The sequence below is a fragment of the Rhipicephalus microplus genome, chromosome 5 (genome assembly GCF_043290135.1).
Source record: "Rhipicephalus microplus isolate Deutch F79 chromosome 5, USDA_Rmic, whole genome shotgun sequence".
NCBI lineage: Eukaryota > Metazoa > Arthropoda > Arachnida > Ixodida > Ixodidae > Rhipicephalus > Rhipicephalus microplus.
The window spans coordinates 151,740,518-151,984,310 of NC_134704.1; the positions used below are offsets into that span (position 1 = coordinate 151,740,518).

Sequence of the window (243,793 nt, forward strand, 5' to 3'; positions counted from 1 at the left end):
TGTATGCTCAATGACAGTAGAGGCTTTAAGCTTTTACATGTACTTCTTTACGTTAACGTGTTACCGGATACCAGTTTGCGTTCACCGTCTTACCAGAGCGCATGTTTTTCAACGTTTTAGCTGCTCATACGTTTAGGTACGTACGCAAACATATAATTTGAAGCTGTCGCACACCATAAATGGTGATGCTGATTGCATTTTAACTATCTTTAGCTCGGATAGGATGGAATCAGCACTGCGAAAAATCAAATGATGTTTCTTTAATATGTACTTTGTCATCGTACGTGCAAAAGGCAAAATCAATACAAGGTTGCTGCCACGATGGTGTCGACATTTTGTGACATTTCGTGCAACCACAGTCATGAACACGTCGGCATACGCGTAATACTTATTGAGCTGTAAACTATTAAAAGTGCAACGCATTCATGATAACACCACTCCGCGGTTTTCACGCCAGACGTAAAATACTCGATCTTTTTGCAATAACAACTCGGTGATTTCCTGGTTTAATAGAGCCCCGCTAGATGGCGCTACCTATCCAGATGTCTGTATATGGAGTACTGGAGACACATCTTCGGGAGATAGAGCAACCACCTTTCAATCCGGACTATGTATGGGAATATTGCAATACAACCGAAGTCAGCAAAAGGAGGGGTGGAGGTGGTGCATTCGTACATAAAAGTATGGGTTGGCAAAGAGTCAAGCAGGCATGCATGGGACATCTATAGTTAAGAGGGAAAGTAGCTGGGCAGATGACACTCCTTGGTTTGATGTACTTGTGGACGGGAGCAAAGGCCAGAGAGAAAACCAGGCAATGGTGGAGTGTATATCAAAAGAAAATGAGGAATTAAGAAGAGAGTGCGAGATATTCATACTAGGAGATATGAATGCGCACATAGAAGATATAGATGGGTATACTGACCTAACAGGCAAAATGATCGTGTATTTGTGTGAAAGGCATGATTTGATCATTTGCAACAGTACCCAGAAGTGTGAAGGGCAAATAACATGGGAGGTAGGAAGGCTGCAGTCGACGATAGATTACACACTGATGTCACATAGGATGTATGATAAGCTCAGGAGAATGCACATAGATAAAGGTGGCTCCGGAAGTCTGGGTAGTGATCACAAACGTATCAAGGTAAGTTTTGGAAGAGCAGTGAAAGTGGGAAGGAGACAAGATGAGCAACTACAGAAAAATTTTTATTCATAAAGGCAAATTGAAATACCCGCTAAACAAATTGAGAAAGTAATCACTGAGAATAATAAAACAGTGTGGACATACACGAATCTAATTAGACTGTTTGAGCTAGAGCTTGCTAAGACACGTGACAAGTCATCCCGCAAAAGAAGACACAAACCCGAACGTTGGTGGGATGAGCAAGTTAAGAGAGCCATAGCAAAATGACAGGAAGCCTCTAGGGAACACAGACGTGCTAAGCAGCGGGGTGAACCGACAGATGATGTTGAAAGAAAATGGCACGTCTTTCTAAGTTGTAGGAGGGAAACATTCATTTTCATCAATGAAAAGATTAGAAGAAAGGGGGATCAGTGGCTAGCAGAAGGGCATAAAAAGAATATAAAGGCAGCTGCGAAATTTCGGAACCATCTAAACTTCCCGAGAAATGAGACAAGCCTAGAGCAGAGGTTTATGCCTACAGCTCAAGGTGCTAGGCTAGAAGGGGACGAAGCTATTGAATATATAGGAACAAGGGTGACAGAAAACTTTCTACAAGGAAGGGCCTTATGCACCACAATAGACAAGGATGGATCAAGTGGCGCAATGGCTCCATTTTCACAACGATAGCGGGAAAGGGCTGAGAAGAGGGTTCCTAGTAGTACATCAACAGGCCCAGATGGCATTGCAATTATGCTGATAAAGACATTGGGTCTGAAGTCTAGGCAGACTTTGAGAGAGGCAGTGAGCAAAAGAATAATCGATGGTGAGTCCTCGATGGATGGAAACTTAGCAGGATGAGCATGATCTATAAAGGAAAGGGGGACAAAGCTGACGCAAACAACTACTGCCCTATAACAGTAACATCAATGGTCTACAGGCTGGCCATGCAGACAATAAATAAAAAACTGCAGGCGTGAATGGAGGATGACGGGGTGCTTGAGGAACTGCAGAATGGGTTTCAGAAACACGGGAGGTTGGAAGATAATCTGTTCTCACTGACGCAGTGCATCGAAATAGCAGAAAAGGAACACAGGGCCCTGTGGCTAGCATTTTTGGATATCAAGGCAGCGTACGTTAGCGTGGTTCAAGAGGACTTGTGGGGAATACTGGACACACTAGGTGTGGAAGTTGGACTCACTAATCCTTTAAAGGATATCTATAAAAGTAACAGTGTAGTTCTAAAGTGAGAAAAACATGTATCAAAGCCATCAAAGGTAAAAGGGGGTCTTGGGCAGGGGGGCCCCCGGTCACCCTTGTTATTCATGATGTACCTACAAGAATTAGAGGCCAAACTAGAGGAAAGTGGACTTAGCTTCAACCTCTCCTTCATCAAACAAGTAAAAATAGTTGAACAGGCACTACCAGCATTGATTTACGCAGATGATATAGTGCTAATGGTCGACAACTAGAATTTGCAGAGATTGATGCGGCAATCAGGGAGATATGTTTGATTTCAGATTCAATGAGTAAAAAATCAGCAATCATGATTTTTAATGATAATGAAGTTAGTGAGCTTGGGATACAGCAGGTCACGCTAGAGATAACAGATAAATACAAATATCTGGCCGTATGGATAAGCAATGGGGCCGAGTACCTTAGGTAACGCGAAGTGTAAGTAATGACTAAAGGTAACAGGAATGCAGCAGGAATGAAAAATAGGGCACTGTGGAATTACAATAGGTATGATATTGTGAGAGGAATATGGAAAGGGGGCATGATTCCTGGTCTGACGTTCGGCAATGCGGTCTTGTACATGAGATCAGAAGTTCAAGCAAGATTAGAAATTAAGCAACGTGGAATATGTAGGCTTGCTTTAGGAGCTCACGGGAGTACACCAAATCAGGAAGTACAAGGTGATGTGGGATAGACATCATCTGAGGGCAGGGAACTTAGCAGCAAGATAAAATTTGAGAAGCAATTGGGGGAAATGTGGGAGGAGCGTTGGGCTAAGAAGGTTTTCAGCTACTTGTACATGAAGAATGTCGATACAAAATGGAGGAAGCAAACCAGAAAATTGACGGGTAAATACTCAGAAAACAGCAGGGGGCCAAACCAAAAATATCTATCGGTTAAGAAGAAGGTGACTGAAACCGAGAGTGACATGTGGAGAATTGGCATGATTAGAAAGTCCGCACTAGAGATCTATCGAACTTTTAAGCAGCAAATTACCAAGGAAAGGATCTGTGATAATACTCGGGGTAGTTTTCTACTGTTTGAGGTTGGTACGGGAGTATTGGGAACCAAGACATATGAGGCCAAATACGAAGAGGTAGACACGGTATGCAGCACATGTGGAGAGGAGCAGGAAACTGCCGAACACTTGATAATGTTCTGTAAAGGGCTTCACCCGATTGTTCAGGATGATGGCGCGGAGTTTTTTAAAGCACCAGGGCTTAGGGACGCACACGGGGGCAAAATAGACTTTAAGCGGGCAGAATCAACTTGAAGGAGGTTATGTGATTGGTGGCTTAAGTCAAGGCGCGAGTGAAAATTAAACCATTCACTGCAAAGTACCAGTCCTCAACTTCACTATTTAAAGGGGAAGAAAGAAAAATCTAGTGGTTGGTTCACTAAGTATTACGGCTAGGTGGCATTAGCCGCCGCCCGATCTAAAGAGTACAGCCACATCAATCCATCCATTCATTCATCTGACTGGACACGACGACTCTACCTGCTGGAAAAAAACTATGGCTTCTTTGCAGGAGTCAGTCCTATTGAAACTGCGGCCAAGTTGGCGGTTAAGGTCTGCTTGCGAGTCAGACCGAGAAGTGGAAGAAACCTGATGGCGAGAAGCTATGGTGGCAAAGTCCACCCTCGAGTGCTACAGAAAACACCAGGACAGCATCTGTGGGTCGCGCCTCTATGATAACGGCATCGGCAGCAGCCTCCTGTTCGAGGCGAGAGCTGGGGCTCTTCATACTCTGGAGTACCACAGAAAGTTTGGTGGCGCTGTTGCCAGCAACCTATGCAGATTTTGGAGTGTAGAGAGTGAGAAGCAGGAGCACCTCTTTCTTCGCTGCAAGTCTCCCAACTGCTCTGGTGGAGGGCGAAACCCTCCCACAGGTGCTCAGGTTTCAAATGATCGCTGAAGATGGAAGCAGCGACAATGGGAGAGGTAAGGGGGAAGGGGGGGCGTACGCGTGTGCAGTTACGAAAAGGTGACTTACTGAGTGGTGGGCAACAATGCGGGAAACTCAGGACCTACACCACTACGTGAGCGTCTCCTGCCTGGGTCATTCAAGAGAGTGAATCCTTTTCTTTTTTTGTTCTCCTTTTTAGGGGCGAAACTCCTTAAGACGTCACGATGTCTGCCGTCTCCCATCTGTCCGTAACACGTCTTCATCTGTCTGATATTTCTGAGCCATTTTCCATGTAACCTTCAACTTATAAGCAACAGAGGGCGCTGTGGTTAATTGTAGGTGTGATGGCGCTGCTGTCAACGCTATATATATATATATATATATATATATATATATATATATATATATATATATATATATATATATATATATATATATATATATATATATATATATATATATATATATATATATATATATATATATATATATATATAGAACCACGTTCCATACCACACATTCTCTTTCTCATATGGACGAAGACGAACGCAGGAAAGCGCGACGTGCTAAGTATCAGCGTCGCCGTCGACGGGAAGCTACCGCGGAGACTAAATAGAAGGAAGCGGATGCAAAGTGGTGACGGCGCCAAGAAAATTCTACACCACAGACTAGGGCTAAGGAAGCGAAGGCTAAGCGGGAAAAACGCCAAGCTGACACGCAGTTGAGACAACTTGAAGCGGATGCAAGGCGACAATACCGACAAGAAAATTCTACGCCAGAGACGATAGCTAATGAAGCTGTAATTATGAAGTCAAAACGTAACCCGGAACTCAGAACCTCATATCAGCTATTAATAAGAATCAGCGCTATGTCACAATCGGTCTCAGCACTATCTCCTTGGATAAAAAATATATATAAGTATCACAACCACAATCAGTCTCAGTACTATCTCAACTTTAATCAAAATAATCACCTCCGAAAGCTTTGCCCCATAAGTATCTTCAAGCAGCTTGAAATGCAGTGATTTCTTTACCCCCTCCTTTTTTATGCCAGGACACTGAGTGTGTTCCCTCATTGCAAAAAGGTCGGCCGCCATTACATCATCATCATCATCATCATCATCATCATCATCATCATCATCATCATCATCGGAATGTTGCGGAATGCACGAAATGATGCACGGAATGGTGCGGAGCTTGGACAGCCCCAACTAAATGGGGTGCGATGCATACGAAAACACCGAAAGCACGAACATCTTTGTAACGTGGATTCCTAAATATAAATGGTGCACGTCATGCGCTAAGTGGGAAGATAGAAACCAAACTATGATCGCAGAGCACGTGCTGCTCTAAGCTGTAGCTGAAATCAATCTCCGAAATTTGAAGGAGCCGCCTATTCATGCCGACTGGAAATGGGAAGGCAAGAACAGAACTGGTCATGGTCGAAAGGGAAGGTGTTAGGGCTTCCTGTGGAAACGTGAACAGAACTGGCAGCGAGAGGACCGGGGCTGTGCTTACACTTAGTGGATGGCGGGAGACTTGATGGGGACGACAGTAGTGGTGTGTGTGGTGTATTTCGCTGCCAAGGGTGTGCACTATGATAAAAATGAGCGACTGTTGGAGTGTGTCCTTGGAGATGCGGAACGTCTGACGGGCTGCAGGAAAATGTTCATCTTGGGAGACTTAAAGGGACATATTTACGAGGTGGATGGCTACAGAGATGCGAATGGCAGACTGCTTAGTCAACTGGCAGAACAGATTCAGCTGGATTTCCTCAACACCTCTTCACGTTGGGAGGGCCAAAGAACATGGTGTGCTCGGGGAAGCGGCACGTCTATCGACTACTATCTGGCGTCTGAAGGGCTGGGGAAAGCCCTACGACGACTTCACATAGGTGAGTAGAGAATGCGTAGCATCGGGAGCACCTTCGATTGACTTTGGCTTGATTTCTCCAAAGACCAACACCCAAAGGCAGACTCAAAGCACAGATTGACCCGTAATATGTATCTGCTAGTGAGCATGCTTGAAAAAGTGGTGGAGCAATTCAGAAGGAGCCCAGAGAGACAACGCCAAGATATACGTAAAGAATGTGTCAGTATTATGTCGCATTATGGAGAGGAGCAAAGTCACTAATGGCACAACATCAGTTCACTATGACCGAAAACCCTGGTGGGACATGAAAGTTTTCGAAGCGTGGCATGCACGGCGGGAAGCAAATCGCTCCTATCATCGAGCAGTCAAAATGAAAGGTGCAGTGCAAACCGACATCACAGGGCAGCGCTACCTTCAACTCAAACGCGACATGCAGGCTCTAGTGCAGGTGAAACTTTCTAGGTCCAATGTTCTGTTTTTACAAAAGCGGAAATCAGAAGGCAAGAACGTGGCCTAGAAATTCTGGAGCCATGTTTGAACATTGTACTGGAGGGAGCCGTCTCTTCAGTTTGTTGTAGACAGCACGGGAAAGAGGCCTTGACAGAACACCTTAAGACTCAACACCCATGAATGCCAGCAACAATGCATTTCTGCAATTGGCCTGGAGGACATACCATGGCTCCACCTACGTGATGACATCACTCATAGGATGCCGGGTTGCGTTTTCTGCTAGAACACCGCATTTTCTGCGCTTTTGCCATGGGCACTGTGCGTGCTTCCCTTTGTTCTGAAACTCTGGGCTCAAAGAAGCGGTAAAACCTGATAATACAGGCAAGCAAACTACAAATCGGGGCCCCCGGTGGCACTCTCATGTCTAAATTGCATCGTAAAATTGCACCTAAGAGCCAGTGCAGCCATGGAGGACTATGCTAGTGGTGTCGCGAAAGCAAAGAGGTCGTATTCCCCAACTACTACGCAGCAAGGCGAGCGCACGTGTCCTATCTGTGACGTCAAAATGGTCGCCGCACTAGCCTTTCTAGTCGAGGCCCTCACCATCAAAGGTAAAGAAATTGACGGAGACCCTATCCAGCACCACATAAGAACCTTTCAGTCATAGCTTCAGTGACGTTACGCCGACTCCAAACGATACATAAACATCCATAGATTACGTACGTGCTACACCACAGCATACAGAGACATATTCCCGAGGTGTGGACGCACACCGACGCTCTACCACATCGCGTGGGGACGCGCGGCACACACAGAAGAGCAGGAGGAGGATTGATTTATTTGCGTATGGTTTAACGTCCCCAACCACCATATTATTATGAGAGACGCCGTAGTGAAGGGCTCCAGAAAATTTTACTACTGGGGTTCTTTAACGTGCACCCAATTCTGAGCACATGGGCGTACAGCATTTCCGCCCTCTGCGGAAATGCAGCCGCCACAGCCGGGCTTCCACCCCACGACCTGCGGGTCAGCAGCCGAGTACCTTAGCCACGAGACCACCACGGCGGGGCAGCAGGAGGGGGATAACAGTAGAGAGAGGTGGAAGGCAATGCGGTCCAGCCTTGCCCTTGGGGATCAACTCAGGCTCATCAGGAGGGCGAGAGACAGTGGTGCGTTGGGCCCGACCCGGCGGCGTTGCCCTGTTTCAGCGGCAACGCAATGTTTTCCCCAAATAAAGTTCTTTGCTTCGTCTTGTTCGTGTCTTATCAATGCAAGATGGCGTCCATATCTCATGCAGTGCCTACTCGCTGATTTTCTCGCGCGGATTGTCAAATAAATATTTCTTCTCTCCCTCCAACAGACTACGTTTTTAATGAAGGTCTGTTGGAGGGAGCGAACGAACATTTATTAGCATGCAAACAATGGTTTGAGCATTTATTCACAGCTTCATGCAAACAATTGGCCCCATATCTGCGAAACACGCAGTTATGGGGCCAATTTTTTGCATGCAGCTGTTTGACTCGGGACGCAGCTCACATCCGCAAGATATTCGTATTTGTAAACTCGCGTTTTCGAAAGCCCGAGAAAGCCGTGAATTCGAGCCCTGCGAACTGGGCCCCGCAACCCCCGCTGCTCACGTACAAGAAAGTTGTGCAAAAAAATTGCTCCCAATTTCACCGGTATCCACATCCGGCCTATATAAGGTCTGGATGAGGCGGGATAAAGGATTTTACGCCGGCTCCAAACAAACACGTCGCTATGCCCGGTGATATTACAATATTTTGACACCCAGTCACCGGCAGGTGCAAGCACTGTGGGCAGACAGCCGATGTCTGCCACATGGTGTGGGCCTGTCAGCTAAACACAGCCATTTCTCCCTTCCCCAACCCTACATGAAAGAACTGCATGGGAGGCGATGCTGCTTAGCTGCTCCGACCTTGGAGGCCCAACAGGCCCTGATTGCCCGAGCAAGGGCAGTGGTATTGTCCAATGACGTATGGGACTGAGGATGACACCTTGTCTGTAAGGCCCTTTCGGGGGCTCATATACGCTCTCTTTCATAATAAACTTTTTCGCATCCACCAACATGCCTTTTACCTGTACTTCGAACGCCAAGCGGCATCTGCGGCGATTCGAAACGCCCATCGCGCACAGCCATCATTTCCCGCATTGAAATGGAACGCATGACATAGACTACTTCACGTAGTAGTACATGTGCGGATGCTACGCCTTTGTAGCATTCCCTTCATTGTCAATAACAGTTGTCCACGAGTACAGCAGACGCTACCACAAACCTATGTATTTCCTTTCGGGTCACTAGACCAGCTCCATTGATGTGTGCGTGGTAGCGAGAAGTGCGCGAACATATCCACCGCCTTATTGCAGCATCGTCCTTGACGGCGGCTGCGTGGCGTTGCAGACGTAACCCATGTGCCCACCCCGAAGTTATTCTCTTTGCTAGAAGCCAACTTCGTTGATTACCCAAGCGCATGGCGGTATTTTGAGTGCGTATATAGACAAGGAACAGAATACAAAAGTAGACAGACGAGCACTCTACCTCAGTCTTTCGTTCCTTGTCTATTTACGCGCTCAAAATGCCACCATGTTCAAATAAAAACTTACCCGAATTTCAGTGTTTTTATACCCAAGCCGTTCCCGTAGCTTTCCCACTTGCACGTAACCTGTCACTTTCCCTAACTCATTTCGAAAACATGGATCGTACGAGTATGTCAACGCCTCAGAACGCAGCCTAGTGGTCTACCTCAGGTTCCACCCGAGGTAGCCGCACGAGTTTTTGCAAGTTCATCAGCTGATGAGTTGAAAGTGGCATTGTCTATTATGAAACGCGGCTCGATTCCTGGGCTGGACGTGTTGCCCGTTGAGTTTTATTTACCCTTCTCGGGGCACATTGGTGCCACACTCACCTCTGTTATTTTCCACTGCATTGAGAACGTCAACTTCCTCACAGCTTTCGCGATGGTCGTATTTTGTATAGTGGCTAAACATGACCCATCGTCAGCTCAACTAGAGAGCTGGAGATGAATTACTCTTTTCAACATCGATTACAAAATATTTGCAGCAGTTGACACTCGCCGCTTTAGATACTTTGCGCCTTCCCTGATATAGGACCTCATCAGGCGTGCTCGATCCCTGGAATAAAAATTCATAGTGTCTCCTTTGTTACGTGTGGCGTGACTGCGTACACGATAGCAAGATCTGCACGTAGGCTCTTCGTTTGACTCGATTAAGAGTTGACATTTGATCGTCTGATCCGTATGTGTTCGCTGCCGGCTGCTAGCTCTGCTTGTTACTTTATAATCAGTGCCCCGCACGTGATCTTGCCTGATACTTTTTAGGCACTGTCCTCGATTGGCAGATTCCGAGTGGCTGACGAACTCTGCGCCGGAGCACTCCGCTCGGGCGGAGAACAACAGGAGGGGATCTTCCAATGAAACACGCGTGCTCCCTCTGGAGCAAACGGCAGGGTCACAATAGAACGCGACACGCGCGTCTCTCTTCTTGCATGACTGGGCACGCTGTGCACAGTGACTCTACTCTAGCAAAATGGGAGCTCCAATGCGAGGTGCAACTATAGTGCCTAGAATACTCTATGCACTATAGTACAACTGGTGCGACCGGCGTCAGTTAGCGCGTCCAAAGTGGGCACCGTTTTCAGGCACGGTGCTCTTTCAACTTCCGGTCAAATGCGCCGATTTTTGAGGAGTAGAAAAAATTGGCAGATCCCACGTACAGTGCGAATTCATGATATTGGAAGCACGAATGAGGAATGTTGATATGTCACTTTAAAATCAGCACAACGTTACGAGGTAGAGGTAAATGATGACATACATGACTTTCGTGTCATGATTATTATGTTTGAATGTGTCATTTACCTTCGTCATATGTTCACATCACGTGATACAAAATTTAGTATATGTGAAGCTAGCAAAACGGCCGTGCGCACGCTGTGAGCGTGGTAAGTTGTCATGTTGTGACATGACACGCGCGTCACGATCATCATGTTTGCACCAGTCATATATTTCGTCATCCATTCACGTCACGCAACGCCAAATTTGGTATATATATAGCTAGCAAAACAGCTGTGAGCGCATCATGAAAGGCCGAATATACTCCAATGTAGCGTTGACACGCGCGCACGCTGGGCACAGCGACGCTACGTTAGCAAAACGCGAACTTTCTGTAGTCTGACGCCAGGTGCGACCGGCGTCATTTGGCGCAGCCCGACGGCAACCGGCGCGAAATGCAACATGCTGCATTTCGCGCCGATGCATTACCCAGACAACACTGCGTCTCCCTCTTTTTTTCGATGGAGGGACGCTAGGTGCGCTGAAATGTGAATGCGTCAAAACGACGCAGCGCGGCACGTGCTTGCCAATATAATGCAGGACCGGCGCCTGGCGTGGCAACGCCGGCGTCACGCGACGAAATGAACGCCGGCAATCATGCGCACCGCGTCACCTCGAAATGTATCGGCGCCTTGATTGTGGCATGTAGTCATGTTCCCACATGACACGCATCTCATAATTATCATGTTTGCACCAGTCACATACCTTCGTCATTCATTGGCGTCACGTAATACCAAATTTGGTATATGTGAAGCTAGCGAAACGGCTGCGAGCGCATCATCAGTGTGGCATGTAGTCATGTATTACATGACACGCATGTCGGGGTTATCATGTTTGGATGTGTCATTTACATATGTCCTCCGTTCGCGTCGCGTAATATCAAGTTTGCTACATGTGAAACGGCCGCGAGCGCATCATGAGCGTGACATGTGGTCATGTTGTTACATGACACGCATCCCATGGTTATCAAGTTTGCACCATTCACATACCTTCGTCGTCCATTCACGCACTGCAATACCAAATTTGGTATATGTAACGCTATCGAAACGGCCATGAGTGCATCATGAGCGCGGCTTGTAGTCACGTTGTTACATGACAGGCATGTTATGATTTTCATGTTAGGGTCTGTCACTTGTGTTCGCCATGCATTCATGTCATACCATACCAGTTTTACAATGTCATGTGAATGAAACCACCGCAAGAGCTGCAGGACCATTAAATGTAAATCATGACATTAATAACATACATGTCATGATTTTCATGTTATAACTAGTCAAATATGTTCTTCATACAGTCATGTTAGGCCATAACAAGTTTGGTATCGATAGCATTATCGGAACGGCCAGGGGAGCTAAAAGTCGTAGGCGGCTAGAGAGATAGATACGCTCAAAGGTGCTGAAGTTCGCTAAGAAATGCTTCGCATTTAAAAGTTGCTCAGTGGAGTGGATCTCGCGACGGAGCTGCTCTAGGTCTGCCGATGGAACATACAGGGAGCTCTCTCAATCTGGGAAGGGAATAGACTTGCTCCTCGTGGAGTTGCAAGAAGTATTACAGGAAGTGCTCTGAATCTGCCAATGGATGACACCATAAGATGTGCTATTTTTGAACGGAAACACGACTCCATGCCTCGCTGCAGGTTATTAACGTACCTGTTTCTTACTCCGTGGCTGTAGCATTTTATCGCCATGCACAGCACGTTTGTCCTGATGTTGTCGAACTCGAAAGCTGTGTTGTACTTAAGGTGTCGGCTCTGCTGCTCCCTCTGGTTCCACCAGCGCGTCTAGCACGTTTTAGCCGCGTCTCTTGGTGCTGTTGTGACCGGCGTCGGGGCTGACAAGGGATCGGCGTTTCTTTTGATGTTCAAACAAGTCGCCGACTGGTTGGCGGCCTATGTCCACCAGGTATTGTTTCCCCCTGGCCGGAGGGTGAGGCGTCTCGCCGCCCTGACGCCGTAAGCCGTTCGGGAGACGTCTACAAGTGCTGCATCTTCTTTAGAAGATGACGGCGGTGGTGGCCGCAAATCAACCCGCTAATTAAGCGGGCAGTTCGGAATACCACTTTAAGCTTGTATAGCACTCTGAAACGTGGTTCCGAAAACACAGGGTGGTTTATTAATTCTGGTTGGTTGGTTGGTTGGTTGGTTGGTTCCTCAACACCTTGGCGCAACCCACCTAGGGGGATAGGCCATGAATGGGACGGTGCCTTGTTTTTAGAATTAATTCACTTTTTTAAAGAGAGGTTTGGAATAACTAGGTAATATAGGTAATAATAAAAAAGGTGTTAAATTTCTAGACAAAAAACTTGAAAAGAAAACATAATAAACATACAAAAAAGAAAAAAAACATACATGACACAAATGAAGTTACTTATTTTTAGCATTCCATTCTTTTAGATTCTCGTAATAAATTGGTGACAGCGGTAAAAACGCTCCTGTGGCTGAATCGAAATGCGACTGCGCCAAATGAAAGAATCACCGGAAGTGTCAAGCTTAAGCCCAAATTTCGTAGGGGTTATTCTAGTAGATTTTCCCTTTGAGTTTTGAATTTTCAGCATGACAAAAAGAAGTGCTTCAAAGATTCCCTCTCATTACAATAAAGACACCAAGGCGACTGTGCCAGACCCGACCTGTGAAGGTAAAAGTTCAATGAGGGGACTCGACAACGCAGCCTGGTAATCACTATATCTTCCTTTCTTGATGAACACCACTTGTTCTTCCAAGGGAACTTTAGCCGGGGGAAGTCTTATGCAAACAAAGTGGATTTTTCAAAGTTATTGGCCGTTGTGCGTTTTTCAAAGCGTGCTGCTGTGATATATTCCGAAGTAGGCAAAATAGGTAAAACAGGAAAATCAAGGGAAGATACAGCTAGTGCATCTGCATGCTCATTCAGAGCTAAACCTCTATGGCTCGGTACCCAAACTGGTCGGACGAGTCGCACATGTGTAAGAATGAGCGAGTAGAAAGTTTCTAAGGTACGCGAAAAAGTCGGTGAGCTTAAGGCAGTACAGACCGAGAGACAGTCTGTTAGAACAATCACCGCTGATAGATCTTGCGGCACTTTACGCAATGCTAGGCCTATTGCCAGTAGTTCAGCTTGGTTAATAGGTGTAAAGTCGGGTAATCAAATTGAGAAAGCCCAATCTAGAGAGGATGATACGATTCCTACGCCAGCCTTCTCTTCATAAACCGAAGCGTCAGTCGCTATCACAATGGATGTTTCTAGATTGGCCAAATGATCTTCCATAATGCAATTTATATACTGATATGGTAATTTTTTTGCATTCTTGGAATATATATAGTCAAATTCTATCCTAATTGCATCTACAGTGTTGAGCACAAGTGTTTTCCAAAGGTTAACTCTTAAGGGCTCCAAAAGTTTCTGAGTGAATATTACTTGAGGACACCTTAATTTAGGCCGTTGGTGGTTGAATCTGCTGCTGGTTAATGAACACATACTGTGACCTCCGCTGAGGTGATGCATAGATTTTAAGGAATGTACGCACTGTTAGAATATGAAATCTTTTGATAAAAGAAGGCAGGCGGGATTCTTCGTATAGGATATTGTTGGCAACATATTTGGGTAGCCCTAGGCATAAGTGTAAAGATTCGCGTTCTAGCAGAATCAGTGGTCGAACTTTACAGCCCGGAGCGCCATAAAACAAAACACAGCCGAATTCTAATATCGGTCGAATGTACATGCAATATATCATAACGAGTCTGTCTCTACGCAAACTGGCACGATAATTACTGAGCCTGCGCAGCATCCCTACGGCACGTGCTCCTTTAGCAGCCATGTTTCCTATGTGGGTACTCCAGTTAAGTGTTTCGGGGTAGGGTACCCCCAAGTACCTAACTGACTCGACCTGAGGTATGGCGTCCTGTCGGTACATTAGTGAAATTCGCACTGGGGCATTTTGTGCGAAAACTATGATTGTACTTTTGTTTGTATTGAGGCACAGGTTGATATCCTCCAGCCACGTTTCCAGACTATTCATGTATGTCTGCAGAATCAGGTACAGTGTGTGAATGTCCGCCGACGCAGCAAAAAAAATGCAATATCATCGGCCTACACATAGAGTGGGGGAGTGAGTGAGAATTTATTAGAAGGCAGAGAGGTCGGCCTGAGCTAGTTCGCTCTAGACTGCTACTCTACACAGGGGATAAGGGAAAGGGGAAGAAAAGAAAGATGAATGGTGATGATGCGGAAAAGAAGAGGTGGTGCGTATGTACAGTACCCACTTAGCATAGTACCCTACAGTCTAGTTTCTAGTGCAGTGCTTTTTATAAAGTCTAGAACAGCCTTTGTAGCAGTTTTTGACACTGTCTGGTCGTTCATTGCTGACAATATGTGGCTTTCACTCAATGCTGTTCGTCCAATACTTGCCAACGTTGCAGTTAGCATTTTTCTTTGCGCCACGTATAATGCACAGCCACAAAATATGTGAGCTATCGTTTCGCGCACTTGGCAGCGTTCACAATTCGGGCTGTCTGCACGGCCGATTGGGTGGGTGTAGTGGCGAGTGAAGGCGACGCCCAGGCGAATTCGGTGCAGTATATTAGCATGTCTTCGGCTGATCTTATCTGGAAGACGAAAAGTCATACAACTGTTTCCCGCAGGCACTTGTACCGGGGATCTGGTAGCGACCAATAAGTGGCAGCGCATTCGCGCATGAGTGATCTCAACAATGTGTTGACGTCACCTCGCGAGTACGGTACTTTGACGTACATAGGAGCGTTGTATATTGCCGCTCTTGCTTCGCTATCGGCTGTTTCGTTGCCAACTAGGCCGCAGTGTCCAGGAATCCATTGGAGTGTAATCAAGTGACCGCTCCTGTGTGTTAGGTCAAATGCTTGGACGATTCCTAACGTTAACTCGTAAAATTGGCCTCTTCTTGGGCAAGAATGGATAGCTTGAAACGCTGATTTTGAATCAGACAGGATCGTCCATTTCGCGGTGCTTGGTCGTTCATAAATTTTATGGCTTCTTGTATAGCAACCAGTTCTGCAGCTGTCGAAGATGACCTATGATCTAATTTGTACTGTCGGGAAATACTGAGTTGAGAGATCACGAAGGCTGCAGCTGAGGCGGATAAAGTTACGGATCCATCGGTGTAAATGTGCACAGAGTCGCTGTATCGGTCATCTAAATGTGTCAAGGTGAGTTGCTTGAGGGCAATATAAGAAACACGCGACTTATACGAAATTCCACGTATGTGAAGGCACACCAGCGGTTTAGTCAATGTCCATGGAGGCAGTGCAGGGATTACGGCAGGTGCAAAGCCTGAAGGGATCATGTGCCTATGCGTATCGAGACATCGCGAATAGGTACAGCCTGGTCGGTTTACTTGTAGCGAAGACAACGGGTGCTGTGCATGTCGGGTCAGCAGACGAAGGTGCACTCGAAGAGGCTCGCAGGACGTGTAAACCTGTATAGGGTAGGTGCGTGACTCCTCTATAGTGCCAGAGGTGGATGTGCAACGTGGCAGGCCAAGGCATATTCTCAGTGCTCGTGCCTGAAGGCTCTCTAAAGTACGAAGGCACGTTGCCCGCATGCTGGAAAGCACAGGTGAGCTGTACCTTATATAGCCCACAAACAATGCCTTGCATAACTGCAGAAGACTTTTCTCCGAAGGGCCCCATTTCAGTCCTGCTATAACAAGAAGAACATACACAAAACTGATTAGTTTGTTTCGCAGCACAGTCACCTGCTTTGACCAGGACAGGTTGCGATCAATGACGACCCCTAAATAGTGGTGGTGCTTGACCACGGGAATCACTGCTCCGTGAGCGCAGATTCGGTACCACGACATTGATTTCTTCGTAAATTCCAATGCAGCACATTTTGCTATTGAAAGTTCCAGGCCCTGACGACGTAAGTACTTAGATGTTATTGATGTGCCTTGTTGTAGCCTTGCTCGCAGTTGTGGTCGCGTTGCTCCAGATGCCCATATGCATAAGTCGTCCGCATACGCACTGATTCTGACAACGTCGGGAAGCCCAGCTTCAAGGCCAATGAGTGCTATGTTAAAAAGCATGGGGCTCAGGACGGCGCCTTGCGGAACTCCACGGCTTACGAGGTGCCTCGCCGTGTCACCGTCGGATGTCGACATAAAAATGGTATGTCCTCTGAGATAGCTCCCTACCCATGCGTGTAGTCGGCCACCTACGCCGATGTCTTCAAGTGCGTCAAGAATGGCCTCATGGTGGACGCTATCGTACGTGCCCTTTATATCTAAGAAAATGTCCCCTACCAATCTCCGACATTGTCTTTCCGTTTCAACAGAAGAAACTAGGTCTACAACACCGTCTATAGATGATCGGCCTCTACGGAAGCCATTTACAAAATCTGGTAAGCCGACATTATTCTCCAGCAGCCATTCTAATCTTGTTAGCGCCATGCGTTCCATCACCTTACCGATGCAACTGGCTAGGGCAATGGGTCTATAAGAAGACAACTCGTGTGAACACTTGCCTGGTTTCTGTAAAGCCACTATGCGGCTGCACTTCCAACTCTCTGGGACTGTCGCTGTTTCCCAAGTAGAGTTGTAGAATGGCAAGAGAGCCTGTCTTGCTTCCTGTCTGAGGTGATATAGAGCCAAATAAGTAATTCCGTCAGGCCCTGGTGCGGACGACCGTCGGGACGTGGAAATAGCAACGTCGAGTTCGTGCATTGTGAATGGTAAGTCGAGGCCATCATCACTGGATGGCGGTGAGGCTAAATACGAAGGTGACATCGATGAGGAGGACATACCTACGAGTAAGTGGCAGTAATCTTCTGCAACCTCTACTTCAGGTCGACCTTGCTTTAGAGCCAAAGATCGGAAAGGGAACAACTGTAGAGTGGGCGTCTGGAGGCTTCAGACAGTTTGCCATATTCGAGACAGGGGTTTTCTGGGATCAAGAGAGCTACAAAATACCCTCCACCGTTGTCTATTGAGCTTATTGAGGTGTCGCAATACATGTCGTTGTGCTTGGCGTGCTGTAGATAGGTCAGATGGTGATTTCGTCCTCCTGCATTTTCTCTCTGCCCAGCGACGGATTGCACGAAGGTATGCATATTGTGCGTCAAGTTGTGATCTTGGTAGCGACACATTCACAAGTTTCGTATGCGTTGTTAAGGCTGATGCAATTAGGCTTTCTATTTCAGATATAGATTGAACGTTCCCGCACTGATCATTTACAGAAGCTTGGAATCCTGGCCAGTCTACGCTTTTCACAGGCCGGGGAGTCGAACGACGGAATCCTTTTAGCTGTATATATGTAGGGAGATGGTCACTTCCATGTGTTTCAACGTCTACGAACCAACAGGTGGTAGGCAAGAGACTTCTGCTCACAAAACATACGTCTAGACAGCTGCTGTACGATGCGCCACGGAGATAAGTAGGTGAGCCATCGTTAATGGACATCAGGCCCTGATTGAGCACAAAATCGGCAATGTCACTACCGCGGGTGTTTATTGAGGCAGAACCCCACATGGGATGATGTGCATTAAAATCCCCAACTAATACATGTAGTCCTAGGCAAGCTTGGAGCACAGGCAAGAGATGGGAACAGTCCACGTGGCTTCTAGGAGGAATGTATCCACCAATGATTGATATTGAACATCGCTTGTGCTTTATAGATAGGCAAATATAGTCGTTAGAAGCATGAGGAGCCACGGCATGTCTCACGTACGTTAAATCTTGACGTACGCATATAATTACTTTGCTCGCATTTAGATCATCACGTGACCACAAAGTGACGTATCCGGAAATACGAAACGACGACAGCATATTCGGCTCACATATTACAACCAACGGAAATTTGTATTTAAACATCCGTTGTCGAAAGTAAAACAATCGGATTCGCAAACCTCGTGCGTTCCACTGCATTAGAGCAGAGGTGCACACGCGTTCATCGAAGAAATTCGTCATATTGTTTATGGAAGGGTCAGCAGTAGCGGTTCCAGCACGTTGAGGATCTGCACTGCTGTTTTCGCTCCTGGAGTGTGTAGCTCGTTGAGAATCGCACGAATAGATATTAGTAGATGCTTCAGCATAGTTTGGCTCTTCTCAGTGTCTTGTCTATCATTTTCCGCCCTCTTTGAAGTTGCCGCCCATGATGTGGTCTTTTTTATTGCTCCGGTCGGTAGCGAAGGCCACTCAGTATCTGAAGCATCGGCGTGAAACGCGGGCGTTGGTTCATTTTCTGCATCCCTGGGACGTGGTACGTACAATATGGGTGTAGCGGCCTGATAACGCTCACGTGTATGTTCATCTGTTGCTGATGGTGATGCATCACTCCTATGTCCACAATGCTTTCGCTGGTGCCTACGTTTTGGATGACGTCTGTGTCGGCGGATGGACGTTACTGCCTCTCTGTGTGTCGAGTTGTCTCTGACCATCTTCCGCAGGACGCGAATTTCTTCTTTGATCTTCGGGCACTCCTTCGACATTGCTTCATGTGCACCAGAGCAGTTGGGGCAGTTCAATGAAACAGCACTATCGCAGTTTTCCACCTTATGAGAACCGCCGCACCGCTGGCAAGTTGTCTCACTTTTGCACACTGCGCTGACGTGTCCCAACGTGAGACATCCCGTGCGCCCTTACGTGCCATGGCCTTTGCAGTCTCACAACTGCTGCATACACATAGACCTTTACATCTTGCTGTATGGGAATGGTACATAATAGTGCATTAAATAATAAGGGTGATAATACCGACCCTTGCATTATACCTCTCGTTTGCCTGTATATTGAAGAGTTGACACCAGATTGCGAGCAGTAAAATTCTCTATCACCTAAGTAAGCATGGATCCAGGCCACAAAGTATTGAGGCAGTCCTTAATTATGAAGTGAATCTAGCAGTTTAACATGCTCCACGCTATCATAGACTTTTGTGATATCTAAGGTTACTAAAGCAGAGTATTGTTTCTGATATCGAGCAAGTTGAATTCTGCTTTCGAGATCCACGTGCGCACACCAAATGGAGCAACCACGCCTGAATCCAATTTGACATGGGCTCAGTGTCAGTTTTTCTGACATCCATTGATTTATACGTCTATATAAAATTATTTTGAAGAGTTTTACTACGTTCGATGTAAGTGAAATGGACCTGATATTATCTAAGGTAAACCCAGCATCTTGCTTTTTTTAATAATGGAATCACTTTTGTCATTCTCCAATCAGGTGGCATCGAAGAGCTTCTAAGTGAGTGATTAATAATTTCGAGTAGGCCAAGTGGGTATATTTTATGTACTGATTTTATCACCGACGTTGCCATGCCATCAGGACCAGGAGCAGAATGGGGTAGTGTTCTGACTACGTTTGCTAATTCTGCAGGCGTTACCCCTTCAAATTCCTCAGCCTTATGGGGGGACTGGGCTTGGTATGAGAGAAGTATCGTAAAGCGACTTTCTAGGCCCTGAGCTATATCTTCTAGAAGGGTCTTCAGTTTAACTGGTGATGATACTACAGATTCTATATTTCTTTGTACCGAAAGAACTTTATTAGTTCTCAAAAAGCGAAAAAGTGCTTTTATATTGACCGGCTTTGACAGGAACTCACATCGGTCGTTGTTAAATTTGTCCTTCGCATTAGCGATGGTTCTCTTGAAAATAGCGGCCGCATACTTATAATCACTCCAGTTCCAGGGACACTGGTTGAAGATTAATTTTTTTCCTTGCAGCCTGTCTTAGTCTGCCCACGAACAGTCCGCATTCCAACAAGGGTTGGTAGATGGTTTAGAGCTTTCAATGGTGAATTTTGATTTATTCAACGACTCTTTTAAAATGTCGCTAATTCTGATGGCGTCTAGTTCTGCATCATTCGTTTGGTTAGATAAAGCGCCTCGTAACGATTTCTCGAAAGTATTAAAGTTTACATGTGTTACGGAGGATACATTTTTGGAGGTTATTGGACATATCACCTCGAACAATATTGGCATATGGTCACTACTTGTTCCCGATTTAATCGCAGACCATGATAAGATGGAGAGGTTAGCGTTAGAAAAAGTTAGATCGAGTACCAAGGAGGACTGAATACACATAAAAGTAGGAGTTTTTGTGTTTATGCATATAAAGTTATTCTTGTTCACCCAATCCCATAAACGTTTGCCATTCAGATCAGTTTTAAAACCCCACAAAATGTGATGAGAATTGAAGTCACCTACTAATACAATATCTTTTTGGCAATAGTGAACTGCAGTATCTAGGACGGAAGGATTTAGAACACCCGCAGGAAACTAAGCATTAATAAATGAGAATGGGAGGGACCCAGTAATAGTAATGCTTAATGCTAAAATCTCGCTTTCTGAAGTCAATGACTGATAATTTTAGCTCTATGGGCGATTTTAGATGAGATAAATATTGCCAAACCTCCACCCCGAGTTGGGCGGTCTAGACGAAATGTGCGGTAATTTTTAATCCTAAAATACTTATTTTCTGCAAGCCAAGTTTCTTGTAAAACAACAATATCAGGGGAATAATTATCGCAAAGTTGAAGTAAGTCTGTAGCTGCTGAAAAAATGGAGCGGCAATTCCACTGTAGTACTTTTAAATTCCCTATTTTGAAGAAATACCAGCAGCACTCACTCCTTTCTCAGAGATGCTATCCTTCAAAAAATCCTTTTTGATTGGTTTTCCTTCTGATATCTCTTATTTCTTGATTTAGGACTAATTGAGGAGCGTTGTGCCTCAGGAGAAGCACGTAGTTTCATATTTCTTGAGTCAGAGTCCATTTGTTCTGGTTGTGAGACATGAGAATCGGAGTCCGAGCTCCAATCTAGGTCCTGTACAAGAGGCATAATTATTCTACGGCCAGAGTTCGGCGTGTCTGGCTATGACTTCGAAGGGCCTGGTTCCGATGGAATATCAGTAACCTTAACTGGTGAAGGTAGAGAAGTGGGCACGGTAGGTTGGTTACCTCCCTGCAATATTTGATTCAAATGAGTGCTCACTATTTGCGCCAATGACTCCGTTAGGCTCACGAATAGAGATTGCATAAGCTTCGTCATGGCCCTTTTTCACCGTTGATGTTATTAAATCAGGCGACGACGATTCCAGCATCTCGTTTGCCCTGTTGGCAACGGAGGCATAGTTACTTGAGCGCTCAGAAAGAATAGATTGGGCCTCACGCCGGGGACATCTTTGTTGTTCGATGATCTCTAGAAGTTGCAACTTACATGTCCTCATGGGGCAACTTCCATCGTCAGCCGCGTGATTTCCTCTGCATAGACAGCATCTCACCTCTTGGGTTGAACATTTGTCGGGTTTATGTTGGTCAGTACATGTGCGACACCTCACATCTCATCTACATCCCTTGATGGTATGCCCATACCTCCAGCATTTTTTTGCACTGCAGTGGGCGAGGGGATAGTGCATCTACACGATAAATTTGTGGCCATGCCTTAATTTCGGTCAGTCGAGCTGTGCCGGCAAAAGTCACAATCACTGATTCTGTGGGGACCTTTTTGTTCTCAGCGTTTCGTGAGCATCGAAATACAGAGACTGCTCCTGCCGCCGCAAACATTTCAAGTATTTCGGGTGGTGTAAGGCTCAAGTCCACTCCTCGAACCAGTCCCTTCACACAGGCCAAATGGACAGGTAAGAAACAGCTCACCAGATTTGAAGCAAACGTTGTGCATTTTAGAAGATCTGTGATGCAGTCCTGGTCCGGCGAGCAGCACAGGATGCCTCCACGTCCAAATTAATGCACCTCAGTAATCATTTGGTAATAATCGGAAATCTTCCGGTGTTCTTCCTGAATTAGGTTCGGATTTTTCATGCAAATAGACTCGCCGTTGGTTGGAACCAGGGCCACAGGAACGCTCTTCAGACCACCACGCAAAAATAGATTGATTGGCAAATCACTGTTAGGAAGGGAAGCCGACCAGGCAGAATATGCCTGACCGGGAGAGGAAAGAGACATCAGGTTAATAGGCTTAACAGCACCGCCCGATCCGGCCGCTCCACCACAGGAGGAAGCACGAAGGTGCCCTTGAAGTAGCAGTGGGGGTAGATCCCGAATCGAAACTGGACGCTCAGGCCTCAGGAAGCACCGGAGGAAACCTCTAGGACCCGGAACGTGCTTCGCTATTAATGCATCTCCGCTATTTGTTTGTTTGTTTGTTTGTAGCCTCTAATCCATGGCTCGTACCCACTCTGGGGGATTGGCCAAGAGAACATATAGTCTTATACGGACGATAACTGCATTATTGCTTACAACGAAAAAAAAAGGGGGGGGGGTTGTATAGTGAAGACAGTATGTTAAAAAAAATCAAAGACGTAGATAGTGAGAAAAAGAATCAACAAGAAAGTAGACACTAATAGCTATAACTTGATTTTGGGAGCCGACCAGACAGCTGGTTTTGCCAAACCCGATTAATTTTGTATGTCACGGATTTATCCAGATTTGAAAAATTACTTTTCGACGCGGTTTTTTTGAGTACCTGTTAACATGGGCTTTATGTTGAAAAACGTTTAAAGTCTTGAATAAATTTACACACCGCATCGAATGCATTTCTGTGGCAATTTCCCAAAACAGAGGCACCAGAACTTAGAACATTTTCTGTGGTTAAATTTAAACCTAGCTTCGCAAATGGAATATCTAAAAGTCGTTTCCTAATTAATGCATAGTTACGACATAAGCCAAAATAATGTTCAATAGTTTCTGATTCTTCGCAAAACGGACAAAGGGGGGAAAGTGTCAGACCAGCTCTGTGTAAATAAAAATTTGTTCCAACTACTTCTTTTCTTCTCCTCAGCAGACTACCCACTACTAGCTTATGTCCCAAGTGTGTCGTGCCAGAAGAAGAAGGAAAGTATGCCACAAATAGAAAAGGCAGTCGTAGGAATTGCGTCTGATTTCCTCGGCTGGTCTTTTTCAGTAAGGCTTCCAGATTTCACTCCTATATTTGAAGCCGAGCGAGTAGCTAGTATTTTAGCTCTTCGTAAAATTCCTACGACCGAGACCAGTGCAATCATCCTAACAGACTCACTTTCGGTGTGTGCAGCTCTGACAACCTCTGAACAATCTCGTGCCCTAGCAGCGTTCCACACATTAGCACCGCCGCATTTAAAACTCTTCAAATCAGTGTGGGTCCCAGGTCACTGCGGATTACAATAAATGAATTGGCAGATGCTTTGGCACGAGCATCACTCGATGGACCAGTAATTTCAGTACTTCCCGAGTTAGAATACTTATCAGGGATTAGATATAGAAAACTCGCTATTTTTACAGATAGTTTAGAAAATATCACACAATGGACAGATTATCAGCACCTCAAAATTCCACGGAAAGCCCAGTGGAGTCCGTCAAAAAAAACTTGAAATTATAATCTCCAGATTCAGGTGCCGTGTACCCCCATTAAATTTTTATTTACAAAGAGCTGGTCTGACACTTTCCCCCCTTTGTCCGTTTTGCGAAGAATCAGAAACTATTGAACATTATTTTGGCTCATGTCGTAACTATGCATTATTTAGGAAACGACTTTTAGATATTCCATTTGCGAAGCTAGGTTTAAATTTAACCACAGAAAATGTTCTAAATTTTGGTGCCTCTGTTTTGGGAAACTGCCACAGAGATGCATTCGATGCGGTGTGTAATTTTATTCAAGACTCTAAACTTTTTTCAACATAAAGCCGACGTTAACAGGTACTCAAATAAAAAAAAACCGGGTCGAAAAGTAATTTTCAAATCTGGATAAATCCGTGACATACCAAATTAATCGGCTTTGGCAAAACCAGCTGTCTGGTCGGCTCCCAAAATCAAGTTATAGCTATTAGTGTCTACTTTGTTGTTCATTATTTTCTCACTATCTAAATCTTCGGTTTCTTTCTTTTTTTTAACATACTGTCTTCACTATACAACTCCCCCCCCCCTTTTTTTTGTTGTAAGCAATAATGCCGTTATCGTCCATATGAGACTATATGTTCTCTTGGCCAATCTCCCAGAGTGGGTACGATCCATGGATTACAGGATACAAACAAACAAAGATAGCCCCCCCCCCGCCCCTGCAGACAAGCGGCCGTGGGCACTTGAAGAAAAAAAAATGATCAGACGGAGCTTGTCAGAATGGGTGCCAGCTTGATCCTTTCAATGCTGACTGTGTCTTCACGCCCATTACGCAGGATTGTAAAATGATGTTCAAAACGCTTGATGACTAGGAAAAGACCGTCATAGCGAGGCTGAAGAGCACGGCGAGACGCATCGACACGAACAAAAACGTGTGAAGATGTCTGTAGGTTTGCCAGCAGAAAAACGTCGTTCTTAGTGTGAGCTGAAGTTGGTGATGGGCGCAAGGTTTGCATGAAGATCCGCAGACGCTGGACGAAAGAAGATGGATCCGAAACACTCTGCGTAGTAACGGGGCTGACGAGGTCACCAGGCAAACGGAGTGTGCAGCCATAAACCATCTCGGCTACAGAGCAGGCAAGTTCTGTCCGAAGTGTTGAGCGTAGGCCGCGAATCACGATGGGTAGGTGTGATACCCAATTGTTGGCGTGAGGCTGTGAGGCGAGTGCTGCTTTTAGATGACGGTGGAGTCTCTCCACTAAGCCATTTGATGCTGGATGATACGCAGTTGTGCGAATACGCGCACAACCCAGTAGAGATGTGACAGAGGTGAAAAGCGCTGACTCAAACTGTCTGCCTCGATCAGTAGTCACCATTGATGGCACACCGAAACGGCTAATCCAGGTAGCAAGAAAGGTACGAGCAACTGTTTCTGCCGTGATGTCAGGCATTGGAGCTGCTTCAGGCCACCTAGTGTACTTGTCAATACACGTAAGCAAATGCGTATTTTTCCGACATGGAGGTAATGGCCCGACAATGTCCAAATGAATGGTGTCGAAACGTGCATCAGGGAGAGGGAATTTTCCCCATGGAGGCTTGGTGTGCCGTTGCACCTTGACACGCTGACATGCTCTGCAAGTGCGAACCCAGTCACGAATGTTAGCGCGTATGCGCGGCCAGACATAGCGTTCAGTGACCAGATGTTGTGTAGCTCTTACGTCTGGATGTCAGATGGAGTGGAGGGTGTCAAAAACAGCACGACGAAGCTGTGAAGGAACATAGATACGGGTGCAGTTTTGTGAAACATCGCACCAGAGCGTAACGTCGTCGTCGGGAAAGTTGACTTGTTCCAGTCGGAGGGAAGTAGAGGATCGGAGTCGTGGAAGCTCATCGTCTAATGCCTGTGCCTCCGCGAGCGAGGACAACGAAAGGTCGGTGGTGCCTGTCATGGCATTAATGGTAATACGACTGAGCGCGTCCGCTGCACTGTTAAAGCTGCCTTTTACATAACGGATGTCTGTGGTGAATTCGGCAATGAAAGCAAGGTGCCGAAGTTCTCTAGGAGTGTGCGTGGCACTGCAGGAACGTAAAGCCAAAACAAGGGGCTTCTGGTCGGTAAGAATGGCAAATTGTCGCCCTTCAAGGAAGTACCTGAAATGCTTCACCGCAAGGTAGGCCGCGAGGAGCTCCCGTCCGAAAGTACTATATAGGCGCTCAGTGTCGCGTAACTTGCGGGAAAAGAAGAAAATTGGAGCCCATGCACCATTGATCCATTGATGAAGAGCGGCCCCAACTACTTCTGAAGAAGCGTTCACCATGAGGCTAGTGGGAGCAGATGGTGAAGGGTGGTGCAGGAGGGTGGCCTGGGCGAGTTTGGTCTTAACGGCGGCAAAAGCTTGATACGCGACCGTGTCCCAGGGAAGTGCGGCTGACTCGGCTTGCGAAGTCGAGAGTAGTGCTTCCAGAGGCTGCAGCAGTGTAGAGCATGTAGGGATGAAGCGGCGATAAAAATTGACCAGTCCGAGAAAACGCTGTACACTGCGTAAGGACGTGGGAGGCGGGCACTCGAGGATAGCTTGAACCTTGTCAGGTAGAGGGGTGATGCCATCCTTAGTAATCTGACGTCCGAGGAATGCTATCTCCGAGACTCCAAGCTGACACTTTTCTACATTGATGACGAGGTCGTAATCCCGTAGTCGAGTGAAAAGCTGACGTAGATGTGCCTTGTGCGTTTCAGCGTCCTTGCTGGCAACGAGAAGATTCTTGATATAGGCGAAACAAAACGGCAAGCCTCTTGTGACTTCATCTATAAAACGCTGAAATGTCTGAGCTGCGTTTCTCAAACCAAAAGGCATTCGTAAATACTCATAGAGCCCAAATGGGGTAATTATTGCAATCTTGGGAATGTCTGAAGGCTCAACGGGGATCTTGTGATAAGCCTACACAAGATCAATCTTCGAGTATACAGTTGTGCCGGTTAAAAAGGCAGTACAGTCCTGAATATTGGGTAACGGGTATCGATGTGGAACGGTGACTGCATTGACAGCCTGATAATCACCACAGGGCCGCCAGTCATTGTTCTTCTTGGGAACCATGTGTAGCGCCGACGACCACGAGCTTGATGATGGACGAATGCTTTGCAACTGTAACATATGCTCAAACTCGTTGCGAGCAATTCGAAGTTTATCAGGGCCAAGTCGGCGAGGGCGGCAGTTGACTGGTGGGCCTGTGGTAACGATGCAGTGGGTCACAGTGTGCTTGGGGGTCTTATCCATGGGAGACTGCGTTGTAATCTGCGGAAACTCGTTGAGCAGAGCTGTATATGGTGACGTGGGTGGTTTCGCGAAAGTGGGGTTTAGGGCCGTAACGCTTGACAGAAAACCATTCACCGATAAGCCGGTATAGCTATCTATCAGGCGACAGCGGTTCATATCCACGAGCAGATGAAAATGTCTTAAGAAATCGGCGCCTAAGATTGCGTAGCGTACGTCTTCTATCCAAAATAACCACTGCAGTTTCCTCTTAAGTATGCCACACTTGTTTGCAGCAGCCCTCTTGATGGATGCCGTCATGAGCTTCAGACCCCTCGCCCAGCGACACACATCGACGAGGAAGAGCCACGTTTGTGCCTCATGGCCGTGCAGAGACAACGCTTCAATATCGGACGTTCACGTTGGCCATGCATGCCCGTCACCCTTGCCAGTTATGTGTGATCCGTGATTGGACAGTGCCATCTGTACGCATTCCCCTATCTAGGGACCTGGGGAGAACATACCTATTTAATGAGCCCCCCCCCCCCCTCGGCTTATTCGGGGTGCTTTTTTGAGTGGAGAGCTCAACATGTACGAAGAACGCCACTATGTAACTAAACTTTCTTATGGACCTCTCTCTAATGTAAATGAATGTCTGTTATCTGTTTTCCCGTACAAGCATTGCTCCTTGTTGTAAGAGACGAGTCCGATGGGGTGGCCAGCTACCAACGACGAGACCCACCGGACCCGAGTCGCAACAACTGGTTGGCAGTGGTAGGATCGAGCTCATCGACCAGAAGGCGACTGAGGCCTTCTGCCTGAAGGACCTAGCGTCGGACGAAAGTGCTTCGTAGCATCACTGACAACGCTGGAAGGAACGTATCCTAATTCACGACTGCATAGGGTGAGCGCACTGCTTTCCTTTGCTGAGATATCACCAGGGTTCGGGTAGGATTGTAAACAAAGCACTGATTTGGTAACTGTTGACGGAAGTATTGATAGTACGTCAAAGTATTTTAGTTAAGAGTTAGCAGCACCAAGGGCAGCCGTGAATTTGGAGGGACTAAAAAAGCCAGAGTTGTTAGAGTTGGCCCGAGAGCTGGGCTTGCAAATTGCCGAAACGAAAAGAAAGCAGGAGATCACTGACGCTATCGAGTGGACCAGGGCAGAGGACGAGGAGCTCAGCGAATGCTTAGAGGACATTAAGCAAAGAAAAGAGGAGCAAAGACTCCGTGAGGAAAAAGAGGAAAAAGAACGTATCGATCGTTTGGAAATGATACGCCTAGAGGTTGAACTAGCAGAGGGTCAATCAACGAACAGAGCTAGCCCAGTGGCACGAGAAAGAGAGCGCCGAATGACAAATTTGATGCCATCCTACGTGGTAGGAGGGGACATTGGTCTTTTTCTGGTGCACTTTGAGCGCACGTGCGAGAGGGAAAATTTTGCTAAAGACACGTGGCCGCAGCGCTTGCTTACGCTGCTGTCGTGTGAGCCCACATGGGGCCCGCATTATAGCCCGCATGGGGAAAGACGCAGACGACCATGACATAGTCAAAGCGAGTCTGCTCAAAAAGTACAGACTGTCAGCGGAAGCGTTCAGGCGGAAATTTCGTGAGATCGAGAAATCCAGAAACGAGTCATACCCAGATTTGCGTACACCTTAAAGGTAAATCTGGAGGATTGGCTTAGAGAGGAGAGTGCGCTTGGCGACGCGGAAAGGACTCTGCAGTGCTTTGCTTTAGAGCAGTTCTTTCGGCGTCTACCTGAAAACATTAGGTACTGGGTTCAGGATAGGCAAGGAGTAGATACTATCACGAGAGCGGCAGAGTTCGCAGAGGAGTACGTAAATCGCCGTGCTCTCGAAGGCAAGGATGTCCCCAGGAGGGAGACAAGTAAATATTATGCCGACAAGCCTCCGCAATGGGCAAAGTCGAGTCAGTATATGCCGTAGGAGGGGTAAGACTCCAAAGAAAGTGGGGACGAGAACAACAAGCGAAACGAAGAAGCACCCGAGAAAAGGGCAGAGGGGCAACAGAAAAAGGCATTCGAGGCCAAGAAGCCCATAGTTTGCTACAAATTCCAGCAGACGGGGTATATTGCTGAAGGTTGCAAGAACCCGAAATTTTTGTTAATGTCGCTATGTAGTAACGACGAAAACATGAAATTGCTAGAACCATACATCCGAGACTTAGTCATGAATGGCCAACCGTGCCACGTGCTCCGCGATTCGGCCGCCTCTATGGATATAGTGCACCCGTCTTATGTCGAGGAAAGTCAGTTTACAGGAGAATGTGCGTGGATAAGACAAGCAGTAGAGACTAACAGTGCATGTCTCCCAGTAGCAAGAGTCCGCATCGAAGGCCCTTTCGGAGTTGTGGACACTGAAGCTGCCGTTTCTGCACATCTCCCAGTTCAGTACCCGTATTTGTTTTCTAATAAGTTAGAGTGTTTGCTGCGACAAAGAGGAATTGGGTTCAGTGAGGGTATCGTACAGGCCCTAACTCACTCAAAAGCAAAGAAGCTCGCAGCTCAGACAGTTTGGAAAGATCTGGTGTCAGAGTAAACAGCTTCAGTGGAGCCTTCTTTAACTGGCACCAAACCGGACAGCCCTATAAAGCCTTCTTTAACTGGCACCAAACCGGACAGTCCTATAAAGGAATCTGAAAACACACTATCTAAAGAAAGATGTAGGAAACCGGATGAACCTGAGTCATCTCGAGACATAGAATGCACTATAAAGCTGTTAAATGTAGGTCCTACAGAACTGATAGCGGAACAGGAAAATGACTCCACTCTCCGTAACATAACGCCAGACGCGAAGGAAGGGGTAGCTAAGCAGAACATCCAGTTCACCAAGAAGGGAAGCGCCCTGTACAGGAAGTACACGAGTCGAAAAGGAGTTCAGTTTAATCAACTAGTCATACCGTATCCTTTTCGCAAGGAGCTGCTGCACCTGGTTCATGAAGGTTTGTAGTCAGGGCACCTCGGCATCAAAAAAAAAAAGAATGTTTGCTACGGGAGTTTTACTGGCCTGGATGCTTTCGGGATGTGGAGGCATTAGTAAAAAGCTGCTACACCTACCAACGCGTTGGCAAGCCAGGGGATAAGGCTAAAGCACCTATGAATCTGGTCCCCATTATCACAGAACCGTTTCGCAGGCTAGTAATAGATACAGTGGGTCCACTTCCTGTAACGCAGTCCGGGTACCGGCATATACTCACAGTGCTCTGCTCAGCCACGAAATTCCCGGACGCAGTACCATTAAAGGAGCTCAGCTCGGAGGAAATGGTTAAAGCACTTTTATCTATCTTTGCACGTGTAGGCTTCCTCGCAGAAATTCAGTCAGACCAGGGATCTGTTTTCACAAGTTCACTGACCTCGACATTTCTAAAAAAATGTGGCGTTGAAATTATCCACAGTTCAGTGTACTACCCTCAGTCAAATGCCGTAGAGAAGGTACATTCAGTCATGAAACGGCTGCTGCGAGCCCTTTGTCACGAGCGCAAAGACGATTGAGAGGCTTGCTTGCCCGCAGCTGTGTTCGCGCTTCGGATCGCTCCTCACGAATCAACAGGGTTTTCACCTGCGGAGCTTGTTTACGGACGTACTCTTCGGTCCCCGCTTCGCATTATTCGAGAATCTTGGGAGGGCCGGGCGGACAATCCTTCTGTTGCATGTGTAGCCTATGTGCTTGAGCTGTTGGACCGACTTCATGCAGCTAAAGAACTAGCGGAGCAGGAAATGCGCAGAGCTAAAAGCAAAGCTAAGCGCTATTATGACAAGGCAGCCCGGACGCGAAGCTTTCGAGTAGGGGAAAAAGTAATGATACTGAAGCCCTCACTAAAAAATAAATTTCAGGTCCAGTGGGAGGGACCTGCTGAAGTAGTTCAGAAATTATCAGACACCAATTACTTGGTTACGGGACCAGGAAGGTGTAAAACGCAACAGGTGTACCACATTAATCTGCTCAAGCCGCACCAGCAGAGGCAAGCCATTGTAAACATATCGCTCAATCAACCGGAAGAAATGCCTCTTGATTTCCCGGAGTTAACGACAGAGAGCAAAGACATTGGCAATACTATTAGTAACCTGGTAGAGCAGGCGGAGTTGTAGCCAGATCAGAAGGCGTAACTAAAAGAACTATTGGTTGAATTTAAAAAAAAACATTTTCAGACACACCCGGCAGAACCGCAGCCCTGGTTCATGATAATGAGCTGACATCATTAGATCCAATACGTTCTAAAGCTTACCGTGTTTCCCATAGACAACAGGAAATAATGGCCACGGAGATAAACCGAATGCTCGAGCCAGGAGTGATTGATCCAGTGGAGAGTGATTATACCTCACTCTGATCTTAATTGAGGTCCCAGGGAAGGAGCCGCGGCCGTGTATTGACTACCGGAGGCTCAACTCGATTACAAAGAATCAAATATATCCAATTCCACATATCGAAGAAAGGCTTGAGCAAGTCAGATGCGCCAATTTCATCTCAACTTTGGATTTAGTCAGGGGGTACTGGCAGGTGCCTCTAACTGATAGGCTTGCAGTGTTTATTTTCCCGATGGGAACCTTCCTGCAGAAGGTCCTTAGTTTTGGATTAAAGAATGCCCCCTATTGCTTTTCTGGACTAATGGACAAAGTGCTGCAGGGGATGGAGGACTTCGCACCCCGTACCTAGATGATATTGCTACTTTTTCTTCATCCTGGGTAAACCCCATGAAACACTTTCGAGCTGTGCTATGTCGCCTGCGCGAGGACGGCTTGACTGTGAAGGTTGCGAAATGCCAATTGGGGCGCGCGGAGGTAGCTTATCTAGGGCTTGTAATAGGTCAAGGTTACCGCCGGCCATCAGAGGTGAAGCTGGTCGCAATAGATAACTTCCCCCAACCACGAACCAAGAAGGACATTCGGTCGTTTCTTGGTTTGGCCGGTTATTACCAAAGGTATATCCCACGTTACTCTGACATTGCAACTTCTTTCACAGACGCTCTTAAGAAGACTGAACCCCAGATCATACAATGAGATGGGGCCAAGGAGCATGCGTTTTCTACTCTAAAAAAGGCACTGACGAGTCAGCCAGTGTTTAGCACGCCTGACTACTCTAAGCCATTCATTCTTCACTGTGACGCCAGCGACCGGGGTATGGGTGTCGTGCTCTGTCAAGGGGGAGAGAACGACCTGGAACACCCTGTACTGTATGCTAGTAGAAAGCTTTTGGTTCGTGAGGAAGCCTACAGTGCGTCAGCAAAGGAATGTGCCTGCGTTGTTTGGGCTGTGCAGAAGCTAGCCTGCTTCATCGCCGGTTCCAGGTTCATAATAGAGACTGATCAGTGTCCCCTCACATGGCTACAGTTCACGTCATCGAAAAACGACCGTCTCTTGCGCTGGAGCTTAGCTCTTCAACAATACACTTTTGACATTCTTTACAAGAAGGGTAAGCTCAACGGCAACGCAGATGGTCTGATTTGTAGCCCCGAGTGCCGCGAAGGCTTCAAAACGATTTTCTGCTTTCTGTTTTCGGTTTGAGGCCTACTAACTTTCTGTATTTATCCGATAATGTGTCAAGTGTTTTGTTTATATTTATGTCTTCAAGGGTGGCTGAATTGGTGTTTTTACAAAGCGGGGGTAACAGGATTAAAGTTAAGGTAGAGGAAAATGACTTCCCCAGGTGGAGCTAGCTCTGGTGATTCTTGGTAGGGAATCGCCGTGTGTTTGCTTGTCTGTGGATGTCATTTCGGTGCAGTTTTCACAGCCCCATTTGGCGTGTGCGGAGAATATGATGGAGGGGGCCACCTCATCCCTGCGAGAAACGCTCTCTTGGTCCATGATCATCGGATCCACTGTTAGAGACAAGTGTAGTGGAAGAGCCGACAAGCTGCAATACAGATCTCGCTGCACAGTACGTGCTGGTCACTGCACCTCGGGATCTTCTTTCCCCGGCGGAGAAGCTGTTGTGACCGGCGTCGGGGCTGACAAAAGATCGGCGTTCCTTTTGATGTTCGAACAAGTCGCCGACTGGTCGGCGGCCTACGTCCGCCAGGCATTGTTTCCCCCTGGCCGGAGGGTGAGGCGTCTCGCCGCCCTGACGCCGTAAGCCATTCGGGAGACGACTACAAGGGCGGCATCTTCTTTAGAAGATGACGACGGTGGCAGCCGCAAATCGCCCCGCTAATTGAGCGGGCAGTTCGGCAGACCACATTAAGCTTGTTTGCAGCAGCCCGCCCTCTTGATGGATGCCGTCATGAGCTTCAGACCCTTCGCCCAGCGACACACATCGACGAGGAAGAGCCACGTTTGTGCCACATGGCCGTGCAGAGACAACGCTTCAATATCGGACGTTCATGTAGGCCATGCATGCCCGTCACCCTCGCCGGTTATGTGTGATCCGTGATTGGACAGTGCCATCTGTACGCATTCCCCTATCTAGGGATCTGGGGAGAACGGGAGAACATACTCTATTTATAGCGTCCCCCCCCCCCGGCTTATTCGGGGTGCTTTTTCGAGTGGAGAGCTCACCATGTACGAAGAACGCCACTATGTAACTAAACTTTCTTATTGACCTCTCTCTAATGTAAATACATGTCTGTTATCTGTTTTCCCGCACAAGCATTGCTCCTCGTTGTAAGAGACGAGTCCGATGGGGTGGCCAGCTACCAACGATGAGACCCACCGGGCCCGAGTCGCAACAGTGCACAATAACAGCATCATTCATGATTGGCCATCTCCGTGACCTGAAGGGGCGTCTGGGAGGGAGAATGCTCTCAACACGAGACCGACCGGTGAAATGAGGATAGGTGTCATCTTCCACTTGTTTTAATGCCTTGCATTCATTACTGAGAAGGTAGGCTAGTGTTTGTGATTTCACTAAACTTGCATTTAGTATTGTATAAGTACATATTTGTTCATATACGCATTTTTATTGTTGTTTTTGTTCCTTTTCTTGAAGTGTGCGTACCCCTGCGCATAGTTTTCTTTGTGCACGTTAGAATTTCTGTTCGCAGGTACAAACAGTTCCTGTTGTGCATTTGAATGTATATTTGGATATATTAGTAATGTCTTGAGAACAAATAGTGCGACATATGAGTGTCTTCTTTGTATGTATGATCCTTTCAGAAATAAAATTCTCTTAAACAATTGCCCTCTAACAGAATCAAACCAGCATGTTCTACAGCAATGTGTAATTTCAAGGGTATTTCGGAGAGCCGTTAGCACTTGTTTTCGTGACGTAGTTGTGAATCGTTTTATAAGACTTCTGCTCATTGCTCGCATAGTCGCATCGGTCGTCCTGTAATTGCTGCGGGGAGTTTTTGTTTGTGGCGTAACAGGTGTGAGGCCGATTCAGCGTGTCACCATCGCCGTGCTTTGTTTCCCATTTTGAAACGAACTTACTCGTAACCTTTGTCTTTGTTGTCGGAGAAATCGTTCTTCCTTGGGGAAGGGGAATTTTCGTGGCAGTGGTCATGCCGTCTTCTGTCGGTGGTCAATAGACGTGTGCGGCTTGTTTAAGGGGCGAAGCACCTGATAGCGAGACCTGGTCGGCTGTAGATCCATCCGGCGTACCCCGCAGTGTTCCCTTATTGTACAATAGAAGTCACTGGCCCTTAGAGATGCATGCTAACTGCAGTTGGGTGACAATATGCTAGATGGCGCTTTACGCATTCGGTCTCGGCATGTTCATTTCCCGTCTCGTTTCCGAGAGGGCGCTAGCCCATAGACATGCGTACAATATGGTGGTTGGGTGAAGATACGCTAAATATCTCTGGCGGTGCAGCTGTTCTCCGATTGGCTGCTGCGTGACCTGCGTGGGGCTGCGTCGGTCTATCATTCTCCTGGATCGTCGCCGTACGTGGGCGAGTGCGTTTACCAGATCGTGATTGGTTGGACGCACGGATAGACACCGGACGGATGGAAGCACGGACAGACGGAAGGGTGGACAGACAGACGCAAGTATGGACGGATGGACGGAGGAACAAAACAGATGGATTGAAAGGACGTACGGAAGCACACATGGATGGACGGACGCGTGATGAACGCATGGACGAACGGATGGACGAACGCACGGATGCTTCGCCCCTCATCATCATTCACTCCGTGGGTATGCTATAATTTTTTTTCACGGGCCGTGTTCTTGTAGTCATTTTACCAGATAGTGGTTGTTACATGTACATCATGAGTATGTAACTACATTTTCTGTAAGTGCTTGTGCACGTATCCGTAGGTGTTCTTGTCAATAAAAATTTTATGCCATCACAATGTAGTTGTGTAAATAGCCACCGCCATGACATCTGATGTACATATATGCTTGCATGCTTTTGAAGTTATGTATTTATTGTGTATACACCGCCATGGAAATTGCGTAAATTGTGATAGGTTTGGGTGTTAGTCATAGTATCCCGTGTCTCGCACATCCCGCAGACATGGACATTTTTGTGATATTGTTAGCTGTAGATTGTGCTTAGTCATTGTGTGTGTGTTCATTACTGTCCTTCTTTTACAGAGACTAGGTCTAATTGTTTGTTACATACTACGTAAAAGTAAAGTTTTCTGAACACAGTATATCCATTTACCGTTGAAGATGGGTTTCGGGACAGTTCAAATTTTTCCTGGTAACTTGTTTTTTTCACCTCGCAACGCTCTATTGCTGTGAAACTACCTTTACAAATTTGTATATGAGCTATTTTATTCCTTATTGGGCTATTATTGCCTATTTGTTCATTTATGATACTTCTAAATTTCCCATAATTTAAGTTCGAACTTGTGAAAGCAAATTTCGAATACTGTAATATTTGGTCGAATATTCTAAGCGTTCGAATATTCGCACAAACTGGAGGACTGGCTTTTAGGAGGACTGGCTTTTAGGAGCAAACTACTTTATGCTCGATTCACCCGATGGACCAAATCGCGATTCCGTCCCTGAGATCATGTGCTACGTCACCATACGTCACCCATTCCTGCGCTTCTCCTTCGGTCCTCAGGGAGTGATTCGTAAAACAACGGAGACCCAAATCGCAGTTGGGATTACTTAGGATTTTTGGCGAAAGAAACAAAACTCTCGGTGACGAAACGCTTTCGGCTGGCAACCACCGCTGGTTCCAATCCAATACAAGTCGCTTTTGCTGAGAAGAGTGAGCAATACGAAGGCAACGCTACTTTAATCTGAATTGGGCGCGCAGTACGCGTCTATCGCTTATGAGAGAGCGTCGCAGGGCCAGCGCCGTACGGCTACAGGCTTAACGACGAAGCAACGTTCTTTTTTTTTTTTTGTCACTAGTGGGGAACTTTTCTGTTCTGTCAAGACGCAGCAAGGCGCGTCTTTGCTGACACCGAGGAGCGCATCACGGTGTCTTGTCGCACAATTTTCGGCTCAATCAGAGCAAGAAGATGGTGAAATCGCTCGATGTCAAGACGCAGCAAGCGCTTGTACTGTTTGAGATCGCTGGCTCCTCGTGCAGCTGGTTTTGCATCCCAAGATATTTTATGGTAAGCCATGGGTCAACCCAGACCATTCTTTTGCACTGCAGAAGTCCGCTCTCCTTCATCGTCTGCTGGCTCTTCGAGAGCAACAGCCATCGCGACAAGGTGGTGTTTGCGCGCGACGTCCGTTTTGCGCAATGTAACTTCGACAGCAGAGCTGCCGCGATCGTTTGCGTCGTCGCCTACGCTCCTGGGAGTGAGAGTAGGGTGTGATGCGAGCCGCGGAGAAATCCCGAACACGTTACATGGCACGTCATTGATCCGTCCGCGATCATGGCCGTCATGTGAAGCCAGATTTAGCTATAGATTCACACGCGAGGGCAAGATCCCGCTGCTCCGTGGACCGAATAGTCACGTGATTAGTTTCATCCGGCGCAGCAGTGGAGACGTCGCCGGCACACAGCCGGAGCTACGCTCGCGGAATCCTCGACTCTTAAGCTTATGCAGCGCGCTTATATGGTCATGCAGGCCACGCGCTGTGAATGAAAACCACCAATCCATCACCAAAACCACCAAAAACCACTCGCCTCTTCCACTGCCACACGAAACACATTCGGTCATTGCCACCAAACTAAAGCATGGGAATTTTAAGCCGGCAGCCTGCTTCCTATCCACCAATGTGGACAGATGTGAGGCTGCACCCTCTAGATCGAGAGCAGACGACCGTCAAACAGCGGGTTCAAAACAGTTGGTTAGTGGTTCGTAAGGAAAAGGAAAAAGGCACCTAATTTCTGTATGCCTCATGGGCGACACGGGGCAGTGCCTTGAAGGGGTGGGGGTAAGGAGGGATAAACAGAATAGAAGGAAATAGATGAAGAAATAGAGAGGGGAGCGACGGAAAATAGAAGGAGACAGGAAAGTGGGGATCCGGTCGAAGCCTTGCAAGGGCAGGGCACCACAATGCAAGAGCTGCACGGCGTCAGGAGACCGCGGAGGGCGAACCAGTCGGGGATCGCGAGGGCACGACCGTCCAGCTTGAAATCCTGCGAGCGAATCCGCGGCGACACATTTCCATCCGTGCCGCGAGCGGAGAAGAGAGGATGAAGAGAGGACGGCACGTTTCGATGACGCGCACGTCACGTGATGTGCCGTCCGGTTCCTCGTGTGAACCTACCATAGCACCATTGCTGTAGCTGTAACATGTGTGTACATGTTGCGACTACAATTACAAATATGAAATCTCAGATAAAGGTCATTTGCAGCACTTGAAGCAATTTTGAAATGCCACAATAAAGATGAAATAAAATGATAAATAAAAGCATTATATTCTCAAAATCAACAAGTCTGGCTATATCATTTACGATGAACGTGCGCATAGGGATGTGGTAAATGACGTAACTGCCCGAGTGCCTTTTAAAATTGTTCTTAACATTCTGCGTCTAGTTTACCAGACATTACTTTTTCAAGTTTTAACATTCGATCGTCGATTGGTCGGATATCGTCGGGACGGCTTTAAGCTCTCCCATAGTAGAGTACTCTGTGCTCTAAATCGATACCCCCTTTTTCTAACCCCCCCCCCCCCAGTTTACCAGACACGGGACGGCTTTCTGCTCTCCCATAGTTGAGTACATCGTACTCTAAATCGTTAACAACTTTTTCTAAACACACCAGGCTATTGTTATTCCTGGCTCTGGAAACGGGACGGCTTTAGATTCTCCCATAGTCGAGTACTAAGTACTCGAAATCATTAACCACTTCTTGTAAATACACACACAGTGCGGCCAACTCTTGGAAAATTTGCCTAAACAAGCTTCACAGTTTTAGCGGGGTGGTTCGGTGCTCTCCCATAGTTGAGTACGAAGTACTCGAAATCATGCAACATTTTTTTTCTAAACACAGATTGTTCATTGCTCGTGAGAATAAATTTCTCTAAACACAGGTCGGCGTGCTGTCTTTGCAATTCTAAAATGCTTATACTCTGAACTGCTATCATTTCTGTCAGAGAAATTGTTCTTCCGTGTGGAGGAAGAATTTCTACGACAATGGTCGTGCCACTTTTTGTCCATAGTTGACAGACGTGTTCGATTAGTTTTCCACCTGGCCTGGTTCCTATAGCCAGGTCACCAGTCAGTGTCTGATTATTGCATGTAATCTGTATGTCTTTACTATCTCTATGTGTTTGTGTGTGCCCCGTATGGGTGTGAGTTCTTGTACATATGCAGTTCATTCCAACGCTGTAAATTATGTAAATTGCACGAATCTTGATACCTGTTGTGTGTAGTTGCTAACATGTTCACCAAGTCCCGTAAATTATGTACATGTATCAACATGTACATTGTCCATATTGTCATTAGTGTATATATGTTGTGTATGTAGTCATTAGCAACGTATGTTAGAACGGCCTACCGACTTGGACACTTTTGTTTAAATGTGTCATGTATGCTGTGCTTTGTCATTTGTTATTGTGCTTGTATAGACACTGGTTCTATTGGTTTGTTGCGTCCCATCGTCCCACGATAGAATGAAGTTTTTGTAAACACAGTTGTATCTACCAGGCATACTCCTGCTTAAGCCTTGAAGGCCCACTGGACGGCTTTGTTCTCTCCCATAGTAGAGTACCTAGTGTTCTAAGTCTTTGCCCATTTTTTTAACGCTTAGCGCATTTAGGGGCGAAGCTCCTTATGGCGTGGGTCTGTCCATCCTTTGTATGTATGTATGTATGTATGTATGTATGTATGTATGTATGTATGTATGTATGTATGTATGTATGTACGTACGTATGTATGTATGTATGTATGTATGTATGTATGTATGTATGTATGTATGTATGTATGTATGTATGTATGTATGTATGTATGTGTATGCATGTATGTATGCATGTATGTATGTATGTATGTATGTATGTATGTATGTATGTATGTATGTATGTATGTATGTATGTATGTATGTATGTATGTATGTAGCCACTGGTTGCGAAATGGGAGATGGCGGTACTTCCAGTGTTCACTACATAAATGCACAGAGTGGACGGACGCATGGACGGATGGGTGGACGCGTGTACGTACGAATGGACGCATGGGCAGACGGATGGACGCATGGATTGACGCACGGATGGTCGCGCGGACGGACGGAAGCAAGAAGAAACAGATAGATGGAAGCACGGACGCGCTGACGGACGCTTCGCCCCACTCATTATCATTAACTCCGTGTATATGCTGTGATTTTCTTTAGCCCGCATGTCCAAGGACGCTTGTTAAACCAAAAAATACGCTGCCCCAACCCATCCCCTGTAATGCGTTCATGGCACGATAACCTTATTGAGCGATTCTAACGTGCAATGCGTGCTTCATCAATGGCAGCTACAGCTTGGCGTTCTAGACGTGCACAGTGTGCTCATCCTGAGGTGCCCAGGTATGCACGCGTAGCTCTGCTTCGTCCACCCCGCTCGCCTGCCCACTCGTTAAACCCTACTGCACCAGCTACTGCTAGTACACGCGACTTCCAGGCGTTCACCCAACGCTTTCAGTCGATGGCTCAATCTGTTGCTAGCGTCAGTTATCCAGAACCTGTCTCTTCGCATCCCCTGCTGAAAGACTTACCACACGATTTCAACATGTCAAATGACGTTCTCCTATCACCACCATCTGATGACGAAATAAAGGGTGCGTTAGACGCAATGAAAAATCGTTCGGCCCCCGGACCTGACGGACTGTCTGTAGAGTTTTATGAACAGTTTTGGCCTATCATGGGTCCATTTATGTCACGCGTCATTCGCAAGTGTTTCCCAGATATTACCTTCTCAACCTTATTCCACGGAGGCCGTATGTCACTAGTTTCCAAGAAAGACGAAATGTCCTTGTGAGCAGAAGATTGGCGGCCTATTAGGCTGCTTAATGTATATAGATTACAAGCTCTTGGCCAATGTCCTGGTGCGCCAAATGAGTCCGCCTCTTGCATCATTAATCGCTCCCCACCAAGTTTGTTCCATTACGGGCCGAAAAATACACACCCATACGTCGTTGACGCGCGACATCATTCAGTACACCACTAGCCGATATGCGCAAGGACTGTTCGTTTCCTTGGATCAGGAGAAGGATTTTGATTTCATAGAACATGGCTACTTACTAAATGTTTGACATGCATTCGTATTTCCGGATAAGTTCTTTGACCTCATGCACGTGATGCACATTAATTCAGTAAATACCCTTTACATAGGTTCCCGTGAGAGTCACCCCTTTCAAGTCACGCATGGAGTCCGTCAAGGTGTCTCCTCTACCCAATTCTACTCATCCTTGCGTTAGAACCTTTCTCAAAGGCCGTCTAACGTGACCCCCAGATACGAGACTTACCCCCACTTGGTAACACTCAAGTTAAGGTCACTGCATATGCAGATGACACTCTATATTTACATCATGAACAGTCGCTGCAGCATGCTCTTGATACTTTCCATTATATTAGCATTATCTCGGGTGCAAGGTTAAACCTTTCTAAAAGCCAATATTTCTTTATTAGCAATCCCAACGGTCATACCAGGATCACGTCGCCTTTACAGTGTTACAATACTGCAGGCGTTACTTTCACTGCATTTGCTGTAAACAGGACAGCATCTGGTCATCCATTGTATACGAACACTTAAAAGTGATGTAAAAGAAGCTAGGCACTCAGATTTCCCCCTCTTCGAACGTGGATACTTATCTCAAATGCTTTACCTTGGAAAATTTTGGTATTTTCGCCATACTGTGAAACCACCGCTTTACGTCTCCAGGAAAGTGCAAAGCTGCATCAGTTTTTTTTTCTTGGTCTGGTGGCACAGAATCGTTATCACGTACAGCGTTGCTCAACCACGACATCAAGGTGGTTTTGCCTTCCCCGACGTTTCCGTCACGGCTTCTACCTTGTGCCACCGCACTTTTCTGCGAATACTTAGGCAATGATACACCCGCTCAGACACTCGCTCGCTACCATCTGGGGCCATCACTACGTGTCTTCTTGCCGGATAGCCAGATTAACCAAGGTCCCCAATTAACAGAACCTTTGTATCGAGCTTTTCCGGCATTTCTCTGACGTTTGGAGGCTACGTACTCAGAGATAGAGGTGACCGAGTATAAAGTGACAAACACAATGGCCACCCTTTTACGGCCCTTGGTGCCCCAGCATTGTCAATCTATAATGGACTGCCCTTAGAAACCAATAACTGCAGCAGTGTTGCCAGGGCACCTCCAGGACTTTGTTTGGCGGTTGGGCTGGGGCTTGCTCCACACTCGAGATCGGTTGCAGCTGCGATGGCAGGTGGTTCGCACTTCCACTTGCCCCAACTGTGTCATGGTTGAGACCAATTGACATGCGACGATTGAATGTGTGGTCTCCCGCCTTTTAAAGATGATAGTCTTTCTTGGGGACCTTCGACGCAAAAACATTGTTCTGTCTGTCTGTCTGTCTGTGCATTCGTCTGTTCGCCCACCGTTACCGCAACTGGATACTCGAAACAGCACCAGCCGAAACCCCAAACGGCCGACCCCATCCGCAGCGCCCGTCACTGTTGCTCAAGAATCAGCGTCCACACGTGTGCGATTGTCAATTAAAAAACAATTATTGCGCATATCTGAGGCACCATAACAACACGTATATATACTGCATGTTCGTCTTTTACTAGAAAATGCATACATAAATTTTTCTAAGGACCGTAGCGCTTATCACGCTGCGCTAACCATGCAACGCTTACACGGAACGGGGAGTGTTTTCCACGCTTTGCTAAGACGAGACGGTGGTGGCACCTACCCGTCGCAATGCGTTCTACACCTTATCACCTTTGATACGGGCGCGCACACCTATCTCAGGGCCACGTGCTTTGTTTTCCAAAAAAACAAACTACCAGATGGGGCTCATGCCTCACGTGTGTTCGCCCCCGCTGCACGCTCGAGGCACTCTAACGCAGCGCCTCCGGAATACCATTCACCGATTTTCTTGCGCGGAACATCAAATAAATATTTTGATCACTCTCTCGACACGCAAGACTATCGTCTTCCGACGACATTTGCAGATTACATGCAGATACGGGGCCTTTTTTTTTGGCGTGTGGTCCTTGCTTGTTTTTGTGGGAAGGGTGTGCGAACATGCGTGTCCAGCGACCAATTTCCGTGCGGGCCCTTCTCGGCTCTTTTAATAGTTGCGGGGCTGTTCAGCTTTTGGCGAAACCGATGCGAGGCAGTGGCTGCGAATTGCCGCCGGCGTGCTTCATGGTCGATACTGGGCCGAATGAGACGAGAGACCCTCGCATTCTTCTCTGAGGAGATTTCGTTCCTGGGGAAACATGAGTTTTCGCGGCATTGGCCATGCCATTTCGTCAATGTTGAACACGAAAGGGTAAGACTGATTTTTCGACCGACGTGCTGCTTAGCAGCACCCGTTAAGTAGTTATTCATTATTTCGTTTGTAACCTACTGTTCCACTGAATATATTGTATCATTATACCATTGTATCATGATATCACATTGAGTTCTTGTGTACATGTATGACAACATTGTCTTGTATAATAGAGCTTTAATGTCTTCGTTGCAATGTAGGGATGTTTGTCGTGGTACATTGATGTGCCGAAGTGTATGTGCCCTTATTACTGGAATATTATGAAACCTTTGTTTGCTGTACATAGTGTAAATAAACTTTTCTGAACATCGTTATTTCTCTAAAGGTGTATTGTATCTTGTGCTTTGCATTTGTTTGTGAATGTGCTTGTTGCATAGACACTGGTTCTATGGGTTTGAAGCGTCCCACGATGGAGTAAATTCTAGGGGCGAAGCTTTTTAGGGCGTGGGTCTGTCTATCCCTCGTATGTATGTATGTATGTATGTATGTATGTATGTATGTATGTATGTATGTATGTATGTATGTATGTATGTATGCATGCATGCATGTATGTATGTATGTATGTATGTAGCCACCGGTGGCTACATAAATTCATACATACTAGAGAGGGTATGTGCCACAGAGTATGCGAGATGGGAGATGGCGGTACTTGGAGTGTTCACTAGATGAACACCTGGACGGACAGATGGAGGGACGCACGGACGTAAGGACGGATGGACGCATGAACGGACGGACAGACGGATGGACGGACGCATGAACAGACGGACGGACAAACTGCCCACTACTTCGTCCTTGCAAACATTCCACTACGCCCCATCATCGATGAACGGACGGACATACAGATGGATGGACGTATGGACAGACGGACGGACAAACTGCCCACTACTTCATCCTTGCAAGCATTCCAATACGCCCCATGATCGACCTACCACTTCACCGACCATAAAACCGTTAGAATGAAGGGGGAACGGAAGCGACGTATAGCTACCACTTGCGGATAATACAATTTCTTGTATAAGTATATACAGTGTTTGTCACTTCTTTGATGATGTAGTGGGCAATATTCGTGGATAGTTCACGGTTTAGCGATGAAATCCTCCAGCACTTCGCCCCACTCATCATCATTCACTTCGTGAATATGCTGTCATTTTTTTTCTGAGCATGACAGTGCACACGGCCTCATCAAGTGAGGTCCGCGGAACGGCTTTATGCTCTCCCATAGTAGAGCATCTATTGATTGATTTGCGGGGTTTAACGTTTCAAAACCACCATATAATTATGAGAGACGCCGTAGTGGAGGGCTCCGGAAATTTCAACCAACTGGTGTTCTTTAATGTGCACCCAAATCTGAGCACACGAGCCTACAACACTTCCGCCTCCACCAGAAACGCAGCCGCCGCAGCCGGGATTTGATCCCGCGACCAGCGGGTCAGCAACCAAGTACCTTAGCCACTATAGACCACCGTGGTGGGGCTGGTAGAGTGTTTAGTACTCTAAATTGTTAACAAGTTTTTTCTAAACATAGCAACAGCGGCCACCTGTGACCACCAGCCCTGGCCCGGCCCGAGCGCAAGTTTTGTCAATGCGACGTCAGCAAGTGTGACGCCCAAGAAACTGCTTTCAGTTCTCCCACAATAGAGTACCGAATACTTTAAATAGTTAAGGACTTTTAGGAGATTGCTCCTTTTGTTGGGGGGGGGGGGTAGTCTCTCATCGTTGCGCCAGTGTGTACGCTAGTGTTCACTGCTCCTGCTAGAGGCACAGTTGTACTCTTCGTTTCAAGAGTGCTCACTAGATTGCGTGCCGCCGCTCAGGTGACGCTCACTCGCCTGAGCGCAGCGGGCGAGGCTCCATACAGGCTATACGCAGCAGGCGAGAACCCCGATGACTGCACATCGCTTTCAGCAGCGAGCAAGGAATAGACGCGCCTTCGAAATGCTAGCGGTGGAAGTGATGTGAACACCATGGTCGACCTTGCTTCGGGCGTCACGCGTTGCAGCTTCTTGAGTGCCGACAACGGCACGTCTGCCGACAGCCCAATGTGTGTTCTACACAGACGACGAGTTGCACGCTGAGCATATAACTGGTACAGCCCACCATCAAATGTCCACAAGACGACAGATATGTAGGGCTGTGCAAGACAGTGGATGCTATCATTTTTGTGAGCTGGCACGGGGGCATGTGGCAAAGCTCTTCGAAAAAAAAAAAACATTGTGTATATAACGTGTTAATACAATCACACCACAACTCTCGTTACAGGTTTTTATATGATGATGATGATTGAGCATATGTACAGTGAATTCGCGGTTTACCAGATTTAACCTCAGGAGCAAGCTCCTTCATCATCATTCACTTCGTGGATATGCATGAATTTTAGTAAACATACGGTTGAAACACACTGGGAAAGCCTATTGCACTCTCATAGTTGAGTACATCGCACTGAAAATTGTCAATCAATTGTTCTAAGTACACGGCGTTCTTATAATGTTCCGGGACGACCTTCTGTCCTCCCGTAGTATAGGTACCACGTATTCCAAATTACTCAACCCTTTTTCTAAACACATACACACAGCTGCCGGGAGACATGGTCTCTCTGCTAACCCGGAGGTAGGAGCACAGCACAGCAATCTGCCGGAAATTATTAAAGTTTACCACACTCGCTATCTATCTCACTCTCACATGGCACTCCCGGAGTAGAGTGCTTATACTTGCTCTAAGGCGTTCACAACTTAGTCGTACCACCTGAGATTTATTGTTTTAAAATTCGGCAGATCCTACATACCTGGGAATCAACCTTATGCAAAGCATGCAGAGGGAACGTGACCGTGTTGCAATTTATTTATTGAGCAACACGTCATGAAATGACGCTAAATATACGTACAAATTTTGGATGCACAGATATACGTTGAAGAGTTGCAGATGTTTATATAACCAGTTGTTTGCACTCGCGCAACGATGCCAACTGGAACATGCGTATTAACAACAACAGAAGCTGATACGAAGCCCTGATGTTCGCGAGGATGCTGGCCCTGGACACTGCTACATAAATCAACTTCAGTGCATGGCAACTTACCACAATTGATATTAACCCGACATGACGGCTGTATCAAAGGAATACATACGTAAATTTATCAAATAGAGTAGGCAGTACTGCAAGCACTATTGACGTTTCACAAGATTAGCGTCTATTTGAAATGTAGTTCGGAGGCCTGGCATAGCTCTGGGGTTAAATGCTTCGTTACCACGCAGAATGCTTGGGTTCGATTCCTGCTGGCATTTATTCTTTGCAATCGCCTGGTCGACGCTACCAATGTCAGGTATTTCTAAAAGCTTGCGCGTTAATTACCCAATTGCGTTCTCGTCGTTCCTGGGTAGATACTAGGTGTCAGTCACCTGTGGCACATATCCGCATACCAGCGGCATATGCCCGCCCTTGGGTATGTGCCACTGTCTGGCGGGAAGTGTTTGACGACGTACGCGACAGGACTGTCGCAATATAGAAGTCTGGACTAGCGCGTCATATTTGTCAAACCATCTTACCCTCCCATGATAATTTTGGTTCACGCCAAGTTCAGGGGGTGACAGATAGATAGATAGATAGATAGATAGATAGATAGATAGATAGATAGATAGATAGATAGATAGATAGATAGATACGCTCAAAGTCACGGAAGTTCTCTAAGAAATGCTTCTCATTTATTATTCAAGGAATATATAACCCTGCAAAGCAAGACGAAGTTACCAGCGTTGCTCGAGCAGAACATCGCGACATTTTGTGTTTACAAGAAATTGTTTCGACTAGCTGTTACTTTTCTTGCGCGAAATCTCGCTTCAGTGAAATTCCAGGCATTCCCTTTTAACCAAACTTTTTTACGAGATCATCACGTTTTCTGTGACGAGATACGACGGTACTCTTGACTGCATCCTGTCATCCTTTAAGGCGCGCATTTAATTTAATTAGGGACATCCACGTCTCAAGCATGCACGTCTAGCGATTTTTACCATGACCTGGACGTGTATTTGTTGACGTTAGGCATGTAATACTCACCGGAGTTTTTTAATTGTGTATTAGATACTCGAGCTGACGCGCAGGGGGCAGGATGGGGTTGGTCTGACTGGAATATAGCCGAGCTCCGTCACCTGGTCCATCATTTCTCTTTGATAGACGCCTACTGACTGGACAACAATAAGCCAGGACTTGCGGGCGTGATTCATGCTCTAATTAGTGGGATCTCCTTTACCGGCCAAGTGCGCTGTCGAGTGGCGCTCGAGGCTTTAGCTTTCTCTTTTCTTTGTCAGTAAGGCCTTGCAGTGTTGAGATCCACGTTCTGTACTACATGCGTTCGCGCTCCGGTTTGTATATATATCTCTCCTGTGCCTCCCTGTATACGTGTATACGGATCCGGTTCGGAGTCGTGGGGCACGCTCAATGTACAGTGGTGCTAACACTGCTCTGTAGGAGGATGTGCTTAGGTGCCGTATGTCGGAAGAACGGACTTTGCCACAAAGCCACGCATTTGCTCTTCCAGTTAATCGATTAATTACTGTGATGTGCGCATGGCAGCTACATTTACGCGATCATTTTCAGCGCCTTATTGCAGCAGCATCATTGTCGGCGGCTGCTTGGCGTTCGAGACATAATCCATGTGCTCAAATTGCAAACATAATCCATGTTCTGATCTTTACGAGAAGATCGTTTCTCAAAAAATCGAGTCTATAGGGAACTCAGGCTCCCAAAGCTTTTACCACTGCGTTGCCACGTGCACGTGATCGACGAGTTTTCATAGTTCACTTTGGAAACATGGCTCGTACGACAATATCAACGTATCATGGTACCATTGAGGCGCTCACATTGTTGGGAGAGTTAATTTCCTCAAGTTTCTACAGAAATGGCTGCACAGCATTGTGCAAGTCCGTCGGCTGAAGAGGGCAAAGAGGCACTGTCTTCCATGAAGTGTGGTTCAGCCCCCGGACCGGACTGGTTGCCCGTTGAGTTTTACTTAACCTTTAGGGATGACATTGGTGCCATTTCCACATCTCTGATTCACCGCTGCTCTGAAAACTTTGATTTCTCCGACAGCTCTCTCGAGGTTAGAATAGGTTTTCACACATGACCTACCATCGGTTCGCCCACGGGAATGCAGACCAGTTACGCTCCTCAAGGCTGATTACAAAGATTTTGCAGCATTCATCACTCGGCGCTTGAGAAGCTCACTGGACACTATCCGGCGTGCTCGATTCCGGAAAAAAAAAATTAGTAGTCTTTATTTTGCTACGCGTCATATAGTTGTGTACACGTCGTCGATATCAGCACGTGTACTCTTGGGTTCACTTGATCTAGAAAAAGCACTCAATTTTTTCGAGCACAGCTTCATATTTAGCGTAATTGTAGCGTTTGGCATCTGTGTTCAAGTAAATGAACTTCTGTGTGTATTTTGAGTTTATAAGTGTCAATGTATACGATAGTCTACGCACGGTGTATATTGATTTTGGAAACCTTTTTTTTTCAAAATTATGATAGGTTTAAAATATTCATTTGTGAAATCATTTTTCAATAAGTGTGTATTGTTCTTGTTTTATATTTTACTTACATGTTATGTACTACCTGTAATCATTTCAGCACTACAGCCATGTGTTTGTACAGGTCATCGGGGCATCACAGCTTCTAGCCTTGGTGACCTCCCAGTTTTGTCTGATAAACTAAAAACAATTGCATTTGAATCTCACAAAGCTTTGTTGAGTTTTTTCAGAAACGCATAGAGTCTTGGTGGTTTTGGGAGTGCTCCATTTTCTGTTAACTGCGGTGTTCGTCGGAGTTTTACTTTATCCCCTGAACTTATTGCACTCACCCAACAAAGTAAAACAATAATGCAAATGAGGTGAAATAGGGCTTCAAACTAACGTAAAGATTATGAATACACACGAGTTGCTAAAACAACAACTCATAAATTTGACGGCTTTCGTTGCTCTTGTAGCGGGAGTCAGAGAGACGTGTAGGGCTATCACCGCTTTATACAGGATCAAAGTGGAGCGGTGACGGTTGTTTGCGTCCCAGCCGCCAGGCGCGAGGATTCGTTCTATTTTATAGCACGCGTCTCGAGCTCCAAGCACGAGAGGCGCAGAGTTAAGTCTCAATGAGTGATGATGCTGATTATGAAGGCGCTATAATCTCAGTGCCTTGCACAGAACACTTTCAGTAGTCATCGGCGGGTAAGCTGCTGCGAGCCGAACGATCTTTGGCAAATGGTCTTCAGATTTTCCAAAACTTAAACTTGTCCGATGCAAGATGTTCCTGCAGACCTGTCAAGGCAGCAATCCGATCACTATGAGTTCCGGGTAGCCTTTGCGAAAGGTAGTAGGGCCCAGGATCTTCGCCACCTGCACAAAGTAAAAGATGGGTTAGCATGTGGTGCTGTTATTAAAAACCATTGCCCTATTTTAGAAACGTATGAAATTCCCAATGTATCACTTGATAAGCACATATCAAGTGATTTAGCTGTGCCGCTCAACAATTGCGCATTTTCATATTGTCGCTGGACGAATGAACGAAATTCAATTGCGGCATAGTATTAAGGAATCATCAGTCATTTAGTTTAATAAAAAGGGAGGAGCCGTTTGCACTAGCCGCGTCGCCGATGACCGCAGGCCTTGGTGCGAACAGGGCAGTGAAGTGCGGCTGTGGTTGCAAGCTTTCAGCCCATCCATGATCCATGGCACGGCAGCGACTTGCATCAGGCAAGGAAGTCCGGTCTGGCAACCAACGCATTCCTCCTCTCTGGCATGCGGGCGACGGCTGGGAGCACGGAGGAAGGAAAAAGGTAAGGAGAGGGCATGCCCAGCCGGCGCAGGGCGTAAAAAATGTGGCGGAAATGACATCATGGCGGCCATATTCACTAGGCACAATGGCGGCGTTGCTATGGTTACGTGTTGCGCAGTGGAGCTGGGCTAGCAGTGAGCGGCCGCGGCTGGCGGCGGAATGTGTGCCTCCCCAGGTCTCGTGCTGAGCCGTGGCGGACAATATCTGTGCTCTGCGCCGCGTTATTGGTTACGCAGTGTTGTCCTGGCTGTTACATTACTCTTAGCAACGTTTACAAATCCCTTTTTCCATCACAAGGTTTAAACAGTGCGTAGAACAAGTGCATATCCATGTGTCGTGCGGTGGATGACGCGGATGAAGCAGTTAGTGTTCAGCGAAATTGCGTTGGGCACCATGACGAAGCTGGCTGACGACGAACGCCTTGCAGGTCAGTGACGGTTGAGCAGTGCTCCTGCTTGTGACAACGGACGACGCTGTTGAGCCCAGCAAGACGCCATGAGGACCATGTGCACATACGTAGTTTCGTGTTGTGTGTGTACAGTAACAACTTGCATGTGCGTATTAAAACACCTTTTTTGTTCCGCTTGGTACACTCACCACCAGCATTGCATGCAATCTCAACGTAACAGCAACTACGTTCAACTGTCACTAGCACCGTGCTCAAAGTCACCACGGTAGCAGAATGCTGGCGCCGGTGAGTTTCACGCGGAACACGGACACAGTGGCAGGACGCTGCGTCGGCCGCGTGGCGGAATCCACCCGTAGAAGGCGCACGACCGATCGTGTTGTCTGTACAGTTGCTGAATTAATGAGGTGAAAGCACTCGCCGTTGTCAGTGCATCTAGCGCGCGTTCTCTCGTAGTTGCTTCTTTGTCGGCTCCCTGTTATTACTCGGACGAAGCGATTTCGCTGAAGTTGTCCAGCTGGCTCAGAGTGATGAGCCCAGTTCCATTAGTTTCGGATCGTCCCGACACACGCGCTGCGCAGCCCACGTGCTTTCCGAGCCGGAGGGGGAGTCGCGCCTTCTGCTTCGCATTCATATGTAAACAAGAGAGGAGAATTTGCCCAGTCAATATGGCCAACTTCAGGCTTCATCGCGGCTTCACAACGAGTGACGTCAGGGCCGCTCCTTACCTTTCCTTCCTCCGTGGCTGGGAGTGTGTGTGTTGGTGCTGGTGTGTGCGGCGTTATCGAGCAATTTTCCGTGTATTAAGCCAGCCTGCGGATTTTGTTTTTTTCTTCATTGCTATGACGGTCAGGAATTGGTTATCAGGAAACCACTGAGCTGTTTTGGAGTGCAGTAACACTACTGAACAAAGAAACTGCTCACGGAAGAAATATGCCATGTGCATCACCAGACGCGGAATTTTTGTGTGGCTGTGGACTCTTCAAGTTACATTGTTTTCCTGTTGGTGAAAAACAGCGGCTTCTGTGGCTTGCAAACTTAAACAGGAAAAATTTGGTACCTTTCGTGGGTACTCGGGTATGTGCAGAGCACTTCTTCTCAGGCGAACGAACCGCAACGACGATATAGTTATAGCGCGAAAACAAAACGACGACACAGAGACAAGAAGGACACGAAAGACACGAGCGCTGTCCTTCTTGTCTCTGTGTCGTCGTTTTGTTTTCGCGCTATAACTATCGTCATGCCATACCAACTAGCCCAAGCTGCCACACTTTGAACCGCAACGACATCGACACTGATGCTCAGCCTCGGCTATGCATGGAAGGTACGCAGCCAACAGTTATTCCAGCGTTGACAATTAATATTTCCCGGATAAACAGCCCCACGTAACATTTCTCTCTATCACAGGTCAAAGTAATGCGGCACCGAGAGTCACTCAAACACCGCGAAAAAAAATAAAGGAGATAAAAAGGGGACGTGCAGGCACGTCAGCGTCGTTCGATGTAAAAACTGTATTCAAGTGCACACCTGTAAAAGAAAACGAGCGAGTAAGATACGGTCACTCCTTCGAGTTGAGAAACAATTTAGACAACAGTTAGCGCAAAGTTAACAAAAACCGGAAGTGCGACGAATTAAAGACGAACGGCTCCAACGCATGGCTTCATGCAAGAGCGGTAGCTGATGCGACGGCGTGGCGTAAAGAAATCTCTTCAGAAAAGTGGATTTATGACTGTACAGCTCAAGAAATATATTCACTATACTCTCGAAGCGCTGCAGCTCATTATGGCAAAGACCTGAATATACTGCGCATTCTTCGAGCAGGAAGTCGGTGCATCAATAAAGGCGGACTCGTTCGCGGCACTGTATAATAAAACAATTCACCCTTAACGACTTGAACCTTGTCATAACGTCTCTTAGACTCATTTTCTAAAGAACCTGCATCGCTTAAGTCAAAAATCACGGCGTAAAAACTAAAACGGAACGATAAAACCACTGCTAGAGTACCACGGCCGCCCTCCTACCTTCTATGCAACCAGCGAGATTCCCGCATGATGATGCCAGATGGGTTTTTAGACCAGAAAAGGGCCACCTGCTAGCAAAATAGCGCTAGCAAGATAGACGAAAAAAAAACGTCTATAGAAGAAGATGTATGGCAAGAAGGAAAAAACGGTGAATATCGTGGGGAAGAAAGGGTGAAGAGTAAACAAGAAGCCACATGTCTGCCAGGGATACTTTGACGAGTCAAGCGAAAGGCACTCTTGGAACTTTTAACAAACACGAGGTCCCTAATGAAGACGGGTCGCCGAGTAGCGAGAACATGCGACGGACGCGAATCACATCGGCTCCGGCTCAGGTTCAATTTCAAGAAGAATTTCTCCCTGGCGACCTGTTGCAACGATAGAAACTTGTTCCTAGCATCACCACTGTCAAGCCTATACCGGACTTCAACCTGTGAGTGCGCTTTTAAACGTTTTAACGCTTTCGAAAGTTCCTGAAGAGGTCCACCTCGCTAACCCTAACAAGCCGGAGACGCGGCTTGGACAGAACGCCGCCCCGCTCTACAGCGGATGGCGAGCGTCTCTGGAAGCGTCGCAGCCGACGAGAAGCGCTCACTGCCCTCTCGCTCCACGGACCACATGATGGATACGCAGACCAGTCAAGACGCCGATACGCAGGTGAGCAATGAGCACAACGCAAATCCATGGATCACTGTTACCAAGAGAGCGAACAAACGCCGACAGCTGCAACCCCATACCGTACCGACTCAACAGCTGCCCAGCACGCCGTCTGAGCCCGCTCTACGCCAGAGCCGGCCTAAGACGCGTCTACCAAGACTCCCACCGCTCCCTGCCGAGGACTACAAGCTAGCAATCCGTCCCCATGGTGGATTAAATCTCAGCAAGGTTAGCCCCAAGGCATTACTTCTCGCCGTAGTTCATGCAGCAAATATACGCAGTGAGAAGCCTGATATCAAGCTTCGAGTTGACGAAAATCAAAATGTGCTAACAATAAGCACCTCATCTGAACACATCGCCATGGCACTTGGACAAATCACCAAAATTACAGTGCACGCAGCAATTTACGACATCACCTCTTATGGTATTGCACCTGAAAATTCGTGCAAAGGGGTGGTCAACGGAATAGGCCATGAAATCACACCAGACGACTTCCTGACAGAAGTTGAAGTACCGGGCTACGAGGTCCTTACGTGCAGACGTCTCGGCAACTCCGGAGCAATGGTGCTCACATTTTGTGGCAAGCGAGTCCCTTTCTTCGTGAACGCGTACGGACAGGCTCTCCGCTGCTACCTCTACAAACGGACTATTCCCCACTGTACAAAGTGCAACAAAACTGGACGCCGTGAGGATGTGTGCCCACAGCCTCCTGACACACCGAAATGTCGAGTGTGCGGGGATTCACTATCACCCAACAACCACGAGTGCCGCCCTTCTTGCATGCTTTGTGGTGGCGACCACCCGACGGCTGCCAAACCATGCCCAAATCGGTTTTTGCCACCTGTCAACCGACGCAAACCACCCCGGTCAGCTACTCCCACCAAGAAGGCCCAGTCACCATCTCCCAGCCCCAGACAGCAGAGCAGTGCGTCCGGGAGTGCAGCCAGGCGAAGGAGCCATTCCAGGGATAAGTCGGGGCCCAAGCGAGGAAACTCGTCATCGCGGAGTGGTTTCGCTGGCCAGCCGGGATCTCAAGGCTGGCACACGGACGGGACAACGCATCATCATGGCCAGCAAAGCGGTTCCCACAAGAAAGCACAAACGGTAAGCTGGGCAGGGCAGTTCCCTCCTCTCCCTCCCTCTCCACACCAGTCCCACTCCCTCACACAAATATCAACGCAGGAAAGAACACCACAACCAACGCCACCTAGACTACCACAACCCATGTCAGTAGACACTCAGCTTCATCCTGACATGTCGTCAACTACGGCACGATCCGACTATTGCACACGAGAGGCGTTGAACGAAATGGCTACTTCTTTAAGGAACGAATTCGCAACTATGATGCAGGTAAATGCAGAAAATGAAGGATAGCATTATGGCTGAACTAACAGCTCCACTCCAACAATTGATCCAGCAGGCCCTGCAACCTGCTGTCCAGCAGATTGTAACAGATGTTAAACAGCAGATATCGGCTGCACTTGGCCAACTTGATATTTCGCCATCTGCACCAAAACGCACCACGTCTCCAACACGTGAAACACAGCGACCGCATCCTTACATACGCCCCTCCCGTTTCCTATCACCGTCCCGAAAAACCGTCCCAACAGCCGCAGCTGCTGCAGTCCCGCTTCCCACCACCCTCCACCAAGATTTAGCGCAGTCGAAATGCCTCCGTGTACTACCGAGGCCCCGCTATTGCATGATCATGGCGAGAAACCGTAGGTCAACGCGTGACACCCCTCAACTCCTACGTGTGTGGCAGTGGAATTGCAGGGGGTATCGTAGAAAACGCGGAGCTCTAATGCAATTCATTGCGACGCAGCAGATTACTCCCGATGTCATAGCGTTACAAGAAGTACAATGTACCCCTACGCTTCCGGGCTACACCACATACACGGACGTAACGAACAATACACCACATCGCACAGCTACATTAGTTTCTAAGCATGTCACTGTCATAGAACACACCCTTCAAAGCACCTCCATCTCACACGTACTCCTCGAATTAGTCCCGTGCTCTCGTTCCAGTAGCAGCCTGTACGTGCTTAACGTTTACAGTGCACCTAACGCCAGGAACGATGACTTCGGTCATCTATTCGCACAAATCTGCAAGTTGGGTAAACACATAGTTATTGTAGGAGATTTCAATGCCCCCCATGCGGCTTGGGGCTACGCAACAGAAACGCCTAAAGGCCGACGACTCGCACAGGTTCTCGCGATTCATCGCATGACCCTGCTGACAGAACCTTATCAACCCACTCGCCTAGGTAATAGTGTGAGCAGGGACACATGCCCCGACCTCACGATAGTCAAGGGCGTTAGTCACCATTCCTGGTGCAACCTCATGGTGAATCTAGGCAGTGATCACCATATACTAACTACAGAGCTCCAAATAGCAGCCACGCGTGCCCCAGAGCGCATCATAAAACTAACGAATTGGGATGCATTTAGGCGTAATCATACAACTACCCATCAGGACTCTCCTTCCCTAGAGGCTTGTATATTACAACTTCACTCCGATTTTCAAAGAGCTACCAAACTCATCGCTGCGACGACAGAAACGCCGGATGTGGACCGGCATCTGCTACATCTCTGGGATGCCCGCAGAGGCTTGACACGGTGGTGGCGGCGACAGAAACATAACCGAAAACTTAGTCTCCGAATCGCCAAACTAGCTACTGAGGCACAGGACTATGCGAACATCCTCACTAGCAACAATTGGCATAACTTCTGTGATCGACTCAACGGCTCACTAAGTACACCTCGAACGTGGCGTATACTCCGTGCTCTTTTAAAGCCCACGCAGACAAAATCACACACTGCTAACGCAATCCGCACCATTCTCCACAAATCAGGGCTTGACGATAACACTCTGCACCTTAAACGACGATAACACCTTAAAGTAACACTATGTATCCACGGGCCCCCGTCCCGCCTACCGTGATTATCCACACGTACACGATACGCCTCTAGATGAGGACATTACAGAAGCAGAGGTTAGGGCAGCTTTGCAAAGCATTAAACGCAACACAGCACCCGGTACAGACGGGATTACGTACACACTTCTGCGTAATTTAGATGACCAGTCCATCGAATATTTAACCGCTTTTTACAACGAACATTGGAAAAACGGCACGCTACCACAGGAGTGGCGACACGCAGAAATCATACTTATTCCAAAGCCTGGCAAGCCGCTATCCCTCCAGAATCTTCGCCCTATATCCTTAACTTCATGTGTAGCTAAACTCTTTAAACGCGTTGTTCTCTCTCGACTACAACGATTTCTCGAAGACAATCACTTTTTTCCTGATACACTATTCGGCTACCTTCCTGGTATCTCTACACAGGACGTAGTATTACAGCTTAAGGAGGACGTGTTGGATAGCCCCACTTCAAACCAGGTCCGAGCTATTCTGGCCCTGGATCTGAAGGGTGCTTTTGACAACGTCTCCCACGACCTTATTCTTGACAATCTCGCTTCATCTCAGTGTGGCTCACGTATCTACAATTACGTCAGGTCCTTTCTTTCTGACCGCACGACCACTATTGGGATTGGAGACCTCCGTTCGGACGTCATTCGTCTCGCAGGCAGAGGAACACCACAGGGCTCGGTTCTCTCGCCCACTTTGTTCAACGTGGCTATGGCTAAACTCCCTTCCCTATTACAACAGGTTCCCAACATCCAGCATGCCATCTATGCAGATGACATTACAATTTGGGCGACCAAAGTATCAGACGGAACCATTCAGGACGCCCTACAGGAAGCTGCGTCTGTGGTGCAAGACTATGCTGCTGCCGGCAGCCTTACGTGCTCAGTGGATACGTTGGAGTTGTTATTGGTATACAAGCGGCGCCGCAAAACCGCTGATTCTCCTGACATTTCGCTGTTTCTTGATGGCCATCCTATCCCTCTGGTACCACGAATTCGCATTTTAGGCCTCTACCTTCAGTCCGACGGCAAGGCCTCATACACTACACACCTTCTGGCTCAGCAGATAACTCAAATTACACACATGATCCAAGGCATCACCAATCGCAGGAGAGGCCTCTGTGAGAAGGATGTCCTCCGCTTAGTACAAGCACTTATAGTTAGTCGACTCACCTATCATCTTCCCTTTCACAATCTCACTCTAGCTCAAATAAAAAAGATGGACATCCTTCTACGGACAGCTGTGAAGGCGGCTATCGGCTTGCCTCCACACGCATCTACACAACGCCTCCTTCAATTAGGAGTCCACAACACCATAACCGAACTCATCGAGGCCCAGCACAACAGTCAGCTCCAACGGCTCAGGCAGACCCGTCAGGGCTGCGCCATCCTGTCTCGTCTTGGCTACCCGATTCCTCAAAAACCCGCACAAGTACCGCGACATAAACTTGCTTCTACTGTCCGCGCACTCATCAAAGTGCCTCCGATTCCACGCAATATGAGTCCCTCCCGCCACGCCGGTCGTCGACGGGCCCGAGTTCAGGCTATGACACGCGTCTTTGGTGATGGTACATCAGACTTACAAGTACTTTACACTGATGCAGCACGCTACCCAGAGGAGACAGCCATGTGTTTAGCCGTGACAGATGACACAGACGCCCTTGTGGCGTCTGCCACACTTCGCACTACAGACAGTGGTCTGGCAGAGGAGGGAGCTCTCGCTCTGGCAATTGTTCACGCTACGACACTGTCACATGACTCCCCTGTCACTATTGTAACAGATTCACAAGCTGCTTGCCGTGCTTTCGCTCAAGGACTTGTGGCTGCACATACACACAATATCCTCTCTTCTGTCTCACCGTCCGCATTACGTCCTGTGCGTATCATCTGGACTCCTGAACACGCCTCTCTCCATGGTAATGAACGCGTTCATGCGGTTGCCCGAGAGCTGACCGGCTGGGCTCCATTGGAAGAGCTGTCCAATCCAGACGACGCATCGACAGAACCACTAAACTACAACGCTACGCTAGAGTACTACCGACAGAGCCGTTATACATATCCTCCCCCTCATCCTTCACTTAACAGAGCAGATGCTGTCGCTTGGCGTCAACTACAGACCAATTAATTTCCTTGCCTTTATATGCTAAATCACTTTTATCCGACTCTCTACCCCTCCTACTGCCCCTTCTGTGGATGCGTACCGACGGTGTACCACTCCACGTGGGAATGCTCTGCCCCACAGGGCGTGCCTCCCATTCCCAATCCCCCCCCCCCCCTTCCTCTTGGGAGTCTGCACTGCTCAGCTTACGCCGGCAGGAACAGCAGCAGCTGGTCCAGCGGGCTCGCTGGGTCGCGCAAGGCAATGGAGCCCTGGACTGAGGGCCCCACCCAAAGAAGGCTCAGTGTGCATTTGTTATTAATAAATGTTTATTCTCTCTCTCTCCCTAATGAAGCAACTATGCAGCCTGCGAAACTATATGCGACGCAAGAAGGTCGGTCTTCTCCAGACGCCAAAGAAAGATAAGCAAAGCGATCGAGTGTATACTATATACGTTAAATTTTCTACAAGGATAGGGGCTCATGTCTCCAGTTTTGATGTTTGTTACTTATCCGTTGATATAAAAAAATGGCAGGAACTGGGGGAAGAAGTCCGTAGGAATTAAACATTCTTAAGCTTTACATTTATACGGTAAAAGGTACCAATACACCTATTGCCTAAACCCTTCCCCTCTCCACCTTTTTTTTTTCAAAAGGTACATCAGTAAACCAACATCATGATCATTACCCCTTCGTCCACGGGAGTGCTTCCACCTTTTTGAGTACCATGAGATTTTTTAGCGCTAGGACAACTGAGAACGCTTATGAATTAATGTAGAAATGCGAAAAACATCAAGTTGGCTGTGAAAAATAGGTGAAAATTTGTTCTAGACGATTGGGATTCCTGTTAAATGCTAAACACTTTTGGCTAATTGTCAAATGCCAAATATTTGTAACTACCTTGCTAGCACGAAAACAAATACTGGCAACATTTGCATTGATTGACCCGCCTGTGAAAAAAATTACGGCATATTCACGGGGTGAATGATGATGAATGGGCGAAGCTCCGGAGGGATTTATCGGTAAACTGTGAATCTTCCGTGTAATTCGCCCAGTCGATCATCATGTAAAGACGTGAGAAACGCTGTGTGTGTATATACACAAATCAACTTTTATTTGTTCTTAGACGATGGATGGCTTGCGATGTCCCTTGCCTCGCGCGCTCGCACATCGGAATTCTGTCTGCGAGCGCGCGCTGCTGCCGCCTTGCGCTCTCTCCGCTGTGCAGCCTTATCCATCCGGCGACTCCGAGCGCGCGCCAACAGCGAACGGATTTTATTACAACGCTCCCCCTAGCGTACGTCGCCGCACTAAATCGAACGATTTCCTTCAACCAATGACACGCGCCATATGTGGCATCATTCCTATTTTATAAGATCTCGCGTCTTTCATCAACTACAAGTACCGCTTTCTAGTTTATAACATCTTGCATCTTTTCATCATCAGCTACAAGTACCACCATCTAGTAAACACTACAAAAACTAAACGAGAGGTGGCTACATACAGGAGACGGTACCGCCATCTAGTGAACACTGCAAGAACTAAAGTAGAGGTGGCTAGATACATATTGTGAGAAGAGAAGAGCCTGCACCACTACTGTATCGCAGGTGGTGGCTAGATACAGGGGATGGTAGCGCCATCTAGTAAACACTGCAAGAACTAAACTAGAGGTGGCTACATACAGGCTACAGGGGACGCACAGCCCACGCCCTAAGGAGCTTCGCCCCTAAAAGTCCCTCCACATCTACAGCTCCGAGATACTGGTGACTGACGAGTCGCGCGTTGACGAGTCTTCGGAGCACCCAGGAGGGAAAGGGCGTGGCGGGCATGTGAGCGTATCTGCATACTCGAAATTTTTCTCCATATATTCAAGCACGCACATCTTATATACACTACATAACGTTAGCAGTGTACCGGTGCTGTTGCAGCAGTACCACCTGGCAAACATTTCCTTACGGTATCCAAGAGCGTCTTTCACTCAATGTAATATTCGAAACTTCTATTACGAGTTTCTTGAAATTACTCGTAGCATACCGACGGAGCAACAACTACAGCATCTTAAGCAACCTGGGTCGCTTCAGGATTTTAAACCCTACAAAACAACAAACCCAAACAGCGTACGTGTCATTATATTGATATGCAGGGTGTTTCAAGAAATGTGTTTAATATTGTTAAAAAATTACTGAAAGGAGACCTCTACGTAGTATACCTGCACATAAAGTGTAGGAACCATAAGTATGGCAGTAATTGTAGAAATTAAACAATTCAACTGTTTATCAGTGGTAATAGCTGGTCGAGTCAAATAAGCGTACCGAAGTTTTGCTACTTCAAAATTTTGGAAAGCCGGCCACTGGTGGTCACCGCAGAGCAATGAAATTTGGCTAATTTAGCTGGCGAAACCAATACCGACGCACCAAACAACGCATCTCACGTTCCCTTCTACTACGTCCTCAATGGAAAATTCATTGTTTTAACTTATTTACTTACTGTCGTAATAAATTTTGTACACATTTGAAGATACCATCTGCCGAAGGTATGTTCAAATCCATCAGATATCATCTGCCGATACCATCTCAAGATACCACCTTGAAACACCCTGTATATGAGACCCGGGCATAATACGGGTCAGGCTCAGGCCCGACCCGAGCTTGGCAGGGCCCGATCCAACAAGGCCCTACCAGGCCCTGCGCCCGTGGCCCGGGCCTGTGCACTCCTCTCGATCCCATTTCTTGTTCATTGTTTACACATTCGCGCAGAGGCCGTATTTTTATATGAGTGCAAGTGTACGTGACGATAGCCGATGTCTAAAAAATTCACTGACGATCATTCAGATGTGTTCATGGCGTTGTTGCGGCCCTGAAAAACAATGAATAAAAACATGCGCCAGCTTTTTTTTTGTAGCATGCTAGTTTTTCATATTATCTAGTGATAAACAACTGAAAGTGGCCGACGGCCAATGGTTGGTAAACAAGTAGGCAGGGCTCGGCAATCGTTGTTTACGGCCAGCCAATGGTCCTACAAAGTGGGGCCCTGAGTGGCAGCTAGTATCGCTGGTTATTAATTGCCCGCAGACGATGAGCCAACGGTCGGCAAGCGATAGGGAGATTGTCTGCACCCAATGCTCGGGCGACTAAGCGTGGTCCGTTGTTGGGCCACACTTTGCTACCTACCACGTTGGTAGTTACTATAGGCTAGTTATAAGCCGACATTGCATGGTAATCTGTGAGCGCATTTTTTTTTTCGTGAGCCGCATTTCTCGGTCAGCGAAAATTTCTTGTTTGGGTGTTCAGCGTTGGCTACCACTAGAATTCACACGATTATTTAACCCACCTGTGCACCACTTGGCTAGAGTGGCTAGACTTCTAGCCACCCTAACTTGGCTTCTACAAGGTCGGCCTACGATGGGTCTTGTGTCAATTGGCAGCCAGAGGTCGGCCCGTGTGAAGCCATTAAACAAAATCACCCTCAGCCCAACCTTGTTGACCAAGCTTGGGCCATGACCGTGCATGTTGGGCCAGCATTGAGCCGATCTGGTTTTTTTCAGGGGGTATGGAGATCGGATGATACGAATATTTTTGGTCATCCCGCGAGACTCGTATCAGTGAGGTTTCTCAGTACTTTGAGGTCATTGAGCTAATCGCGGTTATCACTGCGAGCTTACTTCCACAATTTTCTTCTAAGTAAAGTATATTAGTGACAGAGGCACTTAAAAAACTTTATCCTATTCAGTTTTCTTAATAAGCTATATGCGTTTCTCATCTATTCAAGCTTTCATTTTCCCATGAAATAAATACAATACAATCAACAGATGAGAAATTGTGAATCAAAAATAAATAGAAGCGCCCAAAGGTAAATGCCGCGCACGACACAAAAACACGTACCACGATTTCTACTACGAGGCTCCAAGGCTTTTTCGAATAAAACGAACTTGTAGATTGCGACATTCGATTCAAATTTTCCGGTGTGTGAAAAATAAACCCCATTTTTAGATCAGGATACGGCCAAGCCTGCGAAGTGCTCAATTAGCTACGAAGCCTACATAGCGTATTTGATGGGACTGGTGTAGTTCTAATTAGTTCTGTCTAGCCTAACAAATACAATCTTGCGTACTACAGCTCCTAATTATTGGTGTTTTATTGGTTTTTATAAGCTACAACGTTGACAGCCAAAATTTTGTCACGTGATTATCGGCTGCGTTGACCAAACCGTGCCATATACATGGTTTGTGGCGCTGCCGGCGCTTGTAACTGTCGCAGTTTTGGCGGTTTTGCTTGCGAGCGGTGAGTTGCGGCCAGCAGCAGGCGTCGTCCTCCCATGAGCTGATTCAGTTGGCATCCTACTCTGGGCAGCGATGGGCTACCTCAAGTACATTGAAGTGGAGAACTTCAAGTCGTACCGGGGACTCCAGCTCATCGGACCCCTGAAGCCATTCACGGCGATCATCGGGCCCAATGGATCCGGTAAGGCCTAGTGACGACGCCGTCGCGCGCCGGCGATCGCACGCAGCGCGCGGGCGCTTTCGTTAAATCGGCGCCACGTTAAGTTCACGCATATCCGATCGGTGTCCGCGACAGTTGCTCGCCGTGATCGTCGTTGCTGCCACCAAACTCGTTGAGCGATGCTGTGGTAACGTTTTCTCGTCCCCAAGCAATCTGACCGAAGCTGACAGCGCGTAATTCGATTTCGTAGAGGGGTGCAGTTGTGACAGCTGATTCCTAATATTCACAAAGTATGCAAATTTAATTTAAGACTCAAACTGATTAGCCGTTCCCAGTGGTTGCCATGGGACAAATGGTGTTACTGGAATTGAGCTGAGTCGCACGAGATCGCGATTGGCCTGGATGGCGATCAGATTTGCTCGTGTGCAAGCGCAGTCGATTAATGAAACTGCGTGCATATGCAAAATGAAAAAAACTTTGTGCATATGCATACGGGTTATGAAAGGTTTCCTTACGGTGGCTTTGCAGTGGTTGATTAAACTTACAACTGCATTTAAATCCCATAAATTTGTCAATTCAAACATAGCATTTCTGCCTTTATCACTCTATCATTGTCTCATTGACTATATCATTGTCATGTGACAAGAGTGGTTCATTGTTTGCAGTAAGTGTGTTGTTACAGGATGGGCTGAGTGTGTATGTTTGATCGATATGGATTTGTATTGAAGTAAAGCAAAGTCCCCGCACTTAGCGCAGGTTTGGATCGTTCCAACTTCATGAGTTTTCGTATTTGTGCCTTCTGTAAGGAGCTATTTAACCATAACTGGCATGGAAACCCAATGTGCTTTGTATGGCTTTACATGTAAGTTTACTATCTCTTCATGTTCATTTACTCTTTAATGGAGCTGTTTTCTGTCCTTGTATTAACTGCAGGTTATAATTGCTCCTATGACAGCGTAGATGAAAATATATTTAGTGTGTGGCTTTGTGTTGCACAATGCTTGATATTGTTCTTTTTTTTTTCCTAAATACTTTCTTATGGCTAGGATTGTAAAAAATGAAGCTGCCAAACCAGTAAAAATTTAACATTTTATTGGAACAACATGTGACCAGCTAACAAAAAACCTATAATAGAGCTGGACACAGTCGCTGCTTGTCAAAACAGCACCAACGGATTTAAAGAATCGCTCAACATTTTTTGAGCATGGTAAAAAAATGCTGCTGATTGGTAGTAGAGGGTCTCGACAACACGCAAGCCAAATATTATAGCACAGCATGTGGCCTGGAATTCACAATAAATTATCCAAGTCAGCTAAAACTTGCTTTCTCTTCTCTTGACAAATGACGGAAGATGCACGAAAATCACACCTAGCAAACCCATCTATCAGCCATTGGCTGATTTGAACATGGCGCTCTCGGTCGTTACAGAGATCGCCGCGCCAGGCTGCGACTTGTCCCCGTGTGCACGCGATCACACTGAAAAAGCCGTGCATTCAAGGAAAAAAAGAAAAAAGTGCTCAAGGTCATGAGGCCCACGTGACATATTTCTTTGCCCTTTTCATTGCTCCCTGCTTAGCTTTCAGCGCTTTCGTCTGGACGAGATAAGGGAGAATGCGTTGGCAGCGTACGAGAAATCTTTGTTACTGCGTTCGTACGAGACGGATTCTTAAAATTTTTGCTGCATTGAATTCGTGAAGCAATAAGCTCTTCCAGTGAATTCATTCGATAGTTACTTGAAAAAGTGTTTCAGGACCCCTTTAATTCATTGGCTGTTTTCACGTGTGCCACGGCACATTCCACCTCTGTCACTGTCACGGACGTGCATTGCATAATGTATAGTGAAATCTTTGTTGACACATTTTTTTGTGGTAACCGGAAAATGAAATGTATTAAGAGAAAATCATACTAACCACAGATTGGCTGGAAGCAAAAAGAAAAAATGTATTGTAAAAAATTGTATCAATGAGATTCCACTGTATTTCGCTATCAGTGATGTCCATGCAATTTCATTAGAACTTGTGAGAAAGCTCGAGAAATGTGATAGATAAGCGAAGGCATGGCTGAGACGGGCTTTTAAACGTCTCGCACTTGCATGCAGTGAAATACCTGTGCACTATAACAATACAGAGTATAGATCGCTGTGTTGTGTTCTAGCTAACCTGGCACGGAAAGTAGTCTATCTTACTTTTAACAATTCTTTATTTTCTGTTTGTGGGAAAAAAGATGTTTGGTTTCGAGCTAACCTTACGTTGTGTTCGTCTTGCAGGCAAATCGAATTTCATGGATGCCATCAGCTTCGTGCTGGGGGAAAAGAAGAACTGCCTTCGTGTCAAAAAACTCAGTGTGAGTGCAAAGCTGCCTTGACACAGTACGCTTGCTTCGGACACTGTCACACCTGAGGCCAAATATTTTTTCATTATTACCTTTTTAAAAGAAAGGCCATCATAGAGCACTAAATAAATTTAGGCAAATAAATAAATTTTTTCTTGAGAAGTCTAACACTGTTACTGCTGCAAGTTATTATTGGGAGAGAAAAAAAAAAAGTTCAAAGTTTCGTATTAAATTTTTATGCTGAAACGTTGGCATCGGAGCTTTATTGTGACATAGTCAGTTTCAGCCTATTTTTTTATATTTCAGCCATATAGACTTGATAATATTGCCACACTCCTTTTTTTAAGTTTTGTTATGGCCCCATTGCATGTAGAAAGTGCTGCCTTGCCCAACTGCGCCGATTGACGGAGATAACTCAAGTAATTGTAAAACCTTCTATTGCGATTATGCGTACAACGTGAACATTGCAGATTCTTCTGGAACTTAGGTGGCCGCTTGTAATAATGCTCTAATATTTGATAATACATGTATGAATGCAGACGCGTGTCACTGCATGTTAGATTATCGACTGGCAATGCTCTGTTCGCCAGAAACAGTGCAAGTGTGTATTGCTATAGTCTGAGCTTCAGTTTCCTAGCCACAACTTTGGCCAAATGAAGCGTTTCTTCTTTGAAACAGTGACTGTTGCCTTCGTCAAAGTCACAACCAAGGGACAATATTTCTCAATACTTGCTTTAGTAAAGGTCTGTGGCTCTCGTAGAATGCAACATTTCATAAAACATAAAATCCTAGGCAAGCTCCCCCTCTTGTACGCTGATAACTCAACAAATTTTGGAGAGGGGTCCTTGTTTGGTCTGGATTAAAATTTAATGTGGTGGTTAAAGAGCCTATAAGAAGAAAACATGCACACCCATATAGGGGCGTAGCCATGGGTTGGCACACCGGGTTGGTGAAGGAACCTCACGGTATTGACACCTGCTGTACACTCAAACCTCATAATAACGAAGTTGTATCTTATAATAAAATAAGCTCATTATATCCTAAAATTCGTTATAAAGATATATTTGTAACCATTACTTCATTATGTCTGGGTTTATTATATTGAGGTGTGAGTGTATTTTCTTTTCAATGATTTTCTATCTTCCCAAGTGTGTTTTCAGAGCGGAAAAAAATTATGCTTTTCACATCGTCAACAGGTAACTGATTTACTAATAGGAGAAAAATTGCTTTTTCTTTTAGTGTTCAAGCTAGTTTGCTGAAGGTGATCTGTCACTTTTTAGTCCTTACTTGTTCAACGCATATTCATTCCTTCACGGACAAAAGAAAAAAAATGAAATAACTAGGACAAAAGACTGCTTTTTGACAAGGCTTCCTAAGCCTGCTGCTCAACCAAGCTTGTAATAATAGCAGCCGAATCAGTGAGCGAAGAGGAAAAGCATGGAGACAAAAATCATGGACCCACTAAATGTGCCAAGAAAATGGCAGGACAGTGTGCATTAATGTGTACTGCAGAAATAATATGTACACATGATAAAAAGGAACATAAACCAAGGTCTCGTCTGTTTTTACCCAACGGTATGTTGTTTAGTGAAAACTGCCTGTGCTAAATAAATCACATAGTTCCATTGTGTAATGACTGCTGTAAGATTTGTTGCATCATTTTAAACTGATCACTGTTCACATATGAGGAGAAGTACATTATACTTCACAATACAAAAAAGAAAAAAGTAAGAAATGTATATAAGACTATGACATCGCTTCTGTGTGCTGTCATGAAAACTCTTAAGGAAATATTCGATCTGAAGAAAAGTTGAACGAAGAAAAAAAGTTGTGGTCAAAGTGAACACTGGGCTAGTTGATATATAATGTGTCATGAAAAATGGCACAAGCTGTGCGTAACAAGAGAAAACAGATTGAGTGAGATGAGCGTTGGACGGTCCAGTCCTCCTTCCTTCCCGATCTAATGTAGCTTTAACTGTTTTTCTATAAGATTGCGCGGATGTGGGGATAAGTTTTAGTGTGCACTAATTTTGTCTAAAGAAAAGTTCTCTGACGCTTTCCATCTTAACCTAGAAACAATGGGCTCTGTAAATAAGGATATAATGACTCTTTGTACTGACTGTGAGCAATGTGTCTGTGTTGTTAAAAAAAAATTAATAAATGAAAATCTTTTGGTTAAATTTGTAAGTGGATGAAACTTCTCTCTATTAACGACATGGCAAAATGGTCTTGTAATAGTGTAAATAATTTGAACAAGACCAATTAAAATTAAGGGCATTTTAGACGTGAGCCAAAATCTTATCATGTTATTCCTCCGTCTTCCCTTCGATCACTCCAGTCACATTCCCTGTTAGATGATTTCGCGTGAGGTGACTGTAGTATATATTACGAGAAACATGTCCTGGTGTTCTGTAATGGGATATAGTCCTCAATTTGTTATTGTCTGGAGGAACGCCGTCACCACAAGATGTCGGTCGAAATGATAAAGTACAGATGGCAGTCATTTTTCTTAGTTCTGTATCGCTTCAGATGTCTGTTGTGCATGGTGCATGAGTATTACTAATGAGTTGTTCTGGCACAGGACTTAATTCATGGAGCACCAATCGGGCAGCCAGTGTCAAACAGAGCCCACGTGACGGCCGTGTACTGCAACGAAGATGGCACCGAGACCCATTTCACACGCCTGGTGGCACACTCATCATCGGAGTTCCGCATTGACGATGAGGTGCGTGGATGCATGGGGACACCATCGAAATAGCACACTGTATCATAAAATTTCGAGCAAGTGCCCCCTCTCTCAACGAAGTTGAAATTGCCAAAAAATGAGGGGGGGGGGGCACGAAAATTCAAGGTGGCGGCTAAATTTTCGCGTCAGAAAAAAAATGCACTGCGACCATAAAATTTTATTACATTCAACTTTATTTAGGCCCATGATTTGTTGTAGCTTTTAATCCCTTTCAAAGCCACCGAAGGACTCTTTTAAGTCAGTTGCAAAAAACAGGTTGCAGTATTACGTTGAAGTCCACCGTCGTCTTCCGGCACCACAGCTCCTACATCAGCCAGTCCGCTGTGCAGGTCGCCGTCCTTCGAGCCATCGAGCGCGTTACTAATGCCGCATCCCTTGAAGTAGCGTCCCACTTTCTCTTCGGGTACAGCAGCCCACGCCTCGACAACAAACTCTTGCATACGTTGTTGCAACAGCTTCTTCAAGTTTCCTTTCGGTATTCGTGCTTCCTCATGCATATACTGCTCCCACAAACGCCGTAAGGTGGGCTTAAACAGGTTATTCGAATACACGGCGTCAAACTGCAGAATGCTTGTGCACCTCGCAGGCACGTGAAGCACGTCGGTGTCGTGCACATCGAAGGCATTTGCGGCGGCTTGTGTCTTGTGGATGGGCGCCTGGTCCAACACTAGTGAGCGTCACACGTCCTCGCCGTTCAAGCCCCAGACTCTTGACAGCCACTCTTGCATTTTCTTTGATGTCATCCAGCCCTTTTTTGTGGTGGTGAGACGAACAGTTGCTACGAATGTGAAAAAAAGTCAGCGTTGTGATAAAACGAACTCTGCAACAATGTGACCCCTCGCCCTGATCAAAAAATCAAATTATTCTCACCTGGTATGCGAAGACTCGTAAAATGGCCTTGGCTGGAACTTTTCCACTTTGCTCCTTGAAAATAACGAAGTCCAGGAGCTTGTGACCAACGGTGCAAGCAGCTAGGCAAACCGTCAAGCCTTGCCAAACACATCCAGTGTTCGCAATCTATATGGTGCTTTCGCCGACCACGTTGTTCGTCCTGTGTGCTGGGCTGCCTATCATCGTCTGATTCATATTGGCCACATTATATAAGGTTCAGCCGTTGCGGTGCCAGAGCGAGTTCGTGAAAGACCGAAAGGCACTTTCTTTCTCCGAAAGTTCCTCGGGCGTCTTCTGGCTCTCAATTGTAGCATGGGGCATTGCGACGCCAAACCGCTGTTTCCAGTGATTGATGTAATGGATAGGGGCTACGAAGTTTCCCAACTGCATGCTGGTTGGCAATTTTGACGGCTTCTTCACAAAGAATCCTGCTGCTGACGGCACATCCTCCACTTTTTTCGCGCTCAAGGTACTAGAAGAGTGCATCGTCCACGTGTTCACTGAACACTAGTGCGCCGTTACTGAGCTTCCATCAAAATCGAAGCTCTGCCTTCCTGTAGTTCAGCTGCAGCAAATTATTGAAATTCTTCTCCCATTCTCGTATCGGCTTCCTGTCGAGTTTGAAATGCCAAGGCGTGCACATTCTTTCCGTCTTGTTGATGCGTTCGAATAACCTCGATTTTCTTTGCCACTGTGTGAGATTGCATAGGCATAGCTGACCTCTCACTGCATACACAAAGCAACAGATGGTGTGTAGCATGCGCAGCGCAATGGGGCTGCAGTGCAAAACAGGATTGGATTGGTTGGGGGGGGGGGGGCACTTTCCCGGAACGGCACAGATATTTGAAATTGCCCGTGAATGGGGGGGGGTCTTGTACGGGTAAGGGTGCCTGCTCGGAATTTTACGGTACGGTATGCTGAGTACAGGCGTGGAAAATCAAAAACAAATATTTCATGTGTTTGAAAGTGAAGAAACATGTGGGTCATGACAGTGATTGCAAATAGCAGCTCAGCCGAAGTGGGAAGACGTCTTAACCCATTGGCTTCTACCGGCCAGGTTGGGGAAGCCAAAAGCCCTTTGACTGGCATATCGCCGGCTGCCTAGAAAGTTTTTATTTTTGCCATTGTTTCACAAATGGTAGCGCAGTATTTTGCGTTTGCCTTTTGCTTGATTTATTATCCGCTAGATGGACATAGTTGTCCATGCTTTTTAGCTGTTGGAAAGTGTTTTTCTTTAGCAGTGAAGGGTGCACAATCCCGGCTTTTTTGAAACATGGCGTGGCGGAAGAAACACGGAAGAAACCTGCCTGTCGCGGCATCACCAATGTGCCTATAAGCCACCAAAGGAGCTCATTTTTTTTGCCTCATCATGGCAAACAAAGTCAAGCAGAATTCATCAAGACTTTGCTTAGTTTGTAATGCACAGGGGGAAGAGTGCGAGAGCCGATGGGAGTGTGAAAAATAAATATCAAGTTACTCTTCAGGTGCCCGTGTGGCTTAAACTTTTTCACACACGAAAATCGTGCCGAAGCACCTGATGCAGTCAAGCGTGGTTAAGCGAATAAAGCAAAATTTGTTATTCTATGACATTTGTTGCAGTTTTTATTGCAGTTTAGATGCACCGACTCATGCTGCCGGCAGGAGCGAAAATTTTCCGGCGGAATACCAGGCGAGAACGGCCTCAAAGTGTGCAAAAGCCAATGGGTTAATTTGGTGGGGTGTCGTATTGCGTACACCCATACCTTGATATAGCGAATGTGTATGTAAAAAAATATACATTATAAAGAAGTAAATGGAGAATATTCTTGCAATAGATACAGTGCTAGAAATTCACCTCTATAACAAATTTTCATATATAACAAATTTATTTTTGTGTAATATGCAGCTTCTTTATATTGAGGTTTGAGTGTAGTGTAAATGTGCCGTTGAACAGACTCATTGTAGAGTCGATTATCATTAATTTGAACAAACCTAATTCGAACTTCCGGTTAATTCGAACTCGCGATGAGGGCCCGTTTAAAGCTATGTGTATTCCAATAGACGAAAATGCCCGGTAATTCGAACGTGCAAGCACTTGCGACGGTTAATTCGAACATACCGCACTCCGAAAATGCTCTCAGCACCCCGCCCGATCCCGCGGCGGCACCTGCAACACCTCAACGCGCCGCGAAGAAAATGAAAAGGAAAGAAAAGGCTGGGGTGGAATGTTTGCTCTTTCTCAAATGCTAATCTGCGACGCGCCCGTCTCACGCTTCGCCCTTTTCCATCCCTACCACATAAAGGCCCTTCTCCTTCTAACACCCGTGCGAACAGAGAGAGGAAAAAAAAAAAAGAAAGCTGTCACTGGGTTGAAGGGTTGAATGAATGTGTGGTTGAAAGAAAGGAAAAAAGCACTATCTTCTGCAGCCCTTGCCCCTTGCAGGAGCACAGCTCTGCACAGCTCTGCGCCTTGAGGGGGGGGGGGGGTCCACTTACGCGCCGCGCCCGTGCCACGCTTCTCCTTTTTCCATCCCTGCCACATAGTAACCCTTCTCCTTTCGACGACGCCCATGAAGAGAGCAAAAAAAAAGCTGCGGTGGAGTGCTGGTTTGCTCTCAATTGCCGATCCGCTTCTCTCTGCATGGAAACGCTCTTTTCTCGTCACGTGCTGGCCATGCTGTGGCTGCGTAGCAGAGAGGCTCCGCTGCACGGCTGTTGTTTCATGGTCTTTAGAAAGTGTCAGCGCTGGACATTTTCGTGGGCAGCTTCTCTTGCCAGGACAATGCTGAAGCCAATGTAGAAATGCTTTGCAAGCTGCGTGCAAAATTGATTGACTCGCTGCAACGCAAACGTGTGCAGACGCGCATCACCGATTACTTCAATAACTAGCGAATTTCCTGTGATTTGTGAATAAATGTAAGTCTTCTGAAACTTTCCCCTTGTGTGTTAGCTCAATGCTCATGCGCCACTGCATGGAGAGCCCTCCGTTTATTTAGCGTTCATTAATTTGAACATCTTTCAATTCGAACAAATTTTCGGGCCCCTTCGAGCTCGAATTATCGTGATTCAACTGTAGTACAGGCCAATTGACCTGTGCTGACGAACATCATCGATTGCTTTGGAGCATCAGAAGAGTTGGCGTGCATGGTCTTGCTTTCAGGGCCGTATGTAGTGAGAAACGAGCAGCGAATGAACATGCCGTCAACTTGAAGAACATGCATCTGCTTGAGCGAACCTTCGACGAATGCTTTTAATGCTGACGAAATTGTGCTTTTTCAGGTGGTGAGCCAAGACGAGTACCTGAACCGGCTCGAAGGGCTTCGCATTAATGTCAAGGCCAAGAATTTTCTGGTGTTCCAGGGCGACGTCGAAACTATCGCCATGAAAAACCCGAAGGAGCGCACAGTGCTGTTTGAGGAGATCTCGCACTCGCTCGAGCACAAGGCCGAGTATGAGCAGCTTCGCAGCGAGATGATCAAAGCCGAAGAGGACACCCAGTTCTCGTACCAGAAGAAGAAGGGCATAGCTGCGGAGAAGAAAGAGGCTCGTCTCGAGAAGGAGGAGGCCGACAAGTATCAGCGCCTCAAGGAGACCCTGGCCGAGCGACAGGTGGTTTCGCAGGTAAGCAGCAGCACCAAGCCGTAAAATTATTTGCTGGCTTGATGTTCAACAAAAGTGATTTTAACCCTTTCACTACCGTAAGGAAGGAAGAAAAACGTGGCGAAGTGACAGAAAAATACTTTTTTGCTCAATTTGTAGTGATTTCTTTCTGAATAACATGGCACCGTTTCTATCAATTTAGTGGGACTCTTTCTATTTCACTAATTGCATAAAATTATTTTATTTCGCTAGTTGCATAAAAGAATAAATAACTGAAAGGTGGCTTCACCGCAGGGCAAAACGAAGAATCGCAACAAAATAAAAGTGGAGGCACAAATGTTTCAACATAGACAAGTGTGGCCATCTAGCATCAAAAAACACAATTGTGAAGAGTATAGACGTCATTTGTTCCATGCGGCACTAATTTTTCTAATGACAATCATAGTCGCCGGTCATTTTGGTGCAGAATTTTCATGACTGTACTTATCAAAGGTAGTGCAAGGGTCAAGTGAAATCTGTTTCTGCACATTTCCCATTTATTTAGCCACTGCTAGCAGCCCTTTTTTGGGAATACAAATATGTCGGCTATTCTACCTTGCGCTTTATCAAAGGTGGAACTTCAGTGTGACAGAATTTTCAGACAATGAAGTAAAAGCCTGTTTTACCAAATTTACTTTTTTTACTTATGTACGAAGACTTTACCGGCTGTACAGAGGCATTGGATAAGGGGAGTCAGATAAAAAAATAGGATCAATGCAGGTTGATATTGTAGGAAGACGTGCGGCGTTTGGTTTTTCACATTTTTTTTTTATTTATCCCTGCTCTGACATGGACGTCCACAGACGCTGTCGTTCTTGCTGGCCCCTTCTCCCACTTGGCTCGAACACGCGTGGCAGCTGTGGCACAACTTCTTCATGTTCTCTGAGACGCTGACGGCTTGCCATAGGGCCCCCCTCAAGCGAGGTAGCCAGTGCGTGAAGGAGGGACCCCTATCAGCAGGTTGTAGGTTTTACTGTTGTAAAGCGCGTTCGTCTGGTTTTTGTGAATTGCTTGTAGTCTTCGAGGACGGCGTCAGTGTCGAGGAAACCGGCTTTATGTGGACAATGGAGACACTGTCTTCACGATCATTAAGCAGCAGAACAAAATGCTTCGAGCAGCGCTTGAAGACCTTAATGGGTCCGTCGTTAGGAGGTTGCAGTGGTGGTCTGATTGCGTCATGTCGTACGAAGACGTGGGTGCAGTCGTGGAGCGCACGACTGGCGAAACTTGGGCGTGAGTGTTGACGTGCAGGAATAGGAGACACATCTCTCATGAGATTCCTGAGGCGACTGACATACAGCTGCGTCTAATGGTGATACCGAAGACGTGTCGACAAACTGTCCAGGAAGCATTAGGGTAGTGCCAAATACGAGCTCAGCCGAGGAGCAGGACGCGTCTGTATGTATCGTGCTGTGCAGGGCGAGGAGGACGTATGGTAGTCGCTCCGTCCAGGGTATCGATCATTGGGAGGCCATGAGCGAAGCTTTGAGTTGGCAGTGAAATTACTCAACCATGCCATTCGACATCGGGTGGTAGGCCGTCGTCTTGATGTGGTTAACACCAAGCATTCGGGACAATGTGTGGAAGAGCGCGGAGTCAAATTGACGACCTCGATCCGTTGTGATGGCCTTGGGAACTCCGTAGCGGCTTATCCACACGGTGATGAGTCTGCGGGCGACTGACTCTACCGTGATGTCGGTGAGGGGTAGTGCCTCAGGCCACCGCGTGAACCGGTCTACGCAGGTTAACATATACCAGCCGTGTTGCGATGGGAGCAAAGGGCCTATGAGGTCCAGGTGCACATGACTGAACCGTGAGTCGGGAAGCGTAAATGTACCCAGTAGGCTGACCGTGTTGCGCTGGACTTTGGTTAGCTGGCACTTGAGGCAAGCACGTGTCCAGCAGCAGACGTCGATGTTCATTCGAGGCCATGGATATCGCCCTGTGATGAGGCGCTGAGTTGCTTGTATACCAGGGTGTGACAAGGAATGCAAGGCGTCGAAGACTCTGCGGCGAAATGGTGTTGGAACGTGAGGGCGAGGACAACTGGTACAGATGTCGCAAACGAGAGGAATCTCGCAGCCTGGAAGTTGGACATTTTCGAACTTGAGGAAGTTCTCTTGAAGTCGCAACATCTTAAGCTGGCAGTCATCCTGTTGTGGAGTAGCAATGGCTGCAAAATTGACCGATGGGCGCTCATCCATAGTTGCGCTGATTTATAGTCGGGAAAGCGCTTTAGCAAGTGGGTTGTCTTTGCCACTGATGTGCCGGATATCACTCGTAAACTCCGATATGTTGGCAAGCTGGCGGATCCCACGTGGGGTGTGGGCAAAGTTGACATTGGTCGATTGACACGTAGGCGGCTTGTGGTCGGTGAGTATATGGAACTGCCAACCTTCTAGAAGGTGTCGAAAGTGCTTAACAGCCAAATAGACCGCGAGCAGTTCGCGACTGAATGTGCTATAACAACGCTCCGACTGTGAAAGCTTCCATGAGAAGAAAGGGACTGGCTGCCAAACTCTGTCGACCAACTGCTGCAACACTGCTCCTATGGCGACGTCCGAGGTGTCCACTGTGAGTGACCTGATGGCGTCACTCTTTGGGTGCGCGAGGCACATTGCGTTAGCCAGAGCTTCCTTGATGGAACTGAAAGCTGTCTCTGCGTGTGGGGATCTGAGGTGCGCCCGCGACCATTTCGCAGGCATTCCGCCGCACGGCCACACCCTTTTGCTTTTTCTGCTCTGGTAACGGCGCGTGGCGATAGATGGCGCCACGTGCGGGCACAGCACGTGTTTCGTGCGCGCCAAGGGAACTCTCTCTCCTCCGTGGTCGACGCCGGGTAAGCACGTGTTTTCTTCGTCAGCATAGCCTTTGGGAATCGCCGTACTGTAGCCTGCCTGGGGTGGCCTTTGGTACCTCGGCAGGTGTGTTTACTTGAGTGCTAGCTTCGGTACCGTACGCTAAGCCCACAGCGGTGCCTAGTGCTTGAAGTGGTCGTACCACACCAGGCCGCACTTGCCGTAGGCCTACGCGTACGAGGTTTGCCCTAACACTCGCGACCAGACCCAGTGGCCATCGTGAGAGTGCGCAGCATAGCCGCGAGGGACCTTTTCCCGACCGGCGTGTCAAGGTTCACCATTGCCTGCTGCGACGTGCTCGCGGTTTCCCCTTATCGTGAATGTGCGGGTGCCTTTTTTCTCGGTGTCCCGGGAGCGGACGTTGTACTGTTGTTCGGGATGCCGCCAAAGGCAATAGTGTTGTGTATATCTGTATTGTAACACTGTCTGTTTTGCCGTGCCGCGCTAAATGCCTTATTAGTTGAGCGCGCGCGGAGCGGTGCGCTACACGCGAGTAGGTGACGGAGTCGCGGCCCTGTGGCTCGCTAAGCGGGAACCCGCGGTGGTCATCCGCTACAGTGAGTAGCGAGGTCATCATAATCGCCCATCCAGGGGATGGAAGTGTTGGGCTTCGTTTGACTGGACAGAAGTGCATGAAGTCGTTGCAAGTGGCAGTGCAATGAGGAATAAACCGCCAGTAATAGTTGGCATGTCTGAGGAATCCACGTTTCTTCGTAGTTGTTGGTCATGGAAACTGCAATATAGCTTCAACACGCGCGGCCGGTGGAGAGTACCCACGTGAATCCACGTGATGGACAAGAAAGTCGAGTGAGGAAACGCCGAACTCGCTCTTTGGTCCATTGACGACTAGTCCATATTTGCGGAGTCATGTGAAAACCTGACGCAGGTGAAGTTCGAGATCTTCTGCAGTGGTGCTTAAGACAAGGATGTCGTCGATGTACGCGAAGCAGAAAGTCAAACCACGGAGTACCTGGTCCACAAACCGCTGAAAGATTTGTGCGGCATTTCGTAGACAGAAGGGCATATGCATGTATTCAAACATGCCAAAAACTGTAATTATGGCAGTCTTCAGTTCGTTGGAAGGCTTTACTAAGTCGATTTGTATTAATAAGTCGATTTTTCTGAGTACGATGGAATCATGCAGCAATGCCGTGAAGTCCTGGATGTGCGGTATCAGATAGCGGTCCGGTACCGTCACTTCGTTGAGGGCGCGGTAGTCACCGCATTGTCTCCAGTCACCTGAGGGTGCTTGGGAACCATGTGTAGGGGTGACGACCAGGCACCGTAAGAGGGGTGGGCGTATCCGAGCTCTAACATGCGCTCGAATTCTTGGCATGCAATCTTGTAGCGGTCAGGAGCGAGACGACGAGCACGTGCGAACACCGGCACTCCTGTTGTCACTATGTGATGAGTGACATTGTGGCATATCGGGTCTTCAAGAGATGAAGCACGGAAGAGGTCGGAAAATTCTTGCAGAAGTGTAGACCACCGCGGGGAGACTTTGGCATGAGCTCGCACGAGACGCAAGGGTGGCAAACTTGATGCCACGCCTTGAACTGCATAGGAAGGTCTCAGAATTCACGAGGTGGCTATATCGTAGGTCTATCACAAGCTTAAAATGCTAAAGAATATCCGCACCAATGATGGGTATAGCACATAGGCGATTAAGAAGATCCACCGAAACGTGCATCTCAGGCCGATATCAAGCTTAACAGACCTCTGTCCGTAGGTTCGTATGGTTGAACCATTCTCCGGGAGCCTGAGAGTAGCGACGACAGGGTCAGATATCATAGGATTTGGCGTGGCATAACTGTTGGGTGTGGTGTCCATGGTCAGCCTAAATGAATGGGGCTGAAGGCCGTAACCGTAGTCACGGAAAAAGCCGAGCAGACGAGTACAGGAGGAGAGCTGCGGAAGAAGAACAGCGGCTGTGGCGTCCAGCCAGCTAGAAACAGAGTCGGCCATGACACTCGGTGCGTTGACGAAAGGACGAGTAGGTGTCTGTTGCCGCTCGAGGTCGGGCTCACCAGTTGTAAGAAGTTGTGTGGCGTTTGGTTTTCCACATTTTTTTTATTTATCCCTGCTATGGCATGGACGTCCACAGACTCTGTCGTTCTTGCTGGCTTCTTCTCCCACCTGGCTCGAACACGCGGAGCAGCTGCGGCACAACTTCTTTGTCTCCTCCAAGACGCTGACGGCTTGTCATAATATCAAGAACGAGGGCAAGTAAACAAAGGCAAGAGCAAGATAGGTTAATATCAGGAACAACAAAAAGTACAGCTAGGTAGGCGTAAGTGCGAAGCTAGTGGTATCTGACATTAGCTTAACAAGACAGTACGATTGAGCAAGTACAAAACACAAGAAGGGTAATGTGCAGTGTATTGGATGTATGGTAAATATGTTTGACGTTTTTGTTCATTCAATCCTGTCTGAAACTCCTGGCCAGTACAGTACTCATGGATTGAAGCAGGACAATTTAAGGCTAAATAACCCACATTATTTTTTTCCTTTCCATCATTTTTAATTGTCATGCTCGCGTCGTTTCGACTCGAACGAGTAGATCAGAACCAACATGATGTCAAGAAAGCAGATTGGTTTCAAGATGACGTGGTTATCATGAGGAATAATCGCATACCAGTCGTTATACAAAAAAATTTAAAAGCGAGTACTGTATCAATGCGTTTATGGGTCCAGTAGCAGCTGTAACGTCAGCAGTGTTAGGGCACAGGGAAGGTGTAGAATGGGCCTTTTTTTTAATGCCCCTGAAAAATACTATCAATATTGCTAGGGAGTCCAACCATAATTTATTATCGTATTTATTTACTCACTGAAAATACCGTGCCCACAAAAAGGGGCTGGGGGCTTGCATAAAGTTAATGTTATACAGTGTAGGCAGCTTGCAGTTAACCCCTTAAGTGCAATTTTTCTTTTTGAAACTTTCCGATCAAAAAGTGTTCATTTTTTTATTTCTGGTTTCAAATCTGACTGTACTAAAATTTAGCAGTTAGTGAATGTTGAAAAAAATATTTTCACCACATACTTGGTCAAATCACCAAAATAAAGTTTATTTCTAACAATACATATGAAACCAGCTACCTGCTGCTAATAAAATTTAAAAACCTTTTAGTTATAGACGGCGCATTTAAAGACGACACATTTTTCTGCACCTGTGCAGGCTAAGCACCCTTGGGGTGTTTCACTTGAGAAGCTTTGGGGCTCTGTGGAAAATTTCAAGATGCGGAGTGACAGAAAGTGGCTTCACTGGTGGGCACTTGAAATGTTCAGGTCGAACTGTCTTCACTATCGCTAGAGGAGCTACTCAATTCGCCGTCATCGCTGTCTTCACTTCCAGACAGAATATAAATATCTGTACATGAATCATCATCACTTGAAGAAGATCACGAAAACAAATAGATTTTTTTTTTTTTTTTTTCAGTGTTTACGAGGCAGCTATGCATGGGTCGCCGCTCCCGCTGCTGGAGAAAACCAAATCCTTGAGCGAATGCTGCCATCCAGTGGATGACACGCAGTCTAAACTGTAAATGCACACTTCTCGACCTGAACACTAAAGGGGAGTACCTATTCTGCTAGGACAAGTTCTGCTCATCCAGAGCACTTAAGGGGTTAATAAAAGTTATTAGAAAGCACTGTTAATAGTTATACAATTAAAAAACAAGTTTATGAAAGTTGAGTTGTACAATGTAGTCACTATGAATCATTGTGAAATCGTTAAGGGAAGCAAAACACAGAACGGAAAGAAACATTATAAGCTGGATAGGCATTTACCTACAAATAAAGTTTTTGAAGATTTCTAGGAAGAGCAGTGGACGCGCATGTGCTATCAGAAACTAAGCTAATTTGCAATGAACTGAAAAGTTCCTAATAGGCTGTAGTTCTGCCAAATAGCTTGGTTCTTTTTCTATCAGTGTGACTAACGAGACACTAATGCACATGCGATAGTGTGTGCATTTGGCCAGCCTCAAAAATTTCCCTCTCAAGTCTGTCACTGGATTTTGTAACAATTGTATTGGTCAAATAGCAGTGTGCAGCTGTACTATTGGACATAAAGGCACAGAAAAAAGAACCTGCCAGAATGAATTTCACATTTGGCATGCATGTCGTTTGACGTGCACAGGTAGGCGCATACCCTGTACTACAGTTTATGGAGACGAGTGCTCCCGGAGTCTGTCTTGAGCCTTCGACTAGTTAGGCTAGTCTAACACTTCCTGCAGCTTAGCAAGATCTTGCATATGACCTCAGTGGCACAAGTCACAAAATTCTTCACAAGTCTATTTTGGTATGCATTCCTTTCCCTTTCAATTTCTCTCGGAGCACGTCCTGAAATACGCAGCTTAGAATGTCTGCAAGGGGCAGGAAAAACTGTCCACTCTACGCTTTCATCCTACTTTCTTCATATCTTGTGAAAGAGCGTTTATATACGGCATCAACACAACCTTTTTTGCTCTTTGCAAACTTCTGCCGGTAAAACCATTTGGATGTGAACGTCGTCATTTTATTCTGAGGAATGTGAAGGTGTCACATGCGGCCGCTTTGTAACAAATGAAAGGGTAAAAACTTCAGCTTGTTGGCATGGAACATTTATTTAATTCACACAAAACAAACCCTTATGTTGTTAGCCGGCGCTGTGTCCTCTTGTGGTTCTTCTCTCGTGTACCCGCGCTGTTTTTTACGAGGATTTGTATAATTTGTTTTCAGCTTTCTGCACATCCTCAACTCAATTATTCAATCGGCTCTGCTTGTGAAATAGACGTTTCATGCAGTTTGCATTCCTTTCAAAAGTACCATGCAACTTGACTCGCAGGCCTTCCAGCTGTACCACATCCAGCGCGACCTCGACTCGCTTGCTGCAGACATGACCTCCAAGACCAATGAGCTGCAGCGCCACGTTCGGAAGAAGGAGAAGATTGAGGAGGAAGTGCGCGACAAACGGAAGGAACATGGCCGCCTGCAGCGTGATATGGCCAAGATTGAGCAGCAGATCCGCGAGGCTGTGAGTATCGACGACTGTTATTTCAACAGAGCGTCATAAGCATGCTCTGTTGTAAATTTTGACATCATTTCTATTGATACTGTGCTTTGCCACAGTTGTTTATTTCTTTGGTGCAAAGTTTGGTAAAGGGGGGGTGGGTGCCACCATTTTTATGGCTCGCGCGTAATTTGCTGCGAGTGTTTGCTATTGCTCCAGGAAGTATGATTCACGCACCGAGATTCGTTCCTTTTCGCTAAATAAATTGATATTGCCTTTTCTATTTATACAGTTTTCGGTTTCAGTTTCTGGGTGCTGAATTGCGCTGTGACATGGCAGTGTAGCTTGGTCACGTGGCCCCGCAAGACTATGACGCACGTCGTCTGTTCTCACTGGCTTCCTCACACATATGTGCCGCACAAGCGCCTGCTAAAGAAACGTGTAAGCTGCAATGCTTTGCCGGTACGTACGTGGCGGAGGTCTCCGAAGGCCACTCACCTCACTACCATGCGCACGAGATCGGGGGTAAGGGGCGGCCACTCCCTTAGTCACCTACGAGAAGGGTGTTCAAACACAGCCCCACACATTGACACTATAGGGAGGGGGCGCTGCGACTTAGGGAGACGGCGCGAAGTCAGGCCTATGCATTGACATAATAGGGAGCGGCGGTTCCAGCGAACCTTTGTTCCCCCTGAAGGGGAAACCTGCGCACGCCTACACTCACTACCCGTCTGGTGTGACGTCACTGCAACTTTTGTTGCCTTTCCCACGGAGTTACCACAGTTCTGGACACGCTTGCAATGGGCTTCGGTCGAGATAATAAGCACTTAAGTACACTTTGGAAGTGACTTTACTTATGTTCTAAATGTTTGCTTTCTCCAACCATTGCTTTTTTCAGCCTCGAAATTTGATGGCACCACCCCTTTATTAGGGGGAGACTACCCCGGAAACCGAACGTTTTTATTTTTAAAGATATTTTAATGAAACGTTTTTCACGGTATGTTCACTACATTAAAACCAGAAAAACTGCAAAATTTCATGAAATTATGTTCCGGGACTCTAGGCGTTACTGAGGTCTAACTGGGTGGTTCACTTGTGTGCCTGAGGAAGAAATCCTAAGACATACCAGAAGGCTGAAATTCCAAGAAATTCCAAAACATACCTGACACGCCAATCTTGGGATGAAATCCCAAAACATACCAGAAGGCTGAAATTATTTGTGGTCATTCCTGGATAGATATCCTAGGGCGGTAGAGAAGTGTTTCTTTTTTTTTTTTCAATTTCCCCTCCAAAAACATTTTATGCAACTTTGAATTTGATGTAGCCAGTAGGTATGACATTTATCAAAAATTAATTGTTTATTAATAATTAATGGCACCAATTTTCAAAAAAAAAAAGAAAGAAGCTTGTTACACCCTGGCAAAATCATCCAGGAGCAGAATAAAAGAAACGGCACAGAAATCTGATAAGCAGTTCTTGAGAAATCGCTTTCCTCAGCACCACATCTAGCAAAAAAATTCATTTTGAGAAAATGAGCTTTGTAAGTTTAGCACATGTGTTTTCCTCAAAAAGCTCTAGTAGAGTATCTTGAAGTGTCCTTGTGCACTCTTTTCCTCTTTTGTCTTCCCTCCATCTTCTCTAAGTGCTGTTCGCAATTTTTTTTCAGACGCAGGGCATCTCTTTTAAGAGTCAGCTGCATGAGTTCAATTGTTTTTTGTATTTGTTTTTTTGCGCCGCTGGCATGATTCGAGTTCAGCGCAAACGGCGTCTCGCATTCGCATCGATTTCTTCCTTAGTTAAAAATATGTCCACAGATGAAGGGTCGACGGCCTATGCACGCCATTGGCCCCGATGTAGATGAAGTGCTGTGTCTGGGGATCTTAGCAACCCTCGGTGCCACGCTCAATGGCACCGATTCAGAGCATGTGCTGGATCCGGCGATTTTGGACGTGCTCGATGCATTCGCGGCTCCAGGTACACACGGTTCGTCGGATTCTGGACTGGCGGTAGCCGACAGCACAGTTTCGCCGCCGCAAGCATGTACGCACTGGGCACTTGTAGCAGAAAAGCGGAATTTCGATTCTCGTAGAAGCCGCATTACGCGTTTCCACACTCCGAAATCAGCGCACAGTCTTGAAGGGGGCGTCAGGCACAGCAACGAAGATAAAGGGCACAGAACTTGTGCGAAAAGAAGAAAAAAAAGAAGAGAAACTGATCGAAAATGCAGCACAAGGCAAAAAGCGGCTCGTAAGCAAACGTCTATCGAGGCGGACGGAGCAGAGAGCAACAGCGTCAGCGAGACGAGCGCGACGGACGTGCCATAGCCAGGAGGGACCGCCCCCACTTGCAGTGCAGCAGCCAATGGCGGGTACGCTTTTGCCCGCGAGATCTGAATGAACTGCTCTAGCCAATCAGCGCTTTGCATCGCTTCTTGGGGGAAATGCCGATAGCATCTCAACCGTGCCGTTGACACCATCTTGAAAGGCGGAAAACGAGAGAGAAAGAATTTACAGGCGCGGGACGGCCGCATGGTCTCGGATTGGCACGCGCGCGAAGTTTGGTTTGATTTTGGCTTTAGCACGTGTTTTAGGCACTGCTCGAAAATAGCATCCTTTTTTTTTCACTTTGGGGCTGAATTGGGCACTGATATTTACAGAATAGGTACGGTAATTACTCGGATCTAACGCGCACCTTTTTTCCGGTTAAGCGAGTTCATAAATCGCATGCACATTAAAATCGAGTGCAAAAAAAATAGAATACGGTTATTCTATTGCCATCGGCATTTCCAAAATGGCCGCCCCCTACGTGCTTCGGCATCGCGCGTCGGCCATTTATGCCTATGTGTTTCCCATGTGCGGCACTTTGTACATGTGCTGAGGAGTTCATCATCTTGTAGTTCATTAGCATCGACGGCATGAAAGGGCCGACTCCAGGCACCACGATGCTGCTTTTAAAAGAAAAGTCATCGCATGTGCCGAAATAGACGGAAATCGAGCCGCATTGCGGTCGTTCGGAGTTTCCAAAACGTGCGTGTGGGACTGGCGGAAACAAAAGCAGAAGATTGTCAAAGATTCATTCAAAGGCTTCAGTGTACCACAGCAGGGTCAGTTTCCGCACATTGAAGAGCTGCTCGCCGAGTATGTGCTTGAGCAGCGAGTGGCACAGCGGCCCGTGACGACAGAACTGCTCGAAGTGCGGGCTATGCAGTTAGCTTTAGAAAAAGGGCTAACGCGGAGCCAGTTCAAAGCGAGCAGGTGCTGGCTAACTAACTTTATGAAGAGGAAATGCTTTTCCCTCCGAAAGCGAACGGGCATGCACCAAAACTTGCCGGAAGAGTACAAAGAAAAGCTTCACAGTTTTCAAAGGTTCGTCCTAAACTTGCGGCACAACAACGGCTACCTGCTTGGGCAAATCGGAAATGCCGATCAGACGCCTTTTTACTTCGACATGCCTGGCACCACAACCGTCGAGAAGAAGGGGGCGAAGCAAGTTCACATGCTGACATCGGGCCACGGTAAAACAAGAGTGACGGCAATGCTCCGTTGCACGTCAGATAGGCACAAGCTTCCCCCGTACCTCATATTTAAACGGAAGGCGCTCCCGAAAAGAGTCGTTTTCCCGAGTAGTGTGATCGTGCGGGCCAACGAGAAAAATGGGTGCGCGTTGCAATCGATGTCTTACTTTTTTTTTTTCTTGTCGTGAAAACCAATTGCGCGTTACAATCGAGGGCGCGGTAGAATCACGTAAATACGGTAGTTTTTGTGACATACAACCCAACGTTATGGTTTCTTAAAAACAGGCTTTTTCGCATTTTTTCTGTTTTCAAGGGCCGCGTTCCCCCTTAAAGGAACAGGCAATCGCTTGGAACACATATTGAAGTAACCCCACTGATATTGTCTATTGTAGTGTCTAAAATAAACCTCATTTTCCTGGTTGAAATGTGAATTTATGTTTTTATTTCTTCACTCAAGGTTGTTTTGGCACCTCTCACAGCACAAGTGTAGATGCACTTATTGGGATCATGTGACCTCTTGCTGGTCACATGCTAATAAAGGGACTGACAACTGCCCAGAATATGAAAGGAAGTGACTTCACTGATGAAAAGATTGACCGTCTCACGCATTCAAACCAACCGTGTTTTTTTTGTGTGTGTGATAGGTGGATTGAACTTTTTATTTCTTCATTTAAAGTCACGAAAAATGACCTGTGGCTTCTCTGGTGGCAAAAGCATGAACAATCTAATGTATCTGGTCAGGTGACCGTTGATTGCTGTATGTGGTCAAAGATATTTTTTTAGTATTGAAATATTGTTTGTTTGTTTTATGTTACAGATACTACTGCATAAAAATGTACAGTACATATTGGCTTGCGTTAGTTGTATGCATTAAAGTGGCGCTGCCTCCACGTGACATAATGACCCATGCTCGGCAGTGGGTCTTCAGCAACTTTTCAGCGTGCTCATGGAATCGTACATGCAATTTCCAGGCCGCTAAGATTTAGGAGTGATGTAGTTTTGCTACCTTCACTTCATCCCGAAAATTATGCACTGTGCTACTCGGCACAGCCGTGCATATACGTGATGACATTTTCGATGACTCGGCTCTGCTCGTGTATCCAGAGAGTAAGGAAGCCAGCACAAGCCAGCCAAACTTTGGGCGCAGGTGTACAGAACACTGTACAAGTACAAAGAGTGTATAATGCAACGTAGTCTTATCGTAACAGCTTGGTATTTTGAAAAATAGTTGTAAAAGCTCAAAATAGAGGTGGTTAAGAACAGCTTCAGGAACTCCTACGAAAGAGGACAATGACAGCTTTGACAATTCCCGAGAAAGTCTGGCGGCATCGCTATCAAGTCTTGCTATTCTTTGACGAAAGGTACATCTGTGTTAAGAGCCTTTTAGATCAAAAAATAGTGCTTATAAACTACGTGCTTTTGGGAATAACTACTGCAGCTATGAACACTACGAAGGGTAAGCTTTCTGTCGTGCCATAAAATAATGAGTCGAGAAAAATCGGTTGTCTATCTTTTTAATTGTCTCTCTAATAGCATTGAATACAGGACACTTTGTTCTTCAATCTTTTTAGCTTAAAACGTGCACATATGAATTTGTTTGTAGTCAGCAGAACAGTGGTGCTGCCTCCGCTTGACATTTGATGCTCATGAGCAGCAGTATAAACATTTTTACTTCAGGACCTCGTAACAACTGCCAAAGAGGTAGAGAACTACGAAGAGGACCCCACTGCCTTAGCGATTGGCTCTAGCCAAATGCTGACGAAGCTTACTTTGGTAAATACAGGACACAACCAGCTGCACTGTGGTGACATTTCTTTTTATTTAGACACTAATCTTTTTTGGTTGAAAGCCAGAAGGCCACAAAGTGCTATCACTCAGACTCGTCTGAACTTGAGTCCGACAACGTATGTTTTTCGCGAGTAACGCCCCAGAGTGCATCGTCCTCCATTCCATCCAATGCTTTACAGATGCAGCATTTGCAAAAAGGGGGGAAGTACGCCGCCTCAGCGCAGAGCCTTTCCGCTTCATACATCGGCGCACTCACGATGGCAATTCATTGAATTGCACTCTTGAGAGCCCAGAGTCGCGCACTATCTCGAGAGCTTTCACGCGAATGCACTCTGCTGTCTCCGGTAGCGACCTTGCATGCAGCTCCCAGAAGAATTCGGCAAGTAGTGTTTCCAGTTTGGGGTGCACTGCAGTCCTTCCGCAAAACAATGCTTTTTTTTTGTTCCCCTGTGAGGTGATACGCTGCTTTTGGCTCCAGTATTGTACGCTTTTCTCCGCTGCACCGAATTCCCGTTGTGCCCCCAGGTAGCCGTGCGCTTTGGCATACTCGATAACGTTTTTCTTGAAGCCTATCGTAAACTGCCGTCGACGACCATTCATTTCTGAAGGAAGTAGAAAACAGCAGACTGACAGCAGATAACCGAGGCCAAATGGTGTTGCTAGAACGCTGTAGGTATTGCCTAGCCTTGCCCAACAGTTTTGCTGTTGATGCTCACGATGGCAATGGAGGTTTTGAATTCAACTGCTCATTGTTGCGAGACTTCCTCATTTTTTTCTGCCAATGACCAGTATATAAGACGAGGGTCGACTTTCTATTGCGTTTTTTTTTTTTTTTTTGTTCGACCTATATTCCGGTCGGTATTCTACCTGCTTTCCATATTAAAAAAAATAGTGTCAAATATAGGGTGGTTAACCACAGTTTCACACAGTCCTGTGAAAGCAGAACCTTGAGCACAGTGCGAGGAGGGCTATCAGCATTTCTATCGTGCCATAGCATTGCTGTATAACATCTACATAGTATCAGCATCAAATGAAAGCCGAACAGTGGCAAGCCTATGCGATACCAGAGTCCTTCAATGCTTTTCTGGTCACGAAACTCCGCCCGAAGGTTGATATAGGGACGAAATCTGTCGCTAAAGGGGCCACCCGTCGTATGGGGGCCACAAGCCGCCGCCAGTGCTGGGCTTGTATGCGCACTGCGGCCGACGTTTCGACGCATTTATGTGCGTGCTGTTCTTCCTGTTACCTTTTTTTTTACGCCTCTGAACGCATCAATGACACCAGATAAATAAGTTGAAATGGGATCCAGTGTCGACAACGACTGAGAGCTGTTTACTTTGGAACGCACGCGTAGTTTACTTGGAAGTGCGGGCCCACCTTATAAACAGCAGCGCATTAAAAGTGTTCTCACACCGCGCGATAACGCATTGTGTCAATAATTGTCTCATAGCCCAATTATATGCATACTTACGATGCCTCGAAGCGGTACTTGTGAGCTATAGCTCGCAAGTGTTGAAAGACGATGCTTATGCTCCATGCTCTTGATGCGAGCAGCTACTGCTTGATCTGCTCGACAACATGTTTGTATTTGCGCCCGGCCAAAGGGCGATCATGTTTATGCGGTAGGTGAGCTTTATATTCTGGTAGGTCCGCTAATAGGGGGAGGAAGGTGAACGAAATGAAAGACGACTGGGTAGTACAGGAGCAATCACATTGGTTTATATCCGGCTCGCCTCTCGCGCGCTACTACCCAAGTATTCAAATGAACTGAATGGTTGAGCCAGAAGTTTTATTCCAGACCTTTCAGTTGAGTTTATACCCAAATGCGCAGTTGTTTTGGACACACGTTTGTGAGCGCCGATCGCTTTTTTGACGCAGGGACTTTCGATGCCGAGGGCTTTCGCGACCGCTCTAAACGTGCCCAACATTTGATTGATCACTTCTTTCCACGCAGTTTACACGGGACACCCGCCGCTTGACGTTTCCTTGTGTTTACTGTTTAGGGCATTATTATTTACCAGCTGACAACCCATGATTTCTCCAAGAACGGAAGTACAGCAGTCTAACCTGGAAGTTCCTTTTGGTGACAGTGCTAGCCGCTTGGCCGCCTCTGCCACTACCGAGGTACCTCATCACACATTTGTTTTTATTTTTTGGGTGGGAGGGGGGGAAGGGCGGTTATGATTTAAGGCATGCAATAAATCTTAAATTTGGTGCTAATGATACGCCGCCTAGTAGTCAAGTGTGTACTTATGAATGGGAGATTCACATATGGTGCATGTAATGGGGAGAAAGTTGGAAAACATTTATTTACACAAAATACACTGAGAACAATACTTTGGAGAAGAAAAGCACTAGAAACTATTGCAGCTGTTCTGAGCAATGTTACACAATCTGTGACTCTACTGTACAATGTGTATTTCGTTTCATTAACAGCTGCACTCTGCCTTAGCTCACTGCCTAAAATAAACTGTATTTGAATATACACTATTTACACTATATGCAGATAAATATGAATAGTACGAAAATATTACAGTGTAATGTATACAAGATATACAACACTATATACAAATGGGAAGGCGTGCTCACATACACAGCCATTATGCTTAACACTGTGGCTTCCGCCTACCACTTGCAGGGCATGAACTGCGCACAGTTGCCCGCGAGGCTTTGTTTTTTTCTCGAGTGAAGAAATGTAATCTACATCTCAAAAAAAAGTGTACAACCTCAGCTGTTGTCCCTAAAAAGTGCAACAGACAACCTACACTTGCTGACGCTGTGCGGCTGTCGAGCAAAATGCCCTCAACAATCCTCGCGTACACGTCACCGCATGCAATGTTTTGCACCGTGTACGTCACTACATGTTCTTCAACAATTTTCAGGAGAGCAAGAAGACGGCTGCTAGGTACTTTCAAATAGCCCCTCGATTTTGTTTGGATCAAGGCAGATGGCTGACGTGTTGTGCTCAACATCGTTTCGATGCAGCCTAAGCAATCCAAAGTAGAAAACTTCTTGGCCACATATCCGCCGAGGTAATCCAAAATGGAGTCTTTGGTCGAAAGGGGGCCAATGTCCTCCACGCAGTCTGTTGTTGGCTCCAGCAGGACATCGTCCAGCAGAACAGCTAGTGTGTCCACCTGAAATGTGCACAACTTCCTGAATTTTCAAGGTGATAAAAAGGAAACTTCAGGACACATAGAGGACACAAATTGCAAAATACCTGAGTCGTAGAGGGCTTTTCCTTGCCAAAAAGACCTTGCAGAGTGAGAAGCAGTTGTGGCCCGCTTCCGTCAACTGAAGCTCGCTTAGGTGGCCGCACGAGGTTGTTCACCGACAGCATCCGGTATATAAACAAAAACTGCTGAACAGTTGGGTGGCCCCCGTCTCCTGCAACATGCCTGGCTATCCCAAAGAAGCGCTGGACAGGGAAAAAGAAAGGTATCTGTACCAACACACCGTGCCAAAAAGTACCTGAATTACCTCTAAAGGGTCTTGGCCGAGGTTTCCAACTAGAACATAACGGAAGCCAGACTTCAAGAGTCGATCAATCAGGGCCACCGTGCTGTGCAGCGTTATCCTCAGTGCACCACAAGTTGGTTTGCTAAGGAAGCAAACCTGCCTCTGCTTCGGCAGGCTCTCTATGTATGTGCAGCAATCCTCCAGCCACTTTATGTTCGCCTTCAATGTCTGCAATGCAAGAAATAATAACCTTGAGTACACTATAAAAGAAAAACATATTTGGGTGTGATTTACTCGCTCACCGCGATGTGCTCGGCTTCGTTGTATTGCACGTCCTGTGGTCTTCTTGAGTTGAGGCAGTCAAATAGATCGTTGATCTGCTTCGTGAAGTCGTATGTACCTGCGGAGTTATGTAGCTTTTGGCAGCCTTCTTGCTTGCTATAAAACTCCATTGCAGACGCCGTGCTTCCGCTGAAAAGCTGAAAATGATGGCACACTATTGTTGAACGAAAGAGCTTGCATTGAAATTTGTCTTTTTTGACAAATCATCAGCAAAGTTTTGTGTCATTAGTTCGCCTGTAAGTAGCCTTACTAATTACTAGGAGTGGTTACTCGCCTGAACAGCAAGCCGGACACTCATCTTCTGGAAGGCGTTCGGGAAGATGTGAGCCCTTGTGAGCTTCGGGACAGCCCGAAGGCCAGCCTGTTGCTCCTCGTACCCCAGCAGGGCAGAGTAGTGGAAGTGATGGACCTCATGTCCTTCCGGTAGCTGCGATAAAAAGGTGAAGCCACTCCTCGCAAAGGGAGTAACCTGACGTAGATATGAATTACTGCTTACCAGAAACTTTCCAACCTTCTGAAGATTGTTCCTTATGCATTTGAAGACATGCGATGGATCAATTAGTGCCTGCACTGTCCGTGAAGGGTCACATGGATGCTGGAAGGAATGAAGTTTTCAGCTGTTTCTGGTCACTGTTTATCCCTGAAAAGAACACATCAATGCAGTTAGTAGTGTTCAATTCTTAATTTGACAAATTTAACTCGTGTCCCCAGATACTAGCCCAAGCTCCTTAAAGCTGAACGATTTGGTGTTGAATTGTCGCATGTAACAGCATCGACAATAGCGCCAGCGTTCGAAAGGTGCACAATGCACTGGAGCAACAACTTCGCTACTAGTGAACCAGGGGCTGCACTGGAGGAACAAAAGGTCCCAACAGTCTGCGACCACCCTCCAAGAAATGGTCGGAAAAGAAAGACCAGGACGTGATCGCCATCTTTCTCACAGTCCGAGGGTCTTGTGTGCTCAGCGAAGTTAACTTTTCCGAGCAGAGCCATGTCTGACTCCCTAATGTGCACACTCTTTCTTACGCTCATTTCATCGAACATCAGGACACCTGTAAAAAAATACATCTTATTAGACATGCACCACATATGAGATATGAAGTCATAGAATGCAGTAGTAAGTTTGTGCATTGTTCCAAACCTCGATGCTCTCGCTCAGGAAGTACTTGCAGCTTGTGAATAGACTGCTGTCAAAACCAAAGTCAGCCTTGAGGCACCCCAGGTACTTGTAGAGGGTGCGAGGGTTGGGCAAGGGAAGGTACTCATTCTCGTGAAGGAATGTATAGACCGCTGTCGACTTAATCTTCAGTAGCAGGCAGTCATAAATTCATGCTTTTTTGTACCTAAAGAGAGTGCAGGCTCGTTGTGCATTCAGGTAAACCGAGGCTGGTGAGTGAACAGTGCAAGTGCATAACCACAGCAAGCAGAAAAAAGAAGATGCACGACATGCATCACACGATCTTTCCTCATACTGTAATACACAACCACCGCGTTTAAAAATGCCTTGTCATTTTCAATATTAACTTGCACCCCTACTCCAGTACGAGAGCAACAGACAGCTTGCATTGTGCGATCATGCAAAGCGGGCAATTTAGGATTACTCTGACATGCAATGCTAGCGTGCACTGCTCTTAAAAAATATGCACAAGACAGTGGCACGAAAAAGATGTGCGATTATATTCATAGCTTCGTGGCAGTTATGTGCAACTGAAGATTACCTGGCAGCTTTCGGAGATTTCGCGTTTGCCTTCATGATGCACTGATCGTAAATAAGCTTCTCGCGGGTAGATAGCTTGTCCAGGTTTTGCAAGAGTCTTGCATTTTTGTTGGCCAGGACTCTCATCTTCGCAAGCTGCTTCTGACACCGTTCGAGTCGTTGCCGCGTACTCGAAAGCTGCGCCTTTAGCGCCTGCACTTCAAGAAACGAACACACTGCCTGTTCCGTTTGGCAGGCCTGATCTGCGTGTCCGCTATCGCTGGCTGCTGCATCTGTTATACAATTCAATAACACTGTTCAGAAGCACCTCAATGCCACCAGCTGCTAACACAGGGTCATGCGACTGAGGGAACAAAGTAACGCCGCGACTAAACCGGCTCAAGAGCTTACCGTCACTGGCTTCTCCTGCCGAGTCGGTGTTGACATTTTGGCATTCCACTGCTGCGCATTCGGGTGACAATTCGCGCCGCCTCTTCGCTGGTTGCCTCTGAGTCGCAGGCCGTGAACGCGGTTTCGGCTTTGTCAGGTACGCCGGGAGCCCGTCAAAAATTCTTGGAACAGCGTTCGTGCGAAGCCTCGGTCTCTCTCGCTGAAGCGACACAACCACCCCGTTCACGATGTGCTCGTCGGTTCTCACAACGTCGCTAGCATCAAAATGCTTTTTGCACACCCGAACGTTCTTACTTTCGAAGCTGAAACCGCCAGCTTCCAACCGCGGTATAGCTCGCTTCCATTTCTCTCGGAGTTCGGCGCTACTTGGGAAACAGAAGAGCGATGCCTTTTCTTTGTTGCTTCGGTATCCGGAGCTGCAACCCGTCACACAGCACGTCTTAGGCATTGTTCATTAGAATTTTCATGCCGTACACCTTGAGCACGGTGCACTGGCACATGAAGTTCGCGTTTCGCTGATGCAGAAACCGCGAGCTGCCACCACACAACGCCTTCGGGATGCCGCCGCGGCCAGTGCGTTCCGCCGGGCGCAGCGGGGCGATGGCCCCCCTAGGACGGCTTGCGCAGCGTAGCGGCCGCTCTTGGCACCATATCAAGCTCTCCCATAGAGTGACGGAAAAGTTTCGTGACCAGAACAGTATTAAGGGACTGTGGCGATACTTAGTGCCCGTCGCCCAGTTATCACCATTGACAGGCATGCATACTGTTTGACAGTTCTGCACATATATGCATGCCTGTTTGTGGTGATAAGTGGACGGCGTGCACTGTACCATCGCGAAGGCTTGCCACTATTTGGGTTTCATTTGATGCTGATGGTACAGTTTAGAGGCTTTTAAGAGAGAAAAGGGCTGTTTACAAAATAATCACTTTCTTTAGGATTAACTACTACAGCTACAAACACTGCGAAGGGTGAGCTATCTGCTGAGCATGAAAAACTAGGTCGAAAAAACTTGCATGCCAGTTCTTTTAAGCAAGAATAATGAGAATGAACAGACGATGGGGCCAGGGAAAGTATAGATGTTATAGGAGGTAATTGTAATGTAAAATGTGAAGAATGAAAAGTGGACGAAAAGGTAACATGCCGTGGGCGGTGACCGAATTTGCAACTTGTGAATAACGCGTCTGATGCTGTACATTGGACACATTATTTGGAAGTCACACGCTTGCTCCCTGCCCACAGCAAGTTATCTTTTCGTTCACTACTCTTTTCTCACATTTTGCAATATAATTACGTCCAATAACATCTCCTATACTTTGCCTGGCATCATTGTCCCTTAGTTCTCATTAATATTGTGCCTAACAAAAAAAAAACGAGTCCTTAAATTTACGCTTCTTTTCTTCGCTCTAGTTAACTTCACCGAGCCGAACCGTCGCGTAGTTGAGTCAGCGGGTAGCGCGTAGAACAGGTGTTCAAGTTGTTTAATGGTTTCATCGCACCCTTTTCGGCACTGCTGCATTGCTTCCACCGCGTTGCAGCAGAAGCACCATTCCTTTAAAGGACGATGGTTGAGCCGTCATCTTTGTACATCGGGAGGGGCCCCTGTGTGTACAGAGAGCCCTTACGAAGGCATGCATCGTTTTCGACATCGGGAAAATAGAGCCGTGGGCCACGGCTGGCGCGGCATGAAAGGCAGAGTTTGCTATGCATTGGGAGCGACCCTCGGAAGCAATTTGCAGTTTTAAGAGGAATGTCAGCATCGGCCCAGTTTCATGTAAAATAGTGAACTAGAGGAAAATGCTTCTTTCGCCGGGGGTGGGCAGGCGAAGTGGTGGGCGGCATTGCTTAATGAGGGCAAGCCCGACAGTCGACAAAGGGCTCGGCGGCACGCAACTTCAAAAAGACAACAATGAAGAGAGATGTCGTTTTGACTTTGCGTGGGTCGAATGGCAAGCTAATTTGCTCGGAGTTGGCGACATCCTAGCCAGCCGAGGGACTTACGAGTGATGTTGCCACGCCAGGCCGACTACACGGAAACAAAAGGAAGTTGTAAATGAAAGGCCTCTGGAACACTGCTGGAGTTGTCGCACAGTGTTGCTCCAAAGATGTACTGTAGAAGGTAGACTTGAAAGGGGGTGGCTACGATGTGGACTGGAATAGCCCTGCCTCTTTTTTTGGTGTTACGATCTGATGCACTCATTGGTGAAAATAGGGTGAGAGATTCAAACAACGATTCCACCCCATATCACAACTGTTTATAAACGAGGTGTATGTGTGAATGAGAAAAGTGCGAGTCGGGAATCGGCCGCCGCAGGGTAATTATTTGTGTTGACCTGATCTGGTCTTGCCTTTGACTTTTGCTTTTAATCAAGTTTTGTTCAGGAAGTTCGCCTCCCTTATTACAAGGTATCTGCAGACGATTAGGAAGAGGCATTCGAAGTAGCGGGAAACGTCGAGCTTCCTACCAACCTGGCATTGATGCTTTAACTACTCCCTTTAAGCTGGCTTTTTCAATGTGTCTCCACTATAGAGTGTAGACCACTTATAACTTAACCACATATAGTGCAGAACCAGTTACAATGCTGTCTCTTTCTACTCCTGTTTATCCTCCCACAGAACACCATGTATACACATAACTGCTTATTGTCCACTCCCCCACGATGAAAGACCGGTTATAATGCAGTTGCCGGAAAATTTTGGTGACAAAGTTGGTAGAGTGTGTGCGTCTGAAGGGAGAAGCGCTGGGGAGCGAGCAATACCAGGTCGTTATAGAGGTGGAGAAGACTAATGCAAGGCTGAGGAAAAAAAAAAGAAAAGGAAAAAAGACCCCAACACGCCGAGCGGGCTTGCCAAAGGCAACGGCATCGCAGCAGACACGGCTGCAGTATACGCGTTGCTAGCATGGCTCAGGCTGCACGCAGCTCCACAGGGAATGAGCAATCCTGTTCTTACCAACTGCACTTAGCAGTTTTCCTGTCAGGAAAAGCGTCGTCATTATTGAGCTTGCTACAGATATTACATTTGCTACCTTGTCCGTAAACTTAAAACCTTTTACAGTTTTATGATGGGAGCTTTCGCATTTGCTGCCAATGCGCGGTCTTACATTAGCTTGGCGGGTTTCTTCGTTGTTGATTTCTCGGCCGTAAACAGGAACTTTGTATCACGCACACTGTTCTTTATGCAATGCTTCAGCGCAGTTTTTTCGACGCTGGATCTCCACATCTTGGGCAAACTTCCCGCGACAATATGCCAAAGGGCAGGTATAGGCCTAATCGCAATAGTTGCGTTTCGGTAGCAGTCGCGTGCTATTATAAGTTTCGGTTTGACACGGAATCAACGAAACTCTTTGTGGTAGCTGCACTTGATGGTTAGGGATACATAGCGTTATTGAAAATGGGGGTGGCATGTGTAGCACTGCGTGAAATTCTGGACATGATCTGACAACGATCTGTGTAATGCGTATAATGGAAGCAGTCTGAGAAGTAGTTGACGAATTTTCATGATGCTGCTTTCCTCTGTTAGAACCCCCCTCCACCCCAAGCCTTTCATTTCATTGCTAATGTATGTCCTTGGATGTAAATGTTCATTTTTTTAACATTTAGGAATTTAAAGGGTTGTAAGCGCCACTTATTGCATGCTCCGATTCTCGGACATGTGAGCTGTATGCTCAACATGTTTCGCACAAGTGCAGCCCTTGAAGAAGTTTGTTTTGGTTATAGTAGTGCCAGTGGCTATGATGAAAGGAAAACCTGATTGTTGCATCTGTTGACATGATTGCTTGCACTGCAGGACGTTGAGCTGAACAAGCGTAAGCCGGCCTTTATCAAGGCCAAGGAGCGGACGGCGCACATGCAGAAAAAGTTAGAGGCAGCCCGCAAGTCTCTCAAGGCGGCAAAGAAGGTGGACGAGACGCATCAGAGCGAGATTGCCGAGCTCGAGAGGGAGCTTGAGGAAGTGGCCGAGCACATGCAGGAGTTCGAGCAGCAGCTCAGCCAGGAGAGCCAGGGCCGTGACGTCTCGCTGGAGGACTCGCAGGTGAGGGTGACATGATGTTTACGGATATCATGCTGAACTATTAGTTTGCTCTGGTTTGTACCGCTAGGTGCAGTTTGCACTGTGACACACTGCACACAAATGTAGCCACTAAAGGTTTCTATTATGTGAACTTTATGTGCTGCTGATGCTAAAACTTCATGGGGGTTCAAAACTTAAAGGGCTAAGAGGAGATGCGGGGCTAAAAATGCGAGTTTTTTTTTTTTTTCAAAATTACCTATTTTTTATTTTCGCCTGTTTAGATAAGATTAGTCCCTCTACTGTCATTAAAAAAATAATACAGGTCGAGACTTAACTGGAAATGCTTTAAAATTGCATCTAAAGAGCACAAGGTGCCTGTTAAAAGGTCGAAAGCTTGCAGTTTTCGAGCACCTTGCCGCCGCTCGCCATGGTTGATCGCATGAATCGAAGAGTCGAGCTTCACTCTTCAAATAACAACACTTTCTCTCGCTCATGCAGCGCAAGAAATAATAAAAAGAATCACTCTTCTGCGCGTTTTTCGAGCGCCGCAACTTGCTTATCACATGGTACGAATCGGGGACCGCCATTGGCCACTGCGCACCTGTATGTGCTGTGAAACCTATTTGCGGGGTCCATGTCTTGTCGAGCAGCGCAGCTGAACAATGCTCTTCTCGTGTAATTATCTCCGTTATGAATGAAAAAAGGCATTGCTCGCAAGTGAAAGCCGTTGTGCGGCGCGCTCTGTAGGAATAGGCTATGAGCAGCTGGTTCAATTTGCGGCAGTTGTTGGCTTGCGAAAATCAATGCATCAAAGTTATTCACGTCAGTCAGTCGGAAAGTTCGTGATGCGGCAATGGATAACGTCAGCGCCAATCTTGAGAGGTCGAAAGAGCTCGCAGTGAGAGAACTTAGCAGGGACGACATTGCCATTATGTACGGCGGTATGTGGCACAAACATGGCTGCAAAATGGCATGACACTGGACTTAGTTTGGATTTTGCGGTCCTGTCGAACTTCTTCCTAGCTTGCAGTTGGCACAAGGCTCTGCCAGATAGAGCGGAAGTTTGGTAAGCGTTTCATGGCCCTGTCTGTGAGCTAAATGTCTGTGAGGAGTCAGTCGGCTCTAAAACGCCGAGAGGGACAAACTCATGGTGCTGGCGTATTTTAGTCACAGTGGCGACTACACGAAGGATTGTTCTTTTTGGTGTCCAAATTTCATCTGATTTAATAATATATTTCATAAATAAAAACTCAATTTTAACTTTAAAACTTGTTTTTCTCAAAACACAAATTTGGCCATTTTTTTCAATGTGCCCCTCCTTTTTCGGGCCCTTCTAGTACTCGGATCTGCATGAAATTTCGCCCAATTTTTTCCCAAAGTATGACAAATGCAATTATCTAGTTTAAATTTCAATATTTTATTGTATAATAAAAAATTTTATGTATACCTTTACTAGGGTAGGTGAAATATGGACTTTTTACGTCTATTATTTTTCACGTGTATTACATATTTTGTATGTGCTTTCTAATTAGTTATTTGCACTCTAGACTTTATTTCAAGCATTATGAACTATGAATGGTAAAAAATTACAGGATTTTAGGGATGAAAAGAGGTGGGGGGGAAGGGGCAAAAGGGTTAAGGTTCTCACTTTGTCATGTTGCAGAGCTAAAAGTGTCTAACTTGCAAGAAAACTAATTATATATTTGAAATCAGCATAAAAAGTTCCATAAACAGCCTAAGTTTCATTGCTCTAGGGTGAATATTAAAGAAAAAGTGTCTTCGAGTAGAAACCCTGCAACGCTTTTTGAGCATGGTCAGAAAACGCTGCCAATCGGTAGTAGAGGTTTTGAGAACACGCGAGCCAAGTATAGCGCAGCATGCAACCTGGAATTCACAATAAGTTATCGAAGTCAGCTGAAAATTGCTTTTCTTCTCTCAACCAATGACGAAGGAAACTCAAAAATAACTCGTAGAAGGTTATCTATCAGCCATTGGTTGATTCGAACATGGTGCGCTTGGTCATTCCAGAGATTGTCGCAGGAGGTCACGACTTGTCCATGCATGCGCGCGCGATCACCCTAAAAAAGTTTTGTACTAGAAGGGAAAAAAAAGTGCTCAAAGGTCACAAGGTGGGCGTGACATATTTTGTTTGCCCCTGCCATTTTTTTTCTGTTTAGCTTCCAGCGCTTTCGTCGGGACGAGAGAAGAGAGAATGCGTTTGCAGCATGACACAAGTCTTTGTAACTTTGCTCGTACTGGAAAAATTTTTAAAATTTCTGCGGCGTGGAATTCGTGAGGCAATAAGCTCTTCTAGTGGTTCCGTTCCATGGTTACTTGAAAATCAGTTTCAGGGCCTCTTTAAGAAAATATTTCACAGGATTTAAAAAAAAAAAAATAAAGCTGTGTCCTAGACTGTTTCTAGAACTTCTGTATTGCCATTCACAATAGTGTTGTTTGTGAGCTCGGTTTAACTGACAGCGAATGCAGCAAACAGTAATTTAGGTTTGACTCAGTGGAATGCATGTGTGATGTCACAAACAAGGGTGCAAATACGTGATAACGAAAAGGGATTGCGCTGCAAATGCTGGCATCAAGCTTCATAGCTACATCGTGATGGCCGAATTGTTGCCGGCCAGTTCTTTAGCGGAAGAAATATTGTAATGTGCACATAGTGGTAGTAATACTAGTAAAAGGGGACTTTGGGTAGATATTGAAAAGCAAGTCTCGTAATAGACATGGGTTTGCACCACGGAAGTTGGATGTAGAAAGTTGTAAAGTGATGTGTAATAAGGGCCGTAAACCACCCACAGGTCGAAATTCAGTTGTGGTGTTGGAGTTACGACAAACACATTGGGGAGAAAATTTTTCAAAACGGGGCTTTGATAGCAGAGGTACTTTCGTTTCATAGTACGAAAGGTGTCCCTCATTCATTTTGCTGTTTCCTCCACTATGCTCTGTTTGTCGGCTCGTTTTTCCTCCTGCCCGAGTGCTCCTCCTCACCCTCTGAGGGTGAGCCAACTAGCAGGTCTTGTAGATGACGAGCAGACATGTTGAAGCCACGGCAAATGCTGTGGCTTCAACATGTCTGCTCGTCATCTACAAGACCTGCTAGTAGACATGTTGAAGCCACGGCAAATGCTGTGGGGATGGCGATTGCCAGAAGGCATGGAGAGGACAAAGAATTGATTGTTTCTTGGAATTCGTGGGGCATTTTCGGCTCGTAGCACTGCCACATTTGGCATTGCATCGAGTTCGCGACGGCAATGCAAACTCGATGTGCGTGTTCTAGAAAAGTAAAAAAAATATCGGAGGTTGTTTAGGGACCCTTTAAAGCTTGCACCTTGCTTTAATGCCAAGTTACATGGTTTGTGCATTTATTTAGTGAATAAAAGTGTATTGATGTAGTAGTAACAGGGTGTCTACCAACCTGGAAAACCTGGAAAACCTGGAAAAGTCAGGGAATTTGAACACGCCTGGAAAAGTCAGGGAAAAGTCAGGGTATTTCTGAAAAATCCGGCCAGGTCATGGAAACTGACTGTAGTCTTTCAGATCGTCACGAAAATATTCATTAGCATTTATCAAAGCTTTAAAAATCGCTCCTTAAACCACACAGAACAGCTAAGCAGAAGCATAGTTAAAAAAAAGCAGTGCATAGCTGGCGCTTCTACTTTCCGAGTACAACGTTACTCACGCGCATAAAATTGTGCATGTTTGTCTTGGCCGCGATCTCGGCTCGGCTTGAGGGTTTTCTGGTTAGGCTGGAAGTGCCATCAGCCGAGGGCAAGGTGCACAGAATATGCGAGTCGTAATTATTTTTTTACTGAAATGTGTAGTTTACAGGTGCGTAAATTGGACTGGGATACAAAAACAGTAGTAGAGCAAATATGGTAATCCAGATCGGATCCAATCCAATCCAATCCACATATCAAGATGCCTGGGCTGCAGCCATATTGCCATTCTTCTTGTGATGCCGTGAGCATGCAGTGAGTTGCTATGCCTCTTGCGAAGAAGTGTTCGTTTAACCCTGATTGGGTGAACGCGGAAATATCCGAGCTCGCCTCATGGATTAGAGCAGTGCCGAACGATACAAGTAAGGCTCACTGTGCAGCATGCCAGAAGACTTTCTCGCTTAGCAATATGGGCATCGCTGCTGTCTCCAGTCACGCTGTGAGCAAGAAACACCTAACTGCTGTGAGCATTGTGCAAAGTGCTTCCCAGACAAACATCCGCGCGTTTTTCGGTGCTGGACCCAACTTGCCGTGTTCCATGACTGCTACGACTACGAGTGAATGTGTATCGACTGTGCCAAGCACGAGTGCTGAAAGCGTGCCTGCTAAACCGGTGGCCGTCGCGCCTGACGGGAAGGCATCCTTAAATGGGTTTCTGGTCAAAAAATGTGTCACGAAAGCAGAAGTTGTTTGGTGTCTGAACACTATAGCGACCCATGGATCGTTTCGTTCAGCAGCAGCGTCAGCGGCGCTTTTTCCCATCATGTTCCCCACGTGCGACGTCGCGAAGAAGTTGCAACTTGGTAAGGACAAAGTTGGCTATACAATTTGTTACGGTATAGCCCCGTACTTCCGAAACAGGCTGCTATCAAAGCTGCATAGTGTCCCACACGTGGTCGTGGCTTTTGACGAGTCCCTGAACAAAATTGCTCAGAAAGAGCAAATGGACGTTTTTATCAGGTTTTGGGACCCAGCTGACGACGTTGTCAAAACCCGCTACCTGACGTCCTGTTTTTTAGGACACACTCGCGCAGAAGATTTAGCTGCCACTTTCAAAAAGGCCACTGAGAACATTGAGCCGGCAAAAATACTTCAGCTTTCGATGGATGGTCCAAACGTCAATTTGAAGTTGTTGAAGTCGTTGAAGCAAGAGTTTTCTGCGTCTGATGGAAATCGGAATATTGTGGACATTGGAAGGTGCTGACTGCACGTTGTGAGTGGTGCATTTAAAACAGGCCGCAATGTGACAAAGTGGAACACAGTAGTTTTTCTTAGAAGCTTGTACAATTCGTTCAAAAACGTCCCTGCACGCCGAGCCGACTATGTCAATTTCACAGGGAGCATACTGTTTCCGCTAAAGTTTTGCTCAGTGCGCTGGCTGGAAAATGGCAAGGCTCTTGCTAGGGCACTGCAAGTCCTCCCAAATGTGGGCAAATATGTTGAGCATGTCAAGAAAGAAAAGAAACTTCCAGCGTGTGGCAGCTATGCTCATGTCGAGACGGCTGTGAAAGACGAGATGCTGCCAGTAAAGCTGGCCTTTATGCTTTCAGTTTCAGAAGAATTGGAGCCATTTTTGGCTGAGTTTCAGACAGAAAAGCCGATGCTACCTTTTCTTGCAACAGCACTGGACGGCCTGTTGCGGTCACTGCTGGGACGAATCGTGCTAAAGGAAAAGCTGGATGCTGCAGGCACATTTTCAAAACTGATAAAAATTGATCTGGAGAACCCAAACAACATCATTGGTATAGCTGCCTTTGACATAGGCCTTGCCGCCAAAAGTGAGTTGCGAAAGATCACTAAACCATCTCACACTGCGGTGGTAAGTGTCAAAAAAGAATGCATCTTATTTATTAAGGCCTGTTCAGCAAAGATAATCGAAAGATCACCTCTGAAATACAAGCTGACAAGGGGGGCCAGTTGCTTAAACCCAGCAGTTTGTGCCGCTTCTGTGGAAGCTGGCCAAAAGCAGCTAAACATTGCACTTGAAGTACTTATAGAGCATGGGCGCCTTACAGGCCTACAAGGAGAGAGAGCAAGTAGATCATATGTACAAGTGTGCTCGAACAGCACTGCACAAGTGCGTTTGCGAAAATTTGATCGTGCAAGAGAGCGCTTGGAGAAGCTGTGGGTGGAACTCTGTGCAAGTTCTCATGAAGAGCTACTGCTGTTTGTGAAGATTGTGCTGTGCCTTTCACATGGAAATTATTCCGTGGAGCGGGGATTTTCAGTGAACAAGGAATGTCTTGTGGAAAATATGAAGGAGGAGTCACTTGTAGCACAAAGGTTAGTGTACGATGAGGTGTCTGCAGCAGGTGGTGTTGCAGAAGTTGACGTAACAGACAAGATGATAGACATGGTTCGAAGTTCCAACATCAAATGGAAGGAAGACCTGGAGAGGAAAAAGAAGGAACGGTTGGACGTATTGGATGCTGAAAGGAAAAAGAAGAGGACTGCGGCTCTTGTGAAAGAGCTTGAATCAAAGAAGCAAAAACTGATGGAAGACGCACAGCTTCAGGTCTCCATGCTGCAGCAAGAGATTGAATCCTTGAAACAGTGAAGGCATTGCCGATGCAAGTAAACAAGCTTTTCTGTTTGTCGAGGGACAATTATTGTGTCTTTGAATATTTAATTTATTGTAAAAAATGCTTTCAGACAAGGGAATGCAATAAAGCAGCATGGCTTCCATTTTATATGAGCACCTCATAATTTCTTTTTACCGCTCAGGAGTTTGTTTTCCAGTGCGCAGTTTCTTCCAAGCAGACGTACCGGTCATGGAATTTGCTTGAAATGGTCATGGAAAACCTGGAAAAGTCAGGGAATTTGGAAAAATGTAATTGGTAGACACCCTGAGTAAGCATTTGCTTGTTTTCTGGACACCCTTGGTTATTCGGAAATTTCATAAATTTGAGCATTGTTTTCAGTTCCGAATAATACAAATGACTGAGGTTCAAATGCGCTGGCCGCTAGTCAGCATAGATGTGAGACCATCGCTACCTGCAACATTCAATAGATTGATTCACGGCATTCAATTGCGTCACCGAAATGTAACAGCTGTGGAATGAAACTGGACGCTGCATTGCCGCAGGTGCGCGAGTACCACCGGTTGAAGGAAGAGGCTGGCCGGCAGGCGTCGCTGCACCTGCAGAACCTGGACTCAGTGCGGCGCGAGCACAAGTCGGACCAGGACCGGCACGACAATGAGCTGCGCAAGCGTAACGAGATCCAGGCCAAACTCAAGCAGAAAAAAGCAGAGCTGGAGGAAAATGTGCGGCGCGTTGACAAGCTGGCCGAGCAGATCCGGTCGAGCGAGGCGAGCCTGGAGGAGCTGCGCCGGCAGGAGCAGGAGGTTTCCCAGGATGTGGCTGCCGCCAAGGGCCGCGTGGCTGAGATCAACCGCGAGCTCGAGGCCCTGATGAACGAGCTGGGCGACGCTAAAGTGGACAAGCACGAGGACTCGCGGCGCCGCAAGAAGGCCGAGATCGTGGACCACTTCAAGCAGCTGTACCCAGGCGTGTACGACCGGCTGGTCAACATGTGCCAGCCCATCCACAAGAAGTACAACGTGGCCATCACCAAGGTGCTCGGCAAAAACATGGAGGCCATCGTAGTCGACTCGGAAAAAACTGGCCGTGCCTGCATCAAGTACCTCAAGGAGCAGATGCTCGAGGCCGAGACGTTCCTACCACTCGACTACATTGACGCCAAGCCGCTCAAGGAACGCCTCAGGTACGTCGAAGTGTCTTACAGTAGCGATATAGCAAGGTGGCCAAGTTGGTTTTGATTTATTGTGATTTATTGTACTTTGGTTAACAGAACTACTTTACTGCACAGACAAAAGAATGGGGGGGGGGGGGAATGCGACACAATGCTAACTCACAACTCAGCACTATGTCATGCTTTTCTTACTTCTTTTGTCTAGTTGCACTTTTATGCAATGTACAATGAGCACTACACAGTCTTCAACACAACCGGCATGTGGCAGTGTTAGACTTCTGTAAAAATCCGAAAGAAGGTTGTGCTCATTTCTTTAAATATTTTAAGTGATGCTTGTAATGCAGTTAATAAAGGGCTATACTGGTGTTGCCTTTACAGGTCCATCACAAATCCCAAGAATGTGAAGCTTCTGTACGATGTGCTCCAGTACGACCCTCCGGCCATCAAACGGGCTGTGCTGTATGCCACTAACAATGCCTTAGTTTGTGAGACAGCTGATGACGCCAGCCGTGTGGCCTATGATCTCGGAGACAACAAGAGGTAGGTTTTGGCTGCCTTCAGTGAACTTAAAACAGAATCTGTAACAAGTTTTGGAGCGCTATCTTGAATTGTACGTCCTGGGGTCTTACACTCTGCAATCTCTATGAGAAAGGTGATGTGTTGGTGTTTTTTTTTTTTTTTTTTCTCTTCTCAGTGAGAGATGCGGCACAGGCAGATTCGCTTGAGTGAACTCTGTTCATAAGCTGTCACAGTTGCTGACAAATATTCTTAATACCTATAACTATCGGGCGTACTTGATTATTTGGGCAGCTGCATCACCGCTGGTTCTATAGACTAGATCTATCCGGTGGCAAATATGTCAGGCAAAATAATCAGCATGGTGCAATAATTTGGACTCAAGTTTCATACTGCATGCTAATTTGGGCACTAAGTGAAGCGTAAATAGCAGCAGTTCGGTTTTAATACATCACTAACACTTTTTAAAACCAAACTGTCGATCTGGTCATCAGGATAGCCCCAGACTGTGCCCATGCTTCAAAACAAGTTAAGCCAAGCATCTAAGTCGTGAAGGCCGCATTTCCACAATTTGCTGCGCATATTTCATTCTGTGCATGCAGTGTAAATTAATTTCTGTGCTAAGCAGCAACAGAAACTTGTTTGAGCATACCTGCGGCGCTCGACGTCTGTGTGACGTGGTTATTGGACATACTTGGCTTGTACAAATATTGAATTTCGGGTTCGAAGCGTATAGTGATCTTGGTGGAATAATTTGGAATCGAATTCGAATGGTATGTATCACATATAAAAAAATGGGAATATTTATCATGACCTAACTAACCTGCACAGTCTTTAATTTAGTTTAATTTTTAGTTTATTTTTAGTTTTTAGTAGTTAGTTTAACTTTTATATAAATTTTAACCTGCACAGTTTTTAATTGAAATAGGGGCTCTAATCAAATGTCTTTTTTTGTTGTTGTTGTTCAAAGGAAGTTGAAGCAACTTTGAGTAGTTGTGAGATTTGAGTTTCGGTAGGAGGCTGGTGATAACTTGTAAAATATGTAACATTTTAAAATTTATTATACTTAGAGCATGTAAGCCATTATAACAAGCTTTAAAGTGTAATAAAATGATGAAATTGACTTGAGGGTAACATGTTCATTTAAAGGGGCCCTGCAACACTTTTTCAAGTAGCCATGAAGCCACTAAAGAAGCTTATTGCCTCTTGAATTCACCTCCGCAAAATTTTTAGGATCAGTCCATTATGAGCGGAGTAAGAAAGACTTGTCGCACACTGCAGTTGCATTTTCTTTTCTCGTCCCAACCAAAGAGCTGGACGCTAAGCAGGTAGTGATGGCAAGGGGAAAGAAAAAATTTCACATGTGCCTCAAAACCTTGAGCACTTTTTCTCTCTCTTATATTTTTTCTTTGAATACCCGTCCTTTCAGTGCGCTCACACAAGTACGCGTGGACAAGCAGCGGCCCCAGTAACGACCGAGCATGTCATGCTCAAGTCAGCCAATGGCTGTGACAAGTGACTTTTGAGCTTTTAGTGTGATTAGCCGAGAGAAGAGGGCAATTTTTAGCCGAATTTTAAATTTATTGTGAATTGCAGGCCCCGGGCTGCGCTATAATATTTGCCTCCCGTGTACTCGGTAGCCTCGACTACTGATCGCCAGCGTTTTTTTGACCATGCTTAATAATTGTTGCAGGGCCCCTTTAAGTTTGAAGGAAGACTTTGCGGCAAAGCAAATTTCTCCTGCATAGGTGCTTTCATGGCTTATCAACCTGAAACCACCTTTACAGGCGGTTACATGCGTCCTAATATACACCTATTTGTTCATTGCGAATACTTCGAAAGTTTCAATACTTTAAATTCGAATACTCTACTATTCATTCGAATATTTGCAGAAGTCCAGTACATACGCACCACCGCTTCCCCATCGTCGTCTTCATCACTTTTCTCCTCTCTTTCCCTTTTCTCCTATGCAGATTACCGGTAGCAGGCCAGAGTGCATAAGCTCAGGCCAACCTCCCTGTCTTCTTATAAAATCATTCTTTCTCTCTAGATGTGTGCACCCAAAGAGAGCAGCCAGGGAAGTTGCAGAGAGAGGGACCATTGTGAAGAAGTACAGCACATGCCGATTCGGAAATGGTGGAGGTGTCAACAATCTATTCTTGCTAACAGGAAATTCACTCCGAAGTATACCTTAATGGTGTGATTCTCCTTTCAAAATCTTGCGAAAAATTTAAGGTGCTCACTTTGTCACTTGTCACAATGTACTAACCTGTCGATGGTCGGGGATCTATCGCGTAAAGGCGTGGGTGTGTGCGCACAGGCGCACATGCACGCATGCACACATGCAACAGATGCACACACCATCGTGGAGACATCTATCTCTCCCATTAGCCTTGTTTCACTTGCCTTGCAGGGCACAGTAATACCTCATTAACTCGAAGTTGCAAAAACCAAGAAAAATTTCGAGATAAGCGATTTTCGAAGAAGACACACTCAGTGTTGCCGGACTGCTGTCACTGCTTGAGCTGAGTTTGGCGAAACAGCTTCCACAGCGAATTAAGCCCACCGGAACTGCTCCTCCACCTTTTAGCCAATAAGCACAGATTATTCAAACTGCGGGAGCGGGAGCAGAGGCGTCAGCAGCACGGGTAAGTGAGCTCTGCACATATCTACCTATAACTTTAGCAATTTTGGTCCTAGGAGGGTCAGAGGGGTGTCTATTTGTTCGTGAAGATACAAGGAGTTCAACCGCTACAAATACTGCTATTACAAACGAAAATTTTAAATTTTAGGAGCGGGAAACAGTGTGAATCTGTGAAAACAACAGTCAGACCACGGGCCCGGTGCCGCGCAGTTCCCAACCGGAAAAAAAAAAAAAAGCGTGTTGATTGAACTGCATTAAGAGGCCTGAGGTGTGGCCTCACCGGTAACCACCGCTGGGAACGCACTCCCTCACCAGAGAAAGATTGGCCACCCTGGTGCAGTATCTGGCCACTACCTCCCACATGCATACGCCTAATAACTCACGGCCCTCAGTCCCCAGCAGCTGCGAAGCAACTGACTTCGGCGGCGGTCAGATCTGCAACGCAGCAGAGGGTGCTAAGAATCTCCGGACTACAGGCCGCCATTGGAACCTGAACTTGGCAACGTTTAACGCTAGAACCTTATCTAGTGAGGGAAGTCTAGCTGTACTATTCGAGGAGCTAGAGGGTGTTAAATGGGATATAATAGGGCTCAGTGAGGTTAGGAGGACAGGTGAGGCCTATTCGGTGCTACAAAATGGACACGTTCTTTGCTATCGGGGCTTTTGCATACAGAAGAGAACTGGGAGTGGGGTTCCTAATTCACAGAAACATAGCTGGCAACATAGAGGAATATTATAGCATTAATGAAAGGGTGGTAGGTATTGTAATTAAACTGAATAAAAGATACAAGATGAAGGTAGTACAGGCTTACGCGCCTACATCCAGCCATGATGACGCTTCAGTTGAAAGCTTCTATGAAGACGTGGAATCGGCAATGAGTAAGGTAAAAACACAGTATACTATAGTGATGGGCGACTTTAATGGAAAGGTAGGGAAGAAGCAGGCTGGAGACCAGGCAGTAGGAGATTATGGCATCGGCACTAGAAACGCCAGAGGAGAGCTACTAGTGGAATTCGCAGAACGCAATAATTTGCGGATTTTGAATACCTTCTACCGAAAACGAGAAAACCGCAAGTGGACATGGAGGAGCCCTAATAACGAAAATAAGAACGAAATAGACTTTATAATGACTGCACACCCAGGAATCGTGCAGGATGTGGAAGTGGTTGGCAAGGTACGATGCAGTGACCATAGAATGGTACGGTCTCGAATTCGCCTAGACTTGAAGAAGGAACGACAGAAACTGATACGCAAGAAGCCAATCAATGAGATAGCACTGAGAGGGAAAGTAGCAGGAATTCAGAGTGTCGCTTCAGAACAGGTACTCGGCTCTTAGTGAGGAAACCAACCTTAGCGTAGATGCAATGAATGATTATCTGACGAGTATCGTTACGGAGTGGGCAGTGGAAGTTGGAGGCAGGGTAGTTGGACAGGACACTGGCAAGTTTTCCCAGGAAACGAAGAATCTAATTAAGAAGCGTGAAATCATGAAAGTCACAAGTACAACAGACAAAATAGAACTGGCAGAGCTTTCGAAGTTGATTAATAGGCGTAAGGTATGCGATGTAAGAAGGTATAACATGGAGAGAATTGAACACGCTCTGAAAAACGGAGGAAGTGTCAATGCAGTGAAAAGTAAACTTGGGATAGGCAAAAGTCGAATGTATGCACTAAGGGACAAAGAAGGCAAATCAATATGGATAGGATAGTTAAAATAGCGGAGGAGTTTTACAGAGATCTGTATAGTAGCCGAGACAATCACGACCTTAATACTATAAGAACTAGCAGTAACCCAGATGACACCCCACCAGTAATGATAGAAGAAGTCAGAAAAGGTTTAGAGAGCATGCAAAGAGGCAAAGCTGCTGGTGAGGATCAGGTAACATCAGATCTGCTGAAAGATGGAGGACAGATTGTGTTAGAAAAACTAGCCACCATGTTTACGAGGTGTCTTCTGACGGGAAGGGTACCAGAGTCTTGGAAGAACGCTAACATCATCTTAATACATAAGAAAGGAGATGACAAGGACTTGAAAAATTACAGGCCGATCAGCTTGCTCTCTGTAGTGTACAAGCTATTTACAAAGGTAATTGCTAACAGAGTAAAGAAAACATTAGAATTCAATCAACCAAAAGAACAAGCAGGATTTTGAACAGGCTACTGAACAATTGACCACATTCATACTGTCAATCAGGTAATAGAGAAATGCTCAGAGTATAACCAACCACTATACATAGCCTTCATAGACTATGAGAAGGCATTTGATTCCGTAGAAATATCAGCCGTCATGCAGACACTGCAGAATCAGGGCGTAGATGAAGTATATATAAACATTCTGGAAGAAATCTACAGGGGATCAACTGCTACCATAGTGCTTCATAAAGAAAGCAACAGAATACCAATCAAGAAGGGTGTAAGGCAGGGGGACACAATCTCCTCAATGCTATTTACCGCGTGCTTACAGGAGGTTTTCAGAAGCTTAGAATGGGAACAGTTAGGGATAAGAGTTAATGGAGAATACCTTAGTAACCTGCGCTTCGCCGATGACACTGCATTGCTGAGTAACTCAGGGGACGAATTGCAACTCATGATTACGGAGTTACACAAGGAGAGCAGAAAGGTGGGTCTTAAAATTAATCTGCAGAAAACGAAAGTAATTTACGACAACCTCGGAAAGGAACAGCGCTTCGAGATAGGTAATAGTGCACTTGAAGTTGTAAAAGACTATGTCTACTTAGGGCAGGTAATAACCGCAGAGCCTAACCACAAGATTGAAGTAACTAGAAGAATAAGAATGGCGTGGAGCACATTCAGCAAGCACTCTCAAATTATGACAGGTAGATCGCCACTATCCCTCAAGAGGAAGGTATATAACAGCTGTATCTTGCCGGTACTTAGCTACGGAGCAGAAACCTGGAGACTCACAAAGAAGGGTTCAGCTTAAATTGAGGACGACGCAGCGAGCAATGGAAAGAAAAATGGTAGGTGTAACCTTAAGAGACAAGAAGAGAGCGGAGTGGATTAGGGGACAAACGGGGGTTAAGGATATCATAGTTGAAATAAAGAAGAGGAAATGGACATGGGCCGGGCATGTAGCGCGTAGACAGGATAACCGCTGGTCATTAAGGGTAACTAACTGGATTCCCAGAGAAGGAAAGCGGGTTAGGGGGAGACAGAAGGTTAGGTGGGCAGATGAACTTAAGAAGTTGGCGGGTATAAATTGGCAGCAGCAAGCACAGGACAGGGTTAACTGGCGGAACATGGGAGAGGCCATTATCCTGCAGTGTACGTAGTCAGGCTGATGATGATGATGATGATGATGAAGCGATTTTCGAGATAAGCAAAGTTGCGCAAACGCTGAAAAAAATCTAGCGCTTTTTAGCAAAATCACTACTACTTATCGGCTCTTCAGCAGCAGGTTCTAATGTTTTTTCTCGTGAAAGATTAAAAGAGAAAAAAAATATCACACAAGAGACGTTAACCAGCTGGATTTTGCAGCACTGCTATTTGATTTAGCGGAAAAAAACTCCCTAATGCTCGTCTGCTTTGCGGTCGTGCTCGGGCCTAGGAAGGCCTCCTCCAGCTGCTTCACGCATCGCATCACACGATCTTCCCCGCCACTGCACTCCACCTTATTTCGTCTGCCTTCTCTATCATCAATGCTGTGGTGACAGGAAGGTTAGCTGCTCTGGCATTTCGCAGCCACGCCATCAACGCCGCTTCAATGTCCGAAAACTTCGAGCCTCGAACCCGCTTCCGCTGGCTGGAGAAGCTCTGCTGATATCCATTGAGCACCTTCTGCCCTTTCTTCAGCTCTGTCGAAAGCGTAGACAAAGGGATTCCAAACTTTTGCACAATGGTTGATTTCGTTCGGCCTCCTTTCTCCACTTCCCTAATTAGGGCAACCTTCCTTTCTAGCGTTAGCGGCTTGCTCTGCTTTTGTGACGCCATGCTTACAGCACTCATGCTAAGTCGCCGCTCCTGAAAGTCAGTGTTAAATCCGTATTGCGTGCATTGCGCAGATTAGACTGCAAGGAAATCACACCTTAGAAAAACAACAAGCACTGCCAAACAAACGAGAAAAAAGGATGCGACTACGCCAAGCGTGGGGCAATAAGCGAGGCCTGCTGCGTGGGAGTCGCACGACATGACACAGGGTTTCTCGACAAAGTTGATATGCCGCTAAGCTCAGACTTCACCTTCGCGGAAAGCATCGACGTAGCGGCAGACGCGAATAAATAAAAAACAAAAAGTAAAATTTTGACGGGTTTCAGGCATGGCAGCATCGCCCGAATCTTGTGTGATGGTCTGGTGGCGGAATTATCGTTCCACTCCTGCTCAAGATTTCGAAATATCCGAAATCCGATGCAGAAATACTTCGAGATAAAGGGGAAAAATATATGTGACATAATGGAGGAGGTTCGGTGCCGCGAAAAATTTCGACTTAGCCGATTTTTCGGGATATGTGAGTTCAAGTTAACGAGGTACTACTGTGTAGGGCTTGGCAACCGTTGCTCTTGGCTCACAGATGAACTTTGTGGGTTTGCAGATACCAGAATCGGTCAAAGGTCGTGAATTCATTCATTTGCAGTCACTGTTCGTTCGCTTTCTCTTTTTCTTCCTCTCATTGTGTTGTTTTACCATGATAATAGGGTAAATCTAAGGTTTCCTAGTTCTTTTCTACTATTTGTATTTTGGAGCTGGACTCGGCATTGCTCAATGAGAATGATTTCTATTGCTGTCTTTTTGTGCTTTTTGTAATTAGTCACAGATGCAACATAATTTTAAAAGCGAAATGCCCTAGGTCTGCTATTTTTGATTCAATGCTGATTGAACCATTATAGTCTAAATTACAGACTATAGTCTTAATTACAGAGTATCAGCAGCCTCAAGTGTTGTAAAAAAATTTTTGAAAAAAGGAGTTTACACTAGCCGTCTAACTAAAGCTTAAGAAACAGTGAATCTGGTCGATCTTAGGGCTTCGTGGCTGATGCTAGGTCCTTCCTTGGCGTAAACAAAGTAGAGCTGAACCTCAGCCTGTCACATATCATGCGAGAATGCTGAAGCTATAGCGGCAGAACTAGCGTGCAAAGCTGGTTGTGGTACCCTTGGTAGAAGCGCAGACCTTTTGATGCTTGTACTCTGCTTGCGCTGCGGACAAGCTGGGCGCGGTGGCCGGACGGGTCGTCTTCATTGTTGGGCACGGCTGATAAGCAACGGCATGAAAGGTTTTTTCTCAGGCACCCGACATTTTACGTCAACCTTTAAGCTCTGCTCTTAAAATAAGTTTTATACTACGCTTCGAGTCGAGTGTTAAGTTAGAATTGTGCAGCTTATGCCATATGGCGACCTATGCCACTGGAATTGCTGTATTTATTCGCATAACCGGCGCACTTTTTTTTTTTCGAGAAATCTAGTTTGAAGTTCGGGGTGCGATTACCAGTACGCAGAGTACAATTTCCGATATTTTTATTTTCAGCTACAGTATAGACTGTCGATAATGCACGTCTCCGAAGTCATGAATATCTGCACTACAGCTGAAACAACCTTCTTCATAGGCTACACTAGTGCAAAACATGCTGAGCATGCAGTCTGCCGCGTGCCCGATGATTGAGGCATGCGACAGGGTGTGCATCGAAATTCTTAAAAATTAACATCAAACATTCACGTTGCCAACCAAATGAAAACGAAAAAAAAAAAGTACGAAGATAAAGTGCCATCGCAGACATAGCAATCGAATCACGAACCACTATTCGAGTGCTACAAGCACCACCCAAGCCCCCTTTCAAAACTTCAAATAGAGACATCGAAAAGAGTTCTGTTGATTCTGCACAAGATCGCAACTGTGATCGCCCGCAACCGCCACTGAAAAGCACCAACAGTGATTAGGTCTGGGCTGCGGTTAGACATGTTGTCGTGGTAAGTTTGCGCTAGACAACATGAAGATTTAACGTCAAAAAGAATGCACTGAAGCACTGATCTAAGTGGCGCGCATTATACGATGTTTAGGTTGGCGGCCAGAAAAGCTTGCGCAAGTTCGCGTAATGGCAGCAAAGGCAAAAACATGCGTTGCAAAGTCGAAAACCTTTTAAATTTGTGGATGAAGTAGCAAATGCGATAACGATGACGCTTTTGCCGACAGGAAACTCAATGGGCACTTCACGAGGACGCGATCGCTCGTTTTAGGCAGATCGCGCACGGTCGTGCTATCAGCCAGAGCCACATCGGCACTAGTGCAAAGGTTAATCTGACACCCAAGCAATCGCCCTTGCTCACTCGGCAAGCCCACTTCAGTTAACGTAAGAGGGCGTCGAATTGCAATCATGTAGCACGGTGCTGAACTAGTGATTCCGGCCAAGTTCTGGGCGTACCTATTATGCATGGAAATTAAAAAAAAAAAAAAACCTGATTTCTCCACCAAACTTTAGGATGTGCCTATTATGCAAGTAAATTCGGAAGATCTATGTCTGTCGGGCATTTTAAGAGTTGCATAAAAATTTATGGTCATTGTAGAAAGCAGCGGAGGAGATGGAGACAAGGTGAGAACCACATGTGCACAGTGCACATGGTCCTTACTTTGTCTATGTTTTTTACTCTGCTTTCTTCAATGTTGCCGTACCAACATGCCCAGCAAGGCACTGTGCATTCTGAAAAACCTATGGTTGGTGGCAGCAGCGACCTAGCGTTAGTATTCCATTTTCCGTGATGTCATGTTTTGTCAATGTATGGTAATGACCAAATATTTTTTATATAGCAAAGAGACAAACTGAAAACTTAATTGGATAACTCTGGCAAGCTAAACCTTCTCTCTTTCTCTCTCTCGCTTGAGAGATGTAAGTTGTAGGGGTCTGCGAATATTCAAAATTTTAAATGTTTTTCTCGAATAGTGTTTTCGATTCGATTCACACCGATATTTTTACTATTCAAACTATTAGAACTTCCCAGAGACAAATGCAGTGAAGTCCTTTTGAAAATGACCCCGTCAGACCTGTAATATGCTTCACCTCGTCAAATTCTTGTATTGTGGCAAACCCGCCTTTCAGGCTTCGCTGTGATTGAATTTTTTTCAAGACAAAGTACAGTTATGAAATTAAAAGTGACCCCTTCAGATTCTTAGCGTGGTTCACCTCACGACGCTGTATTGCGGCAAAGCTGCCTCTCAACCTCTGCTACGTTCGCAAATGTATTGATTCTAGAAAACGGTGGTTCCAGCATGGAGATGATAGATGTGGCAAATGTCAGGGCTCAATTAATGCCGTTTTCGACCCGAAGTTTGGGTAGGAAGTTTGGAAAATAGGATGCCAAAAATTTTTAACATCCGAATTTTCTGTGTTCTTGTTTGTTGACATCTACGAGGCAGATTTGTAACTCGAACAGAGCGCAATCTTGTATGACACATCAGTTCGGCTTCCACAAAAGTTGAAAGAGGAGGAGAGGTGGAGGAAAATAGCATCTTTGCCTTTCACGTGTAAAGTGTTGTCGGCAATGCTTTGATTGCACTAATTCATATACCAATACAATTTGGCCTTTGGATTGACTCATTTTTCATAAAACAACTATGAAGTACCACCGTGCCAGTGCTTTGTCAATCTAGTGAAAAGAAACCCTTTCCTGTTCCTATGTCTCATAATAATATACACTCGAACCTCATTATAACAAAATTGCATCTTACACCAAAATAAGTTTGTTATATTCAAAACTTTGTTATAAAGATATATTCCTAAAACTTATGGTGACTTCCGCTACTAACTGCAGCGCACGATCACCGCGGGTTCAAGCTTAGCGAGCCACAGGGCCGCTACTCCATTTACTCGCGTGTAGCGCACCGCTCCGAGCGCGCTCAACTAATAAGGCGTTTAGCACGGCGCGGCAAACAGACAGTGTTCTAATGCAAAAATACACAACACTTTATTGCCTCTGGCGGCACCTCGAACAACAGTACAACGTCCGCTCCCGGGACGCGGGTAGCAAAGGCACCCGCACGCGGACGTTCACAATAAGGGGAAAACCGCGAGCACGTCGCAGTTGGCAATGGCGAGCTTTGACACGCCGGTCGGGAAAAGGTCCCTCGCGGTTATTCTGCGCACTCTCATGATGGCCAATGGGCCTGGTGGCGAGTGTTAGGGCAAACCGCGTACGCGTAGGCCTGCGGCAAGTGCGGCTTGGTGTGGTACGACCACTTCAAGCACTAGGCACCGCTGTGGGCTTAGCGTACGCTGCCGAAGCTAGCACTCAAGTAAAACACGCCTGCCGAGGTGCCCAAGGCCACCCCAGGCAGGCTAAAGTCCGGCGATTCCCAGAGGGGACGCAGACGAAGAAAAACACGTGCTTTCCCGGCGCCGACCACGGAGAAAAGAGCGCTCCCTCGGCGCGCGCGTACTGCGTGCCGTTGCCCGCACGTGGCGCCATCTATCGCCACACGTCGTTATCAGAGCAGGAAAAGCAAAAGGGTGAGGCCGTGCGGCGGAATGCCCGCGAAATGGTCGCAGGCACGCCTCAGATCCCCACAAACTTTTGCAAGGCTATTCATTATTTACTTTGTTATAACCGATATTTTGTTATATCTTGGTTCATTAAATTGAGGTTTGAGTGTACTTGTAAATCCTCTCCAACTTTTTCCTCCAATATTTCGCTTTGAACTGTTAAAAAAATATTAGAAAAATGTTTCATTCGATTCTCACTCACATTTCAATATTTGAATTCACTTAACACCCAAAATTTTGCAATTCGCACAGCTCTAGTAAAAAACCTGCAACATGCTGCAATGTGTGGTCATGATAAATGCATTGCTGTTCCTTTGTGGGCATAAAATAAGAGAAGTAAGGAATAACCTGTTAGCCCGCCACACTGACATGATATTTTCAAGTTTCTTCTTTTTTTTTTTGATGAAGACGTGGTCCTAGAGCCGTAGAGCACATACTGCGATCCTTTGTGAAAAAGCACTGCACAAGGGGATGCAAAACATGCACACATAAAAGACGCAAACACAAGCACTGTGTCTTTTATGTGTCTGTGTATTGTATTCTTCTGTGCGCTGCTTCTTCAAAAAGCACAACTCGCCAGCTAGCCCATCAGTACATATAAAACATACTGCAAAGCCTTCAAAAACACTGAGTTTTGCTACGGGCAGTTGTAGTTCTGATTCCTGTTCAAGCTGTGTCTGGTGTCACAACTGTGGAGGATGTCACATAGAAGCATACGTAAGCGAAAATTGTGGCACTTGCTCAGACTCACTCATGAAATATATTTTGCGCTTAAGGCTCAGTCGGACTCAGACTTGCCAAAATATTCCTGAGCTGTATTCACTCAGACTCACGCTCAGAAAAATTTTTTCTACCGGACTCACTTGGGCTCAAATTCGCCAAAATATTATTTGCTCAGACTCTCTCAGACTCACGGCTCGATTCGAGTCTGAGTGAGCCAGAGTGAGTCGAGCTGAATTCGCCGATCTATGCATGGAAGCGCAAGATTAGGACATCTTGTTTGCTCTCTTCATCTTGTGTGGTTGCCGCTATACTGCTATTTGTTGCGACGGCTAGTGCAGCAGCTTAGCAGACAACCTAGCGAGCTGAAAACAGTGTCGATTGTTATGTTGGTGCTTCCCGGTGAACACTTTCGAGTCGTGATGTCATGACGCATTAACGGGAATTATAGCTGAAACTGGCTGTACAGAAACTGCTATATTAAATTATTTAGAATTTTCCAAAGCTTGGCAGTATGTTTTCAACTGTTTTGTGATATGGGACCTCCATGTGGCACTGAAAGGGACTAGCAGAATAGTGTCTGTGCATTTACTGTCTTTGAGTCACGGGAAACAATGAGAAAAATTGCATTAAGTTTCAAGAAGTTCGACTCGCAAAGAGGCAGCACTGAGAGTACAAGCATTCAAGGAGGCAAAGGTAAACAGAAAGACTGCATCGTACAACTGCAACTAGAAGTAAACCGGCGATTGTCTTGCCTCGCAATGTCATACGAACTCAATACAAAGCGTTGACTGTGTAAACTATGTGAAGAGCTGAAGAGGGTGAGGGTGTCGTTGCTAATTCCTGTTTCTTCGCGGTCAACACCACTAACAGTGTGGCTTCCAGGTATGACGCAGTGGCGCTGGACGGCACGTACTACCAGAAAAACGGCTTCATCTCGGGCGGCAGCACTGACTTGGCGAAGCGGGCGCGACGCTGGGATGACAAGGCCTTCCACACGCTCAAGGCGCGCAAGGAGAAGCTCACTGAGGAGCTGAAGGAGATGATGAAGCGCACCCGCAAGGAGTCGGACCTGACGACGCTGCAGTCGCAGATCCGGGGCCTGGAGACGCGCGTGCGCTACTCCGTGACGGACCGCGACAACATCCGCAACAAGAGCATGGCCAACCTGGAGAAGGAGATTGCCCGCCTCGAGCAGGAGCTGAACCAGCAAGACCCACTTCTGAAGAAGCTTGAAGAGGAGATGCGGACCAAGGAAGCACAGGTCAGTGATTGGCTTTGTTTGTGAGAGTGTACTTTGAATTATAATTGCCGGCATCTTAGGTCCTAGAACAACAACATTATACAGTAAAAGCTCGTTAATTTGACACCCGTTAATTCAGAAATTCGGATAATTCGGACGGCTCTATTGGTCCCGGCCAAAGTGCATGTTAATCTATGACACCAAACCTTCGTTATTTCGTCGGAATTCGGCTCCGCACCGCTTAATTCGGACAAATGATGACGGTTGCTGCTTCACAAAAGTGTGATAAAGCAGTGCTGGCACCACTGAAGTGAAACCGAAACCTGAGTGGCATCGCCATCATCATCAACTAGTGGGGGTGATCGCAGCGTCACCGAACGTCGGCGTCTTCTTTCTTCTCCACTCAGCGCCTCCGACGCCATTTTCCCTTGTGTTGTTGTGTCGGAACCATTTCTTCTTGCGGAGTTCTCTTTTTCTTCCATTGTGGTCGTATTTGCATGCCACCACCATCGTGCGCTACAGTGATGGCAACGCCAAAAAAGCGGCAGAACTACGACGCGAAGAACTTGGCGACTAAAGTGGAAATTTTGGAAGCACTGAAGAACGGCGAATCGCGACAGCAGGTTATGACCAAGTACAACGTGAAGCGGCGCACGTTGGGAACGTACGTGAAAAATGAACAAGAGATTCGACAAGCCTTCGAAAGGGAGAAGTTTCATGCCTCTAGAAAGGGGTTGCGAACCGCAGCTCATCCCCAGCTCTAAGAAGCTCTGCTTCGGTGGATTACTCACTGTCGCAACGCGCATCTGCCTTTGAGCGGACCTCTCATCATGGCGCAAGGTGAGAAGTACGCTGCAATGATGAACATTGAATCGTTCAAAGCGTCAGAAGGGTGGTTTGCAAGGTTTCGAGAGAGATACGAACTTGTCTTCAGGAGTGTGTGCGGCGAAAAGGGCAGTGTTGACGAAAGCGTGACCACCGAGTGGAGAAATGTGAAGCTGCTGGAGCACATCGCCGCATATGAACCACGTGACGTGTTCGATGCAGATGAAACTGCTCTATTTTTCAGAGCTCTGCCCGACGAGACGGTGACTTTCAAAGGGGACGCGTGCATTGGTGGCAAGAAGTGCAAGCAAAGGATAACTGTGCTTCTTGCCGCCAGTATGACTGGCATGGAGCGCTTGCCACTACTTGTCGTCGAAAAGGCGCTTAAGCCACGTTGTTTTAAGAACGTCAAAAGTCTTCCTGTCGAGTACACAGCGAACAGGAAGGCATGGATGACATCGGGCATTTTTCGCGGCTGGCTGCAGCAGTTGGCCCGGCACTTCACGTCGAAGGACCGCAAGATAATTATGGTTGTTGACAACTGCAGTGCCCATAACTGTACAGTCGAACTGAAGAGCATCAAAGTAGTTTTTTTTTGCCGCCCAACACTACGTCTGCTCTTCAGCCGATGACCAGGGACCGATGGACCTTCGATTCACTACGTGAAGTCGAAGTACCGCAAGCACCTGCTAGAGCGAATGATCCTATGCTCAGAAGCTGGAAAGTTGTATCAAGTGGACTTACTCGGCGCAGTGCACATTATCGCCCACGTGTGGAAAAACACTCCGCCGCAAGTCATCGCCAACTGTTTTCGGCACAGCGGTTTTGTGAGGCCCGAGCATGCAGCAGTAGCTGACGATGGCATCGAGGAGGTGTCAGCCGAGTCCACCGACAATGACTGCCCGACTTTCGATGCTGTCCTTCCCACAGATGTGACATTTCAGGACTACATCGCGATTGATCATGGTGTCGCCACGAGTGGTCTCCTGACCGATCAAGAGATTATTAATGATGTCACGGGCGCCCATGAAGACCACGATTCCGACGAAGAATCATGCGAGGAGATACAGCCGCGACGTCATCGCACCTCACGGGAAGTCTTAGAGGCGCTGTTAATATTAGAGGACGCTTGCCTGAACACTCCCGACAGCTTGCGAGCTGTTGGCCATTTGGAACAGTTAAGAAAAATTGTGATGTCAGCCGGAATCTGCGCGAAAACGCAGACGACAATTACAAAATACTTCAACAAATAAAGGTATGCTTCTGCAGCTTGACTTTAAATGTTGTTTTCCCTGTTCATTCGTTAATTCGGCATTCGGTTAATTCAGACAGTTTTTCCGGTCCCGTGAAACCCGAATTAACGAGCTTTTACTGTATGAGAGACACTGTAGTGGAGGGCTCCAGAAATTTAGCTATCTGAAGTTCTTCAATGTGCACCTAAGTCTAAGCACATGAGCCTCTAGCATTCCAACTTTATTGAAATGTGAAGCATACTTAAAATGGCATTCCCCTTTGAAGTTTGTGGAGAAACAGTGATCCTTCTTGTTTCGCTTCCATTGTCCAGTTGAATTTGTGTATTGTCACGTGGTAGTGATGTTGAATAATTACGGAGTACTAAATGTGTAGTTCATAAACTTAAATCCTTATTGGGTGAGCTTATGTTCAAAAGAAAAGAAGACAACTGCAATTTGTTTGCACGTGCACAGTCATTATTTATTGGAAGCCTGATGTACAGGTCAGAAGTATTTTTCATTTACACTTCACTCATTGCACATAGTAATCACTGGAACTTGTGAGACCACACTTGAACAAGTTCTGATGCACGCTGCTGTGTCTTTTCGTTAGTGAAAAATTTCAACGCACATTAGTGCCCTCTAGTAACATCTGGCAAAAACTTACCAGCTTGCAGGTATGCACATACTTTTTGGGGACATCTTTTGTTCCGAATTTTAGCCCTCCGAAGTGCAGGTGGAGGGCCTTCAATGAGCACAGGCTTTACACTAGTAAACATGGCAGCATGTTAGCATTAGCAGTAATGGGGGCTGTTCTCTTTTTCGCAGGTGGATGAACTCAAGGAGGCGCAAAATGGCATCGAGGACCGTGTGTTCGCCGACTTCTGCGCCAGCATCGGTGTTGACAACATCCGGCAGTACGAGGAGCGGGAGCTGCGTGCCACCCAGGAGCGTGACCGCAAGCGGCTCGAGTTTGAGAACCAGAAAAGCCGCATCGTAAACCGCCTCGAGTACGAGCGCTCGAAGGACACGGGCGAGAATGTGCGCAAGTGGCAGAAGACTGTCGAGGACGACGAGAAAGAGCTGGAGAACTTGAAGCAAGCGGAGCAGTCCCAGATGCACTCCATTGACGAACAAATGCAGGTGAGGCACGCTGTCTTGCAAAAATTTTTCTCTTGGTGTTCCGCTTTCACTGGGACTGCAGTCAGTCACAAGCTGAGAAATGTAATGTAGTGCAGTCGTGATATAACATCAGGTTTGCAGTAGATTGTGGTCTATGTTGCGGAAGGATGTATGTACATCCTTAACAGTAGCTTTCGTCATCATTGTCTGTTTGTCGCAGCTGTGGGAAAGCATGATTTTTTCTTGTTTATGATCAGTGTAGCCCATGCGCTGTGTCTTACTTTTAGAAAATGAAATGACCATTAATGGTGTGGTGTACACGTATCCCGAAGGAGTACGGCCACCAGCGTGGGTCCGGTCTTAGCGAGCCGCAGGGCACGCGTTAACCGTCGCCGTGGCGGGAAACACGATACTGCTCAAGTCGCAACACTTTATTGTGGCAACACCAAACGCAGTACAGCCCGTTGCAAAAAGGCGCGGCGGGAAAGCAAGTAGGCTTATCCACGCCACGGGCACAAAGTACTACACAGGGTGCCGCGAGCACATCTCCGCGGTAAAGGTGATCCACGGAGACACCGGGACAAAGGGCCCGGTTGCTCGAGCGAGGGCAAAGGCGCTCGCGTTGGCTTCGGAGGGAGACGGGTCGGCGTAGCTAGGCCACGCACTAGGACACCGTACTGCCCTTTGGCCGTGCGTACGCAGCGGGGCAACAACAGGTGAGCGTTCGCCTTGGGCGCGAGGCGCCGTCAGCGAAGTCCGACGAGCCCCCGACTGACGGGAGCCGACGGACGGGAAAGATAGCGTGGCTCACCGTTTGCTGTCCCGGAGAGTATCTGACCGCTCCCGACGCAGCGCGCGAAAACCTCTCAAGAGTCCCCGCGCGCGGCGCCACAGTCAACATCCGCTACCGGGTGAGAGAGTTATACGTCACTCCGCCTTTCCCAGCGCGGCAGGCAGCAAAGGAGGGCAGACATGTCGGGACATGAGAACGGCAGAAAAGGCGGGAAAGCACGCGCAAAGGCAGCGGGCCAGCCTCAATTCCCACATTCCCCTCTCCTAAATTTGCCCTTTACCGGTCTGCAAAAGGCAGCCGGACGTCACCCATGCAGTTGAAATGACACTGCTATGAGCGACAGCTAACCTCAGTCCCAGCCCTGTTACTGCTGCTGAAAAAAAAGATTACAAATGAGGAACAAAAACATAAATAACAAAATAAACACATGACACTATACAAATAACTGCGGAAGGGAGCACACCAACGTGGCACTAGTGTTCGTGGTGCTAAAGGGGAATAGCGTCCAGTGCGCGGAAGGGCGGTAAAGGCGTGACAGTGTCCGCTGGGTGCGATGCCCGAGTGCGAGGTCAGAGGTACCGGACGGGGCTCACTGATGGCTCGTTGCTGGTTTTGATAAGCAGCGAGTCCGACGAACGCTGCGTCGGCTGTGCTTCTTCGGAGGCCCCGCATTTCTGGCTCGATGATGGAGCTGGGACGTTGCGCGAAGCCGGGCCTCTCCAGTGGTCAGGGATGCCGAACCACAACTGGCTGCGAGGCGCCCTGGCATTGGCCGGCAGCATATAGCTGCTTTCAGCTGGCCTCGCGCAGGAGCCATGGTGGGAAAGGCAGCGTGGCTTCTTCGGCGACGGCCGAGAGCAGGGCACAGCCAGACGGTCTGACGTCAGTGGGTCAATGACCCTCCAGCACCTCCAGCGTCCGCATCGATGGGGGGAAGCCATGACGCACTCTTCGCGGGCTCGCACCGAAGCGTCACGCACTTACACACGCACAGAAGCACGCACACACACCGCCGACAGCTGCGCGAGCGTAGGCGCAAAGCGTCCTTCGGCTCTCTCTCCGGGCAAGCACCGACACTCAAGGTCACACACAGCTCTCTTCGCGGTAGACGAAACGAACACGACAAAAAAAGTAAAAACAGAGCAAAAACGACACTCAACATCTGGCAAAAACATAAAACACAAATAACACTTAATATTAGACAAAAAACATAAAATACACATGAACACTTAAAAAAAAAAAGAAACACTGGCAGCAGACAGGGCGGGGTCAACTTCTTTACGAGAAAAGGCCGTAAAGAAGTTAGCCTATACTGAGGCTAGACGGTAAAACTGAGGGCCTTCGGTTGTGGAGAAGTCCGCCGTCCGGCGCGAAATCACAAAGGTGACCGCTTCCTCAGATTATACCGGCGCAGGGTCCGAATGCGGTCCGCCGCTCCGGGTGTGCCCCGTTGCTGGTGCGAAGTGCCGCAGGGCTCTGGCGCGAGCTCGTCAGACTGTGACAAAGGGTTTCAGGTCTGCGATATGGGCACGGCTGAGTTTTCCCAAAGGGGATCTTTCAGCTAGTACGCGCCACGGACGCTCACTGACAATCGGTTCGTAAGACCGGCCAGCTTTCCAACCCTTGGCTCAACCAGAATAGCGATAAAAGCCACGCTTCGTGCCGGGCCAGGTCACAACATTGCTCAGTTTGCAAAAACTTTCGAGCCACTCAGGTGACCGGCCATGGGTTCGTCGTGAGAGGATCGCAACAGTGCGGCTCTCAGACATTTGGGCATAACCACCTTAAACGGGTCTATGGACTCGTCGTCAGTGGCTATATATTTCAGCAGGAGCCCGTCATAGTCCAGCAAAATGAATCCGCCGGGGACTCAGCGACACACGCTGTTTCAGCCCCCTAATCGCGCCCGCCGCAGAACAAGCAGCGTAACGGCCCTCCGCACCTCGTCGAGACGGTTTAACGGCGCCCGCCGCAGAGCAAGCAGCGTATACGGCGCTCCGTCCCTCCGAGATTCGAAACGGATCACCCTGCTGAGCCTTCAGTAGCTCTTTGCTGCTGAAAGCGATTCCCATTCTCCCAAACGGGGGAGTCTGGTATCGCGCCCACTCAGGACCGCAGCAACAACCGCTTGAGTCGGCGTTACGGGTTCGCTCTCGGCCTCGTGGCCTTCGGAAAGCTCCCCCGCTCGGCCGTTTCGCGGTGCGCCGCTTATCTGGTTAGCAGCCAAGGTTTGTCCGCATGGGGACTCACCCTTCACGCCGAATGGCGGCGAAGCTGCTGTTTCGCCCCCGACGCTTGCAAGTGCTAAGGCACCGCTAGCGGCCGTCGCACCGAAATCCAGGTTCTCGGCAGACAACAGGGGGCACGAGATAGCGCGTAAGCTACCACGTAGGAGTGTATTCACCACAAAAAGGGGTGACGACACAGGCGAGCGCCGAAGGGCGCCCGTCGATAGAGGCGGTGGCCTCTTGGTGCAACGCGGCATGCCACGAAGCAGACATGTTGCGACGAGCCCGAATCGCGCAGGCGAACTGACTCGCTAAGAGCAGTCAAAAGCTAGAGCTTTTGATACCACGTTGGGCGCCAGTGTAGTGTACACGTATCCCGAAGGAGTACGGCCACCAGCGTGGGTCCGGTCTTAGCGAGCCGCAGGGCACGCGTTAACCGTCGCCGTGGCGGGAAACACGATACTGCTCAAGTCGCAACACTTTATTGTGGCAACACCAAACGCAGTACAGCCCGTTGCAAAAAGGCGCGACGGGAAAGCAAGTAGGCTTATCCACGCCACGGGCACAAAGTACTACACTTGGTGCTGCGAGCACGTCTCCGCGGTAAAGGTGATCCACGGAGACACCGGGACAAAGGGCCCGGTTGCTCGAGCGAGGGCAAAGGCGCTCGCGTTGGCTTCGGAGGGAGACGGGTCGGCGTAGCTAGGCCACGCACTAGGACACCGTACTGCCCTTCGGCCGTGCGTATGCAGCGGGGCAACAGGTGAGCGTTCGCCTTGGGCGCGAGGCGCCGTCAGCGAAGTCCGACGAGCCCCCGACTGACGGGAGTCGACGGACGGGAAAGATAGCGTGGCTCACCGTTTGCTGTCCCGGAGAGTATCTGACCGCTCCCGACGCAGCGCGCGAAAACCTCTCAGGAGTCGCCGCGCGCGGCGCCACAGTCAACATCCGCTACCGGGTGAGGGAGTTATACGTCACTCCGCCTTTCCCAGCGCGGCAGACAGCAAAGGAGGGTAGACATGTCGGGACATGAGAACGGCAGAAAAGGCGGGAAAGCCCGCGCAAAGGCAGCGGGTCAGCCTCGATTCCCACAATGGGGACGTACCTTTGGGAACCAACTTTGTTGTTTCTGGTTGGATCTTGATGAAAATTAGTACATACACTAAAAATGGCCTCAAAGTGCTTCCATAAAAATTTCGAGTCGATACCACAAAAACTTGATGAAAGATTATTATTTTTTCATTTAACCTTGTGAAGCGGGGCTGAAGGATTTATAAAATGATGTAAATAGTTGGTTTAGTTAAACCTGGGTATAACGAAATTCCCAGAAAAAAAAATCGTTATAAAAAGGATTTCGTTACGTGCGGGTTCGGTACGAAAATTCCGAAAATAAACTCACAAATAAACAAGAAGGGGACTGAAGGCAGAGCTAACCCAAAACACCTATTTTACAGTAAGAAACTGCGTTATTATTGCGATAACAATTATATGGACACTACCGGCGCGATTTTGCCGTTGTCACCACGTTCCGTAACATGTTCAAATTGATAAGATGCCCCCACACATCGAAACTTTCACGAGTGGATACAAGCGTGCGAGCGCTGCTGAAGCAGAGATCAATTCAGTTAGCCCATCCTTATCGCTTGGAAAGTGCTAAGATAACATCTCCCGCGTGTTAGAACTGCTATCGAATGCTCAAACAGAAAGTAAACCACCCGTTTTGAATGAGCATAAAGTTACACAGGGAGGGGGGATCACTCGAGTAGCAATAATGAACTTGGATTTTAAGGGCGGTCACGATTGCTGACGTGCTTCCTATCTCCGCTAGTATCAGTGCGTTTGCAACGCGAAGGGACTATGTGAAAAGAGCACTTCTCCCTAGAGCAGCCGCATTTGCTCACACCAGCATTTTGTTAGAGTTTCACTGTATCGGATCCAAAAGAGTTGGCTGCCAGCCTTACTTCTTATAACATTTCAATTTCTTGCTATCGCGTTCATTGCATTGCATTGAATGAGCCGTCCTGTTCTGGCCAAAACTAATTGGCTAATCGCCAAAGCTACGAGCCTGCCAACTCTCATCGCGGTGGAAGACGAAAGCACGTGACGAGTCGGCCTCCGAAAATCTGTTGTCACCGTAGTCTCAGAGAGTTTCCATCAGCGCCTAATCTGGCATTTCCTCGGTGGTGACGACGCGGTTGTCTGAAATTAAGAAAAGTCACTGTTTTGCCACAAAGGCGAAGCAAACTAACGTTCACCGCTCGGCACTTAACACACAGTTTAAACAAACAAAGAAACGAGACACGAAACGGAATCACAGGTACAGATATGAATGCGAACTAACAAGTGCCCCAGTTGTTTCTTCGCTGTGTTTGAACGCGGCCGGGCTATACTGCACCTGCGTGCGCTCAGGTGCAGTGCAGCCCGGCCGTGGTTTGAAAAGTGCACTTTTTTTGCAAACGGCGCCTGTCCAGGGAGCAAAGTGATCTTTGTGCGCCCAGCAACTAAACGCAATTGTTCGGTCATCCAAGGCGCGCGATTCTCCCCAATGAAGGATGAGCGCGCGTCTGCAAGCATCTACCCCCCCCCCCCCTCACCTGTACGCGGGGCAAAGTACTCGTGGGAGAGCGCGGGCGGTTTTTCCTTTCCTTTCTTGGTTCTTGAGTTTTCATATATATATATATATATATATATATATATATATATATATATTGTACTGGTGCACATCGGCGCTAGCTCTGTGCCAGGGAGAAAAAAGATGACGAAGTTCGTGTGTCGCGCTCTCGGCCTCCTGCCTGGCGAGTTTCTTGCTAAAACTCCTCCGAAGAACACGCTTGTTACATTTGGTGGAGCGCTGCTGGGTCGTTCCCCTTTTCGTCTTGGAGCTCCGCATCCATACCATCTGCCCCTGGAATGGCCGAGGACGGCGCTCCTTCCCAAGCACCACCTACGGTCGTGTGTGCTGGGACGCTTCGTCGACATGACCCTCCGATGTTCAGCGGCAGCAACGAACTTGACGTCGAAGACTGGCTGGTAGAGTTTGAGCGTGCTAGCGGTCCCAACAAATGGGATGACCCTGCTAAGTTGACGCGCGTCGGCTTCTATCTGACCGATGTGGCGAAGCTATGGTACTACAACCATGAAGCCAAGTTCACTACCTGGTTGGCATTCAAACAAATCATCGCTTCGTTCTTCGGTCGGCCTGGATTGCCCAAGCTTCGCGCCGAACATCGCCTCTGTACCAGAGCCCAAAGGAACAGTGAGACGTTTACGAGTTATATTGAGCACGTCATCAATCTGTGTAAGTGGGTGAATGCATCTGTGGCGGAGTCTGACAAAATAAGGCACATACTGAAAGGCATAGAGCATTTCCGATGGAGGCAGAAATGTTGTAGGCCCATGTGCTCAGATTTGGGTGCACGTTAAAGAACCCCAGGTGGTCGAAATTCCCGGAGCCCTCCACTACGGCGTCTCTCATAATCATATGGTGGTTTTGGGACGTTAAACCCCACATATCATCATTATCACTGAAAGGCATAGATGACGATGCATTTCATATGCTGGTAGCCAAGTGCCCTCAGACAGTAGCGCAAGTCATTGAACTGTGCCAAAGCTTTGACGAGCTGTGCAAAGAGAGCGCCTTTCTACCCGTCGGGCCGTAATTCCCACAGTGGAACTCTCATCTTTGGAAGCGAAGAGCACTGGCGCTGAATATTCCACCTTACTGCCGCAAATTAAGCAATACATCCGTAAGGAAGTGGCTTGTCAGCTCTCTATTGTCACGTCTGTCACCGAGAGTCCCACAGCACTGGATCACTCACTCCGTCGTGTCATTCAAGCTCAAGTTGCTGAGGCGGTTCCACCTCCTGTACCACCAACACAGCCTGCAGCGCCTCTCACTTATGCTGAGGCCGTTACCCGTTCCTATGCTCGACCGTCGCCAACACCATCCGCCCCAGTCACCAACTTCTACTCGCCACCACGCCCTATTCACCCAATACGCTCGGTTCTCACGCAACCCCTCTCGTCTCCCGGACCACCTCACAATTCTTGACGCACCCCAGACAACAGGCCCATCTGCTACGCCTGCGGCATTCCTGGCCATGTTGCGCGTCACTGTCGTCGTCAGCGCAGTGTTTATGCCAATGATTACATCCCCAACCTCGACTACATGCCATAGCAGCCAGCATACCCTGTTTCCGTCGACTCATCGGGCGCTTATTCGCGCTGTGCCAGTTCCCCCTCACGTAGATCTCCTCCTCCCCGGCGCCGCTTCATTTCTCCTGTGCTCCGCTGTACCAACCCCACGCAAGAGGAAAACTAAGAGCCGCAGTTCCTGAGGCACGAACTGCGCCCTCGTCAAAAATTTCAAGGCCTCATCTTTCGCCTCCGAACGAGATCGCGATTATTATTGATGGCGTTGCGACGAACGCTCTTGTCAACACAGGAGCTGCCGTTTTCATTTTAAGTGAACTTTTGTGCCGCAGACTGCGGAAAGTGACGACACCCGTTTCTGATCTTTTATTACGGACAGCGAGCTCGCAGCACGTTAAGCCTGTGGCGGCGTTCTCGCTCACTTTGCACTCGGCTCAGTATGCCCTCCGCTTGTGTGCGGAAGCGCGAAAGGGCTGTTCATTTGCACTGAACAAATCGCGAAATATCGAAATTGGTGAGGCCACGTGAACCACCCAGCGCGAGTTTCAAGTTCAAAAACTGTTCGAAGTTTTTCTACATTCGAGTTGCGCGTTACGCAAACCTTTCAAGCAAGCTACGCTGGCTCGAATCAGTGTCGTTTTCCGACTAGAAAAGGGCCCACAGCTGTTCCACGCGTTCTAGCAATCATGTCGCGTCTGCGCGTCTTGCTTGGTTTTGGTGTGCGTGTGTGGTCAGGATGGCAGACAGGAGGACTTGCACGCTTTTTTCTGCTGCTCAACTAGACGTTGAAAGTGTGACGACTTTGCTTGAGCGTAATCCGCGCGTTAGGTGCCGCGTTGCTGAGCACTTGTTTTAGCTGTTGACCTCTTGGCGGAGCACTTGCCGTTTCGGGGTTTCAGGTATTCAAGTTTGGAGATAGTGAACATTTCGTGGGCGGTGGTGACGGCTACATGCACGCGAAACTATTTTCGCGAGGCCGACTTTGTCGACGTCAGGCCCGATGTCGTGGCTGAAGCTTCCGAACAGCATCACTCCGGCAGCGATTTGTGGCTGCGTGTCGTCAACTGCGACCTGGGAGAGCGGGTGGGACATCTGTTGCAATGGTTTAATTACGGCCGATGATGATGCCGACACTGCGGAACCGTGCATGGATTAGGGCATTGTGAATAAAGTACGTGGTGAGGGCGATTTGGAGGAATCGGATTGCGAGAGCGACGATGCTTTGTAGCCAGTGTCTCATGCAGCTTATGCTCTTGGCCTCGGCGAACGAGCACCCTTATCGAACGAGACCGCCCTTATCGCTTCTACTTTTTTGAAACAAGTGCATCACAGACTTTTTGGACAAAAAGGTTTGTGTTTTCACTCGCAACTTTTTTAAAACCTGTGTTTCATTTACTACGAACTTCGGGATACAGCGAACGGATCTCGTGTCAGTCTTAGGTTCGTCATAAGCGGGCTCAACTGTATGTGTATATATATGTGTGTGTGTGTGTGTGTGTGTGTGTGTGTGTGTGTGTGCGCGCGCGTGTGCGTGTAGGTATGTATGCATATATGGTGAATCACGGCGGCGACGGCGAAACAACAGCCGAGACTCTCTATGTAATTGTTATTGCAATAAAGAAAAGGTAAGGTGGAACGTTCTCCGGAGCCACACCATGCGCGCTCACTGAAACTATGCACGCGCGCATAGCGTCGAAAACGAAGCGTGAACAAGGACACAGATACTGCGGAAAACTATTCGGTAAAGCAGCGCGGCCATATGCAGCGCGGCCCCACATATGTCACGCTAACTGAAAGCGTGGCACTGCCAAAGCGCCAAAGTCTTTTTTGAGGGAAAGGGGGACGGGGGGAGGACACCTACGTCAGCGAGGTTCACGGCAACGCGGGCTCGTAGTGTGCAGGCACGCCTGCCCACCGCGCGCTCACCCACGCGCGCCGCCGCTGCTTCGCGCTTTGTCGGCGACAGGGCAGCCACGGAAGATGCATGCTCATACCAAAATGGCAAAATGTGGAGGGAAATTCCTGGATTGTCCGCGGTGAAAATTAGTTATGTCAAGGTTGTCTTTCGCTGTTACTTTGTTACATAGAGGTGGCAAAATACATGTGCTTCTATGGAGCAACGGCGGGAAATAAAAATACCTCATTATATTAAGGAATTCATTTTATGGAGGTTCGTTATAAGAGCAGGTTTTAACTGTAATTTCTGTGCGCACAGCCAAATGTATGCTGAAGGTGTCTGCCTTTCAAAATAACTTTTTTGCAACTCTAAAACTTGTACAGTGCTGACCACTTGTGACATAACAGCTTATTATAGTGCAGGACCAGTTAAAATGCAGTCGTTTTCCACTCCCATTTACCCTTCCATAGAATCTCGTGTATACGCATACTGCTTATTGTGTAGTCCCCCTAGATGAAAGATCGGTTATAATGTGGTGGCCAGAAAATAACGACAAAACGGGGTAGCCAATGTGCGTCTGAAAGGAGGCGTGCTGGGTGCAAGCAACAAAGTCGTTACAAGGGGGAGGAGAAGCGGAGTAAGCAAACATAGGATCGGGGCAGAGGAGAAAAGAAAAGAAAAAAATTGGCCTGAATCTACATGTTACACTCTAAATGTCGTTGAAAGACGAGAGTCTTGCGTCTGGAGAGAGTGAACAAAACGTTCATTTGATGTTCTGTGCAAGAAAAATCGGTGAATGGTATTCTGAAGGCACTGCGTTAGAGTGCCTCGAGCGTGTAGCGGAGGCGAACGAGCGCATCTAGGCACATTAGACACAAGTGCCATCTGGCAGTTATCTTCGAAAACGAAGGCGTGCGCGACCGCGGAGAAAGATGCGCGCCAGTCTCTGAGGTGATAAGGTGTAGAACGCAAAGCGACGGGCAGGTGCCACCACCGTGTCGTCGTAGCAAAACTTTGGAAACCCCTTCTTGAGCATCGTGTTGCACTGCCAGCGCAGCCCGATAAATGCTACAGTCTTTAGAGTTACCTGTGTGTGCCTCTTCTGATATAAAGTCAGATATACAAAACATAGACGTGTTATTATGGCGCCTCAGATATGTGCAATATTTGCTTTTTAGTTGACAATCGCACAGCTATGAGAGCTAAACCTTGAGCAATATTGGTGGGCTGTGCGGATAGGGTTGGCCGTTTAATGCCGTTTGAGGTATCGTTAGGGCGGACAAACAGACAAATGTACAGACAGACAGACCAAAATTTTTTTGTCGAAGGTCCCCAAGAAAGACTATCGTCTGTAAAAAAAACTGCGGCATGCTGTGTGTGCTCGCTGAGGGCGGTTGACCAGGAAGCCTTTGCACCAGCGCCGACGCGACTGCATTGTACTAGCGTGGCTGGCGTGGCTCCGGCCGCTTGCTCCCATCTGCGCGTGGCTTTGCATGATACGTGCAATTTCTTCCTTTTTTCCTGTCTAGCGTCTTTATCGAGCTTGTTACAGGTATCGCATTAGCTACCTGGTCCATGAATTTGAAAGCTTTTACGGTTCTATCACAGGAGCCTTTGCTGCCACCTCGCAGCCTCCCATAAGCTTCGTGGCTTTTCAATGTTTATCTCCCAACAGCAGACGCAAACTTCGAATCACGCACGCTGTTCTTGCTTCAGTGCCTAAGTGCGATCTTTTCGACACCCAATCTTCAAGTTTTGGACAAACTTCACGTGACAGCATACTAAATTGCAGGCTAGGCTCAATCAGCGTTGGTTGCATTTCGGTAGCTGTTGCGTGCCAAGTTGCGGTCTGGTACAGAATCAACAAAACTTCTCGCAATGGCTGCACTCAAAGAAAAGGGATAGATATCGTTAATGAAAACGAGGGTGGCGGTGTAGCACTGAATGGTGGTTCGCAATTCGATGTTTACGATGTTTTGAAATCGGGCACATGCCCGAGAAATCACACAATTGGTGTCTTTCAGCACGTGAGATTTCAGATGTGATTCGACATATAGTTGCCGTGTAATGCGTATAATCGAGGCGGTCTGAGAAATAGTTGGCAAATTTCTGCGATGTTGCTTTATTTTGTTAGACCCCCCATTTCGTGTTCATTTTGTTGGCAATGCGGTTCCTTGGAAGCTCTTTTTTTTTTAATCTTTGGAAATTTGAATGGTTGTAAGCACCACGCATCGCATGCTGCAATTTTCGGACATGCGAGGCTGCATGCTCAACACATTTTGGGAAGCTACAGCCCTTGAAAAAGGTTGCTTTGGTTATAGTGCGGTGCTGATTATAATGCTGGTATTCCCTACTCCTGCGACTTGCGTTATAAGCAGTCTATAATGTAGTTAACATTTTTTCCCAGCGACACTGCAATGAGCACACTTGTTCTACAAACAAGAAGTCCTGCGAAAAAGTCTTGAAGGAGTAAAATAAAAAAATTAAGATTGCAGCTCCCTGAAGCACAGTTCAAGAAGCTTTACAAAACAAATGAAATTAAAATCTCTGAAGTGATTGCCAAGATATCTGCTCCACGAGCTGAGCAAAATGGCAAAAGACAGTATTGAGAAAACTGCATTTACAGTTTCATCTTCTCTTTACGTCTCTAGAACACCTAAAAACTGTCACCTTTGGTTTGTCTGGTGATATTAACTTCTCGGACATGTGGCCTCTCCCCAGTGTGTCCTCATTGCCATTTTTTTCATAACCTCTTTTTTTTTATCTACAAAGAATAAGTATAGATTTCAAACCAAAGTCTTATGTATGAAGGAGTGGTGTGATAAGCATGACAGAAAAGATTGCATTTGAATAAGGCCATATACTGAAACGATTACACACCTTTCTTGTGTTCAAGCTGTAATGAGCATAATTAAGTACTTCTTGATTACAAATAATAACTGAACATTCTTTTATAGAGAGAGGTTTATTGCATCAGCAAATAGCGCCAACCATGGCATCCTATGCCTTCTTCTCAAGTAACGAGCAATTATGGGCAGGAAACTGGTGGCACAGGAATTTTTTAGCAGTTTATTTAATGGCACAAGTCGGGCAGTTAAAAATTCGTTCCCCTGCTTTATTCATGTTCTTTTGTGACTCTAGCAGTGAAACGCATCATCGTACAGCCAGTTGCAGAAGCGCTAATGTACGCGGCTTTCATTGTTTCAGAACGTTCATAGACGCTCTTGGTGATACCAAGCACAACTCCAAGCATGTCTAAATCACATCTTTAGAGTTTATTGACAGCACTCCATATGACCGTGAAGTGCGCGGCTGCGGAGACAGTGCAGCTGGTGCGTGATGTACTTGGCAGCGGCATTCGATGATGATGTGCGAAAGGTTAAGCCTAAATGACCAAAAATCGGCACGCACTGCACTTGGTATTGCATTTTCGAGTTCTAGCCGCCGTTCCGATCAATCCTTGGCGGGGGGGGGGGGGGGGGGGGGTCTGATGAGCTTGACTGTGGGGTCTGTTACTAGTGCTTAAAATGCACATCCGTGGTTTCAAGGAGCCAGCGAGCGATGTGCTTCGTTACTTGCGAAGAAGCGCATTGTCACGATGGTACTAGTGTGTTGTTCTTGCCTGCAAAGTACGAGGTTCGTCTCGTCGTCAGCGGAGTTAGGGTAAAGATCAACTCTGATGTCGCACCACCCGGTTGTCTGCGCGACATCAACAGCCATGTTCGCAACGCACAAACAGCAGACGATCTCCCAGAGCGAGCATCAGAAAATGGCGATGGGAGCCGGGGCAACGTGGTGAATGCGGCCAATCAAAGGTGTCATATTGTCTCTCATGTGTTTGCTTTTTGCACGCTTCTTTATGAATGGAGGAGCGAGCTGAAGTGGGGAATTTGAACATGGAGAAATGCTCCTTCCGATGAGCCCAAGAAGCTGGCTCCCAGTTGCACCACCACGAAGCTATAACTTGTTACGGTGAAAATTGCTGTTTTCTCGTGATTTTCAGAATAATTTTTGCTACCTAGGAGGGCGAGACATTTTTCCAAGCACTTCTGGCCGGTTTTCAGTGTAGATATTTTGAAATAAAAAAAAAAGGGTTCCAGAAACTGAAAACTTGATAATAAAAAAAATATTTTTTTGCCATTTTTCTTCATACGAAAGCTGTGTCACCCCTTAAAGGCCAACTCTGGCAATTTTTTTTACCATGCCAGGATAATGGCACTTTATGTTCCTGAGACACTCTTGTCAGGCGCCCAATAGCTGAAATGCTCCACAAATGTGGAGATAATTTTTGATTACCAAAAAAATGCAACACCGAAACCCAACCGAGTGCGCTTCTACGTGTGACGTAATCATTTTCCCGAACCTGCCTGATGGCTCATAACGCCTGCCAGATGGCACAACCTGTCCACGTCGCCGTCGGTGATTGGCTAAAACGCTTACGCTGTTATAGTGAATATATGGTTAATCGTGTGTGGCTCACAACGCAACACCACTTGCCACCTATCGCACGCCCACCAACACGGAAAAGGAAATCGTACACTCAACCAATGAAGCGCCGGCCAAACCCACGCAATTTATAGCAGACAAGCACACGCTGTAGTGGCACATCAGATTTGTCACTTCCGCCAGACAAAACTCAGTTACACACACAATGTTGCCATTAATTCTGGCAAGCGAGGTCAGTGTTTTGAGGCAAGCTATAAAATTCATTTCGAAAGAATTTGCGAAACTCTCAAGCCTGCTATACAGCATGAATGGCGCAAACGTGCAGATGAACGAACCCAGTGAATTTTGAGATCCATTGACCTCAAAAAACGGCCGAAGTTGGCCTTAAGGCACTTTTGTAGTGCAGAATATGGAACACACCTAAGACAATGTTCTCCGTCTGCCTCATGGTGACCATAAAGAAGTACTTGCTTTTGTTCACATTTTCGTTAGTGATTTTTACAGTTTCAGCTTGTGAGCACTGTGTTTGTGTTAGGATAAATTGCTAATTTTCTCTGAGCTTAGTCTTTCTGACCCAAATATTGTCTTTCATGACTACAGTGATGTTTATTGGGTGACTGCTACCACAACTCCGTGCAGGCTCTGGAGAAACTCAAGAGCAACAAGATCAGCAAGAAACAGGAGCTAGACGCCGCCGAGGAGAGCATGGGCGAAATTCGCAAGCGGCTGACGGCCGTGCAGAAGGAAATTGCGAGCGTGCAAAAGGCACTGACGGCCCTAGAGGCACGCCAAGAGCAACGGCGCCAGGACCGCCACAGTGTCTTCCAGGCGTGCAAACTGGAGCAGATCCCCCTGCGCCTGGTGCGTGGCAACCTCGAGGACCTTGACGCCACGGCCCAGGCGGATGACGGAGCAGGAAGCGATGAAGTGGCCGCTTCCCAGGCCAGCATCACCAAGGTGTACGAGAGGGAAGGCCAGATTGAGGTAGACTACTCCGTTCTGCCAGACGAACTGACCGAGGTAGGTGTGCCTGGGTGTGTTGAAAGTTTTTTTACGTGGTAATAAGAGTGTAAAGTGTTGAACTTTAGTCTCCTGAACGTCTTTCGTGTTAGGAATATCCTAAGCCTGTTAATTCGAATTTCATTTGCATGGTTGTCAAGTTAAAATTGTAAAAGCTTGAATCAAAGGGACTAGATATCACCAAAGGAGTGGGGGCACCTGTTGAACTTTCATCTTTATTTACGGAAAAAAAATTCATAATTGTTTCTCTTTTATTTTTTAACTTCTTGAAAAGCAATTCCTGTTGCAAAAGCTTGAGCTATTCAGCTGCTAAAGCAGTTGCTGCGACTCATAAAAGTGTAACTCAAAAGCTCAGGTGCCTTCCGGCCAGCTCTGCTTATTTAGGGAAAGCAAATGGTCACAATATGATACTCGAAGCTCTGTTTTTTTCTTGTTATTCATCTTATCTCTCAGGCACTCGTACTTGGTGGCAGACATCCATGTTCTTATTTAGATTCCATCTAAATCAGCAGCCACAGTAGAGTGGCAAACGAAAAAAATTGTTTGATTTCTGCTTGCACTTTAGCATGATATTGTCACGTAGGTGACGGTGAGGTTGCCGGCGCCGAGAAGGATGAAACGAAGACAATGTCGCTAATAAACTTAAGGAGAATTGATTGCGCATGCTTGTGCCCTAACAGTAAGAAAAAGAGATCACTCAAACACAGTAGACGACCGCGTGGCCGTACGGCTGGCGCCAGACTTTCTCGGGGGCCCGAATGCGGCACTCACCTGTCTTATGCTTTCGTCGCAACACATTCTGGCTTCAGGCTGGCGCACGGCTATGCTGGATAACAAGCAAGAAAAATAAAGCGTATAAAGAAACCGGTACTAGCACGTACCGGTCCCCGCTTCTTGTAAATGTGCGTGGCAATATTTGGTGACTACTGGAGTGCTCTACTGCACTTGAAGACATTGGCCACCATTTGAGGTGTGTGGTAAGCTTGTAGTGTGCAGTCCCCAGTCTCAAAGCCTTCTCAGTTGGCACAGTCAACAAAGCTATGACATGCCGTATTTACTCGAATCTAGGCCAACCCGGTTTAAAACCCATTCTCTAAAGTCAGAAGCCCAGGGGAAAAAAACTTTCCTCGAATGTAGGCCGAACAAAACAGCGAGGACAGCGTTCACAAAGAGAAAGCATTTATTGAACATGACGATGAAACAAAGCAGTTGGTTCATGGTGCAAATAACTTGAGAAACATACAGCCGCTAGTCCTGCTATGTGTGTTTCTGTGTTGTCGTATTTTTCGCGCTGCTTCTAGTCCGATGCCACATTTATTCCGAGTCGTCCTCGCTGGCTTCAAACAGTGCGCAATCCTCGGTGCCATCAAGCTCATTGCATATGTCGCACTTCTTAAAATAGCGCACTATCAAAATTCATGGATTGTCGTCTCACGCTGCAACCTCTCCAGTGACACACATTTTTTTCGTCCACGCCCAAGTCCCGCCCGGCAATGTTGGTTAACGACCCTGCGGCTGGGACAACTGTCCTTTTATAAGCAGCACTATATTGACACCGCCTGTTTGGCGTCATTGCCTACACCACACACAGCCAACTTGAAGTTTGAATCAAAATGACAAACGGCTCGCTCGACTCAACAATTGCCACAAAGATCAAAATGGCAGCCTCACGTGTGTACTTAAGCCAGGTGTTGACTTTGCTATTAATGGCTGTACAGTAGACTCCCATTAAACGAAACTCCCTTAAATGAAATTGCTGCTTAAATGGAACTATTGCCACTAATATGTTTGGTTTTATATTTGAATATTGTACCCCTGTTTATCCCTCAGTAAACGAAACTCCTCTTAAAGAAAACACATTTTTCTGGTCCCTTCAGGTTTCGTTTAAGAGGAGTCTACTGTAATACCGTCTAGGTGGCGCTAGTTGTGCACTACTTTTCTCAATGAAAAATGGCGTGTTTTTCGAAATTCTCCAATCTAAATCGATCCTGGAGTTCGATGCAAAAAACTTTGAAAAAGCTATTGGCCTAGATTCAAATAAATACAGTGTGTCCTGGTTCATTGCCTCCGAGACGGTTCAGCTCGTTTATTTTGGAAGTCGTGTTGATCTTGGAAGTCAGTGCACGCCATGGTAGCTAGCAGCTAAGGAGGGAGGATGGATGAATAGTAAAGTTGAGGTTCAAAATGAATTTAAAACAAATAGTGATTTTATTTAATCAATTAAAATCAAATAGTTCATATGTAGACTCAATCCTCGATATAACAACTTATTGGTTATATCAAAGAAAGTGACCAATAGCTTTACCACAGATAAAATATTACAACTAATCGTTTCCAGTTGAACCGACCTATAACGGCCCCACTTAAAACGAACTTTCGTTTCAAACAAACAATATCCGCCTGACCGTGAAAATATACATTGGTTCAATGGCACAAAACTGCACTTACAACGAACGTCTCCGAGCGCTGCTGATCGGTTACAGCGAACGGAGTCGACGCTCTGACGACTTCCCGGGAAACCACTTTCAACCGCCGATCAGGCATCGGCGAGGTGCTCATACATTCTTATTGTTAAACGCTGACCCGGCCTCTGCGCCCCTCTGCTTGTCGCTCTCCCCGACCGCTTTTTGTTATCCACCTCTCCATCCTTTGTCCCCCCGCTCTGCTACTCTGAGCACCCCGCATCGCCAGACGAGGCCCGTGTTTTCACAATGCCACCGATCTTTCGAAGGCCGGTCGGCCATCTACCCTGTTTTTGACCACTGGTACTGTCGTCGGCGTCGCTGGCCTGGAGTAACCAGACCATTTCCACTATCGTTGGCCGCCGACCGTATGCGATCGTCTGCGTCTAGTGCGCGCATGTACGCCATCCCACCGACCCTGATAATTTGCTATTCGTTTCGTGTTTAGGACTTGGTCTCGCTCACTTCGCACTCAAATCGGCATGCCCTGTGCACGCGTGCGGAAGCGCGAAAACGGCTGTTAATTCGCACGGGGCGCATCGCGAAATGTCGAAGTTCGTAAGGCCACGCAAACCCACCGGCTCAACAATACGATTTTTTTACCATGGCCGCAATTCTTTGAACATCGCTGCACGCACCGATCCAGGCGGCCATGCTTTGACTTCTACGCGCACAGGGCACTCTTTCCAAGTTTTTCTACGTGTGAGTTTCGCAGACCTTTCAAGCAAGCTACCCAACCTGCCTCCTCCCCGTGTGTTTTGGTTTTTAAGGTCGCCCTCTCTTCACTCTATCGCAACTCCTTTCCCTTCTCTCGCAAACCTGCTCTCCTCTCTTGATCACAACCCCTTCGCCCATCTCCACCGCTCTGCGATGCCAGCCAAGCTGGCTCGAGTTAGTTTTGTTTTCGGACTGGAAACGGGCCCAGAGCTGTTCCACACGTTCTGGCATGTGTGTCATTTGTGCACGTCTTGTTCGCTCTTGGTGTGCGTGTGTGGTCAGTATGGCAGACGGGAGAACTTGCACGTTTTTTCCTGCCGCTCAACGAAACGTCAAAGGTGTGATTGCTTGGCTTGAGCGTAATCTGTGCATTAGGTGCCACGTTGCGGAGCGCTTGCTCATAGGTGTTGACTATCTGGCACCAAACTTGCCGCTTCGGGGGTCCTTCAGCTGTGGAGATGGTGAAAATTTCATGGACGGTGGTGACGGCTACATGCGCACGAAACTGCTTCGCGAGGCCGACTTCATCGACGTCGTGCCCGATGTCGAGCTTGAAGCTTCCGAACAAGATCACCCTGGCAGCGATTTGTAGCAGCGTGTCGTCTACTTTGACCTTCACAGCAGTTGGGACATCTGTTGTGATGGTTTAATTATGCCCGATGATGATGCCGACACTGCGGAACTGGGCACGGATTAGGGCATTGTGAATGATGTGGCGAGAGTGATTTGGTGGAATCGGATTGCGAGAACGACGAAACTTTGGAGCCAGTGCCTCATGCAGCTTATGCCACGGGCCTCGGCGAACGAGCACCCTGCCGTTTTAAATAAACTCGAGACTGCCCTTATCGCTTCTGCTCTTCGAAACACGTGCATCACGGGCTTTCTTAGGCAGAAAAGTTTGTGTTTTCACTCACAACTTTTTTAAAAACTGTGTTTCATATACTACGAACTTCAGGATACAGCGAACGGATGCCGCGTCAGGCTCATGTTGGTTATAAGCAGACTCGACTGTATAATGAATTTTTGGATATAGCAAACTATTTTCATGGTAGATGTGACTGTTATAATGAGGTCTGAGTGTTTAACATATCGTACAAAAATTTTTTGCAGTTTTTGTCTTGACCCTACGACCTGCTCAGTGTTTTTAAAATTTGAACTAGGCCACTGTGAGCATCACTTTTTTTTGGTTGGTTTTAGTGAAGTGGGAGCAAATTCTAGTGGCGGGATTTGAACAGTAAGGGCCCGAGTTTATAAGCAGTAAAATATGTTTCATTTAAAACATTTGTCTTAGCAGATAAAAGCCTTCTTAACACACTTTTAAATGAAAAAAAAATTGAGGTGGAGATGGGCATATAAAAGCTAACTGCAACGAAATTTCGTGCACCTATAACAACCAACTTATAGGCAGTCTAGCTGAAGACAGTGCTGCCTGCCAAATTTCATCTTCGAAATGCAAGCGGTTACCTAATTAAGAAAAAAGAAGTCTCCAACAACGCAACTTTTGATACCGAAACTAGGGAAAACAATGCTGTTAAAGCCGACCGGAAGTGACGTAGACAGCAGCTCGAGAGACCGACCGCTTCAGGCAACTCGTCTGCTCTGCGCTCCAAAGTATGCGCTTTGCGGCCATGCTCCAGAGTATTCTCCTTAAATGATAACGAAAAAGCAAACAATGTAAACATGTACCGTGAACTATACATGATCACAAGAGCTCATTAAAGCGCGTACTTAAATAATAGCTGCCCGCTTTGCACCTACCTTCTTGTCCTGCTGTTTTGGCATACGTATTGGTTCACAATAAATGATGCTACTCGCTTATGCTTCGGATATCCTCGCTTCGGTGATAACTACGTATGATAAGACTGTGTTGTTTTTAATACCGATGCTTGGTTTGCAACCTCCCATGTTTACCAAAAGTGTCCCTACATTTCTGCAAATACTTGTCTGTCTGCATCGAAAAAATTTATATTAAACCGAACGTGGCACAATCCGTTTTGTTATAGTACTGCGCTTATGGGCTTATTTTGAACCGAGCACACTTATATTTCTGACGAACTTCGCTGCTTTGACTGCTCCTAAATAGAAGCGAGCTGATCAACTTTTGAGCTTTGATTACATGATTATAGATGGCGCAGCTAGTATACCACTTTGCGGGGCATCATTTTACTGGTTTTGTTTTTGGAATAGCATCATGCTATAATTTAGCAAGCCAAACATGCTAACGCAAGCAATTTACACTGTACTAAAGCTGTCTAATACAAATACATGGCGTTGCCAGTGCTTCTCAATACTCCGGTCGAGGCTTCCTGTTGTTGTGTTTACAGTGGCTAAATATTGAAGACACAGCGTCAGGATCTAACATTATTTTCAGTTTCGACAGTATTTGGGCAGAGAGACACCAGTCATGTTTATATTCGTGATCTTCTAAGTGCACGGTGTAAAGCACAATGCTTTTGGATACCTTCCATTCCTTTTGCCTCACTCCGATAGCCCGCAACTTTTGGAGCTTCACGTTCTTCGGAAAGGCGTGAAAGCTGGTCCAAGCCATAAAATATGTCCCAGCAGCCTACAGTGCCACATTTTGTATCCAAAATAGTCGACTCCTCTGAATTATCCGCTCATAGAGGGCCACCACAAAGAAAAGGAACGGATTGCAGCTGTTGGGAGTTCTGCTCACAAGCAGTGGTGAGCTGCAATCGAGGTCATTTTCGTGTGTGTCCGATTTGCCTGGGCACATCGCTAGAGCTCCTTGTCGTCTGCTAGCTGACAATTAGAGCACCAATTGCAATTGAAATATGCGATTGCAAGCTTTTTCACTGTCTTTCCCAGCGTATACTACGCATTCCGAGCCTATTCTGCCCAAGTCAAATTTCGTTGCAGTTGGCTTAAGGCTCAAAGTGCATCTTTGCAGCAGTGTGGGTTCTCCTGGAAAGGTGTTTCACAGCATAGCAGGCCTATGCTGCAGTGAGACCACTTTTTCAGGGAGTCACGGTGTGGTCAGACATACGTTTATTTGTTCATTTCAATTTCTATAGTATTCCTTAGAATATTCGAAGCACTCAAATATTCGCCCATTCTGACAGCTAAGCTATTACGCAGTCGAGTTTGAGAACCCGGGTTAAATTCCTGGCTCCTGCCGCTGCATTTTGACGGGAGATAAAGTGAGCTTTGTTGAAGATGGAGTGCAGATATTGGAACTTTAGGCTGCGCAGTCTTCAGATGTGGCTGCCTCATATGTCTTGAACATCCTCCAGTGTGTCAAGTTTACTGCCCCTGCAGTTGCTCAAAAATGTCACTTTCATCAATAATGTCGCATGTTTCATGGGCCGATACATTTGCTAAACTGCCAGTTCTTCACTAGCTCGCTGTTCATGTTTGAGTAGATGGAAACATGCAGGCATTCAGAGTATGCATTCATGCCATTCTTCATCATAGCTCCACAAACGGCACTTGTATGGAAACTAAGCACAGCTAACCTGAACCTGTCATGCCTAAGCCGCATTGCACGTCTTGCTTGTACACTGGAAGCGGTACGGTGTGATGTGTGCACTTTGGAGAGTGTTGTACAGCAAGAGCATTTTTAGGTGGCTGGCTGTTAGAAGATATAAGAGAACTACTGTCATGTCTCCATTACACAGGGAGACAAGTACTGTGCTGTCATTGTGTCTAGCCCTTTGCATGGATTATCACCCACGAGTGCCAATTCTTTTTGCCTTCCTTCTGTGCTGCAGGTCATGTTTAGTTCATTAGCACTGCCTTTTTATTGTTATTGTATTTGTTTTTTTTTTCTTTTGTTTTATCATCTGGCACGTTCTAAGTGTTTGTACTACACGTTTCTGTACTTTGTGTGGAGGCATTTTTCTGTGTCGCCATGAATCTGGCTTTAAGGAGTGTTCCTTTGAGAGAAAAGGTGGGCAGGTATCTTAAAAGTTTACGCTATCTTCAAGCTGTGTGGCTATCTGACAGCTTTTCAGGTGCCACTGGTAAAGTGTGATTTGTGCACCATGATTTTCAATTTCCAAAGGTTGAGCCTTAAAAGTTCCACTGATGCATACAATCAGTGTTGTTTGACCCACATCACATATTGTCGCACTTGTGAGGGATTTCATTAAGCCAATATGAAGCTTGGAGAAACTCTCATTATATGTTTTAATTTGATGACAAAGTTGGTCATTGAAATATTGAACTTATTGTTATAAAAACAACAACGTGACGCTGGTCTGTGAAGTCGCTCAGTGGATCGTGCGCATTGTTTTTGCAGCTGGACACGCCGGAAGAGGTCAAGCGGGAGGGGAACCGTCTCAACAAGGAGATCACAGACATGCAGAGTCACCTGCAGCGTATCCAGGCGCCTAACATGAGGGCAATGGAAAAGTACGTCACGTTTGTGTGGAATGTAAAAAAGTTACAGCACATGGTGTAGGGACAACGTATACAACATATGTAGAATGTACTGGCTAAGCAAGCTTTTCAGATAACCAATCATGCCACAGTCTTTTGGTCGTTAAGTCCTATGTCATTGTGCTGTCTTTCTACTTATGTTGCAGAGGCTTAGCAAGATCCTTTAGATGTTATTGGTCACATTTGTGTTCTGTCGTTATCCCTTCTTAATGAGCTGCTGCATCATTCAAACATCTTCTAAGTATATCTGGATACAGTGAAAGTTTGTTAATTTGAACTCAAAAGGGGCTATAAAATTGTTCGAATTAATCAAAGTTGGAATTAGCCTGCGGGCATTAAAATGAATAGACATAATGCCAATGATTGAAAAAATGATAAAAATGAAGACGTAAAAAACACGCAGTGTACACGACGAGCACTTGTCGCGTACACCCTGTGTTCTTTATGTCTTCATCATATCATTGCACCAATCATATGCTAGCATTTCAACTAGCCCAGCTTTTCATTCTACTACCGCACTAAGCTGACAGAACCCGAAAAGGCCACCCCTGGACTCATTATCAAGAATCAGGCGCTACTACACGTTTATGACGGGTGATTTCTTAAATTAAGTTTGTTGAGCTCTAACAGCGAACAGAAAGAATTGATTAGTCTGAAATACTGCAGAAACAAGCACCGACAGGCATTCATGCAAGCAGTGAGCCTTAATGTCAGAGTACACGGCGCTTCCGCCATGGTGGATAATTGGCTACAGTGCTCAAGGGATGATCCAATGGTCGCAGACTTGATCCCGGGCCGCGGTGGTTGCATTTTGGTGGAAAAAAGATGGTTGAAGCCTGTGTGCTGCGCAATATCAGTGTATGTGAAAGAACACCAGATGGTGAAATTTTCCAGAGCCCTCCACTACGGCATCTCTCATGGTCACATCGTGGTTTTGGGACACAAGAATTTAAATGTTAATAAAGGTGTATGATGCTATTTATGCTCCAAAACATATTTATTTACAGGGCAGTGTTAATGCAACCAAAATTAAAATTACCCTCTAAACGGGAACATAAGTCGAGACATTTTAAATAAAACAACGAGCTAAAGTCGCCCCTCGTCTTATATAGCGGTGTCTAGCCGACAGTGCAATGCTGCCTGGCAACATGTCGCTTGCATGTGCATGAGAACCTGGACACGGCCATATTCGCATCCAAATCCAATAGCAGGTTGTTGTTTTTTTCCTCTCTTGTCTGTTTTTTTTTTTTTGTTCATGATTTGCTTTTGATTTGTTCTAAGTTCTCGCTCCGCTTGACATTGTGTTCCATTTTTAGTGGTCTTTTTTCATTCACTGAATACGGGTAGCGGTACGAGAAGGCAGTAAGTAATCAGCTGTGTTTAAACTAGAGGCTGTTGACTTCACAGAAGTGAATGGGAATATGGCTGCTCAGCGCCGCTTTCGTGTATCAGAAAAAAGTGTGCGCTGTTGGAGGGTGCAGAAAGGGAAGCTGCAGATGTGCAATCCTTGGAAAATGTCATTTCGTGGGTGAAGTGTGATTCATCCGCAGCTGAAGAATACGCTAAGGAACTTTGTGTGGGAAGTTCATGCGTGCTCGCTGCCAGTGACCGTGGATACTATTCGCAAGAAAGCCGTGGAACTTGCTCGAGAAGCTGGGCTCACGAGAGAAAAGTTTCGTGCGCCAAACTTTTGGGTGCATCGATTTATGCGACGCAAAGGATTTTCCCTTCGGCGGCGCACGTCTATCTGTCAAAAGTTGCCAGAGGAGTTCGAGGACAAGCTCATAAACTTTCAGCGCTTCGTAAACCGGCTTCGGGAACAGAACAACTACATGATGGGGCAGATTGGCAACGCCGATGAGACCCCCGTGTGGTTTGACATGCCTTCATCGACCATGATCATGCAGCGTGGCGCCGAGGATATGAAGCTGCTGTAAACTGGCAACGAGCACTCGCGCTTCACCGTCATGCTGGCATGCATGGCAGATGGTAGAAAGCTTCCCCCCTTCATCATTTTCAAACGTAAGACAATGCTGAAGGAAGTGTTCTCGCCCGGTGTTGTCGTTTGCGTCAACAAAAAGGGCATACATGGACGGCCATGATGCTTGAATGAATACGAGTAGTCTGGAACTGTCAGCCAGGTGCACTGCTGTGTCTTTGCAGCTTGCTGGTGTTAGATGCGTTTAGTTGTCACTTAACCGACGCTGTGAAGCGCGCAGTGGGCGATGGAAAAACGGACCTCGCCGTGATGCCAGGTGGTATGACGTCCACCCTCCAACCGATCGGTGTTGTGCTAAACAAGCCATTCAAGGACCCAGTGCGGCTGGAGTACCAGAAGTGGATGCCCGGCAACAACCCGAAGACACCGACGGGCCGCCTACAGGGGCCTCCGCTTGCAACTGTTTGTGGCTGGGTGCTTTCCGCCTGGCGTTCCTTGCCAGATTTTATGGTGGAAAATGCTTTTAAGAAATGTTCCATCAGCAACTCGCTGTATGGCACGGAAGACAACGCACTGTGGGAGGCGGCCAGCGACAAACTCTCGTCTTCAGAAGACAGTGGTGCTTCGTCTGACAAATAGGAACAGTTGCGATGGTGGTTGAGGGGAGCTCCGATGATCAAGGTGCGGTGCGCCCAATTCGCAGATAAATGTCGGTCGGCAATTTTGGGTTGTTTTCCTTCTTTTTTTTCTTGTTTAGTAACCTTGGGGGATCGACTTATATTCCCACTCGACCTATATATAGTCCGGTTTATACGGTAGTAATTTCAATTTGCTTGCCTTCTGCCGCAATTTTATGAATGTTGTTTGCAACTTGCCCGCAAGCTCCAAATTCAAATCTGCTAAGAATAGTGCCTGTTTCGTTGTTTTGCATCTGTAGTGAACTTGGTTTGTTTTGATTTGGTTTTGCAACACATATAAATTCACTCTGGGCTGACTTTTGCGAGGAGTGATGAAAACAAGCGGCTCCCAGTTCGAAATATTTGTTGTGTATACCAACGCGTTCGCATTAACGGGAGTTTCCCTCCATTAGAAATACACAAGGCTGTGCTATGACCAGTGTCAGTTCATATTAACTAAGTTCAGATTAACGAGTTTTTATTGTATTACCCTGCTAATTTGACATTGAAATGCTTGCTGTCTCTGAATTGTGTTATGTAAGCATTTGCCTTTCAATAGCACTGACTGCTGCAAATTTTATCGAGGTGTCACAGTGTCAATTTTTTCACCTTCAACAGCTTATACATTGTGTGACCACGAGTGACAAGTTTCAAAATTTGAGTGCATTTATTAAAGCAAAAATGTCACATTTAAACTTTTTTACGTTGCGAACTGCATTTTAGGCTGATGAGATACAAATGGGTGGCTATATAAAATTGACACCCTTTCGAGTATTTGGCTGTGGTGTCATAATAGCGGCAGTGAATTTTGCCAGCACACGATTAAATGCCAGTTGTGCTTGCAGGCTGGACGGTGTGAAAGAACGACTGAAGGAGACAGACACAGAGTTTGAGAATGCACGCAAGCGCGCCAAGAAGGCCAAGATGGCGTTCGAGAAGGTCAAGCGTGAACGCCACCGCAAGTTCACCGCCTGCTTCGACCAGGTGTCCAACCGCATCGACGAGATCTACAAGGCGCTGACGAACAATGCCAGTGCCCAAGCATTCCTCGGACCTGAAAACCCCGAGGAGCCATACCTAGAGGGCCTCAACTACAACTGCGTGGCGCCTGGCAAACGTTTCCAACCGATGAGTAATCTGTCTGGTGGTGAAAAGACGGTGGCTGCCCTTGCCTTGCTGTTTGCTGTGCACAGGTAAGTGAATGTGTGATATTTACCAACTGCAGTTGATTTGTGTCAGTATTTTGACACAGGGGAACAAAATGTGTCGAGGAAAAAGAGGTGACTCAATCCAGTGAGTGAACGTGGGAAAATTTTGTTTTGGTTCACTACTTTCTAGTAGATGGCACTGCACTAACGGGGTCCACCAGTCATGAAGTGCACCCGCAAAATTTATACCAAGAACTGCATCACTGCATTCAGGGCTATTTTTGTGATGCTTCAATAAAGGTACAGTGTTGCTGTGCCTCTCAGTGGGTCAGTGTTTTTTTTTTTTTTTTCCTATCTTTCTTACAACAGATAGCTTGGGAAGCCTAGAGTAGGCACTGCATCTTTTGAGAAAAACACTTTCCGGCATGTGCAAATCGAGACATTACCACTGTAGAGAAAGTCTCCACGTCTTGGTCCCCAGATTTGCCCCGAAGTGCCCTTTGCAGAGGTGGTCAGTAGGCGGCAACATATAACCTTTGCAAAATATGGCATTCCTCCATCCCCGAAAGTGTTCTTTTTTCGGCGTGAAAAAACGGTGAGAGTTTTCCGGTACACAACTTGTACTCGGTCATGCAACGTGGGGCGAAACACTTGTTGCCCATCATTCCCTGGGCCCACATGCCTCACTTGAGTTCACAGGATGAAAGAAAACTGTCTCAAAGTGTGAATAGTTTCTTAAAACATCACCCAGAGGTTCCAACATAAATTGTGACATAGCGGACAGAGCGAAGCGAAGTGCCGGCTTGCAGGATCACCCACATTCGATAACGATGATAGTGGTGATGATGCCCTTTATAGTGGATCACAGTGTAGTGGCTTGGCAGTAAAAAAAAGATACAGAAATAGAATTGAGAAACAGGAGGGGCAGTGGGAAGGGTAGAAAAACAAGTTAAAAAAAGAGAAAGCTCTACCCCGTTGAGTGTTGTCTGGTGCGGAGAAGGCAAACACGAATGACTTTCCGATGCAGCTGAGCCGATGTGTCACCTTTGTTTTTCTGCGGTCAACACTGAAGTTGTTTATTGCTTCAAGTTATCAGCAATTTATATTTGCTTCTTGGTCTCGAAACATAACTTGACCAATCGGTGGCACAGTACTGACATGCAAAAAGAAATGTTTGGCTTGTTAACAAATCTGTTGTACAACTGGGGAATAAGTATGGTGCTTTTTTTAACTTTACTGCATTTTTGTATGAACTTAACTATACTTGTGGTAATCTCAGCTTTTTTTTTTATTTTTACTTAAGATATGCAGTCACTGTCATAGCAGTGCTGCAATGTGAGGCACCTCATTATATGCAAATCAGTGCTTATAGCAACGTATACAGGACGCATACTGCTATGTGGCTGTATTTAAACTCGACAAAATATTCATTTTATCAAGTTCGAAAATAATTTACTATACAGCTAAATCCCTATATAGGAGGCATGCTCTGAGCAGCAATTCTTATCTTTTATATGAGACGTCTCTTAAAAGCAAGGTACCTCGTAAGCATTTTTTTATCGACCCATATTTTATCGTAGGCATGCTGGTGCTCCTTATCTCTTATATCAGTGTCTCTTATAAAGAGGTTCGACTGCTCATCAAGTAGAGCAGAAATAAATGCTTTAACGTAAAGTTTATATGTCCAATTACTCTACAGAGCTCTTTGTCACACTGCTTTGTGTTAGGTCTCCTAAAAAGAGCACGGTCTGTGATCTTGTTATGAGCCAAATTATGTATGCTTATGCCACGTAACGTGTAAGTGGTGCAGGTGAAAGTATGCATACTGGTTAGAGGTCCTGAGTTGATTCGTTCCATTCTAAGAATGTAGTAGAGTAGACTCCCATGAAATGAAACCTGAAGACAGCAAGAAAAAATGTTCCATTTAACAAGAGTTCCAGTTACTAAGACGGCCAGAATACAAGCCCAAAACCAATCATATAGAAATAGTTGTACCATTTAAGCAGCTGTTTCATACCTTCCAAATCTATCGGATTTTCTGGGAGACTCCGGGATTTCGACCGGTTCTTCCGTTCGTACAATTCTCAGGAAAATCTTTCAGAAATCAAAATTTCTGTGCATGATCTGGCCACATTGACTAAAATGCAGCCCAGTCTGATCCAGGCTTCCTGCCAACCCACCGCATTTTATTGTAAACAAATTTAGAAGACGTTCATCTAAATGTACAGTAGAATCTCAGTGGTGCGAAACCAGCTGATACGAAATCATGAAAATTCCCAGCGAAATTCTACCATGCCCATTGGGCTAAAATTTGGGTGTTACGAATACAGTGGAATCTCGATGATATGAATCTCACGGTGTCACGAAAAATATTCGTATTAGCCGAAATTGGTATCATCGAAACAAATAAAACTAGCTAAATTAACAAAGAGTCAGACGTGAACTCATCCAGGCACAAGTACGTAAAAAGCATTTATTTACTTGCCTCGAGTGGCCGGTGCACTGGTCAAGAAAAAGAAGAATCTTCCGATTCTTACAAGCAATCCTCCTGTCCAGGAGTGACAAAAACTCTTCAAACAACGCCGCCGTCATCCACGCCTTTTTGTTTGCCGGATAGACGCACGGCAAACGACTCTCGCGCTTGAAGCACCGGGGCTTTTGGAACTTTCCGACTACGGTCAGCTTAAGCTTTTCCGATCCGTCGGCGTTACAGCACAAGAGCACAGTAATACGCTCTTTGCTTTTTTTGCCTCCTCTGCATGTCTGCCTTTTAAACAGAGGCTCTTTTCGGGTTGCAGGTTAAAAAAGAGACCTGCCTCATCAGCATTAAAAACATCACGAGGCTCATACTCTGCAATGAGTGACGGCAGCTTCTCTAATCAGTCGCTGACAACTGCCTCGTCAGCTTTTTTCGCTTCGCCGCAGACGCTTTTGTAAACGAGAGCGTGCCTAGTCTTAAAGCGCTGCAGCCACCCACCTGAGGCCTGAAATTCGTCGATATGCAGAGCAAGTGCAAACTCGTCGGCTTTCTCCCGCAAAACTTTGTCATCGATATTCACGCCATCTGCGGTTACCTCTTTAAACCAAGTCAGGAGAGTCTCTTTAAGTTTCACGTGCTGAGCGGTCTTCACTTGCTTTGCGTTGACGTTGAACGAAAGCACGTTTTTCATTATGGTCTCTCGCTGTCCAACAACTGTGCTCAGTGTTGACGTTGCAAGGCCTAGCTCCCTAGCCAACTCCGTCCGCTTTCTCTTAGGATCCTCATCGACCTTTCGAAGGATGTCTAATTTCTCCTTAAAGGAGAGCGCTTATCGCTTGCGAGACATAGCTCGTTGCGACTAGGCAAAATGTCGCAAACACAAAGAACGCGGCCCGAAGCACAGCACTGCAGCCACTCCGTCCAACGCCACGCAGAGAAAGAGGAAAAGCACAACAGCAACAAAAGCGTCACCGCCCCACTTGACCCGCGCAGTCCGCCGCGTCGTCGCCGCCGCACCCAAAAAAAGAGAAAGAAAGGAAACCGTGGCCGGCGCCATCTCTAAACCTAAACCGAAATCAAAGGGCGCAAGCGGTCTCTGAGGTCTCCGATATTGCGCACGCCGCGCGCCAATGTTGGAGGCCGCCACGCGCTGATGGCAGGCACCGTTGGCAAAATGCCAAACCGGCGATGCAGCGCGCATTCCGGCGCGCGGCTCAGCGCTGTTCCATTTCGCGGCCGTCAGTGGAGCGGCGTTCATTCGTATCAAACGACGCGGGCAGAAAATCGATTCGTAACAAACATACTCTAGCGCATCGCAAAGTAATGGGGCTCGGCAGGGACCACAAAAAAATTCGTATCATCCGGAAATTCGTATTAGCCGGGATCGTATCATCGAGATTCCACTGTACACTCAAACCTCGTTATAACGAAGTTGAAGGGGAGCCACAATTGCTTCGTTATATTTGTTATTTCGTTGCATCGATTATAACAGTTTGTGGCAATGTATGCTCAGATGGGCGCACACCTAAGCGTGCAAAGAAGGAAACTGCCTCGCGGCCCGGTGTACTGCTATGGGACGACGCGTGCGACAGAAAATAAACACAGTCTAATCTCATTAATTTGAACACGCTTAAAGGGGGACGCGGGTCCTAGAATGGTGAAAATTGGTCAAAAAGTCGATTTTTCGAACATTCTATATTTAGAATTCTTATACCTATACGCACGTGTTCTCAAATTGTGAACGCGAAATTCGATCAGTAAATGGGTTCAAATTTGTTATAAGGTCGCCAAGGGAGTCGCGAAACGCTCCTCGAAAGGTAAAATTTCTTAGAACTTCCCGCACGTGCCGCTGGCGAAGGAGCTGGCCGATCGCCACCATCTTGAGCTTGTTTTGAAACTGATTTCTTTGTGCGCGTTTTGCCGCCCTTTAAAATGGCGTCTCTTTAACGGCATGGCTTCCCTCGCCCCTTTTCCAAGGCTCTCTTCCCAACCGCTTATTGGCTGGAGCGCGAGCGTGCCAGGCAAGCCCCCCGTTTCTCGCTTCCCATTTGTTGATGCGGCCAAGGTTGCTAGCCCTCTTTTTCTGTGTTTTGCTTGTCTTCCGCCGGCTCCTGTTCCGCGCGCGTTGTTCTTCTGCTTCCTGCTCATGCTACGCGAGCGACACACCGACTTTCTGTCTCCTGCCGGCGTGACTGGAGACGCTCGTCCAAAAGAAGAAGACGCGCCGCAGAAGAAAGCCGACAATGTGCGGCCGAGTTTGCCCGAAACGGTCCATTTCGACAATGGCGCGCAGTCCCGGGCACCTGTTGTGTCCGAAACGGTGCACTCTCCAGGGCTTAGCTGCAGCACCTTCTCGGATTGTTACGTTGTCGGATAATCTGGCACTTCCAGCAACATCCAAGACCGCATTGACACGGCATTTTATTCCGTGGACGAGTCTGCTCAGTGCGCCAGGTTTGCAGCGAGCTTGAAGGCATTTCTCGCATCACAGTGCGCGACGGAACGCAAGTTCAAGCTGCTAGATGTTGATCTGGCGGATGACGGAAAAGAAAAGGGACAGAATTTGACATTGTTGACCTGGTGGTGATAGACTCGTTATTTCGGCTTGTCATCTGCCCTGAGTACGGTGAAAAAAGCAGGACATTTTGGAAGGGCAAGAAAGAGTACGGGCTATGTTCGAAGCTCATTGTCACGTGTGGCTGTTGCGACTTTTGCGAAAAGCGGTTTTCGTCCCCACGTGTTGCCGCTGAGACCGACGCCAAAATAAGGCCGTTCCAAGTGAATTTGCGTGCCATGAAGGCCATCAATAACATCAGCAAAGGGGCAACGGCTCTGTCGGACTTCTTCGCCGTGATGAACATTTCGCATCGAGGGCTCCACCACAAGAGCTACCAAAGCCACATGATGTTATTGAAGGAAGCCTGCAGTGCAACAGCTGCCGAGTGCGAAGTAGCGAGCAACGTCAAGGAGCTTTATGCGAAGTTCGGCAACGCGCCCGGCAACGTTGACGTTATACAGTCGCCGACCGATTTTTCGGATCTGGCGAGGACCGAAAAAAAGTACGAAAAATTGAACAGTCCGAAAAATTCGTTTTCGCCAAAAATCTTAAGTTTATTGCATCAGGCAGGTTTTAAAAAGTCCTTGATGCTGCCTTGCCTCAAACTACGCTTGGAGGCAATTTGGTTTGCCCGTATTTGCGCCAAGGTGACATCGTCGCCATAAACGCTCGACAAAATTTTCACCGCGTTGGCGGTCTCCGCCGCCGACGGCTGCGGGCGGTCGTCGTTGTCGTCATCCGAGCCGCTCTCCGGCTCCGGGACAACCTGGCGAAGAATTTCGTCGTCAGTGGCCTCCGCGCACGAAACAATGTCGTCGTCCGCACGAGTGAAGTCTTTAAATGTCATTGTGGCAGGTAGAGAATCCTTCTTTCGCCTCCTCCCCGTGCGATGTGATGACGATAGTGCTGACCGAAGACGAAAAAACGGCATCCATCACCGCGTCTTTTAAAAAGCAAACATGGCCTCCGAAACTTAAAATATGGCGTGCGCATTCCAATCTCGGAGGCAGGAAAAGCATCTGAAGACCAAGCTTAGCCAAGCCGACAGAAAATCCAACATGGCGGCGTTCACAATGGCTTGGGGCGTGGCACAAAACGAGCGATTTAGTCCGAAACATCGAACTTTCAGGGGCAAATTCGCCCGAAAAATCGGTCGAAACAATGCATTAGCTCTATGGGATCCCTGACGGTGCATTTATGAAGTCCGGAATATCCAACAAGTCCGAATTTTTAGAGTCCGGAAAATCGGTCGGCGACTGTATATGATGGAACTTGGCTCACACACGGACATACGTCACATATATGCATTGGCTGCATTATTGAAATGTAAAGTGCTCTTGTTATAGGCCATATCGTACTGTTGAACTTTTGCCTCGCTTGCACCAAAAGACCCAAGGAAGGAGAAGCAGGACGTTCTGCCTAGCTCATCCAGCTCGCCCCGCTGTTTCAGAAGAATGTTGGCTGCAACGCTGGCTAGATGGAAGTGAAAGCAGCGCTACGCTTGTTGGGGCGGTCACTTGAAAAGCACAAGCTTCGGTATACAACCATGCTGTCGGACGGCGACAGCAAAACATTTCATGCTCTTACCGAAAATAAAGTGTATGGTTATATCAAGGTAGCCAAAGAAGATTGCATCAATCATGCGCACAAGCGTATGGAAGCTGTCTTACATACACTTGTGGAAAAAAAAAAGCTCAAGGTGGCTTGCTAGGCGGTAAGGGCAGGCTCACGCAACACAAAATTAGAGGATCACCTCTTACTATGGCTATGCCTTGAAAAATCACAGGAATGACGTTCCAGGCATGCAGAAAGCTGTGCTTGCAACTTTGCAGCACATGTCGTCTACAGACAAAGCACCAAAACATGACATCTGCCCTGAAGGCCCAGACTCATAGTGCAAGTACCAGAGAGCTGTGGCGAAGAATGAGAAGCCCACAGAAAGACAGCTTGCCTGATTTTGTGAGTGAGGCACTAGAGCCTGTGTTCAGGCGGCTGAGCGACAAAGCGCTCCTGGAAAGGTGCAGTGATGGGATCACTCAGAACTCAAGTGAAAGCCTGCACTCTGTGATTTGGCAGCAAGCCCCTAAAACCCAGCATGAATCCTTGTGGAGCATAGGGAGGGCTGTTTCAGCAACCATAAGCCGCTTCAACCAAGGCATAACGAAGAGCTACTTAGAAATTGCCGAGAAGCTAGGCTACAGCGCGGGCTACAACCTGGTTCGTCGCAGCCTCGAAAAAGACAAAAACAGGCTGCAAAAATTGCAGAGAAAGCATCTCGGCAGCAACACAACCAAGACGAGGCTTGCACAGCGTCACAAGCCAGCAGGGTACCCTGCTTATAGCCCCGGTATGCTGTCGCACTGTCCTCATGCAAACGGTGACAATTACTTGTAAAATAAACATTGTGTGTTTTTAGCCTGAGCATTGCGTAGGTGTACTGTATATGCAAGGACAACATTATTATTCAATTTTCGGGCATTTCTTTCACTTGCTACTCACTGTACTGACCAAACAGTAAAAAAAAAAATTCGTCTGCTGCATTAATGACCATGTTATAGTTTTGGAACAAGCTGTGACAAATATTTTGGGAAGCTACAGTCATAAATTTAGCATGGTCGTTACCGTATAATATAGAGCTACAAAACGGTGTCATTTATATTGCCGTAGCTTCACTTTAGCAAAAGTTACAGTTGATGGAAACTTCAAAGGAAACTTTCAGTTCGCTGTTTTTGCACATTTCACTCAGCCTTACGGGGGTTTTTCGCATGTTATACTTTAGGGAAACTGACAAAGTTGGTTTTATTTTATTCATCTTGAAATGATGCAGGGAGTGATGCTATTTTCATTTCTCTAGAGCCACGTTACGATTTACAATTAAAGATAATTATGAGGAAATTAGAATAAAATATTCATCATAAGTATAAAAAAAAGTTTTTAGGACTCACATCTCCCCCTTAATTTGAACTTCCGGTTAATTCGAACTCACGCTGTGGTCCCGTCAAAGCTATCTGTATTCCAACCGGCGAAAGTGCCCTGTAATTCGAATGCGCAAGCACTTGCGATGGTTGATTTGAACATACCGTGCTTCGAAAATGCTCTCAGCACCATGCCCAATCTCGCGGCACACCTCAACGCTGTGCACGAAGAAGGAAAAGAAGAAAACGAAAGAAAAGACTGCGGCGGATTGTCTAGTCTCTCAAATGCCGATCTGCGAGGCGCTTGTGCCACGCTTCTCCCTTTTTCATCTCTGCACGTAGACACCCTTCTCCTTTCAAGGCCGCGCGTGGAGAAGAGGTAAAAAAAAAGACAGCTGTTGTGGAGAGCTGGCTTTCTCTCTAATGCCAATCTGCTTCTCTCCCTGCAGAAACGCCCTTCCTTTCTCAGTGCAGAGGGTAGCAGTGGAGACGCAGTCGTTGCCGTCATCTTTAGAGAGTATTGGCGCTCGACTTAGCCGCGCGCTACTATGCTTTGCAAACTGCGTGCGAAATTGATTGACTCGCTGCAAAGCAAACATGGGTAGACGCGCATCACCGATTGCTTCATTTAATGACGGATGTCCTCTGATTTGTGAATAAATGTAAGCCTTCTGAAGCTTCCCCATCATGTGTTCTTAAGGGGGCAGACTGGTCTTAGACATTTTTTTGTTTATATCTTCATTGATATTGATCAAACTGCACAGAATTGTGCAGTTTGTTCTGCTGATTTCAAATATTTAATTAGTGTTTCTGTAACTCTTCTTGTTCCTGAGATAACTTAAGTTTACCCCCTATTGTTTCAGGCCGCCATAGAAAAAATGTGCTTAATTAAAAGTCGTATTCAAGACATGCCAACATAGACTAATAACTATAGATTGAAAGTATGCAAGAGTTTTTTTTTTTTTGTTTTTAGGCCTTGGTTATTTTACAGCAAAATGACCTATCCATTTTCAAAAGCAGTTGAAATTGTGTTATAATTTTGATGAGCAATTAATTAAAAAGGCTTGTTCTCTAAATTTTGCTTTCATACTTGCATTCTACACACATACAGGTTTCCATTGCAAAAAGAATTATTGTTGTAACTGCCCTAGCTGCAGAGATATTGAGGCCTCAAGAATTGAACAGTCGTAAATTTACTTTTTTGAGAAAAATGGAGAAAACTGAAAACACACAGCTTCTTCAAAAAGCAACAATCATGGTGTTCATGTTTTAAAACCTCATAATGTACTCATAAATTCGTAGCAGAGCTACTTATAAATTCGCACACAGGTGCCGGCAAATTATAAAGAAGCCTCAAAGTCTGTTCCCCATTTTTCTGCAGGTTCTGGATGTTAACAGCACCAAGAATCTGGACAGTTAGAGTGGCATTAAAAAAAGTACCACTTCTTGGTGTGTGAAAATTTGCAGAGAGATAGAAGAATACTTGCGGAAACCAAAAATGTCAATTTTAAAACATGAATTTTTTTGTGACTTTTTGGTCCCAAAGACCAGTCTGCTCCCTTAGGTGAGAGGGAAATCGCTTTGCAGTCATGTGACCCACAGCGCTTCCTCAATCCTCTCTTCGCTGGGTGTGTGAAGAGGACGGCTCTCTCGGCCGCGCGTGGCGTGGCTGTAAGGTCGGTGCGGGAGTTTTGAAAGAGCCGCGCCGAATGAGCGTCAAACTCTGCAGAAAACGATATAAACATAATGTTTTTTTTTTTTTTGTGGACTATTTCATAAACTAATTTAGTTTGTTATATTCATTTACCAGTCCATTTTGCAGCCACTGCAGCCAAATGCAGCCACCGCAGCCGGCATTCGAACCCGCAAACTGCAGGTCAGCAGCCGAGTACCTTAGCCGCTAGACCACCACGGCGGGGCTTGAGTGCACTTTTACTCACCGTGGCGTGTCAAATGAACTTTATTACCAAAACCGTCCAGCGAAGGCCAAGAGAAGTGCGCTCAAAGCTTCAAAAGTATGCGCGCGCCAGCGCACGCAATGTCTATTACAGTGTTTGTGGTTGTCCTTTGCCACAACCGCTGTGCACGACACTGCGGTCACTCTTGACACGATCATGTACGGTAACGACATAACTGACAGAACTCCGAAAGTGCACACGCGTCCAACACTCAACCAGTCAAAGCGACGTTGCTTTCCACAAACCCTGCGGACAAAGCCGTGGCAGATATGGTTATAGATAGCAAAAGACGACTTGATTATGAAGGCACGTGCACCGCCAGCGTATGCAGATTGAGAACGAAACTACTGTTTTTTCCAACCGCCGCGCGCGAAACCGTAGTCGCGGCGAAGTGAGCCGATGCGATCACCAATTGCGACTACTAGCTGGCAGCATGAAGCTAATGCACGAATGGATTAAAGGCATAAAGACGTAAATAAAAGCTAGAAGCATTTTAGTGTTCCTGTCCAAAGAACCTAGTAATGTTGTTTTTGTCGATCTGCATACTTGCTCTATCCTTGGGCATTTAGTTTTTAGTTAACCTCAAGCAAAGTTTCGACCCGTGCCTTCTCAGCAGCCAGCTGCACTGCCCGTTCGTTTACGTGTGTCCCAGGAAGACATGTGCGAGTTCTTTTGACAGAAATAGATTTTGCTAGTTGTTTTAATGATGGGAAATTTCGGGAGATATGAATATTTGGGCACCCCCTTTGAGACTCTCACCATCTACTGTTGTTGGGAAACCCTACCATTATGTGTTCGATAAGACTGCAAGGCCGATATTTACAGACCATTGTCCCCCCCCCACCCCTCTCTTCTTTTTTTGTATGCTTTTTTTGTTTTCTTTTAGTGAAAAAAAAAAGGTGGGGGTGAATAAATTGGTGCGACCCCCTAGTTGAGGAAATCTCCGGGGTTCAGAATCCTGGAATTTGCCAGGTATGCTATTCTGTTTAAAAGATTCCCGTTTAGTGGGAGTCTGCTATACAACATTTGTTTTTTAGTAGGAGCACTGTAGTGATCATTTCGCCTTGTGGGGATTACCTGCAGCTACCAGCCGGCGCCATTCTTTGTGCTCGACGAGATTGATGCAGCATTGGACAACACCAACATCGGCAAGGTGGCAAACTTCATCCGCAAGCAGACGGAGACCTCCTTCCAGTGCATCGTCATTTCGCTCAAGGAGGAGTTCTACAGCCACGCTGATGCCCTGGTCGGCATTGTGCCCGACGTGAGTGCCTCTGTCTTCATCACACCTTGAATCCTGTATATTGTGCTTTCTCATGCATAAGCCGCACAAGATATGTAGAAAATTTGAAGCTAAAGTCGGAACGTTGGTCATGTGTGAATTTCAGTGCCCAAATCAGTTTCACAGTAATGCAAGGAAAATGGTTCTATGGCAGTACAACCACTTACTTCCGCTTCCCTGCAGTTCCTATGCAGTTGAGGGTGCAGGTCGTATGCAGGCGTTGGGTATATGGAAGATGCCTGAGTGGGCTATATGCAGGGTGGGCTATGAGGCACCATATGAGAGATATGGTGCCTCAAACACAGGTATAGTGAAGTGAATCTAAATTTTTATTTCCTCTACTTGTATATAATCTCTTGCATGCTAACAGGAAATATGAGACGTAATTAAGTTGTTCTCAAGTTGCATACGGGCGAATCTTTGTAGTGCCGTGTATACTCGTATAATGAATGCACTTCTTTTTTTTTTTCATAAAAAACAAAGTTGGGGCTCACGTTTATTTTGCGAGGTAAATGTTACAAAACCGTTTCGGTATGAGCAAAAAATGTGGCATCGCAAAAGAAGAAAAAAAAAGTCAGATACCTTATCTTTTGTAGTAAACATATTCGTGCACTACTGTAGTGTGCGCTTCTTTTTCCAGAAAGTTCAGCTACAATTTTGGGGTGCACCTATTCGCGGGATGAAATTTCCGAAAACTTTATTTCCAACTACAGCATATATTGCTGATACTCCAAGTCGCCTAAGTCGCGAATATCCGCACTGCGCCCGAAACAACCTTTTTCATAGGCTACACTAGCGCAAAAGTTGTTCAGTGCGCAGTCTTCGGTTAGGAGAATTGAGGCATTTGATGCAGAGTGCTCACAAGCATTCAAATTTACAAAACTTAACATAGAAAGACCGTCATTTCCAACAGAGCAAATGCAGAAAAAATACGAGAAGAGAGTGCCATGGCGGAAGTTCACCAATTACATTTCATGCGCCACCTAGATTGTGCTTATTATCCCGAGATGTGCTGACTGGTACTGATAGTTCTATTTCTCGGGCTCGCAACCCACATCCAAAATTACCATTTCAATGTTACAAGTACCACCCATGCCTCCTTTTCTTCAAGTAGAGCCACCTCAGAGGTCAAGTTGATTTCGTACAAAACTGCAATTGATTGCCCACGACTGCCACTAAAAAGCAATTAACGCTGATTAGTAGGCTTGTGCAAATAGTAAATTTTAAGTGCAAAAATTTTTAGAATCTGTCAAAGCCAATCCCGGGTATATCGAACTCGCCAAAAACGTTTGTTAGTTCGATACATGACATAATTCGATATAGGCTTGGTATAGGATTTGACACAAAGGCACATAATAAATTAGAAGAAAAGTAGTTTATTAATATGGCGGCTTACTTAGACCCCTACTGTGGTACAAAATAGTCCCGGATTTTCTTCTGGGTCAACGACTTCGCTGCCTGCGACAGCACTCACACCTCCACGTTGTCCAACGAGTTGGAGCAGCTGAGGCCGCAACTTTCCACATTCACGCAATAGCGCCGTACCAATTCAAGTGCACTAATTACCTCGGAGGATGTAGGCAATGGGGCATCGTTCATTTCATTATCGCTGTTGCTTCGGCTTGTGGTCGGCACAACGTCTGCAATGTAGTCCTCATCTTGTAGCTGACCCGTGATGGCAACATCATCGTCCGCCCTGACGAACTCGTCGAATGTCGATCCGTCGACAGCACACGGGAACACTTGTAAACGGCTGTTTAGTACACAGCAGTGCGCACACGTTGGCCGTTACGGGCACCTGGCCTTTTGTCCGACTTGCCCTGATGTCTGCCTTGTTCTTCAATGTGCTCCTAAGAATTTTGTACGCGGCAGCGACGTCAGACTCCTTTTCACCGCGCTCGACCCGATTTATGATTTCGAGTTTCGCGCCGAACGGCTAATTCTGCCTCTACGCAAGCCATGACAACAGAGCGCCAACACAGTTTACAGAGCAACGGGGAACACCACCAGCACAGACCACATCGTATGAGGACTCGAGGAAAACAGACAGCTGCAGGCACTCGGGCATAAAGAAAGAAAAAATGGCACTCGCTTCTACCGCCTCTGCGCCTTGGATAAAGCACGACGGCCTCTGACTGGCTGTAAGCGCTACGAGCGGACCAGGATTATTTCTTGCAGGGGGGTGTTCGCCCGTGCACAACCGGGTGTAACCAACTTTTTCTAGGGTGGCACCGGCAGTTTTTTCACCACCGCGAGGGAAAGCCAACTTGCTGGGGCACTTTTGAGGCACATGGAGTTTAATATATCAGTCGTCGTCGCTATTTTCGTTCGATAAAACAGTAACTTTTGCTATATATTCTCAACGTCAATTTACCTTGTTTAGTAATTATTCGATATACAGGATAATTTGATATAAACGGGTTCGATATAGTTGGGCTCTACTGTACAAAGTGGAGTTGAAAAGATTTGTCACACGCTGCAACTGCATTCTCACTTCTCTTGTCCCAATGAAAGCGGTGGACGCTAAGCAGGGAGGGATGGCATGGGGAAAGGAAATACACCACGTACAGCTCATGACTTTGAGCAGTTTTATTTATTTTTAATGTGAAGCATTTTTAGCGAACTTTGGCGACTTTTAGCATATCTATCTATCTATCTAGCTGCCTACGACTTTCAGCTCTCCTGGCTGTTTCGATAATGGTATCGATACCAAACTTGGTATGGCATAACATGACTGTATGAAGAACATATTTGACTAGTCATAACATGAAAATCATGACATTTATGTCATGATTTACATTTCATTGTCATGCAGCTCTTGCGATGGTTTCGTTCACATGGCATATTGCAAAACTGGTTAGTATGGCATGATTGCATGGCGAACACAAGTGATAGACCTTAACATGAAAATCATGACATGCGTGTCATGTAACAACATGAATACATGCCGCTCTCATGATGCGCTCGCGCCCGTTTCGCTACCGTCACATATACCAAATTTGGTATTACTGTACGCGAATGCATGACGAAGGTATATGACTGTTGCAAACATGATAATCATAAGATGCGTGTCATCTAGCAACATGACTACATGCCACGCTCATGATGCGCTGGCGGCCGTTTCGCTAGCTTCATGTATACCAAATTTGGTATTACGGGACATGAATGGATGACGAAGGTATAATACTGGGGCAAACATGATAAACATGAGATGCGTGCCATGTAACAACATGACTGCATTCTACGCTCATGATGCGCTTCCGGCCATCTCGCTTGCTAAACATGTACCAAACTCGTTATTACGCGACATGAACGGACGACATGCATGTCATGTAACAGCATGACTACATGCCACACTGATGATGTGCTCGCGGCCGTTTTGCTAGCTTCACATATGTCAGATTTGGTATTACGTGACGCCAATGGATGATGAAGGTATTTGACTGGTGCAAACATGATAATCATGAGATGCGTGTCATGTGAGGCACCGATACATTTCGACGTGACGCGGTGCGTGTGCTCCCGAGCGTTTATTTCGTCGCGTCACGCCAGGCGCCAGTCCTGCCATATACTCGCAGACGTGCGCCGCGCTTATTTGTTTTAACGCATGCACCTTTCAGCGCGTCCGGTGTCCCTTCGTCACGAAAAGAGGGAGAAGCATTGTTGTATGGGTAACGCATCGGCGTGAAATGAAGCATGTCGTATTTCGTGCCGGTTGCTGTCGGGCCACGCCAGCGGATGCTAGTCGCCCCTGGCGTCAGACTATAGAGTGCTCGCGTTTTGCTAACGTAGCGTCGCTGTGCCCAGCCTGCGCGCGCATCAACGCTACATAGGAGTATATTGGGCCCTTCATGATGCGCTCGCGGCCGTTTCGCAAGCTCCACATATACTAAATCTGGTGTTACGTGAAGTCAATGGATAAATATATGACTGGTGCAAACATGGTAATCTTGACACGCGTGTTATGTAAGAACATGACAACATACCACGCTCATAGCGTGCTCTCGGCCGTTTTGCCAGCTCCACATATACTAAATTTGGTATCACGTGACGTGAATAGGTGACGAAGGTAAAATACATATTCAAACATGATAATCATGACACGGAAGTCATGTACTGAATCATTTACCTTCACTTCGTAACTTGTGCTGGTTTTAAAGTGCATATAAACATTTACCATTCGTGCTTTGCATATCATCGATTTCCACTGTACGTGGGATCTGTAAATTTTTAATATGCAGCTTTTCAGTGAGATCACACATTTATGCATGGACAAGTCGCTGCCTTTAGTGGTCGCACCAGTAATGATCGAGTGCGCTATACTCAAATCAGCCAATGGCTGATAGAACAGCTATGACAACTGATTTTTGAGCTTGTAGAATCATTTGCCGAGAGGAGAGAGCAATTTTTAGCTGACTTGGAAACTGCAGGTTGTGTGCTACGCTATAATATTTGGTTTACCTGTTCTCGGCAGCCTTGAATGCTGATCGGCGGTTACGTTTGGCCCGGCAGTTCGTCTCAGCAGACGCCATTGTGAGTAAGCCGGTCTGCTAGAATGCTTTCAACCCCATCTGCGCCCAGTCAGAAGCACCACGCACAACGCTGTCCTGTAGGTGTTCCAGGCAGTTCGCTGTGATCGGGTCACAACGAACTGCAACAGCGGCGCAATCTCACACTGTTCGATCTCGTTCAACAAAAGGATTGTTTTGCGTAGCTTTAGTCGAGTTCGTTGGGACTCAACCGCAGCGAGGGTTTTCTGACCATGTGCAAGTGTTGCAAGGCCCCTTTAAATTTTGAAGTGGGGCTTTGCGGCAGTGCGGATTTTCCCGGATAGATGCTTTCACAGCTCGGCACCCCTGCAGTGCAGTGAAAATGACCTTTACAGGCGTTCACATGCGGTTCATTGCGAATACTTCAAGATTCTTGTATAATTCAAATTTTAATCGAAGCAAATTCGAATACTGTACTACTTGTTCGAAAATTTGAAGCATTGAAATATTCCCACAAGCCTACTGACTAGGCCTAGGCTACGGTTCGGCATGTTCTCGCAAGAAGTTTGTACAAGACAACATAAAGATTGGCCGTCAAGAAGGTCGCACTCAAGCACTGATCCAAGAGCATTGTGCATGATATGAAACTATGTTTAGGTTGCGGCCAAGAAATGAACGGCTCAAAAGTTCACCAAGTTTGTGTAAGTCCGTGTAATGGCCGCAAAGGCAGAAGCTCGCGTCGCAAATTCGATAAGTTTTTGAATTTGTGGGCAAGGTAGCATACGTGAGAAGTACAACGCTTTTGCCAACGGAAACTCAAAGCACACTTGATGAAAACGCGATTGCACGGAGCGCTTGCGGCCAGAACCACGGCAGTGCCGATGCAAAAGGTTACTCTGACGCCCGCCTTCCTCACTCAGTGACCCCGGGCAGCGCTGCTGCAATCTTCGTTCTTTTCTTTTTTCTCACTCCTCCTTAACCTAAGAGGGCGTCGAAATGCAACTGTGTAAATATGGTACAGAACTAGTGATTATGGGCAGGTTCCAGGTGTGTCTGCTATGTGCGAGAATTAACAAAATAATAATTTCTTGCGACTGAACTGTGGGTTTGCCTCCTATTCAAGTGCACCTATTATGCGAGCAAATATGGTATTCTTAGTTCTGCCACAGGGGTATCACAAACTTGTGGAAGCCCTCTACCTTTCTTTCATAGCACGGAGGAGGTCACTGAAAAAGTGATGTGTGCCTCTTCAGGTAAAGTCTGTTGCACTGCACGAAGTGCGTTGTCCACCAATTGCTCGCTTTGAAAGCGGTGGCAACAAGACCGTGCTTTATGGCTGTCGCTCACGCTTTTCATGCAAAATGACACAGCCTTCCTGACGCAGGTCTCTGACATTCTAAGACCTCTTCTTCCTCAGATCAGGAAACAATCAGGTCTTCGATTCGCGAAAGGCACACTGCTTCTGATTCTAAGTGCACCGTTTGTTGTGCTGTTTCCACCAGTAATGTTTTTCAGTTTCAAAATGCCTACCAGCAGTGCAATTCCTGTGTTTAACTGTGTACTCTGCAGCCTGTAGCTTGAAACCAGCTGTGTAGCTCACATTTTGGCCCATTGCCAGTGGCAAAATGCAAGACACACCATAAACAAACTGACAACATTTTCGCGAAATGACTGGTATACTTGGATTTAGGTGCACATTATAGTAGAAATTTCTAAAGCTTCCCGCTACGCCATCTCTCATATCTTGGTTTTGGGACGCTAAACGCTAACAATTATTATTGTCCCACTTGGCCTCGGATGCTCCACTGCTTGGTTTGTAAAAGTTACCATGAAGAATGGCACTTTCTCCTGCGATCCCCACATTCACTTTTGTCTGTGCGCTTCTTCCACCGTGCTGGCAGTTCTGGTTGCCTCCGGCTACTTAATCTTTCATATTTGTAGGAAGGGACTGTTGCCTAGTATGGGCAGTTAGTGATTTGCTTGCTGTGTGCTTGTGCAGCAAGATGTCTTTACACTCGCAGCATTCGTGAATCGTGCTGTGGTGCATAAACGCTTCAAGAACACGAATAAAAGAGGAACGTGCTGCACACAGATAGAAAGAAAAACAAACAAAAAATGTGCGTCTTAGTGGAGTGTGAGGGATTAGTGACTAAAGCGGGGTTGGCATAATGATAATATATAAAAGATACAATGCACTAAGGTGAGAGGGTGCCGTGCATTAGCTCGGTAAATGCTAGTAAAGTGGGTTGCGAGTTTATTATACAAGAGAAAAAAAAAATGACCAAATTTTGATAGCTGAAGTTGTGTGTGTTTATTATACGAGTGCGTTCATAACACGAGTAAATACAGTACATTTTTTTCACAAGGAAACAAACAATACAGTAGCCGGGAACCACATATTGCAAACAAGCGGTTATAGTCGGGGAAAGTATGCTGCTAAATAATACAACAGAGACATGTTTCACATGGCTCTGCATCAGAAATTATTCATAATTTTATGGTTTCGAGATGTCTTTAATCGAAGTGTGGCATTCCTTTTACATTTCTAGCATACTTGGACCCTTTCTGGGTACCTAAATAACATAGTGGTGGGACACATTGGCAAACTCTTTGGCACATCCAGTGCACTTAAAGTTCCAAACATGTTTGTGGGAGTGTTTTATGTTGTGTAAGCGAGTTCTATAGATTGCTGTATGTATATTTGTTGCTAGAGCAGGATGCCCAGAACATTTATGCTCGAAAACGTACCGAGTACTACAGAAACAGATTTTGGCTGTGCATGTCCGTCACATCGGCATTAGTGTGATGCTTTGAGAGCAACGCACTTGGTACCATAGCTGCCTCCGAGTAGCGTTTGAGTGTCTACCAATCAAAAGAACCCTATGCCAGTGTTGGTGCAAACGCTGTCAGCGAGCGCCCAATCACAATCGGTCAGCTGCAGCTTCGTGCCGATGCTAGCAAGACGGGAAGGCGATTGGTTAACAAAACTGTGGTAATTTTTTCATATTGTTTCCAACAGCTGCCGCTGCTCGTTGCCTTGAATCGAGTTTGAAAATATCTGCCGTGTGCTCACGTGTTCTCACTCGGGTCGCTCGAAATAGTACACATTTTATGGGAATAGTTTCATGGCCTTTTTTTTGTGTGTGTGTGTGTGGTAATGATGTAAAGAAAAAAAAAGAACCGATGCCATTATCTTGGTATCTTGCCATTAATGCGTCAGCGCAGAATTCAGAAACTGGGAAGCTTTGCTTGTTTAGTCTTTGCAACAGCTTCCTGCCTCTTGAATTTCTTGCTGAGCATACAAATTATCATAAATATTGTCGCAATGTAAGATTATTTACTCTTGTTTAGCAGTGCACCTTTCATGACCAGCTCGTGTACTTTTTTTGCAGCCCGGGGAGTGCACCATCAGCCGAGTACTGACCATGGACCTGTCCGAGGTGCCCGAGGGTTAGGGCCAACGAAGCTCTTCTTTGCGAATGGCACCAGGGGGGAAACCGGACCGACTGTCTATGGTAGTAACGTGCATCAGAGCGTGCTCCGGGGTATAGCTTTTAAAAAGGTGTTTTAGTTTTGACGCGTGCCCACCCGATTGGGCATTAGGGTTCATGTTGAAAGTATTGAAAGCCTAGCCCCTGTTGCTGTCGTCTTCCGCCCATGGCAGCGCCCTTGTTATTTAAAAAAAAATAGTTTGATGCAGTGAAAACTTCGGCGATCACACAGGCACGTTCCGCGAGGCGTCACCACCGTGGAAAGTGTCTCGTTGACGACAGTCAGGCTGCTGCGCGGCTCTGAGCAACCAACCAAAGTATGCCTCTCACTGAATTGGGAGAATGGTCAAGTTTCAAAATTGTGGCTGTTGGGGATCCAAGGGCTCCTAGATGGAGTGAAGTGCGACTTTTCCCATTTTCTTGTACATTCACTCACTCGTTTCATCGCTTTTTATTTGTGCCCGTATTGCTTGTACATTGCAATGCTTAACATCGTCACAGCAGCAGGGGAATGTGATAATTTTTTTTATCATTCAGAATTTACTGTTTATTCATTTAATATATGGAGAAGTTTAGTGGTTTGGTACGACCCTAAATTATACTTTTGTAAACTTTTAATGCGACTTATATGCATCAACCGCTGCTTGCACATACCGGTACAATGGACCTGTATAAGTAGCGTTAAGTATTGGTGTTCTGGCACTGAGATGTGTGGCCTGAGCGGATGATGCATTTTATCTCATATTGACGACTACCTATGGCATAGGAGACTTTTTTTTCTCAAACTTTTATTACTTCTTTTGTGCTTTTAGGTCGTACACAACAAGCTTTTTACTCTAAAGTGTTGCTGCTTCTGGGAGCCTGTGAAAGTGAATTATTTTTTGTCTGGTTCTTGGAATAAAAAGCAGTTTTTTTCAGCGCGTTTGTGTTCACTGAATCTAGTACATGCCTTGTCTTGTTGCTTCTACACTTTGAAGGCTGTACTAAAAGCTCGCCGGCATGGCAAACGGTAGGCAGTGGGGCTACTGGTCTACGTGGTTGCATGCTAGTCGCTAATTACATGCGTGCCTTGCACATCGCAAAATGCTCTTTGAAATAGAAACTGGCACTGGGGTCGATGTGCCAACATGGTGACCTCGAAATTCAGGAGATTCATAAAGCGGAGATAGGAGAGGGTGTGGGTTGACAGAAGGAACTTAGCATATGAATTTATTTTTACTGTTTAATGAAGCCACAGTGACATCATAAACTATTAAGTGCCAGTAAAGTTTTAGATACCAGCGGTCATACTGGTACTCATTAAATATGGGTGGGTAATTTTCGGAGCAGCAAAATGTTACTTTTGGAGCACTAAATTCTGAATTTGGAACAGGTCACAGGGAAAAAAAACATGCATTTTTTATCATGAAATACCAATTTTGGAGCAGTATAAAAAAGAACGCTTACATTAACAAATATGTATAAACCATTTAGCATCACCTAAATCATGCAATGTGAACATGAGTACTGCTATTCCAATGAAAGCAGTATTTTGAACCACCCCTCTTTACAAACAATGATAAAATCCATATTAGCATTTGCTGTGCCTGTCAAATCATTCGACAGACTCCGCAAATTTAAATATCAATCTGCCAAGCTTGCGACCTTGAAATTGGGTAGATTCGTAAAACCGAGAAGTAGGGGTGGCAAAAAAAAATGGTGCACAATTCAGTTTTTCTTTTTTTTTTTTAGGGAAGCAGAAATGTATTACACTGCTTCAAGTGATTGCCAGTAGCTTATTTAAACGTCAGTGATTATACAGATACTCAGAATTGCGTGGCATGCAAATGCATGAGTAACTGAGCAAATTAGGCAGTGCCCACTAGCGCTAGCAGCCCCTTTTAAATCTCTATATGCTTTTCTGCAGGGCACCGGCCTATTACGACGAAGGTGGCACAAGCAGCACTAGAACCAAAGCCAAGAAATTTGCTAGCACCTACATCACCACCCCACTTCACACTTTTTTTTTTCTTTTTTTTCCGCGCCGCTTCGTCTTCCTTGCAAGGCGCGTTCCACCAGATAAAGTAACAACGGCGCACGCCCGTTGATTATGCAACGGTTCTGGATATCTATCGCCAGGACCGTGGCAGGGACGACACAACTTCAAGACAAAAATAAATGTTTTATACGCCACTGCTAAGGCAATCAACATGGTTGCTGGCAACGCCGACATTTGCAGCATGTCGAGCTTGTTCGTGCGAGGGGAACGCGGCATACGCTTCTAGCTTTAGTTCTTAACAAGCCATAGCGTGCTTTCGGGTTAAGAAATTTACATTTCCCACGAAGCATTGGTGGCTACAGCAACGCATTTTTTGTCTTGAAGTTCCATTGTCCTGCAGATACGTATTCACTGCAATCAGCAGACTGATTGGCATGCCGCGTTGTTACTTTGTCTGGTCGATCGCATCTTGCGAGTGTAGGGCAGGTGTCTAGAATAATTCAAAGGGTCTGCGCTTTGACTGATGGCGCAACTTGCAGGTGGCCGAAGTGGCCTGTATACCTCGCCGAAATCAGCGCACCTGAAAAAAAATTGAGGCTGGCTGGGCATTTTGGCACAGCGTGGTGCAATTTTCACAAGTTTGGCACAGCTCGGCGTAACAAGCGGGAATTGTATCAAATTGGCACAATTGACGCAGTTGTTGTGCCTCTGGGACATGATGGCGCGAAATCAAGCAGCCCGAAGGTGCTTCTAAAGGGCCCGTAAACCACCTCCAATATTTTTCCAAGCATTTCACGTAAACACGCTCATCGTGTGCAGAATGCCATCGCGATCAACGATTCTGCACGTAACAATGCTACGAGTCGCCGGCGCGCCACCGATTTCAAGAAACAATTGCTCCTCTTTTCTGGGCCTTTCGAGCCTCCGAGTGACATTCCGTGCCACATCGCGTGACGTGCCGAGCCGAATATGCCAAATATGCTGCCGAGCAGGAGCCTACGACTTCCGGTCAGTCTGCGAACAGCTGTCCATGCTGTTTGTTGTTCATCATGTTGCCAGCGTCCATGAAACACATGCAGGGCATGGCGTGTCCCCGTACAGGTCCATTGCATTCGCGATCCCTTGAAGGCATCTGTGCAACGCAAGTTCTATACCTGCACGATTACGGCAGCCACGATTCGCCAACAAGCATGCAACTGACGGAGTCGCCGCAACCAGAAGTATATAATGTTTCAAGCAGCACGTCAGCGATGACGTATGCCACGCAAGATTGGGAGGGACGCTCGGCTAGAGGACAAAGCCAAGGAAAGCACAACAGAGAGCGAAAGGTGTGGTTGTCACGGCTTGATACTGCCCCACAACAACTGAATTTCGACCTCTGGGTGGTGTATGCGCCCTTCAAGTGTGAAGCACTTTAAGAGCCCGTGCTGTCATCGCTTGGCATAACGCAAGCAAAACCACAAAAAAAAAATAGAGAAGAGGAAGCAAGCTAGTATTAGAAAGTGATGAAAAAGGAAGAAATAGGAAAAAAATAGAATGGGCACAAGGGAAACATAATAAAAAAAATAGCGGAGAAATAAAAGACAAAAAACTGAAAAAGAAATAAAAAGAGAAAAGGAAAGCTAAAAAAAACATAGCAGACTTATTTCCAGCCATGCACTTTCTTCAAGCTCATGGCATGTATAATTTTGTGTGCTAAAGACCTGCGCTCCCACTGCAGTCTGATCTTAGCTGCTGTGCTATACTTACAGAATGCATCACCACCATGGGATTGGCCTTAAATTTGTCGTCTGACAGCAATATGGCCACCCTCACCCCGCGTGGTGCTCTAGTGATTAAGGTACTCGGCTGCTGACCCGCAGGTGGCAGGATCAAATCCCGGCTGCGGCGGTTGCATTTTCAATGGAAACGAAAATGCTGTAGGCTTGTATGCTCATGCAGATTTGGGTGCACCTTAAAGAACCCCAAGTGGATGAAATTTACGGAGTCCTCCAACACGGCGTCTCTCATAATCACATGGTGGTTTTAGGACGTTAAACTCCCCATGTCAATCAATCTGGCTAGCCTCGGGCCTTTGATGCTTTCTATAAAGCACAGCCAAGCGGCAATGAGCAAGGCTGCCATGGGACCGCAGGTGTAACACACCAACTACATGCAGTAAGTGTGCAAAGTGCATGAAAAAAACCTTTTATTTACTATATGACAGTGTCTATGTATATCTAGTGAATGTTCATTCAGTGCCCATGTGGAACGTACCTGCAACCTTACTCGGTCGAGCTTGTTATAGCTGGGGGTATATCCAACTTTTGTAATTTGTATTTCTATGGATATATTTACAATTTTTACGACAAACATACCATGGATGTCTACACAATATATGTGATTCATCGGAAAGCATTGAGAACAAATTGCAACCGAAACGATGACCAAGAATGCAGCCATGTTGCCGGAAATCGTTACGCTGGCTTCCGGGCGACAAGCGATCGATAAACGCACGACGCTAGAACAAATACTGTCGCTTGTTGCTAGAAAATTGCATGCATGCGGTTGGGCCTTTACGCGAGATCGAATCCAAAAGAGTTAGCTACCGGCTTCACTTCATATGTTACAATTTGCTGCTATCGCACTCATTTTTTTCATCCTTAAGGTGCAATTGTGACTTTTTAAAGTATGTACAGCCACACATTTTGTTTTTGTTTTGTTTTTTACCTGAATTCGCCAGCATAGACTGCCGTGTCGATAAGCGTGAAGCACAGCGGCCAAATGAACGAGAATATGCGCATACACTCAATGAACAGTCATGTGGACCTGTCTTTGCTAGGCTGTTTCGGGAACCGGCCACCACCCTTTTTCTTTTGAGCACCTTTCTTTTGAACTGGCATCATGTTATAGAGAGTTTCACTGGAATGGAGATAGAATGAATGCTATGGCAACAGTTTGTAAGACTGAAAGCCAACTCTTTTATATCCAATATTGCGTAACTCTACAAAATGCTGGTGTAAGAGCACACAGCCGTGCAAAGGAGAGATGCTCTTCTCGCAGTCCTTTAGCAATGAGAGCGTAGCCTAGCTGTAAAATGGTTCACGAGATATTCGCGCTGATGCCTGCCGTGATCGCGCGCGCATAGCGATCACAACCATGTATTTAGTACCAAAGTTCACGGCTGCTCCTGGAGCAATCACAGCCTTTATAAAGCCGTAACTATAACGGTTTCGGCTGCTCCTGGAGCAATCGCAGCCTTTACAGAACCGAAACTATAACAATTTCGATTAAACCTAAAAGACAACGTTTCAGCCACGTTTCCGGGCAACGCATATGATGGCTTTCGCACTTTTTGTGGATAAATTCTGATGCTGCGGCGCAGTATGGCGCTGATTGGAGAGTTAGGCGCAGAAGGGGTGGTTTGGCGCAGATAAAGAAGTTTGGCGCAAATGGTGCCACCCATTTGCTTAAAAATAATGAAAATGCGAACAATTGACTGTGTACAATGTGTGCAGAAGGAGCTTCTCTTGTCCGATGGCGAGAGGCAGCAGCAAAAAATTAGGTTTTCTGAGAAATAAAGTTTTTTGCCCTTTCACCTCTACATGAACTTGTCATCCTCAATTTTTGCTGGAATCGAATGATACGTTTATCTTCGTTTTTTTTTTTTCAAATATGAACTAGGTTCTACTGTACAAATAGTAATAGAGTACGACCGAAACACTTTTAAAGGCTGTACATGTGCAAACATATTTATAAAGCTAACAAACACAAGAAATCAGGCACTGAACTAGCAAATAAAAAGCAAAGATTCTTCGCAGAGATCATAGCAAAGAAGAAAAAAATTGAGTGTTCGAAGGTGGGGCACCTGGAAGGACAAAATGAAATAAATAAATAAAATTACAGGGTCCTTTATGCATTCTCTTCAGAAGCCTCGAAAGCAAAAACAATCTTTTTTTTCTTTTCAGTCGATGCACTGATTCTGCCCCACCAACCATTGAGTTTTCTAAAATTAACTAGAGGGAACTCTGCTGCTGTGATCATTCAGCCACCATGGAAATGATGGATAGTGGACGAATTCGCCCAATCTTTGAGCTTGTGGGCTTCAAATGCACTTGTGGCTTTGTTTATCGTTGTGTTTTGGTTTTGTTTAAAGTGAAAGAACGAATCGTTGTGAACTTCGTGAGCCAATTTGAATTGGTGAGCCTAAGACTGCTGAACCTTTGCTGAGCTTCCCCTGGCGGCAAAGCCGATTCAGACCACGTGGAGCCAGAAGAACGAAGATTGGACAAGTCTGTGTACTACCCATTGTTCCCATAGTCGCTAAGGCACCACGCGTTGCAACTCCCATAGACACTAGCACCAGAGTTCCTTGGAGTGTATTTACAAGAAACTCTCTGCCACCACCGACCAAAAAATTTCCACAACTAATATAGTTTTGCAATGCCTCCACGATTGGAAGCGTCTTAGGCCTTCCGCACGTTACCATGCTCTGTGCTACATTCGTGACTGGCTCAACTTAGACCGAGTGACAATGTCTTGTGAAGATATCATCGCTCAGTGACATTTCATCATGTGACGAGATGTCATGACAAATTCCCAAATATTGGAAAATGTGATGTCATGATGACAGTGTATGGTAATGTGATTGCAGGATAATTTCTTGTGCCATCTATGTTGGCACTGCCGCTGCCAGTCAATTTTTGCATTCGGTGACACATCCCAAGCTTTCACTTTAAAAATATAACCGGGAGAAATCGCCAGTGAACGTTTTTTTTTCTTTATTCATTTGGAGAACTTCTCTATGGCACAGTGCTACACGGGTACTAGGCCGAAAAGTGGCTGAAATTTTGCACACTATACAGTACCTTGTTTGAATACAAGGATGGGTGCATAATGTTGAAAATGTGGAGTCTGAGTCACTAACAGACTATCAAGTGTTGCATTAGTCGTCCGTGCTCCCACTCTCACTGTCAAGGCAAATGATTGCCCCCTTTCAAATGTGAAAACTGCAAGGCATTTTGTGATTAGTGCCGATATTTTGGAGTAATTTATTTCCCAAAGCTAATGCCTTTTTATAACTTTAGCATTTGGCCAGAAGTGAGAGTGACAGCCTGCCGATTCTGTGAGCTCTGGGTGAAGAGACCAGCATAAGCATGACACATTGCTACAAAACACAGGCACCAAATCGCAGCCTTATTAGGCCTAGCCAGCAGGTTGGCACGATATTGCATGCCATGAAGTGTGCCCTAGACAACATCAAGATTGAACACAGAAGACATTGCCCTCTTGGGCTAAAGAAAGGCAGTTTACCAGAACGGAATTGATGGCAGTTCGCGGCTGAGAAATAGGCCAAGGCAGGCACCTTGCAACGGTCTGTCATGTTTGTCCCCCGACTGATAGCAATGACATGAGCTCAAGCCACAATGCCATACAGCTCTCCGATTTGTGAAAAACCACCAATTTTGACGGTGTAGTCAAGGCGACAACATGTCATATGTGCACCCTACGATGACGCAACTGTTTACTTTCTTGGCAGTAAACTTAAGAGCCAAACAGCACATGCACTTTACAAAGACTTGACACATCTGTGCGCTGAGCGTGTGTAGCTAAAAAACAACCACAGCAAAAGCTTCTCCATTGCCAAGTTTACTGCTCCTCCGAGTTGCTCCCTGTAGCCACAATGTGCCACTGCCATGTCATATGGCTTTTCTGTTATACCTCCACAGATAATTTGCTTTGCTACCTTGAGTGTTTGTAAGATTTACTGCCAGCCTCATCATAATGAATTTTCTCTCAGGGAAGCTGAACAATAGGTGATATGCATACACAGAAAGTTCTGCAAGAGGGTAAATTTAAGTAAGGAAAAAAAAGTGCATTCTGGCTGGTCTTGCACTATAACTAATGCAGTTGTTATATTAGGACTTAGCTGTGCAACATTGGCTTGATTTAAATGATGTGCACCAAGATGAAGTAGAATGTCACAAGATGTATGAGCTTCCATTCCATGATTATACGTGAAGAATGGTACAAATGATAATTTGTTGATGGTTTGCCTAGGCACATTCGTTGTGCTAACACGAATGCATAAATGCAGATGCACTTAGGGGTTGCTAAGCACTAAGCCCGTGCATCTTAACAGTCGCCAGGGCAACCAAGGTGACGAGGTTCGACCTGCAGGCGAGTGAACGAAGAAGATTTGATTATCTCACTCAGTTCCACCAGGAAGCAGCCAACATTCAAGCCTCGCAAACCTCACAAGACCACTGAGAAAACACACAAAGCTGTGTGGTAAGCTGTGTCATTCAAATCTGAATGTTGCATTTGAAAAATTAAACAATTCCGGGGTTTAAAATCACAGTACCATGGCATGATGGTGAGGCACAATGCAGTGAGAAACTTTGGATAAAATTTGTCCACCTGGCGTTTTTATAACGCGACCTAAATCTTAAGTACAAGGGCATTCTTTCTTTGACCCTGCCTCAAAATGGGGCTGCCATGGCTAAGAGTACTGTACCACTGAGCACTCTCCTGATCAGTGGTACAGTACATTAACTGCTAAGGTACCACAGCACGTCATTTGTAAATAGGTCACACATACATACTGCCTACTCATTGTGCTAGTAAGTGGAAGTAAGTTGGCAAGAAAAAAATTGTGCATATATAAAAGGCTCTAATCTTGCTTCTTAAAGAACTCTTATATCAAGATCAGCAGGCAAGTAAGTCAAGCAAGTTATTGACATCTTAACTTTAGGAGAGCAACGAAAACACTTCAACAACTTCAAAACAATAAAGCTGAAAAGACACACTTACCAATCAGAGCAGGAAAGCTTAAAGAGAAAGTATTTGCGAGTCACAGCTGATGGCCTTGTGTTGAATACGTCTGCCGTCTTCCACTAGCGCATAGCGACGCGTGATGGGCGTGTTTTTAAGGTACAAGACGAAGTACAGTTTGCCCATGGAGTAGGGCAAAGAAGAGCTGGAATCAAAAGCATCCGAACAAAATTTCCACTCAATTCAGACAGTTTCAAGCAGAAAGAGATGTGTCTGTCAGAAGAGGATGCTGAATCTTATCTCCTTTACTGTCAATTTAGCGGCGACTTCATATTCTCACAATATGCTGTCCTTGAACGCCTTGGAGGAGAAACATCAGAATGTGAAAGATTTAAGTTAGAATCGGAAGCGCATTCGACAGTTGAAGCACAGTGACAAGCGGCCAAAATTAAAAGTCTGTCCGCAAAGTGACTTGTTAATTAAGCAGCAAGCCATGAAGGAGCCACCGCAAACGACAAAACACACTGAAACATTGAGTGCACGCTGCCAATCGGTTTAATAAAACCTAAAGCCTTCATGATTTTCCCAGTGTATTATACCACAATCTGTGCCAATTTAACTTACACGTATTGTACACTTCCTAACTGATGCGTGCCATGAACTGCATCTTTCTAGTTTTTTGGTAACGATGTATGATGTCAATTTATACTTACTTATTTCTTGTTTATTTGTTACTCATGTCTCGAGCTTACGTTTTGGCACCTTTCGCCCTTTTACTTGTTGTACATGTCTTTGTTAGCCCCCCTTACTCAATGCCCTAACCAAGGGCCTGTAAGGTACCTGTAAATAAATAAATAAAATAAAATAGCTTGCACAATGGCTTCAAATGAAACCAGTTGGTAGTCCTCGCTGAAATTTTCCGTTATATCTCTTCTTTTGTGGTGTCCTTTCTTTTTCTACAACTCGCGCCTTCATTATAAGTCACCATAATTATCCAACCCATCCCTCGGGACATGTTTAAGTGACTTCCGGACACCACATGATGCAAAGCAATGTAAAAATGCCACTGTTTATAGTCCATTCTATTCCGATTTTAAAGTTAGTCACCACTGATAAAAGCACATGCGCACACCAGCAACATTTTTTTTATAACCCAAGTCAAGACTCAGCTTTCACGGGAGGCCCTTCTTTCTATTATATTTCAAATGAACAGCACTGTCTGCTCAGCCAAAATTTTCCAAATATTTCTCGCTGGCATGGGTCAACAAGGATGCTGAAGTAGAGAAGGTTTTAGTTGAACCAAGCAAAACATGGAGCAAAAGTGGAACACTCGCGGCTGCAGACTGTCCCTGCATCTCCTAATTGGTTCACTTTCAATTACTCATCTTGTAGTGACTACGGCCGCTTGCGAAGGAATGTTAAAACTACACATCTTCAGAAAAAAATATCAAGTGCAGGAGCTGCAGGCAGCCATTGCTAGAGCAATTTAAAGGCACTCAACTTCTATCAAGCTCAGAATGGGAAACTGTCCAGCTATTCCATAAATGGTTCAGCTCCATTTGTTTAGCACTGTAATGTGCTGTTTGTTGTACAACAGACATTCTCATACGGTGAAATTTCATAGTATTGCAACACTGCATGGCACACAAGCAATACTGGTGGCACCCGAAAACTTTTTGTAGCATAGGTGCAATGATGACAAAGGTGCAGAATCTGAAATAATGTACGTTGTTTGACCTAACCATGCATAAGCAGCCTGTACGTTGTTAAAGTGGAAAGTTTGGCCAGTGAGTACGGATTCACTATGGTGGGAATGCCTTCTAGCATTTTGGAGCAGCTATGGGAGCAGGCAAAATCTGCTTTTGGAGCAGCTACCTCTGTGTTTGGAGCACACATGGGCTTTCCGTGACGCACACACAGAGGAAGTAACTTTAGCTTTAATATATTTTAATGTTCCCTTAGATAACATATTCATTGATACAGAAGCAGCAAGCCCGCAAAATAAGTACAAAGAATAAACAAAAGTAGGATTATGTACAGAAGTGGTGACATAAGATAGTGAAGGCTTTTTTAAATATATATTTTTTACCTTGGTGAGCACCGCATAAATTTTGTCCATAGTAAAGGATATTGCAACAACACAGAGACGCACACATATTTAAAGGAACTGTCTATTCCTCAGAAAAAATTTTCTGATTGTGGTGCAAATTAAACGATTGTTCATCACATCGGCGACAACGAGCCCGCTTTCGTGCCAGAAAAAATTATTTTCACTTGATGTTTAAGGTCAACAAAAAATTACCACTAGCGTCCCCCAACAGCGCTTGCGGTTCAAACAAATGACAATCTATTGGTACAACAAAAAATCCTCGCAGGTAGACTTATTTTGCTTAAAAACAGACACGTTTAACTTGAATGTGTATTTTATGCACTTGAGGCATCTTTAGGTTACGCCAGAGACCAATTTTTGCTTTTTTTTGCTCACACCTTCAAATAGGTGCCTGGTGGCGCTGCCAACAGTGTGTTCGCTTGCCTACATGCCCGCCTGCAAACGGCAGAGAAGCACAATCACGGCATCCGCCGCCACTCACGAGAACAACAAAAAAGTGTATGCATGCCTAAAACGACCCGCTAAAGTATTTGTTTTATTAATAACCAAACTTTATGAACCCTGCAAAAACCGCACGCGGCTTCAGTTTTGGGTTTTCACCAGCACCACCATAGTTGTGGGCATTCATCCCACCGATCGAAGGAGATATAATGCGAACAGAAAAATTCTGTTTTAAAATTTTTTACGCACTTTCCACAGAAACCGCTGCAAGGTTAGACACTTCACATGGTACGCTTTTCATTGCGACAGAAAACAGGAGAGCGATGAGGGACGATAGACAGTCCCTTTAAGCCTCGACGCAGTAAAACCTTGGTAATACATACATACATATCGAGAAGCTGCCGGACGCAGCTAACTACGCAATAAACTTAGAATGCATTGACCACTAAGTACATAAGCGTGCGCAGGGTTTCCCTTCAAGGGGGGGGGGGGGCGAAGGTTTGTGACAGCGACCCCCAATGTCGTATAGGGAGCTTTCGAATAGCGTACGCAAAGCTTTACAGTAGCATTCTGCGCCACTGCACATGTGTGGTGCGCTAACCACTTGAGGGCCCCCGCTAAGTGACGAAAATAGCGGGTGACCGCAAAACCTGCTAACTTAGCGTACACTATTCGAAAAATCCCTAATGTATGAGGCTGACTTTACGGTCCCTTCTCGCCCCTCCTCTCTATTATGTCAATGTATAGAACTGGCTTCCCCCCTCCCCCACTTCTTGTGCACACGCCTATGATCAAGTACCCATTTGCATTTCTTTACGTGTGCCATCACTGCTAAAAAGGAAGAAATACCATGCCACAGCAAATATTGTCTTAAGTGCCCATCATGAAGCCATTTTTTTCTTCTTGCCAATGTTCAGAAATAGTTGGCATTCTCGCATGACCATCCGATGGCACGTGGTAGCAACATTTTAAAACTACTGCGAAGTCCAAGATACGCAGCCAACACAGTGACTAACGGACATTGTCGGCTGTCCGCGATAAATGTGTACCGCGATCTGCTACTTCACGAAAACCACCACTTCCTTTGGGACGCGGTGTGGTCGCAGGGAGCCGATCGTCTACTGGCTAGTTGCATGCAGCGCTTTGCCTACTTGGGGTACACATCGTGCTGAGTCGCTTGCACAGACTACGCTTGACCGTGCACAAATGCAATGAGAAGCCTCTTGCGTTAATGCAATGATGCGAGCTTTCTGCAAGCGATGCTCTAGCGGTCCTTGCAGCAGATGGAGACGCGTTCGGGCTGTCGCCTCGTGAAACGTGTGCTACGCTAGCCGTCTCGGTGCCCGTGATTCACAATACTGAACTCCGCAATAGTGGGCTGCTTTAGTTTCTGCAAGGTGGTACACGCTGAACGGTCCCTCACAACGATCGGGGTGGCAGTGATTGGGGCCTCAAGGCTCTCAGATAGTCGACGGCTATTAAAAGCAAGCACTCGGCATAAAGCAGCGCTGTGCCACACACGTCGCTTTTTGTCGGTGATAAGTCATACTGGAGCACTTTTAGAGGCTTCGCCAAATGGCCTTCATTCTTTAGCAATGGTTACAAGAAAGGGACTGCCATAATCACGCGGAAGCCAGAATAATTGATTGGCCGATTCCGTGCTTTTTGCAGCAGCACAAGTGTGCAAGATGGCGACCATCATGTAATATCCGCTCACAATGCGTACTGTGAACATTATTTTCAGTTCCAAAACCACCTTGTGGCACAGCAATGGCACAGATTAGACAAAAAATAAAATAAAGACCCTTTTGGAGCAGTATGGAGCAGTAATTTCCAGCTGGCACAGGTTGGCACAGGTTTCCCACCACTGGATTCACGATATTAAACTACACAAGGACGGCTTGAAAAAAAAAGAACAGGACAGTCATCAACTTACAACTGTACGTAAGCACCTGTCCTGTTCTTTTTCCAACCCATCCCTTGTCCCACGTGCCGCTTATCATCACAAGTCAGTACACTGACGATGAATTTTAGTTTAGTGCCTTTTGTCGCACTGCATGGCAGGCAAGTGCAGTAAGCGTGGAAAATTTCGGGCAATCTTTAAGCACGAATGGCAGATAGACATAAAAACAGAACCGTTCTATGCTGTAGCAACTTACAGCTTAACTCAATAAAGCATGCTTTGCTCAGACCGAAGCTGCAGCTGCACATCATGACACATTCAATGGTACCTATTGGTGATAAGCACATGGTACTATGATGTTAATTTATCAACATGTCGCCAATAGAAGAGTAGTATAAGTGGAATTAATACCCATACCACTATTGTGTTCGCACTCATTTATTCGGCATAGTCTGTTTCAATGACGGGTACTTCAGCAAAATTGTACATCACTTGCACCCTTTAGTCATACTCATGCATTCTATTCACGTATTGTGTGGGCTTGGGCATTCTCCTGACAATGCCCAAAATAGGCCTTTAAACATTTCAGGATATATAGAAATGCTGCTATAGCAAAAACATTTGTTGATGTCACAGTCAAAACATGTGAATCTCAATCGTTTCATATTTCAATTGTCACATTATTGACACACGTGAAACTATACAAGATCAAGGCCTGGTATGCGTAGAGATGAGCTTCCTGCCCATAGATCAGGCTCAGATGTTGGCTGCCGTGATGACTGCCCCCAAAATTGCAAGCGCTGTTCAGGCCTCTCTTCCAACAAACTTGACCTGTCCTCAAGGAGGCCTGGCGTGTCACATAAGAGGCTGCGTCTGCTCCTTGCGAAGTTAGGACTGCCATCACGGAGGCTTGGCCTGTCTTCGAGGCGACTAGGTCTGCTGCCTAGGAGGCTAGTATTGCCATCATAGAGGCTTGGCCCATCTTCCAGTAAGCGTGGCCTGTCTTCCAGCAGACTTGGCCTGCTCGCTAGTGGGCTAGGCCTGCCAGCATAGGGGCTTGGCCTGTTTTCCAGTTGACTTGGCCTGCTCCCAAGGAGGCCAGGTTTACCATCATAGGTGCTTGGCCTGTCTTCCATGTGAATTGGCCTACTTCCTAGAAGGCCAGCCTTGCCATCATAGAGGCTTGGACTGCCTTCCAGCAAGTGTGATCTGTCTTCCATGTGAATTGGCCTGCTTCCTAGAAGGCTAGGCTTGCCATCATAGAAGCTTGACCTATCTTCCAGTAAGCCTGGCCTGTCTTCCAGCAGACCTGGCCTACTCCCAAGAGGACTAGGTCTGCCATCATAGGAGCTTGTCCTGTTTTCCAGTAAGTGTGACCTGTCTTCCAGTTGACTTGTCCTGCTCCCCAAGTGGCTAGGTCTGCCATTATAGGAGCTTGGCCTATCTTCCAGTAAGTGTGGCCTGTCTTCAGAGTGACTTGGCCTGCTCCCCAGTAGGCTACACCTGCCATCATAGGGGCTTGGCAGGTCTTCCAGTAGACCTGGCTTACTTCCGAGAAGGCTGCGATTTTCTCCAAGAACACTTGGCCTTTCTTCCAGAAAGCTTGGTCTATCCCCTAGAAGACCTGGTCTACTTCCAAGAAGACTGGGTTTTTCCACAAGGTGGCTTGACCTGTCATCCAGAAGACCTTGCCTGCTTCTAAGAAGGTTGGAATTCTCACCAGAGTGGCTATGCTCATCCTTTACGAGTACTGGTTCTTCCCCTAGCAGTGGCACAGTGCTTGATGGGGTGCACAACACTGGGTGGTTCCAGTCATGCGAGTCTTGGGAGCCACTGCTCCAAACTGGCGGGCTGTGCACTGCACCACGCCATTTGATGCCAGCCTTCCCTATCGACTCCTGGGAAAAAACAGCATCTGCATCGACTTGCCCAAAGAACTGACCACGGGAAAAAGGCTCAATGATGGTATCATCACCCGCTATGGGGCCTCGGAAAGTAGGCGTACCTTCCTGAGACAGAACAGGCAGGCTGCTAGACCATGATGCGTCAGTGTCATCATGAGTTTCAACAGGCCCATCCAGGAGTGGGATTTTGCCATCCCAGTGCGAAAAGGACATGAAACTGGAGATACTGGACTCCACAGAAGGGCTGTCCTTCTCCCAGTCATCCTTCTCCCGATTCACAGTGACGAAAGCAGGCTGTGCATGGCCACGATTTCGAGCCTTCTCAAGCTGTTCTCTCTCCCATTCCTCGTGTGCCTTCTTCACAAGGCTAAGTCGTTCTTGTGGCTCCTCATAATCGTAGCTCTTGGGCCGACGGGGATCTTCTGGTTGTTTTTTCACTTCCGTAACACTAGGGTGCCACTGGACAGACTTGGCTGCCTTACGTGAAATGCTTTCCTGTACCTCAACAGCACGGCGCTTGTTCTTCTCCCGCTCTTCAATCAGCTGGCGACATTCGTCAATCATGCGCCTCAGCGCAGCCTTCTCTGCCTCGAGGTGCTGCTCCTCGCGCAGCTCTGCAATAAGGCGGCGCTGCTCTTCGATCTCCTGCCGCCGCTGGGCCAGCTGTGCTTGCAGTGCTCGCCGTTCGAGAGCCACGGCTGCCAGCTCGGGCATCTCTTCTTCATCCTCTTCATTTCGACGCTTACCACGACGCCATTCACGTCTGTCGGAACTACTGTCATATGGCCCAGCACGTTTGTGCCTAGTGCTTTCTTCCAACCTCCTGGCAGGCGCTGGAGGCACTGGCTGCAAGTGAGATAAGTGCGCTCAGATTCTGGGCTGGGGCCACCGCATGCAATAAAGTCATGGCACCTATTGCTCCAGCATCGCGAGATTGCAGCTTGCACATAAAACGTAATAACTTGCTAATCAGGGTGAATTTTATTTCTGCACACTGTACATACTTTTTACTGAATGAATGCAGATAATTTAAGAATAGTACAGCAGTAGAGTATGCCCACATCTTTTTTTCTTAGATACTAAAAGGCTGACCCATTCGGAGTGACATCTACACAGCATACACTGTTGTTATAAGAGGTTGATTAAACATGGAATACTTATATTGTATATATGGTCACATGCTCATAATTGCCCTGTGTACTTGTTTTGAGCGACTGTGTTACAAGGAGTCTTTTCCAGAAATGAAAATACCAGCATGCTATGTTATGCCATTTTCAGGAAGTTGGTTGAGGAGCATAAATGCGGATCTTAGCTGATGCTTCCTAAAGTAGGAAAGTTAACAAGTTCTGCTGATAAAGTCTTGGTGACATAATATATTGCCTTGGCATGGCATGTTACTGTTTTAAACCCATAACACAACTGCACAACTACAGCCTAAATGCGAGCGCGACGGAACAAACCCAAGTGCACGAGTCGTTTGCATGCATATGTGAAGTGCCAGTGGTGCAGTGTACAAGGCAGGAGCAAAAGAAACCTGTGTGATGGCGGAAAGTCTGTGTACATGCTGCAGACCTGGCTGCCAACAAGGACGTGTGACCAAGCTCCCCCTTGGCTTGAAAGGAGCGCATAACCACACGAAGGGAGGTTGCCCCTACTCTGTTAATGCCTCCTGTTCGAAGGTTATCAAACATATTGTGTAGCCAGCTCCTTGGACTTGCCTGCTAAACTACAGAGATGTTAATTGCTGATCATTCATTTTCCAATACCTCATCACATATGCCAAACCCTATCCAATGATCAACCTGGTTTATGTTCCATGCATGACTGCCAAGCTCACTCGACATTGAAACATGAAAAGAAGAGAAATTTCTGTCTGTAGGTCCCATTCCACAAATTATACCACAACTTCTTTCACTTACATGAAACACTGTTACTTCCACCCTCTCGAACTTCTCGCCGCCTGTTCAACTCCAACAGCGTTAAACGCCCTCACGGTTTGACCCTTTCATTCAATAAATCATTTCTGCCGGCAGCCATCGAAGACTGCAGTTGCCTAACTGACGCCATTGCCCTTGAGATGAACTCAGAAAAATTTAGGCAATCTATAGGCAAGTTTTTTTATTAGACAACTTCAGCTATGCACTTTGATAATTGCATGCATTTTTATAACTGCTACAATTATTTATAAATCAATGGTTTAAATTGTTTGTAATTGCCCTATGCTTTAAATTTTCGCTCACTCACAATCTTGTGTCAACACCTTTTTTTCAGCGATCATTAGTACTGATGTGCTCTGTATTTTTCTGCATTTCTGAAGGGTGTTGTATGTAGAGTTTGTCTAATCATACATCCCACGAACTCTGTATACCCCCTCCCTTATGTAATGCCCTGTTCAGGGCCCTTAAGGGTTAATAAATGATAATAAATGATGATAATGAGTTCATTCAAATAATTAGTTCATAACAGCTAGATCATGAGTTATCAGCCACAATATTTCCAACCACATGGCTGCGTGCAGCAACATATCAAGTGAAAAGTGACTGCCATAATAAGCCGGGCAAGAAACAAGGTACCACAGTATAAAGGGCTAAAATGGCCAGGTAACATCCTAGCTGACAGTGAGAGGAATCGAAACGAGTTGGGCTACATTTGTGGGTTGTGTACAGCGAGCAAGCAGCAGCAGCAGAATGAGTGCAAAGCGAAGGAGATCGACCGTTACAATGACACAGCCCTATCACTGCACAAAATTTGCAAGCCCAAGACAGAAAAGAGCAAGTGAGGATTACTATAACGATGCTAGTAAAATAGAGTGTCTGTAGCCAAAATGTTTTGGAGAGGCACTGTACAGCATGAAATGTCATGTGAATACATACAAATAATGGTCACTAGCAGTCATTGATACTGGTATCTGTTCATCAACAGGGGCAATTCGCTCAGAACAAGTGATACAATGCTTAGGCTTTCATTTATTTCTGCATTGAAAAGGGTGCTTCGCATTGTGTTTACAGTGTTCAAAAACGGTTTTGTCTCACGAACGGTGCAAATCCTCCTTCCGTCGCAGTAAACCCTACACAGAAAGGCAGCTGAGAGAGAGAGGCTTACCTTCAAGGCAGAAAGAAACTTGTGTTTCTTGCTCTGGACATGCTGCAAAGCAGATGGAACACTGTTGGCACACTCAGGTTGCATAACCAATTCAAGAGCAAGCTACAAAAGGCTGCACTGCGTGGCTGTGAGGAGTTGCACGAGGCGTGCTTTTCTCGCTGCCACCCAGGAAGACTTCTCCAGATACAAAAGAGTAACTTCATCTGCAATCTCGACCTACTGCTGCTCCTGTGCACTCATGCCACTATGTTGCTAAGCAGGAGGTACCGAACTTGATTTTTAACCACTGCACTGAAAAACCAGCCTATGGGAAATGGCCTGGAAGTTTAGTCTACTTTAGTCTACATCACAACAATCGATTCCCAGCTCTGCACACGTTCTAGGCGTGCAGCCTACCTGGCACTCAAAATCTTCTGAAATATAACAACCTGTTCTCAAAAATGTGAAATAAACACTGTTCATCAGAACAGTGGCATGTTCACAAGTCTAATTTCGATAATTTCGCCATTCCTTTTTTGTATTTTTTTCCCCAGTATCCCTTTAGGTAACCTTCCCTGAACAGTTGCTTTCTGCAGCTTCTAGAAGATGTTTGCTTAATGAAAACAAAAAGTCGGCATTTTTTTTTCAGACACAGCAACTAGCTGCACAGTGTTGCAATGAGAGATAGCAACAATGAAACATGACCTTTCTGCAACATTTATGCAAGAAGAAATCAACAGTAAGTGCACGAGTACCTCACCTTTTTTGAACTTCATAGATATTTTTCACCGGATTTTCAGAATGTGTGAAATAGCAGGTTGTGCAAGCCAGTGGCATGACTCACTTAGCGCTAGCAGCTCTCTCTCTAACTGCAAACACAATGGATTAATATGCCTGGTAGGCCCACCTCTTCCATGGCTTCATTTGATTCCAGATCCATTCGGCAGACACTGCAGTGAAGAGTCTTTGCCGTCCTAGCTGCAGTGACCGTCTTCGTTGCTTCTGGCTTCTTCCCGGTGGCAGCTTCTTCGGCACGTGGTTCTGTCTTGACATTCTGTGCGTAGAAGGTGTTCCACAACCTCAATGTATCGGAGCGAAAATAAGAACAGTGTGCAATAAAAAGAAAGTGCCACTGACTGTTCACTAGATTTAACTGAAACGAGTGCTGTTAACTTCATTGAACCAAGCTTCTGAGGAGCTTAAAAACAACTCGTCTAGCTTTACTCTGCCGGTGTGGATATTTGCGGAAAAAGCAAAGAATAAAAAAGTAGTTTGCAAACAAAAGTTCCATGAAAAAAAGAAATGTTTTGTAACTAAAACTAACAATATGAAACTGACCAATGTGCTATTATGTTTGCAATGCTATATTTGAAGTGCAGTGCTGCATTTCGTTCATGTTATATAATGAAAGATAAAAAACTTCAATTTTATTCTTTGGAGCACCTTATCCGCATTCTTCTCCTTCATTTTGCCAAATGGTGTACAACTTTTCGATTCAGGTGTACAACTACACAGGAACACTCAGTAGATCAAGTAATGGCTATACCTATCTTGTTCGTAGAGCTCAGAAAAAAAAACATACTGACATAGTTTATAAACATACCTACACGAGCAAGCTCCTAGCACCTACTCTTACACGTGAGTGCTTATCTGAAGACTAGTGCACTAACACATTGTAGAAAAAAATTGGAAACGAAATGCCGGTTCTAGACCCACAAATCCACACAGCACTCAACAAATAGTTTTCATGTAACATGTATGAAATGCACGATTCTGCAGAATGCATGAATCGGCTTTCTAATCTCCCTTTTGACAAAATGAAGGAGAAGAGGGCTCATCGCTTAAGATTTGGTTAACTGTGTAAGTAAGAGTGATGTTTCGTCAACAGTATGACACTACCAGAGCCCGCTTGCAAGCATGACGGTAAATGTAAAGAGGCCAATTAACACTGTGAAACAGCAGAAGCCACATTTTGGGGATATGAGTCTACTGCTGATATGCAACACGAGAGGAGAAAGAAAAAACAATGGCAAGCTGAACTCGTAATAAAAGAGGCAATAAGAAGGAGGGGATGTGGTTATCAATAACAAAGCTAGTGGTATCCGAGTCTAACAAGTGTATTTTAATACCTGCTTTACCAGCAGCTTAATATGCACGGAGAGCCCTCAAAAAAGAAAGAAAGGAAGTGGAAGAAGAGGGTGAAAGCCCGTAAAGAAGACATTGCCTACCTTCCTCAGTGCTTCGAGAAACTTGTGCTGCTTGCTTTTTTCGTGCTGAAAAAAAAAGTCACAAGAATGAACGAAAAGAGTCATTGCGTCAATATAAAGGGTCAATCACAAGGCATCAAAATAGAGAGAGATCCTTGCCACACATGCAAATGACAGCAAGAGGCATACGCCCGATGAAAACGAGACGATCTTGCTGTATGAAAGATGCACAGATAGTACGCTATTGTGACAACGTAGAACTCTACGTAACGCACTCACAAGATAGCTTTTCGACTAAAAAGAGGAGAATCCTCGACGTGAGCTGTGTCGCGTTTTACCTCTCGTTTCGTTCCCAACGAAGGCAGCAGCAGCTGGCATATGTCACAGTACAGCTCCGCTGCAAAGACACAGGGCAGTCATTCATTAACCGTCGCAAGAGTACAGGACAGAGACGGCAAACAATGATTCGCAGGAACTTACGATTTTGGGGTTGTTTGTCTGTAGAATCCGTGACCTCCTGCAAAGAGGGAAAAATAAAATGTATCTCGAAATGCCACACCCATCACTCTGATCAAGAATCGAATTCAAGCTACTGCAGCAAAAGCACAGCTCCGGTAAAAATGACGGAAGACGAGTTGCAAGTTTGTATGCATTTTTAAAGTTGTACACAGGATTAGCAGTACACGGCCCATAAGTGCTGGGTTTAAAAAGCAATTGAAAAATCCTTCAAATTGAAATAATCAACATATCTAAAATGTTCAGCTCATTCCTGGTGCTGAATTCTCGGTTTACTACGTATTTCTTGAATGTCGTACGCTACTAAGTTCACCAGATTCCTAAAAATTCATATCATTGAGGTTTTTTAAACTAAATATTGAAGTCTTAGTGCAAATGAAGAATGTGCATCATAAAATGGCAGATTCTCCAGTGGAAAAAAAAAACTTGTTCAATGAAGATTACCGACATACTGCGAGGCCGATGGTAAACGTCAGCCATCATCACTAGTGGAAGATGGCAGGTACCTCAACTCGAGACCAGCGTGAAGAACCCCCACTTACAGCAGGCTTGTCATCATTCTTGCTATCCTTGTCAGGAGGCGACTTTTCACCTTTGAGAAACTTGCACAGAGTTTCTTTGTGCCTATCACTGGCCAGGTGCTGCAAGAACCGTGAGCGAAAGCCTCGCTTGGTACAGGTTCTCTCACATTTTGGCAAAAACAAAAACCAAAGTGTACAGATCTTCTAGATGTGTCTTTTCATTGCAAAGCAACGAGAAGGCAGCAGGCGTAACAAACCTCACACCTCACTTACAGCTAATGGTTGTCGTTCAGATAAACTCCGCTGCTTGGTTGGGCAACCCTATAAAAAACCTCCAAAGTTGTACTGACTTCAATAAACCTACAAGGATTGCAGCACATTGTCAACCTTGCACTAGAGTCCAAGTGTTTATGCTATGCTCGACTATCCACTGCTCACCGAGCTTTTTATAGAACCACAATGGTTGGTGCAGTAAACTGACAGTTCTGACAGTTCCAGGCCGGTTAGGAAGAACCATATCTGATGCCGGTACCGCACGAAGGCGTCTGACATGAGAAGTTGGCCTACATGTACACCAAGTTTGCCACACACTTTTTCATGACAAATTGCTTAGGTACCCTTGAATGCGGGACAAAATACATTTCATTAAAAGAGGGATAGAAAAGAGCAAAAAGTGGTAGTTCATCTTTTACTCTTTGGCATCCCTCTTTTCATGGAATAGATTTTGCACCACAGTCATGCACACTCAAGAGATTCAAGCGCCAACTTGCCCACGAAGAAGTACTTTTGGAATACTGCATCCACCACAAATGTTTTTAACAACGTAATCTCAAAACCTCAGCTCGGAGGCCATCTAGGAAAAGTTCGAGCCAACACATATTACCTTTTGTGATCACGTATTATACCAAGAGAAAAGCACAATAAGCGAGATCACACGGCAGTCTATAAACACGACAAAATTGTAAATAGTCTAGTGCTTAAATACAACTTTTTGCATTAGCACTGTTTGTAAACTGCGATTTGCCGACCAGGTACTGCTTCTGAAGCCCTTATAAAGTTCCCAAGCAATGATTACAGTAGAATAGCTTCCGAAGATGACCTACGAGAGTCATTGGTGTGAATGAACCTTAAACCCTATTGATTTCAAGTCATTCAACTAAAGCATTGCATTCCTAAGCCTCCCTATGCTCACCACGCGAAACTTGGCGTGCGGTGAGCATCAATATCTTTAACGGGAACACAACAGCAGCAAAGTTGTCAACTCACTTCGTTCAGCTCAAAGGCAGACTTGCTGAACACATGGCAGATGTCACACAAGTAGGGTATTGGTTGGGGACGAGTCTTTTTATCTGCAAACCACATTTCACAGGTGAGGCACTGGTTTGCTGCATGGTATCTGACCAGAATGCAGCAATGCATTGAACCAGGTAAGTTGCTTGCCCTTTATAAGCTGGGGGCTCAACACCGACGCTGTGCCAATTAACAAACGAGCAGCAGGATGGATAACTAGTCCAAGATGTCAAATAACGCAGCTATAATTTTAGGCATAGGCCACTCCTGCCATGATGGAAATTTTGTTTTAACACACCTTCTGCATTCTGAGCATCTTTAGACTCCCAAAAGCAACATGTACATAATGTTATGAATGAGGACGTAGTACAAATTAAACAATAAGGATATTCTGCTGGAAACCAATTTGTTGATAAAATCGAGCATGCTGTTTGTAGATAACTAAAGTGAAAGCTTCCATTTTTCAGCTAGCACAGATAGCTGCGAAAACGGTACACGTGGAAAAGCTTCGGTACATCAATGCAGATAAACACACTCGACTGTACAGAGTCAGCTGTTACATAATGTGCCATACTTACTGCTTAAAATTTCATCCTTTACATTAAAGAAGCATTTAATGTCATCGTATACATGTTTAGACACAAAAATCTCCCACGCAGTTGTCTTTGAAGAAGTGTGGCAAATAAATGGCAAATCTGTGGTGCACATGAGTGCTTTTCGATGTGCGTGACTACGTGAGTGAGCACACTTACTTCTGAGGTCTCCCTCTGAGATACTAAAGGCCAGTGATCTATTATCCCACCAACGGGTACGACAACTGTAGAAATAGCGCAACTAGCCACACCCTACCATTTGCCACGACTGGCAGTGTATAAGTGCAATAATACAAATCTACATAAGAAAATAAATACAGTAAATTGAATCTACGAGTTCAACCTCAAAACAATTAAACCTGCTTATAACAAATTCCTCTATATAAATTTTTTCTACTCTCTGCCGTTGCTTCATACAAGCAGATATACTTGCGACCTCTATTCAACAAAGTAACAGCGAGAGGCAACCTTGATATAACGAATTTTCCCTATGAACAATCTAGGAAGTCTGCCCCTGATTTTGTCATTTTGGTATGAGCATGCCGTTTCCGCAGGCGCACCGCCGCCGATGAAGTGGCAGCAAGCACTCGGTGCACTCATGGCCCTGGCAGAAACCAGGCGAGCGAGCGCTCGTTACTGCGTGCGGGCCTGTGCTCCATAAGCCGCCGTTGCTGCCGTTCTTGCCGCCGCGGGCACATGCACGAATGTGCCCTCCAAACCAAACACACAAAAAAAGACTACTTTTGCGTTTTCAGTGCCACGCTTTTAGTTAGCACCACATGAGGGACATCGCTGTGCATGAAGGGCAATTTAGCAAATAGTGTTCCGCAGTATTCGTGTCGTTCGCTCTCGATTTTCCCCGCTGTGCATGCGTGGATGGTATTACTTAGCACGCATGGTGTGACCCTTAACGACACAAGCTTTGTTTTATTTTATTTTTTCTTAAATGCGGACAACAGTGTCGTCCCGGACAAGGGGATGTCCGATTAGGCGCTGATGCAAACTCTTCGATACAACGGTGACGACGGACCTTCGGAGGTGGACTCGTGACGTGCTTACTTCTTGCGCTAGACCGCGAGTTTGCATGCTAGCAGCCTTCGCGATTAGCCGATTAGCTTTGGCAACAACACGACGGTGCTTTGAATGTAATGCAGTGAACGCGACAGCGAAAAATTGTACTGTCATACAAAGTAATAAAGGCCGGCAGCCAACTCTTTTGGATCAGATATCGCGGAACTCTTACAAAACACTGGTGGGAGCGAATAGGGCGACTCCAGGAAGAAGTGCCCTTTTCACAAGTCTCTTCGCGTTGATGGCACACTGATATACAAGTCGAGATAGTACGTGTGCCAACGATTGCGACCACCTTTAAAATAAAGTTCTTTGTTGCTACTTGAGCGACCCCCCCCTGCCCCTGCGTTTTTTGTTGCTCGTTAAAGACGGATGGTTTCCTCTGTACGAGCATTCGACAGCAGTTCTAAGACGTGGGGGATGTTATCTTGTGTGCCTTCCAGGTGATAAGAGATGGGCCAACTCATTTGATCTCCGCTTCAGCAGCGTTCGCGCTTTTACCCGCTTGTGCAAGTTACAATGTGCAGGAGCTTATCAATTTAGGCTTGTTACGGAACATGGCGGCGACAGCGAAAACCTGCCGAGAGTGTCCATATAATTTCTACCGCAATAATGACACAGTTTTTTTGCCGCTAAATAAGCGTTTTTGGTTAGCTGTGTTTTCATCCCCCCGTTTATTTAATTGTGCATTTATTTTCCAAATTTTTGTACCGAACCTGCATATAACTACATGTCCAAAGAGCACCACGTACGTTTCACCTGTATATTAATGATCAGTAATATCTAGTGTCACGGAGGCAGACCGAACCAATAAAGTGAAACTCAGGCTAGTGCCAGTCGTAAAATTTTTCAGCTACACACAGTTTTCGCAAATGTGTTCTTTAGGCCATGCAAAATTCGCAAGAAATCTGCTGCCAAGTACTAGCGTCGTCTACGGTTAGAGGTGGAGGAGAGGACGGAGGAGGAAGGTGTGTAGTGCTACTTGTATCATGCACTCTACGTAGCAGTGTAGTTTTATATATTCAGTTCCCAGAGTCCTTTGCGTCAACACCCGATTTGATGTTGTCCTCTCTGTCGCATTGCAAGCAACTGGCACGAGCAGCCGTACAGGTGACAGTACTCAATGCGGAGTAATCGCTTATAATGCAAATCATGCAAAGATTCTTGACTATTTAGAAAATAGATGTCGCCAACAAGGTCATCTTTCAGGCTATCTTGAATGGCGAGAAAAAAAATGTATTTCGTCGCTATATATAGAATACGCTCAAACCTCGTACAACAAAGCTGCATCTTACACAAAAATAAGTTTGTTATATCCAAAATTTCATTACACATGTTCATTCTAAACACTATATTTATTGCTAGACTATTTTCCATTTAATTCAGCACATCTGGTTTCATTTTATCGTGGTTTGAGTACATTATGCAGCTTACTCGCTGCGCTCCTTGAGGTGAACGGATATTTTCTGGACTAAGAAATAGCGAGAATTTCTAGAAAAGGCAATCAGAGTTAGTAACAAGCGCTTTTTCAGCAAATCAAGGCTTTTTCGCTGAGTTCCCTGCTACATCATGTTTTTAAGTAGCTGACCAATTTTTTTTATTAGCTGCTCATTGTAACTTATCGCACCGCTACCAACACACCAAAATCACGCGGCCATTTCATGATGAAACTGATTTACAAGACAACTGCTGTGCCATTGCATTACAGCGACTAAAATTTGGGGTGCCCAACTGGATCTTGCTCAATTTTTCTACTATAATGTGCAAGTAAGGCCGCACAAGACAAAACGTGGGGTAGCCATAAAGAAACATGTCATAATTCGGGACATTATACCTTGCTATCGAGTAGTCTTCAATCAAAGCTCGTTCGGTTTTGTGGTAGAAATGCGATAGGCTAACACTGTAGATAAATAAGACCGAGTGGAGGTCGTAATGGGCAGGTTTGTAAAAATAAGCACGAACAGGACAGAGTGCAAGATGAGGACAAAGTACGAGTGCTGTCTATAACAACTGAAGTTTCTTGAAAAAAAAAAATGCAATGAAAAGCAACACCGTGTGTTCAGTAAATGCGCAATCAAACCTCATCATAACAAAGTTGCATATGACACAAAAATAAGTTTGTTATACACCAAAATTCATTACAAACAATTATTTCTCATAATATATCTAGTACCTGACTATTTTTCATTTACTTCATTATCACCAATATTTCCTTATACCTGGCTTCATTATATCGAGGTTTGAGTGCACTAACAAAAGACTTCCCCAGTGCAGTAATACCTTTATGGGAGCACCAATGTCTTTTTTTTTCCAGCCCATCGCAGATTATGTGGGTATCAATTTTTTTTTTTTTTTTCAATAACATAGTCATGCTGAAGCCCAGAGGCAAAAGCCTTGGCTCGCCCGCCTCTTTGCTATACTGCAAGGTATGCATGTTTAACCCTTTCTCTGACAAGGCCTAAAGTTTTTGCCCGTGCATGAAGTTCATTTTTGTTGTATTCATCATTTTTTTTCTGTTTCCATAAACTTCAGTTGTTAGACAGTGCTTGTACTGGGTCCTTCTAGTCTTGTGTTTCACCCTTCCTGTTCATGCCGACTGTTACAAACAAGCGACGTTTCTAGCTTGCCCACCTCTATACCTTGTTGGGCCATGACTGAGGTTTCGAAGACAAATCGCAATGGTGAAATGCATGCAGCAGCTTCATTCACACCCATTACTACTGTGTTACACCTGCGGTTCTTTACACTTCCTGCACGTTGTATGGCCGCATGACAGTGACATTGTCAAAGCTGCATCAGACTAAATATGGCGACAGGCTCCCAGCCTCTACAAAGCTGCGTTTTCTTTTTTGTCGAAGCTACCTTTTCTGCTATTTTATAACTTGATAATTTCTAGCAGAACTTTTTATGAAAAAGGAAATAAATTATCAGCAACTCTTCTTTTTATTTTACTATGTAATATCGAGGCTCAATAATTAGCTCTACAGGTACAAAAAGCAAATGACCAATACAGTTTCAACTAAAATGTGAGAACAACACAAACAACTCGTACAATGCGTTGCACTACAGTGCAATAGACCTACCTTTCTTCGGTCGGTGTGATCGAAAGAAATCGAGCTCGTTGCGTAAGGTTGGCTGCTCATTCAATTCATCGAGCAGATTAAGCTGGTACTTGTCCCGCACCTGCAACCGGCAAGAAACTCAGGCCGTGGAAACTACCTCAAATGCGAAGAGCATTTTAGTCAAGCTTATGTGGTCACACGATAGTTCGTGTCAGCCAAGCTGAAGTCACGTTCTCCTCAAGATCGTGCCCAGAGACACGGCAAAACGTGTCCTTGCTATACGCTTAGCCATCAACACTCTCTGCCATCTTGCCAACAAGTGCAGATGATGGCCATGTACAAGGGCATGGTCAGGATGTAACAACAGCAAATGTTACCATGCGTTTTGTGACCATGCATTTGGAAGCGATGCACAGGCTGAGAAGTGATATTCAAACCATGGGGGCCCCTAAGGAGCATGCACGTCTCGTGCGTACAAAAACAAGCTTTCTGTTGTCTTTGCACACGAGTGCACATGGCATGCCTTGTGCTAGGTATGGGCGCGGAGTGTGTGTGCGCCTGCCGTGTGCAATGCATGCATTTTGCAAGGCACAACGATCGCCCAGCACAACCAGTGACCTGCAAAAAACAGACGGAGTAGTGTTAAACACCCACAAATGCAAGCCCTTCATACGAACAACTGCTGCTGCCTGCCACTCACCTGCACTGCACGGTGCTTGCCATTTGGCGAGCCCTACAACTCGCCCAGTACGGGCTGAAAGCATGGGTATTCACCTTGGCGCTGGCAGTTCTGTCAGCTCCTTTGCTGTCTGGCACCTTGTCCTCTCCTTTGTCCTTTTTTTCTTTCTTCCCGTCCTTGCTTGTGTCCTTCTTCTTGTCTTTGCTTTCATCCTTCTGCTTGTCTTTCTCGTCATCCTTATAATTTTTGGTCTTGTCGTCTGCATGTGGCACACATAGCAGATAGGCTAGCGCACACGCATCGGGCAAGATCGCTAACCAGCTGTTTACGCAACAGCCAGGACAGATGACAAGATTCATTAGTTTGATTAAACTTATAAATATCTACTTAAGCATCCATTATGCAGTGCCTCGAGAGTGCAATGATTAATCACCTTAATACAGACTAATGCGCTCAGCTGAAAATGCACTAGAAGTTCAGCATGGCTTTCGATGCAAAAAACTAGATTCCTCTCGTGGTAGCAGAAACAAATAATGTGGACCTCATGACACCATGATCGCACTGCTAAGCGCTGCCCACTCAACACCCAACAGTGAAGGAATAGACTGAGTACTTGCAAGAGAAGCAATGAATCAGACGGGCTGTTTTAGCGGCAACCTTCAGTGATCCGGTCGCTGTAGGCCCTAGAACAACTGCACCAGACTGACTGGTATGCTCTTAAATTGTCCAGCAATACTCAATCGCGACTGAGTATAGCCGAGAAGACATGACCCCTGGAGACACATTCTAAAAGGAATATACTTTCTTAGTGCACAGAATGTTTCGGAAAAGAAGTCTTGGTTAAGACAGAGCGCACTTCTATCCGACTTCATTTCAGAAATGTTCTGTGCAGAAAGAAAGTATATTTCTTTTAGAATGCAATACCTACCAAACCAAGTAAGCAGCCATCCCTTTAGAGATGCGAGCTAGTGTACTCTGCAAACCAGCATTTCCAGTCCCCTTCAGTAGTCTAAAGGTTCCTTGCATACTGTTTTTGCATACGTCGAGTCAACTCCACAGCCTTATCAATTTAAGAGATTTTTCATGGTCCTATTGACTTAAAATTCTAAAGGCTTTACTATAATACATTGGCAGTGCCTCCTCGTTGCATTAAATCCCTACCCAACATGTTTTTCTCGTCGCAGCTACCGCGGCTCAGTTGGTACGCTCACCTGATTTCTCTTGCTTCTCCTCCGCGGATGTGTTTTTGTAGAAAGGCTGCAGAAAGCAGAGACAGCAGTGTCAGAGCACAGAAAAAGCGATTCACATCAATTACCCTCAAACAAGAGTGTTCGCGTACACAAAGGATCTGCTCGTGCGCAAAGAGGGTGGGCAACACTGCCACCAAAGTCTAACGGGCTGTGCTCTCGAATAATTATGTTGGCACCATACCTTCCACAACAGTGTACCACGCTCACACCTCGACATAACGAACCTAGATATAACAAAGTAAATGAGAAATAGTTCTTCAATAGCTATAATATTCGAAATATACTTTCATAACGAGTTTTTGGAAATGAACTCATTTTCATGTAAGATGCAGCTTTGTTATAATGAGGTTTAAGTGTACTAGGCACGGACACAGTTAAGTATTAGTGCGGTATACTTCATTACATAGTTAACGAGATATGGTGCCGAAGCCTAGGCCCAAAAGTGTAACGGTTAAATAAGCAAACTGCCAATTTGCCTCTACACGAAAAGTCAGAAGAATGCGTTTGTCGGCACTCACCAGACAGAATCTGGTGGTATGGTAATTACTGCATGCATCAGGTTTCTCTCAACCCACTCAACACTGCAATTCATGTGGAAAAATACAAGGGAATGCGGCAAGGCGCTGATTCTCTACTGTTTTCAGACTGAACTGATCATCTGCTAACACTACAACTGACAGAGAAAGCATCTGCTTGTGTATAGTGGCTCTAACACCAAAGCAAAGTAGTCCAAACAGATGTCCTTTTTGCGCTCCAGTTTGACATCTATAGAAGCAATTTTTGTAGTAACAGTAACCCTAAATTCCACAAGTGAAACCTACAAAAATCTTTTTATGAGCTAATTTTTGTCAGTACACTATGTTAAGTCAACACCTGATTTTTTAGACTAAATCTACACTTTGTTCCTACATTGAAAGCGAGAACCTCGTTCTGGCTGACTTGCTGCCTTCAGGTAGTATGGGAGGAATTATTGGTCAGCCGCCAGCTCGTTTAGTTCACGTTATGGTGCTGCCCACACGTGGCGCCATCTATCAGCACGTGTCGTTAGCAGAGCAGAAAAGCAAAAGGGAGTGGCCGTGTGGGGGAATGCCCGCGAAATGGTCCCTGGCGCGCCTCAGAACCCCACAACATGCTCTATGACGCCAAATATCAAAAATCCATGAACAGGGTCGTGTTGAGTCGACGTTTTGACAAGCGGCCTTGTATTCCTCAAGGACTACAAGTCCACTAGTCGAAACGTCGGCTCGACACGGCCCCTGTTTACAGATTTTTCATCACGAGCTTTCATCTTCCCCTTCCTATAGTCTTTTGGAAGGTGCCAAATAAGCAGATAAAGAGTGTTCCACACTCGCCGTCATGGCTGCTGATGGTGGAGGTTGACGCTTCCACGTTTAATGCACATATATACCCCATAAACTTGCCGGGGGGGTGGGAGCCACCGTGGTAGCTCAGTTGGTAAAACCTCGACGTGTTATTTCAAGGTCCCTGGTTCGGTTCCTGCCCAGGCAAGTTATCTTTTCGTTCACTTTTCTTTCTACACACTTAGATTACGATTACTTCTAATAATGTCCCCTATACCTTGGATGGCATGATTGTCTGTTAGATCTGATTAATAATTTGCCTAACAAAGAGAACAAGCCCTTATATGTACACTTCTTTTACCATGAAATCATAAATACAAAAATAGAATAAGCTTGTGCCTTTTAACTCGTTTCGAGTGTTCAAAGTGCCATGGCCATATTCAAAAGACCTCTCATGGCATGCAGGTGCACTTATTCTGTGTTCTGGTGGCCATAAAATAAACACTTGTGAATGTGGTACAGTTATAACTCACTTTAAAGAAATGACAAATACATGCCAATCATTTCGTTCAATCAGAAAATTATTAAAATTGGGAAAAAAATTTTTCAGTCCTTTGATACTTTGATAATTTTGGTCTGTCTGCCTGCCTGTCTGTACATTTGTCTGTTTGTCCACTCTTAACAGCATCGGGTATTTGAAACGGCTGACCCCATCCGCAGCGCCCACCTATGTTGCTCAAGATTCAGCATTCATACTTGTGCAACTGTCGATTAAAAAGCAATTATTGCGCGTGTCTGGGGCACCATAACAACACGTATACATTCTGCATGTGCGCCTTTTACTAGAGAAAGCATACATAAGTAATCTTAAGGACCGTAGCGCCTATCACGCTGTGCTGACCATCCAACGCTTGCACGGAAAGGCGAGTGTTTCCAACGCTTTGCTAAAACGAGATGGTGGTGGCACCTACCCGTCGCCTTGCATTCTACACGTTATCACCTCTGAGGCGGGCGTGCACACCCGTCTCAGAGCCACGCACTTTGTTTTCCAAGAAAACTGCCAGATTTTGCAGATTAAACGACATTTGCAGATTAAATGCAGATACGGAACCAATTTTTTCCAAAGAATGTCAACAAGCCTTTATGTACATATGTGCATGTATACACTGAAATTTTGACAGACAAACCCGAATATAACAAAATATTGGTTATAACGAAGCAAATCAAAAATTGTCTAGCAATAAATATAATGTTAGGAATACAACTAACCCTGGATATAACGAAATCAAAAAATTCTTGGTAAAATTTGTTATAAAAAGGATTTCGTTACATGCAGATCCAGTACAAAAATTTAAAAAATAAATGCACAAGTTAAACAAAAGGGAAACTGATGGCAGAGCTAACCCAAAACACTTATTTAGCGATAAAAACTGTGTTGTTATTACGATAGCAATTACATGGACACTCTCAGCGGGTTTCTGCCGTCGCCACCATGTTCCGTAACACGTACAAATTAAGAACATGCCCCCGCACATTGTATTTTTAACGAGCTGGGTAAAAGCCCGCGAAAGCTGTTGAAGCAGAGACCAAATGAATTGGCCCATCTCCATAGCCTGGAGGGCACATACGATGGGGGACCAGCGCTAGATAAGTGGCGTGCCGAAAAAGAGCACCTGGCGGAGAGTCGCGGCACAACTCAGCAGCTCGCGCCCAGACGACCGGCCGCAGTGTACCACTCCGAGAGCACGCTCGTGAGCCGCTGCCGTGCTTCATTTTGGAACGAGCAGCTCGAAAAGGCATTGCGCCAGTAATACTGCACTGTGGTTTAGAAAACTAACTTTGCTTGAAGGATACTCTCACATAAAAACCACTGAAAGATGGAGAAAAGCCCTGCAAGTGGACTGCGTTTATGCATATAGTATCAAATGGACAGTGTTGTGCTGTGATGGCAGCTCCCTCATCCTCATTTTCTGGTTGCGTACTAGGTTTTGGGCTAAAGCTAGTGCTGGCTGATATGCCCCCATTAATAAGTCTGTGCTGCTACAATACCACGCTGCCAAAATCTGCAGTAAAACAAAACAAAAACTAAAGCAGAGTAAGTGGTAGCTGTGTCAATTTTTTTCTGGCATAATTTGTACACCCTGTCCGCGGTATGTATGCACGGGGACGTTGATCAAGCAAACCACCATGGCAGCATAGCACGTGCGGTGTCGCACTGCTATGCTTGAGGGCACCGGGTAGATTAGCGACCACGGCGGCCGCACTTCGGTGGGAGAGAAATATGAAAAGAAGACACTTGTAGATATAAGTGTGCATCGAAGAACCCCAAGTGGTCACAATCTTGATACGCACACTATAGCGTACCCCACAATGATATCTTGTTTGGCGCATGAAAGACTAACAATTATCGATGGTGACAGACACCTTCATTTTAGAATGACACAGGCATGCGGAAACACTGAAACTGGGTGTTAGGTGAACTAAACAATGAGTAAAAATCGAAGACATTTTATACTTCTCTAGCAAGGCATAAACTCCTATGTTACTTAGCCATGGCAGTCAGTGAGAAAAACTCTTACCGCATCGCCTGATTCCAGAAATCTAAGCTTCGAGCTGCTTTGTCAGTAACAAGAGCCCTTACTTTTGCACAAATTAAGTTAAACAGAGTCATCTCGGCATCGAGTGTTCACTGCGAGAGTATCTTTTATAACAGCTCAGAGGCGTAGGTGAACGTGGCCACGCACAAGGCTTGTGGACAAGGCAGCTTTCCTTTACACGCAACTGTTTACAAGTAAAAAAAAAAAGAAGAGTGAGACTACCTGCCTATCGTATCATTCACTTCACTTGGTGGCATCAGATGGAGTTTGGTTGTGGTGGTCAGATGGACGGACGCATGGACACTTTGTTAGTTCTGAAGTGCACGACTCAATGCTCAGCGGGCCAGATAAAAAAATAGTTTACATATGCCACATTGTACATAACTCACTCGTTTCATTTCCGGCAAAACGCCGTTTAAGCTCGACTGTTTGGCCCTCGTTTCCACTGGTGGCTGTCTTCACTATCGAATAAATATAGCAGACGCACGCCGTTCGGTTTCGAAGCGAGCCCGACAGCACTAGACAGGAGAGCGACAGCAGAATTTTGCTCGCCTGAACGCCTGAATGCAACGCCGCTTCATTTTTCCACATCCTCCTTTTCCTCTATACGCCCTCCCCCTTTTTATATATTGTTGCACTTCAATACGCAGCAGTACCACCAGCGCCCTTTGGTTTTGTTACGGTGATGCACGCATGCACCGTCTTTAGCAGCCGCCACTTTCGTCTGCGGGAGCAGCTGAGAAGTGTGAGAAGTGCGCGTTCTCACCGCCAGGGTGACTGTGAAAACTTCAGCGCAGGTTCTCTACACATTCCTTAATGTTTTATAACTGCCGTTGAATGGTCAAACAGAAAGGAAATCACCCACCTTGAAAGGGGCTCTGCAACACTTTTTGAGCATGATCAGAAAGCGCTGCCGATCAGTAGTAGAAGCTCCCAACAACACGCGAGCCAAATAATATAGCACAGCACGCGGCTTAGAATTCACAATAAATTATCAAAGTCAGCTAAAAATATGCTTTCTTTTTTCTCGACACATCAGGGAATAAGTCCAAAAATCACTCGTAGAAAGCGCATCTATCAGCCATTGGCTTATTTGAACGTGGTGCGCTCGGTCGTTACAGAGATTGCCGCGGGAAGCCGCGACTTGTCCACGCATGCACGATCAGACCAAAAAAGCCGTGCATTCGGAGAAAAAAAAGTGCTCAAGGTCACGAAGCGCATGCGACGTTTTTTCTTTGCGCTTGCCATCCCTCCCTGCTTAGCTTCCAGCGCTTTTGTCGGGACAAGCGAAGAGAGAATGCAATCATAGGATGCGACGAATCTGTATAACTCCACTCGCACTGCACGGATTTTTTTAATTTTTGCAGCATTTAATTAGTGAGGCAATAAGCTCTCCCAAAAAGTTCAGTCTATGGTTACTTGAAAAAGTGTTTCAGAGGCCCCCTTAAACAAGCATTAAAAAATGCAGGGGGGGGGGGGGGGGTCGCTCGAGTAGCAGCGGTGAACTTTGATGTTAAGGGCGCGGCCACGATAACTGGCACGCACGCTATCTCTGCAAGCATCAGTGCGCTTTCAACATGAATAGACTGTATGAGAAGAGCTTCGCCCTGGAGTGGCCCTATTTGCTTACACCAGCGTAATGTAGGAGTTCCACGATATCCGATCCAAAAGAGTCAGCTGCCAGCCTGACTTCGTGTAAAATCACAATTTGTTGTTACCGCATTCATTGCATTGCATTCAACGTGCCGTCGTGTTGTTGACAGAGCTAATTAGCTAATTGCGAAGGCTACTGTCCCGCAAACTCGTGGCGTGGCACACAAAGAAAGCGCATAACGAGTTTTCATCAGTGGCTAATCTACCATCCTCTCGATAGTGAAAACAGGGATGTCAGCATTAAAAAAAAACAAAGCTGAACGTCCCATGGGGTCACTCCATGCACGCGCAGTGAAACCATGCAACACACGTACAGCATCAAAAACAAAGAGTGAATGACAAATGCCGCTGAAAACTATTCCGTAAAACGTCTCCATATGCAGCACGACGTACCCCACATTTCAAACGTTAACTAAAAGAGTGGAACTGCCAACTTTTTGGTTTGGAGGGAGTGCACATACAGGCATGTGTCTGCGGCAGCAATGCCAGCTCTAGGGGTGCAGACGCGCCTGCCCACCTCGCACTTGCTCTCGTTGAACGCGCCTATTCGCGCTTCATCAGCGGCAGGGCAACCCCGGAAGGTGCATGCTCGTGCCAAAATGACAAAATCCGTGGCGAAAATCCTGGATTGTCCGTAACAAAAATTTGCTCTATCATGGATGTCTTCCGCTGTTACTTTGTTACATAGAGGTCGCAAATACATGTGCTTCTATGGTGCAATGGAAAGCAATAGAAAAACTTCCTTATATTGAGGAATTTGTTATATGGAGGTTGGTTATGAGCAGGTTTAACTGTATATCCCTATTACGAATTTTTGATTATAACAAACCTATTTTTCTGCCAAATGCAACTCTGCTATAATAATGTTTGAGTGGACATACAAATCAAGAAATAAAGAAATGACAGCTGTGCGCGTAGGAACACCACCAAGCACAGGCTCAGTGTGCATCCTCGTCAAAAACTTGCCAGGGATGCCTGAGCTATGCACATTGAATTTTCATTTGCTAACTTGGCTTTGGTTCTCGGTGCATGCACCAACCACGCCGCAAGCAAACGAACGTCTGTGCACGTAATATTGACCATTTCAAACTATTCTAAAATGCCTAAAGCAAGTAGAGTTGTCAAGCTCCCACAACACAGCAATTTTCCTTTTACAAATCAATGAAGGGCCCACTATGCATCTTTAGGGTAATGCACAAATTTACATAGCTGTTTGTTGATGCTTTTGATGTTGCTGATGATGATTATGTCTGAGAACCTTAAAGTAGCTGGACCTTTCAACACATCCACTTGGCGTGCCATTTGCATGTTTTGATGCCTGGTGTAATTTCACACTGCTGCCACGTATCATTCTATATATATATATATATATATATATATATATATATATATATATATATATATATATATATATATATATATATATATATTAAGGAGAGACCTCCCACTACATAATGGTCATATAGCTTTTTTTTTTTTCTGAAGCAGTTTCAAGCAATGAAGTGGCTCTGTGGTATTAATAATAACAGTATCTGAGGTAGTATGTCCCAAAACCCCAATATGATTATGGAAGATGCCGTAGTGGGGGGGCTCTGGAAATTTCGACCATCTGGTGTTTGTTACGTAGACTGACGTCACACACTACACGGGCCTCTACCTTTTGCCTCCATCGAAATGCAACCATTGCGGCCGCGATTGAAGCCCCGTGGCTCTGTAGTAAAACACCATGTTGCCATTCGGAAGGCCTGGGTTCGATTCTCACTGGAACTGAAGATTTTTATCATTTATTTTATTTGTATCTTTCTTCTTTTTCCGTTCATGAACAACGCCATTTTTTCTGACTTTTTTACTAACAGCCAACTTTCTCCGAACTAGCTCTTTAATGCATTCTCATGAAAATAATGTCAAGACTATAACTAAAGCACCTAGGTATTCTAATGCATTAGAAACTTGTCTGTGTCAAAAGTGGAAAGAAATCACCGCATTTTACTCACTTACTTAAAGAGATATATCGTCAATCAGGTTTAGAGACCAAGTTAGTTCGCTGATTCAGGTTGATAATGTCACTGAACCTCATGGATGCGTAAGAACACATTGCAAAGCTAGTTGGTTCATTTTACCAGGGATGCAACAGCCGAATTAGAATTTGCACAATTTTCGGAGCAGCAAGATGTTCCTTTTGGGGCACTAAAACGCAAATTCGGAGCGGGAAAAAACATTGACTTTTAATCATGAAAGACGAGATTTGGAGCAGTATTAAAAAAAGTATGTACATAAAAATGTATGTACAAACCATTCAACATCCCCCAAATTACGCAAGTAAATATGACCATTGTTATTTCAATAAAAGTTAGATATTGAACCACCCCACTCAGCAAACAATGACAAAGTACACATTAGCATTTGCCAAGCTTGTAAAATCCTTTCACAGACTCTGAGGGTTGAAACATGGATTTGCCAAACTGGCAACTTTGAGTTTTTGGAGATTAATAAAACTGAGGAGTAGAGGGGGGGAAGTGGCGCACATTCTTGTTTAGTAGGGCTGCAGAAATACCATACAGCACTCCAAATGGTTGCCAGTACCTTCTTTAGACGTCAGTGATCATACTAGTACTCATAATTATGTGGCCTACACACCCATAATTAATTGAACAAACAGTGCTGTGTGTCATGACTAGTGCTAACTTCCCCTTCCAAATTTTAGAACGCTTTTCCACAGGCCACCAGTGTATTGCGGCAAAGGCGGCTTAACTGGCGTTTTTTACGTGTTATAACAGGGCCAAGAAATTTTTGAACCGCTGCACTCACCCCCCTTCCCCCTTTTTTTTTTTTCACGATTGGGTTAGCTCTAGGGCACCACTTCTCAGCTCGCTTACAAGGTGGTGCGTGTGACTAGATAAAGTATCCATTGGCCCGGCGATGGATATCTATCGCATGTGCTGTTGCTATGGCAACTACGTGGTCGCTGGTAATGCAGCCCGTCAGGTTCATTCATGCGCAGTAATAGCGATATACGTCTTCAGATTTAGTCGCTAACATGTCATAGCCGGGTCTGCCGACTATAATGGAGGACAACTTTCCGTGGCAATGAAGGGAAGGCTACAGAACCTAAGTGGGCGTGTGCCCTGCTGAAGAAAACAGTCACACAAATGCGTCGATGTTTTTCGCGCAAAAATCGCGAAAAACAACATTACTTCATTTTCAACAGGATGCTGTTTATAAATTTAGAAATGCTGAACAAAACAAGGAGATATAATTTTTTGTTTTGCTTTATGAAGTTTCCCGCTTTGCACGTCTGTAAAAGTTGCACGCTTTAGGTGCACCTCATAGCCAAAATGGCGTCTTCGCCTTTAGGTGAGCGGGAGTCGCCCTCCAGCTATTATAACGACTCAACGAAGGAGCTTGTGTCGAATTTCACTCACAAATGGCTGTATAAGTGCGTAAGCAGACAAAGCAAGTTCTGTGCTGTGGCAATATTCGAACACGGTCGTCACATGAAAAGAGTCTAGCCAGACAACTTCCCAGAGAAGTACATGTGCAGTAGCTCCACCCGCGCAGCCTTCCCCTCATTGCCACGGAAAGTTGTCCCCAGGTATAGGAAACAAATCTCCCGTGAAGTCTTGCTAACTATGGCAAGTTGCATCATCCCGCTGATAGACAGCCGCTGCAGTCAGCGGACCAACGGCCACACGGGACGTCGTATCTGAGTGATTACGTTTCGCGCGTGTGCTGGCCTAACCATGGTTTAGGGTCAGGGTTTGCGCGCATAGATCCCTGGATTACTTGATCACGCAAACTACAGGTGACCAACAAGACCTCTATTTCTCGAGGAAATTAGCACATATGAGAAAATTATGAGGCTGGTCGGGCATTTTGGCACAGCGTGGCACGATTTCGGGAAATTTCATGATTTTGGCACAGCTCGAAGCAAAAATAGAAAGTTGTATCAATTAGGCGCAATCGGCACAGCTGTTGAATCCCTGTTTTACACAGTAAACCATAAATATTATGGCCTTTCAAGTTTCAACTGTATAACTAAAGATCGAACCACAAAGTACTGGTTTATGTCTCCTGATGTGCCCCAATGCTAGCGACAAAGCAAATGCAATGCCATATCAAATGGTTCCTCAAATACCCATTTCAAAGCTGTTTTTTTTTTTTTCTTAAACCGAAACCCAGAGAAAAGTTCTGGCTCTCTTGCAAGACCATGTCAGAGCGGTAGCATGTAGTGGACACTGGGTAGCATTAAAAAAAACTGGGACCACACTGACACAGCGTCCAAATTTTCATGGTGTGTACACATGCATGTTTACCACTTCACTAAATCCAAATCCTGCTACAACAAAACTGACGGCTCATGCTAATAAGTTTGTTGCCGCAGAATTTCATGCATAGACCACAGAAGTTGCATAGACACAGAAGGCCTTATGATTATAACTCTCCCTTTGATCTCTGCAAGCACATGCGTTATTTTTGCATTGAGCTCTTCCTAACTCGGGTTTACTTGGCCACACACCGAGTGAATGTATTTTCTTGCGTATAACATGCACAAAATATAGAGAAACTGTGGGTGCAAGGTATGTGTGAATTTCTGTGGGCAAGTTGGCTTCACAGTACGACTTCATGGTAATGCTACGAATGCAGCTTTGCATTCCAATACCCGAGTATTTTCTTCAATCTCCCGCTGTTCGCAGTGGGGAGTTCTATTTATATGAGGGGGTGGGTTATACACAAGCAAATACACTATAACGAAGCTACCCTTGAATCATGCTGGACACGCAGTTCTGCGAACAAGTGTGCCAAAGCTTCGCTAGAGGCAAAGTGAAAACTAAGCGCCGAGGTTGTACATTATTACAGTTTTAAGCGAGCAGCATGAAATCCGAAACGTTTCGTGCAGTTTTACAACTTTATTGCCTCTAATTTTCTGATGTGCTGAATGGCACCTTTGGAGCTAACACATCAATAGCGACCCTGGTTTATGGCATAGCGATTGCGGCAAACAGTAGTTTTGTTTCCAATCTCTGTACACTGGCCGTGAGCTAGCCTTTAGAATTGCATCCTTGCTTTCTGTGGCTGCGCCTACCACTGTTTTTTTTTTTTCTGCAGCTTCACTTTGGGTCGGTGTGCGTGCTTTTGTGGTCGTCCATGATCGCCTCAACACGACCACATCTGTGTTTGCAGCGGCTCGGCAGATGGACCAGGTGCGTGTTGGCCCCGCATGCAAGTAAAATACCATGCAGAACTTTCATGCACATTTACCTATTAGCGCTTGAGAGTCCCAAGTTTTCTCAGTGAATTAGACAAAAATTCTCTGCTTCAAAGCACGCTTATCCCCCGCCAAACATGCAACAACAATGCACTCACCTTGAGGGCCTTTTTGATTTTCCTTTGAGGTCTCACCGGCTTTCTCTCCATAACTAGCTTGTGTTTGTTCGTGGCCATGTGCTGTAAAGAAACGCAATTATCGATTATGCACAAGGTCTTTTTCATTTACCTCAAGCAATGCATTTTCTTACAAAAGTTAGACCAGTTCATTCACTTTTGTTTTTCTGATTAATGCTGAACTTTCTCGAAATGATTGCTAGCTCATCAACTCAAATGTGCACATCAACCTGCCATTTTTCTAGCATTAGAATGGTGATGCGATAACACTGAATCATTGTAAAATGGGAACTACACTATGAACCACCATAAATAAGTATTTCAGGTTATTCACTACAATGATAAGTGAGCTTTGAATTTACATTGGCGCTTGCTTCTACAAACCAGTATATTCACTATGCAGAAATAGATGTAGTACTGCAACACCTGGGCAATGTGCTCACAAATTAAAATGCAACATCGATACTTTAAACCGTTTGCGGTCCAAGACTTTTACCCACTTTTTACCTCTACCGGTCTGAAACTATTTTGCCAGTTTCTGGCACCGCAAAGAAAGACACGAACTGCGGAAGAAAAACTCACAGAATATTTATTTTTTCTCTTTCATTCTCCAGGCAACTCCTTTAGCGATATTCAGCGTGTGATACCACTCAAAGCATTCTCCTGGGTGCAGGCCAGGGTTGTTACGGCAGGTTTTGCAGAAAAACACAGTTTCCCTCTTGCCTCCTTTTGTTTGCCTATCGCTACAAACGGGGCAGTCCTTGCTGCTTCGCCCTGGAACCTTAGTAGATGAAGTGGCTCTTTCCATCTAGCCTTTCTTCACAATCGTCCCGTGTAGACGGGCCCCGCTTTTGGGCTCCAGCCCTCATGTCACCCACAAGCTGTTGGATGAAGTTGTGGCGGTACTGCAGGTGTCGCTCTTTGTGCTGGCCATGTATCTGCAGCTGTATGCACCTCAAAATAAAACTGTTGACAATGGAAACTTCCTGAGTCCAGAAAAAAAGCTTGCACCAGCATTTCATCGTCGTGACAAAATGCATAGCTCGCACAGTAATTATCTGCACGGTCAACTGCACCCATGTTTTCTGTGTAGTCACATATAACCACTGGTTTCTTCATCGTCACTTTCTTTCCTCCTGCTTATGTCCTTGTGACTTCTTTCATAGATATATTGTGGGCAGAACTAAGCATGGTTACTTGACATTTGTCTCTCTAAGCAAGCACCATGTAGGAGTCTCCTTTCCTGTAAGCTGCCACTTCACCTTTCTTTAGCTTCTTCTTGACCTGCAGTGGCATTTGCTTGCAATTTCTGCATCACAGTACATGTCAATAATATTTTCTCTCTTAGTAAACCCTCGGCAAGCATTGGTGAAGTGTAAAATCTGTAGGTGTAGAGGTGGTAGCCACTCCCCAGCGTATTTTCTTGCTGGACTTTGTGTAGCATGTGCAGAACAATCTGGCAGGTGAAGGGGAGCTTGGGGCGGCTGAGGCTGTCAGTTGTTGTGCTGCGGTAGTAGGGCTCAAATGTCGAAATGTACCCCGTTTGGCAGTTGGCAAGTGCGTAAATACGCATGCCCGATATGGTTGGCTTCTGTGGATTGTAGCATTTGAAAGAGACACGGCCCTTGATTCCGACGGTGCTCTCGTCGATGCAAATCTTGGGACCGGCTCTGAAATGCTCTCGGCATTTCGCGACAATGTATTGCTCAACGTCCCTGATTTTGCTTCCACGAGTTGGCGGCCGACCTGAAGAGGCATTCATGGCATGGGGCAACATCCAATAAATTTGCAGAAATCTCTTCCGGCAGAAGACGTGCGGGAAAAAAGGCATCTTGTTTACAATAACTTGGTTAAAATACTCCTTCAGCTCCACTTTTGAATTCAAGGCCATGTTTATAATTACACCAAGAAAAGCTTTGAATTCTGCAAAAGTCACGTCTTCCCAGTGCTTCCAAATTGAATCTTTTAGAGGCTCACCGGCACTCAAAATTTTTTTACGCGCATAGCGGTTTGTTTCGCGCACAATATTGTCCATCAGCTGGTCGGTAAAAAACAGCTGAAAATAATCCAGTTCATTGTTTTGATTGGAAGCACTTACTTGTGATCCTGGGTTCATGACAGTGAAAAAAAAATGAGTAAAATCACGCAGTGAATTATCCAAGTAAAAATTTCAGTCCGCAGCACGTGGTCCAGCACTGTTCTGTGTGTCAACAGACGTGTCGTCTCCACCACCGTCGTCGTGGTCTTCGTCAGTCACTTCGTTCGAATCACTGTCATCTCTGTCTGATGGGAGCACGTAATTCTCTTCCTCACTAATGACATCTTCGCTAAAAGCGCCACTGTAAAACCTACGTGGTGAAAATGTGGCCATGCTTTTCAACCAACCACGTGTGAGTGGATACGCTCTAGTTTCCGTGCTGAACAAAGTGCTGCATCCTAGTGAAAAAAAAGTAAACATCAACAAAGAAAGCTCACTCATTTCACGAGAGCTTCATGTATTTAAAAAAAATGCGTGCGACTTGCAGTGAAAAAATCGCAAAATTGAAACGAGAAACACGCTCGTCGGGCAGTGCCCGACAGTGGACCACAAAGGGTCAATATAATGATTGGCATGCGCAAGAATAATATGTGTAACTGCTCAAAATAGCCACATCATGTCAGCACGAATATTGCCACGAAGGTGATTTTGGCTCTGATGTACGTGTTTAGGTTGAAGTCATGATGACATGACACGAACTGAAAACGTTAGAAAAAAAAGCACGTGTCTTACCTAATTGTCCAGTTTTAGTTTGAAAGCTTTTATACTGTTATTTTGCAAGAGCAGCAACAAGAAATATGTGCAGCACACGTGTTAACTTCCTTACAAACAACGCCACTGAACCTAGCTACTTTAAAATTCCTAGCAAACGCCCCCCCCCCCCCCCTCCCCGAGCAAGCACCCCCCTCCTAGTTTTGGAAAATCGAATATGCCACCCACTTCCGAGCAAGCGCCCCCTATGAAAACTGGCACCCTTGCTCCGTCTCTAGCCATTGCTGAATCTAGCCATAGCCATTAGGCTTGGCGTGTGTTCGATGTGTTAGCGTAGCCAGTCGGTATTTGTTCGTTGTTCCTCACAGTCGACTTTACTGCACAATGCCGTCGATGCGTTCTTACACTGTTACGAAGGAAATTGAGGTGGTTCAGTGTCATCTCCAAGGTGGAAGCAATGCGCATGCGACCTCGCGGCACTTCCAACATCCAGTGCAGGAGGATTCGCGAGTGGGACAGCAAATATGTAGCCTTGCTGCAACAAAACTTCGGCAAGTCGAAGTGACGACGCAAGCTGAGCAACGGTGCTCCCGTATTAAGTGAAGAAGTCGACAATGCCCTCTTCGAGTTTTTTAAAAATGAGCACAGTGTGGGCCCGCTGTTAGGAACAGGTTGCTTGCAGAAAAGGCTGTGCGCGTAGCCAGAAGCCTGCAGCTCGAAAACTTCGTAGCGTCAGACCATTATATTGCCAGGTAGAAGAAGCGTTTCGGCCTCTCCAAGCGACAGGCAACGAATGAAATCCAAAAGACACCGGATCACTATGCAGAAGCAGCGCATGCCTTTAGGTTGTCTGTGAACGAGCTGCGATTGATGCATGACTACACGCCTTTTAATATGGCCAACATGGACAAGACAATGGTCCGCATGGACTGCCCAGCATCCCGAACAAACGACATCATCGGGGAAAGTTTTGTCCGGATCGCCAATACTGGATGTACAAGTTGAGGATTCACAGTGGCGCTCACTGTCTGCGCATCAGGCCACAAACTTCCAACCTTCGTTATTTTGAAGGAGCCTTAGTGGCAGGATTCCAACAAAAGCTTTCACGAAAGTCTATGTACCAGATGGGTTTCTATTTATTTTTTATTTTTTCTTGTTTGTGGGAGTAGCGAGATCACGCTATATTATTTTTTTATTGTGAACGTTCATGTTACAGCATCGAAGAATGGGTGGATAACATTCGAAAAATTCCAGGAGTGGCTGTCGCGGTTGTGGGGTCCAAACACCGACGACGTTAGGCGGTTGTTGGTATTAGACCAAGCTCCTATTCAAAAAACGGGGGCAGGAGAGAATGCCGTGGAGGAGCGAGATACAGACATTGCATACGTGCCGGCTAGATGCGCAAATCTATTGCAGGCAGCCGACGTGTACTGGAACCGGTCTTTCAAAACCAGCCTTCGAAGGAGCTGGGAGGAATTCATGCGCATAGCATAAAAAACATTGAAAGGAAATCTGCGGAAACCGTCGCGTGAGGATGTACTGAGATTTGTGGCTGCAGCATGGGACGCTGTACCAGAGGCGACCATTATTCAGTTTCAAGGGCTGCGGAATATGGAATGCACTGGACGGAACAGAGGAGGACCTTCTATACAGTCCGTTGTCCGGTGTTGGTGACATTCGTCCAGAACATCCCGAGAAACTGCAGGCTGAATGCTACAGCCTGTTGCTTGACACTGACTCTGAGGGGTCTTTTGATGGATTTGAAAGTGAATAAACAATCATCGAAAACTTCCCAATAAAGCATTTATCATTGTTTATAAAAAAACAACCGGCCACCATCTTGAATTTTGCAGCACTTCCGTGCAAGCACCCCCTCCCCTTCACCACCTCCAGGGAGGGGGCGCTTGCTCGGAATTTGACGGTATGTACAGTATAGACCGCTTATAACGTAAGTCGCAGGAGTCGCAAATATCCGCACTACAGTTAAACCCCCTTATAAGAGGCATGCTCCGTACAGCAATTTTCGTCTTTTATATGAGATGTCTCTTATAAGCAGGGTACTTCGTATGCATTTTCTTATCAACTCGTATTTTACTGTAGGCACAGTAGTGTCTCTTATACCTATTTGTCTGTTATATCAGTGTCTCTTATAAAGAAGTTTGACTGGTCGAGCCCCTTTATAAGAGACACTGATATAAGAGACACGAGTGTGCCTACAGTAAAATACGATTTGATTAAAAAATGCATATGAAGTACCCTGCTTATAAGAGACATCTCGTATAAAGGACGAAAATTGCTGTCCAGAGCATGTCTCTTATAAAGGGGTTTAACTGTACTTAAGTACCACACAAGCCACCCTCAATTTCAGTAGCGGTATGTACGCCTTCTCTTCAAGTGCGGCCACCCCAAACAGTTTCGTTGGTTTCATACCAAACCGAACCTATAAATAGCGTGCGACTGCTACCGAAACTCAACCGACGCCGATGAGGCCTAGCCTGCCGTTAAGTGTGTTGCCATGGGAAGTTTGACCAAGACTTGAAGATCCAACGTTGAAAAGATCGTACTCAAGCACTGAACCAAGAACAGAGTGTGTGATACAAAGTTTGCGTCAGCGGCCGAGAGACCAAGGACAATGAAAACCGCCGAGCTTACATATAAGATCGTGCACTGGCAGCAAAGGCGAAAGCTTGAGTCATAAAGCCATAAAAGGTTCTAAATATATGGACAAGATAGAAAACCCGATATCTGTAGCAAGCTCGATTAACATCTTGCTCATCTGAATACTATAAAAGAAAGAAGGAAAGATCGTAGAAAGCCCTCATATCGGTGCGACGAGTTCTGAACCACTGTTCGCACTGAATACGCGTGCGCATTTTAAACAATTCAATACTGTTACTGTGTACGCACATTTTCTTGCACCAGTAAAACTATCTCAAAAGCTCATAAGAGTTGTGCGGGAAGCTTTTATCGAAAGATTACGTGCATGACAGTGATACAACGATGGTCTGTTTATTTTATGGGAAGAACATGTTTTTTTTTCTGTTTTCAAACGAAAATGACCACTGGCTTGCGTCAGTCAATCATGCCACACAAACGCTCAAGACAAGGTAAAAAAAAAAGACATTTTCCGTGAAATTATACAACATCAGTGTAAGGCACGCCGTCTGATTTAATTTTGAATGTCTAGGTTCTTTAAAGCATTTTCAAATCTAAGCATACGGGTGTTTCTGTGTAAATTTCACCCCCATTTAAAAATGGCACCCCAAAACTTCATTTTAAGGAGAACTTAATCAGTTCTGAAGTGTCACGCTTTACTTGATAGAATTACTTCTCTGTAGTACATAGTGCCATAGGCGTGCGAAGGGTTGCCCTACAGGGATTATGTCAATTTATGGGGTAAATTTGTAATTTTGCACCTGTAACTAGGTGGTTACTGCAGACTAGTATACACCTATTCGTTCATTGCGAATACTTCGAAACTTTCAATAATTTTGGTTCGAATGGAAACAAATTCAAATACTATTTATTCAAATATTCAAAACATTCAAATATTTTTACAAGCCTAATTAAAAATGTTGGCTATACGATGCAGTTTTACGCCGACCCTGCATTGTACGACAACTTTGAGATTCCTTCCGATAGGAAAAAAAAAATCACCTTTACTTAAATCAACTGTCGTCCAAACTTTCATGAGTGCAAAATAAAAACTTGTGTTCCCCTGAGGATTAGGAAAGTATACAGGGTGTCTTCTTAGAATGAAAAATTCATTTTCCTAGAAGTTCATGCGCTTCCAATACGGCTCGATTGCGGGCAAACGTATCTAGGGTCGTTACCTAGTCAAGCTCTATTAGTACAGTTAAAACTACTTATAACGAACCTCCATATAACAAATTACTCGATATAATGAAGTTTTTCTATTCTCCGCTGTTGCTCCATAGACGCACATGTATTTGCGACCTCTATGTAACAAAGAAACAGCAGGAGACAACTTTGATATAACGAATTTTCTCCACGGAGGTAGGTAGGTAGTAAACTTTATTAGGATCCAACGAGGAATCACTGGACCAAGCTAGGCCTTCAGAAGCCGTCATCCCGGACAATCTAGGAATTTCGCTTTGCATTTTGGCATGTTGGTATGAGCATGCATCTTGCGCGGCTGCCCCGCCGACAACGAAGCGCGATGCGGCAGCGGCGCGCACCATGCACCAGGCATGGTGCGCGCTCAGTAATGGGCACGGGTGAGCTGAGCGCGAGGCGGGCAGGCACCCCATGAGCCGGCCCTGTCGCAGTTTTTGCCGCCGTGAGCGCATGCGCGGGTGTGCCCCCCCCCCCCGCTCACTCCAAACTAAAAAAAAAACTACTTTTGTGCATTGGCAATGCCACGCTTTTAGTTAACGTCACATATGGGGGGCCGCGCTGCATATGGAAAGCGCTTTACCGAATAATTTTCCTCGGTATCCGTGTCGATGTCACTTCCTCGTCATTTTCAACGCCGTGCGCGCCTGCATAGTTTAACTGCGCACCAATGATGTGGCCCCCGACAACGTTCACCTTTGCTTACTTTTTATTGCGATAGCAATTATATGGACAGTCTCAACTGGTTTTTTGCCGTCGCTGCTGTCATTCGCCGTATATGTATATGTATATATATGTATATATAAAAAGTCAAGCAAGAAAGAAAAGAGCCGCCCACGCTCATCACGATGCAGCGACGCACGTTTATCTCCCAAGTGTACTTTGCCCCGCGAATGGGGGGGCAGGGGTGAGATGCTTGTGCGCAGGTGCTTATCCTTCGGTGGAGAGAATCATGTGCCTTCGACTTTGACTGGAACAATTGCGTTTAATCAAAAAGATCACTTTGCTCGCTAGACAGGAAATTCGCCGTTAGCGAAAAGAGTGCGCTTTTCCACAGCGAAGTAACAACTGAGGCACTTGTTAGTTCGCACTCATATCTCTACCTGTGATTACGTTTCGTGCCTCGTTTTTGTTTAAACAGCGCATTAAGTGTTGAGCAGTAAACGTTATTAGTTCGCTCTCGTCCTGATATGTTCCTTTGGTGCATCGTTTGTGCATGAGCAGCACTCTGCACCTTTCAATCTGCTTGCCGCTCTCAGTTGTTGCTATCGCATTCATTGTGACTGTCGCAAACTGTGACCTTTCTTAATTTCGGACAACCGTGTCGTTCCCACCGAGGTGACGTTAAGTGCTGATGGAAACTGTCCAAGACCCCGGTGATGACGGATCTTCGAAGGTCGACTCGTGACGCGCTTCCATTTTGCACCGCATCGCGTGTTTGCAGGCTTGTAGCTTTCACAATTAGCCAATTAGTCCTGGTAACATGACGGGGCGTTGAATGCAATGCAATGAACACGATAGCGAAAAATTTTAATGTTATAAAAAGTAAAGCCGGCATCTAACTTTTTTAAATTGGATATTGCGGAACTTCTAACAAATGCTGGTGTGAGCAAATATGGCCGCTCCTGGGAGAAGTACTCTTTTCACACAGTCCCTTTGCGTTGAAACCGCACTGATACTCGCGGAGATAGCAAGCACGTCAGCAATCGCGACCGCCCTTAAAATCCAAGTTCATTATTGCAACTCGAGTGATCCCCCCTCCCTGCATAATTTCATGCTTGTTGAAAACGGGTGGTTTCTGTTTGAGCATTCGATAGCAGTTCTAACACGCGGGTGATGTTATCTTATGCACTTTCCAGGCAACAGAGATGGGCCGACTCACTTTATCTTTGCTTCAACAGAGCTCGCGCTCTTTTACTCACTCATGAAAGCTACAATGCGCAAAGGCGTTATCAATTTGGACTTAATACAGAACATGGCAGCGACGGCAAAGACCCACTGAGAGTGTCCATATAATTCCTATCGCAATAATAACGCAGTTTTTCACTGTAAAATAAGTGTTTTGGGTTTCTCTGTTCTCAGTCCCTCTTTTGTTTATTTGTGCGTTTATTTTTGAAATTTTCGTACCGAACCTGCATATCCTTTTTATAACGAAATTTTCCGAGAATTTATTGATATCGTTATATCTCAGTTTGACTATAGTGGTAGCACCTTCAGTCGGCCAAAAGGCTGATGTTTTTACATTTTTGGTTCGTGAAACTTTTCCTGATCGACACACAGCTGGTCTCCCCCCTATGAAGCACTTGCAGTCACAGGCTTGTGCACGCATAAGGACGCGACGTAGCTATTTTGACTGTGCAAAATTACTTTCACTCAATGTAAATGTTCATAACAACAGCCGGACATCTCCAGTGTCACTTCACAAGCCAAGAAATAACAATGCGTGCAGCTCAGTCGTGCACGAAGGCATTCTACAGAAACTTGTGGTCTGTCACCATTATGTGATAGTGATGACACTGTGTTCGGCTATTTTAACTCGAAGGTCTTGGTAACGCTGTTTTAATTTCATTTCCACATGCAAACAACTTTTTTTAACTATATTTATCGCTAGAAAATGCACATCAGATTCAATTTTCTTAAAGCTGGAAATAAAGATTTGCTCGTACTTCCTCCAACTAAGTAATGCTGCCATTAGCTACCACTGGCAAGAATGATTTAATCTACCTTCCTTGCAGAAACACGAGTTCATGCCATGGGCTTATTGAGGCGGTCTGGATCCGTTTTTTGGGCAAGGCTGAGTGTCATTACCAGTAATCTTAGTTTTTTCATTATACGGCCCTTTTGCCTGGTCCTCTGAAAGTCGTATAATAGGGGTTCCATTGTAATGTTAGCATCATTTCCGTCCATGTGTTGCAGTGTTAAATCTCATTTGTCTGGTCCTTTAAAAAATGCATGCAGCCTCTCCTACTAGCTCGTTGTCCCATTTATTTTTTGTTTTCTTGCACTTACATTCAATGCAAGGCAGACAAGCAAGAAAGCCCTCGTATTTCAGTGGCAAACTGAAAGGCAATGGTGGGCAACACAGCCTTTTGCCATGCACATATCAACAGTACTATTGGCACAAAATGTGAGCTCACCGCTTTGTACTGCTCCATGGAGGTGAGCTGTACTGAGCAGCACTTGCACATCAACTTGTCCCCTTGCACTGAAAGCGAAATGAAACAGATGATTTATTACTTCACTGCACGAGCGTCAAGCTATCGAGGTTCAAAGCAATTGTGCCAGTACTAGAATACCAGAAGAAGGAAGAAGACCACACATGTTTAAAAGAGAACAGGTTATTTACTGTATATGCACCCTTTTATACAAAATAGGCGCACTAATACATTTTTCAGGAGACAGCATCAAACAAAAAAAAAACATATAGTCCTGATTTGACTATAGGTCACCTTATTTTTTCTAGAAATGTTGCCCATATAAAGTTATCAAGCTATATTCATGATAAAAGTTAGAAAACTGAACTAATAGTTTGAATGCCACACCCACTGTTTGCCAAGTAGTGCCAGTAACTGTTACGTACCATAAGCATATTTGTAGTAAACTGACACACCATGAAAATAGAAAGGAATCATAGCACGAATAACTGTGACAAAAAAATGCCCCCCCCCCCCCCCCCCGAAGGGAATCGTTAGGAAATGTGAATGCATTTCTTGAACCAAAAGAGGGCACCGTTGTCGTCAGACATTCCCTTCAGCGAATCATGCCATCGCCTTGAGAGGGGCCCAGCCAGCGAACGGTCGAGAGTGAGAAGCGAGCGGACCGGAGAGCGACGCGCCAGCGTTCTCGGTTCTACGTTAGCGTTTCACAGCGACGCCTCGAGCACACGACTCTTCACTCGACCGTGGAACGGAACGAACGTGTTTTTCCATCGCTCCTCTCAGTCCTTTGACGCTTCCATGAGTTTTTGTCCTCAGCACTCTCGTTGAACAGACCTACTTCGCACTTTCCGGGGAGGACTTTCACAGCCAAGCCTGTTTAAAGTGTTTCGAAACGTGAAAGTGCTATTCTCAACAACTTTCTGGTCAACCAGGCATGGCCGATGCATCGGCGTCTCCGTGACACCGCACCGACGCCGCTGCAACTTTCGGCGCTTGGCCGCGTTCGTGCGAATGCCGAGCGCGTTGCAGTGACATTCAGTGTGTGCCCGATCTACACTGCTTAGGCATGGCTTCTCCGGTTTCTACCATTAAATCAGCAGCAATGGATGCTGCAGACACTAACGAATATCCAGTGGATCCGGACGATGGTTCTTGGTTCACTGCTACCCGCCGACGCAAGCCAAAGACCGCAACGGATTCCGCACCCGAGCCCTTGCCTGCCAAAAATCAAGCAACCCCGCGGCCGCCACCCCTACCTGTGGATGACTTCAAGGTGATCTTCCGACCACGAGGAGGCCTTCGCCACAGTGAATGGGCACATCATGTGTTGGCACGCGCCATCTGCATGACTGCTGGGCTGCCAGGAGAAACAGTCAACAAGCTCCTTTTTCGCATCCAAGCGGAACGCAATATAGCCATCGCAAGCCCACCAGACGAAACTATTGCTACAAAGTTGCAAGCCGTCACTGCACTAAATCTAGGATCACAGAGATATGAAATGCAAGCTTATGTAGCCGCTCCTGACAATTCTTGTAAGGGAGTCATCATCGGCCCCGAGAAGAATACTTCACTCACCGAACTCCTCGACAACATCTACGCACCCGACGCCAAAGTCTTGCACGCCCGAATGATGGGATCCACAAACACGGTGTTGGTAACTTTTGCAGGCCTTCAAGTTCCACGTTATGTTTACTACTACCGCGTGAAATACCGATGCTACATTCACCGACCTCGCAAACAAGTTTGCACAATCTGCCTTGCACTTGGACATCGGGCAGACGTATGTCTAACCCGACAAACCGCCGATGCCAAGCATGTGGAGTTGAGACACCAGCGCCGGAGCACAGCTGTACAAATCAATGCTTCCACTGCAAGGGTGACCACCCAACTACGTGCCCCAAATGTCCTGCGAGAGAACAGAAACCTCCAAACAAGCATTACGTCAAGAAAGCTTTGGAGGCGAACGCGTGAGCACCACCACCTACATCACCACCCAAGGGACACCGGCCCAGGTCCAGAATGAGGCACAGCCAATCCAAGAGCAGAGGGAAGTCTCAGGACAGGGTCTTGGAATTCCTAAACAACACGCCAGGAACCGCATCCAAAACTAGCACCACCAACCTCCTGGGACTGATCCCCCGAAAGAACAGAGCTGCGAGTGCGGAGAGACCAGAATCGCCACCAGTCAAGAAGCCACCGCCTGCTGGAGAGACACCTCCGGCTAAGGTGAGTTGGGCAGCGGGGCCTCCAAGCCTGAAATCTTCTTTACCTAATTTCTCCCATCTGCCCTCATCACACAACCACCCCAACGTACCTCTCACATCTAACGCACGTAACTGCACTAAGCAAGAGCTGCAAGATGCCCTCACGAAACTGAGAGACTCCCTTACGGCTGAAGTAACCAGCATATCACTCAGGCAATTAATGATTTCCGTGCGGAACTTAGGGATATGTTGAAGGCCCATACCCAAGCACTTGGTAACAGAGCTAAAGCAGCACATACAAGAAAGCTTCGCGTCATTTAGTACAGGGCCCCAAGACTCATTGCCACTAGCTACAAACCCCAAAAGTCTGACCAAAAGACCCCACCCTTACATTCGCCCACCACTCTTAACTCAGGACACAGTCCAAAAAGAGCAAGATGGGCTCCTCTAGTCCTGCCTTCACCATGTGGCAGTGGAACTGCAAGGGGTTTTGACGAAATACGAGCTCCCTGCAGCAGTACACTGCCACTTTCGCGCACCCTCCGGATATCGTGGCTTTGCAGGAGACAGACTGCACACCTACTCTTTCGGGCTTCCATACATACACAGATCAACAAACACCATCACTTGTCACAATACTCGTAACCAAACACATGACAACTACAGACCACACACTGACGTCATCCATTCCACATGTGCTTGTTGAAATTATTCCTCAGAAACGCAGTCAGCAGAGCTTGTTTATACTAAACATCTACAGCTCCCCTAAATCTAGGAGGGACGACTTCGGGTACCTTATAGCGGAAACGTGCAAGCTAGGGGAACAAGTTGTAGTGGTTGGTGATTTTAACGCCCCACACACGTCATGGGGATACCTATCGGCCACGCGTAAAGGTACCAAATTAGAACGCCTCATCTGCAATCACAGATTTACACTGCTCACAGATCCGCAAGAGCCAACCAGAATTGGAACCAGCGCAACCACAGATACGTGTTCTGAGCTAACCTTTGTAAGGGTACTAAGCAATTATAACTGGCCAAATCTACATGAAACATTAGGTAGTGATCATTGCAACATTTCCACTACACTGCACATCTCCAACCCCCGTGCTCCAGAGCGGAAGTTCCGTCTCACTAATTGGGATACATTTAGAAAACAACGTGCTCAGACTGACAACAATGGGAGACATTTAAATGAATGGCTACAGTGCCTGCAAGCTGACCTTGATAAAGCAACTAAGAGGATAAGCACTACAACCGCAATTACAGATGTCGACAGGCACCTTCTACACCTGTGGGAAGCACGCAGAAGCCTCATAAAACGCTGGCGTAGGCAGAGACACAATCGCAAGCTTAAGCTTCGCATTGCTCAACTCACGTTGTAAGCCGAACAATACGCCACAGAGCTCACGAGGAACAATTGGCACAACTTTCGTAAGTCACTTAATGGAACACTAAGCACTGCGCGCACGTGGGCCATACTAAGAGCCCTTGTTGACCCGAAAAGTACCAGGTCCTACACGAGCAGTACCATCCAAACACTTGTTCACAAGCTGGATGGGGACGACAACAGCATCTTGCAGACGCTTCAAGAAAAGTACATCGCTGCAGGCCCTCAGCCAAAATATAAAAACTACCCATAAACAGAATCAACACCGCTGGATGCTGATATTACTGTGCACGAAGTTCGAGCTGCCTTTCTGAATATCAAGCGCAACACAGCGCCAGGGAAAGATAACATCCAATACTCTTTCATACGAAACCTCAACGACGAGGATCTAGAACAGCTCACGGATTTTTACAACACTCACTGCAAATTTGGAACGTTACCCTAGGAATGGAGACATGCCGAAATAACACTAATTCCCAAGTCCGGCAAACCCCTAGAGCTTGGAAACCTGCGACCAATCTCGTTGACGTCTTGCCTTGGTAAATGGAGCATGTCGTCCTCAAAAGACTGCAACCATATCTTGAGGCCCAGGGATTTTTTTCCGGACACACTGTTTGGGTACCGGGCCCATCTTTCTATGCAAAACGTACTTCTCCAACTAAAAGAGGGAGTAATAAACAGGCTCAGTTCTACGCAAACGAGAGCTCTGTTTGCCTTGGACATCTGCGGTGCGTTTGACAATGTCTCACATGACCTAATACTGGAGAATCTCGCGTCAACACACTGCGGCGACGAGTTTACGACTATGTGAAAGCGTTCCTAACAAACAGGACGGCAACCATAGGATTAGGCTCTCTTCGCCGTGGCATCATTAGGCTCGCGGGTAAAGGCATGCCACAAGGATCAATGTTATCCCCGACACTCTTCAATATCGCCATGGCTAAGTTACCGCCTCTACTCACCACCATTCCAAGTCTGCGACATGCTTTATACGCGGAGTCACTATATGGGTAACCAAAGGCACAGACGGACAAAGACAAGATGCCCTCCAAGAAGCAGTAAATATAGTTCAAGCATGGTTAGGGTTAGGTTTGTGGGGTTTAACGTCCCAAAACCACCATATGATTATGAGAGACGCCGTAGTGGAGGGCTCCAGAAATTTTGACCACCTGGGGTTCTTTAACGTGCACCCAAATCTGAGTACACGGGCCTACAACATTTCCGCCTTCATCGGAAATGCAGCCGCCGCTATAGTTCAAGCATACGCACGAGCAGGTGGTCTAACGTGCTCTGCAAATAAGTCGGAACTTCTACTCATTCATCGTCCCCAGCGAAAGCCCGACAACAGCCCGCAAATCACAGTCACCTTAGAGGACCATGTAATTCCCTGCGTACAGAAACTCCGCGTCCTTGGCCTTCATATACAAGCTGATCTCAAGGCAATGCACACCATGAAAATATTAGAACAGCAAGTTTCTCAAATCACGCATATGATCGGCCGCATCACCAACTGAAGGCATGGACTTCAGGAACAAGACATTCTACGTACAGTTAATGCCTGCATAGTAAGTCGCATCTCCTACCACGTGCCTTATCAAACCCTAACGCTTGCACAAGAGAGAAGACCGGACAATCTCCTCCGTAGAGTCGTCAAGGCGGTGCTTGGACTACCTACGTACGTATCCACCAACCGTCTCCTAGCCATGGGTGTACACCACAACCTGAGGGAACTAACCAAGGCACAACGTAATAGTCAGCTACGAAGACTCCGCAGCACCCAAGTGGGAGAGCGACTACACGTCAGGCTAGGGTACCCTCCGAATCGATGTAGATACAGCACACCAGGGAAACAGCTACCCACTGACTTCCGAGCAAGAATTACAGTCGCGCCACTTCCACGCAATATGCACCCTGAACGCAATGCTCAGCGCCGGCAGGCAAGGGTGAAAAACCTCATGCGCCTCATCAATCAGTCTCCTCCAAACACTCTCTTATACTGCGACGCCGCTAGACACCACTCCCGCAGTTTTATAGTTGGAGCAGTGGTGAACAATGATCACGACGTAGTAGCCTCAATCAGCGTACCTACCGAGAACATATTTGAAGGCGAAGAGTGTGCCGTCGCTCTGGCGATGTCCCACGCTGCCATTAACCTTCCTCACGCAGATGTTATTCTAATATTTACAAACTCAATGGATACCTGCCGTGCCTTCACACAGGGTATTGTCTCACAGCACACACACCGAATTTTGAACACCACATTCCACACGCCACACAAGTTCCGACTTGTCGGGACCCCTGGGCACGCCTCTCTCCCTGGTCATCACTGCGCTCATGCAGCTACCCGAGCACTCACTAACCGGAATTTGGAGGAAGAGTTGTCCAACCCAGATGAGGAGGACACAAACACGTAACTTCTAGGATATCGAGACACTCTCGATTACTATAGACGAGAATGCATTCGGTACCCTCCACCACACGCTCACACGAGAAGATGCAACTGCGGTGCGTCAACTGCAGGCGAACACGTTTCCGAACCTCTATTTCCTCCACATCCTCTATCCCACTTTTTACCCTGACAAATTCCCTGGCTGTGGAGCGGTACCGACGTTATTTCGCGTAACGCTGGAATGTCAGCATCCGCCAGCCAGGCCCTCTGCCAACTCCTCTCCTATTCCTACTCTGCAAGACTGGGAGGCCATGCTGCGTGATGAAAGCCCGAGTGGCCAGCGGGCACGGGACGCAGAAGCGGCTGTTGGAGCTCTGGACTGAGAGCCCCACCCGACATTTTTCAATGCTTGAAATAAAAAGTTTTTCTCTCTCTCTCTTGAGCACACATTTCCGGATGTTCTTGAGAGGCGCCCAGCCAGCAAAAGGTCAGGAGTGAGGCGCGAGTGGACGAGAGTGGGGCGCAGGGAGGAGAGAAAGCGAATGGCAAGAGAAAGAGCGGTGAAGCACTGCACATACCCTCTCCTACACCCTCTCGCACCACATGCTCCGGTTGCTAAGGGCAAGGATAAGTGCGCACGCCCACAGCTGTTGCAATGGGGGAGAGAGTGGGAGTGAAAAGATAACACCTGCTAGTGCGCGGCCACTGCCGGATCCCTGACATGGTCAGACTAAGAAATGCATTGGCATCTAGAACGTTTGAAGATTGCAGTGAATGTTGTCGCAGACGATTGAGACTTGGCCACTATGGCTGCACAGGCAGGACTACATTAATAGCCAAGTTATCATTAGGCTGACAGATGAAAACTCGAGGGTGAGTACGCCATCATTTGCAGAAGCGTAATCACTGTTTGTAAATCCGTTGTTGCCAACAGTTGGCAACAATAAATAACTACGCAACGCAGCATAAGTTCACTCAAAGGCACAAGAAGCACAGGGACGTCATCACCAGGCTTGTGCGAATATACGAATGCTTCAAATGTTTGAACAAATATTGGTGTCACAATCTGCTTCGAATTTAAATTGTAGAACATTTCGATTTTTTGAAATAAATGAACAAATCCACATGTAACGCCCTGTAAAGGTGCTTTAACTGCACTGAAGGGGTGGTAAGCCCACAAAACATCTATACAGGGAAAATCTGCACTGTCGCGAAGCCTCACTTCAAGGTTAAAGGGGCACTAATGAGGAACTATGACTTGGTTTAGATCCACAAACTGCCCTCTTAGAACTCTAATGCCAGATGTTTCACCATTATAAGTTCACTATTAGCAGGGAATATCTGGGTTGAAGTTTCATTTTTAAATTTTGCGCTAAGATCTCCGTGCGTTGCATAAGAAATTTCGATTTCTATTTTTTATATTTTCGTAACGTTCGCTCGATGAAATTTTTGGCAACTTTCTATGCTACATCTACGGCATGCAGAGATTACAATTATTTTTATTTTTATCTATCGGAAGCTATGTAGGACCCAGTAAACACCTTCACAATTTCTCACGTCACAGGGTTTGGTACAGGAATCTCAAGGTCGCGTTGCCGCCCACATTTTCGTTTTGCGCGCTTTCTACCTTATGAAGCGTCGTGGCGCAATACGAGTGGTGCTTTCAAGATTGTGGAATCGTACTTCACTAATATACAAAAATCACTTTGTTCTTTAGTGTCTCTCACGCCGATTTATCATTCTTTTTTTAATTTGAAAGCTTGTTATACTGCCTTATATGCTCTAAGAAATGTAAATTTTAAAACTTAACGTATTTTACGGGTTATTGCTTGCATTCTAGACAAAGTTAAATCCTGAAACTACTCAATGTTGCTTCCACTTCCTTTGAGCAAGAAAGGAAGCATTTGCACAGGCCTTGTTTCAATTGAAAAAAAATTGTGCAGATTAGTTAGGCTATGACAAATATGCCAATTTTTCTTTAGAATATGAGACATATATATATGTATTAAAGAAAGAAGTGTATACTCAAGGGCTCTTTTTTTTGTGTGTTTTTACACAGAATTAATGAGATCTAACAGACAAAAAAAGCCAAGGAAAGTATAGGGGAAGATATCAGACCGTATTGTAAGGTAAATATGAATAAAGAAAAGTGGGTGAATAGATAACTTGCCATGGGCAGGATCCGAACCTACGACCTTCGAATGACGCGTTCGATGCTCTACCACTGAGCTACCACGGCAGCTATCCCCCCCGCCACTTTATTGGGTTTATATGTGAATTTAAACGTGGGAGTGTCAGTCAGCGCCACCAGTAGCCATGGCGGCGAGTGTGGTACACTCTTTTTGAGCCTGTTTGGCGTCACGTAGCACGTGAACTTATTACGCGCAGGCAGCTGACCAATAGTCTGTCGTATACATCTTAAACAGCGATGGCGTAGTGGTCAGAGCATCCGCCTCGCATGCAAAAGGTCCGTGGTTCAAATCCCGGTGCCGCGCAGTTCCCAACAGGATAAAAAAAAAAATCCGCGGGGTGATGGAACTGCATTACGAGGCCTGGGGTGCAGCCTCACCGGTAACCACCGCCGGGAACGCACTCCCTCACCAGCAAAGGATTGGCCACCCTGGTGCAGTATCTGGCCACTACCTCCCACATGCATACGTCAAATAACTCACGGCCCTCTGTCCCCAGCAGCTGTGAAACAACTGACCACGGCGGCGGTCAGATCTGCAACGCAGCAGAGGGTGCTAAGAATCTCTGTATCCAGACAGGCCGCCGTTGGAACCTGAACTTGGCAACGTTTACCGCTAGAACCTTATCTAGTGAGGGAAGTCTAGCTGTACTATTCGAGGAGCTAGAGGGTGTTAAATGGGATATAATTGGACTCAGTGAGGTTAGGAAGACAGATGAGACCTATACGGTGTTACAGAACAGGCACGTCCTTTGCTATCGGGGCTTGGCTGACAGAAAAGAACTGGGAGTGGGGTTCCTAATTCACAGAAACATAGCTACAGGAATACTATAGCATTAATGAAAAGGCAATAAGTATCGTAATTAAACTGAATGAGAGATACAAGATGAAGGTGGTACAGGCTTACGCACCTACATCCAGCCATGATGACCCTTCAGTCGAAAGCTTCTATGAAGACGTGGAATCGGCAATGAGTAAGGCAAAAACACAGTATACTATACTGATGGGAGACTTTAATGCAAAGGTAGGGAAGAAGCAGGCTGGAGACTAGGCAGTAGGAGATTATGGCATCGGTACTAGAAATGCCGGAGGAGAGCTACTAGTACAATTCGCAGAACACAATAATTTACGAATTTTGAATACCTTCTACCGAAAACGAGGAAACCGCAAGTGGACATGGAGGTGCCCTAATGGCGAAAGTAAGAACGAAATAGACTTTATAGTGAGTGCACACCCAGGCATTGTGCAGGATGTGGAAGTGGTTGGTAAGGTACGATGCAGTGACCGTAGAATGGTACGGTCTCGAATTCGCCTAGACTTGAGAAAGGAACGACAGAAACTGATATGCAAGAAGCCAATCAATGAGCTAGCACTGAGAGGGAAAGTACAGGAATTCATAGTCTCGCTTCAGAACAGGTACTTGGCTCTTAGTGAGGAAACCAACCTTAGCATAGATACAATGAATGATAATCTGACGAGTATCATTACGGAGTGTGCAGTGGAAGTTGGAGGCAGGGTAGTTAGACAGGACACTGGCAAGCTTTCCCAGGAAACGAAGAATCTCTTTTTAAGAAGCGTCAAATCATGAAAGTCTCAAGTACAACAGACAAAATAGAACTGGCAGAGCTTTCGAAGTTGATTAATAGGCGTAAGGTATCCGATGTAAGAAGGTATAACATGGAGAGAATTGAACTCGCTCTGAAAAACGGAGGAAGCCTCAAAGCAGTGAAGAGGAAACTTGAGATAGGCAAAAATCGGATGTATGCGCTAAGGGACAAAGAAGGCAAAATAACTACCAATATGGATAGGATAGTTAAAATAGCAGAGGAGTTTCACAGAGATCTGTACAGTAGCCGGGACAACCAAAACTTTAATTCTATAAGAACTAGCAGTAATGCAGATGACACCCCACCAGTAATGATAGAAGTCAGAAAAGCTTTGGAGAGCATGCAAAGAGGCAAAGCTGCTGGTGAGAATCAGGTAACATCAGATCTGCTGAAAAATGGAGGACAGATTGTGTTAGAAAAACTAGCCACCTTGTTTACGAGGTGTCTCCTGATGGGAAGAGTACCAAAGTCTTGGAGGAACGCTAACATCATCTTAATACATAAGAAAGGAGATGACAAGGACTTGAAGAATAACAGGCCGATTAACTTGCTCTATGTAGTATACAAGCTATTTGCAAAGGTAATTGCTAACAGAGTAAAGAAAACGTTAGAATTCAATCAACCAAAGGAACAAGCAGGATTTCGAACAGGCTACTCAACAATTGACCACATTCATACTATCAATCAGGTAATAGAGAAATGCTCAGAGTATAACCAACCACTATACATAGCCTTCATAGATTACGAGAAGGCGTTTGATTCAGTAGAAATATCAGCCGTCATGCAGACACTGCGGAATCAGGGCGTAGATGAAGTATATATAAACATTCTGGAAGAAATCTACAGGGGATCAACTGCTACCATAGTGCTTCATAAAGAAAGCAACAGAATACCAATCAAGAAGGGTGTAAGGCAGGGGGACACAATTTCCCCAATGCTATTTACCGCGTGCTTACAGGAGGTTTTCAGAAGCCTAGAATGGGAACAGTTAGGGATAAGAGTAAATGGAGAATACCTTAGTAACCTGCGCTTCGCCGATGACATTGCATTGCTGAGTAACTCAGGAGACGAATTGCTCATGATTACGGAGTTAGACAAGGAGAGCAGAAAGGTGGGTCTTAAAATGAATCTGCAGAAAACGAAAGTAATGTACAACAACCTCGGAAAAGAGCAGCGGTTCGAGATAGATAATAGTGCACTTCAAGTTGTAAAAGACTACGCCTACTTAGGGCAGGTAATAACCTCGAAGCCGAACCACGAGACTGAAGTGACTAGAAGAATAAAAATGGGGTGGAGCACAATTGGCAAGCACTCTCAAATTATGACAGGTAGATTGCCGCTATCCCTCAAGAGGAAGGTATATAACAGCTGTATCTTGCCGGTACTTAGCTACGGAGCAGAAACAGAGAAAGCAAGCGACATTGCCAAGCTACACCCCACTGCCCCGCAATCACCACTTATCCTTCTTTTTTTTTTTTCTGCATCAGACCACTTATCCACACTCATTCCACGCTCTTAGCCAGTTCAAAGTGATTTCAAGCCAAAGTATTTTTTTTTTCTCCCACAACTTTGGATGCTGCCTGTTGTGCATCAAAAGCAAAGCTTGCTGTAAGATGCAACTTTGTTATAATGAGGTATGGGTGTACTTTCACTGACTGCCTTTAAAAGTAGAGCACTACATTTTTTGCAATTTCATTTACACATATCAAATCTATCACCGATCATTACGAAAAAAAAATTTGCCGAGGCGTGGCGTGTATTTTTGTGTTCACGGCGGCAGCACGCATACGAAAATGCAAATTTGTAGCTGCTGGTCACTGTTCACTACCATTCCATGCATAGTTATACCACATTTCTGGCAGGTATGTGGTGCCATTAAACATTTCACTGTTATACGAGTGAGTAAAAAAAAAAAAAAGACTGGCAATCCCGGCTGCAGCGGCTGCATTTCCGATGGAGGCGGAAATGTCGTAGGCCCGTGTGCTCAGATTTCCGGAGCCCTCCACTACGGCGTCTCTCATAATCATATGGTGGTTTTGGGACGTTAAACCCCACAAATCAATCAAAAAAAGACTGGCAGGTAACTACTGAGAACAGAGTGTCCTAAGCCAGAACCACTGTTCAGCCTAACCTAAGATGACAAACAATACTTACACCGGGTGCCCTCGAGGGTTTTCGTGTCATCGCTCGTCAGCTCTAAAGTGGTGATGGGCACGTTGAACTTGAAGCAGACTTGCTTGTGACGTCCTCCGCTCAAGTGCTCGGCCAGTTGCTTGGCACTGTTGGTGTACACATTGCACACCTTGCAGTGGACCACCTTGCGACCCGACAGACCGGGCGGCAGGTCACTCTCGCGGCCACCTACAAAAAGACACCATTCACCATGCATGACAAGCGCAACCCCAGTAGTGCCACTCTTTTTCTTCTCAGGAGGTCACAAAGGTAAGGGCAAAGCCCAAGAAACTCGTTTTTCTGTAGTAATTACACACGATTAATGAAGCAGACACACAATTAGGCCAAAGAAAGCATAGAGGACATTCTTCGTCGTTTTTTTAATTATAATGTAATGACAAATACTTTACAGTTTAAACGTAAATATTAGTCATTATTACCTAATTCATTAAATTAATTAAAAGCAAACTGTAAGTCCATCTGATAACTCTGGAAGTTAGAAGTACAGTCAAGAAAGAAACAGGCACGGAAAACGAATGGAACAGCACATAGCACGGGCATAGCATTTAACTGGTGCAACTACTTAAACCCAAGTGAACGCACATCTATTAGAGGAATTCGGACTGCATCAGAAGCAATGCGAAAGGTGGCAGAAACTACCAATCAGGAGTGCAACAGCCGAAATAGAATTTGGAGCAATTTTTGGAGCAGTGAAACGTTATTTCTGGAGCACTAATATCCAAATTTAGAGCAGGTAACAAGGAAAAACCATTCATTATTTATCACGAAAGAGTAAACTTGGAGCCATATGAAAAAGAAGGCTTACATTAAGAAAACGAATAGGAACAAACCATTCAAAATCACCAAAACCACACAGAGTGAAATGAACACTACTATTTCAATGAAAGTATTATCTTGAACTACTCCCCGAGCAAACAATTATAAAGTCCACATAAGCAATTGTCATGCCTGTCAAATCCTTTGACAAACTCTGAGGACTCAAATGTGGATATGCCAAGCTGGCGATTTTGAGATTTATAAAACCGAGAAGTAGGGGTGGCAAAAAAAAAAAAAAAGAAAAAACGCTAGTGCAAAGCTTCGTTTGATTTTTTTTTTTGGGAGGGGCTGCAGAAATGTCATACCATGCTCCAAATTATTACCAGTATCTTTTCTTAGACATCAGCGACTACATTAGTACTCACAATCAGGTGGCGTACACATGCATGAGTAACTGAAGAACCTGTGCTGTGTTTCGTGAATAGTACTAACAGCTCCTTCCAAATCTTAAGATGCTTTTCCGAAGGCACTAGTGTACTGCAGCGAAGGTGGCTTAAGCGGCATTTTGCTCGTATTAAAACAAGGCCTAGAACTTTTCAAACCGTTACACGTCACTCCACCCTCCATTTTTTTTTCCCCACGATGGGTTTAAGTTTAGGGCACCTCTCGGTTCACTTCCAAGGCAAGTTTGACTAGATAGAGTAACAATGGCCCGCGCCCATTGGCTTGGCAACAACACCGGATATCTATTGTAGGTGCCGTTGCTATGGCAACTAACGTGGTCACCGGCAATGCCTGCGTTTGCAGCATGTCAAGTCTGCACGCAGTAATAGCAGCATACATACACTTCCAGCTTTAGTTCTTAACATGCCACAGCCGCATTTGCCGACTAGGAAATTCATACTTCCCACGAAGTGTTGCTGGCTGTGACAGCACATTTTTATCTTGAAGTTGCGTCATCACGCCGAGAGAGATACCCTGCAGCCAGCCGACCGATGGTTTGCACTCCTGGATCCCTGGATTGATTGATGGCGTAAAGTACAGGTGGCCAACATGCCCTCAATTTCTCATTGAAATTAGTGCAACTGAGAAAATTTTGAAGAATGGTCGGGCATTTTGGCGTAGTGTGGTGCAATTCGGGTAAATTTCATGGTTTTGGCCCAGCTTCGCGCACAAATGGGGAACTGTATCAAATTGCCACAATTGGCGCACCTCTTACACCCCTGTACCAATGCTACTGGAAAAGTTATTCACAAATGAAATTCCAGCTTGACATTGGCTCATTCACAAATGTTCCAACATGCCATCACTTTTGTTCGAATGAGTTTAGCCCATCCATCTTTGTCGCACTGCACACTGTACTGATTCCGAATTATTGTGATATGCTGATTTATTTTATAATGAATTCAGTTTGTAAAGTTCTGTTTCCAAAAGTCACATGAAATATTTTTTATATTAAGAACTATGCACTGCTATAGGAAAATAAATGCACATTTTAATTAGGCACTTAAAACATACATCGAGTCACCAAACTGTATGAAAATCAATCAATTAAAGAAAACGTTCCCAAAGCAGTGTACTCCATTGTAGTACCTGACTACAGAGCAGCCTGATCAGCGTATGTTTGTGTTTCATTACCGAGATTGAAGTCCAAAGACAGCGAGATCTGTCCAGAAAGGACAGAAAAACAAATATGGTCGAGAAACAATGATCTAAAAATTGTGACAGTGGCTCAGTGGGTGAGCTCTTGGATAGGACACGTCTGCCTAGGATCACCACAGTAGTACAGCCATGAAAAACTTGCGAATTTTCGAATGAGAGAGCACAATGTGCACAGTTTACAGACATGGTCAAAAGTCTACAGAAACAATTGCAATTCACAGAGGAAATTAGGTCGACAGTGCTACTGCACTGTTGCCTAATTTGAACACTACTGGCAGCTAAGTATTAACAGTTAAGCCTTTCAGCTTGATTTGACATTGACTTACAGATTTAAAACAGCAGATGGTGAAGGATTGATTAATATGTGGGGCATAACGTCCAAAACCACCATGTGATAATGAGAATCATCGTACTGGAGGACTTCGGAAATTTCAACCGCCTGAAGTTATTCAACGTGCATCCAAATCTGAGCAGAAGGGTCTACAGCATTTCTGCCTTCAGTGAAAATGCAGCCGCCACAGCCTGGATTTGATCCTTCGACCTGCGGGTCAGCAGCCGAGTACCTTAGCCAATAGACCGCCGCAGCGGCACAGGTGGTGAAGGAAGGAAGAAAAACAAGAGAGAAGGCAGGGAGATTAACCAGGCGCATTAACCAGGTTTGATACTCTACACTAGGGGAATGGGAAAGGGGCATGCAAGAATGAGAGAGAGTAAAGAGAAGATAAGGAATAAATTTGCAGTAGATGGGCTGCTGCGTACAAAGCAGCGGTACCATGCAAAAGTCAAAGGCGTTCACATAGGCCCAGAGTCTTCAGAAAGTTCAAGAGGGCTTTGATTGCCTTGTGAGCCACAAACGACGACAAGCAAGTGTTGATGCGCTGCAATAGGAACATAATGACACAATTGTGGTTTATCTGCCCACCTCGGTACTGGGGTGCCTTGCTGAAGACCTTGTCGGCCGTCTGTAGAATTGTGCGCTTGCGATGCTCAAAGCTTTGAATGTGGCACGTGTACTGACCCAATGTGAAGAACTTGGAGTCACACAGCTTGCATTCATAGTCCTGCTGCATTGGAGGGGACAAATATGCATTCATGGCTGATGTGGGGGCAACAAACATCAACAAAACACTGACACAGCTACGCATATAAAGCCACACAACAGTCCACGGCTAGAATGATGGGCTCTAAGTGGTTAAAGACCCAAGAGCATGAAAACAAAAAGCAGAGTCAAAACACAATAATACCATAGAACTATTTTGTGCACTTAGTTGTAAAGTGCGAATGCCTCAAGGAAGTGTAGACCTCAAGATCATAGGGCGAATTCATCACAGCTGACATGTTTAAAACATATTCTGCAACCGATTTTGCACTATAATAGACAACTTAAAGGTGATTTATTTGAATTTTTAATTCTAGAAGCAAAGTACCACTGACATTTCCAAACTTGTCACGACAGTCATCAGTAAAGACATTATTTCTAAAACACAAGAGTCCAAAGTTGGAGCTGCGTGAGGTAATAATGATGTTCTACTGGAATTTCAAATGATATCTGGCAAATTTGAAATTAAGGTTTCTGCCTTTTTCTGAAGATGACTCCCCACCCTTTACATCATTTAAAAAAACATAAACAAGAAAAAAGAAAGGTCACCAGCGATGCACTCCAAATCAACTATTCTCGGGCCACAGAAGTGCCTCATACATAATTTGCTGACGTGACTACTACCGAGCACAGCGCTTGTTTGTTGGGGGCACCTAAAGAAGGTGAGGGACCTTTCCAGTATCATTAATTTTTAGATTTCAAACTACCATACAAGAAGGATCATTCTTCAATTTACTCGAAGCTTTAACAAACACTTCAAGCCACAACTTTCTGCTGTCCTTCACAGTGCCTCATGATGAGCCACTACAACACCCACAATCCTCCAATCAGATTTCATTCAAAAAATACGTATTTTGGGCTCTTAATCATGCAACTGATTGAAGTCGTTTCTGCACACCTTCTGGGAGCAGATATAACATCGCCTCTTATAGCATTTACCAGTCCCACATTTTTGAACGCAAAAAATATTGCTTCTAATAAGGAGCACTGTAAAATGTTTGCTTTAATTAATTGGATATGTACACAAAGGAATGAACATTTCTTGGCAAAGTCCCCGCAGATAAAATTAACTGAACGGTGTTTATTTCCTTGCACCCAACCCTCAGTTTCTTCAGTACCATGACTGTCGGCGACTTCACATTTTCCTGTAATAGTTTATATTTGTAATAAAATGAGACTTTTTTCTTATAGATTATTAACTGTATAGAAGCACAAACTGTGTAAATATTACAGGCACTTCTTTTTTCTTTTTTTTTATTGTATGACCAAAAGAGCTATTCTCGCGACATGTGTGCTTTTAACGGAACCACAGTCTATGTTGCCTAGTAATGCAAATGTTGTCGTTCTTCATGGAGGGAATCAATGGGCTGCTGTTTCACGGGGAGGGGGGGGGGGCAGTTAGCATATTATTACAGGATTTAGCAATTAACTGGTCCTTTGTGCCCGAAGTATCCATTGTGTATAACAACATTCACAGTAAAAGGAGGCTTCATATGTTATTTGAAAAGTTCCTTAATGTGAATTTTTGTCAAAGTCAAGAAAGAGGACCAAGCCACCAGCGTGCTTATGTGCCCACGCGCGAGTGTGGGCTATGTGCAAGGTCGTTTTCTCTCAGCGAAATTTCACAGGCCCTTGCCCTAAACAGAACTGACAAACCCCGACTGTAGCATCATATTACAACAAGTGCTTTGCCCGACTTCTAGTTGAATCTAACAAGTACAAACAGTACTAGCAACTCCTATCGGGAAAAAAAACTATACAAAAGACACTGGTCTGCTCAAACAGACCAGAGTCTGTAACACCAACAGTAACTAATGCAATAAATCAAGTAAAATGTTGCTATGGTACAACAACTTGCAAATGCACCAATCCAACTTCACAACAGTTAGAAGCTCCATTTACTTTAATGATGTTGAACCACAAAATGACATAATAAATGACTAGCCTTACAAAACCATTTACGCAGTGTGGAGTAGTAGCTGATACTGCATGACAGAGATGTACATAGACTTTCTTTTCCCTGGAAACCTCAACAGCCAGAACTACTGCTGAAGTAATTCCTCCATACAACTTTAGAAGGCTATGGCCCTGGCAGAGAGGATGCACACAAGACTGCACTATTGAGCATGCGCTATACGCCAATGTCATGTGCCGAATGGACCAGTGACACCTCTCCTTCCCCCCCCCCCCCCGTCTTTAAACAGTGTGGCTGAGAGCACGAGCACAGCTATTTCTTTTGATGTAAGAGTAATCAGCTGTGCTTTGGTCACCTGGGCTGTGCCTATCCTTCCTTCTTAAGTTGCACCCGTAAGTATGCTGCGGGAAAAAACCTTACAAAAACTGAATATTGATCAATCAATCAGTGACATCGAGTGCTTTCCATATTCTTTTTTTTTTTTTTCAAAGGGCCACAAAAATGACAACTTGGCTCACACTCAGTGCAAGTCACGTGAATATCACCAAATTGTAGCAGAGTGTAAGAGGTTCCACTTTGTGTCACAGTTTCATGCAACTGGCGCAGCTATAGCATCACCAGGTACAACTTCCACCCTACCAGTTTTTTTTGTATTCAAGTCATTAAAGATTCGAACACAAATGATAAAGGCAGCCCCCGAACTTTACTTTAAAGGGACACCGAAGTGAAACAATAAATTGGCTTAAATTGTACTGTAAGGACCATAGTGTCTCTAATTTCACCATCATATGCCTAATGATAGAGGGAAAAACCAACGTCAAAGTTTCGTATTGAAATTTCATGCTCTAGTCTTCCTGCGTGGCGTCACTGATTTCAAATGGTATTTTTCGTATTTTGGCAACAATGGCTCAATAAAATTCCCTGAAACTTGGTATCTTATGTCTACAGCCCCCTTGCAGTACAATGTCCAGTGGGAATAGAAAAACAAAACCAACATGCAACTTATGTTCTCTGCTGTTCAGCATTTACTTTTTAATGATTATAGCCTGGATGGTGATATCTACTAGAGCAGGGGTTCCTAATCACATTGGTGCCAGAAAACTCTGCTAAGCTACATTAAGTCCCAAGGACCACCTCACCCCCCCCCCCCCCCCCAGCGAGCTTTTTAAATTTTTTTATTTCCGATAAAAACAAAAGCGCTGAGATGTGTTTACTGACCTCAGGCGTGAATAATGAAGGTTACCTATATTGATCACACCTCGGCATTGCCGTCTAACTAATCTGAGTAGGCGAGTGCGGAACCAGGGGAAGAAATTTATCAGTGGCTCGTGGAACCCCCGCCTACGGAATCCTTGGGTTTCGCAAAATCCACTTTCAGAAACCCTACACTAGAGTTATCAATGGTGCAATCAAGAAATATCTCGCATTATTTTTACTGCCACTGAGGTGAGAACGTGATGAAGAAAGCAAACCGTGCTGTTTGCGTTTCTTTCCATGCCCTCTGCACTTCATTTTCATTGAATGGCAACCACATATGACCTAGAAGCCGTCAAAATCTATGAACACGCATTTGGTGTGTTTATTTCAACGAGGCACCACCACCTGCATTTTGTTTTTGTCCTTTCTCATCAAGCCATCTTCTCGCTGCAAGAGTGCTGTTTGTGATATTGGGAATTTGTAGTTCACTCATGCCCAGAAAATCATTTTTTTCTACGGTGTCTCTACGAGAAAAAAAAAGACTACAAGGGGAACAATAGCTTGTCCCCAAGCAGGACTTACCAATTTGTTATCCTCTTTCAACTTTGCCTTTTTGGGCTGGCTTGGACCGTCCTTTTCTTGACTTGCACTCTCCTCGGCTTCACGTTTGGAGCTCTTGCCATCATCTGAAGTGCCCCACAATAAAAAGGTTTAATATCCAATAGGCAAGCCGACGTGTCATGGCCAGTTTCAAAGTGCTGCGAAGAGTCAGTTGCACCAGGCCAATGCAATTATCGTTTCACTCATTCTAGAGGAGTGTTAACAGATGTGGATGAAGGAAGGCTTCGCAGGCTGCTCAGCTGAAACAGCGGCTGCATTTTCTTTCTACTTCCTGTCATTCACCTCATCACTGCAAACACGCTCTTTGATGCAGGACCCAGCTTATTCAAACAAGCCTTTTTTAGTGACACAAAATTATGATGCATTCGCACGTAATTTAACATGCACATCCAAATGGCACAGTGGTAAGAAAGAGATATAATGCCTGCTGAACTCACCGTAGGCGTTTGACATGCATCCAACACTTCAATTTCAGTCAGTAGCGAGGACGAAGGATTAACAAAATGAGTAAGACTGAGTCACTTGATAATAAAGCTGCAGTGTCGTTGAGGAAAGATGCCACATTAACTTTTGTTGTTTAAGATATGGTGAGGAGAACAGAAACACGTATATTCTTGTAAATACCGCAGACTTTCAGTACACAGAAACGTCTTAAATGGTATTGCCACTGAAATGTAACAGTCGTTGTTACGACTGCTCTGCGACTGCTCTCGAACTTGCATTCTGCATCACTGTTCATCTGTCAGTAAATCGAACTTCTGCCAAAGGGAACACATTTTTCAGATCCCTTCAGGTTCCGTATACTGAGAGTATACTGTGAAGATGTATAGATAATGCACAGAGTGCTTGATAGTGTTTTGCCTTCACAAGACACATCTCCATATAATCACTTTGATGGTATTCAGTTTATGTTTTACCACCGGTGGCTCCAGGAATAAATCTGTTTGACAGAAGAAAGTGCTTCAGGAAGCATTACTGAACCTCAAAGAAAAAGGAGCCACACTTTGAATAATTCATATTAGCACTGTTTCCTGGAAAGTGTCTAGGCCCTGAAATGCATCAGCGTTTGCGCATTGAATCAATAAGAAAACTGTGCGACCGTCCTTCCATCAAGCAAGAGGAATTGTGGTAACTAATTATAAAGCAATAACAATATTCATGGTAGTGCTGAGTTTTCGACCTAGAGCTCTTCCTTCTGCAGCCGAGTGTTTTACACATTGGGCTAAACAATCATGCTTCTAAAGCATGATCTGAACCACACAAACGCAAAGTACCAGCGACTCAAAACAAATGCCGGAAAATGCTTTCTGTGAAAGCTTTGTTGAAATAGTGAGGGCAGAGTAAGAGTCCTCCCTCAGGAAACACGTAAAGCGGACGTGGAACATCCTCCATGTTCCTCCTGTTGGGCTATCCTAGAAGAAACCATGCCACCCAACAACCTTTCAAGCGAGGCTGCAACGATAGGCGTTCTTACAACTGAACTCCATGCTTATACACCACTTATACAACTACCAAAAAGTGATTCTGAGTAATTTACAAGCAGCGGGAAATTTGCAAAACCATGTCAAAGACAGACTAACATAACTTTCATAATGTCATCCCGAATATGAAGCAAGTGAGCCCAACTTTCCAGCAAGCGAATGCATGTCGACGGACGATCAGGAAAAACGCGTGCTTAATGTGTAGATACCGTGGCTGCCCACGTGCTCGCATAGTGGACATCTAAACCGGAAGTATGTAGCAATGTGATAAAAGGGAAAGAAAAAGAAAATGTTAAAAGGGATGATTTTTGGTGACATAACTTATGGGTAGCATTTGCCAGAGTTCTTGTTGACATTTCTAGCACACTCCGCACAACAAAAGGAGAAATATGAGGCTCAACCGATGTGACAGATTCTAAAAAGTTTTACAGCAGTAGAATCTTAAGGCAAAAAAGTACAATAAAAAGTTTATTCTACAATAACTTAAAAAGGTGCTGTAGGAACTTTTATTGCACGCTTTAAGATATTTTTCATTGTATGTTTCCTATGTGGATCAATGCTTGAGTGTGTTCGTGTTCAGAGGTGACACAGCAAAGTGTACTTGTGTGTGTCTGCACATTTACTCCATACAAGTAATATATTGTTAACTTTCACATGCAATAAGTCGCTGCAAACTTGAGGCAGCAGTTGCAGAGAGAAAATTTCTCTTCACAAGTAGTTAGACAACAGCTTATGAATCAATCTCTTACTTACTTAATTTCATGTTTAAATAACTCATGGTGGAAATATTACTAAAATTGACAGTTTCATATGCCAATTTCTCACCTGTATAACCTGGCCAAATGTTGAAAATTCTCATGTAACCATGGCTGTTTTCGTACTGCTCGTATGCGGCGTGGCGTATGTGCAAGCTGGCATGAAACCAGTGGAGATAATGTTCGCAGCTCGAAAGCCAGGCTCCGACATAAGGCAGTCAAGTTTGGCATGGTCTTGCGTGGCTCATAAGCTTTTAGTATTGGCTGCATCAAACTTTTGCGCCACAAGGGTCTGTTGTCAGTCACTTCTGGACAAGCTCTTTCGTGGTTGGTTCATGCAAGCATTCCTCACATGTCCCATCTTTTTTTTTTTCTTTCAAGAGTATGTAGACTTCTTTCACTCGAGCTTTGCTTTATTTAGTTTCGCGGAGGAATGGACGAAAGGTGGGCAAAGGTTTTGGACAGCCAAGGGGTAATCCTGCCAGCACGTTTGCTTGTGTAATAATGCATGCGCCCTATGCCATAGTATGCAATTTCCTCCGGTAAGCAGAGCTGTTGATCTCATTAGTTATTTCACGATAACAGAGAGGACTGGAAAAGTATTGTGCACAGGGTTGTGTACAAAAAGTGTGAGTAAAGAAAACACATTTAATAAAAAAACGATGTAAACTTAGGAGAGAAAAGTAGCAATAATAGTATCTGTTGACAATTAACGTCCCGCAACCATGATAAGAATATACGAGAAGCACCGTAGTGGAGGGTCCCAGAAGTTTCGACCACCCGGGGTTCTTGAAGAGCCCATTAACATCTATGTTCACGGGCCTCAATCATTTTCGCCTCTATCGAAAATGCGGCCGCCGAGGATGGCGGAGAAAAAGCTTAAGTAATAACGAAGAGGGGAGTACAAGCAAAGTAGTAATAAATCAGTGTTACAAGTATGAAACATAAGCAAGCAATTATACAATTCCCGGTGCGTAAGAGCACAATTTCTGCAGGGAAAAAAAAAAGCGTTGCCGGTGTCAAGGTGATTATCTAGGGTTTCATATTATGCTACGAAACCAACAGTACTATAAAATACAATCGGCACGAGTGAGAAAAAATGTGTCAATGCGAAAAAGCTTTATGAAAAAAAGAAAACGCCATTATATAAATTGATACCGACATACGTTGAATGCCATTACGCAACGTCGCATTGTTGTACTCAGAAAATAAACGAGAGATGCAAAGTGTTTTAGCAGCGTTGGTTCTAGGGTCGGTCACAGCAAAGGCAGCTCCTCGTGAAATAGTCGAAGAGCCAGATAATAGTGCACCAAGAAGACTGGCATTTTGAAACTGCTATTGTTATGTATACTTCGTGGCGTACAAGGAGGAACTTAGGCGGGAATTTTTTGACAAAGGTTACAAAACTACACAATGCGCAGCACCGTAGAGATAGATAACGTTTTGTAAGCAGGTGCGCAGCCCGCAGCACGAAACCAGCAGCAAAACTCACCTTCCTTGGCCATCGTTAAAAGACAAGGGCTTAAAAATAAAACGCTCGGCAGAGCGTTTGTGCTTCAGGGCGCAAACCCGCGTAGCAGATTGCCGAAACGGTGAGGAAACACGCACAGCGGGAAAGCCAACCAGAAACGAGCGCCCAACAAAACCGCGCGAGCCAAAGGAAAGCTCCAAATGTTACAATAATTCCTGTACAAGAACAAACACGGATTTGAAGTACGAATTGTCTCTTGTCACTAGCAACGTCCACGGACGAGTAAACCCTTCACAACATTAAACCAGGTGTTCCCTGATTAAACTATTACGTCGAACAAAAGCATTTCCACATGCTTCTAACGAGAAAAGCATTAGCCGCTCGACCTCACACGGCCGCAGCACAGCCCGCACAGAACATGGACGGATGGATTGATGTGGCTGCACCCCAGACGGATGGATAAATGGATGGATGTGGCTGTACACTTTAGATCGGGCGGCAGTAAACGCTACCTAGCCGGAATACTTAGCGAACTAACCGTAAGATTTATCTCTTTTTTTTTTCCCTTTAAATAGTGAGGTTGAGGATTCTTACTTTGCAGTGAAGGGTTTAATTTTCACTCGTACCTTGACTTTAACCACCAATCAGATAACCTCTTTCTAGTTAATTCTACCCGCTTAAAGTCTATTTTGCCCTTCCTGTCCCTAATCCCCAGTGCTCTGAAAAACTCTGCGCCATCATCCTGAACTATAGGGTGAAGCCCTTTACAGAACATTATCAAGTGTTCGGCAGTTTTCTCTTCCCCTCCCCATGCACTGCATAATATGTCTACCCCTTCGTATTTGGCCCGATATGTCTTGGTTCGCTATACTCCCGTCCTGGCCTCAAACGGTAGAGAACTACCCAGAGTATTATCATAGAACCTTTCCTTGGCAATTTTCTGCTTAAAAGTTCGATAGATCTCTTGTGCAGACTTCTTAATCATGCCAATTTTCTACATATCGGTCTCAGCTTCCTTCACCTTCTTCTTAACCGATAATTCTTTTTGGTTTGGCTACTGCTGTTTTCCAAGTATTTACCAGCCAATTTTCTGGTTCGCTTCCTCCATTTTGTATCGACATTCTTCACGTACAAGTAGCTGAAAACCTTCCTAGCCCACCGCTCCTCTCCCATTTCTCTCAATCGCTTCTCAAATTTTATCTTGCTGCTAGCTTCCCTGCCCTCAAATGATGTCCATCCCATATTACCTTGTATTCCCTGATTTGGTGTATTCCCGTGAGCTCCTAAAGCAAGCCTACCTATTCCACGTTGCTTAACTTCTAATCTTGCTTGAACTTCTGATCTCATGCACAAGACCGCATTGCCGAACGTCAGCCCAGGAAACATGACCCCTTTCCATATTCCTGTCACAACAACATACCTATTGTAATTCTACAGTGCCCTATTTTTCATCACTGCTGCATTCCCGTTACCTTTAGTCGTCACGCATATTTCGTGTTCACTTAGGTACTCGGTCCCATTGCTTATCCATACACCCAGATATTTGTATTTATCTGTTATCTCTAGCGTGACCTCCTGTGTTCTAAGCTCACTACCTTCGTTATCATTAAAAATCATGACAGCTGATTTTTCCTTACTGAATCCAAAATCTAACCTATCTCCCTCATTACCGTAGATGTCCATCTATCTCTGCAAATCTTCCTTGTTGTTGGCCATTAGCACTATATCATCTGCGTACATTAATGCTGGTAGTGCCTGATTAATGAGTTTTCCTTGTTTGACTAAAGAGAGGTTGAAGCCCAGTCCGCTTTCCTCTAATTTGGCCTCTAATCCTTGACGGTACATTACGAATAATAAGGGTGACAGGGGACACCCCTGCCTAAGCCCCACTTTTACCTCTGCAGGCTTGGATACCTGTTTTTCCCACTTTATAATTACCTTGTTACCTTTATATATTTCCTTTAAAAGATTAGTGACTCCATTATGGTGGCTAGAATTGGGAGGTGACGCCAGCGCCCGCATATTCGCCGAGCGCGCGCGATCCTCGTTTTCAAGCGCCGCCGCGACGGCCACCACGGCGCTCCTGTCGGCATAGTGATGCGGGCGAAGCGCGCGCTCCGCGCTCTCTCGTCGACTCGCCGCTGGGTTCGCTGGTTCGCCTCTGGAAGCGTGTCTGGGTGTGTGCAGTTTTCCGCGTTGATGTCTCGCTTATGGCAAAATGTATTTAGTTGCTGACATGACAGTGTGAGTGCCGACCTTAGGATGAACTCCAGCACTACGAAAGCGAGGCAACGCCACTGCTTTGCTCCTGGCTGCACGAGCGGCTATGTGTCATCGAGGGAGCAAGGTCAGCGTGCTTCTCTTTTCTCTGTTCCCAAAGACCCTGCCCTCTTCGAAGCCTGGCAACGAGCCGTACCCCGTGCCGACAAGTCGTTGGACGTGAAGTCGGCGCTATGTGAGCTTCATTTCGACGAGCAGTTTATTGAGCGTTTTTACACGCATGTGATAAACGGCGAAACTGTTCAGATTCCCCGAGGGAAACCGGTGCTGAAATCTGACGCGGTGCCAACCATATTCCCAAATGTTCCTGCGTATCTTTCAAAGAAAGTGCCGAAGAAAAGGACGTCAAGAACATCCACTTGCGGCCTACCATCGAAAATTCGGCGTCAGGAACCAAGCACGTCTGCTTGCGAGGAGACAGCTGGCTCGTACAGCACAGAAAGCGACAGTAACCAAATACCTGTTCCGAATATGCCCGCAATTCCCGACGTCCGCAAGTGTGGTCTTCCCAGCGCTTACTGGGCTCGACATCTAATTGCTGGAGCCGACAACACCACGGTGTTTACAGTTTGCGCACTAGATGGTGACAAGTTGACTATTGACAAGTATGTGCTAATGACATCAGATGAAAACAAACTTCAAGCGACAGCTTTTGTGCAAGCCACAAAAATAAAGACCCTTGACATTACCGACATTGAAATGGCAGAAGAGTTGCTTCGCGACGTCGACTCCATGATACCATGCAGAGGGTTTGGTAAAACTGGTGAATTTGGAGTGAATTTAAAGTACAAGGAGAAGACTTTTGATGGCAGAACCTTCAGCCCATCTTGCCGTGGGGTTGCTCCAACGCCAGAAAAAGCCTGCCCACAATGCAAGCACCTCAGAAGACTACTCCTGAATCGTGAGTCCTACAGGTGAAGAAAAGGCAAAAATGTGGCCCAGTCCCAAAAGCTTTCATACAGGCTTAAGCTGCGAACAGCGCAAGCGAAAAGGAGTCGCCTGAGTGTCCTGCAGGCTAAATCACTCATCAAACAAATGAAAGAAAAGAATGCACGGAATGATTCTACAGCATTTGAAGAAGCGGTGAAGGCCCTACCCATTAAGCAGCAGCAACAAGTCAAGGCGTGCTTTGCTGCGGCTAAAAGAAAATCCACGAAAGGGATGAAGTATGAAAGTGAATGGGCTCTAGAGTGCCTTATTATGTCCATGAAAAGCCCACGCCTCTATGAGCATATACGCAAAAACAACATCATGGCGTTGCCTTCTCGAACATCACTACGTCGATATCTCAAGCGTTACAGGAGTGGATTCGGCCTGAGCGAAAAAGTGTTTGCTGCTGTGGCGGAAAAAACAAAATCTATGGACTTGTTCCAGCGCCATGGTGGGCTGTTAATTGATGAGATTAAGCTATCTGAACACTTGAGCTTGGGAACCGATGGCACCATCGAAGGTTTTGTGGACCTTGGGAAGTTCACACCAGAGAGTGAGCGCTCCGTAGCATGTGACCATGGCCTTGTAGTATTGTTCGTGCCTTTTACAGGCACGTGGCACCAGATTATTGGTGTGTTCGCATCACGCAGCAATGTGAAGTCCGAGACGTTAGGCAAAATAATCCTCGAAGCAGTAGTCATGAGCGAAAACGCCGGTCTGCACGTAGACTTTATCACCACTGATGGAGCTGCGTGGAACAGAAGCATGTGGCACTCATTCGGCATACACGGCAGGAAAGAAAACACAGTATGTAGAAGGCAGCACCCTACAGACCCAGAACGTTTTCTGCACTTCATCTCGGACTTCCCACACCTTCTTAAATGTGTGAGGAACACCTTTGTTCGAACGGGCGTGAAACTGCCAGAAGGCCGTGCCAGTGTTGACCCTATTGACTGTGCCCGGAAGCTTGATGAACAGCATGACACGACTCTCAAAGCCATGCCTCATATTAGCAAATCGGTTGTGCATCCCAATGGCTTTGAGAAAATGAGGGTAAATTATGCAGTGCGGCTTTACAGTGATGAAGTCCTCAGAGGCCTTTTCTTGTACAATGCAACCATCGAAGAAAAGCATGGGAGCACAGCGGCGACAGTCAGCTTTGTGGAAAGAATGAGAAGGCTCATTGAGGCCATGACTTCAAGGTGCAGTTCGGGTGCACTTTAGCCTGGAGGGATGCACGAGAAGTGCATTCAAAACTTCTTGACTTACCTGGACGATTGGGAAACAGCTGCTGGCTCCGGAGGTTTCCTAAGCCGCAGTACAGCCGAGGGGCTTCGTGTTACCTTATCAAGCACGCTACACCTTCTCCGCTACCTGACGATGAAGTTGAACTTCAGCTATATGATGACATGCCGCTTGAGTCAGGACCCCCTGGAGAGGCTGTTTGGAATCGTCCGACAAATGTCTGGATGCAATGATCATCCGACTGCCTCCCAGTTCCTAATCTCGGTCAACACTTTGAGCTTCCAGAATTTGGCAAAACCACCGAAAGGAAGCAATGTGTCCTCAGGACTGCTGAGAAGTCTGCTGGGAGCTGACAACGGAAAGGACCTCACTCCTCGGAGGAAATTAGACGAGCTTCTTGACGTAGGAAACCTTGCCGAAGCACATGAAGTGCTCAATGAATACGGCCACGGCACCGAGCATGCAGACATGGTCGTGCAAAGCAGCGATGCCAGACTCATATTCTACATGGCTGGATATGTGGCAAGAAAAAGCGTTGCAAGCACCAAATGTGCAGAGTGCAGCCAGCAGCTCCTACAAGGCGAGAACGATCCATCTCCAGCTGCAGCATCCCTCACGGCTGCTGTTGACCGAGGAGGCCTGCTGTACCCATCAGTCAAGCTCAATGAACTCGTGACCACTCTCGAGAACACTTTTACCCACTGCTTCAGTGTTACAGAAGTCAAACCTGACAGCATCATGGACTTGGTTTCCTTCTTGCAGTTAAGAAAGCTTACACTTGTTGGCTGCCCTGACCACAGTATGTCCCTCACAAACAAAATTATCAAGTTTTATGTTCTTACTAGGCTCCACTTTCATGTGAAAGCCCAGAACAGCAAACGAAACGCTAAGCAGGAAAGAATGAAATTGCTGAAGCTTAGACGCGTGCTCTGAGTTTGATATTGTAACTTTAAGCTCTATTGATTTTTTTTTTTGCCGAGTGGAAAGTTATTGTATGCCTCTTATTACTTAGTGCCAAGCGATGCGCTGTCTGTGTGCAATGTTTCAATGTTTTTAACTACTCCCTAGCGTATGTAAATGTGCGTATTTTTTCATTTTATTTTATTTTACCCTGTATTCCATGATGTGCAATAGATCTTCCTAATAATATGATGTGCAATAAATATTTGTTTTATTTTCCTCGCCCAGAACTTTGGTAATATTTTTTTTTAAAAAAACGCCGTCGCCTTGCACTCCAAAACACTGCAGGGATATGCGAACGAAAGCTTTAATTTGCGCAGATTCAACGTCACAGAAGTCTTGCAGCGGCAGCCAATTTCTTTTAATGCTTGAAATGGCGTTCTATCAGCCATCGTCACAGTGAGTTATCTGAATCGCCAATTTATCTGAATCATGCTTCAGCAACAGCATCTTTGAAAGGTCCGCGCGCTCAAGGCGCGTGCGCGTAACTAGCATCACCATTCCGCCGACAGCGCCACCGCCGCGCTGCTCGAAACGAAGGAGCGGCTCCGAGCTCCCGTTGGCGTCACCTCCCAATTCTAGCCACCATAACTCCATCTTGCATGTCTAGTATGCCCCGCAAGTCCTCTTGAACCCCTCTACAGAACATTATATATAAAGCGCGCAGACATGACCCCAGACAACGCCCCCTAGATTTCCCGTGCCTGCCGGATTATCGGCGGTCACTTGGAAGCGGCGGTCGTCGGAACTACGGTGGTGGCGTCACTCAAATGGGGTGTCTTCAAATAGGTTTTTTTTCGTTTTTGGAGCTTATATGCAACAAAAGTTACGTAAAAAGTTTTAAAAAGGCGTAAACGTAGTTATAATTAACCCTACGTAAGTGTCGTCGTCATTCAGCAAACAACTTTTTTAATACAAGGCATCACCTGAAATTAATAACAAACGGCAAAATTGCCAATCTCAAAGACCAAGTACAAAGACCCTTACCCTTACGTAGGCAGCGCCGCCATAGATGACCGGCGTTTCGCGCTCATCCGGCAGGCACGGGAAGTCAAGGGGGCGTTGCCCCAGAACACGTTAGATAAGTGGATGAATTGATATGGCTATACTCTTACCCTTTAGTGCGGCGATGGCGTAGTGGTTAGAGCATCCGCCTAGCATGCAAAAGGTCCGTGGTTCAAATCCCGGTGCCCCGCAGTTCCCAACCGGATAAAAGAAAATTCGCGTGGTGATGGAACTGCATTAAGAGGTCTAGGGTGCGGCCTCCCCGGCAACGACCACCAGGAACGCACTCCCTCACCAGAGAAGGGTTGGCCACCCTGGTGCAGTATCTGGCCACTACATCCCACATGCATA

At 45.9% G+C, this 243,793-nt stretch overlaps 3 protein-coding genes and 1 pseudogene across 9 annotated transcripts; 2 read left to right on the forward strand and 2 right to left on the reverse strand.

Moving 5' to 3' along the window:
• The first annotated feature begins 61,898 nt into the window (after positions 1–61,898).
• On the forward strand, positions 61,899–164,957 carry SMC1 (structural maintenance of chromosomes 1). 2 transcript variants are annotated; one of them, XM_075896066.1, is made up of 15 exons: positions 61,899–62,128; positions 64,374–64,450; positions 67,020–67,163; positions 71,334–71,675; positions 79,374–79,562; positions 94,536–94,781; positions 101,574–102,214; positions 102,581–102,742; positions 115,440–115,830; positions 118,695–119,009; positions 133,144–133,524; positions 140,965–141,077; positions 144,566–144,913; positions 155,861–156,041; positions 163,942–164,957. In XM_075896066.1, exons 1-15 carry the CDS (start codon positions 62,020–62,022, stop codon positions 164,002–164,004), a joined length of 3,702 nt encoding a protein of 1,233 aa, XP_075752181.1. In that variant the 5' UTR covers positions 61,899–62,019; the 3' UTR covers positions 164,005–164,957. The 2 variants fall into 2 exon arrangements, with proteins under 2 accessions (XP_075752181.1, XP_037280885.2); XM_037424988.2 differs by having other exon boundaries at positions 115,452–115,830.
• On the reverse strand, positions 85,630–91,912 carry LOC142817975 (uncharacterized). Its single transcript, XM_075896073.1, has 4 exons — positions 88,602–91,912; positions 88,321–88,527; positions 88,061–88,258; positions 85,630–87,977 (listed from the first exon to the last, which is right to left on the reverse strand). The coding sequence occupies exons 1-4, from the start codon at positions 88,749–88,751 to the stop codon at positions 87,447–87,449; spliced, it is 1,086 nt and encodes a 361-aa protein (XP_075752188.1). The 5' UTR covers positions 88,752–91,912; the 3' UTR covers positions 85,630–87,446.
• A 12,690-nt stretch (positions 164,958–177,647) lies between the features above and the next one.
• On the reverse strand, positions 177,648–237,452 carry LOC119173674 (uncharacterized). Of its 6 annotated transcripts, XM_075896070.1 has the most exons (18): positions 237,044–237,452; positions 233,753–233,778; positions 233,277–233,380; positions 229,406–229,547; positions 226,027–226,233; positions 214,074–214,141; positions 204,315–204,395; positions 193,361–193,406; positions 192,245–192,408; positions 191,492–191,591; positions 186,721–186,803; positions 185,476–185,574; positions 184,898–184,934; positions 184,756–184,814; positions 184,439–184,483; positions 183,118–183,264; positions 182,232–182,273; positions 177,648–179,975 (listed from the first exon to the last, which is right to left on the reverse strand). In XM_075896070.1, the coding sequence occupies exons 2-18, from the start codon at positions 233,766–233,768 to the stop codon at positions 177,924–177,926; spliced, it is 3,492 nt and encodes a 1,163-aa protein (XP_075752185.1). In that variant the 5' UTR covers positions 233,769–233,778; positions 237,044–237,452; the 3' UTR covers positions 177,648–177,923. The 6 variants fall into 6 exon arrangements, with proteins under 6 accessions (XP_075752185.1, XP_075752187.1, XP_075752186.1 ...); XM_075896072.1 differs by lacking the exon at positions 233,753–233,778 and having other exon boundaries at positions 229,406–229,544; XM_075896071.1 differs by lacking the exon at positions 233,753–233,778.
• Positions 207,539–208,942, forward strand: LOC142817180 (uncharacterized; annotated as a pseudogene).
• Positions 237,453–243,793: the final 6,341 nt, after the last annotated feature.

Bases quoted from the DNA above. Each gene is read 5' to 3' on its own strand.
- SMC1 (XM_075896066.1), top strand. From the start codon at position 62,020: ATGGGCTACCTCAAGTACATTGAAGTGGAGAACTTCAAGTCGTACCGG. The intron at 64,451-67,019 runs GTGAGTGCAAAG...GTTCTGGCACAG, and splicing joins TTCGTGTCAAAAAACTCAGT to GACTTAATTCATGGAGCACC. The intron at 119,010-133,143 runs GTGAGGCACGCT...AACTCCGTGCAG, and splicing joins CCATTGACGAACAAATGCAG to GCTCTGGAGAAACTCAAGAG.
- LOC142817975 (XM_075896073.1), bottom strand. From the start codon at position 88,751: ATGGAGTTTTATAGCAAGCAAGAAGGCTGCCAAAAGCTACATAACTCC. The intron at 88,528-88,601 runs GTGAGCGAGTAA...CTTGCATTGCAG, and splicing joins ACGAAGCCGAGCACATCGCG to ACATTGAAGGCGAACATAAA. The intron at 88,259-88,320 runs GTAATTCAGGTA...TTCCCTGTCCAG, and splicing joins TCGGCCAAGACCCTTTAGAG to CGCTTCTTTGGGATAGCCAG.
- LOC119173674 (XM_075896067.1), bottom strand. From the start codon at position 235,655: ATGAGAATTTTCAACATTTGGCCAGGTTATACAG. The intron at 193,407-204,314 runs GTGAGTGCATTG...TGCTTTCTGCAG, and splicing joins AAATCAAAAAGGCCCTCAAG to CCTTTCTACAAAAACACATC. The intron at 184,815-184,897 runs GTAAGTTCCTGC...GTGTCTTTGCAG, and splicing joins AGACAAACAACCCCAAAATC to CGGAGCTGTACTGTGACATA.